Here is a 259,536-nt window from a genome sequence, read left to right as displayed (position 1 = left end):
AAGCTTGACAACCCTAGCTATAGTGAATTAGACCCTATTTAGTAAATAAGTTTGAGAGTAGTTCATTCTAGTAAAAAAGTTTTGGAACATGGCTAATTTGGTCAAAAACTCCTCAAAAAACATCATAACAGTCTTGAGAATGACACATCCCAAACACATGTTTAACCAGAATGGATTGTAACTCAAACATCTATGAGCCATCACCAACAAAAAAATATTTTTTTAACATTTACTGTAGTTTGCCAATGAGTGAACAACATTGTTTGCCTCCATATAAGTATGCTTTATATTTAGATCAATGAAAATCGAAATCAAATATCGGTAATCATCTAGAATCCCTTTCAATCTCCATGGGTATAACACCCGTGTTAAAAAAAAATTTAGCGCACGTGCACTCTAACCGCAGCGCACGCGCTTGGCGCATGCGCTAACTTCTTCTTCCTCCTCCCCCACGCGAGAGGTGGGAGAGAAGTGCGTTAGAGTGGAGTTAACTCCACTCCGCTGCCCTCTCCGCCTCATCTCTATTTAAACTCCATCACCTCTTCCCTTCGAGTTTCTCTTCTTTTCGCAATTCCTCTTTCTCGCTCTTCCTTTCTCTCTTTTCTCTTCCAAGCCCCCTCATCCCAGCAGTGGACCGGGCCCGTGAGCCTGGTCCACCTGGCTTGTGATAAATATAGGGTGGGTCGCGGCCCACACCCGTAGCTAGCGGTGGGCTGGGCTTGTGAGCCTAGCCCGCCCGACCCTGTGGGTTACAGTGTGGGCCACAGCCCACACTCGTAACTAGGAGTGGATTGGGCTCAGCCCAGTCCACCCCAAAATTCTGTGTGGCTAATTTGGTGGGCTAGCCCACCCGATATCTAGGCAACTAAATGTGGGCTAAGGCCCACACTTGTAGCTAGCCACCTTTTGCCCTTGTGGACTGTGGGTAGGCCCACAGCCCACTTTCTCAGCATAATACTAACTGGGCCTTGAGCCCAGTCTAGTCCACCACCTCTAGTCTAGTGGGCTGCAGGTAGGTCAGCAGCCCACTTTCTCACCTAAGTAATGCTGGGCCTTGTGCCCAGCCCAACATTTGGACTATAGGCTAATTATTATTAGTCTTGTATCTACATTTATTGTATTTATTTTATTTTCTCAACCATGTTATTAATAAAATTATGATCAATACATAATTAAATACACATTTGAATTTATTAGCCTTTTCAATTATTTTCGACACTTGCAAATGTGAATGACTCTAATTTTACCATAAATAACTATTTTTAAATTAATACAAAATAATATATTCGGACCTAGAGGACCAAACTTAATTTATACAACAAGGTAGTTAGTCATATAAGTTCATCTCTCTTATGTTTATTTTATCTATAAATTATTAGACTCAATACTGTGCGGGGAGGATCTTGAAATTCAGGAGGGATCGACTGATTAGGAGAGTAAGACGGATTCTAGAGATATCCCAAGCAAGTAGAATCATATATTAGTCTACGAATAATGTATACTCATGTCATTTCTTACCTACATTAATTACATGCCATTTCTTACTTGCAATAATTACATGTTATTTTTTATTTGTATTAATTGCATGTCAATCCTTACTTGCTTTATTTACTACTTATTGCACATGTATGATAGGCTCTATGCATTGTTTATAATACATGTTATTTTGATGATCATGATATAATAAATAATAGAGGTCATGGCACCACGTGCACGCATCATTGTTAGACGAATCCCAACTAGGCAGTGCCCCTCTCACTCACTCAACCCGGGGTTAAGGGTAGAGTGTATTATATAGTATTATATTAGCGGTCTACACCTTAGGTCGTTAGTTGGTAGAGTATTCAGGTGATTACATTGCCCTAGTTGGAGACTAGTCTAGTATGATAGTAGTAAAGATGATTTGAGAGGTAGGGTTATAGTTCTAGCGGTACCCGAGGACGCAAGGTTAGGGCGTCTATCGAGTTGTGTGCTCTTAATCGCTGTATGCGATGATTCAATTACAAGTAATGAATCTGTTGTGTGATGATTTACTAGAGCGTTGTTGATGGGCCTACGACTGGGATCCTTAGTCTGATGGCCATAGACAACCGGTCATATGCAGCGTCGCCAGACACGTATGGGCGATAATACCGCTAGATGACTAATCCCCCTCGATACTATGTTGCTTTGTGAGACACGCCATTAGTGACTCAGTTACTGTGTGAATTTTTATGAAATTAAGCTATGATGATGAAAGTTATTAAAAGTTATACTGTACACATTTTCTTGGTATGTTATGGATTTATATTTCTATTTATCATGCAATACAATAGTCATAGATTACTATTGGATTTTACTTGCTGGGCCTCGTGCTCACCGCCATTTTGGTGGAAATATTTCAGAGCTGATTATGGAAAACGTGGATATCAAGGAGCAGCAGATTCATTTCCATATTTAGTATTGTTTATTCTATTATTTCTAGTTAGACTTAGCCCTTATGATGGTATTTATGTTTAAAATTGTGTTTGGAAGTGTATTCCAAGACGCTTGTTAAGTCCTATGATATTATAACTTTAGATTATTTGTTGGATTATTATGGTATTTCTAGACTTATCCAGATACTTTATGAGATTAATTCACTTACAGGTCACGTGAGAATCACGTGGAAATTCTCCATGCAAGGAACATATGATTTTTGGAAGTGAATGTTTCAATGGGTTTGATTGCTGATTAAGAAGCTGGATAAAAGACGAGAGTCAGTTTCTAGTATCACTCTTAGAAATCATATTCCTTAGCTTGTAACACGACTTCCACCCAAGCTTCAGAGTAAATGGCTTTGACACCACAGACCTTCTCCTACCAATAGAACATATACATTAGAATCTCTAAAGATCCATCACCTAATACCCTATTTAGTTTTTGGGTCAAAAGCACCACCAACATTTATCTTAATTATTCCAAAGTTAGGGGGATATTATTTAATAGAGATTTCTACAAATCACACACTACATTTTACCTATTTTGTAATTTGCGTCTCGTCTTTGGGGATTTTACAACGCGACCACTCATTTTTTTTTACAATTTTCATTTAATATCCTAAATTAACTTAAGCTAACCATAATGAAACAGAACGATACTAGAACAGGAATATTATGTTATAATTTATTATATAATTTATAGTATTCCTAAATTACCCTTGTACTCATCTCTAATTTTATTCATAACTTGAACATCTATAACTTATTACTTTTTCTCAAATCATGGATAACAAACCTTGACTTTGTTGCTTGCGATCTCAAAGACGTGAATGGAGATGGAGAAAATTTGGGGAAAGATGAAAAAAATGTGTGAAGTTGGGGAAAGCTTTTAAGACTTGTACATCGTAGGGGATTTTGGGGGAGTGGAATTACTGTGGGGTTTGATATTTTAATTTTGTGGGGTAGGGTTTCATTCTAAGAGAATTTTTATGGGGATATGAGTTAGGTTAGGATCTTTTAAGGATATTTTAATAATCTTTGAATTAGAGTCATATAAATCATATAACATGGTTAATATCAGTTAGCTAGAATAATAATAGAGTGTTAAATGAATATTATAAGAAAAAAGGGGTTGTGTCATAAAATCCTCAAATATAGAGTGTGAATTACAAAATAGACAAAATATAGGGTGTGATTTATAAAAATCTCTATTTAATATTTATGATACTATTATCTTTTATTTACTTTAATTTAACAGGATCTTAAAAATATTCATCTGTTATCATTAACATATTTCTCCAAAATTGGTGGACACATGTCTTGTCATCCTTAAATATATAAGTATTCTGAATGCTTTATATATATTTTTTTAATTAAGAATGCATTAAAAAGACGGCGAGACACCCCAAAAAAGATTACATATTAGTATCCCGCACATGTAAAATGCAAGTAGCATCAGAACACAAAATAAAAGTCAAGTCAGGCATACATGTGCCTTCCCAAGTAAAGCACAAATTTGCAATAATAGTGTAAGTAAAGACATTATTGTTGTTCCCCAAAATATCCTTTTCTTTAAACTAGTCCTGAGATAGCCAATCCCCATTAAAAGTAAGATGAATACCTAGAACAGTCATAGATAGACTCCAAAATTGCTGAGCTATCTCCAATCCAAACACAAATTTATGTTTCAAAACTCTACTTCTAGTATTTATATTCGAGCCCCTTATTTTAAAGACTTTATTCTTTTAGAAATTTATTAAAAAAAGCCTTATATTTGTTAATTTAACACTACATTTGCTTAGAGATAATTTCTTTTTCGCCCTACCTTCATTAAAAGATAAATGCATTCAGTTTTAAAAGCTCAATCTTGCTATTACTAAAATCTAAAAATAATTTTTAGCAAATAGCCCAAGTAAACTTGTTGAATAAAAAATATTTTATTAGATAAAAAAAACTAGACTACCTAACAATATTCCTTATTTGAGCTTAAAATAGTTCATGTTAAAATTTAAAATTAATAAGCGAGGGAATTTAAATCGGTTATAGAACTTTAATAGTTGTAGTTAAATGGGTCTAGCAACTATAATTTTAAAAGGCTGAATTAATAGAAGGTTACAAAATTTTAGAGGATTTTACAAACCTCTAAAAATTTATAACTAACTTATTATGAGTCTATGTATAACTGGATCAATAGTAATCTACATTCTTTTACTTAGACTTCTCTATTTTCTCTAGATGATATATTTTATAGAATTAGAGGTGTTAGATTCTCATTAAGGAAGTCCATGAACTATGCTATATGGTAATTGTAAGATAAAGTTCTGAGTTATATCTTAGATGAAAGAGAGATGAATACCTTATGAACAATTGCGTTTGGAATTCTGAACTCTTTAATTTATCTCTTTTGTGTTATGTAATATCTATTCTTCTATTTTCTATAATACAAAACTAAATTTACTCTAGCGCAGAAATATTAAATACTAAATTTTTAGTAATTAAACCAATAACAATTCTCCTTGTTTTAACTATACTTTAATCTTAAAAACTTATTTAGAGGTATTAAGGTTGATTTATATTTATAGTTAATTTAACTCATTTATATGGTAAATTTCAGTTAAGAGAACTAATTATCAGTGTGTTTCTAATAGATTACCATTTTTCTTTTGTTCAAGAAGTGTCTGCATTTGTACATGTCACACTAGGAAATAACATGATGAGCTAAAATAAGACTGGTGGACTTTAATAAATCATTGGACTTTGATCCATTATCTATTCTTCATCTGGGCCATTTCCAAGTACTAGCTTGGCCTGCTATCAAGTTATATATATATGTCAATGATATTTATGCCAAATACAGGTAATGAAACATTTTCTCCAAATTTACCTTCTTGTCTTTTTGTAATGATTGGATAATGGAAATGTTTTTTTTTTCTTTTGAATTTAGAGAATATTTTTACGTAGATCATGATGTTAAGTAAACCCTGTTAGCTAGTCATTGTATTTTATATGTTCTAACATTAAGATGTCATGGATCTTGTTATCTAGATACATATTATTTACTAATTACCTACACTAATAATATAACCATTACTGAAAGCTTCACCACTTCTCAGTTCTAATATGTCCAAGGATTATCAAAACTATTAGAAAAGAAAGGAAAAAGAAAAGAACTAGCTAGAAGTTAGTTAGCCAGCATTGCTATGTTGCTATGCCACTAAGTTTAGTGAGATATAAATAGGGAAAAATGAAATGGATTTTGCACATATCCCTATATATATCTATGGGGTTAAGTTGGCGGAAAGAAATATGGAATAATAATTAGGAGTGGCGAGCTGACAAAGAAACATGCAAATGTTTAACATATGCTATTTCTGAGACAATCTCATGCATGCCCACATGCAACCAAGAGAATGATGTGACTTCTCATGTATATATATATATATTATATAGAGAGAGAGAGAGAGATAGATAGAAATGACATTAAAAACTTGAAGGTCCTCAGGCCACCATCATTAACTTTCCCTCCGTTTTGTCCCCCTCCCCCCTCTTGCCCCGTACGTCAACTGGGTCCCCACATACATGCTATATAGTATTAGGTAAACCTCTCTCGTCTGATATATAAACCTGCTCTTCACTTCTTTCTCACCTTTTTATTTATTTATTTATTTGTTTTGTTTCTTCTCACTACTACGTGTCTTTGACCATGTAATTCTCATATGGTGTTGAATATTCTTTTCTTTTCTTCATATTATTTGAGTGAAGGAGAAGGTTAACAGTGTCACGGTTAAATAGCTAGATATACTCGTAAACTGCATGGATAAATATATGTATACTGAGGGTACGTACGTACGTAGGTAGGTAGGTAGGGGAGTGCATCTAAAAGGGGTTGGGAGTAAAGCTATCAAATCCCAAGAATGATCAGAAAGAACTCGCCTCCCGAAGGCCAAGGAGACGCTCAAGTATTGTTGACGTTGACGTATCCCTCCTCTCTCTCTCTCTCTCGCCTCCCGAATGCCAAGGAGATATATGTAGATATATATATATATATACATATAGGTTAGTATTACTATTGGAGGTCAACACTGGATCCATTCTCCATCGATCAATCCATCCCATCCATTCATCCATGATCCTGTGGTGGGGTCGCCAACGTCACGGTCAGCTTAAGGAGCCGTCACCTCGAAGGGACACCTTCTTTATTTTCTGTGTCCCCGCACCGTACGTACGCCTCTGTTCTCTCGCGCCAACTACGCGACCACTCTCTCTCTCTCCTCTCCACTCCTCTCCTCGATCTATCTATCTCTGCATGTATGTGTGTATGTAATGTATTGATGTATATATTAGAATTAAAAAAGGCGAAGGTACTGGTTGGCTTTGATTAGGATCCTACTTCTTCTATGTTAACACTCCTGCAGCTCAGTCACTACTACTATGCCATACAAACTCATGTAAGTAACTCTTAAGACCAAAGCATTATAGTTATTAAATAAGTGTGATCCATATATTTATACGGTGCTCCAATCAACCGAGAAGTATTGGCTTATTCATAAATTAAGTTCACCTGTTGAACTACCAAAATATCTAGACTCCCAGGTGAGTAGTAACATAAAACATCTAACAATATATGCATAGTACTCTTATATATGGTTGCAAACAAACAGAGTTCGAGCAAGCTGGCCTAGACTAAATAGTTTACTCTCTCTCTCTCTCTCTCTTTTATGTAATAGTGTGACACTGAACCAATAAAGAATTTACTGAGATCTTATAGTACTCGATTGTTTGTTTATTTCAACGTTATTCTAGCCTCAGAAAAGAGGAGACGACGAAAAAGTACTAGAGTTAGCTGTATCTATTTATTAGTTGATCCAACTTACTCTTAAATCAACTAATTAATTAAGCTAGTTCAAGCTTATATATTCCCAAACCATCACCATTGAAACGTAGGAAAGTATACAATCTAAACTGCATGAATAATGGCTAGCTATCTACATAGTTGCATGACCTTAATTTGGACATGAAATACTTGAAGACTATGTACATAATAGTAGATTTTATGGAATCATTACAAAGATCTCCGATTCATTACACCAGTATATATGATACATATATAGTTACACATCATTAAATACAGCCATTTTGATGATCCCTGCAAATCTATAGCAAAAAACCATGCACCTCAGTTCATGAACAGTAGATTTAACTAGGAAGGTCCTAGTCTTTTTGCGGTTAGCCTACGAATTAAGTCATTGGATTTAATTTAAGGTCATAATCATGGAAAGCCTATATGCACTTGTGTCTTCGAAAAGGCAATTATTCGATGGTCCAATGGTACAAATTAACATGGAAGACAACCTAGGGTTGCCATTCTTCTCTCATTACAAGTTTTCGGTTAACATTTTCTCGATGATACAATTTAGTCATGATGATACTATGGACCAAGAAATATACTAAGGAGTGGTCCTCTTCTACACTGAGACCTAGAGATTGATGATCATCTAACTTAAATGACCATGGACCCACTTTACTTGTTCCAATACCTAGAAGCATATATGTAAGTGGAAGCTAGATTTAGTGGTAGCTAGCTAGGTCGAATAAAAAATATATAATAAATTGGATCCCTTATGATTGGCGGCCTAAGTCCCTCATGATCTTTATTATCACATTAGTGAAGTTATAAGAGGTAAGAAATAAATAGGCCAATAGTTGTTTAAAAGGACAGTCCAATAAACTACCTCAAAAACTATACTATAATGTTATAAGACAAACTCCACAGTAATGTTAACAACTTTGAGCAATTCAAATCATATTTTACAAAAGAGAATGGTCTTGATATATAATTATCTTTTTTTATCAATAGGCACTTTGGAATTTGAAAATAAATGGAACTAATGGAAGGATAATTCCACTAAAGAATTACAAGCCATTTGCTAATTATTTCAACAGATAATCAACTATGACAAATTTAAGATGTTAAATAATTTTGGACCGAGTGGTTATAGATATGGTAAAGGTGATATTGTGGTCCAATCCAAACAGTACCCTCTTCTCATCATATCGCGTATTCATGTTCTAAGGGTGAGAGTTTTAAACTAAAGCATAATAAATAGGTTTGATCGCTTAATTTGTAGTAAATCATCCAAACTCATGATCATGAGAGCAAACTATACATATATATACCTTTGTATTAATTTATTTTTCATACTTTATTAATTAATAGTGTTTAGTGTGATCATTTTGATACTTGTACGTTAGCTATTTTAAAGCATGCATATTTAAGTAACAATAAGTTTTTCTTTTCTTTTTCTAGTACATTCACTATTAGCTAATGTCCATGTTTCATTAAATTCATAAGGGATAAACAATGTCCTACTTTCTCTATCTATCAGAGTTAAATAAGAACTTAATTAAATCAGCCATATGATATAATGTTCTCAGACTCTCTTAAGTCAATTATAGGAAAAGCTTGAAGAGATGTGTGTGTGCACTATAAGTACTGGCAAACTCGGTATAAAATTGAAGATTAATACGAATCAACATTGATGAACACAACGTTGACTTAAATCAACTTGAATAATAATGTTTATAAAATGAGGATTGAATTATGCTTAAGTCAAGCTTGTCATATCATGATTAATTTTATAACCAATCTTAATAATTAAGTTTAATTGGAATTCATCATCAAAGGCTGATGGCTGGCTTGACTCGAAAATAGGCTCGGATTTAACTTGAATTAAAACTAAATGAGTTGACATTAATTTTGAGTTATAGACTCTAAATTCATTACTTTCAAGCCAAAGTTCATCAAAAACTCTTGGAGCTAGCCTTACATAGGATAACTTGACAGTTTGGAAATGGCACAATCGATGGAGCTAATTCTTATGAAGTAGTAAATCGACTACCCATCGAGATTGTATCATAGGCACCTACAAATGGTATCAACAATGAAAGCCAAAATAATCCAAGAATAATTACATATTATCTAGATAGTTTCTTAAGCTCCTTCACCTATGAGGCTGACATACATGCGCCTCCCCATCTCCAACTACTTTGGATCCTCTCCATCCTCCAGCCCTAATCAGTAAGCCCATCAAAATAATCAAGCCAGCTTGAGCTTGAGCTCGTCTCAATAAAACTTGATCAAGCTCGACTAATATTTGAAATGAGACAAGCTTGATCAATTAGATCCAGCTTGAACCAAATTAGAAAACTGGCCAACTTGATTGAGCTCGACTTGATAAAGCCCAATTTATATTTATAATATATATTATATGTAATAAATAAATTTTAACTTGTTTACATGTTTATTTTAATTATATTAGGAGTAAACAATTGAAGATTCAAGTCAAGTTTGAACTAGATTCAAGCCAAGTTTGATTTAGTCCTGAATTAGGCTTGATTTAAAGTTGGTTCTAGTTATGCTGGAATTAGATCTAATAAATTCAAATTTTATATCAGTTTAAAAATCTGAAATAATTTTAATTCAACCTTGAACAAATTAAGCTTGGGTCGATTGCACCCTGTAATCTTGTAAGTTGTAACCACCCTGTCTCTCTATGCATGACCTTTTGTTATGAACCAGATTTAGACTAATCAAGACATAAAAAAATTATAAAACTTTTTGTGGTCATGAGATAAGATTCTAATGGTTCTAGTTTCATGTCAATTGAATATTTGGATGAAAAAATATAATTAAAATAGTGGAGCAAGGTCAAAATGGGGCAAATCGGTAATATCCGACATTACGGCAGTCGTCGGAGGGTGGTGGTGGATGGCCGTAGGATAGGGTGGCTATTGGAGGTGATGATGGCTATGAGTTGGAGGTAGAATTTGAGTTTCTAACTTAGATCTACTTCTATAAAAATAAAGATGATCTAACGACTATGATGGAAATGATAAATGTGAGAATAAAAAAATAACTGAATTGAACTAATTTTCAATACTTAGATGCTTGGATTATTAAATCCTAGCCCTTCTATATATAGAAGTCGGGTATAACGAGTCCCATTCGGACTTAGTCATAAAGGCTTATACAACTCGAATTAGGACTTGCCTAAAAGGCTTATATAACTTAATTAAATTTTCTTAGTGGCTTATATCACTTAATTAAACCTGTCTTAGTGATTTACATGACTCAACTAGACTTAACTTAAGTGCTTACATTAAAGATAAATATGACCTAGAAATAAATAAGATAGCTAAATTACCCTTCCTTATCTTTTCAAAATGTTTCTTCATTCTGCAATAGATAGGGTCCTAATTTGGAGAAACTTTAAATACGAAAGTTATAGATCAAGATGTCTTCGATCTTTTTTAAGTAGTTTCATAATATTCGATTTAGTGATGAATATCTGTAGAATATTTTTATAAAACTATACAAAAGTTAATAAACTTAGCTAATTAAATAAACTCTAATCTACTTAGACTCTAACTAAATAATATAAGCAAAATAAATAAGATAACTAGACTCAATCCATCGAGCCTAATGTCCCTATGATGTGATTTAATCTGACTCGGATTCCATCACCCTTTGCATTTTGCCAAAGTAGTTGAAACACTATCTTCAAAAATTTGTTTTTTTTTACGTGAAATAATGCATGTGACTCTCACATGACCTATTAGTATAATATTCTCATAAAATATTTAAGATAAATCTAAAATACCATAATAATTTAAGCAAAATAATTTAGAATTACACGTATTATAGGCGTCAACAAACTTCTAGAAATACATGTCCATATACAAATTTAAAATATAAAAACCCATGTAGGGGCTAAAGTCCAACTATGAAGAAATAAAACAAGCGACTCTAATAAGAAAAATAAATCTGCTACTCGAAATCCACATACTCCATATCTAACTCTCAAATATTTCTACCAAAAATGCGGTGAGCACACAGCCCAATAAATATAATCTAATAATAATCTATGAATAATATAATTTATAATAAACTTTCATTTAATCATAAGACACAAAAGTACATAATAACATCATAACTTGAAATAACTTTATATATCATTAAAACTCACAATGTATCATAATCCACATAGTAAATATATCAACGATATTATAATCTACATAGCAAACATAATAACAATGAGACATAGTCATCAAACGGTAATATCACTTATACAAGCCTAGCAACACTGCATATGATCGATTTATTTCTGATAGATAGAAAAAGTAAGACATCGCACACAACAAAATTATTACCTGTAGCCGAATCATCATATATAGTAGAATTATCGTATATAATGAGAAAGAGCCTATAGCTCAATAGACGCCTTGACGTTGCGTCATTGGGTATCGCTAGAACTATAATCTTATCTCTTAAATATCTTTCTACTATCGTTCTAGTTTAGTCTCAGAATAAGGTAGTGTAATCAACAAAATACCTCGCAAGCTAACAACCTCAGGTGTAGACTGCTAATATAATATTACTATGCAATACACTCCTGTTACAAATCAGATCTGGACAGATCTGAATGTAAGAAAATTATAAAAATTTAAGTAATGATAGCCATAGGGTTCTAATGGTTCTAGTTTTATCAAAATTGAAGGTCAAGATAAAAAGTTAAAAAATAAAAAAAAGTAGAGATAGGTCAAAACGAGACAGAATGATAAATATCCGACATTGTGGCGGTTGTCAGAGGGCGGCGGACGGCCAAGGGTGGTGGTGGACGGCCGTAGGGTAGGATAGCTGTTGAATGAAAGTGATGGCTAGGGTTTAGAAGCTTTGAAGGTTTTACGACTATGATCTATTCCTAGAAAAATAAAGACAATCTAACAGCTACGGTAATAAGAAAATAACTATACTCAATTAATTCTCAATGTTTGGATACTTAACAAGAAGACTAACCCCTCTATATGTAGAAGTGGGTTACAATGAATCCTACTAGGACTAGTCCTAAACGATGACACGACTCGAATTAGGATTTACCTTAAATGTTTATATGACTTAATTTAACTTGCCTTAAAAGCTTACTTGGCTTAATTAGACTTGCCTTAAGGGTTATCATGGCTTATTTCGACTTGCCTTAATAGTTCACATGACTAAACTAAACTTGCCTAAAAGACTTACATCATGAAATAATTAAAAGATAAATAGACTCGATCAATTGAGCCCGATGTCCCCGTGAATTAGTTCGATCAGACCCGGATCGCATTAACTCCACCCTTAACCCTAGCTAAGTTAGTGAGGGGCACCTTAGTCAGGATAGACTAATAATGGTACGTGCATGTGGTGCCATATCTTTTATTGCTTTATTTATATCATGATTATCAAGATAACATATGTTATAACTAAGCATGAAGTCTATCATGAATAAAGAGATAAGTAGTACATAATTAATAATTAAATAGCAATTTCTCATGCATGTAAAAATAAGCAATAATGACATAATATGATTATCATTACAATAGTTACATTACTCATAGATTAATAGGATCTAACTTGCCTAAAATATATTTGGAATCTATATAACTCTCCTCAACAGTTGGGCTTCTCCTGAGTCTCGAGTTCCTTCTTGTATGATAAAGGGTCTATAGTTGGATTGAAGGTTGGATTGGCCCGGTGGTGCTTAGGTGATTCGTGGCTTTCATCGGGCTCTTCAACAGCGCAAAACAAAGAAAAGGGAGAGAAAGATGCGATGAGGAGGAAGTGGCTGGAATTGAAAATCCCTAAATACGGGAGGGCTAGGGTTTTATATAGGAGGTGACGTGGAGGGAGTGGAGTTTGAACTCAACTCATGTGAGGCAAGATTTTCTCCCTTCTTCATAACTGCCTGCGATAGGTGGGAGAGAGAAGAGGGGAGGCAGTGCACATGGTGAGTGTGTGTGTTGCAAGTGAGGGAGGAGTGCACATGCACTAAGAGATTTTTTTAGGGGTGTTACAGTACTAGCTAGCTAAACAGGCGATTCCACTTGATTTAATTATATTTAAATTAAATAACCTAATATTCAATTCAAGCTTGATTCAAGATTAATTCAATCTTAAAGCTTGATTTGAAATATGCTTGAATGTCCTTATCAGGTGGCTCAAAATAGACTTGAGTTTGAAATAAGCACTAAATTATGCTCAAATTAAAGCTAACAATTAAAACTTGATATTTTAGGTTAGACTCTAAACTAGTTAAATTCAACCTTGAACAGACTCGGCTGAGTGCACCCCTACTAGCGAACCCTCCTGCCCCCAAAATGCAGCCCTCATTCTGCCAATCCATATGTCCTACGTTTGATAATAAAACAAATTAATCCATATATTATTTTAAAAGTTTTAACTATGAACATGAGTCTCAAAATGCCATCGAGTTATCTTTGCATGCAAAAATGTTTAAATCCGTTGTCACTCAATAGATATGCACATGTGGACATGTTGGATTGCCACTTAAAAGTTTTATGCTATAGTAATTGTAATTCAGACACTAGGACTTGAAAGAATGTCATGAAATCAGTCATGATCGACAAAACTATGTAGCTAGTTCGTAAGTCTATTACTTCACAAGATTGAGACAGAGACATAATAATCCAGAACATTCGTCATCCGACAGAATCAACATCTCCGAGTACAAAACAATGTCTAATAGACCCAGGTAAACCGACTCGGTTGCAAAGTAAATATTGAATAAAAACATGCCTTAAAAGCTCAAGTAAAAGAAGATTTATTGCGAACTTGTGTCATGTACAGTCTTGGCCTCGTCAGCTTATGGCAAATAGAGGTCCCACGCTCCAAGTGACAGTAACCAACAAGATCCTACAACCAACTTCCACCCCCTCTCTCACTTGCTCTTGTTAGATTCATCAATTCAGTGAACAATGTGTTTTTTTCTCCTTTATAATTTAGTCTTCTCCATTATAATTTATTGCTACATCTATCCATTTGTCTGTGGAGGTGTGAGTTGTGCCTATCAATGCCATTGAATGTTGAGGGACCTAGCTGGAGAAGACAAAGGGAAAAAGAAAAGAGACTGTGGAGAATCAATCAGATATATTCCTCTACATGCATTTAATGGCATACATGAATTTAGGCTCTTGTTGTTGCTTCATTAACTTTTACAACATCCTTTCTTGCCATCAAGGATACATATATATATTTGAGATAAAAAGGGTCAAATCAAGACATGCTCCTGTAACTTTCATCCACCTATAATTCCTTGTCTTTGGGAGGTCCCAAATCCCATCCGTTCATGTTCTTTCCTTAACTTCGTAACTACTATCCTAATATAATATATAAATACTAATGCTAGGCTTCGCGAAAAATATCCCTCGAAAATATTATTGATAAATAGTATTTTATATGTGACAAGATAATATTGTAGTTAAAAAAAAATGTAAAAATTAAGCATTATATATCTATATCTATGATATATATATATATATATATATATATATATATATATATAGATATATCACACCAACCCTCTCTCTTTGCCCCTTATAAAAACACTTGTTCTCTCTCTCTCTCTCTTTCCTCTCCAGTTTTTCTCGCCGGCTCATCTGCCCTCACCATCTTTAGGTGCTTCCTCTCCGTTTATATTTCTCTCTCTCCAAACTCACACTGCTATCAGGTCGAGTAGAGTCGAGAGAGAGAGAGAGAGAGAGAGAGAGAGAGAGAGAGAGAGAGAGAGAGAGAGAAAAATTGAAAGGAGGCCGTCGAGAAGAGCGGAGGAGGGGACTCGGCAAAAAGGGAGGAGAAAAGCTCGCGGAAAAAGGTATGCCGTTGCCGTCGTCTTCGGATCCGATAACCGCCTGCTCCTCTTCCTCTTTCTTCTCCTTCGATTGACTTAAAATATAACTACGGATAGCAACTGATCCAAGAAAAGTAGTAGTGAGAGAATAATTATATATAATATATATATATAGTTTTATATTTATATATTGCTTTTCGATTTACTCGGAATTTAAAAGTTTGTTGGATCGTGCGTTCTTCGCTTTGTTACTTTTGTTTCGGGTGAAACCGAATCGACGCGAATTTATCACAAATATGTGAACAAAGTAAATAAAATCCCGCAGCGATTTCCTTTCTTAAAATTGTGTTCTTTCCTTCTTTTTCTTTTTCTCCTTTTCTTTTCCCTTCAACGATTCTAATTGCAATCTTGATTTTGTTTCCTGTTTCTTTTCTTTTTTTTTTTTTTCTCAAACGGTGTCTTATTGGCTAGGGGGAGTGATTCCGGTGGCGAATCGGTAGTTATGGCTTCGTCGTCGTCGTCGCCCCCAGTCCCGCTCTCGTCGGCGTCGGCATCGTCCTCATCGATGGCAGCCACTAGCTCGCCGTGCGCGGCGTGCAAGTTCCTCCGCCGGAAGTGCCAGCCGGACTGCGTGTTCGCCCCCTACTTCCCGCCGGACAACCCGCAGAAGTTCGTTCACGTGCACCGCGTGTTCGGCGCCAGCAACGTGACCAAATTGCTCAACGAGCTCCACCCGTACCAGCGCGAGGACGCCGTCAACTCCCTCGCCTACGAGGCCGACATGCGCCTCCGCGACCCCGTCTACGGCTGCGTCGGCGTCATCTCCATCCTCCAGCACCAGCTCCGCCAGCTCCAGGTGGACCTAAGCTGCGCCAAATCCGAGCTCTCTAAATACCAAGCAGCCGCCGCCGCCGCAGCAGCAGCCGCCGCCGCAACCGCCTCTAATGGCCCCTCCACAGCCAACTTCATCGGCGGCGTGGCGGCGTCGGGGAGCCAGAATTTTCTCGACGCCGCTAATCAGAATGCGACGGCGATTGGGTTCGGGGGCAGGGACCACTTCTTCCCGATGAGCGTCAGGGATGCGGCGCCGCCACCGCAGCCGCACCACATGATGATGAGAAACTATGAGTCGGAGCTCACGGCGCGGCTCGGGGTCAATGGGGCCTACGACGCGGGGCTCATGGCAGCGATGAACGCTTCGGCAGTAAGTATCGGGCATCTCGGCGGGCAGTTCTTGAAGCCTAGCGCGGCGGGCGGCGACGACCGGCCAGGGGTTGGACCGTCATAGAGGTCTTCTTCTCCTCTCCCTCTAATTTTATGTGCATTTCCCACTACTGCATGTTACCCATATGTTCATTAAGCAAGAGCTACTCCTTCCTTTAGAGTTTGGATCTGTTACGGATCAATCAAATGCTAACAAAATTGAAGAAAATTTACTCCGTCGAATGTTGCAAGTTTTCATAATTCCATACATTAGAATTCCTGAAGAAAAGTAAGTATTAGCATCCTAATATTTGCAAAAATGTACTTGTGATTTCAAATGCTGCTGCGTTATTTTAATATTATTTTGGTCAAGCAAGAACTATACGAATACTGAATTTATTGCTGGAAACTGTAGAAAACTAGGATTTATACCAGCATTCCATCTTAAATGCAGTTAAGAAAAGAGCTGGTGTCTGAAGGGCATTTAAGGAGGACTGACACTTGAATTGGTGAACTTCTGCAGATGATAACTTTTAAAGATCATAGCAAGTTTCTGCTATGGACGATGGAATCATTTGTGCTCATTTAACCACAAGTTTCTGATGCCATAAATTATAGGGAACTCATGGCTTCTTTTTTTTTCCTTAATATTATCTCTCTCTCTCTCTCTCTCTCTCTCTCTCTCTCTCTCTCTCTCTCTCTCTCTCGCTTCTACTTATCTTTGGGTTACAGGAATTTTTTTTTGGAAAATTATATATATATATATATATATATATAGTGCAACATTAAAATCAATTTTTAGTTTATGGAACCCATGGCATATTACTTCTAGATGCCAAGTTAGGGTCCTATGGAGCATTTTGATATCCACTTAAATTAAGTGGATCTCAAACGTATGCTCTTAATATTTGAGGGAAAGAAAAGAAATGGTTTCTCATTTAACAATAAAAATACAGCATCTTGAGATGTATGCCACCAAATGGCCTTTCAGTCTTTAGTGATAAAAAAGGACTTCAAGAGGTCTAAAGTTTTGAAAACTTAATATGTTCATTTCGACCTACGAGAATACGAATTATATTTTTTTATGGTGGGCAGACATACATTCAATGTAAGCATATTTTATCTTATGTTTGTAATTTTACTGGAAACGAACAATGAAGAGGGAAAAAGAAAGAGAGAAGAGTTACACTACCAAATGAACTATTAGAGCTAATATGATATGCAGTATATGGAACTATTAGAAGGAAAAAAAACTAACAAATTCTATATAGTGAAATGGGTCTGCCTGCATCTTTTCTAAAGAACATTTTATCCTTCCATCTCCTTGAAGAATCTAAATTTCTTAAAAGTACAGTGTATTAATTGTCGAATTGCAGGCCTTACGACTTGGAGAATCATCAAAAGCGAAGACCGCGGCGTGGATAATCGGATAGAGGCATGGATTTTATGTTCTACTCTACAGTTACATGAAATATAATCCTTCTTGTGTTGTTTAAATTCAATCTTTCTCTCGCTTTTCTTCCAGCTGAAAGAGTTGGACAATGTGTAGTCCCCCCACCCCCTAGTTTTGTTCCAGTATCAGTGGTTGTTGTGTGTCATTTTAAGCATCTGTTCTTCTTTCTAACTAGGTCCATCTTTGCTTCCTATTTTTTTTTATTGAGCATACATGGCTTTATATAATAAATCTGATACAAGCATAGCCTAAGTTTATCACATATATAGTTTCAGTGATGTAGCATGTGCATGAACCTTTACCTACGGTTTCTATAGGCTCAGATTTTTAAGAACACCTAACATGGCTAATATACTATATATCTTTTGATTGAAGTAGAAAAATCTATGAAAAATATCTTATAATTGGGATGCTATTTATTATAAGGATATTTACATGTATATATATATATCTATATATGGTAGCATTAGATGAGGAGAAATTCTTCTTACCATTGAGTAGTGATAGATGTAGATATATAGGTGATGACCTGGAATATCCTCTGCCTAACTGGAAGAGTACTTATAAAAAGAAACTATCGAGTGTTAGCATATAAGCATAGGGGACCTCTTGATCTTCCTTACAGATTTGCTTGCATCATGATGGAAAATGTTGTCTTTTCCTCTATCCTTCTCAGATACACTGTGCTCTCTCATTCTCTCTCTCTATCTTTCTCAGATACACTGTGACTCTCTCTCTCTCTCTCTCTCTCTCTCTCTCTCTCTCTCTCATATAGAAATTAAGAATAGCATCAGTCAAGTATGGAAAAAGTAGCATGCATCACCTCACTTGTCATGAAAAGGTAGGAGATGCTGTGAAAGAATCATGCAGTTATGCCAACCTGAAGGTCTTTTGTAGATCAAAAAGGCTATAATAGCCACCTAAAGCCGATGGCATTTATGGGAAAGCCTAAGTAGTTCTTCTTCTTTTTATTTTTTTAATTTATTATTTTATGTTTTAAACCGATCCCTATGAGCCTAAGATTTTGGTAGTTGACCAAGTTACTCTAATCCCTTACTATTATTCTCTTTGCAGGCTATTCAACTCCGTTCCTCTTCTCTCTCTCTCTCTCTCTCTCTATATATATATATATATATCCTAGTAGCAATCACAGTAGATATAGAAGACGTGATTAATGTTTTTATTATTTTATTGTGGGGGTAGTGGGGGAGATAGGAGATGCAGAAAGCATTTCGCAGAGAGTGGCAGAAGACAAAATAAGAAGACAAAGAAGAGAAAGAGAGAGAGGTGCGAGGCATCAATAAAAGAAGTAATGAGGACTTCTCAGAAAACAAATTAATGCCAACTTGCATTTATATCACCACCATTATCCTCTTCTTCTCCTGCCCACCATTAGTCCATAGTAAAGTTTAGACAAGAAGATGATGATAGAAGAAGAAGAAGAAGAAGAAGAAGAAGAAGAAGAAGAAGAAGAAGAAGAAGAAGAAGAAGAAGAAGTGATGAGCATAATAATAATAAATAATAAATTTGCTTATATGTTATTATTTTTCTCAATTAATATTGTAGAGAGTTGTATGGGAACAATTGGAGAGGTGGGGATTGTGGGCATTGAAACGTAGTCAAAACAGCCACATGCCATGACAATGATGACGTACCTCAGCAATGATGACCCATCCTTAAATGCCCCCCTTCTCTCTCTCTCTCTCTCTCTCTCTCTCTCTCTCTCTCTCTCTCTCTCTCTCTCTCTCTCTCCCCTAAAGCCTGCGCCCAGCAAACACCCCCCCAACATCCCTGCTTCACTGGGTCCCTTAGACTATACATCAAACAAAAACTCTCTCTCTTTTCTCTTTTTAATTATTCTTCAACCCAAATGCTAGATACAGGATCGACAAAATGCTAGCATTTCTTTGATACAAATATACTGAGACTCCCTATCATAAATCTGGAAAAGTATTTTGTTTTCTACTTTGGAGGACAAAATATGTCAACTAAAAAAGTAAACTTTAGTAACAATAATGAGAGAGATAAAACACTAAATTTATATAAAAATTCTTTTTTTTTTAAAAAAAAAACACAAGATATAAAACAGAATTTATTATCAAAAGAATTGGTTAAAAAAGTACCACCATAACAAATTCCTCCAAGATTATAAGAAAGTCATCCACAAAAAAAAAAAAAACTTCAAATTACAAGGTTTAGAAAACACCTCTAATAGAGAAGAGGCAAGAATATTATTGTAGATGTGAAAGACAATGATCCCTATATCTTGATCCAAACCTAAAAATATCATTGTTGTGCGCAAAGAAAACTCATTTTACTCTCTTGTCTTCCTTTTTTTTCTATTCACTTTTTCTTATTTTCTTCAAATGACTTAGCTGCACTTTGAGCAAACCCACGTGAGAACAAGAGTTCAATCTAACCACTTATTAGCCAAATATAAGTTACCTCAAAAAGCTAGCACAAACCATTAGTAAAATCCAATAAAAATCCACTAAATCTATCTAAACTCTAAGTTAATACGCCATCGAGCTATTACTCAGAGCCAAATACTATTGAGTCATTGCTCTAAGCCGACACACTACCGAGACTCTGATCTAAGCCACATGCAAAGCATTTTTTCCCACTAAGTTGTGTGGGTTTCAACCTGCTACTACCTCAGGTCACAGAAAGGGTACCTCTCAGCTTTGCTAATATGGCAAACAAACAACACGCATGACATGGATACGTTCGATCCCATCGATGTATCAACATTTCATTCATGCATTGACGAAGAGTTCCTCCTCCCATATAACCTGATTGCAGGTCAAGGTAATAATATAGGTTCATAACTTACTAACCGGCTACCAACACAGTAGAACCAAGGATTTGGTGCAGGTCAATCTGTCTAAGATATTCCAAATATACAGTTAAATGTGTGTCAGTGCTTCAATTGCAGCTACTCGACAATCGTGACAGTGTACAAAATGAATGCTGAAGACACCGTTGGATTAAAACGGGTGCGATGACAACATTTAGATATGCTCAATCGATATGTTGATGTATCTCCAACAAAGCAAACTTAAATGATCGGCTCACACCGAATTCCAAATGTGTACCCAGGTGAAAAGAAAACACAGATGAGAGCATCAAGATCCCAACATTAAGTTTGAATATTTTTGTAGCAAATGTGCCAGAAAGAATTATATCACTGGTTCACTTAGCCCAAACAATACACTACTATATATGCACGCACATTATGTACCGCCGCTTGTAAAGCAAGTGAGCAAAGTTAGATCTCAGTAGAGGAATTGACACATATATTGGAACCCACGTCCAACATAAAAGACTTGACTATTAGGTATGACTCTTAATGATCTACATGGGCTAATTACTTTTTCAGCTCAATAATACATGGCGGCAAGCACTAATCCCCATGCTTAGATTACCATAACTCTCTAATGCCAATTATTGCTTTATTTATAGGTCACATGCTTGCATTCGACATAAATAGTTTATAAATATAATTTATGTGGTATCATCTTGCTCATTGATAGTGATAACTGTGAGATGAAGAAGAACTTTATAAATATCATCTTACTTATAAAATATTACTCTACTGAAACTATCATCGAGTTAATTAATTATTGTGAACTATTGACTAGAAATATTGAACTGCTATCAAATGAGATCATTGCAGCAGTTTTCATTGAGATCATATGCGCGCATATTTCCATCAAGGAGTTGACTCAATTACCCTATACTTATTTTCCTTTTCTTTTCTCTAAACTAATTAGAGTGATGATGTGGTGATTTAACTAGCTAGCAGCCCATTTTGTAACCTATAATATATTCATCTTTTACTTCTATCTCTACATGTACTTCTTCCACTATGAAGTGGAATAATAACAAAGATATGTGTACTTGGTAATGTTTCTGCTCCAGTGTTCATCTGGAGCTCGAGCTACTTTTGTAACCATTAGTTACAGTACCTGGAAATAAATTTAAAACATATCAAACAAAGTAATTCATATGATAATGTGATCAAACTAAGTGCTAACGTTGCATCTCTTCCTCAAAACTCTTAAGAAGAGAAAAAAATTCTTAAAACTTCGACATATATGAGAATTTTCGAATTCAAATTTTAACACTTTGATTAAATTGGAATACTTAAAGTCTCACTTTTTTTCATAAAACAAAATAGAAACAAATAAAAAAAAGATGGTTTGAGAGAGAGAGAGAGGAGTTAATCCTACGACCCGGAAGTCAAAACGGTTAATTCCAACCCACGTTGGGTCCAATCAAAGGTGCATACGTACATCCGTGATCTGACGGCCAGGATTGACAGCCACGTGCATGGGAAGAGCACAATACAAAGAATATTTTTTTTTTAAATTTTATTTGTTTTTCGTTTCACACCCTCCATTATGCGTTAATCTCAGTTCGCACCACCATATCATCTTATCATTATTGTTTTACCCTTTTCATGCTCTTATTAAACCATAGAAAACGTCTATATTATTCTAAAAATAAAGTTGTCCTAAATCGATAATAAGTTACTCAATAAATATTTTTAAAAAGAAACTACAAGACAACCTATTGATAAATATTTTTAATACTTGGGTAAATGTTGGAAACTACCAAGTCCTGATAGGTACACCAGATAAGAGTATGTTTCTTTCCTCATCTCAAAGAAACTTTTGGTATCTTAACATATTAAAATAAACTCGTAGTGTAGGGTGTGAAATGAAAAAAAAAAAATCCTACTAATAAAATGGAAGGCAGGCACAGTTCCCGCGTAGTCTAACAGTAGTATTACGGGAGATGACGGTCTTCCCAAAGCCACCAATATATGTACATGTAGGTGTGAAAGGGATGGCATTTATTAATGTTTTTGAAAGAATTTTAAGCAAAGAAATAGAGAGATTGAGATAGAGGGATGTGGACTATCTCTGATCCCTACAAAGAGAATGAATGATGGAAAAGCTGAGCAAAGAAAGCCACGTTGAGATGGCATGGGTTTACGTGAGGAGTATTTAATTGTAGAGAGAAAAGAGAGAGAGAGAGAGCTCATAGAGAGGGGGTGGAGGAGATTGTAAAAAGAAAGAAGAAAAGGAGAAGAAGAAAAGAATGAATAGTGCCGGGGGGGGGGGGGGGGGGGGGGGGGAGGATGGAGGCATTTATGGGACAGCGCCAAGACTATGAGCCTTATATTTGACTATTCCTTCTTGAAGTTTGGTGAGTTGCACGATTTCCTATAACACTCTTATAGAGACAAGTTGAGAAGAAGGGAACAAAGGATGAGAGAGAGAGAGAGAGAGCACACCCCCGTGTCATGCTCCTTAAATACATGCCTTCTGTCGACCCTGCCCATATATAATATATTCTATTCCATGTTACGTTGGAAGTCGTGCATTATATTAGAAAAAGAATATATACGTGCATATAGTTTAGGTTTGGGTTTATGAATCTTTGTTTCTGGGTGTAGTCTTATTTCTATTTTTAATTTGAGAGCTAAGAGTGATTTGCACTACAAACAGAAAGAGCTCTGGACTGCATTACAAAAAACGAATGTGAAGTGTGTTTTTCATACAAAACCCGGGGAGGATTTGCCATGTTCGAAATGCAAAAGTGAAAAGAACTAAAGAAAGAATTTGCTACTTTTATGAAAGAAAATGCTTTATATAATATCAGTTGTATACTTGCATAAAACAATGTCAAGTTGTCTGCTACACGAATCAAAATGACGAGGTTTTACCTGAATTGCTTGAATTATATAACCGGCATGGTTGATAAAGAGATCTATGAACTTGATGAATCTCACGTACAGTAGAGTAGAAAACTTTTTTCCCAACAAACAAAGGATTAGCGTCTTTCGAAGAAAGTTTTTTCTAAATGAACTACTAAAATGCTATTTCTTATTGCTACCATCCAAGCAAGCAAAGTAGTATATTAAAATAAAAAAGCATCATAAAATTTTCAATTAACACCTGCTTCACAGCAGTCTTTAACATTCATACTTGACAAATAAAACATGGCATGAAAGAACAAACACTTCATAATTTTATAAATAATCTATAGATAAAATACATCAATAGTTCAGTGATCTTCCATGATAAAAGAAAAAAACAGTACACTCAATGGTTAGTCCACTTCTTTGCAGGTAGCCGGGCCCTTAACAGGGCCCACAAGCATCAAAAAGACTACAGCGAATAAAAGGTAACAACATTTCTGCAGGCCATAAGTTACTGAAGTAGCTTGAATTGGGTATTCAGCAAAATAAGTTACTCACTAGATTCATGATCTTATAGTGGATTAAAAGAGGAACAAAAAAAGAAGAAGAAGAAGAAAAAAAAAGAAACTCTCACCTTGAGGTATTACTTGGAGAGTGGTTCGACTACTAACTACTGTTTAAACCCCAATTATGATCTAGATCCATGGACAACTACATGATTCCTGATATCAGACAGAGAAAAAGAAATCCATGAATAGCTCAACAACTAATAATAGTTCAAAGAAGCTCTTAAACAGGATAGCAACTGACCATAATCCAGCGCCAGCTTCCTACCTTTCTTATCTGTCAGCAAGGGCCTAAAATCAGAAACCAGATCAAGACCAAATAAGGAAATTTCTTGAAAGCTTTATTGCCATGAAAGTCTCCCTAAGTTTTTCAGATATACAGTATATCATTATCTTGTAAAGATATCTGTCGGTAGATATCTGCCTGTCTAGTAAAAAAAAACTCTGAAAGATATACAGCACTTTTCACTTCTCTTTACATTGAATAGTAAAAAAAACTCTGAAAGAGGGGGGGAAACTCAAGGAGACAGAAGGCTCACCTTAAGTTTTGGATGGTCAAGAGACGAAAAATCTTACTCTAAACCCCAGATGTAAGAAAATTTTAAGCTCCTTAAAGCTTTGCTTTCAAAATGATACCTAAAAAGTGTAAAGAAGTATTCTGATATGAAACCACGTAGGAGTCACTAGTCGATCTGCATGGGATTAAGTGGCTTCCCGCAACCCATGGTGAATCCCTTGGTACCATCAGGCATATGGGGCCCAGGAGGCAGTTTTGTTACTGCTGGCTGCTCAGCATGGACTTGATGGTGTGGTGGTGAGTTGTCGGCAGTCTGACCTCCATCATGGTGGTCAGTGCTGTGGTGCTGCCTTCTCCCTATTCCCTGCCCTCCAAGTCCCCACCCTTTTCCATGCCTCATTCTAACTTCCTTGTCGTTGAAACTTTCCTCGCCCTGTAAATACATACACGTACACCACCAGTCTAAGAACACCTTCAAATTTGGGTTTGCCGACAAAACTTCAGGTTCATAGTCAAAATTAATTATGTAATTTTAGTAGGGGGATATCAAAACAAAATCAAAGCATGCAGCATCAAAAGTATGATGCTTTCATGAGCCTTGCAAGAAGAATTTAAGTCAACATAAAAAACATAGCACATAAAACAACAATGGTAATTTACCAGATGCTCAACAAATGATCTGGATGATTGAGAAGAATCCTGTCTCAAATGGTTGATTACTTGTGGCGATATCATCTTCATTCACAATATCATTGCTTTCATGTCCTTGTCCTGATTTTCTCCCACGACCGGGTTCAGGTTTCTGAATGAAAAAGAAGAAGAATGTTCGCTTACAATTTGCTCAAAATCATATAATTTATAAGCATTTATGGACTGAAAAAGTTGAGAACAATTATTGAAATTTTAGATAATCACTTGGTTTGCATTCTCCATAGGACATAAAGCGATTGGATGCAGGACATTATCTGCTCATCTAAAGAAGTCTGATGGGGGATTGCAATTTGATGAGAAGTGATAGAATGACAGGAGAATAAAAGTTTGGTTATCCAGTATCTCAATCTCAATATATCCATATATAAGGATGAGTAAGTAAATTATCATCACAACCAATAAAAAATTAGCAACATCTCTGAGATATGAATGATATTAGCAGGAAGAATGCTGCTTCACAGGAGGGAATTTAAAATTGAATCCCCGGTGTCCAATTAGCAAGCTTATTGATGTAGTAAGACAAGTAACTTAAGCCCCCGAAACTTGGGTGGATAACAAACACTGAAATCAACATCAGCTATTTATATAAGACAACATTATCTGGACAGTTGACAACAGTTTGGTGAATTGACATTGTTGCATAAACATCTTTTAATGTATATTTTCTATAAAGGCTTGCTTTTCAGAAGCTACACTTCTGATGGAAGAATAATTACTATATACTAAGAAGAGAGTGTATGTAATTGAAGGTGAAAAGAATGCTATGTCAGTACCGTGCATCTAAGCAGCAAATGAACTCTAAGTCCACTCCAATTCTTCCCATTGTTGAGCTCAATAACCTGTCCACTCATGAAACAGAACCTTGAGAGTCAGTAGTTATAGAATAGAAACAATTTATGACAGTTTCAGTAAACAGTTTAATGCATACTGCTTTTTCCGCATTGTCCACAGTTTCATACTCCATTAAAGCATGCAGCTACATGTGAAATAAGAAAACATTTACTTAATACGTAAATAGACCTCAATAGACAATTGCAAAGGAAATATCAGAAATAATATAACATTCTTAGGTGACTTAGAAGAAGAGTTTAAAATTTTAAATGGGGCTTATAATATACATATCTAGCCAACTAAGTGAATCCAACATGATAGGAAATAAGTGTTCCAGAGGGACACTAAAACATAAATTAGAAAAAAAAAACTGTAAAGAGGGAGTTCTTAACAGCCTAATACTCATTTATGCAAGTATCTGAACCCACATATTCAGGATAACAATAGATGGAGAGAAGGGAATTTTATACAAAAAGAAGTTCCAATTCATGATCTTGCTAGGATAAAATAGATCCTTGGCAATAAAATTTTCAACTTTCAAGAATTCACAGAAAAAAGAAGAAAGAAGACATGCCTTGTTAGCGAAAAGTGTATCTAATTTTGACGATCTATTAACTGCAGCAGTTGTCCCATTTGGCATTTGTGGATAGCAAGTGTGAATTGCTTTCACACTACAACAATAACATCAGATGATGACCTAAAGGAAATGTTACAACTTATCTATTAGTTAAAGTTTCTTACTTGCCAACAGCTGAGAACACTTTCAATAGGTTTTGGTAGCAATGATCCTCTGGTAGATTTTCAGCAACAATGATGCGTGCCTAGAAGTAAAGAGAGACTGAAAAAGTGGTATTACTTTGGCATAGAGAAAGGGTGATGCAATTATTACCAAATATATGATCAGATGATAACCTGCAATTCTTCAACATCTGACTCAGTGAAGGGCTTTTGGCGCCTAACTCTCTCCCCATCATCACTAATGACCTACAAGGACATAAGTAAAGAATATCAGCAAGAATACAAGAACAATACACTATCTGTTGTGTTTAATTCGTCTCAGTTTGCAGATATTAAAGATAACATCAAAAACTAAATGGTTATAACTTGAGGTTCGAAAGGTCTAAAGAAGCAATCAGTATGCACAACAGGGAGGGATGTGTCTCTTATTAGGACAGTTGTGAGCAGACCTATTATCATATAAAAGAATCTAAGACCAAACAAGGATTCGAGGGGAAGTACTGACAAGTTTGAAGGATTTCCTTAAAGCAGCAGCAAGCAAAACATTGTTGTGGGCTAAGGCTCTGATCCTTCTGAAGGATGCAACTACTGATATTGGTACTGCATAACAGAAAAAATTATTTTGAACAAGAAGGTAGAATTTATGCTAGATATGTCACTCATTTTTTCGTCCAATATATTCAGATATAACTGAGTCATACGACAATGACTAAACACACTCATATGTTGTTATATAGAGTACCTTTCTATAACAGAAGGATGCAAGAGAAATTGGTGCTATTAGTAGTAAATAAAGTCATTTAATTTCTGGCCTTAATTTCAATGGGTATAGTGGAAAGCTTTTCCAGGAGCAGTTTGTCAATGAACTTGTTTGTCCATAACAGGTACTGTCATGACCCAAAATAGGAATCATGACTGGCCATGCATCTCAATATGCTTGAGATGCACGAAGCCTTATTAATACTCTGTACGTGTACGATGGCAAAATAAATAAATTAAATGAGAATGTGTTTTATTAAATTTTATAACTAATTGCAATAAAAATAAAACAATGTTAATGTTTTTGAGTCTCTAAACTAAATAAATAAAACTTCTAATCTAAAGCATAAAATCTAAAAGAGCGGAAAGGTAAATAGATGAATCCTAAGTGAAGGTGGAGTCCGGATATATCTCGCTCAATCGCCCCACTGACTATTACCTGAAATAAATAAACAAATACAAAAAAAATAATAGAACCCATAAGCCAACAACTATAGCTCAGTGAGTGGAATCCATTCGAAAACTAAATAAATTTTAATTCATATTAATGCTGAATAAATTAAACTAAAAGCAACAATATCCATCACAATATGTAATAGACATGCTCTCTAAATAATAACAATGATAACAATAGAGAGATGTCACAACTTGTAACCTTGCACGTTTTCAACATATTAACATCTTTTTTGATATTTATACTGTCATATGTCTCAATGGGTCTAAATCCTGTAGATCCACATCAACTAGAAGTCACCTCGAGATGAGGCTCGGGACTTTTCTTCATAGCTGATCTGGTTAGGGTCATCAGAGGGTATCACCGTGTGATCAACACACTTTGTCTTTTCCTCTAACCGTTGAGAGAAGTTAGAGTCACCTAGGAAATTTTCTCATTCATCCTAAGACTGTTCCCTAACCCCGCCAGAGTTACCTAAGAAAGTCACCGCGGTGATCTAATTTAGGACTTTCCCCTGGACTTCCAGATAGACTTGAGTCACTATAGAAAATCGCAAACGATTTATACCGGGACTGTTATCTAAGTCGTTTCAATACTAGTCTCATTTTTCTTTTCACAATTTTTAATATTTGCACGAAGTATGGTGATGTACCGAATATAATAATTAAATGCACACAGAAAATATAACAATTAAATTTTTGCACGTACGGATCAAATAAATAGATTTGCACACAGAAATTGCAACAATTTAATTTTTACACGTAAGGGTGAAATAAATAAATTGCACATAGAAAATTTACATGGTCTGACAAAGATACGAAATACAATAAAATAATCATGTGAGTGAACCCACTCACCTGAGTCTAGGCAAGACAACCGAAATCTCAAATCTCTAGCTCACGTACTAAAAATCACCACCTTAAATAATAAATAAGAATCAAAATTTTAATTTGAATAATAACAATATTTTTAAAATTTAAAAACCAAAAAGAACTAAAATTGGTTTAAATTTACCCATTGGATTGGACTGGGCTATTGCTGGCCCGGCCCATTCCAAAAAAAGAGGTTAATCGGGCCTTGGCCCAACCAAAAGAAAATGGATTGGGCTGCGGGTTAGCAGCAGCCCATCCAATTCAAATTGGTTCGGGTCGGGTTCCTTGGATTCAGATCCAACCCGACCCGAATCCAATCACTTAATGGGAGAAAGCCAGACTCGGGTTGCTCGAGTCTTTCTCCAAACCAAAGAGAGAGAGAGAGAGGGAGAAAAAGAGAAAGGAAAAAGAGAAAACGAGAAAAGGTGCCGGCGGTCACCGCCGGCGATGAACCACCGGCCGCACCCTAACCTCTTCTACACTCTCGCGACCCAGCATACCATGAGAGGTGGAGGAGGAACTGTAGATGACGGTCGACAGCTTGACTCTATGGTCGGCGGCCCTGGAGTCGTCTCCTCCACACCTCAAGCCATGAAGACTTCAGGGGAGTGCGCCTACGATACGAGGTCGACGACGCAAGTCTTTGGCATACGAGTAACAGCGACCCGAAGCCGCCGACCGGCGTGAGTCGCCGGTGAAGCCGAAATCCCAAATTAGGTATTTTCGTTTTACTCTATTAAACTTTAATTAAATTTGAGGGGTGGGAGAAGGCTTACGAAGGAGTCACGAGGTGGTCTCCGATGGCTCCGACGACGCTCCGGCAGGCCGATTCCACGGCGTGACTCCGTCGGCAAGAAAAGAAAGAAAACGGTGGAGGAGAAGAAGGCTTTTTTTTTTCTGGTTTTAACAGGTACCTAGTTAACAACCACAGAACTATTCCATTTTGACTTGAATATCGCCAATGGACTTCTGAAATTCCAGTGCCAATTCCTAATAAATGCAATCTAAGTCAAGGATTGAGCTTATGGAACCAAAGGAGGTGATCACCAGCGTCGTATGGTCTTAACATAATATTTAAAATGCTGCCATTCAATATGAATTGCTAGAATGGTGTTTACATTTTTTTTCCCTCAAATTTCATGTGATTGTATGTATAAGAAGGTAGTTAGATAAAATACAAACTCAAGCCCCCACCTCTTTTAAGGTGCATCAGCATGACTAATTCCCACTAATTTTCTATCATTTCAGAAGAATAAAAATAGGGTTCCCTGTTAAATAAAAGAATAGAGAAAAGAAAGGGAGAAACCACAATGTGAAGAGGAGATGTCAGATAGGGGAGTAAAGAACCAACAACCTACTAAGCCATGTGGCCAATGTCCTCTTCAAATCACAACTAGCTATTATTTAAGCCTTTTCTCTTTCTTCTTGTACCAACATAAGGCAATAGGGTGGTACCCACTATTATTATAATAAAGGTTTAATGTGTGAGTGTAAGTTTATGTAATAGTAAATTCGTGGACAGAAAATACAAGGTTCCCAGTATCGTGGACAGAAAATACAAGGTTCCCAGTTTCTAAATATTATTTAAAAATGCAGAAAAAGTTAAAAAAATGATAGAAAAATAAGGAAACAAAAATTACTCACATATGAAATCTAAAAACTTTAATGAATACCGAGTTGGTTCTCATAAATTTTTATGGTCTCTATCCTTATAATTATCATAAGTTTATAAATAATGATGCCCGGTACCTGATGCTCCAAATAGTGATTCCATCGTACTAGTCATATTATATGGATCTTATTATGTGACTTATGTCTGAGGAGGAAAATAACCAGCATATAGATTTTGTCTGAGAATATTGAGGATACTGAGGATAATAACCAACATATGGATCTTGTGATGGCTCTAAACAATAAATATTCGATGTACCATAATCATAAGAAGCAATATTTTCATGACGACGTCATTGATATGCATATACATCCTCAATATTTCTGTTTTCAATCCTTATGCCTTCTTGCATTTTCTCAAAAAATGTAGATAAGATGATCTTACCACTAGGTATATCATCAGGATTATGGCTAGTACTAATAGGTATATTATCTCTCATTGCTGAATAACTCGTACCAGCCTCTGCCCTAGTTGTGGTCTTACTCAATATCTCATCTAACCATGGGTTATCTCTATCATCTAATAACCTGTTTTCTATTTCTCTGATCAATAAAGTCAAGGGGTCTTCTTCATCAAAAATATGATTTAAATCAATCACTTGTTGATTTTCTATCTTTTTTCTTAAATTTCTCTCCCTCAATCTCATATTATAATGATAAAAAACTAACTTCTCCAATCTTTTCATTATCAATCGTTGCATGTTTTTGTGGATTAAGAAGAAAGTAGTCCAATTTCTTTCACATTGTGATAAAGACACAATTTGAATTAAAATCTTCTTATTATTAGCGTCAAATTTGGTATATCTTTCTATCTATAAATAGACAATCATTTAGCTGGAGTGTTATGAGATATAATTGCAGTAATTTTAGCAGTATTAAATTGCTCAACTCTTAATCTATATCTCTATATAAAATCAGAAATATATTATTGCATACTAATTATATTGAAAGTTAAACTTAAAACAAATAATAATAAAATTATTTAATTAAATCATAACTCACTTCTTTATTGCAAATGATTTGTTTATAAATATCGGGCTCCAGTCTGCTGATTACCTTCCTAACTCTCAACATGACTTTACTATCATTATTAACATTTGTAAATAATTGAAATATTTGATTAAGAAAATACCCTGTAGAAATTTAAAATTTGTAAGAATTTAAATTATTAAATATTCATAAATAAAAGTAAATTAGTAAATTAAAATTTAAAAGCATGCTTGCTAGCAGCGTGTATATCTCTATATAGTTGTCTGTTCCATCTAAAATTAATCATCTTTCACCACTTCCTATAACTTTGACCTATTGCATGCAAAATTACAAACATCTTACGCTCGTACGTTGACAAATGTCTCCGAGCTATTAGATTAAGCCTTGCTAAGATAAATGATCGACCATCCCTCCTGCATTAACACTACTTCTATGGTAGCCTTTGAAGCATTACACTCTATTACAAACTATTTGGTGAAGTTAGGCAATGTGAGTACGGAAGCTGCAGTCATGGCGGTCTTGAGGGCTTCGAAGGCTGTTGCGGCCTGCTCACTCCAATTGAAGCCATTCTTATTCAACAATAAGATCAATGGGGTTGCAATCTTCCCATATCCCGCTACAAATTGCCTGTAGTAACCTGTCAAACCTAAAAATCTCGCAACTCCTTGGGGTTCTTCAACGTTGGCCACACCGTCATGCAAGCTACCTTCCTTAGGTCAGCGGGAACGCCTTGGGCTGAGATGATATGCCCAAGGCACTCCACTTGTTGCTCACCCCATAGACATTTGAACAGCTTGACCCGCAACTCATGTTGCTGCAACAAGTCCAAGACCTCCCTCAAGTGCTATAGATGATCAAGCCAAGATTTGCTATAAACCAAGATATCGTCAAAAAAATACAAGCACATATTGACGGAGTGGTTAGAAAACATCATTCATCAAGCCTTAGAATGTCACTGGTGTGCTTTTCAGGCTGAAGAGCATAACCCAGAACTCATAGTGGCCGTCATGAATTCGGAAGGCGGTTTTGTGCATGTCTGCCGGGTGCACTTAAATCTGGTGGTAGCCTACGCGTAGGTCAAGTTTGCTAACGTATGTCGTTCCTGCTAGCTCATCAAGAAGCTCCTCAATGACCGGAGTAGGATATTGATCCTTGACGATAATGGATTTCAGTGCCCTATAGCCGATACAAAACCTCCAGCTACCGTCCTTCCGCACCAACAAAATGGAGGAAGAATATGCGCTGCAGCTAGGTTGGATAATCTCTTGTATAAGCATATCCTTTATCATCCAAGTGATCTCCTTTTGCACATGAGGATACTTGTAAAGCCTCATGTTCGTTGGTCCAGCTCCCAACACGATCTCAATGCGGTGATTGTCGTCTCAAACCGGTGACAATCCCTTCGTCTCTTCAAAAAGAGCCGCAAACTCCTGCAATAAACTCCTCAAATCAGCTAGTGTGCTCGACATCAACACCTCGGATGGATCAGTAAGGGCCAACTGCATTATAAAAGCATTATCAATACGGCTTGGCAACCCCAAGAGAGGTTGTAAGGTGGCGCCCTGCTATGGACGCACTCTATCCAATCGGACCCGTTGACCATTGTCCCTAAAGGTGAGGCACATCTCCCTGAAATCAAAGGTCACGGGCTCGAGTATCTGCAAACAGTGTCCCTAATACGGTGCTCGTGCCATGGAGTGCAACTGGGTACAAATCTATGACAAAGGTATGGCCTTGAACTCGAACCTAAATTGCTCTACACATGTCGTCGGCTTTGACGTCGTGTTGTCTCCAATGGTGACGTCAAACCCCATAGTCGGCTTGGAAGTGAGTCTAATCTTTCGAACTAGCTACTCGTCAAGGAAGTTGTACGTGCTCCCTGTGTTAATGAGGATACGCATGGTATGCTTCTTTATCAAACCGTCCACCCGAAGAGTCTTCAAAGGTGTTGCGGCCCCAGAGTAGAAGTGGAGAGAAGTGCCGCTCTAATCTCCTTCACCTCAACCTCCTCTAGCTCGATCTGCTGCTGCTCATTTATAACATCCTCTGCAACACCCTTATCATCCATCTGACCATGCTCGGCTTTACCATTGATAAGCATCACTGAACCGGTTTGTCGCATGCAATAATAACCCGGGGTAAACTTCTCGTCGCACCTGAAGCACAACCCCTTGGCCTTCACTTCTCCACATGGGCAGGTGCGAGAGTCTGTACAGGGGTCTTAGGAGCTATCTTCACATCTGAGGAAGTGCGAAAGGAAGGCGGTTGTCCAGTTGTGCCCGCAAGGATCTTTGGCGGGTAAACCGAGTTGCTAGGGCCGCTCGATTTCATTTGTGGCTTGTTGGACCATGGGTGCTTCGTATACCCTCTAAGTGCTCGATGTTTGTCCTTTATGAGCAAAACATCCTCCACTGCTTGTCCCAGGTTTAGAGGTCATAAGGTACGTATATTGGCTTGAATTTCTTCTCTTAACCCGACAATAAAAGTGGCTTTGAGTTGCGGTCCATCCAAGGTGATACGCATCGGTTATGCACCCGCTCAAACTCACGTAGTAAAGCCAATCCAGCGGGTTGCCTCCTTTAAATGCACCATCTGCCTGCTGATACCAGTGTCATGGTTTGAATTAAAACGAGCTCCAACTCTAACTGGGGGAAGATGCTCCTCAGGCTATTCCATCTCTCTATAGAATCCTCTTGCAGCAGCCATGATATTATCTTCTTCTTCAACCCTCTCAATCTAGGGATTATCATCATCTTCGTCTACAAACCGTGCTCATCGGCAAGGTTCACCTTCTCCTCAGCTTATTAGGCGTGGCCTCTAACCCTTTTCCTTGGTCGACCGATGGAACCATCATAGAGGACTCTTGTGTGGAAGATCTGGGTACCTTATGTCCTCGATTAGGTCCTTCTCGGATTGCCCACAATAAATCGGTGTTTTGTTGCTCAATCGTTTGACTCAAAGTTTCGATAGTTTGAGTAAAAATGGTAGAGAAGGTTTGTCCCAAAGCTTCAATGGACTTTGATAGCATCTTTACGTTTGGGTCAATGATAAAGGGTGGAGGTAGTGCTATGTGTGCGTGCTCCTCTTGCTCTTGGATGCCCACTGATGGAGGTGTAGAGTTCTTCTCTCCTACGTGTGTGGATGTCTCTCCTTCTCTTCTTCGTGCTGCCATGGATCTAGTGGTTAGTGTCATTGCGGATGCGTGCCAAAGAAGGCTGGCTCTGATATCAATTTGCTATAATCGCCCTCATGGAAGATGATTTTCTATCCAAGTTGCTAATTTGGGCAGAACTCAACACGGATCTTTCAAAGGTAATAAGAATCGATCCAACCACTGAAACGCTCTAAGATTCGGACATGTTATTCCTCTAGAAATTAAGAATCCAACGCAATCGGAATCTCGTTGATTGAGCGAGTAGATCAAAAGATATGAAAGAAAATAATGGCCAAATGTCAGGATATGACGGGATGGATGTGGATGATGTGGTTAGGGTTTGGGAGATGATGATGGTTATGGTGGATGAATTAATACTTTAAACAAGATGAGGTAAAAGAAGAGAGCTTCCAGGTATAGCTGGTTGTTGAAGTGAGGAGGGAGAAGCAACGGAGGATTATCCTCAATAGTGGAAGGAAACTTTGGTTGGATTCCGAAGGGGAGGAAGAGGGAGGGAGAAGTTTGGCTCAAGCTTAGATGCAAAACAAAGATGACTATTTTTTCACATATTTGGAGGCTAACCAATTATTTAAAAAATCCTAAACAAATCTTCGATCGCGTTTGAACGGCAAAAAACAAGGCTCTAGATATGCGAACACGAATTAGACGTTTGAACACACTTCGATCGCATTCGAACGACAAAAAATTATGCTCTAAATATACACTATTCAGACGTACGAACACCCAAAAACAGTGCTTTGTATATACGAACGCTATTCAAATGTTCAAACACCCTCCACTCGGGTTCGAACGTACTTGCCGGAAACCATCTTATTTTTTAAAACAAAGACAGAAATAATACAATTTGAAATGGTCTGGTCATATCCAATTTGTATCTCAATCAAGAACCGCAACACTTCCTCTCTCTTTTTCTTCTTCTCTTCTTCCATCTCACTCTTACTCCCGCAGCCCACCTCTCTCTCTTTCTTCCTCCCTCTCTCTCTTTCTCTCCTTTTCCCTCTCTTTTTTTCTCCCACATCTAATCGGGTGGGATCGGTCAAAACTGGGTTCCATGATTTTAAGTACGAAAGAAGTTCGAACTGAGAAAAGTACAAAGTAATAAAACTCGTAGAATCTACCAAATCTACCAATAGGGTTTTGGAATCCACCAACGAGATAGAATAGAAAACCTCAAAATATCGAATTATTCGTTAACCTTCAATAAGAATAGCTTAAGCTTTTCTATAAACAAAAGGCACAAAAGAGAAATAGATTAAAATATCCTAACATAAAAAGGATAAAAATGCCCTCAATATAAAAATCCTTTTCTCATGATCTATTGCCTACCGTCCTGCGAGAGTACACATGTTTAGATGGGATGTCCACACCAACTTTTTGGGCGATTCAAACCGTGGCACGAATTAAAACTTGAATTGGTTAAGGAAAATTCAGAAATAATTATAGATTTGGATATCCTAATTTAACTCACCTAGCAAGAACCACAAATGATCCCAATGCTTATAAAAGAGGATTAGAGAAGAGACTATACAACTCAAAGGAACTCAAAGGAGAGAAAAGAAATACACTTAGCTCATGTTCGCTTAGGGCCCCGTTCATTTGTGGAATAAGGTCAATTTTAGAATAAGTATTCTAATTTTTAATACCAAGAAAAAGAGCTAATACTAATATAAGTTATTTTATTATTTAGTTGAATACTAGTATAAAGAATAATAATTATAATTGATGTGACATAATGTTGATATTAAAGTAATAAAAAAGTGAATTTGTATCGGGAATTGGTGATATTTTACACTAAATGATGAAAATACCCTTGATTAGATGTAGAGTAGTAGTAGTAATTAGCTGTTGTCTAATCTAGGGGCAAAATAATTATTTTAAATCATTATTACATTAATTTTTAAAAGTTCTACGGAATAAGAGGAGAGAATAATGGATTTGTATATCAGAAGAAGCTAAGTTGTTGTTTAGTTATGATATTAAAATAAAGAGGCTTATTTCAGAAGAAGGTTATTCTTCTTCCACAAGTGAATAGAAGATTATAGAATTTTATAGTAGGCTTATTCTGGTATAAGCCTCCTTATATTGGTATAATAAGTAAAAAACCACTTAGGCATATACTAGTACTGTAATACTTCTCTTTTATCTAATATTTTTATATTTACCAATTATTATTTTACACTTGAAAATACACCATTTCAATCTCTTTTTCTCTTTTCTTTTTGTCTTCTATCTCCCATACATTATAGAGTATTTGAGTTAGTTACCAAACTATCACTTCAACTTTGTGTTACATCAAACATAATTATACACACTATACTAGTATACAATAGTAGAATAACTTGTGCCAATATAAGTTCTCTTATGCTAATATAAGAAATTAGAATAACTATACTAGTATTAGCCTTATTTCACAAGTGAACAAGAGCTTAGAAAGTTATAGGTTCTCTCATGAATCATATTTTATACTTATTAGGAGGAGAGCTACCTTTATATGTCTGAGTACTTGTTCTACATTAAAGATTGATCATTACAATTGGATGAGCTGGACTGACATCATCGATATTAACACCAACAAAGACTCAAAAAACTTGAGGAGTGATCTATAGCGACATACTACGCATCCATGCAGAGGTAATCTATCCATGGAGTAATTAATTGTGATGGACAACGGGCAAAAGATGAAGCTTAAAACACTTGGACGATGATTGGGATCGGGTTTGGATCTCCCAGTCAATTGATTAGGATCGGGTTTGGATAGGAATCAACCAGTCCTTCGAACCATGATTTATATCCACATCCCTACTTAATTGGCGTGAAGCCTATGACCGGACCCAACAACTCAACAACAATCAACTCGACGCATTTCGGAAGAAGAGCCCAAAACTATTTAAAACAAATTAATTATAATCAAAATTTGTATATCTATAAGGCATCATCCTTTCCAGGATATACCATGTCACTCTTCTTGGGATCATTTCAACATGTTGAAAGGTTAATTCATCAAGAATGCAAGATTAAGCAAATGGCACCTCTGCTGTAAGCATTACGATCCACACAAACTATAAGAAGGGGAAAGAAGATCGAACTACAAATAAATCACCGACCTGCCTGTTTATCTTGTGGATAACGCCCTCCGAGAGCCCTTCCCTGGCCGGCGGAGCCGAATCCAGCTCCCCCGCCACCTTTTGACCTCAGTATCGCCAAATTCACCTCTTCTACCGCCGCCATAGTACCCAAATGCTCGATGACTTGGCATCGGGGCGAGAAAAGCAGAGGGATTTCCCACCGGTGACATGTGGAACACAGGGATCACCGGCGGCGGCGCCAGCTGATGGGGAGGGTGCTGGTGGATCTTGATGACCCGGCGGTTCTGAAACGCCGCCCATCGGGGGACGAACTCCGGCGCGCCAGCATTGAGGTCGCTGGAAGAAGCGGTCAGAGGCGACCTCCCGCCGCCGCCGCCAGCGACGGAGGAACCAATGGGATCGCCGAGGATGTCGCGCGCCATTTACTGGGGTTTTGAAGGCGTAGTAGGGAGAAAGATAGAGGGGGTTTGGAGAGCTCGTTAGGCAAGATATTATAGAGGGAGGGAAGTTTTGGGAATCATTAGGATGGGTGGGTTCGAATAGAAGTATTTATAAGAGGGAGAAAAGGGAGAAGAGAATCGAAAGAGGTCTTCTATAAGTCGGAGTGATGAAGGTACACGTGGCAGTAAAGCAGTGGTGGTTTCCGGATGATTGGGAGTTTTTGACTAAACTGTACCTCCCTTTATTTATATTTTACCAAAATATACTATCTATTAAATTTATTAGCAAATAGAATCTAATATCCTATAGTCCTAATAAAAACGTTAAATTAATTAACGTTTTTAAGTTGAGTGTTTTTATTGTTAGATTTTTATTTTCTTAACCGCTGAAATATCAAGTTAAAAATATTTATATACATAAAATGTTAAACTTATCATTGTTTTAGAATTAATTAGTTCGGTGTTTTTATCAGGGCTATAATAAATTATATCCTATTTGGTAATAAATTTAAGGAATAATCTATTTTGGTAAAAATAAATTAAAAACTCTTCAATAGTATAGTTCTAAAGATTTTTGCACTGAACTCTCTTTAGTTTCTATTAATTATCAATTAACTTGAGAGCCCTCTCAGTTCTAATAGAATTATTCTATTCATTTCAAAAGATCAGATAGAGTACAAAGTGATACAAATCACAAAATTCAGTGAGGAATTTAAAATAGTAGATCCCAAATGAAATCTAACTGAAGCAAAATTGTGAGGCTATGTTGCTTTTAAGATGAAGCATTTCGAGAAATATGTTATTATTAAGATGAACATTTGAAGAACCAGATGTTACCAAGAACTTCAATACAGACATTCACAGTCCTCGAAAAGAATAACATATATTTATCCACATTTGCAGAGTGGTTGAGGATCATATTTTTGGTATACCAGTCAGAGAGGTTAATGACTGCTGATGAGGGAGAGTAATCTTTCAACAAGCACAGAATTAATTGTGTTCAATTAATTCAGTCATGAGTTCTGTAGCTGTTATTTTCTCCGAGTAATTCCTCAGTATCTACTGACCAAATCTTCCTCACAAAGATGATCGATTCACATCTCTCTTCCACCTTGCAAGAATCTCCCTACCCTGTAGTATCAATTGCAGACAACTTAATGAAGCCACATTTTTCCATGAGAGTTTTAGTTTTTATATGTTGTTTTTTTCAATATGTTTCATGATACTACTGATGAACTATAAAGGGATAAGGCAACAAGCTAGTCAAGCAGTCTACTTTATCTTTAGCTTAATGTTATAAGGAAGGAACATTAAGTCACAGAATTCAGTAGATTATGCAAAATGAAATTCTCATTATCAATTAGTGAGTTGTACCTTGCGTGGCCCAACTGCTAGCTCATTATTTTCAATAGAAACAACCTTGAAACCGAGTGGCTTCAATACCTCCTCATAGCTGCATGTAAGCAAAAGCAAAGTATGAAAGTATTAATGGATATAAGATATGATTCAGTAGAAAATAATAGCCTTGGAAAAGTGTAACACATGCTCTTTGAACATAGCTTCACACTTACTCATCTGGAGTATTGTTGTATGGTGGCCCTTCTTCCTGATCAGTGATCTGTCATAAGCATGTAACAAAAAATTAAAATGATATGATAAAAAAAGAGAGAAAGAATGACAAGGAAACACCAATAGTTCCTTTCTAACATTGGTGCACTACAGAAAAAGAATTCCCTTTAACCACAAGGTGTGGGACTTCCAAGTTTTCAGTTTTACAAAGATGATATGCCAAGATATTCTAAGTTTCCACCATCACCATCCCTCTCTACAGAAAAAGAATTCCCTTTACACCCCAAATTGAATTTGAGGTGGTCAGACAATATTGTCATGCAGTAACCATACAGGCCCAAATTCACAGTTGCCATCAATACATCGGAAAGTTCGTTATGAAACTGAATAGCACCATCAACTTCCTTTTGTTCTAACAGACATACTCTGGATTCTCTAATTTGAAATTAGTTGCTCTCTAGAAGTTAGCAGACCTTGTCATGTTGCAACTCTAGACTCTAGTTACTTTCTGCCCAGATTTCTGCAGAAAGTAGACCACGGACTATACACACACTAGTTGTCTGTTGAAGCCAGAAATTATATGCTGTTTGTATATAGTTTTAATGGCATAGAATAGAATGTCATCTCCACATGATCTTATATTAGGTATGTCTTACCATATAACCAGAATCTATTACTACATACCAACTCCCATGATTGAATCATTTATAGATGGCCGTGTCGATTGCGTACCGGCACGTGGTAGGAGGGGTGCTGCATGGCAACCCTCCTAATAGTTTTGCCGCTCACCATTGACCTCGTCGTCGCTGTTCGCCGTCACCTGAGCTCGCGTCGGGTGCTTTAGCTCGATGGAGGGAGGAAGAAAAATCGAATGAGAGAGAGAGAGAGAGAGAGATCTGGATCCGCAACTTAAATTTTTAACCAATAACCTTTCTCTCTCTCTCTCTCTCTCGATCTTTCTTCCTCCCTCTTTTGGGCTAGGGCACCCGACGGCGACTCGGCAATGGCAAAGGTGAGTAGTCTCTTACCTTTTTCTTTCCCTCTCTTACGGCACAGTCGGCAAGTGCTGCGGCACATGCTGTACTGGCTAGTGGTCAGCATGGTTCGTGCTTATGGCACAGCTATCGTTGGAATCATTAACCTGCTCCGCATGATAACTACTATGAGTGGTTTTGAGACTGGCTAAGTTTACTTCCTTCTCCTAACATATCATAATCTAGAGACAGAGTTATGAAGAAATGAACTAATCAAAACACATCCCAGAAACTCTGTGTCACTCCCAACAGTACATTGGAAAATTAATGATCCATGACTGCCACTATAAGTAATATAGGGTCTGCTAGAGTTTCTACATTTTCAAATTGGCACAATATATTCCAGATAAAAGGAATAAAATTGTGGATCTTATGAACAATGGAACTTCATAAAGAAAATCACATTGAAAGCTACAAAATTATGAATTCAATTCCAGATAAAAGAAAATAGTAAGAGTTCAAGAAAAGAGTAAAACAACATACTATGTATATCAGGGTAATAAGCTCTCCATCTGGTTTTAAAATGTCTCTTATTTTCTTCGCCCAATCTGATCTCAAGCATGGATCAATTGCACAAAAGAATCTGCAGTTTCGTGCTAAAAATATGAGCTTATTGAGCAATGCATGAGAAGGCATATGCAGAGAAGTAAAACTTACGTGTAATCAAATATAAGATCAAACAGCTCCGTTGGGTTCCAAGTGAAGAAATCTACTGCCAGAAAGGTGAAACAATTCGCATTTGGAAAAGAGGATGACCACTGGAACCAATTAACTTTGAGCTCAATTAAGCTATATTTTTCAATTCTTCCATATATTAGTCCGAAATAGAGTATCTTGGTTAAATATCTTTGACTTAAACTGCTCAAACATACAGTTCAACCAATGAGAAACTATTTTCAGATTTTTCTGATGATGTTACCTCTTTGGCTTTTATAGTAGCACTTTCAGAAATGTCCAAACCTACAACAAAGCGCTCCGGACTGGCTAGAGCAACAACATCATATCCCTGTCATGTAAAAGAAAATAAATGATAGAAAACATGTTCAGCTAATTAAATAAGTGACATAACAGGAGACAAAGTGGATGAATCAAGAACAAACTTACAAATAGTGAAACAAGTTTTATAGAGCTTAATCCAAAAGAAGCAGATTCCAGTATCAGGAGACTGAAGAAACCCAGCAGGTAAAGTTCAATCACATAAAAGATGTCTCATCATTCCTAATTTATTAAATTATTTTCTAGTTATAAGTGTCTCATTGGAACATGGTAGTAATGGTCATGATTACGTGAGTGTCCACAGCGTACAGTCAATGACTGTACACAGAACCTCTTATTTTGTTTAAGGTGAATACTTGGTGTTGCCAACTTGCCATCCCACTTTCTTTCAATGGATTATTAGTCAAGTGCATAAATAACATATGCTGTGCCGCAATTACATAATATTTGAGGCAACCAAGTTTACCTTCGCAAACAGCTATATGATTACAACATTCACACAGCATGCTTACAAGAACTTAACATTTCGTTAGCACTTTATCTGTGTGTGCTCCACGGGGTGATACCTAGCCTTTTCTCGTCTATGGGCTTAACATGATTACCACATAACTTAACATGCAATTTTATTCCACAGTAAGGAAATAATTCGACAGATGAGCTTCCTCTCAAGGTGGATTTAACTGTTTCTCTAACCAAGAAGCAGCAATATTAATGAATCTTCTCCAATGATAAATTACAGCGCAGAAAAATTTAGTAGCCAACATCGCCTATTAAAAAGGGAAAAAAAATCCTCACAGTGCCGCATCCAGGGACCAAAGCTCTGCCTTTTGGGAGTGTTTGTGATTGAACAAGATGTGTCACCGCTGGTGTTGGCCTTCCCAAGTCCCACGGAGTCACACCTTCCTCCCAGCTCTTCTCCCAACCTAATCATAAAAACTCACATTGAGGAATCTATGCCCAAGATAATGGAAATTTAACGTTAGCTTCTTCTTTTCTCTCATTAAACAACTCTCAGAAATTGATACAGTCAAAAGAACAACTTTAATAAATTGAAAGCTCACGAAACCAATCAACACTAATCTGGATCTCTTCATACTACCGGAAAGGGAATAGGGAAATCGGGGTTAGGCAAACCTTGGGTTTTGTTACTCATGAGCTCTCGGAGCCTGGCCACCTTGGGGTTCGACCTCGGGTCTCTGAATCGCCCGGCTCCGCCACCGGACATCCTTGAGGCCGTTGCCCACGGATTCCGAGGCGACGATAGAATAGAGGGGAGAGATCGTCGGGGGAAGCTATTGGCGATACGGAATAAAGGCGGCATGCCCCGCCGCCGCATAATACTTTCGTCATATGAGGAGTCGTTGACCGAACGACATATATTTTTAAATTTATTTACCAAAATAAATAACACCTATAATTCTATTTAACTATAGTTGTAACTAAAATACTTAACTATTAAATATTTTACTAGCATTATTTAAATAATACTTCATATTCCTTATTAAATCTCTTTTTTTAGTTTAAAAAGGTCTTTACTTAAAAGACGCTAATATTATCTTTTTATTTTTAAATAAATAAAATGCTTAACAGTTAAATATTTTAGTTAGAGACTTAGAGCTACAGAACCATTTTAGTATTTAAGTTTAGATTTTATCAATTTTAATAAATAAATTTTAAAATAGAGCTTTTTAGAACTCTTATTCCAATTTCCAAGTCACAGTTCCTTTTTTATTTATTTTTTAGGGAAATCCACAGTCAAAGAGTGACAAAGGTTGGACTTCTTCTGTGTACTTCTTTGATGAGCTCAGCTGGTGGTGAGAGCCTTGAGAGCCTTGAGGGAGGAAGAGAAGTTTCTCTATCATATAATTATTAAGTTTTAAGGAAAAAATTAAATACTCTCTAAAATTTACTATACTAATCTAACGGCTGTAATAGCATATTTCATAACATGAAAGGGCATATAGGTTAATATAAAGAATAGGGATATTTTTTTTTACCCCCTAAACTATCACTTATTTTCATACTGACCCCCTGAATTTTTTTTTTGGTACACACTGATCCCTTAAACTATCATAAATACTTCACTTGACCCCTTCCGTTAGGATTTCGTTACATATTTTCGTTAATAAATTATCACGTGTCAGTCATATGACAATAATATGACGAAAATGCCCTTCAGAAGCATGTGTAAGTCATGAGCAACTAAGAGAACTTTTATTACGACAAAAATACCCCTCCATAACCTCTCTTCCTCCCTCTAACATCGCCACCATCTCCTCCACCAAAACCACCATTGCCCACACCTCCTACGCTACTAGCACCAAACCCTCCACCTTATCCACGGCCACCGCCAACTCCACCACCACCATCGCCGCCGTCGCTAAAACCTCCACCCTCCCTCTAGCAAAACCACTAGCACCTCTAACTCTTCGAAATAACATTCTATTTGAAACTTTTTTCTCCGCTTAAATTTCTCCTTAAGCTTTAAATGTTATAGATATGATTAGGTTTTAATAATGGAAGATTTCAATTAATACTAGGAGATAGAGTTTAATTTATTTTAATTCTCTATTTCTCTATTTAAACTAGTGAAATAAATGTGAGCAATTAAAAAAATAATCCAGGAGATAGAATTTAACTAAATTTCATCTAGTTAACTATGAAAAATATATAAATACTCTTATTTTGATTTATATAGATTACTCTTATGTATATCTTTGTCTAAAAATATACAAAGATAATTCAATTTTATAAAAATAATGGTCTCAACTGGACTCACTAAAATTTTACTACCCACTGCATTCACTTTTAGAGGTGATCGAGTCTAGAATGCATGTGATCAATGCTTAGGGTTTAAGGTTTATATTTAGGATTTAGGGTTTAGGGTTTAGGGTTTAGGGTCTGGTATGCATCTAATGATGAACTAAACTAAGATATGTATCTTGAGAGAGAGAGATAGATTGGTGACGATACCCAAGTTAAGACGAATGAGATTGAAACCATTTTTACTCCATTAAGTTACTTTACTAGGTATGGTTGTCATATTAGATGCATCTATATTTACAACTAGGATCACTAATTTAATTCTCTCATTTGCTTTAATTAGAAAGTTAGGTATTTGTACAAAAAAAATCTTTTAATTTTTAAAATAATAAAAATCTGTGCATATCTCTTAGATAAATTGTATACATTTCATTACAAACGATATGCATCTAGTGTAAAAAATTACGAAGGCATTCAATTTCAAGAGCCTAATTTTATTATGACTAAAATTTAAGGGCTTTTAAAACATTAATTTATATTAAAAAGAAGCATAAATTATCCCTACTCTATATTAGAAATACTATTTATATTGATACACATGTAAGTCTAATTATAGTTTTATCCTTAATGTGACTATAAGTTAATTTAAAAATCCTCTCTCATCTCTCCTACCACCCATTTATTTTCTTCCATAAACAAAAAGTTCAAACCCAATTTTTTCACTCAATTTTTTCATCTATGTCCTCACGACTCATTTGTCTCATTACATACTTACTTATGCATTATATATAATGTATACATATAATAAATAATAAAAATTTAAATTTATATATCAAACTAAAGATATTTGGGTCAATTTTTGTTTAACACTTATATTTTATCTCAACTTTATATCACATCAAAAATAATTATTATATTACCTTTTAAATTGCCGGTAAAATATTAGAATACCCTACTCTAGATTAGAAATATAAGTTTAGAAATAAGAATTTAAAATATCTATCTTAGATTTTCTATCTCTTAGCAAATGACTATCAACTATGACTATTAAGAATCGTCCCATGTAAGTGTTTGCAGTAACAATCTGATTCGAAAAGTATCAAAAATTCGAATGAAAATAGTTAAATAAACTTAAACAATGTAAACAAATATGAAAGGATTAGCCTATTTATAAAATCAAACGGACACGACGAAGAATGCGAACGATTAGATATGGTCATAAATGAATACACTATTTTGGGTCTGACTTAATTACCAAATAATTTTAGATTTGACTCATGCGCACAAACCGAGCACGGCCAAGGAGTGTGTTTGTGTGGGTTGATTTACATAGATTACTTTATCTACAAATAGGTACCCTTAGAGCCCAAAGCCCATAAGAAACTTAACTTTCTCAAATATTTAATATAATACTAAACCTTTTTCTCTTTATTGCCTAGATACCTACTTTAAAACTAATTTTTATTTAATTCTCTTCATAGATTTGAATAAGTGAATATATGAAGTTAAAATAATCTTTCGACTCTTTTAATTTTATAATTAATCCATAATTAATAATGTGTGAACTCCACTAAAAAATAAGTTCAAGATTAATAAAATATTCTTGTTAAATATATAATATTTCTAATCGTCAGTGACTTACATGAGTTTGAAATCACCATCTGACTCGTAATATATGAGGCTTGCCTCGATAGAGAAGCAATTCGATAAACCTAGTTTCGGCCAAAACCTCAAAAGATAAGCACAAAGAAGCGGCAACCTAAGTTTATTTTAGGCTTTATCCAAATATATCAAAGTATTTTTTTTCTAAAGAAAAGATCTTTTGCATTGAACTCTACATTTTATTGATTTTTAATACATACAACTTTTGACCAAGAATCATATATCATTAGAAAGCTTCTAAGTTGACAGAGAAATAATTTTTTAAATTCCATCCACTCATGGAATAAGCCTAATACTAGTATAGTTATTTTTTTTAATAGCATAAGAAAGATTATATTATTATACGTTATTCTAGTGTTGGTTGTATATTAGTATAATATATAATAATTATATTTTATTAGATGTAAAGTTGAAATAGTAGTTTGATAAATAGCTAAAATACTCTTTATGATAAATGGATGAGGAGAAGAGAGAGGAGAAGAGAAATAGGAGGGGAGAGAGAAATAGGCATTAGAGCCAAAAAAAAAAGCCCACAAACTCAAAATAGAATATATATATATATATATATATATATATATATATATATATATATATATATATATATATATTCAACTAATTTATCTAAAATTATTCTAGCATTTAAGTTTTTTACCTTCCTCAACACACATTTGAATCTTCCTACAAGTACGTTATTTTTTATAAATAAAGTTCCACTTTTAGTCCACATTGGAAAAACAATAAACTTGGAATTATCTTTATAGCTAAGCTTTTCTCTTAAAATGTATTTTTTTAAATTAATTTGTATTTAATATTTCAGATGTAAGTCGAGCTGAGCCAATTCGATCCTTGGGTGAGTCAAGCTCGAGACACCATTAGCCGCCTCGAGCCGAGTCAAGCGAAGTTCTAACTCACTCAAACTTGGAGAATAACAAGTGCCTATTCTTACTCATCATCTCATCTAATTCCCAGAACACAATTCAATCAACACCACTTATCTTAGATGGCAGAGACGCCCGTAACAGTAAGGCCAAGAACTCAAAAAGAAAATCCCTTACTTCAATGAATAGAAAGTCTTAGGTACTAGCATTGTCTTTTGCATCATGAGAAGAAGTAAAAAAATTTAACCACACTGCCTGAGAGATAGGTACTTGTAGCCATTCTGTTCTCCAAGTTCTTCAGAAGTATCCATTGACCATCTCTTTCTCAGAGAGCTGGATAGGTTGTGTATCTCTTCCACCTAGCAAGTTTCTCTTTTCCCTGTAACATGAGAATCATCAAGTTTTAAGAAAAATCAAGTTCTTTATTAAAATTTACAATATTTACTTTCATTTTTAATAAATTACTAAGGATGATTAGGATATATTTATGTGACTGCTCTTATTTTCTTTGCCTTCTGAGAGATGAAGTCAGCAATTGTAAGGTAGAAAATAGAAGCTCTGTATCATAATCAATGGAAGTTACTTATCTACTAAATCAAGTATTAATTCCACATAGACATATTTTGATCAATCATCAGATTATGTTTGTAGCCTTGTAGATCTTTCTCCAGCTATTTGAGACCATCGAGCTAATTATCACATGCAATCTCCTTAAAAAGTTTCTACTGTCATGACATTTAAATACTGTCATGAGAGACATTATCACTGGTGAAGAATATGAATAAGTGCGACGGATGGTAATATCATCTGGGTTATAAGGCCTGATACTGATCCAGAACATAAACTATATATATTGACTGTCTACTTGTTCAATATTATTCCTGTATGATATGGATACCTTATTTTATACAAAATAACGGAAATCAAATAAGCACTCATGAGATTACAGTTAAAGAAATTATTGCCGTCACTTTTCCAAAAAATTGTAGATAAACCAGAGTTGATATATAGTACCTTGCGTTGTTCAATTGCTAGCTCATTATCTTCAATAGAAAGAACCTTGAAGCCCATTGGTTCCAGCACCTCCTTGTAGCTGAGAGGAATAATGATCGGGAGAACAATAATAGTCTTAGAATTCAGCAACTAATACATACTATGAGAATAATTGCACACTTACTCAGCTACAGCAGTGTTGTATGGTGGGCCTCCTTCCTGATCAGAAACCTGCAATAATCATGTAAGCAATACAAAATATAAATCCCCTCCTGCCATTTAATGCAATACAGAAATAAATTTAATTCAACCAAATGATGGGAGAATTGCCTATATTCTGGTTTACCAAAGATGATATACAAAACATTCTAGCTTTCCTTCATTCCTTGCATCAAAATATGGACAAGTTGCATCTCAAATTGCAATTTTTAGGTGGCAGATAATCTTGTCATTCAGTAGTGATACAAGCACGAACAGATAGCACAACCCAATTTTATACCCAAGAGGGTAGCAATTCGAATTCCTGTAATTCTTAAGAGATATTCTTCATGAGATGGTCTCTAAAAGTTACCAGATCATGATGTTACAACTTTAGGAACTTTATGTGTTTGAACTCCTACTCCTGAAAGTACAATAAAAGCTATCCACATAATCTGGTAACATGTTGGAGTTGGAGAAATCATATACTGATCATATCTAGCTTTAATAATGTAGACTGCAAATATACTCTGTACGATTTGGCAGTAGGTAGTTCTTGCTAGGTAGACCAGAATCTACATAATAAGTCAACATACTTGTTGAACCAAGTGACCTACTCCACATGATAATTACTTCAAGTTGTAACCTAGAAATAGAGTGATGAATATGTCAAAACATAAAAATAAATAATGCATCAACAGAAAATTATCAAGAACTAATTTATTTGCCGAAGGCATAAGCCATTTGGTCCGCACATCGTACATGGACTGGCAGAGTTTCTCCATTTCAAATTTAGTATAATATGTTCTACAGGAAAAGGAATAGGTTTGTTAGTCTACTGAACAACATAATGTCTCCTTGATCTCCTCTTATGTGTAAGTCTATTGAACAACAGAATGTCTCCGTGATATCTATTCCTCTTATGTCAAGCTCTCTGTAGACTAAATGGGAAGCACTATCCTTTAACATCCATGATTTTATTAAAAGTTCTTCAGAAAAGGAGGAGAAGAAAAAGAAATGTGTATTTAATATCATAGAGACGATCACATTGGAAGCCAAATCTTCACATATTTAATTCTGCACAAAAGAGAAATAGTAAGACCTGAGAAGTACATAATGACCTTACCAAGTACATCAAGGTAATAAGCTCTCCATCTGGTTTTAAGATGTCACTTATTTTCTTTGCCCAATCTAATCTCATGCTTGGATCAATTGCACAAAAGAATCTGCAGTTTCCTATTAAATATATGAGTTTATGGAGTGCACAAGAGAACAAGAGAAGGCCTATATAGAAATGTAAAACGTACGTGTAGTCGAAGATTAGATCAAACAGCTCTGTGGGGTTCCAACTGAAGAAATCTGCTGCCAGAAATAAACAGTTTGCATTTGGAAAAGAGGATGACCACTGCAAGCAATTAACTTGAGACTCAAATAAGATAATATGTGAATTCTTTCATATATTAATCCTTAGTAGAGCATATTGGTTATATCCCTTTGACTTAAAATGCTCAAGCATACAGGTTAACCAATGAACAATCCATTTTATATTTTGCTAGTGATCTTAGTATCTTACCTTTTTGGCTTTCATAATAGCACCTTCAGAAATGTCAACGCCTACAACAAAGCGTTCAGCACTCGCTAAAGTGACAACGTCATATCCCTGTTATTCAAAAGCAAGTACATGATAGAAACATCTTTAGCTAACAAAACAAGCCAGCTAACAGGAGAGGCAGTAGGTAAATAAATCTACAAGAAACTTAAAATAAAGAGAGCCTGTTTTAGAGAACCTAATCTATGCATGGTTGTCTACTTATTTCTTATCTAATGGCTTATCATGATTACATCATTAATCAACATATGATTTTATCCCAACTATTTGGAGTCAGTTAATGTGATTTTAAAAAGAAAGAATTTAACTGATGAGCTTCCTTCCTAGATGGCATGGTAAGTATTCCCTTAACCACAAAATAGCATTACTGACAAATGTTTTCAAATGTGAAGACAAAAACAAAAGAAAATTAACAGCAATGACTATAGACAAGGAAAACAATCCTCACAGTGCCACATCCAGGGACCAAAACTCTGCCTTTTGGGAGGGTTTCTGATTGAACAAGATGTGTAACTGCCGGCGTTGGCTTTCCCAAATCCCATGGTGTCAGTCCTTTCTCCCAGCATTTCTCCCAGCCTATATGTTCAAGATAACTGTAAATTACCATAGCTTCTTTTTCATTGAAAAGTACAGAGGTTGATACAGGGTAAAAGAACAAGTCTTGTCTGAGAGTTCAAAAGCATTACATGTGAACACAGATGAGATGGGTTTCTATGAAAATTCACCAAATTTCCATAAAAAATTAAGTTATCAGTGAATAATAATTTAATCTTTTATATTCTTACACTCCTCCGTAATCTCTGAACATAGGACCCCATACTCTGATACCTTGTTAACTTACCATATTCTCTAAAAGCTTAAGCTCTTTGCATCATCGAGTTGTTTAACACAACCAAATCGAATTATTATGACGCTTTTAGCATCAATCGTGCATGCTGGATCTCCTCGTAACATAGGAAATTCAACAGGAAAACTAAGGGACTGGGATAAATTTCCAAGTTCCATAAACGCATTATGAAATCCAAGAAATAGGAAGAGGAGGCTAGATTTAGTGCGTGGCAAATTAAAATCCAAGATGGAGAACAAGTTATTTGTCAACCAAATGTTTGCTATTGTTTAATTGTAACACCACATAAAAATGTGAAGGAAAAAAGAAAAACGAAACATATTATCAAACCAAGTCCCAAATTGATTGAATGCAATAGAAATGGAATAAGAAGGGTGGAGGTTCGGCGACCTTCTCCATCGCGGGAGCCGCACATGAGCCCTCGAACTTGGCCCACCTCCGGATTCGACCTCGGATCCCTGCACCTCATGCAGCATTCGCCGCCTGTCACCATATATCCTCGCTCCGGGATCACGACTCACGAGGCGCCTAGAGAACAGGAGGAGGATGCCGTTGGCAAACGGATATGATGATGCATCTCGCATTCATGCCCCTTTCCATTATATAACACCCTCGTTCAAGTGGGGGGATTATATCTATTTATTTATTTTACTGATTGAGGTCAGCACATATTTCAGCATACTGCCTAACGAGCTCAATTCTTGGAAGGTATGCGCTGAGCTCACCAGTGACGAATTTGATGATTTATATTTTATAGCGGAATCGTTTGCAGACATATTCTTTCATGGTGAGTAACTATAAAATCTGGGAACCATTTGCCAGCAAAATGACTGCCCTCTAAGCAGAGCATGCTTGGCAACTAGTGTGCCACACGATGTCTAGCCCTGTTGATGTCACCAATTAATACATATAAAAGGGAATGACTTAGAAGGTAGCATTCCTCCAAAATTAGCATAGTTACTATACAACTTAACTGATAGGTGTGTGCCATCCGACCCGGCTGAGTTGGGAACAGATTGAGTCAGGCTAGTTTGGCCTAGTTTAAGCCCCTCTGGATGGACCATTAATTTGAGCCCATTTTGGCATGGCCTGACTTGGCTTGGGCAAGCTGGCTAGGCCGAATCACGAGCTCTTTGTTGGCCTCTTCTTATTTTTTTTTATTCTTTTGAATATCGAAACATAGGTATTTAACTTAACATTTTACCGGTGCCCGTCTTAGAGCTAAGCTCAAGCCAGCCAATACTGGCTCGGCTTAGCTAAGCTTGATTATATTTTGAGTTTAAAAAGTCAGCTCAGCTTGGCTCATTTAGAGCTCGAGCTGAGCCGTGGGAACCTAATGAAGTTTTTTATTATACCATTACGAGTATAATGGTAAAATAAATTTAGACCAAACAAATAAGGGTAATACGTTAGTTTCCCCCAAAAATTAATAAACTAAGTACGGAGGAAACGGATTCGAATCCCCCAACTCCCGCGGGAAAGAGCAAAACAAACCCATGAAGATTTCCGAGCTTTCCCCCGATCTCCGTCCTACTTCCGGCGATCCCCAACCCCTGCGCCTCGTCCTAGACGAGCTCGAATCCCTCGTCAGAGAAATCGAATCTCTCAGCTCCGACGACCTCTCCTCGCTCGCGACTCTCGCTGCCGGCATCCGCCGCTACCTCTCCCGCCTCTCCTCGTCCGGCCCTCTTCCGGACTCCGCCAAGCTCCTCCTCTGGAAGTTCGCCTTCCGTCTCTGGAACGCCTGCGTCGACCTCTCCAACGCCGCCAGCCTCCTCCCTTTCTCCTCCGACGACGACAGACGTCGGCGAATCGACAATGCTGAGATTCGGCACGCGGCCGCCGATATCCTCCTTCTTGCAGGAACGCCCGCAGGAGTCCCCTCCGCGTCGCTCAAGTCTGCTTCCTTCTTCCACCGCACCGGCCTGATCTGGCACGACCTCGGCCGGCTCGACCTAGCCGCCGGATGCTTCGAGCGCGCTACCGACCTAGTCTCTGGAGCCGGAAGGATCGCCGGAGACGAGGACGAGAGGCGGCGGCTCGTATTAGATCTCAACCTCGCAAGATCTCGAACAGCATGGGAGGCGTCCGACCGGATCCTCGCCGTCGCACTCCTGAATCGGTCCAAGACCCTCGTCGCCGGCTCGCCGGCGATGTTTCCAGCCCTGGCCGAGCAATATCTCCAGTTCGGCAAGCTTGAGCTGTCCAAGAAACCATCAGACGATGCCCTCAACGCCTCCGATCTGCTCGCGGAAGCACTAGATCTATGCGAGAAGGGGATCGCCGCAGCAAGCGGAGGTTCCGCTGCCGAAGCCCTAGCTCTACGGAACTTGAAGGAGAGATGCCTCCGGTTCATGGCAGCGGAGAGGCTACAAGCGGATGACTACGAGGGGGTTCTACGCTGCGTTAGGGTTTTGCGGGCGGCGAGTGTGGCGAAGAAGGAAGGAGAGCACCCGAGCGTGGGGTACGTGGCGTTAAGGGCATGGATCGGAGCTGGGAGAATAGCGGAAGCAGAGAAGGAGCTCAAGGCTTTGGTCGCAAACAGGGAGGCGGCCGAGGGGGTAATTGTCTCGGCGGCCGAGGCCTACCTCGCAGCGGCGCCGTCGGAAGCGGCCAGGGAGGTTGTGGCTGCTCTCGCCGGCCGTTGCCGCGCCGGCGCCGCCGCGGCGGTCAGGCTGGTGAAGAGAGTCATCGACGGTGGCGGCGGCGCCGGGAGAGCGAGGGCGGTGGCGGAGCTGGCGTCGGATGAGAGAGTGGTTTCGGTGTTCGATGTTGCACCCAACGAGCGGAACGCGATGCATGCACTCCTCTGGAACAGGTGAGAGAACTCCAATTTTCTCTCTCTCTCTCTCTCTCTCTCTCTCTCTCTCTCCATATCTCTTGATTTTTATTTCTCTTTACAGTTAACTCTTTAATTTGAATGTTTGAACACAGTGGAGCGGAGCATTTCCGATCGAAGAACTACGAAATAAGCGGGGAATTATTCGAAAGGTCTCTTCTTTACGTACCGCGTGACGAGGAGAATAGATCTCGCCGCTCGAATTGCTTCAGAGTCCTTGCCCTCTGCCACCTTGCGCTCTCCCAGCTCGATCGAGCTCAAGAATTCATCGACCAAGCGAACAAAGTAAGCAATTCTATCAAAATATCGATAAAAGCTGGAATATACACTTATTGATCTTTTCCTTCGCAGCTTGAGCCCAACATCAAGTGCGCTTTCCTTAAGGTAGCGTTTTTTTTTTTCTACTTGTAACCCCAGACCAGCATATAGAAATCACGTCTTTGAGCTAACTGATACTGACCAAAAAGAATTCAGTTTAAGATCCATCTGCAGAAAAAGGACGAGAGGGAAGCCATCAAGCAGATGCAAGCAATGGTGAACTGCATCGACTTTAACCCAGAATTCCTCACCCTTTCCGCGCACGAGGCCATGGCTTGCAAGTCTACTCCGGTGGCCATTGCTTCGTTGTTGGCTCTTCTCAATCTCTATTTCCCTGGAAATGCAATGCCGATGCCGGAGGTTGCCGTTCTCCGCAATCTCATCACCCTCCTCCACCGCAGCCCGGAACCAGAGCTCGAGATCTTAAAGTACACCAAGCGTGCTCGGGTGCGCATGGTTGAGCTAGGAGCCGAGAGTTTCTTCGGTAAGGGAGCCGTCGGGAGCCGCGAATTGAACTGGTTTGCAGGAAATTCTTGGAATATGGGTCTGAAGACAGGGAAGGAGAAGAAGTATGAGCTCTGTGCTGAGTTCTTAGAGCTGGCAGCTGAGTTCTATGAGCTGGCGGCAAGTGAAGACAACGAAGCAAATCAATCCATAGTCTGCAAATCTCTAATTATGAGTGTTGCTTGTATGCTCAATGTTGAGGAGCAAAAGGCGGCTCCTTTGCCGGACTCTGACATAAAAAAGGCCAATGATATGCTCACTAGAGCTAGTAAGGTACATTAAAATGCTAGATAATATTTTCTTCATGTTTTCGCCAATGTGATTCCTTTCATATATACGTGCAGATACTGCCCTCAATTTCATCCTCTGCTCTGGTTGTTAGTGATCAAACAGTGGAGAATTCCACCCTCTTGTTCGTGCACACCTACTTTTCCTACCAACTCCTTAACAGGGTCGATGCCAATTCACATACCCCACAGCTCCAGCTGATCAAAAGCTATGCTGCTTCTAAAGCATGCACGCCGGACCACCTCCTCCAACTTGGTCTCACTGCTTCTCAGGGGGCGCGGCCCAACCTTGACGTAGCTGAATTCGCCCTTAAGGCCTGCCTCTCCTCCCTCTTGACCTCGCCTTCACCAGAGTACAAGTTGATTAGCATCGCCCTCCGTAAGCTAGCCTGCCTTGCAGGATTCCATGACACTGATGGTGGCAAGAATGATCCGGCCTACGATGTGTACAAGCAAGCGCAGCAGATCATCGTGGGACTGAAGGATGGAGAGTATCCGGTCGAAGAGGGTAAATGGCTTGCAATGACAGCATGGAACAAGTCAGGTCTGGCGATCCATCTGCGACAGACCAGCATTGCGAGAAAATGGATGAAGATGGGGTTGGATCTCGCTCGGCATTTGAAGGGCATGGAGCAGTATAGAGTAGGTATGGAGGAGTGTTTTGCAAAATTTGAGAAGCTCTGTGGTGGCCAAGGGAGAGAAATTGAGGGAGGGAGCTGTAAATCTCAACCAGTCCTAGTATAGAACTACCTTTAGAGAAACCTTTGGAAACAAAGAAGACTCTGTACAGATTACCATCATAAATCTACTATGCAACGATTAAAGTGGAAATGAAAGAATGATTCATATACTTCGTATCTCTTAGATTTTTGGAGAAAAGACTGAAGGTTCGGTTTGAAATTTACTTCAGCAAATTTGTGGTAGTACAAATTTAAATCTGGAGTTAAACCCAGGAATTAGACAGAGTCACTTCAAAAAATCAACTCATCAGACTGATACTATACTGTGGACATCATACTGTATTCCTTTTTCAAATAATTGAGGTAATATTTCTAAATTTACATTAACCCATGATTTTTATAGGTCTAAATTTACATTAACGTAAGAATTTTTATAGGTCTTTTCCTTAGGGCCTATGGTTCCAGGTACTGAATGCTGGGCCGCAGTTATTTATGTTCCTTATTAATATTATACTTCAAAAAAGAATCAGAAGCCATAGTTCATCCTGACAGAAGCAGATAATATGGATGAAGAAGCAAGCATAAGCTTTTATTTTATTGCTTTAAGGGGAGTAAAAAATATGAAATATACCAATTATTCCAATATCAATACTAACTTCCCCGTGGTTTACCATTGCGAACAATATGCCACTCCGTGTCAGCTAGGCGTCCCTCAGCTAGTGATTCTACTGCAGAAGACAAGAGCCAGGTTCTGTTGGAGCTTGCCGACCGAATCCAACCATTGGTGCAGCAGCAACCCCTCTACGATTCAGCAAGCACCGGAATCGAGCTAATCTTGCAGCAACACGATTTGGATCCTTCGCAAGCCTGCCAAGTGGAGTCCACAATCGTTCTTGTACATGACAAAAAAGAAACAAACAGATCAATAGATTTGTAAAGCCAATGTGGGTACATCTATCAGTTCATTAAGCAGTTAACTGGAGTCCACAATGTTTCAATAAACTCAACTAGTGTGACAGGAATGTGTATACTACATAGAAGATACAGATATCATGTCTTTGATACTGTGGTTTCTTACTGAGACAAGCCATTGAGCAACAAGAATACAGCTTTCTTTGATCTTGTTGATTTCTTACTGTGAGAGCCGTTAAGCAACAAGAATGCGGTTATAATGTTCACCCGGGTAACAATAACCTGGTTTCTTTTTTACTTTATTGCCGTCAATCAGAGAATATTTGTGTTCCATAGCATATATTCATCAAGATAAAGTATATATCTATACAGCAAACTGTAGCTGAACCAAACTAAGGTTACATGTAGGGATAAGGGATTGTAAAGAATAGCTGACTTGTTTACTTTCTCATAGGTTATATTCAAATGCTAATAATTAGATGGCTCATACTCTAAAAAGAGAGGAGATATAATGGTCAACCGAAAATCCCTAGTTCTAGAAGGTACGAGAGGATTAATTATGATGAAACCTTATCAATTTCAACCTATCAAGAAATTAGCAGCAATATATTACCTGCGGCTGCTGCCGCGCGTGGCCAAATGGTTTGTTCAATATCTGATGCATCAATATGCTCACCCCACATGCAAACCTCACCACCAATGACCAATTTCTGTTCTTCAGGTTTAGAGATGTTTGTGAGGGGTTCATTCATATAAAACCCCTCCCATGTGGCATCCAAATGATCCAAGTACCATTTGTCCTGGTTGCTCACAATGCACCGCAATCCAGCAGCAACCACTCTCTGAGCCACTCCACCACCAAGCCTATCAACATATAGAAGAATTTGTCATTTTCGAATGACATATTTGACAGGAAGAATATTACATATCGTCGTACATGGTTCAGTAGCATTAGTACAAAATGCAGAATCAAAGGTACTCTGAAATATCATATGATAGCAATGTTAACCCCAACATTAATTCTGTTGACTACTTTCTCTAGGTTAGACTCATTAAAATCACTGATATATACATTTCGATGTAAATTGATCATTGCAAATGATCAAAAAGTACTTCTGGATGCAAATTCTGGAAAAAGTAAATCAATAGGATGTTTTCTTAGCTGAAACATTGTTAGGAATATAACAGAACAAAAGTATTTTCCACATCTGTCGCAAAATTCAGTGAGAGAAGAATTCAGTTGTCAAAATGCGAAGTTGCTAACTATATGACATGAGAAGTCTTCCCATCCCTGTAAATTTTAGAGCTACAAATATGATTTTCCTGTCAGTTGCATAATGTATCAAACTTTTTCGGGAAGATATCTGAGTAGAAATACCAGTTATGCACCACAGTTTTGGGGTTCAATTTGTCTCCAAAGTGGTTGAATGTCTCCTCCCTGTGACCATAAATATGAATATTAGAACAAGCTAGTAAGAAAGCAAAAAACTGCATATAAAAGCTTCTTACCAATTAATGATGTCATAACCATGTGATAGTGCTATCTTTTGCGCTTGTAAGACAAAAAATCTGTAGGCATCAGATCCGTTCATATGATGTTTATGCAACCTAAAGATAAAAAGATGATACGATAAGTATTGAGCATGTATTATGATGGTCATTATACTTAATGTGATCCTAAAATGCAATAGCATGAGAAGTGGGAGTTACTTCTAGAGAATAGAAACCAAAGTAGAGGGAAATTATTAAAAGAAAGCAACCATCATACAAATCAGAAATATGAAAGAGATATGCTTAAAACTCTTTAGGTGATATGGGAAACCCAAGATTCTCTTACATGATAGTGTCATAATATGTTACTAACTTATAAGGTTGATGACAACTCTGAACTTCTAATTGGTGCTTGGAACCTCTCCTATGGAGAAAAACTATTCACATTTATTCCATGAACACTGATTTCAGAAGTATTTATAACTAGGTCATGGCTACTAATTACGTTTTGCTGCAACTTGTTTCTTTGTTGCCTACCAGTGGCCTCTTTCTTGCACGCAATTCTCTGACCAGCATAAATGCATATCATCTTTTAAATCTGTTAAGATATGCTAAATAATTTTGCATTTATTCTGTACATCTCTTTTATCATATTTCATAAAGATTTGGTCCTGATAATTCATCACACATCCTCAAAAACACATTGAATTTCTTCGCTTATTGTGACTTCTCTTATAACATGTATAAGGTGTCTAAGTTGAAAGTGTTGAGCTGCAAAGTTGAAACCTGAAAGCTCCTTCATAAAGAAGAAATTTTTTTTCTATTTAAGCACATCAATAGTTCATCAACTTAAAACAGAATTGAGAATCCATGGGTAGGTTCTCCTTTTCCTCAGATGTGCAGAGAAATTTTTTTTCCCATTTGGGTGAATTTATTAGCAGAAGACACCAATGTCCAGGATAGGAAAATTTACTCAGATTCTGCAGCTTCCGTTAACTGAGTACTTGTTGTCATGAGAGTAGAATATGTAAAAATAAAAAGTTGCACAATTTAGAGATAAAGTCAAAATGAAAAACATAAAATAATAGAGTTCAAATAGATATATACCATTCTTTCACATGAGGTGTTCTAGTCCAGCAACCTGACATTCACAAATAAAAATAAATTTTAGATGTAATTAATCTACATAAAAGGATACCATTATTTTGTAATACAATCGATCTAGGATTTAATGAATGTAAAATTTAGAGGATTTTTTCTGGAAAGAATTACTCGGAAATAGTGGGTACCACAAAAAGAATAATTATGATAAGGCATTGTGCATAAAAGGACATTATTATGAGGTAGTAATGCAAACAAAAGGTTTAGGAAGCTCACCTGTGTTGACTTCATCACCTCCCAAGTGAACAAACTTGAACTTGAATACCTTGCTGAAATCTGCAAAATAACCGAAAAAGAAAACAATTAGGTCATTAAAGAAAGAAAAATAATTGGTTCTCCTAGAACTGACAGGAAGAGATCATTGTACTTATGCATTTTTATAACTATAGAAGAGAATTGTTCAACTAAGATTTCAGAAACAACTTTGATAATTCTTCTATTGAAGTGAAAGGTTAGTTTCCAATGTGACAATTTTACGAGAGGAAGTTACCAATCTTCAGTTCTACTAAGTCCTACTATAATGAAATTGTTATCTAGCGATATGATATTGAGCATCAGTATAAATCAATTACCAGATGCTTCATTTTTCGACTTCCATGAAGTGTCTGATACTTGGATATGGTACATAACTTAGTACCACATATCATCAGAAAATGGTGACTGGTGACATCAGAATTACATGACAAGATCTAGTATTTTAATATTGGATGAAGGCTTTGTAATTGTGTGAATCTATTTGACACTTGTAGTTGTCACAATTAAGTAATGAATAAGTCCATCCACACATTCTTACACAGATATCTATAGTTTCCCTGTATATGTCAATGCTGGATTACCAGATGCTTGCTTTACAGTTGAAAGAAGTAGAAGATACACAAGAGTAATGGTATATCACCTGAAAGAATTCCATCAAGTACTTTAAAAGAAAATTCATTGCTGACGTCAAGTGGTTCTTGGCAGTTAGATGATGGCCATAGTGACGGATATCCAACACCCCTAAAGGAAGAAAGTAGTCAGCTTCTCCAAAATTCCACATTATATAAAAAAGAGTCCATTATCATTTCTTTGGCTGATCAATAAAAAAATAAATTTTTAAGATATCGTTTACTTTAAGAATAAGATCAATTTTAGAATAGATATTTCTCTTTGTCATTTTCAAAATGAGATCTTTATTCTAAGAATAACTATTCTTTTGTTCACTTATATTTTGTGTTATAGAATAAGAGTGTAATAATTATCTTTCATATGATATAAAATAAAGGAAAAAAATAAAAAAAAATTATTTTATTTTTTTATAAAATTACCATAAATACATTATGATTTAATATAAAGTAGATTGATGGGATAGATATCAAGGGTAAATTAATAATTACGTTAGTGTATGATATAAGATGTAGTTTTGATGATTAGTGTTTGAATTATAGAATAGTCTAATTATAATATTTAGTTGTTATTTTTGTAATAAAAGGATGTATTCTAGAATAAGAAAAAAATTATTTCTGAAATGAACAGTAGCTAAGGATCCTAACCAAAATGTAGATATTGGCAAAGAGTTCCATTCAGATTTTGCAAGGTTGGTCCAGCTATCTTCTAGAAGGAAAAAGAAATGGAGAACTTCTTAAACCAAGAATGATTGCTTATAAATACTAAGAAATCACCTAATACTGCATGGTGGTTCATTAGTTTCTAGAACTAAGATTTTCAGTTTGGTTCAGTTCAAATTTGGATTTGATCTAGGAGTTCTAAGTAATTCTTTTTTTAATTTGGAATCATCCTTCAAATTTGGATTTGATCCCTGGCTTATAGGGTGAATTTCCATAGTAGAATCATTATGTACTTCTACAGTGTATATGCACTTCATATTATAGTAAATACAAGGAGCAATCTCAATTTAAAAGCATTTAAGTAAAGAAACGATATGATACATAGTAAAAACTAAATATTAGTGAAAGCTATTGATTTAACTGGTTTTGTAAACAAAGATAAATCTGTAAATTAGTTGTATCCTCATAAAGGACGACATAAAAGTTAAAGCAGGATGGCAACACTTTAGAGCATGCTCAGATTTTTGAGCTTTCCTCTGGAGAAACTAATAAACTTCTCTCTGACACTATTCATACTCCTTGTAAGTTTTAAGTAAGAATTGCAGAAATAGTTACTGTGTCAGAACAGGGAAAAAAGTTCAAAATCATAACTACCATGAGCGAGCATGGCCTGGAACATCAATCTCAGCCAAAACATTTACTCCTCTTTTTTCTGCATACCTGCAAGATTAATTTTAGCACAAATGAGAAGAAAATTAATTGTCTAATTATACAAAGAAGTAGAACAAGCAACAAATATTCACATCCTAGATTTATGTAAGAGATTCTACTATGGATGAGGAACTTAGGCTAATAATACGTATTGTAACAGCGGCTATACATGTCTTAGCTTCCATGGATCCAAAAGAATTAGGACACACTCTATTATTCTACTTTATGGATATGGGCAAATGCACAAGGATATCCTCTTATGAACCACAGAACATAACAGTATTTTCCAATTTCTCTTTAAAAGATATCTTTATTCCTTTCAAGCGCCAAACATCACCATTTACATATTGATGAGCCTATATCATAGACTGCCATAAACATATAATATGAACATTATAGGAAGTGTCCTCGTTTCTCAATCATTTCAGGCAGTAGCTTTTCGAATTATCCAAGATGATATAGTAATTCCTGTTTGCATTTAAATGTGGCTTAACTGAGGCTAGTTACAATGTAGACAATTAAGTTTGATAATCAATAAACCAGGGGAGACAGAAGATATATTAAGTGAATCTTGTGCCTGGACAATATAAAAACCTTCAAACACAGATAGTTCAAGATGATATATCTGTAATATGTCACAAAGAGAGAGTTGGAGCAACATTCATAAGTGGCAAGATACGAAAGTCTGATGTTTGTGGGTGGATGGATGAATAATAATTGACTGCAGATTTTTAGCAAGGAAACTGATCAAGTCTGGTACATTAAGTTCATACTTAAGTGAATTCTTTATCGTAGTCCACAGAGAAATGACAATCATGTCAATGATCTAGATAAGTATATAGTTCTAACCTATTTGTAGAAGGCCGCAGATAATAAATGATCATGTCTCTCAGGAACTTGGACGAAATCATAGTCACTCAAAGTTATATAGTATAACAATGGAAGGAAAACGTACTTCACAATCTCAAGAGCATCAGCCATTGTATATCTTTCTGAGTTAGAGTATGCACCATTCCATAGTTTTGGATATGAAGGTACTTCAATAGGGAAAGACTGTTCATCGACAATATGCCAATGAAGAACATTCTGCATGGTGGTAAGATCAAAAGAATGCAGAGTCATAATGCGAAATCTATAAAGTTAGCATATAATTAGAATAAAGCAAGAAAAATCCTGAATAATTATGCTAAGTATCTAAACTCTATTCAGCTTAATTTGGTGGTCTATATACAAAGAAAGCTTAGCAGGAAGCAAACAAAACATGAGAACAAATGAATTTGACGTACCAGTTTACTGTAGGTCATTGCATCAATAACACCTTTTATAATGGGTAAAGGAAGATAATGCCTTGAGGTATCTGTTTCATACAATGTATCAATAAATAACAAGAAAAATTTACTAAAGGAGGTGTTACCACACTGTTAATGAAAAATGTGGAGAAAAGTTCCTATCATCTGAAAGATTCCTAAAATCAAGAACTGAACTAAAAGTCTAAAAGCATGCAAGCACTAGTTTATCTTCAATACTTGAAATGCCAATCTTAATGCAATATAGTATTAACATTTTCATCAAAGTTCATGTCGGACATTTTTACAGGTGCATTACTTATTAATGACGATTTGCATGTAAAATTCAGAATGTATCTAACCAATAAGAAGTCCACGATAAGGAAACCTTGGCAGATCAAAAATAGTCCAAGGAGCTGCATGCAGTTCAAGTACTTTTGTAGTGAAATTGAAATGACACAGTTGACTAAAAGTCTGCAACAACAGAACAATGATTACCAGCTTAGTAGGATAAGATCCCAAACCTTCTCATTTGCATACAATTTAACTTCTGTAATGATATGGATTTTGAAAGTTACCTGTAAAGCATGAAGTGCACCAAAAACTGTTTGTGCCTGCAAAAATAACCTACTGCTTACAAACAGTTGACAAAAAAAAAAATGATGCATATTATATGACATAGTGGCTGTTTACTGCGAGAGTCTACTGAGTTGTCCGAGATTGCTTTTGCACATCTAAAACCAGAGGTAATATACTTTTGATGATATATCATAATAAATGCACCTTGAGATCTACTGACTTGAAGGTTTCATCTTCTGGATGGACTTCAGCAAGTGGTAAAATTCCTTTTGCTCTTTTTATTCTCTTTTGCAAGTCATGATGTTCTTAATGCCTATCTTGTTTTAAGAGATTGCATGGAAAAGCACTATAAACCTAAAATGTAAAGAAATCACAATCTTCTGGTGTAGCTAAGGGAAGGAGATGAAACTCAGAAATCATAGAAATTGGAGATAAAATTTTATATACTAGGATGTACTCGATGATCCTATATAATTATAGTTAAATATGATGCTGAAACTGCTTTGGAATCTAAACAGAATATTTGACATTCATCTAATGTTAGTGTATATGACAGTCTTTCGGCAATCTCTAACTTTGGTGATGCAAGCACTAAGTCAAGAAACAGAATTATTAGATGGAAATACAATGAAGAGCAGTAAGGAGCACAGGAACAACTACAGTCATGATATTTACCAGATTTTGTGACATATAGACCAACTAACTCAACAATGTTCCCTGAGATTAGTTGAGAATCCACTGGAAATATAATCTTTTAAACATTTGTTCCCACCTCAAGTAGAAAAAAGTAAAAGTGTAGATATGAAATCACATATCTCATAAAGCCTAGATACTAACCTCAATTTGCCCATATATGGTATTTCCACTTGCCGGCACAGACAACTTGTATGATTCATCAATCCCAAAGTTTAGCTGCACCTCTTCCAATAAGTACTTGATAAGAGCATTAAAAATACATTTTGCATGCTAATTAAAACCAAGTACTTTGAAGATATAATGTTGGTGGAACCTTTGCTGTAAAACTATATCTTAAACATGAATATAGGCTTGTTGCACATGGACTTCTAAATTTCAGATCCAATATATCTATTCTAACCACAAATAAGATCCACATGAAACCACATTGAGACAGTGACAATGTGATGCTTCTAGTTTCTTGACAAGTAAATAATTCTGTACTTTGCAACGTAGATGCATAAAGAAAACCACTATGAAATATACTAACTTATATTACCAAAGTTTTCACCCCTCAGAAAATAGAAGAAATGCATATCACTATTTTGTCACTTGTCATAGAAGTTTCCTTGTAATTGCATTCATCTTTTATGTTAAAAAAATCCATCAAAATGGTTTCAGTTCCCCGTAACGTTTTACTGGACAAAGTGAAGATATGATTCTACCAATGTCACTAATCTATATGTCTCTCCTGAAGACTTTGCATTGTAGCAGAAATATTACTCATAGCCAGATAATTTCAACGAAAATTACCTCATCATCTGGTGAATTTACAATGATATTTAAGCCGGCGAGCACACCGTATCTTGGCAAATTCCCATCAATAGTATTAGCCGCTTCGACCAAGCTGACCATCCTCCCAAACGCTTCCTTCAACATCCCAGAACCATCCGAATACTTGCTCCCCTCCATCGACAACCTGAAATCTTTGCTCACATAAAGAGTCTGTGAGCCACGGCGCACAGCCTTCGGCATTGGCCACAGATCTATCCCATTGACGACGACGAAGAATCCAAGTAGCAATCCAACCAAGAACACCAACGACATTTTACTCCCACGAATTGGGTACTCTTTCAAACACGATTTGACGCAATGTAGATGCCAAAGGCACGAAGAACTATTCCTCTTCTAAGCAGCAAACCAAGAAGAAAAAGAAAAAGAAAAAAAAAAGAGCTCTAACAAGAAGAAAAGAGGGTCATCTCGGGAAGAAAACAGAGTAGACGAAAGCGACCAGGGTCCCAAGAAAATATAAAAAAAAAACAAAAGATGGGATCTTTGTGAAAAGAATTCCTATCGACAACAGCGTAAAAGTTGTCGTTTTTCGTCGCTATTAGGTGAACAAGCTGGACCGGAGAAGAACCCAAGATTAGAAACCAACCGAGAGGACAGCGTAAAAGAAGCGGCTTTTTACGGGAGATCTTCCCGACCTCCAGAGCATCTACGAGCGAGGAGAAGAAGACAAACCGCAGGAGGAGGAGGAGGAGGATTCATTAAAGGTGAAGAAGGTAAATAAAAGCTTGGCGTTTGCGGAGTTAATGAGTTCGGCGAAGGTAGAAACGAATGGAGTAGGATTCCATTATTGGCTTCTAGCCTTCCTTTTTGGCGGGGAGAACGTAACCCTCGTTTTTAATATTATATCTTTTTCCTTTTTTTAACATTTTTACCTTCTCCCTGTTGCTGGTCGGTCACGTGTTCTTGTTCTTGTCTCTGTCCGCCAACATTTAATAGATACGCTGAATTATCTTTTGACCAAAATGGGTCTCCTTACAAAATTATATACCGTTCTTATCCTCTCACCAAAATTATGAATAATTTATGAGATTTTACATAATTGCCATTATTATTATTATTATTATTATTATTATTTTCAAAATATTATAATTATCCTCTCACCAAAATATAATAATTGTCATTCCGACTAATTAAGTTTGACTAATCATGATTAAAATCAAACTTGGATCAGAACAAATAGCAGGGAAAATATCTTCTTATATAAGAGAAAAATTACTAATAAATATTTTATGCTCTAAATTAAACTTTTAGAAAGAAGGATCTTTTTAGTCAGTTCTATTTGCTTGTTAATTTTAACAATAATTTTTTAAATTATTTTACTAAAAATAATTAAAATGTAACTGCAGTTCTGATGTTTTGAAACATTTCAATAGCAATTATGTGAAAAAAAAAACTTATATTTTATTAGCATCTAATTGTAGAAGATTAATTGAATAATTAATGACATAAGTATACAAATTATGGATAAGTTGACTAAGATTCTGATTAAGATTCAAGAATTACCAATGTCAAAAGATGGGGACATAGTTATCAATCTATTTGATGTTTAAACGTAAATGGACAGTATAATTCTCAGGTTAAAAAAAACAATGAAATATATTCATAGGTTGATGAATTCGTAAATTTGCTTGAAAATTGAAGTATTGGATTTGACGACATCACAGTAAACAATAAGATAAATAAAATTATAGGCATTCTAATGGTTTTTTTTTTTCTTTCAAATTAAAAAAAAAATAGTTATATAATAACTCAATTTATGAAGACATTTTATTCACTAATAATAGCCAATTCCTTCCAAGAAATACACAATAAAAAAAATCCTAAATAAAATATGTACGTTAGCGTCCCCAAGAAAATCAAACCTATAATTTCGATCGTGAGCTAATAGGGCTCAACTACCGGGCTATAGTAATAACTTTTTTAGTTATTAATAGTTAATGAACATAGTATGGGAATACATCTTTATTCGTTAACGGATCTTATATCACTATAGTTTGGGGTGTCAATCAAATTAGATCGAATCATATTGAGTCAACATTACGGGTACATACATATGACTCGTATATAAAATAGTTAGATAGATCGCTCCTAATTTGACTAATTTGCATGCTATTCAGGTTATAAATAGATTGACACAATCTAACTCATTTATTTAAGATAAAATGGACTGAAACGATAAGCACAAACACGTGTTACTTAATCGGGTTAGACAAATAGGACTGTTTAGTCAAAACTAATTATACTAAACTTTAAGAAAATTTAATATCAATTAGTCAATAATACCTAAGTTTGGAGTCCTAATAAGAGACTTTTCATGTGATCTTTGTTGTATTAAGTGGTCACCCTAATCAATTGCTACAAAGGTCTGAATGACATAAAAGGTGGTTGGACCAAAGCACTAACTTTGGTACCTAACAAAAGACTAGGGATGGAGAGTTTCTGACCATAGGAGGTATGTACCAAAAATCGCTAAAGAAAAATAAAATAAAATAAAAATCTCTAACTCAGATAATAAATACTTATTATTTAGTGTGCAGACTTAGAACGATAAAAGACTAAAAAAGAGTGAAGCAATAGTGAATTTGACTCTGCCTTTTATTTTGAAGGGCTCATATCAGTAATCTTAATATACTATTACCTATAGTAAATTTAATGATAAATGCAAAATAACCTTTAATAAGTTTTTTAAGGTTAATATATATATATATATAAAAAAGCGGAGCCAAATTAAAGATCAAGTGAGAAGTATTTTAGGCATTTTTTTTAATTTTAAAAATAATAGAAATATTCTCTACTTTTTTATCGGCTACTATTATGTTATAGTTAACTCAATTTCCTTTTGAGACGTTGAAAATGAAACACTTGCCTTTAAATACATGTGCCCCTCACATGGGTAGAACTCATGTAGTTTCTAAGTAACATAATGGTATTTTTCGACTTCTTTTTGCTTATATTATTTGTGAAAAAGTTTTTATCTTATATATTATGTATGATCATTAGGTCAATTAGAAACCACCCACGTGAAGGGCACATATACTTGGAGAAGAGTGTTTCAACATAGTATTAGAGCCTCGGTTTTACTAAACAATTCAACAACTAAGATCATTAGCAGCTCCCCCTACCGTTGAGCTTCTTCTGCTCCATTGAGATAGCCCTCAACTCCGCCGACCGGGTTAGCACTATGGGTGCATTCTTTGATTGGTGGGGCATCGATTGCATGCCGATCTCGGCTGCCAACAGCAGGTGCCCACTGATAGCCACTCCTCTCCTCCTTTTTTGATGTCCTTCATCGAGGAAAGGAAATAAGAGTTGAGTGAACCTTTTGGGTCGAGCTACGACCCAGCCCAACCCAAATGGGTTTGTTGGGTTGGGCTAGGTTCAACCCAATCCATGTGGTGGTTAGGTTGGGTTGAACCTAGCCTAACCTAGTTGGTCATGGTAGACTACCGCTCAACCCAAGATGTAGTCTTAGTGGGTTTGGGCCTTGAGCTCTTCTAGGTGGGTTGTTCTCCGACCTAACCCTTGTTGGCAGTCTTATTTGTGGGCTTTGGGCCCATGGCCCAACTTGGTGAGTTGGTTTGGATCTGTGAGTTAGTGGTAGTCTAACCCTTTCTTTGGACCTTAGTCTAACCTAATTGGTTTTCTGGGCTGTTGTTTACTCTCAAATTATCTTAACATTTTGGTTAGTTACTCTTATCAAATGAGCCCTAATGTCACACTTCGATCCCGGAACATAATTGCCGTGAATCTCTAGGATAAAACCCGGAGAAAACACGAAAGCCCAAATAGTAATCAAATCCTAAAATAAATTGACACAGCGAAAATGGTACTTAGTTTTTAAATATTTCAGTTGGAGAGCAAATAGTAGGATGACGTAGATCTAGTGATACCTACATAAGGTGAAGGCATCCTTTGAGCGACAACTCACAATTTTTTACAAGATGGTGCTATGATATTAAGTTGAGGGCTTAAATAGTAATATCGATGTGTAATACTGACTCATATGATGGGCTTACACTTGAGATCCTTAGTTTGCGGTGGCGGACAATTGATCATGCTGTTCACTGGGTGAGGAGCAGTCAATTCTACCGCTAGAGTCTACCCTCTCTTACGGGTGCATGTGTGGTTAGTTGTAAGTGTTGATATGGCCTACAAGCGTGGCTTTACATGAGTCTAAATTAAAGACTTGATAGTCTTTAATACATGTGCGCAATACATATAAATATGATGAAGTTATGGTACTAATGCATCTATTATGACCATGATGGGCAAATTCATATTTACCATATTCCTGCATATGTATTTATACTACTTTTAGACTATATAAATGGATATTTGCTGAGCTTTATACTCATCACCATTTGGTAGAAATATTTTTAGATCCGTAGATGACCCTGACTCCGTGGAAAAGCCGGCGAAGACTTATTTATAGTCTTTTTTATTTATTTATTATTGCAAAATAAGTTGAATGAATTATAGCTCTTACGTGGGCATTTATTTTATTAAGATGCATAGATATGTATTTTGAGGCTTATTATGACTTGGAGTATTTTTTGACTTTTTTTCTTATATTGTTTATGGAAATGTTAGACTTTTATCTTGTATATTATGTAGAAACATTAACTATTGGGTCATATGGAAATCCACAAACGTAAGAGACATGTGTATAAGTGTATTTAGAGATAAGTGTTTTAGAAAATAAAGAAAATTTTACAAATCAAACATTATATTTACTTATATTTTGATTCACGCCTCGACCTTTCTAATTTCCTTATCATTTTTACATAACATCTTAATGTTACTTTGACGAAGTGACATCAACCGTGTTATAAAATTTATGTAACTCTATAGATTAAATTACTAAACTACACTTGAAAATTTCTAAGCTAGACCCTCCCATCTCCCTCACCTCTTCCCCTTCTGATTCCTTCCAAATTCACTTCATAAAAAAATTGAGAAAGATTTCAAATCCTTATTTCTCTGATGAAAGAGTTATAGGAGAGGTCAATGGTGCAAAGGATAGATGAGAATAGAGTTGGTATATCTAATTTTGAGGTGACCCTCCTGTGGCAAGCCCGTCCTCTTTATCCTCAAACACCCTTCTTACCATCCCAAATCATACTTTCTTTGCCTCTGCTTCGCTTCTCCCTCCTCATAATGATTAAGATTTTGGTTATAAGCCTACGAACAAAATTAGAGATGAGAAAAGGAGGTTAATATAGGTATTTTAGAAATTACCTTTTGTGTTTCAACATAATATTCCTTTATTGATACATTTTTTTATTGGAAATGGTTAGATTTAAGTTGACTTAGGCTATTATATGCGAATTATTAGAAAAATAGAGGGTTGAGTTACAAAATCCTTAAAAACGATTTGCGAATCAAAATATAGGTAAAATATTGGAATTGATTAATAAATATTATGATAGTGTGTGTGAATGATAATAAAGACAAAACACAGTTTTTGATCAATTTCTCAAAAGGTTAATAATTGGGTATATTTTCATATCTAATAACTTTGTTAGGTTAGTTAAACTCTTGAGTCCAAAGGATTGGGTCAATTTTAGGGTTTAGGGTTCAGCAATTTTAAGTTGGATCAAGTGATCCACACACCAAAAGAAGAAGAAAAAAAATGAGTCATCAAAGATTGGAGCTGAAAAAAAATTCAAGCTACTCTGCAAACCTACAGGAGTAGAAATATTTCTCATCTATCACCCATGTTTGTACCCCAAGTCCCAAATCTTTTACTAGGAAGGTTTATTGTAGAGTAGGGCTGTCAAAATAGTTGAGCCAGCTCGAGTTTGACTCGCGAAATAATCTTGATTATTAGGATTTCAGATGCAGCAAGAACTTACCTGATGTCTACCACTCCTGTAACATTTTTTTATACATTCCAGAATAACCGAAGAATTGCTCTTATGAAATCAAGCATTATAATTCAACAAGTTTATCAAGAAACATATGTTTCAAAAACAACAATGCATAGTCTGTATGTTTAACGGTTGCACTATGTTACAGCCCTCGAAAACATTATATCCTATTTTATGCCAGTAAGAACTTGTTTATATTTTGACCTTTTGAAATGCCCCATCTAACTTACTATTGTAATATTTTTTAGCTCACTACCTAACTTTGCTAACCTGGGACGAGATCAAACTGAGAACATACAGATGCAGCACAAGAACATGTCAGCAATCAACCACACTCTCGACATCATCTGAGACAGTAACAAATGTTGACTAACCTGATTGATGGTGAATGTTTTGATTCTGAAGTCTCTAGATATGCCCTGCCCCATGCAAAGGAAGTAGAACTTAGTCATATCATAGCAAAATTTTAATATTAAGAAGCATAGGAGCCACTGTGTACTGGTCTTGTGGAATGTGTTACTTTCTGTAACATATACAAAATCCTTGCTTGAATACTTTGTCGAATCCATATGGCAACTAAATCTGAAGACTCCTTTTATTTCTATAAACTGGCAACCTTCAAACATATATAGGTGCCAGTCTCTGGGACTGAATCTGTTTGAGCTGATTCCTTCGTAAGTAACGGAATGTTACCAACGAGTAACAACTCCCATAGAACCCATGTTTCAAATATATATACAAATCCATGGAGATTTTGCTAGCTACTCTAAAGTGCATATATCTTCTTGAATTCACTATTTATTATCTCCGACTCTGATCCCATTGACAGAGACCATGAGTGGGATTGGCTTGCAGATGCTCTTCTTATATTCCTTAAGTTCTTCTCTTCCATCCGATGAGCGATGATACAGTAGCACATGGAACCCAAGGTGGTCAGCATGATTGAAGCACCAATCGCCATAGTAGACCATGCCAACCACCAGTCTTTCCGATCAACCACAATATATGTTAGTGAGATAAAAGAAACTGAGATGAAAAGACATGCTAGCCACATCAACTTGTTCATCACAAACACCATCCTTGTCTTGGCTTTCTGCTCCACAACAATTAAGGAAGTCTGGACAACAACAACAGCAAGAGATATGAAGAGGGCCAAGGAGTCAAAGACCAAGAAGATAATGAAGGCTGCCTGGTTTGCTATGTAGGCTTCTCCAAGGGTGAACCCAACTGGGATATCTTTCTCACCATCAACATATTGACCAGGAACTGTAAATATGGCTGCAAAAGCAACAGTGGCAATAAGCACTGCTACCACAGTGTTGGAGTTGATGGCATTGTTTAGACCACCAATATGGAGCTTTTTAAGCCTATGCTTTATTTTCTGAACTCGGGCCTCTGTCTGACGGGTTTGTCTGAGTTGAGATTGAACATCATGTTTTATATCACTTACTGTCTGCTTTAGTTGCTTTGCAGGGTTGGCTGGTTGTGCATGTTCTTTTGCAGTCACAGCACCGAGTTCTCTTAGAATGTAAGCAATCTCTTCATTGCAGCTTTTTTCTGCAATGGCAAGAGCAGTCTCACCTGCTTTGTTAACTGTGTTGACATCAATCCCCTCAATAGATAATAATGTCTGCAATATCTGCAATCATGAGACAACAAAGATTACATGAAGCATCCTGTAAAAATATAAAATTTGATTCTTCACTGAAGGATCAATGATATGACTACGAGAAATTTCTACGGTTTGAAGTTTCACTTTCAGTTTTGACATCTAGAGAAAAGGAAAAGTTTGGGCTGAAACTCACCTGTTTCAACCTATAGTGGACATAAAAAAATCAACAGTCTTGCAAGTTTCTATGTCTGTCAATGAGTTTTGATTGATTCTATCCCATCCCACAAAACTTCAAATCATCAGAAACTATTATGAAACTAAATGTAATGTACCACCTTCTTAATGTATGCTTTCCTTACTAATGGTATTATCTGACCTTAAGCAAGCATCAGAAGAGAAATCCAATATATTGCCTAAGAACTTGAGATGAACAGAAGTGGTAGATAAATTTGTAACAATCAGTAATCAAATCAGATATTTAAACGACAAGTTCTTACAATACTTCATAACTGTTTACCCATCATAAATTACTCCTCCCTTTTCATGTATATATATATATATATCTGAAAATTTGCAATATGAAGCATTTTATATAATGTCTTTTCTGCCAAGGTCATGGATAGGTAGGTGGCTGAAGAGAACAAAAGAAAAGGCTTTAAACATGAAGTAGGAAAAAAATGTCAAACATGTATCATGAATGTGCAATTCAACCAAAAGAGTACACAGATATCTTGTAAAGTAACTAATCTTGATGGACTATAGCTTAGTTACTCAAATAGCACAATTTGAAATTACAATGAGATCATGAAATAAAAGGGGCAAACTTCTTTCAGTACAAAAAATATGGGATAGATCACATACTGCAATCTTTTTCCTTCTGTAAGAACCCAAAATAAAAATAAAAAGAATATCCCTTGCCATGATGAAAACTGTTAGGTCAGTTAGGAAACTTGGTGAAGAAATGGACACTTGAAATTAAATGAGATACATGCAAACATAGAGCAGGTTTATTGTTGGAAAAAATATATATAGATAGATCATTATGCATATATTATCACCTACCTTGATATTGCCTTTTCTAGTTGCAATGTGCAGAGGTTTATTCCCCTTATTGTCTTCCACATGGATAATTGAAATATCAGGTTTCAGCAGTTCAAGAACTATGTCAACATTTTGTCCTTTCACAGCCATATGGAATGCTGTTTGCCCCTTCTTGTCAGTCCTCAAACCAATGGCAGGATCCTTATTTAGTAAGGCTCTCACCACTTCTACATGGCCCATTCTTGCTGCTGAGTGTAGAACAGTTTTTCCATTATTTCTTGCAATCTTTGCGAGGCTTGCATCAGTTTCCAACAGAAGATTGACAACATCTGTGTGGCCTTGAGTAGCAGCAGTGTCCAAGGCAGTAGAATTTACTGAATTTGTAGTCATAGCAAGAGCAGGAAAGAAATACAAGAGCTCCTTCAATACTTCTGAAACCAAGGGAAAAGCAAGAAATCAATTCCAAAAATATTGGTGTATTATAAAAGCAACCAAGTTAAAAAAGTTTCTCCAGCACTTGAATCTAATAAAACTTGATAGAATAATAATTAGGACAAGTTATCCAGAGAAGACAGATGAAGCTTAGAAAAAAGAACTATCCCTTTTGGAATTCATATTTTCTTTTTCCTGCAATTTCCTGGCAGTTCCCATGCACTGTTTCAAACAATATATATCTTTGATGCTAAATCATTACCAACAATATAATCCTTTAAAGATGTGTCAACTTGAATAGGTCTAACAGTGTCCCATATGTGAATATAGCTGGAAGAAGGTGAAGGATGAACCAAGGTACCTTTAAGAACAACCTTATATGTGAATAAAGGGACCATCTTAGTAAAAATCACTTCTAAGTTCTAATTAGTTGTCAGCTCTCCAAGAAAACAAATATGTATTGTCAGAACTTATGGGCTTCATGTCTTGGTAATTATGATAAAAGAAGGTGACAGAACTTTTGCTTAACTCGTTATTAAAGATCATAAATAAATTCACTCATATATAGGAAAAACAACAAAGAACTTTCACTCAGAAAGCAAATTTAAAATTCATAATATTATAAACAATTTTTCACAAAATATTTTGCTGTAAGATTAAGAATAAAGGCTTCATATAATCTCCATTCTTGAGAACACATCATTAGGTTCAAGGAGGTTGTAAAGCTGCCATTATGTGTGACAGATTGTTCAGTTTTAAGATCTTGTTTAACTAGCTCAGTTAATGTTAGATGTAAAGTCAGAAACTTCAATATACTTTATAGGATGGATTTCAAATTACCCGTCTTTGAACTCAGATTTGATATACCAAATAAAATCCATTTTCCAAGTGTGATAACCCTTCGCTCGCCAAACCTCTAGTAAGATTTCTATGTGAATTGTCACACCAGCTTAGCTTCTTCCCTTTGATTAATTCAATGCCTTTTGATCATAGTTCAAAGTTTCAAACTCGGATTTAGTTTCAGCTCGGTTAGAAAACAAAATGTTTCGGTCAGTTTCAGTTCTAGTTTCACTCTATCGGTTTCGGACTTAATTTGATAAATACTTTTCTTTATCTTATTTCTCAATGCATCACACAAAATCTAATAGCATCTAAGCAATGAGGTTGACATTGATTAGGTACAACTGTTAAAGTAGAGAACAGACTGTGAGAAAGACAACGGCTCATAGTAGAATCACCAAAAAGAAAAGAAAAACCTCTAGTAGAAAGGAACAAAACACTATGTCAATGAAGAAAGTTCTCAACTGATACATATTATTTCCTTTTCCTTTTCTTCTTTTTGGTTCTTTACAGCATTGTGTCATCAAGGATCAATATCTCAAAATGATAGAAGGCAGCCTGGTGTATATATAAACTGAGGCAGTTGTGCCACTACATGTTTTGAAGGAGTGGTATAACTACCATACTTGGAGAAAACATGCAGTTCAGTAAATAAATAAAAGATTGCAGACTGCATAACTAACAATTAGCTTATTACCTAAAGAAAAAAAGAAGATTTCAACCTTATTTTTTTAACAATCAGCGATCATGCATCAACATCACCAATCTTTACAATATTTTCCAGAGGTTATATTTCCAACTTTTGTCAATTGAACTTACATCAAAACGGAGTAAATTAGAATTTGACTTACCTAGATGTCCCTGCTTGGCAGCAATATGAAATGCATCAAAGCTGTTATTGGCCTTGATGGCAGCTGATTGAATATCTGAAACATTCAATATCTCATGAACGACCTCCAAGTGTCCCTGCTCGGAAGAAACATATAAAGCTGTCTCCCCATCCTGGTTCTGCTTAGAAATCAATTCCTTCAACTGGTCCTCACTACAGTTTGAAAGAATCTTTTGAACATGGGGTGTGTTGCCAGCCCTAGCAGCAAGATGGAGTTCTGTATCCCTTTTCTTTCCAGGACTATCTTTGTGCTTCCTCTCTTTAAAGCTCATTTGTTTATCCATAGATCCCAAACGGAAACTCTTCTGTTTCTCCATAGAACCCAACTTTAAGCTCTTCTGTTTCTCCATGACCCCTAAGCGAAAGCTCTGCAATTTCTCCAACGCCCCAAGACGGAAGCTTGATTGTCTCTCCATTTCCCCAGTCAAGCAGATCCTCAAAGGGTAAAAAGATGGAACTCCCTTATTCCTTTCTTCAATTACTTTTATTGATCATGGAATTGCAGTTCAATACTTCCACCGACTAAAAATTAGTAAATCTACTATTCCCCAGTCAAAAATAACAATTCACTTTCTCAGGAGCACTGTCCAGCAGAATCTGTGGTCAACTTTGATTTACATGAGCGAAAATATCTGCCAAAGATGATAAGAGAACAAATTTCTAATCAGAAGAACTAGGGAATATTTTCACCAAACCTATGGTCATAAAACCAAAATTCTTCAAATGGCAGATGAGAAAAATATATAAAATGTGGGCATATCAGACTAATACTTAAAACCGTCTTCCATCTAAAGCAGTGATCTTGCAAAAACTATAAGGCCAAGAAATTATCTACAAATCGGAAAAGTGGGGAAAAACTTCTGTACTTCCTATCTGAAGTTGCCCACTTTATGATGAAAAAGGATTTCCTTTACTCCATCAAAATGAAACCAAAATCAACATATCCCCAAAACCATGCACAAGAAGAGTGAAATAAACAGAAGCCCAGGCTGAAAATTACACCCTCAGATGCAAACTGTAAATCACCTCTTAACCACAAGAAACTCTTACTGTCTTCAGAAATCAGAAACACTAGATGCGACAAAAAAAGAAACCACAGAATAGCAATATACCCAGCAATCCGATGGAAGTTATTGAGGAAAAGGAGGTACCTTTCTGCCCAAATCCAGAAACCCAACTGAATCCAGAGATCGAAATCTGATCTTTTTTTCCGATTACCAGCTCGCAAATTGAATCCCCATCCTCATTCTACCCAAGAAACCCATAAAAGAGGAAGACAGGGACTGGGAATCTAGGGACCTTTTTTTCCCTCAGAAGTTACTCTACCTTCACTTCTACTACTTCTCAGAGCAAGAGACCCACTTCTTATTTCAACGCGGTAAACTAATTTTTTTTATTGTTTAGGCTACCAAATCGTTTCGTTGCATCATCTTTTGTGGTGCTTCTTAAAAGGATTGTCTTCTGGCATATAGACGATGGCGGCCATTGCCATCAACATCAGTGGTGGAAGAGGTAGAGGGAAATGGTGGGGAACACCCCAAGTCAAACTGACTCAAAGGAGAGGTTAATAAAAAGGGGATTTTTTTTTTCTTTTTCTTTTTTCAAAATTATTACAAAAACATCTTTTATGAGTATATATGCACAAAAAGAAAATCATCTCAACGAATAATCTGATTTATTTTCAGAAAGAAAGAGAAAAAAAGAAGAAGAAGAGTGATTAACACATTGATTTTCATTCTTGTGAGTCAGGCCATTTTGATTTTCAGTTACAAGTCAATTTTTGTTATATGTTTTCTTCCAAACTCTATCCATAGTTTTCTTCCCAAGAAATCTACTCCTAGTGTTTGCCAAAAGCCTATTCGATGGCAAACAAGATATTTCCTTCATTCTTCCGAAAAACATGCTACATCCTCACTGTCGGAACAAGGACTGTGTTTCATCCTCTCCACCATTTTTACTCTGTTAATATTATCTATTATGCTGCTTTGATGTATGTATGTATGCAAGTGTTTATCTTTATACTTCGTAGTTACGAAATATTTTGATATTCATTAATATTATTTGTATTGTATCATTTGGGCTCTCCATTAAAAAATTAACTAAGTACAGAGGGTAAAGTAATTTTAGATATAAGTATAGAAAAGTAAGATGTATTTAACCCTTTTTTTCTTTCTTCTTTGATTGCTACTTCTTCTTCTTCTTCTTCTTATTATTTTTTTATTTTATCTCTTAATTTTTTTATACAAACTTCTCTAATTACTTATTTATTAATACATAAGATATTACTAGTTAAATAACTAAAAGCTCTGTAAATATTGCTAAAAGTTGAATGTAAGAGTGATTAGACATTTATATATTAACCTCTAGTTTGTAAAAGTTATTTTTATATTTGCAAAAGTAGTCATTTTATAGAAAATTATAGTATAACTAGTTGTAACATAAGGTGTTAGGTTTTATATGTACTGATAATTTGTATTTATGTAATGTATCTAAATTTTATGTACAACAATATACACATGTTATTATATTTAATAAAGTATATTGAAATGTAAGAATAATTTCAAAATCAAAGTGTTATTGAAGTATTCAAACAATGAGAGTAATATTAAAATATACCCAATTGCATAGTAACGACCACTTTGCATTCAACCGTGTAGTCTGTCATTCAAATAGGGTCTCTATAATAATTATTTTAAATTAGAGTCTTTTTTTGGTCATAGGGAATAAAGTAATTTTTTTTTTGAAGTAAGGAGCTGTATTCAGTTAGATACCCACTACCTGGTTAATCAACTAGGGGTATCAATCAACAAAAGCTTACAGAGATTTAGGGGTAGGGGATCATTAGGTCCCAAAACAATAGTATCTAAAGGACCCTTCCTCTGGTTAGCTGCCCGGTTAGCTTCTCTAAATACATATGAAAATTTTCAATCATGAATTTCTCTCAACAAACCCCAATACCCAACCAAATTTCTAATACACCAAGGACAGGTTACCTCATGGCCTTTTCAACTATCCCTCAGAAAAAAGTAGAATTTCCTATTGATATTGTCCAATATTGAGTCAGACAACCAAGTACTCTCCAGCCAATACATCAGGATCGCCATCAATGTAGCATTGATGATGGCGCTACGTCCTGCTATCGAGAGTAGACTCCACTTCCACCTTGCAAGTTTCCGATCTACTTAGTTGACCAAAGCCTGATGCTCTCGAACCTTGACGTGCTTGCTGGAGATGATAACCCCCAAGTAGACAAACGACATTCTGGCAGCCTGCAATCGAAGTGCCTCACTCAATGGAACCTTTTGGCTCTCAAGTAGCCTATCCGCTATTTAGAGAGCCGAATGTTAAAAATTTACCTTTTGGTTGAATATCGCCGACTAACATGCAAGGCTCTCTAGAACACAGTGTGCATTGGCCTCTATAGTTTGAGTTGTGATAAGGAGGTCATCCGCATACAGTAGATGAAATAGTTTTGTCTCTGCCACCTAGAAGCCAAGAAGGTCACCATTATTTTCCTTCTCATTAAGAATACTAGAGAGTAACTAAGAAACCAATATAAAGTCATAAGGCAAAAGTGGGTCACTTTGTCAGAGCCTACGCTAAGGCTAGATCAACTCTGATAGTTTTTCGTTGAGAAGAATGACGAAACATGGTGATGAGACACAAGCTCATATCTAGGTCTGTCGTACTTCTAGAAATCCCATGTGAGAGAGAGTGCCCGTCACCACCTACCAACTTATCCTATCATAAGCTTTTTTCATGTCCATTTTAACCATCATTATTGGTGTTGCAATCTAGTCGGAGCACATCGATTGAGCCACCTCTTAAGCGGCCAACAAGTTGTCCACAATGCTCCTCTCGGCCATGCAAGCAACTTGTTTCAACCCCACCAAGAGAGTGAGCCAAGGCTTAAGTTTGGCCACCAGGACATAGGAGATAAACGTGTATACAATATTGTACAAGACTATCAGCTAGTAGTCCTGGATTAGGGTGGGGTGGTCACGCTTAGGGATAAGCATAATGTATAGGTGACCTCAGCTGGTAGGGAGCATGGCAGAGGCGAATAAGCGCTCCACCGCCCTTAAGAGACTCTCACCCTTGATATGCCAATAGTGGATAAAGACCTCCACCTGTAGTCCATCCGACCTACGAGCCTTCCCATAGGGGAGACTCCAGACAACACTCTTTATCTCTTCTTGAGTAATAGGCATCGACGGTCTTGGTAGCATCAGCTAGTCCGTGGAAGAGTTGGTGGGCGATACTTCATTTCCCCACTTCTCATAGAAGTCCCTAAACAATCCTCCTATCTCCTCTTGCTGCTGGACCCACTCCCCCTATCATTCATTATCCTTGAGATATGGTTGCACCGCTGCCTAATAGTTGCTGACAGGTGGAAGAACCTCATATTTTTGTCCCCATTCGTTACCAGTGCATTCAAGAGCGCTACATCCACTTGAGGTTGATTTGCTTGCTCAGCGCTGTCTATAGATTGTAAAGACTTCTCAAAGCTAGTAGGTCCACCTCACTTAAGATACCCTTTATGTCACGACCTTTCGCCTCCCTGATACGATGCTTGGTGTCCTGCATTAGCTTCTCAAGGTTGCCCATATCATGCTTAGCCAATTTACATAGAGCCCCATAAAGCATGCAAACTTTGTGCATGAAGTCATGCAACAGGTTATGTGTACCCTCTCAACTCCAAATTCAGTCAACCTCCCTTTCACAACTATCATGCTCGAGCCAATAAAGCTCAAACTTGAAAGGCCGTGGAATCTTATCAGGCAAGAGCTAAACTATGATAAATAAGGGTGTGTGGTCGGATGTGGATCTATCTAAGTAAAAAACTTTGCAGAAAGGATGTGCACTTAGCCATGCAGCATTGGCTAGCACATGATATAGCTGCACCTAGATTCGATTGGCACTAGTTTGGTTGTTACACCACGTAAACAACAGGCCCTCATATCCCAGATCGTATAGTCATGCCTCCTCCACGAAGGTGCAGAAGGCTTTGTATTTTGGGCCTAGCTCCACTACTCTATTGCTTTTCTTCTCTTGCTCTGACATTTACATGTTGAAATCTCTCCCGACGATCCATAGAATATTGAATTTAGTCAAGATGAAGAGTTCATCCCAAAGCTTCGCTTGAGCATGTATAATGTTGTTGGCATAGATCACCCAAAACTAGGTTTTACCTGCCCGATTGGTGATGACTAGGTGGGCTGCATAGTAGGAGATCGTTACATCATTAACCCAGCCTAAGGTCCCCTTCCATATGACGATAATTCCATTTGACACACCCACTACAGGAACTATGAACCAACGCCAATAGCGCTCTAAAGCTCGGGCGACCTTCCAAGCTGCCTCCTATCCGGTATGGGTTTCAAGCAGCACTAGCAAGTCTGGGTTATGCTCCTTATTTAAAGTTCTACATCTATCTAGTGCCCTTTTCTTAACTGCACCTATACAATTTTATATTATTGACTTAAGCATTAACAACATTAAAGATAGGGTTGGGGAAAGGCTTCCTTTATGCCTTCCTCCCCCATTTGGCCGCCCCTGGTCGACATCGTACTCCACAAGAGTGAGCTGCATGTCTTGCCCTTCCATCTCCATATCTGAGAGGGCCCTCTCAACAGAGGTCCTGGCTTAAAGCCTACTTTAAGTTGGTCACAATGGGGATATAACTTTTTGATGGACTATTGGACTTCTCCACCTCTGGGCCCACCCCAACTAAGGCAATTCCTACATGTATTATCTACATAGGGTATATCCTCACTTTCACACCACCAATCCTTTTTTCACTTAACAGTTTTAACATATGGAGAACGTAGAGCACGTAACCCCCACCCCAATCCCCAGGCAGATAGACAGCCCATTTAGGGTAGCCATCCCGATGTTAGGCTCTAGAATTTCTTCCTTGCTGGTCTTGATTCCTTGCAACCCAGCGACGACAGCTAGCTTGGCCATTAAATGCTAAGGTGACAAGTCTAGATTAGAAGGCTCCCCACTTGTAACTTCTCACCCAACTTGTTGTCTACTAATCATCCTTTTTTTTCATGTGATGTTACCCTTTTGTGTGATCTCTTTATTAGGATCGAAGCAGATACTAAGCTTTCTATTTTGTTCTTACCTTTGTCCGCAGCAATACCACCTGTCTCCATCTTCCAGTAGCCTCCTTTGGTGGTTGTTGATAGGTAGAGGAAGTTGTTGGCTCCTATTGGGTCTTTGTATTCCTCGATCTCTAGTCTTCTTCCACTGCTTGTTTGGCATGCACTGCCTCTTTGCCTGAACGTACATAGTTGTAAAGCTAAACTTGTCATTCCTTACTTGGCAGAATGTGTGTCGAGAAGGGGCAGCTTTAGGCTGCCAAGCGGCAGGCTTGGCTACATCATGTCTCCCCGTCGCTCTTATGTCACCTTTTTGCTTGGCATCACTAAGACCACTCCCTTTCTTAGCCCTGCTCCGGCCCATCCTCCTTGGTATGCTCTACATCCATTGGGCAACTATTCGCTGCATTAGTTAAGCGGCATATGTGGCCTTTGTGACCTATCACCACACATAGATAGCATAAGACAGGTATACTTTCATAAACTACTATTTGCTCCAGCCGGTCCTCCTTTGGCCCCAGCCATATCATTGTTTTTAATGGTAGCCGGAGGTCCACCTCAATGCACACACATGCAAATCAACTGCAGGTGTGATTCGATGTTGTTTCGTCCACCCTTAATGACTTTCTAAAATGAGCCACCACTTGCACTAGAGCTTCTAATTCCCAATACTCCTTGGGGAGGTTGTGAAGTTGTATTCAGACGGGAGCTGAGACAAAAGCATGGCCGAAAGTTATTCCTCCATGGTATCAAGCTCAAAACTTTCCCTAGGATGGTCCATGGATTGCTTGTTAAAGCAAAGTTCAGGTCTTCTTGCCGTTCAAACCTAAACACATAGTTCCTACATATCAGAATACTCAAATGGAATAAATTAATTGTGATCAGACTGCATATATCAGAATACTCAAATGGAATAAAGTAATTGTGATCAGACTGCATATAATTCCTGCGATAAGGGTGCAAAAGATTTGCTCTAACTTGTGTATTTGGTTTCGAACAGTCAATTAGAATACATAGTTCCTGCATATCAGAATACTCAAATGGAATAAAGTAGTTGTGTATATCAGAATACTCAAATGAAATAAAGTAGTTGTGTATATCAGAATACTCAAATTGAATAAAATAATTGTGATCAGACTGCATATAATTCCTGTATATAATTCTTGCGGTAAGGGTGCAGAAGATTTGCTCTAACTTATGCATTTGGTTTTGGACAGTCAATTAATGCATCATGAAAGCTTTTGGAATTATTCCAACATAAGTGCACTTTTTCTAGGGCTAGTCATATGTTAGATTAAGAAATCTAACATAAAAATCATGCCCTTAAGAAATTTATCTTCTATCAAACACTAAAAATGTCTAGATTTCTCAATATAATAATCCCATTTGAGTGTTCTAATTCTTGTCGAACACTAATAAGTAAGTCGTGGTTAGCATGTAGAATTGACTTTTTCTTTTTCTTCTTTTTTGGAAGCATTCACTCTTAAATATTATTATTATTATTATTTTTATTATTTCTCACTTTCTTATTTATCAAACATGTAACAGTAAATAGAACTTCCTTAAGGATGACACTTAATTATTAAACAAATTGGCACTTTATTGTTAAGATCTGCCTACTAAAATTTATGCTTCCTTCACTCATTAATTTATTCTTGGCACAAAAATATCATATTGTAGTTATGCCTAAAGTCAAATTATCCTGTAAACATCTATTTGAATAACAGTATTATCCTTGTGTTTTTAATTAATACATAGTTCTAGCAATCATATGTTTTCTACTCATATTTTAAGATTTTATAGTAGTCCATTATTATGTAATTGAGAGGAAGTACATGGTGATGATAGAGGATGCTAAATTGGATGTGTGGCTTGGGAATGAGAAAATTGTGTGTAAATATGAATCAAAGTGATGAGCAATTCTTGAAGAATAGAAAAAATAAAAATTGGAAATTCTTGGTACTTTTTTTGTCAAGTTTGGATGAAAAGGATATCAGTTTTATAATAATTTAAACCACAAGCAAGCAAATCAATATAAATAAAAGTTTATAAATTTTAGGCATAATCACAGAGAAGTAATTTATAGTCTAGCCTTTATTTTCCTAGGAGGGTTAGTCTATTAACAAAAAAATTTAGTGAACATATCAAAGTTCTTCCCCTTGTCCCCAATCTCACACAAACTATTTAAAATCAATAATACTTCAGTTGGTTAATTAGTTAGTTAGTTATGCAGATGGGACCTTTATTTCTGACCTAATCATGCACACCTGGCCCTATCCCAATGGTTTGATACATAATATATGAAATAAATAATCACTCCAAGTACCTAACACTAATAGTTTATGGAGGCCTTTGGCAAAAGAAGAAGGTCATAATATAAGTCTCAATCTATTTTATGTTATTGGTGGAGTGGGGGCATCTAGAAATAGACATGTGAAAGATGAAAGAAAGAAATATCTCAATGACTTTGTTGCTCAATTGGAGACTTTAATTTTTTTTTTGTTGGTCAATAGAGCACGGCTCCTATTATATGCACTTGTCTTTAATTGCACTTGGTGTTGAAGTTTTTGGTAGCTTTTACTGTCAATTATTGGAGCTACACTTAGTCAAATTTGAGGTTTCATAATGTCAAAGAGAGAATGTTCAAACCTATCCATTGTGAGTCCAAATGAAAACAAACAGGTGTTGCACGTCTTTGATGTCTAGAAGTTCTTTCCTTTTCAAACTCTAACTCAATTCATGGGAAAGAAAATTTATTCTCCAACACTTGATATTATTAGTGTTTTTTTGTTAGTTTTTATATAAATTTTCTTAAAAATTGTGGACATAAAATATCACTATGTGATTGTTTTGCATCCACCGTCCACCGTCCACCGTTGGGAGAAAAATAATCAAGCTTATTACCTCGCAAATATTATGAGTGTTTAAAAGAATTTGATATACCTTATTCATTAGTTATACAATAGCGTAATGTTTTTTTATGTCAACTAATTATCCAACATGATATTAGAATTATGTTTTTCTTAAGATTATATGTGCAAACTTTGTTTTCTTCTAGCATTGCAGTATGGTGGATGGACCACATATTCTATTATCTATCATATATCCATATATTTTATTAATAGTCGCACATAACTGGGATATATATATATATTAAAAACACAATATATATTGTTGGTCGGTTATCTAACATCTTAAGTATTTAAATCAACTAATTATTAAACAGCGAGATCTCGAATGTCAATGGAGTGAATAAATGTGTGGAGGACTATGCCATGTGCAGATATTTTTTGACCAATTATAGATTGTTATCTAAGAGAGCCTATCTCATGGGAGATAGGATTCCCCTATGAGATCATGATCTTTAGAAAAGATAGAGATATTTATTTTCTTTAAACACTTCTAGGACAATTATAAATACTTCTCCTAGCTTCCACCAAATCTTTCAGGCTTTGTGTAAAATAGCAAGTGGTCAAATAATCTAATTAGATGCAATCAGCTTGCCTCTTTCTATAGGAGTAGAAAGAGAGATAATCTCACAACTGTAACACATCAATGGCAGATGCCCAAACAAAAGTAGGGAAGGTAAAGAATTAAGTTACATTTATTGCCAGTGGGTGAGTTCCAGTCAAGTCTTCGTAATTTTGTTTTCGTTTAGAAAGCAGCTAGATGAGTGAGTACATTAATTATGGGTCTTTGTTTGACATGGGCTTATATTAATTGTGGAAACATAATATCTGTCAGAAAAGTATTCCCAGCCAAGCTTCAATTAGTTTGGAAGTCACACTCGATGCTTTATGGATTGAAATAAGATGATGGGAAGAGCTCTTTTTATTTTTAAAGTTTAGGAGAAGAGCTCATTGCTTGCCACCTTTTCCTTCTTATTACCTTTTAAGTGAGCATCTAACATGCCTTTAATCTTATTACTTTACTTTGTTGGATGTGACTTTATAAATGTGAATCTCACTTAATGTGAGATTAGATTGAATATGATCTTGAGTTAAATATATTTTACTATCTTATACTTGTGTTTTTTTTTTTTTTTTTTGCTTTGCATGAGAAGGGACTGTTAATTTTTTTTTTGTTAAATTTAAATAAATGTCATATTTATTCTAGTTATTTTTGCAATATTATCTAAAATCTTTCGCATTTTGCCCAACAAAAAACAAAGATGTATTTTAATCATTTCGACGATGCTAAGCTAAATTTGACAAAAAAAAAACTAATAATTTTATTTTAATTATAAATATAAAGATTGATTTAAAACTTTCTTAAGTATAGAAGTGTAAATTGACTTTTAATAGAAATTTAGCAAGACAGTCTAAAGTTGAGAAAGTAAATAAGAAAGAAATGCTGATATTTGTGTTCACAGGTTTGCTCTCAACATAGTCAACTAATGCATGCTAGGACATTACGTAAATTTCAACATATCTTTGAGACAAAAAAAAATGTCAAAAATGAGGACGCTACGTAATTAACATAATCTCAAGTTTTCACATTGATTTCATCATATGGTAGAAGAATTGGAGGATGTTTGTAAAATTGGCACACTTTGACAAGATCAAGAGTATGATATTAACAAGGGATCACAATGTTGAAGTATAAGTCAGAAATCTTTTACAAATTACATAAGTTTGATCCGCAAAACTCGATCATTTTTCCTCAGAGAAACTGTTACATCACACGAGGGTAAAAGAATAACGGGATCTTCTGCTTGCTCCATCGGCAGAACGATGTCAATGGAAAACTTTTGATCCTCCAAGATGGACACTTCAAGCTGCTGATTTGGGTATTTTGAAGTGCTTTTTAAGATACTGAGATGCCTCTGAATCACTTCTATGACACAGAATTCTCAGGAGTGTTTTGGAATCAGCTCCATACTTGCTTTTCCCTCCTTGAGTTACTTCTCTCAGGTCATCAATCAACACACGGGTCTGCAAGAACACAGAAAACAGCTTTGATCAATGTGGAAAAGAGGAATCTTTAACAAAACAAGGAGGCACGGTGAGTAATGCAGCAAAAGTTTCCATCAAATAAAAAATAAAAAACGTTATTGAGAAATAAATAAGACTCGGTTACTGTCAGCAAATAGGTTAACAGGTCCTTCTTTGGGCCTACCATATTTGATATAGTGGTAACAAATGACTTTCTGCTTAAAGCTGTCTCATAGCTAAACATCTACTTGCAAACACTTCTTACATTAGAAAAGCAAAGATCACATCAGAAGGGAAGGGAAGATTATGGCTGCCGTGACAATCAAAGAATTATACTTTTTAATGGGAAAATATCCCAAAAATATAATATGCATCAATTGAAGTTACAAACTTGCAACTATAAAATCACATTGCATTGCCTATAGTAGTGTGATACTGCGATATACAAGACCAAATATTCAGCAGGAGAGCTTCGAATTGTTAATTCACTTTCTTTTAGCATAGGTTATCATTCGCTTCTGAAATGTAGGCATGAACTCAAAACCTAATAAGTGAAGTTAGGCTACCGACTGGCTGGAGCAAACACAAATATACAGGATTGGGCATTGGAGAAGTATTCTTGGAGTTATTTCCAGTCAAACTCAAACAATGTTATTAGCTGCAAATAACAATTGGCTCCAGTTTGCCACCACATAATGGCTTTAACCAATTTTACGACAGCCAGGTTGCCGACTTCGTAACCTGATTATTTTAAGGTGTAGGTCACAGAAAAACCCTTGCAATGTTGTACAGCATAAGCCAGTGCATCTCTTGAATCCTCACACTTCTGTTAGTTGTAAACAAAGGGCAACTCTCATGTAGGCCCTATTATCAAGTAGGAACAGAACAGGACTAATCTTATCACTTCAATTGTTATTTCTAACCTCAGAAACATGAATTGATAGCTAGCCTGCTGATCAGCACACGTGATTTACTATTGTTAGCACTTGGGCGTTAGCAACTATTTGCAACAATACTGAAGTATGAGTTCATACCTCAAAACTAAGCAATTTTAGTATAGGACGAACACGTGCAACTAAGTTCTCAACTGTTCCTCGGGGCAGCCCATCTCCACCAGATATAAAAAATTCCTGCAATTCACAGAATAGCATTTTACAAACATTACATAATATTCTCCTTGCATAATCACTAAACCACAAAAGTTGTCATTCTTAAAGACAATTTTCCACAATCAAAATACCAAAGATAGGGGATGGTCATAGTTAATCTGAAAAACAAGCTTCTAGATAATGGAAGATAGCTAGCATCAAACACCTTATTATTAGCAGATAAACAAAGCTCCCTAATTTTATTCATCTGAAGAACTAGTTAAAATTGAAACTGCAACTAATTAATCTAGAAGTCATGGTATCCAGGAGGAGTATTTGTTCAGCAAGTGCATATCCATCAAAAGGAGGCAGTCATACATACCTTCAAAGTTTCAAGATCATCTTCTAGCAATTTAGCATCACTAGGAGAGAAGACCCGAGTAGGCCCTCCATCTAATATTACCCGGAGTAGCCCATCCTACATAAAAGAACTATTTAAATATCATGGCACTTTTGGGCTCAACAAATTATTCTCACAAATGTCATTAAAGTGCTACCAAGGATGCTTGAAGGAGGCCAGTGACAATGCGATCCCGAAGTGGCTCAACAATGACATCGCATAGTTGGTTTAGCACCTGCAGAAAACCCAAAACAAGATGGCATAGTCATCAAATAAGAACTCCAGACATTTATGGAAAAGGCAAAGATAACCTAAGGAAAACAAAGGTAATCAACTACGAAAATTAGATTTAGCTTGCATCTACCATGCATAATAACTTTCTACTACTTCCATTCCTACAGGTCTTTCTGTAACAAGATCTCAGTTAAAAACATTATCCATGAAAAACAATTGTTTGGTTGGTTAACACTGAATATAATAATTTTGAAGGCACTTATCATTTTCTACTTCTGTTAAGGAAAAGATTCCTTGGTCTCTTGATAAATTTTAGAAAAACAGACCTGAAACTTCTGAACTGTTTGCTAACTAAAAATTGTTCCATTAGTACTGTCAAGATGTCAGATAACTAAAAATATAAGTAGCAAACTAGTGGCAGCTTTTAGTCAAGAGAGCTGCCAAGTTACATGTTTCTGATGGACAAGTCAAACATACATAAATTCGACAGAACTTGATCTTTAATCAACAGTAAAAAGAGTAATAAAAAGAAAAGGTGATTACCATATCAAAAGTGGGAATCTAGTTAAATTAATGATAATAGTTAACAAATATAACGAATTAGTAGTGCTAAATAAACTAATAAAAGTAGTTACATGAACCCTTGATTTCTTTATATGGTTCTGAGAAGAGGAATCACTGTGTGAGGCTGTGAGCTTTTAGGTGGGTAAGAAATGATATAGCAAGGAGCTATGAAGCACGGATATGGATAAAGGATACAGAGATATGGATATGACAAATTCTTAAAAGTAGAATATAGATATAGCATGGATACACCAATAAATAAATAAATAATATATTTTTAATCTATTGTCAACCAATTTAACATAGGGTAGAAAATAATTATCTCAAATATGATAAAATAAAAGTAAAGAAAACTATATATTTAATATCTACATGCTTAAAACTTTAGAAAAATATTGTAATAGAAACTGATATGAAACTCAAAATATTAGTGAAACATTAAAACCTAATTAAACTATTAATCTACAATAAATTTGAATCTTTAGGTGGTTTTCAAGTTATATATTTAATTTATTATCAAATAAACAAAGCCTAAAAATATCATGATGGATTGGATAATCCTGTGCACGTGTGTATATATATATATATATAGGTATATATTTTATATCATCTTTTAGCACAAAAATAGAGGGGACCGGATGATCAAGAAATGCACTAGAGTCGTATCTTGCAATATCAGTGCCCTATTAGAACCTTAAAATTAATTTTTTTTTAATTCGAATATTCTTCCAATCGTATCAGATACGTATCGGACCGTATCAGTGTTGTATTGGTATCCGATATGGAGGGGCAAAGAATTCGTACTTCATAGGCAGGGAGTCTTGAAGAGTGTAAAAGGGACCAAGAACTTTGATTGATAGTAATTTACTGATAGCGCTTAAGAGACATATATCTGTAAACAAACATGGCCAGCTAGAGTTTAATTAAAAGTTGGATGTAGATTTTGCATTTAGATCCATTGAATATTAGTTCCCCATCTTGGTTTGGTCTATGCTTGGTAAAATAATACTTACCGTGGACTATTACCTGATGAATATTGGATATGGTTTAGGCTGTACATGGAACCAATTTCATTAGGATATGGAAACTATGAATTCCCCGTTACCTGAATTACACTGAATGTAGCGACAGCTACAAAGATTGGAGAGCCCAAACTGACAAAAGCATATATGCAGTTTAGCAAAAGAAGAGTTAGAATCTTGTTTGTGACAACTATTTGATGATCCTACGTCAAAATCACCATGTCTCTTTTGATTGAAGGGTCACTTCTATGTAGGGGTGGCAATTTTTTATCCAAAATAAACTTGAAGGCTTTGAATGAGTTTGAGTTTAATATAACCGATAAACAAGTTGATCCATTTAATCCGATTATTAAATGGGTTTTGTTCATGTTTATTACCCAACCCATCTAAGTTTGACCATTTATAACCTGATAATTCATTTATGACCAGATAACCTGATTATGACATGAATAACTTCAAATAACCCATTTATATCCTAGATAAACATGTTTATAACCCAAATAGACTTGTTTATAACCCGAATAACCAATGTAATCTCTCATAACCCGTGTAACTCATTCATTAAATGGGTGCCAGATGTAACCCGCTTAATAAAACAAGTCGTGATCATGTTTTTAATATTCCAACCCATTTTTGGTTGAACTTGACCAGGCTTGACCCAATATGAACCTAACACGACCTGACCTACTTGCCACTCCTAGTTCCATAGAGAATAACATATCAAGAAAATTTAGTTACTAAATGAGTGCAGAGTAGAGAACAAGTGGATGAACCTGCAATATATGCCAAAGCCATTTGAATATAGATGACCTTTAAATGGGAAGCAAATGAGTTATACAGCAACATGCTGATAATGCTTTAATGCATACTGTACAGTGACATGAAACACATGATTTTTAGTTCATCTGGTCCATGCAGGGTAATTTCAATTTATTCCTAGTAAGTTAACAAATTATTATCACCTCCAGTACAGAGCTAATTTTTTTTCTAAAATCTGCAAATATTTTCTACTTTTTTTTTTTAAATCTGCATAAATAATTTTTCATGATTTATGCTTCTATGGGTATACAAAGCTTGTGCATAAATTGATATTTTCATGAAGCAAGCATTAGGCATGTAACTGCAGCTCTCAAAAATAGAAAGGCAGTGAAGGGACTTCTGATTCATGTAACTAATATATGTAAGGGTTCAGATGAAAAGTAATATGTAACCTAGTTCAACGGAGATGACCAGAAATGAAAGCAGTCAGAAAATATGAAAGAATTGGATTTTAGTAACAACTGCATAGCTAAAAGCTTTTCTTCAATTCCTTATTAATTTTCCAAAAGACTATATATGCAGGCATACCCTACCGCATCAAGAGCTTCAGTAAGTGTATCCAATCGATTCTGTGATACATTATGTTTGTACAAGTTGTCTATCAATGGGTCCCTAAGATCCCAAAATATGATTTTTGTCCCTGAAAAACATCAGAAAGTTTACATCACAATTGGTAAATTATATAAATTTTAGTTTCCAAAGGAGTCCAAAGTACAGATATGCATACCTGTAAACTCACAAATTCCATCAATAGCTGCATTAATTTCTTTCCTACTCCCATCAAATGAATTCTTCTGCACTGATGCAAAGCTTATAGATCTCTCATTCATTGATCTTCCTACATAAAAGGCAGAGAGCTAACTCATTATGGAGACAGGAAGTTCAGGTTTCTCCTAATTCAGCGTAAAGCCAATAATAACATAGGAATCTACATTTAAAGCACCACATAGCTCTATTCTAAACCAGGTTAGAGGAGTATAATTCATTGTCAACAGTGTAATATTGTTCTAATGGATCAGGAACTCATATATGCGGTGTCAAATGATCGAAACATCATTAGGTATATAAAGAAACATATAAAATTGCTGTAGCCATAGCTGTTATAGAAACTATATCAAGTTAAAAATACAGTGAGATACATTCACATAATATAAAGGGATCTACACACTATAATTGTAAGAACTGAAAAAAAAAAAAAACTCTTGGGGTGCACGTGCATTGCACGTGCGCACCCTTCAACCTCTCCCTCTTCGGCACGCAATAAGGAAGTTGCGAGGGTTTTGGCTGAATCCAAAGCAAAATCATATCTGGATTCTATCTATAAATAAAACCCAAAATCCCCCTTCCTCTCAATTTTACCCCAACATTTTCTTTCCTCTTGTTCTTCTTCCTTTCTTTACTATCAAAGTCGTCGCCGTGGAATTGGACTGGTTGGAGACCACCACGTGACTCGTTAGTAAGACCTCTCCCATCTCTTAAATTTAATTTATATTTAGTAGGGTAAATTAGAAATACCTAATTTGTGAGGTTGCGGCTTCGTCGGTGAATAATTCTGGCCGACGACTTCTAGTCATTGCCGCTTCATCACTAGAAGCTACACGTCGTTGGTCTCGTGCCGTAGGTGTTCTCCTTTGGAGCCCTCGTGGCTCGAGTCATCGTCGGCTATGGATGAAAAATCTCCTACCGCCGGTCACCATGGCTGATCTTCCCTCTCCTCTTCCAAGTCGTCGAAGCGGCAAGGAAGACGTTAGCATGGTCGGTGGACTACCAGCGACAGTGATCGCTAGCATCTCTCTCTCTCTCTCTCTCTCTCTCTCTCTCTCTCTCTCTCTCTCTCTCTCTCTCTCGTCAGTCCTTTCGGGATAAAGAAGGTAAATTCGGCTACCCGAGTCTCATCTTCATCCCTTAAGTTAAGGGATTCGGGTCGGGTTTGGATTTTAAATCCAAGGAACTTGACCCGACTTAATTAACTTAATTAGATTGAGCCTTTAGCCCAATCCATTTAGGTGGATTGTTGGGTGGGTTGTGGAACAACTATAACCCAGCCCAACCAATTAGGCTTGATTTAGTCTAATTGAGTAATTTATTTAGTTTTAAATTTTATAAATTATAATATTATTTAATTTAAAATTTTATTGTTATTTATTATTAAAGGTGGTAATTTTTAGCACTTGGACTTAAGATTAGATATTTCAGTTGTTTTAACTAGACTCGGGTGAGTGAGTTCATTCACAATTTATTTATATTATTTTCGTGTTTTTTATCAAATTACATATTTCTCTATGTGCAAATTTTTTTATTATATTTTTGTGTGCAATTTAATTATTATATTCTGTGTACAAAATATATGATTTAGTACATCATTATACTTCGTGCAAATAGCAAATTTTAGTAGAGAAAAATATAACTGATATTTAGTATGACTTAGAAAACAGTTCCGGTATAGATTGTTTGCGACTTTCCGTAATGACTCAAGTCTAACTGAAAGTCTAAGGAAAAATCTTATTTTAAATCACTACAGTGACTTTCTTAGGTGGCTCTAGCGGGGTTAGAGAACAGTTCCAAGTTAGATCGAAAGACTTCATAAGGTAACTCTAATCTCTCTCAACGATTTATGAAAGAGACAAAGTACGTTAATCACATAATGACACCCCCTGGTAATCCTCACCGGATCAGCTATGAAGCAAAGAACTAAAAATCATCTCTAGGTGATGTTGATGTAAATCCACACGGTATAGACCCAATTGACAAAAATGGTATTATTATTATTGAGAAAAATTCAGTATGTTAAAACTAAACATGTTATGAGATATTACTTTATATATTATTATTGCCATTATTATTACTTTAAAAACATGCTTAGTGGAATTGTTATTTCATGTTGTTGGATTTAAATTTTAAGTTGTAAATTTTGAATTTATTTAGCTTTTGAGTAAATTTTACTAACCGAGTTATAGTTGTTGGCTCATTAGATTTCCTCTTCTAATATTTCAGGTAATAGTTAGCATGGAGACTAAGCAGGATACACTGAAACTCCATTTTCACTTAGAATCCACCATTTTTATTTTTCAGTTCTTTTGGATTTTATGTTTTAGACTATCTGTTAATTTAATTTACTTAGAAACACATTAGTGATGACATTGATTTTTTTAATTATTTTAAATTAATTATTAAAGTCAAATTTTCTCATTAATTCTTATCATGTCATTGTGTAGTTAAAAAAGTATTAGTAAGGCTTCGTATATCTCAAGCGCATTGAGATACATAGCTAGTCGTGATAATTTTGGGTCATAACAATAATAGCTATAAACCATGTTTCTTCTATTGTTCTTTGTGTGCAAACAGGCTCATAAGCAAGGTTCCAAGTATAAGATCGAAATCGGGATCGGCCGTTTGAAAAAACGATACGTATCGGCCGTATCGGCAGTATCAGCCGTCCGTATCGGCCTGTATTTTAAAATACAGAAAAATTCTTAATTTTTTAGAAAAATAATAAGATATAAATATAAATTATTCATATAAAATCTAAAAACTAAAAAATAAATACTATTTTTTTAATTTCTATTTCTCTCCCTTTCTACCACTCACACACTCTCTCTCCCACACAAATTAAAGAAAAATTTTACCTTCTCTCCACTAATTCTCTTTTTTATCAAACTCTCTCTCTCACTAACTCTCTCTTATCAAACTCTCTCCCTAATTAACTCTCTCTCCTACTAACTCTCCCTTAAAAACTCTCCCTCTCCCTCACCGACTACCACCTCTTTCCCTCTTTAATATAGTTTTTTAATTTTTGTTTTCTCTCCATGTCTCTCTCTCCTCTTCCCCCCTCTTCTTCCCTCTCCCTCTTACTACTGCAACCCACAAACTCTATCTCTTTCTCCCTCTCTCTTTCTCTCTCTCTCTCTCTCTTCCTCTCTTTCCCTCTCTTGCTCCCTCTTTTTCTCTCTTTCCCCTTTCTTTCTCTCTTACCCATGCTTGTCTCGAGCGGGATCAACTGATATGGCCGATCCCGACCCGAAACGAATCAAGTATCGGCCGATACCCAACCAGGATCGAGATCGGCTACGGCCGATCCCGATCCGTTTCGGCCAATCCCACTCGGGATTGGCCGAAACTAGGAATCATGCTCATAAGTGGAAGGTCCATAATGACAAACAAAAATAAATAATGAGCCTAAGATATGTTCTTACTTAAATCTTTGAAAAAATACAGCATTCAAATGTAAGTAGAAAGAAAAAGCATTTTTCTTCTAAGGTTGGCACCATTTACTGAAAATCATGGTCATTTACATGTTAAGCAGAATAGTGCTCAAGTTCTGATAACTATCTTTGGCCATCCTCATGCCTGACTGTTGGCACTATTCAGGCTGATCATCAACTAAAGTTTCAATGAAGAAAACCTACATGTAGTGCTCAATATTTCTTATTTGAATGTAAAGCAGTATACAGATTTAGTGGCGATCTTATAAACAAACAAAATCACCAAACACATACAGAAAGAGAAAAGAACATTGTAACACAACAAAGTAATAGTGAAACAATGATTACAAAAATATTTAGAAGTCTAATATTACGAACTGTCAAATAATTCAAACAACAGCTAAAGAAACATACTAATGTTAAGATTCTCGCTTTTCTTCCTGGTCCACCGCTCTTGAATGCTGTCTTCCAACTTATTTAATTGGGTGTTCGCATACTGTTTGTATTACAAAATCATTGATCAGTATCAAATGCTAATCAACAATCAAAACATAAAGTATATTCTAGGTGATGGTATCGAAAAATAAGTCAGGATCTTCCTCATAGCAACTAAAAGGATAAAGTTATTTTGCTTGTAGAACATAATATCTTACAAAAGAAGGGATGGTCAAAACATCAGGCATTTGTCATCCACAGCAAACAACCATGAATTCTTATAGTTGTACATATATTGTACATATAAGATATGTCACAAGACAACTGGTACCTATGGCTCCCCAAGGTTCATAAATCTAAAATTTTATGATGGCCTATGGCAACTATAGAACCCACATGATACTATTCAACTACATTCATGCACTACATTGTTAGTTGTCAGATTAGCATTATTAGTATCAAACACTACTTTTGTCTGCCATATTAGTCATATATATGTATATGAGTTGGATATATACTTTATTTTGCAAATTCTGAACAATTTGAGTCATTAGCAGCTTAACGCCTCAGGATTTATTAATCCAAGGATGGAAAGCGAGAGCAGTACTTATTTATTTTTCGAATCGAGAGCCTAGAGTTGCTCTCAAAGTTGTCACAACTTTTGTGGAAGTCTTAACATAAAGTCTGTAGCGCAGTCCCATACATAAACACATGCATATATATATAGCACCTATTTAGCCATTTCACCATTTCGAGGTTCACAAAAAGGCTTACTTAAGGTGAAATAAAGTGAGAACACTTTTTTTTCTCTACCTCAAGATTGGTTTTTTCAGAATTCCAATGCACAACTAATGGAGTTTGCACTCAAATAGACATGGATTCAAGCAGAATATGCATTCTATTATATTGCTCATTTGATTCATATCACTTATGAGCAAAAATGAATTAAGTGCCAAAAAAAAATGCTCCTGAATGGCTGGATGTGTGTTCAGTTGATTGATCATAAAGCTATTATGCCACATGATACTAGTTACTGTTGATCACAGCTATAGGCATTTTATGAAAGACCATTGGAAACCCAAATTATAAAGGTCTCATGGGCTTAACAAAAATAACTTTCTACATTCAATTACAATCTGGATGCAACAATAAGAAACTCACATATAGAGTATTTAGTCGGATGCAAAGCTTCACAACTGAAAGTGCACTTATTTCGCTTGATTTCCTGTCATCTGTTAATCTGAATTCTCCTACTTCCTTCTTCACAAAAGCCTTGATTCCAATTTCCTTCTTATAGCGAGTGAGAACAGGCACAGGCGGTAGCAGATCTTCTTTGTTAACTGCAAGTATCAAAGAACAGAGTTGGAACACTATCCACGCAACAATGGGTCGCTGAAATTTGAAGAAAAAATTTGTGTTTTAAACAAAATGAAAAACAATCTCGGTGATGGATTTAACATAAATAACAAAAAACAGATGGAAGAAATTAACAAGAAAATTTAGTGAGAATTAAGCAGTATCAGAGAATAGGGGAAATTACATTTTATCCCCCCGTGGTTAGACCTAAAGTCACTTCACCCCTCCTATTGTTTCATTTATGCCATTTTACCAGTTTACCCCCGTATGGTTATATTTAAATTGAAATTGTTACTTTTTCCTATTATATTTTATCAATCTACAAGTCTAATATACAAACTTATTAGAAACAAAGTTATAAAGCATTGGATAAGTTTTTCAACTCATCTAAAATAATATCGATTGAATTTTAGATTGACAAGAGAATATATTTATTCAATATATTTGTCATCTGAAATTCAATCAATATTATTTTAAATATATTAGAAAGCTTATCTAATTCTCTAATAATTTCATCTTTAATGATTATCTTCAAATTAGATCTATAGATTAGTCAAATATGATGGAAAGAATAATGGTTTTAATTTAAATATAACATAAATAAAACTATAGCAGGGTAACGTGAATTTAGGCCTAACCATGGGAAGGGTAAAGTATACGTTTCTCTATAAAATAACATCCTAGCTTGCATCTTAAAAGTTATTTCTAAGTTGTAACAGGGAGTTCTTGCAGTAAGTGAACTTTGCACTCATGCTCATTATTTCAGAAGTGTAAACCAACTCAAATTAGCACTTCAAATAAAATATAAGGGCTAAATGGTAGAAATTTACTTTACTCGGTCCAAAATATTTAAGAAAATGCATAATGAAATCAGGTCTTCTAACACAAAATGTTATAAAGCTACCCCTGCTCAAAGCTCATATTGTTAAGTTCCAGTTGTATCTGCTGATTCTGGCTAAGAACATAACCAAAACTTCGTAGAATAAAAGGGCTGCAGATTTAGAGAAGTGTGAAGATTGAAGAAAGGGTAGTACTTTGGGATAAATAAAATAAATAAGTGATTTCTAATGTCACCATAAATAAACATGAAGGAGAGAAGAGGATTTGCACACAGATAGAAATAGTGATGATGTTGAAAATCCCTTCTGCTACTCTGTAAGTGACCAGCATGTACCACTTAAATTAAAGGACATTTGGGTGGTTATACATCAAAATATGCTTCATGGATTAGAATGTCAAAAGTTCTGGAAAAAGCATATTTTAATATGGGTATCAGTTCATTTCTATATCATCGTACAGTAAAACCGCTATGGTAAATTTATCATGAAAGAGAAATTGCAGAAAAAAAAAGAGATTGAATAGACAAAAGCCTAGACCTATTAAATTTTCAAAGTTCAAACCAGACTCCCTTTCTTCATCAGAAATTTTGACAGCATTAAGTTACTTAAGAGCACCTTGAAGAGAAATAAATTTAATTAAGTCAACTTACCGAAATCACTCAATCTAATTGCCAAACAAAGAGAACTCTCAGTTCTCAACCTGGCAACAAGGATATTCCTTTCACTATTTGGAGAAGTAAAATTAAAAATTAAAAAGTATTACAGATACTATCTATATTATTTATAAATCAATTAGTACGTTTTAAAGAATCTTCTACAGAAAAAATTGCTCACAGAAATCTATAGAAATAAATTTGAGAAATGCTCTATCCAAGAAAGAAAAAGATGTTGCTAACCAATGTTTTCAGTAACATGATGGGTATAAACTTGAAATGCATTATCAAGGCCACGGCAGAGGCTATTTAGTTCCCCAACCCTCATTGGCACATTTAGAGCAAAAAATTGATCCACTGTCTGCAAAAAAATATTTAATACTTCAGGAACCAGAAGTTTTCCTATAACATTTCTGACTTACAAACTAAAATTAATAACAGCACATCTACATAAATATATTGACAAACATAGTAAGGTTGTTCCATGTCGAGAGGAGAAGATACTTTAAGCATCAGCTATGATATGTAGGCATTATCCATGACATGATATAGTAGACACCAGGAATGTTGTGAAATGTAAATAACAGCCAATATCATGTCCTTTATTCTTCTTTCCTAGGTTCTATTTCACAAAAGTCCAGTCTCGTGATGTCATCTTTAATCATATTCTAGGAACTCTTAAATTGATTTATTACCTAACAGCACTACATGAACTTAGCCAGATAGAATTTTCTAACATCTGGTAGCCAACAAGAAATATATAACTGTTATCTCGATGTATGTTGCTCCTCTCTTTCCTTGTGTTGTAGGACAAATACATACAAATTCCAGGAAGTCAGTGTTCCTTTAGTCTATCAAAACTGGACAGATCCATTATGAATCTAACCTGAATTATTAATATCCTCGGAACTCTCTCTCTCTCTCTCTCTCTCTCTCTCTCTCTCTCTCTCCCCTCTTTTTCTTTTTATCAAAGATCTAGCTCTGACGAACTCCAGCGACACAAATCTAACTTCGGCAAACTCCAACAAATTCCAGTATATAACTTTTTAATTTTATTTCTTTATTTCTCTCAATTTTTTTAATTTCAGTCACTCTCTCTTTCTTCTCTTTCTTCTTCTCCTTCACTCCGTTATAATTTTTCACTTTTTTTCTTTTGGTTTTCTTGCACTCTATCTCAATCTAATCTCTTCTTCTTTTTGATGAAAGTCAACTGAATTTTTTTTCTTTTGGCTTTCTTTTCTAATCTCTTCTTCTTTTTCTTCTCTCTCCTTAGCTTACTGATTTTTCTTTTCACCTAATAACTTTCCAAAATCCAAATTACTTTTTACTGGAATTTGCTGAATTGTCTAATTTTCTGAAATTGTGATTAAATATCTGCTGAATTATTTAATTTGTTAAAATTGAGATTAAATTTTTACTGAATTATTTAATTTGCTGAATTTGAGATTACATATTTGCTGAATTATGTAATTTGCTGAATTTGAGATTAAATATTTGCTGAATTATAATTAATTTGATCTCTGTTTAGTTGTTTATATTAAAATTAAAATGCCTCTAAAAGAAAAGTCACAAAATACCAATATTTGCTGGCAACATTGCATCCCTCTTAACTAAGACAAAAAGCGTGTCATATTCAACTGGTATAGAAAGGAAATGAATGATAATATTAGTCGTCTGAAAAAATATTTAGCTGAAAGATAAGAAACTATAGCAACTTGCACTCAAGTTGGTTTGGAAGTCCAAGGAGAAATTTTGGTCCATCTAATAGGCAAAAAGAAAGAAAGTCAATGATTCATTAAGAATTAATGCATGACTATGAAAACAATGATAATGATAGCAGTGAGCAAAATCGGAAGAATGATAAGGAGAGATAGATGAGGGCAATGAAAGAAAGCAGAATTACACAAAGAGATGAGGAGATGAAAAGAAACAATGGTGGCAAGTTCCAAAAGATCTAAATCACTTCATATGCAGGGAGAGAATATAGAGGTAGTAGTTTTAAGACTCTTGATGTTACCAGCTTTACATCGGAGTTTAAAAATATTAGACTGATAAATACATATCTTTAGGAAAAATAGATCATATACAAACTATTATAAAAACAACTCTCAAAAAGATTTAAAAAAAATGTAAAGAAATATATTGGAATGGCTAACTCTAAATTTTTCTTCTACAATCATATATCTCTCAATATAGATAGGTGGACCGCACAAAATATAAAAATATAATTAATCTCCTAATGTACTCAGGCATGGAGACAATATTTTTGAAACCTGTGGATGCTACTATTCGTTTTAAAAGTACAAATTATATTTTTCAGTTAATGCATGAGATAGTAGAAAAAATTAATGAAAAAAGGATAGTCCTAGTGGTAAATTAATGAAAAAAGGATAGAAGACAGTTGGACAATTACTTATATTAAAATGATAATATTTATATTGGACATCATGTGTGGTAAATTGTCTTGATCTCATATTGAAAAATATTGCCAAAGATCCTGAAATTAATAGTCATACATGAAGGTCAGAGGTTGACAAACTTCATACATAATCATATTAGGTTCTTAATTTGCTTAGATAAATGACTGGTGACAGAGAGATTATCAAACCCGGCCTCACTTGATTTACCATTTATTTTCTAGTATTAGAGAGCATAATGCAATATAAATATAACATTATGGGGGTATTTATATCACTAGAGTGGTCTACAAAAATTAAAAATATAAAATCTAAAGATCGAAGTTTAGGTGAAGCTTTGAAGAAAATGGCTCTTAGAAATACATTTTGGCATAATATTACAATTACCACCAAAGTATTTAAGCCTCTTGTTAAGGTATTACTACTTATAGGTTGTCAGAACCAGAAAAAAAAAATTTAGGGGGTTGAGAGAGGAGGGTGCACGTGCAGCCCCTCCCCTCTCCCTCTCCCTCTCCGACACGCGACGAGGCGCAGAGATCTCATCTAATCCGAATCAGATTAGATTTGATCTTCTTTTAATCTATAAATTAAACCCTAAATTTTTCTCTCCTCTTAATCCCCTCAGCCCCCTCCCCCTCCTCTCTTCTTCCCTTCCTCCTTCGTTTTCTTTTTTTCTCACCGTCGAAATCACAGCGTGGGTTCGGCCCGTCGGAGCACCGTCGGAGCACCGCCGGAGGAAATTGGGACCACCACACTCCTCCCTGGTGAGCCCTCTCATCCCTCTAGTTTAATTTCAGTTTGATAAAAATAAATTAGAAATACCTAATTTGGGGATTTCGGCTTCGCCGGCAACTCTCGTCGATCGGCGGCTTCGGGCTGTTGTTGCTCGTGCTTAAGAGCTCCAAGCCATTGGCCTTGTGCCACGGTTGCCTTCTAGAAGAGCCCTCGTGGCTCCAGTCGTCGTCGGCTTCGAAGTCGGCCGTCGGTGGTGGGTTCTCCTCCACCTCGTGAGGACGACGAAGTAGAGAGAGAGAGCCGATCATGAACCGCCGCCGGCAGGGTCGCCGACGGCAACTCTCTCCCTCAATCCTTCTCTTCCTCGGGTCGGTCGCGGGAAGAGAAGGTTGTGGGTGGGGCTCGGGTTTAACCCGAGCCAACCCTTTTCTATTTAGTTTTCGGGTTTTGGGTTCAGGTTGGATTTCGGATCCAAAGACCCGACCCGAACCGAACCATTTAAGTGGGTGGGTTGCGGGTTAGCCCGTAGCCCAATCCACTTAGTTTTGAGCTGGGCCTCGGCCTAACCCGATTAATTAAAAAAAAATTTGTGATGGGCCGAGCCAGTAGTAGCCCAGCCTAATCCAATAGGTAAATTAAACCTATTTTAGTTCTTTTTAGTTTTTAAATTTTAAAAATATTGATATTATTCAAATTAAAAATTTTATTATTATTTATTATTTAAGGTGGTGATTTCTAGTACGTGAGCTAGAAATTTAAGATTTCGGTTGTCTTGCCTAAACTCAAATAAGTAGATTCACTCACATATTTACTTATTTATTATATTTCGTACCTTCGTCAAACCATGTAAATTTTCTTTGTAAATTATTTATTTCACCCTTACGTGCAAAAATTTAATTGTTACATTTTCTGTGTGCAAATCTATTTATTTCATCCGTACGTGCAAAAATTTAATTGTTATATTTTCTGTGTGCATTTAATCATTATACTCAATACATCACCATACTTTGTGCAAATATTAAATTTAGTGAAAAAAAAAATGAGACTAGTATTGGTACGACTTAGAGAACAATCCCGATATAAATCGCTTGCAATTTTCCGTGGTGACTCAAATCTATCTGAAAATCCAGGAGAAAATCTTAAATTAGATCACTGCGGTGACTTTCTTAAGTGACTCTGACGAGGTTAGAAAACAGTCATAGGATGAATGAGAAATTTCTTAGATGACTCTAACTTCTTTCAACGGTTAGAGAAAAAGATAATGTGTGTTGATCACAAGGTGATACCATCTGATGACCCTAACCGGATCAACTATGAAGAAAAGTCCTGAGCGTCATCTCGAGGTGACTTCTAGTTAATGTGGATCCACAGGGTTTAGACCCATTAAGACATATGACAGTATAAATATTGAAAAGATGTTAATATGTTGAAACCGTGCAAGGTTACAAGTTGTGACTCTATGGTTATCATTGTTATTATTTAAAGAGCATACTTATCACATATTATTATAGATATTGTTGCTTTTAGTTTAATTTTTATTCAGCATTAAAATAATTTAAAATTTATTTGGTTTTCAAGTGGATTCCACTCACTGAGCTATAGTTAATGGCTCATGGATTCTTTTTTTTCGTATTTATTTATCTATCTCAGGTATTAGTCAGCGAGGCGACTGAGCGAGATATACCCGAACTCCACCTCCACTTAAGATTCACCTATTTACTTTTTCGCTCTTTTAGATTTTATACTTTAGATTAAAAGTTTTATTTATTACGGTTAGAGACTCAAAAAAAAACATTAAAATTGTTTTATGTTTATTGCAATTAGTTTTAAATTTAATAAAGCAGATCTTCATTTTATTTATTTATTTTGCCATCGTACATGTAGAAATTATTAATAAGGCTTCGTGTATCTCAAGCATATTAAGATGCATGGCCGGTCATAATTCCTATTTCGGGTCATGAGATAGGCAATGCAAACAAGTCTGAGATAGATTTTCTATGCGAGGCTATCTACGTGAAAGTTGATTGATTCCGGATAGAACAAACAAACTACATAGAAATATGCATACTACTGATAAGCATTAGTTTATTAATTTACTTTATTTAAATATTTGAAGTTTGAATGCTTGTTCTACAGGATATTTTCTTAATCCAAGATTCTAATATAATCAATTTCTTATAAAATGTATTCAATAATATTTTTAGATAAAGAAATATTGATTGAGAGCTAACCAATTCAGTACTACTAAAGTTGCTGCAACTATATCTCATAACAGTCCAGCAAAATAGTGATCCATTTATAGATGGAAAAGGCATCAATTTGACACCAATAACAAAGAAGATCTTAAGTTAAATTGTCTCCATCACAGTGTGAAAGTTTTAAATATTTTCTCCTTAATCCATACTAAAACACGTAATTGATTGATAATGGAGAGATAAGATAAATTAATTTTCTGTCATTATAATATGAGATTGAGAAAAAAGAATTTAAAAGGAAGACAAAAATTAATTAGCTAATTGATTTAAATTATGTTTTTAATAAAGAAGACCCCCTACCTCCATGAATCGGAGAAGTAAAGAATAGATTATTAGATGATAGAGATAATCTATAATTAGATAAGGCATTAGGAGAGACCACGATTAGAGTAGAAACTAGTACAAATCGTTCGGCAACGAGAGATAGTAATAACTATCAATGCCAGCTATAACCATGATGATCCTGATAATACACTTGGTGGTGAGATCGTCTTTTCTATATTTGTTAAGAAAAGTCAAGAAAGCATAAAAATTAAAAACATAAAAACTGAGGATGTACATACATATCAATGACATCATTATCAAAATGTTGCTTCCTATGACTATGGTTTATCGAGTATTCATTATTTGGAGCCATCACAAAATCCATATACTGATTTTTTCTCCCATTATCCTTAGTATCCTTAGACATAAGATTTACATATTGATTGTTATCCTCCTCAAAGACAACAAGATCCATTTGATATAAAAGATATAATGTAATCACTTTTTGGAGCACCAGGCTCTAAATATCATTATTTACAAACTTATGATAACTATGATGATGATGACCACAAAGATTCACGAGAGCCAGTTTGGTATTCATCAAAGTTTTGACTTTTAAGTAAGTACTTTTTTTATTTTTTAAGGTTCATATATGAATAATTATTATTTCCTCATTCTTTTGTCATGTTTTCTAATTTTTTTAGAAATTTTACTATATTTTTAAATAATATTTAGAATTTTACATAATTAAACGAAATTCAATCAGATCCGGTCTTGTCCAGCCGATACGTCATTTTTTCGAAAAACCGATCTCGATATTGATCCCAATTCGGCGAACCTAGCCTTTAGGTATAAAATGGACCCTCTCTTTTCCTATTTCTCAGTTTTTCTCTCTTAATTCAGCTTTGTATTAGTGTAGTATGTAATTGGTACAACCAAGTATGAATACAAACATATGTCTCAATGGTCTATTTCCCACAGAAAGAAGAATTAAAATTATGGCATAGAATTATAGTAGCACTTTGAAGTGTAAAAATTTTAAGTGACTAAAGATGATGGAATCAAATAGCAGAGAATTTAACACAAAAACCCAAAAACAAAATTTAGAAATTTAGTCATTATAGGAGATTTTCAGTATTTAGATAGAACCTCTTCAATAATTCTATAGACCTCTACAATGGAACTTCCATGGCGTTGTTGAGGTGATATAGGATCCCAAGCCTGTAAATTTTAGAAGTGTCAAAAAATGATGTAGCAATAAGTAATAATTCAACAATGTTAGGCAAGTGCAGGAACAGTAACATAGTAAACATTAAGGAATGAAGACTCAGCTGAGATAAAACAGCTAAAGAAAGGCACAGCGGTGCAAGAAGGTAAGAAGAAGAAAGAAGAGAGTAAGAAATTAAATCCCAGATGGGGATTCATTATGATAGAACAGAGTACAGACATCCCACCGGGGCTTCAATCCAATCCTCTTTCCCGTATCCAGCCTAACTCCAGACTCCCTTAACCTTAAAGTAAGAAAACAACATAGAAAAATGGGACTCTAATCGCAGCCTGGAAGGACACTTACTAAAATAGATTAATTATAATGAAAGAATGATTGTTTCCAAGCCTTTTGGAATTTTGGTTGTCAATCTCATGATGTCAGCATTCAGTTGTCCAACCAACATGTTCTGGTGCCCTATTCTGTATTGTCCAGTAAAACACAATTGTATGTAGAATTCTTGTTATAGACAATTGACAGATGTCCAATCTCTAAACCCTGGCCTTACATCAAGGATCAAGAACTGATGTTGCAGCCCCGACTTGATCTCCAGCATGGCTAGATATAGAAAAAGATAGACAAAAGCGGTCAGAGTAACAGACTGGTGCAGGTTTGGCACTAGAAATCTCAGGCAGTTAGGCTGGGGCATGGGTTGGGTGTGGAGATGTGGGAATTGTTTGATACGTTATCAGATGACAGATCAGACATCCAACGAGATCTCCGTCAAAACCAATTAGTGCTGCAACCTAGGTTAAGAGAGGGTGAAAACTGAAAACAGGGATTAAAGAGGCTGGAACAGGTCCTACAGGAGAATCCCGTCCAGCCTTCAACAGGCTCTCATGAAGACCTTAAGGTGGGGTCCTAGTGTGGTAGTATGATCAATCAGGAATTCCTGCAGTTAGAGAGGGCTAGCTTCAGGCTGACTGCAAGGAAACACTTCACATGAAGAATGAAAGAAGAAGCTCATAAGTTGTTCTATGTCAAAGAAAGTTATGTCGTTTCCATCCTAAGCCTGAGTTCAGACACAATAAATAGACTTCTACAGACATTGTGGACCAAAAAACCCTGGTTAGTTATGCAAACAAAATCTATGTAACATAGCATAATCTCCTAATTTTGATGCCGATGTCTCCAAGGTGCAGCTCTAAATTGGCTAACTGAAAGATGCCACTTTACTTTACTCCGGACAGATTCTGAATACAGGAGATATATATACTCATATCACACAAAATTTTGTGCTTATCAATTTGACGACAAGAAACAAAAGATAATAAATCGGTAGCATCATAACATCCTCGAGCAGTAGAAAAAAGCAAGCACGCAAAACTGAGTGGTAATACATTATGGATGATATATGCATGAACCTTCTAAAACAGATAAACTCCAGTTACCTCCTGTTGAATGGCCCGTTTGACCCAACCTATTATTCTGTCAAGTTGTGAATTCACCCAACGCAAAACCAATGTACCAGATATATTTTCAATCTGAAAAAGGAAAGAAAGTACATATAGCGAAATGTTTAGGATAACAATAATTCTGTGTAACAGAAATAGAGAAAATTATTGTGATCAGATATATGGTCCTCTTCTGTAAATTTAATCCATGTAAACCAGAACATTGTTGTGATTTCCATCCTCTTTAAAAGCTTAGAAAGAGGTCGGCAATATTATTCATGCCTTGGCACCTCCTTTATGTTCTGCCCTCCAGAAACTGCATGGAAATAGACATGTGCAAGCTCACGAGGCCCATAGAGATGGAAGGGGTTTGTGAGAATATGAGGTTAGAAACCAAGACCTCTTGAGAATTTCACACAGTTACCATGTTTGATAATGTCTTATCTAAAAGGATAGGTTAAAAACTGGCCCAAAAAATATATAAATGTTGTGACAAGCATAAGAAGAAAACTAGAGAAATTTTTTAAGGCAGGATTACGAGATTTTAGAAGGTGACATCTAAACAGATGGTCACGATACTAAATTCTATCCTACAGAAGAATAAAATGCTAATGTGACCTTGGACCAGTAAATTAAGAAGAAGAGAACAAACATATTTTTACCTGGTACAGATTTAGCTTTTGTCGGCATATGTCATCATCTCCCACTGCAGAAACCATTACGGTCATTATGTATTGTTCAAGACTGTCAGCTGCTGGGAACACAGAAACAACATCTTCAGTAAGATGTTGAGCACGATCAAGAAATGGTCTCTGGCACAATAGTTCCAAGTAAGCACCTTGAAATTACCGTAGAATCATGTCCACCATGTGTGATAAAAAGATAATAGTATAATACAGCTTTATAAATGAGCCATGGCCAATAGTACACTTACCAGCTTGTTTCCATAAAGTTTATGGAGAAGGGAAGTAGAAGTTACTGCAGCCTGTGGATGCCATTTTGATAAAATCGGTAAGAAAATGGTTGATTCTTTTTTCAGAAGCTTCTTGGCCTCCTCTGCCAAAGAGGCTAAAATATGTTCACGTGCCGTCTCTGCCTTGGCTTCAATAGCATGTGCGATCTGTGAGAAACAACAAAATTCTGTTACATTTTATGATCTGCTGGTATGATAGAAAAGGTAAAGAATGATCCAATCAATGACAAATACATGACGGCAAAATAAGCTGGATATACAGAAAGAGATATATAGCTACAGCAACCACAAGACTACCAGAACTAAGGTTTTCAGTGAAGAGAGAAGAAAGAATAGTTAAAATCCAAGGAGAAAACTCACAATTCACAAGGTTCTAGGCTTCTAGAAAATCCATGTACTGAGCAATAATCATACATAGAAACTCCAGAGAAACAGATGAGAAGAATACAAGGTTTTATTCATCCGAATAGAAATTGTTTGAAATCGTGCTTGTCATCTTCAAAATGCATAATACAAATCAAGGAAAATAAATCATTAGTATGGCATTGCTTATGCTGTCACACTCTCATATTAAATAAACCATTACTGCCTAAAAGCAGGAGAGATTACGGACTTTCAGCAAGAAGAGGGTAATCAATACTCTGCATACAAGAGAGTACTAACATACAACTCTTCAGAAGTTAAACACTATATTTGGACCACATGTGAAGGATGCCACCAGTTGGCATGGTAGGCAATGGAAAATCTTTTTACAAATCCTTCAATGCAGGATCCAAGATGGCCAGTCATGATTTGGACAAGTAAAATTTAGCTAGAAACTTCTCCCAACAAACTATAAACGTATTACTATGGTTATGGACTACTTGTGCACAACCATGACAACTTTCAGCCCACTTGCATGATCGCATGGTAGCAGAAGCAGAGAAGGCCCTTCTACTATTACAAGATGAAGAGTATGGGAATCCTCAATACAACCAATTGATTTACCCATCAAAAATACCCAAAAGTATGTTGTAAAGATCCGTCTCACTCAGACCCTTTTGAATGAGGCTTTGGGCTTCGAAAGAAAAGAAGGAAGACTGTTTGCCATAAAATGACTTACAGATTTAATCCATAAATCTTGTCCAAACAGTAAAAGGAAAGGACAAAGATAGTCGACAGTAACTATAGTACTATACTACCAAAAGACACATTGCCATTACATCATCAAAATACTTTCTATAATCTAAACAATTTAACTGAAAAAAAGGGATCATGTGGAACATTATCAGTACAACAGAAAAATACAAGAAACAAATGGCTAGGATCTTCTCACCCACTTATAGTGATAATCATGATATATAAAAATAAGCTTATGAAACATAAGGGATGTTGACTCACCAACTACTTTAAAAGCTTAAAGTATTAAAAAACGATGATTTTTATTTTATTATATTCCAAAATTTCTCCTCACTTTCTAAACTTAAGATATTTTGACAAGTCCAAGAAGTAGACTTTGTGAGAACCGAAAAAAAAAAAGGGTCGAGAGAGGAGGGTGCACGTGCAACCCCCTCCCCTCTTCCTCTCCGGCACGCGACGAGGCACAGCGGAGATCTCGCCGAATTTGAATCAAATTGGATTTAGATTTTTTTTCAATTTATAAATTAAACCCTAATTTTTCTCTCTCCTCAACCCCCCCTCCCCCCCCCCCCCCCCCCCCCAGCCGTTTCTCTTTTCTTCTTCTTCTCCTCCTTCGTTTTCTTCTTTCTCACCGTCGGAGTCACGCCGTGGAATTAGCCTGCCGGAGTGCCACCGGAGCCATCGGAGACCACCACGTGACTCCTTGGTAAACCCTCTCCCACCCCTCAACCTTAATTTCAATTTAATAGATTAAAATAGAAATACCTAATTTGTAGGATTTCGACTTTGTCGGCCGACGGCTTCGGGTCGCTGTCTCTCCTCCACTGAAAGCCTCTTGTTGTTGGTCTCGTGCCATGGGTGTTCGCTTTGGAGCCCTCGTGGCTCCAGTCGTTGTCGGCTTTTGAGTCGGCCATCTACAGTGGGTTCTCCTCCACCTCGCGAGGACAGCAAAGTCGCGAGAGAGACGAGGGGCTTAAGGCGTGGTCGTTGAACCGTCGTCGGCGGGGTCGCCAGCGGTCACTCTCCCTCAATTCTTCTCTTCCTCGTGTCGATCGTGGGAAGGGAAGGATTTGGTTGGGCTTGGGTTTAACCCGAGCCAACCCTTTTCTTATAATTTTCAAGTTCGGGTTCGGGTTTGGATTTCGGATCCAAAGACCCCACTTGAACCACTAAAATTGGGTAGGCTATGGGTTAGCCCGTAGCCCAATCCATTGTTTTGGCTGGGCCTTGGCTTAGCCCGATTAGTTTTTTTGGAGTGGGCCGGGCCAGCAGTAGCCCAGTCCAATCCAATGGGTAATTTAACACATTTTAATTCTTTTTAATTTTTAAATTTTAGAAATATTGATATTATTCAAATTTAAAAAAATTATTATTTATTTATTATTAAAAGTGGTGATTTTTAGCACGTGAGCGAGAGATTTAAGATTTTAGTTATCTTGCCTAGACTCTGGTGAGTGGGTTCACTCATATATTTATTTTTATTATATTTCGTACCTTTGTCAGACCATGTAATTTTCTGTGTGCAAATTTATTTATTTCATCCTTACGTGTAAATTTAATTGTTACATTTTCTGTGTGCATTTAATCATTATACTCAATGCATCGCCATACCTTGTGCAAATATTAAATTTTAGTGAAAAAAAATGAGACTAGTATTTGTACGACTTAGAAAACAGTCCCGGTATAAATCGCTTGCGATTTTCCGTGGTGACTCAAGTCTATCTGGAAGTCCAGGGGAAAGCCCTAAATCAGATCAACACGGTGACTTTCTTAGGTGACTCTGGCGGGGTTAAAGAACAGTCCTAGGATGAATGAGAAATTTCCTAGGTGACTCTAACCTCTCTCAATGGTTAGTGGAAAAGACAGGGTGTGTTGATCACACAGTGATACCATCTGATGACCCTAACCGGATCAGCTATGAAGAAAAGTCCCGAACGTCATCTCGAAGTGACTTCTAGTTGATATGGATCCACAGGGTATAAACCAATTGAGATAAATAACAGTATAAATATTGGAAAGATGTTAATATGTTGAAACCGTGCAAGGTTACAAGTTATAACTCTTTATTGTTATCATTGTCATTATTTAAAAAGCATGCCTATTGCAAATTGTTATGTATATTGTTGATCTTAGTTTTTATTCAATATTAATAAAATTTAGAATTTATTTGATTTTCGAGTGGATTCCACTCTCTGAGCTATAGTTGTTGGCTCATGGATTTCTTTTTTTTTTATTTATTATCTTAAGTAATAGTCAGTGTGGCGACTGAGCGAGACGTACCCGGATCCCACCTCCACTTAGGACCCACCTATTTACCTTTCCGCTCTTTTGGGTTTTATACTTTAGATTAAATGATAGATTTATTTCGTTTTAGAGACAAAAGAAAAACAATGACATTATTTTATAATTATTGCAATTAGTTTAAATTTAATAAAGCAGATCTTCTTTATTTATTTATTCTTGCCATCGTACATTTAGAAAGTATTAGTAAGACTTCGTGTATCTCAAGCATATTGAGGTGCATGGCCGGTCATGATTCCTATCTCAGGTCGTGACAGACTTAACTTAAATAGGTAGAGGTTTTTATTACAACTTGACAAAGTGGGCCTAGAGGGTTTTAAACTCAAGATTTCATGCTTTGGTATCATGTAACTCATCAACAATGCTAATAGCTTAAGCTTTTAGAGTTTTAGAAAATGATGGTTTTTATCTTTTATATTCCAACAAAGATATCTTCAAGACTTTATACTTTTCCATCAATCAACTGATTTTGAGATACGCATATGCCCAAGGGATCATCATGAAGGAGAAGGGTAAGCAAATAAATTAACAAAATTAATTTAGAGTAATAGAAGACTCACCCTTGAAAAAGCACTTTTAATGGAAGACGAAATATAAAGATCAATCTGGTCACGACTAGCTGAGTCTGTTACCTGCTGCAAAGAAGAAACAGAAAAATATATATAAGTTACACGTGCAAAACTGCAAATAATAACCTCTTATGCAAAATCCTTCGCTAAGTAAATGTCAAAAGACCACATTCAAAAAGAAATGTAGAAAAACAAACTTCCGTAAAGATATAAGTTGTTGCCAACTAATGAACAAATCATCCAATTTAGTTCACCGGGGCTTTTCAAAACAAATAATGTGGATAATACAACCAAGAAAGGAGAAATCCACAGACCTTTTCATTTTCTTCATTTAAGATCCTTGCTGTAAGCATCGCCACAGTCACTATGTCTGTCATCACGGATGACCCCTGCAAATCACAATGGAGATTTAAAACATGAAAACCAGAAGGCTAAGTTAAAGTGAGGCAATAAGTGCAGCAGATAAATTTCACAAATATCTGAAAAAGTAAAAGAAATCAAAACAAATGTTCTGAGATATTATCAGTAGACAGAAAATTTATATCTGGCTCTGACTCATATCTACATGAACTATAACAGATAACAGGTCACATAGAACTCTAACAGGTCCAAAGAACTTTCTCAGCCAAGCAAATTATTACTGAAAGTTTCAATGAACAGATAAAGCATCAATAACTGAAAGATGGAAAATTTGTAAAAAAATGCATAGACAGTGAAACGAAGTGTGTTTTTTAAGTATCCGATAATTTATCTCAACTTTGAAATGATACCTAGAAAGTTCTGTAAGCTCACTAACATGAGGGGCAAAAGAAAAAAAGGTTATAAGATCAACTCTTTAGATTGTGGTCTTTGTTTAAGTGACAAAATAACACTCCACTGAGAGCAAATTATAGAGGGCTCAGTTTTACATTGATGCTCTGATCCAGCAAATAGATATACTTACAAACTCAAATAGACACCAGAAAACTTTGAGTCAGCACCATGCTGCGAGTTCAATGGGTGGATTTCAAATGACAAATGAGACACATGCAAATGCAGTATTTGCAATGTATAATAAGTTTGACATCTTATTGACCCTCCAAGAGCAAATCAAGCACCATAATTCAGCGATGCAAGAGATAAAAATACCTCGGAGAAGTGCAGATGATAGTCTTCCAGCATTTTGTCAGCCCATTTCTTAATTGGAAACAAGAAAGACTGAAAAAATGTAAAATTTTGATGGCTCTCTTTGACTTCAACTGAACAACGGAGACTTTTCAAGTGTAATCTTTCCTGTGGACCACGCTGCTCCTTCAATGGCACTTTTCTCAAATGCTCAATCACAAATTGCAAGATCTCTTGCTCGCCTGTAATAACAAACTGTTTTCCGACAACAAAACTATAATTAGAAATTTAATTCACCAATACATTGATTGAGCTATTCAATACATCATATTCCAATATTATAGTAGGAATGTGGCACTGGTATCATTTGAGACACAATCTTTAATCTCACAAATAAATAGCTCATAATGCTTTATTATAGGAAGATGTGACTCTTAAAATCATCACATGAAACTGTTATCTGGATTTATATCACCTTAGTATGAGTATATGTCCTGAAGAAAGCGAAAGGAAGGAAACTAAAGAAAGAAAATAAGGTAGAGACTTAGAACTGCAACTCGCCATCAATTAGCAGAGACATGATTTGTCTTATATTTTAACATGACTCAACATCTGATTAATTAAAAATTAAAAAGGAAAGCCTCAAAGCTCAAAGGCAATGCAAACACAACTATAAGGAGGACAAGGTCACAAAAGAAGAGACATACTCAGCTTATCTAAAATACAGCAGAAAGGAATGCCTTCAACAGAAAATGGATCATTGTTGATCAAATGTTTTCAGTAAGCATTCTTCTCACAGTGATATTTAATTTATTGACACTTTTCATGGGTACCCTTCTAGTCTCCTACTAGATGGAGGGGTATAATAAATTAATAACTACAGCAGAGGTGCTACTACCCAAGTTCTTCCTTTATACTATGCTGCAATAATGCCAGCATAGGAAGCATGGATCAGCAAGAGCTGCAAGTCATTGGATGGCCTACCAATGGCTAATATACTAAAGACATTTCGAAACCATAGTAGGAACCAAATGTTAAATAACTAAAATAAATTAAAGGAGAGACTAATACACCATAAAGAACTTACAACTGGGAAGAGAAGCTTAGCAATTCAGTATAATGATGGCATCTAAGTGTTGTTACCCCAAACTCTGAAGTTTAGTATACCACTACATTAAGTCAATAAACATAGCTACAAGCTTCTGGTCACAATAAGGTTGGTGCTTAAATAAGCAGCCAAACAGAATTATAGATCGCTGCATATGCATGTGGACAGATAATGCGACATCAGGACTGTCTCATTTTCAGTGTTACCTGCCGAAATAATACCCATGCATAGCACGTGTCATGGATTGTCTCTGTGATTCCTAAAACTCGCCAAGTTGACTTCAGAAGCTCGAGAATTTCTTCCACCTCCTGCATTGTCCAAGAAATGTCAGATGTAACAAAGCTAGCAAAAGAGAAAAGCAATCATATTAATCTACTAATGCAGTTTCATTTCAATCATAAATAAATAAAATGTAAAGACAACCTCTGTGAGTTTTCCCTCATCCAAGATGTCAAAAACACTGCCTAGCATTTTCTCATACAGTCTAACATTGAGAAAATAGCCATCAGCCCAGTGGCAAACTTCTCCAGTAAGATCTCCCCGAGCTGGCCTCTCAGCAAGTGAAGTGGCAATTTCTCTAAGTGATCTAAGGCATTCTACCCGTTGAATTTCAGCAGCAGATGGTGGCAGAGACTAGAAGTAGAAAAGAGAAAACATATAATTAGCTACCAACCAGAAGACAGAAATCGTGTTGGATGGTTGTAACTTTGTATAGCACATATATGTAAACAGTAAACTAGCGGTAGAAATAGAGAAAATGAACAGAAGAATAAAAAGTCTAGAAAAGTGCAAACCTCAGATTCTTCAATCTTTCTCAATAGGTTCCTTAACTCATTGATCTTGCGCCCTAATTCCCCAAAGCCTACTACCGGATGATTTATGAGGCCTTCTTCCAGCATATTGAGCTAAACAACCAACAAGGAAAAGGTAAAACAGATAAGAACAAAGTTAGCTAGACTCATTTCTGCTAATGTAGATGACTAACCTGCCTTTTTTGCCACCGAAGATAAGCTTTCTTGTCAGAAAACTCCATTCTTGAAACACAACACAATAGTTCAAGTGGAACTAAGAGATTGTCCATTCGTTTCCCCACTTTACCTACAAGAGCATTAAGCAATCCTTGCCTTGTGCGTATATCCATTGACTCTGCAATCTGATGAGAAAAACAAACCAAATTGCAAATGATCAACAATGTCTAATCTTTGGTATGCATAACCCTAAAGTATAGTGAGGAGATTTTGAATGCTTACCACTAATAGACAAGATAGAGTCATTAACTATGATGGACAGTAAGTATTTAAAATTTATAATTCTCCAAAATCAGTTAAAGAAGAGGTATTCTCACAATAAATAGAAATCTTTGCCTCCACTATTAATAAATGGAGTTGATGCTTAGAATGAATATCCCTCGGGCCTTAAAGGCTCCTTTATACATGATGATGGTTCTGCAAATGTGGTTGACGAACAGAGTTGGAGCAAAATATTTTTGATGTGTTAAACTGTAGGCACTTACGAGTAAAGTTGTACCAAGAAAAAATGGAGCAAAAGAGGATGGCTCAATCTGAATAACCAACCCCTCAAAGCCTATTTGATTGTCTAAACCCAAAAGTGCAATTCTTACTCATTAGAGGTTATGCAAATTTGTTAAAAAAAATACATTGAGAATTTAATACTTTTACAGTATTCCCAAATGTCCAATGCAAGAAGTACAGAAGTTCTTTAGCTGCAGCAATTGCACTAATTTGCAACAACAAAGTGTATAGGAAGACACAAGGACATGAGGACAACTTGTATAATAAATGAAATCCAAACATCTGCCATAAGAAAAAGAAAAACTTGCATTCGCGGTTAAGTTTAGTAGTTCAAAAGTTGCATTATATTATACTACATAAGATTTAGCTAATGATATAACAGGATAAAAGGAAAGCTAAGCAGCATGCCTCAAGTTGAGCTCTCATTGTTTCCAACAGACCAACTAATCCTGGAAGGTGAGTTTCAGGTGCCGGATTTTCACTTTTGCTGCGAGCAAGTTTCCTCATCAATTTGGACTTCTTTTCTTTCTTCTTTTCTTTCATTGGTACAATGAGACCCCTAGACAAGGAACAAACATATAAGAACAGAGGAGGATACAAGCACCAAAATGTGATGACAACTGCTTTGACATGATTTAGTGCAGTACTTGAATTTCTAAAATGAGAACAAACACAAGAATCAGGAAGAAGAAATCTGGGAGACTAAGGACAAAGAAGGATACCCAGAAGCACCAGCACAGGCGACGAGAACTTCATATGCAGTTTCACGAAGGTCATCATCTGTAATACCTGAAGAGTACAGCATAACATGTCAGTGCTATTATGCCTATCTTGCCGTACATATTTACACAAAATCTTCCACCAAGCAGACCTGGAATCACAAATCATTTAGACTCCTCTAATAATCTCATGTAATAAGTGTCATTCTTAATCATACAACATCCTATTGATTAACGAGACAGACTTGGATCCTTGGTTTTGTCTTTATATTAAGTTGCAAGGCATAGGACCAAAGGTGATGGTAAATGAACATGTCATGTCTAGCAATTCACCAATTGAAGGACCCAAATATGTGCTTAGGTTATATTATGACCCAACTACAGGGGTCGATTTAATTAGGTTGAGTCGAGTCGAGTCGAGTTTAGTTAGTTGCTTTTGCTTATTGCTTTAAGATTTGAATTAAACTAAATACTCTACATATATAAGCCCAATAGGGCAAGTTGGATCTGACCCTCTATGTTTCTACTTCTATAAACAGGGGGTTTCAATGTTTATTTGGGGATCATAAAATTGTAGATTGACTATCGAGTTAAAATAATTTTGTTATCTTGCACTTATATTTTAATCATCGCCGCTGGATTGCTTTCACTTTCTTAGGAGAAGATCTTAACCCTAGAAACCCTATCAAGCTATCAAACCATAATCCACACCTCCCCTCACGAGTCACCCTCCCTACTAGCCACCCACCATCACCTTAAGGTCATCCGCCGCCCTCCGATGACCACCACACCATCGGTATTTTCGTTTTTGTCCAGTTTCGATCTTCATCCACTATTTCAGTCATCTCTTTTCATCCAGATCTCGGAACCGCTTTATTCTAAAGCCATCAGATCCGTGATATCTAAGGCAACTACACATAAAAATTTTAGAATTTTCTTACGAACGGATCGTTCCAGATCTGATTTGTAACAGCCTATTAATTAAATTAAGAGTAACGAAGAAATCCATCATAGTATATTTAGTTGTATACAACTTATAGAAGGATCCTATTCTATTAACCCATAACCTATCTTAGATAACTTAGACATCATCGTTATCTAAAGTCATTTAGACAGCCAAAAGACAATGGCCTAATGGAAGTTAGGTTTCTATCTTTTTAGAGTATATATTTGTTGGAATTTTCTAGCATATTGAGAATATGAAAATTGTACTCTTTTCTCATCTGGGGCTCCTCATCTACATTAAATATTACGAACCAGATCTAGATTGATTCAGACGTAATAAAATTATGAAAATTTATATGATGCTAGGCTCATGAGTTAGGGTTCTAATGGTTCTGGTTCACATGATTCCAACGTATGGATAACAATATATAGATAAAATAGTAGAGGAAGGTCGAAACAGAGTAGAATAGTAATTATCCGACGTTACGACTACTGTCAGAGAATGACAGACGGCCAAAGGTGGTGGTGGACGACCGTAGAGCAGGCTAACTGCTGGAGAAAGATGGTAGGCTAAGGTTTGAAAGCTTTGGAGGTTCTACGGCTATGATATACTCCTACGAAGATAAAGGCGATCTAACGGCTATATTAAAAGATAAAGATGATAAAAAATATTTAGCTAAACTTAGATTCATTCCACGAAAATTATCAAGATATATACACTACTATTTCTAAGAGTAAAAATCCTAGCGAATCGGATCTATATACAGATGATCCACTTTATTTGAAATTTAAAACAATAAGATAAATCTAACTAACTCAATTTGACTAGACTAACTTAACCTACATGGTCGAATCGTACAATCCACCATGCTGTCGACATCCTATCCTCAAGGTGACTAGTACACGACCTAGATCTTCTTGCTCATGTCATGCTCATGGGACCAAAGGTCTACATGTAGGTTTGGCTCAATCAGTTTACGAGGGTCACCGAGTCAATCCAAGAGTCGTCCTCAAGCTCGTAGTCAAGCCCTAAGTCGTGCTCGTGGGTTCCTAACTGGTTCACGCGAGTTGACTGATCTGGATCGCGAAAATTCAATATATCTCGAGATATGTGCACTTCATCTCTCCCATTCCGTAGCTAAAACCCTAACCTTAGGGCTAAAAAACAAATTTAGCCTAAGAGCACTGTTGTGGGTTGCATGGGCTCCAACCACTGCTCGGTTAGGTAGTGGGTTGCCGACAGTCAACCTTCAAGTTGTCCTTGCAGCAGTAGAGCGACGGCTATGGCGTATCACTGATGGGCCCACCGACCCCGGTGGCTGCTGTTGGTAGCCATGGCCTCATTCCACAGGAGCCCCAAGGGTAGAAGCCACCCAACATGGCTTGGCTCGGGAAAATTCGTCGAAATCGTGGCTATCGAGTTCAGCCATGTGGCGGTCTTCGGTGGCTGTGATGGCCACCATTGGATGGCAATTGGTTAGAGGAAGTCGACCATGGCCGCCGATGGTTGCTGGAATGTTGGACCCAAGCCCACAAGCGATGGTTTTGCTGCAACAAAGAGAGTAACCGCGGGCATTCTACCGGCCAGCTCCTACAACTGCCGCCGATCTGGCTCGAATGCGAGGGTCCTATAGAAGGGATAGAACGTGGTGGTTGGAGTCAAGAGCACCTAGCTTGCCATAAGTGGAAAGCTAGGGTTTTCGGCTCTAGCTTCCACCATGGAGGGAGAAGACCTCGAAGCTGCTACTACCGGCAGCTCCAACATGGCTGCGGCTGTGTTCTGGGTTTGCAATTGTCGATGGACCTCCACCACAGCTGAAAGAGGGGTCAAAGCCGCAGTGTGCTGGCACACCTTCCCCACAAACAGGTTGGGTTTTCTTGCTGTGAGAGGGCTTCACCATCGTTGACAACAACTATAGGCGACGGTGAGAGGCTAGTAAGGCCTCTGTCAAGGCCGGGATCATGTTGTTGAGAGAAATTTGCATCTTCTTCAACTCATTTGAAAATTCTTTAAATATTGTCTTTGCCTGCACCGGTGGGTCATCGCTGGTGGCTGCTGCTACTGGTGGTGCAGCTAAGGAGACACTCACAAGAATATAGGTGAGTTCCTGGTCCTTCACGGTTGTTCCTTCCTCGTTCATCTTCTTCGATTTCGTGCTAACCATCGATTGAGAAACATCGGCTCTAATACCAATGTTACAAACTAAATCTGAACCGATTTAGACGTAAAAAATTATAAAAACTTATATGGTGATAGCATCACGAGTTAGAGCTCCAATCATTCTGGTTTCACATAATTCCGATGTATGGATGAAAAGTTATAAATAAACCAGTTGATGAAGGTCAAAACAGGGCATAGTAATTATCCGATGTTACGACGTTCGTCGAAAGGTGACGGACGGACAAGAGTGGTGGTGAACAGCTGTAAAGTAGAATGGCTATTGGAGGAAGATGGTAGCTAAAATTTAAAAACTTTGGAGATTCTATAGCTACGATCTACTCTTACGAAAATAAAGGCGATCAACAGCTATATTAAAAGATAAAAACAATAAGAAATATTTAGCTAAACTCAAATTCATTCAACGATAATTATCAAAACATGTCAACTCCTATTTATATGAGTAAAAATTCTAGCAAATCGAATTTACATGCCGATAATCTATTTTATTTAAATTTTAAAATAATAAGATAAATTTAACTAATTCAATTTAACTCGACTAACTTAATCCACGTAGTCGGATCATAATATTAAAACAGTTCATTCATTATTCATTAATTGATGTGATGTGCAAGCCATTTAAATTTTGTTGTATGGAGTGATAAAACTATATCAACCTACTTAATTGTTTACCTTAAAATTGTCCCTGAAGTTCAAATAGCTTGGTCAAGCAAATCTAAGTATTGTCGTGCTAATACCCTATCGGCTCGATACATGTCAATGAGCGCATTGCCACGTCTCTAGATAGGTTTCTTAGCGTTTCTATACATATTTTAGGTTCTAGTATATATATTAAGACTTACATTAGAGTTTTTATCCCTAGATAATCTCATAAAAAAATCAATTTTGTTATAAATATAGCAATAACCAAGTCGAAATATGATTCAGCATATAATACCAAATAATTTCATATACTTTGAGTGAAAATTTGGGGTAAGTAATATATAAAATAATTCTAATTATGCTGAAATTTATTCAAAATTATAAATTTCGGATTCAAATCAACTCATATAGAATTATTCTAACATATTTTTTCACCAATTTTGACCCAATTTGAATAACTTCGATATATTAATTTATATTATCTGAAATTTGGGGCAAAATCCAAGGAAATCATGTTTTCCCCCTTCTATTTCTGAAGAGTATTTTTTTTTAAAAAAAACCTAGCATAATATGCTAAATTTATGTAGAATGACACAAATGATAAATCTAGCTTCAATTTGCTATATATAGAATGGTTAATCTTGGATTTGATTTCTAAACTAGAGAAAATAGAAACAAAAGTAAGAAAAACATCTTTTAATAGGATTTGAAATTTCAATCCTTGGATCAACCTTCTCGTCTTCTAGATCTCTCTCTTTCTCCTTCTCTTCTTTCTGATTTGATAAATAAGCCTATCAGCAAAGATACCAAAAGAGGGTCTCTGAGTACGCTAAATAAGTGAGAGTTATGGAATAGAAAACTCTTTTGTTGCACACTCTACAAAACCTCCACCAATATAGCAAAACGAATTTACCCATGGATCAAAGGATTAGCTGATCCCGATCCAAACCTGATCCCAATCAATTGACTAATATTAGGTAGGACTAGCCGGTGACATCAATAATTGATATCCCCAATCCCCTATCATCTTTCACCCCCCTCACTCATTTTCTCTCTTTCACTCCTCTCTCTCTCTCCCTACCAAAGCTATTGTTTCTCTGACGCAAAAATCTAACTCTAGCAAAACTCCAACAACCTCAGGTGTGTGATTTTTTTATTTTATTTCTTTCTCTCTCTTTTCTTCTCACTACAGATTCTTTTCTCCTCTCACTCCTTCACTATGGCCAAAAAAAATTCTTTTTTTTCTTCCGCACTCTCCTTACTATAGTTGTTTTGAGTAAATATTTTTTTTTAGTTTTCAAGCTTTATATGAGTAATTACTATTTTCTTATTTTTATCATTTTTCTAAAATTTTCAAAATTTTCCTGCCTTTTTAAATAATATTTAGAATTTTCTAAAATTAAAAAATAGTCTGATCTAATCCGAGTGGCTAATACTACCAACACATATCATTTTTTCGAGAGGCTGATCTCGATCCCGATATTTTGTACCATGCATTTACCGTCCTTCCCATTAAAGTGGGGGAGGTTGTCTGTTCTCCATCACCCCAAGAGGTTGGCCATCTATCGATTGTAAAGCGTGCTAATAAAGTGGTATACATTTGCTTGATGAATTTGCAATGAATTAACAAATGCTCAATGATTTTGTCAGCTTCACCACATAGAACACACTCAACACTTCAAGGCATGCAACACACTCATCGCTTATTAGCACTATCCATCACTTCTTAACATCCTACAGAGGAGTGGTAGAGCAGAAAGAGGAATAGCTGTGGTGATGATGGCAAAGGGTAAAGAAGTAGCTGCTGAATTGGGTCTCAAAGGAAGGGAAGAAATTCAAGGAAAGGTGTAAAATATGACTTATTTTGGGGGGAGGGGGGTATGAAAACATCAAAATTTAAGCCACATTTAATAGTTGTAACCAACAAACCTATTTTATGAAACCCACTATGACTTTAGTTTTAAGAAAATGTGTTTTCCCTAAAACATTAACACCAAATAGCCATTTGGTGTCATAATTTCATTATATGTTGGTGTATTGTTCATTATTTTATTGCCCTTCATTATATTCTCCTAGTAATTATTTGTTGGTGGTTGTTATCAACTTACCGCATAATTGTCAAAAATGTTGGTTTAGTAGAGTTTCATAAGTAATTATATGATTGCAAAGTTTTAAAAAATTGTAAGTGGTAGACGGGCAAACAAGAGACCATGTAGTGCCTACGAGTTAGGCAGATGCCCAAGCGGGTGCCCAGAATTCAAGATAGTTAAAAAATAAATAAACAAAAGAAATAATATTAGAGAAGAAGTTGAATTAATACTTACAATCTAAACAATATTCGAACGCATTCTTATTATGAACTACAGTAACCTATTTGAATCAACTATTCAACAACATGCAATAATTCTAAATTTCAGAGTCAATCTACATATTAAAATATGATATGAGATGCTAAGGCAGAACCTAAGCGGCCTAATTATATTCTATCTAAGACGAGAGTCTTGGCATTAAGATGGAAGTTTTTTAAAACAATTTATGACTGTAAAGTATCCTCCAGATCCGCAACTTAAGCTTTTATTCAACCCAACCCAACCCACTTGCCCATCTTCCTCCTCGAGCTAAGGCACCCAACGCGAGTGCAAGCTGGGCCTTGAGCTCAGGGCATGACGAGATCGGCGACTAGCGATGATGGTGAGCGGCTACAGCAAACTCGACGATGAGGTCGAGCGGCAAAGCAAGCTCAACGACGAGCGACAAAGGACGAATACGAGCAACAACGTCAATGATAAGCGGATCGCTGCTAGGAGGGGTGTCGTATGGCACTCCTCGTGCCACATGCAGGTACGCTGCCGGCACAATAAGTGCCGATCAACATGCCCCAAGCTGGTCAGCACAACTATTGTCATAAAAGATATTGAACAATTTGTCATATAAAATCTAGCGCTAATAAAAACCTTCCAAACGAAAGATCCCTGGTCAAGTCCTTGATTGAGAATATTTGAGTATCACCTAGATTTACAATAAAATAAAATAAAATAAATAGTATTTACAAATGGGTCATATCAGCTTATCTATTTCTTTAAATAAAATTTGGGCCACTACTTTGAGCAAAAAGAGACAATTCTAGCTATCACCACTGCACATATTCCAAATCAAACACTTACTTAAATCTAGACGGGCCACTACTTTCTTCAAGTTTGGATTAATCTTATGGATGCTCACTCCACTCAATTGATCAATGATGGAAGGGTCGCTTTACTCGTACAACACTGACATTATGTCAAAATAAAACATCAGGTAAGCATTATTACATTTTATGAGAGCAATCCAAGTACCATCTAATAAAGTTGCTCCAAATCACGTCCTAGGACAAACAGGTGCACAAAACTTTAACACACTTAAAGGAAAAAGTTCTAATAAGTTGCATGTGGTGGAAAAATCTTTCTGGTTGCACTCTTCACCGACCATTGATTGCTTACATATATCTTAATGATGAAAATACTACTTGAATTAGTATCATGTGGCTAATCTAGTTTTCTATCTTCTTCCTTGTTTCCTCTTGCGATTTACAAAAAAGACTGTTCTTAACATTTAATCAAAGTCAATGGCCACAGATGTCTTCTTTAAAACAGGATTTCACACAGTATATCATTAATTGAGACTTGCACAATAAATGACTGATCTGCAACTGACCTCATGTACTACTTTAAGGCAGATATTAATCTTCCAAATCCCAAAGTCCACTTGAAGCTTGTACTAAATTTGTCATGGTACTTCTAGAGTTCTCGTCACTTGTATAAGTGAGAACAGTAATTAATGCTATGGTAATTTTCTGTTAATCGCTAGCAATTATTCTCATAAGATTATACTATGAAGATTCTCTTCGTGTTCAGACAGCTTGCAGTGTCACATAGACAAATGAGTTCTAATCATACTAACCTGTTTCAAATGGTGGCACTAGTAATGAAAGATCACTAACATCATTTGTCTGTCGCCTAGAAACCCTGAGGCTATCAACTTCTTCATCATCATCAAAGTCCTCGATATCATCAACAGTGAGTTCCTGATCATCTGGAGAATGTAAAGATTGAGATTTGGACAAACTTGTCATAACAGGTGATGACAACATAGGTGATGGCATCATGACAGGGACTTGTGGTGGTGCTCGCACTGGTGGTGACCCAGATGATTCTGGTTTTGTAACTAAAAAGAATTCTTCAGTACTCCCTGTATTGTTCTAACAAATAAAGAAATGTAAAAGAATGTCATATTGATCATGAATTGCCCATGGCCACAGAAAAACTAAATGCTCACCCGGTAAGTGGGATTGCTAGCAAAAGTAATGGAAAAAGGATGAACAAAGAGAAAATAAAATTACATTGATCAAATTTTATATATATTGGAGGAACAGTAGCATGACCATGCATTTGCCTTTCTACTTTTTTCATAAATCCAATAAACTAAAATCAACAACAGAAAAAATAACAGAGAAGAGTAGATACAGATAAAGACAGACATAATTAACTTTACTTAAATGTTTCTATTTATATCTCAAGGTGTTTTTCCTTGCAATCAGAAGCCAAATGAGATCTGAAACACCATTATTTGGGCGACCGATGTACATAACTACATATAAATGTGGTGATGATGTTAGACATACTTTTGATTAGCAAATTCTGATAGAATGATATACTAAATATTGCCAAAAGAGTGAACATTTTTTATCTCACACAAGCCCTCCTATGAACTAATTTAATTGGAATATAGTTTAACTTTCCATTTACTCTCTCTTTACTCCTAAATTTCCCACCAAGAAAAATATATATCTTCCTCTCCTTTCTAGTTCCACCATCCAAGTACAATAGCAAGTCCAAAGGCTAAATCTAGTTACAGATCCAACAGAAGTTATTACAGAATGTTCCTTTGTCAATTAGCAAAACCAATTGTGAGCTATTGCATATACTTCATATCTCCTCTATAAATGGCCAATTAGTTTTCCGAAATGAGTAACCACCCCCTATGTTTAATAACTTTGCATAACATAAATACGATCTCAGAGAGACAAAAATAAAGGGACTTCCTTCTTAACAACAGAATATCAAGAATAATAAACATAAGTACTACATTTAGGGAATTCAACCACTAGTTTTCAGTACATTTTAATATTTTGGAAGAAAATAGGAATTTTCTGTTGGAAAAAATCTCAATTTGTTACATTCAATAATAAAGATAGCAGTTGACTCATATGCGAAGAGCAAAGAACAGCAATAGATGCTTTGCTGGCATTTTATAATATGTTGCATGAGCAAGAAGAATGCATGTATTAGATGCATCCAAAGATTGAAAATGCCACATGGCACGCAGTGCTTGCAAGGTGATAGCACTAGACCACAGTAGAGAGAGAGAGAGAGAGAGAGAGAGAGAGAGAGAGAGACAGAGAGAGAGTATGGAAGAAGGGTAGCAGATCAAAGGGAGGCTAAGAGACAGAGGAGCCCACCAAATCCCTATGGTTGCAGCTGCTAGGATTTTGCTGCAAAGAGGTGAATAGAAAGGAAGAAAGGAGAGAACAAATAGTTTAGGTCAGATTAAGGTATGAATTCCACTGGAAACCAACCCAAAGCTATATTAAATTACATTAAGAGGAATCTAGGTCAGGTTAGGGATAGATTACAGTTGAATCCAGTCTACCAGGAACCTAATAAGTTAACCTGTTTTCTGGTCCGTTTATTGTTAGATTCAGACCTGAATCTGACTGGAAATGTTTATGATGTATGATCATCCATTCAACTCCAAAGCTCCAGAGTGCCTAAACCATAACTCAACCAGCTTGATTGCATTTTCATGCTCACAATCATATAAAGTCCAAAATTATGTCTTTCACTTTTTTTCTCCAAAAGTTCCTCTTGTACATGATCTGATACCAAGTTCCAATATCAACCTTTATTTTACTTTAAGACATCTACAGAACTTCTATTACAAGTAGATTATTACAATATGCCAATCACATTATTGGTAGAACTATTATGCAAAAGATGATATCATGAAAGTAAACAGAAAGCACCAGTATCTTTTACATGGTCAGTTACATTCATTGAAGTCATATAATCAAATTAAAAAGAGGGTGTCCTAATGCACGAGGCTCCTGCTTACTTAACGTCTTGTGGTGGGAGGGTGTAGGCAACCCTACCCTTATTATAAAGTGGTTATTTGATTATTTCCGTAACTTTGAAGTTTGAACCCTTGACCTCCAAAATACAAGGACCAAGCCTTACCCTCATGGCTCACACCAAGTCATACAATCAGGTAGCATCTTATAAGTTTGTTTCCTCAACCAAACTTTTGTATCTGCAAATGTGGACATGCAGCTGCGTATATATCTACTCACACACATTATATTTAGATAGCTAAATGCACGTATTCCTAAAAAATACTTTACAGCAAAGCATTCCTTATAGCTTAACCTTGAAGCCCATTTCATATATACAAAGTTTAGAGAAGGAATAGCCACATTTCTTAGTTCTTACTTACCATAGAAGGGTAGTCAAGGCTATCATGATATAGTCGAATAGCTTCTGAGAGATCAAGTGTTTCACCTGCATCACCAAATGCTCCTCAGAGTAAAGTATTAAGCATTATTAATGAGGTTAACATAACTGACGCAAATATACCTTTCTTAGCACAATTGAGGACGTAATCAATGCTGACTTGATCTATATCTACATCATCTAGGGAAACTGCACCAGGCGGCATTACAACTTTCTTGATCAAGCTTCCAGAGAGAATAAAGTTAAGAAGTACATGTCGATCACGACGATAGCGTTGAAGTAGTTCGAGGACATTTTCCCTGTCAACAATACAAAACAAAGAACTTAGTCTTAAAAAAAGCATCAGTATTTAGAGAAAAGAAGAAGTATCTAATGAAAGATCAAAGATGCATACTCTTCCATAATTTTCGATGCCTCCTCCTATTAAGCTTGAAAAAATTTGTAAGAAAATAATACTGCAATCAAAAGTATATTCAATTAAAATAGGAATTAAATTAAGTTAGTCAAATAAAGAAAGCAGCAAAATATTGACTCACGTGACACTTCTATTTACAACCTGGAAAAACAAAAATGCAACAGAAGTCTCATTACCTTAGTTGAACTTGCTTCACATAACAATGGGAAGACCACATAATACTTAGTCAAAGAGAATTTTAGCACTTTTTGGTTCAAAAAATTTCTTTTTCCTTTATCTGCACAACTAATCCAAGATAACAAGGTTGTCGGAAATTGACACCATTGTCAATTGAAAGTAGAAAATGATTATATGTTTATATTGTTTATCAACTCCCATGCCGCTTCGGTGGATTCTGGCCTTCCACAGGGTTTCAAGTTGAATATCCCTCTTGAGGTTGCAGCGGGTTATTAAATAGATAATTACAAGCAGTCTTTGAAACGGCTATGTATTCAACCGCCTAAGTGATTGCATAGGTGATGGCAACTACTATATTGCCCCACATACACTATATACAGCCCAGCCCAATATATCTGGTTGGGCTGCATATGGCGTTTTGCCATGCATTAGTGGGCTAGTTGGAGCCCACATATGGCAAGTTGGCCGATTGACTTGGCGGGCTAAGAAATCAGGTTTAAGCATGCATATATGGAGGATATGAAGGAGACGAAACTGAAGAGAAACCCCTAATTGCATTATTAGGGTCTTCCTCTTGATCAACTCTCTTGATATCACATTTTATTCTCTCCCATGGTTGAGATTGATGGTGAATGCAGGATATGAAGGGGACAAAACCAAAGGAAAACCCCTACTCTCCTAGCAATTGTAATGCAACAGCTTCCACCCTCCCTTGCTCTATCAGAATTCATAGTTCCACGTAATCAACTCCTCTATCATGATGCAATGACCTCCCACACAACCCTATCCCTCAAGTCATGTTTGCCCTACCTTCAACCGCACCCTCCACCAATACCACTTCAGCATGCGCCCTCCCTAGAAGGCTATTCCCACACTTGGCCACCTGTAGTCCTATGCATAAATTTACTAAACCACCAAGGCATCCGAATATGCAGCTATATGCCACCATAGGCCCTATGCAATAGAGGGACCACCCACATACTACATCCGTCATTTAGAGAACTAATTATTAAAGGCTACTTTGGTTAGTGTCAACTAGAATCACCTCAAGATTCTAGGTTGTCCTTTCACAACCCTAATAAGTAACCAAGGCCCATTAAAAAGGGCCATGATGGCTAGTTCTTTTGTTATCTAAGAGTAGCATAGCCATGTAGGTTGTCCTCTCCAATTAAACAATAAATACTCCAGGTTAACTAAGAAGACTTTCCAAAAATTCCTTCTCTCCTAGGAAAGTTTAGCCCTAAATCCTAGTATACCTAGCATAATGGCTGATCCAAAGATATGTCAATGTAGACAACCCCTTTATCTAGGCTAAAGCAGATTAAAATACAACTATGGAAGTATGAGACCAAACCAACTTAGAAAAGAGAAAACCATACCACTAACTACACACATATTTTCTTCGTTTGGAACTTTGTGGGGGTGGTAAATAGATAGTATGCAGTGAGGTTCAGAAACTCGGCATCGAAATCGACAATTAGAAAAATCGAAACATATCAACCATATCGGTTGTATCAGTCGTATCAGCTGCCAATATCAGATCGAGTTATTTTTAATTATGTAAAATTTTAAATATTATTTAAAATGCTAAAAAATTTCTAAAATTTTATTAAAAATAATAGAAAAATACGAAAGCAATAATTAGTCACATATGAAGCCTAAAAATTAAAATAAAAAAAACTCACACAAAACTATAACATATTCTGATTTAAATTCAATAAATTTTTATACTTGTAAATTACTAGTATAGAATAACAGTAAAGGAAGAGATCTCCCTTCACTATTGTTTAATAGCAGTAAAAAAAGAGGAGTTAAAAAATGAGTGAGAAAAAGGGTAAAGAGAAATTAAAAAAAAAACAATTATCTAAGTTCACCAAAGTGTGGACTAGCCGAACGGGATCACCAGATTGGCCGTCGAATGAGTTCGATAAAGTATAAGAGTAGGAGGATAGTATGTGTGAGAAAGAGGTCAAAAACTGAAAATCTCAAAAGAAAGCAATTGATGTCATCAATTACTAATGTCTAATAGGTTAGATATATTCTAGATTAGACCTAAACTGAAACCAATATATGCCGATCCTAGACTGAAACCAGTCACCAAACTAGTTTTGGGTTCGAATCGAGATCGGCCTATTTTGAGATCCATGATATGTAGCCCCTGTCCTGCAACATGGTCTTTTAAACTTAAAAGTTCCAAAGGAGTGAATAATAATATGCCTATTTAATTGTGTCTTATACAGCAGTATGTACCCTGAGAATGGGAAGTCGAAGGGCCCAAGGCAATATTTCAAGAATTGGTTAATACAGTTATGTGCCATAGACTAATAGACGACAAGTACAAGAATGGGGATTCCTTTTCATAGATAAAAAGAAGAGGGAGTAGAGGTCATTATTAGTGTTATTGTAAAGCTTGTCCCATGAATTCAAGTGGCCATATCTTGCTCAAATGTCTACTCAATCATACTAAGTTACTAACCAAGACTATTGAATCCATTCAATTATAATAACAGCTCTTAAGCACTATTAATTGGGAAAATCATCCTATATCAACAAGAACTAAATCTTGGACGTCAACTTTGCCACCCTCCTAAATGGCTGCTTTCAAACTTCTACTGTCTAACTTCTATCTTCTAAGTCAAACAGAAGGACTACAAATCAAGCATTTTGACAGACAGATTTCAGCACAGTTATGAATAGAACCTAGGTATGCTTGCTTTAACCAATGATTATCACATTCCACTTTATTTCTCCATTCAATTAGGTCTTTATTAAAAAAAATGTTTCTCTTTGAGGGAAAGTTGGTACTTTGTGTGCGGTCTACCGTAGGTAATGCTGGTTTGTTCGATTCTATAGCACACCTGAATCTTCTTATATAGAAGACAACTACTTAAATTGGAAAAAACCAAGTAGACAACTTAATTCGACAACCACAAATCAAAGTGCTAAGCAATCTAATAAACATATATTACCGAGCAATATTTTGAAAGGCGGCCATGGGTGGCACGTGCCCATTACCTAGCGCCTAGGCTGAAGGCGGGTGACAAGGCATTCTAACATTATTTATATAAAAAATAAAAAATAAATATATAATATATGACGGATTACTTCCTCCAGTTAGTTCACATTCTGAAAACTAATTATTGTACAGAGTCAGCAAGACAGTAACTAATTACTGATTTAAAAACAGTGAAATTGAATAACTACTGTACAGGATATTTCAGACTTTTCAGTAATCGCCTAGGTCCAATTTACAAACTAACCAGTAAGCATGTAAATTACATACTACATTTCAGTAATTTTCAATTCACAACTAATATTCTAATTACCTAATTAGCATTTAGCAATTAATTAAGAATTTAAGATAGAGCAGGGAAGCTATTCGACATGCTTGCCGGCGCCGAGAGTGGAATGGAAGAAGAAACAACCGAGTGAAAGGGAAGAAGAGAAGAAGAGAAGAAGAAAGGAAAGAAAGAGAAGCTGGCAGCTGCCCCCTTGCCGTCTCCGGCGCCGAGAGTGAAAGGGAAGAATTAAAGAATAAAGAAAATAGGAAAAGAGAAGAAAGAAAAGTTACCTGCCGTCGCCGCTCCCTCTCCCTGCTCCCGCTGCCGCCGCCGTCGCTCAAGAGAGGAGGGAGAGGAGGATGAGCGAGCGATTGGGTATTTGGGTTAGGGCTGCCGTCGCCATGGCCACCTTTAAGAACATTGTTACCGAGACAAGTCAAAATGAAGTAGAGATCTAAGACGACTAATATGATGGAACAAGATAAAAAGACGGCGAATTACGAGATCAGTATATTACCTTGTGATTGTCCGCTTTTAGCTATCAATTTTTGGATCTGAACAAAGGTGACTTCGATCCCTGAAGAGAATTTGGCACTCCTCGAGCTTTAGGGCTCGGATTTCTACCAATCTAGAGAGAGATGGAAAACAGCACGGCAGAGAGGGGAGGGGGAGGTGGAGGGGGCGAAGAGATGGAGGGAGAGTCTGGAGAGTCTGTCAAACAGATCTGAGCACGTGACTCGGACGCGGTGGATGGAAATATTTTTAAAAAGAGAAGGGCAATACGGACTATTCCAATTCTGTACACTATAAAAGAAAACAGCTAATATCGATATAAAACTGTTGTAATATTTAGCTCTACACGAGCATAATATATTTAATATATTTAATATGACATAAAGTTAATATTAAATTAATAAAAATAGTGAAATTGCCGTAATATCTTCCCTTTGGCCCCTCCTTTAATCCTTTGGTTATTGATTGCTCGATCAAAATACCCATAATTTTAATTAATATTTTTACTTGTGCAATTTTTTATGAGAAAAATGTGGGCCGACTTTTTACGGTGCAATGTGCACATATTTCTTCATACCTCAGACATTTTTTTACATACTTAGATGTAAAGCAGACTTATATAAATAGTGCGGGGTTTTTACTATATAATAGAGACATATTTACTTACACTATGAAAAAAATTTATATACAGACTTATATAAGCAGTGCGGACATATTTTCTTGCATTGTAGATATATTTTTTGCATTTTTTAATATAATGCAAAACTTATATAGGTGGAATGGGCTTTTAGCTATGCATAGGGTTGTCAAAATAAAAGAGCGGCTCGGGCTCGGCTTGGCTAGAGCTGAGCTAAGCCCGAGTCGAGTTAGAAAGCTCAAAAATAATTTCGAGCCAAGCCTTAGTTGGAGATGGGTCGCTTAGGCTCGGCTCGATAAGCTCGGTATAAAAGGGATTTCAAGTCAAATCTTAAATCCCTAATTCCAATCTTTCCATCCCAACTTCCCAAGTCGACCCGGTCGCTCAAAGGCTCTCCTTGTCGCTCAAAGCCTCGGCTCAGCTCCTCCTCATCCTCCTCCTCAAGTCGTCACCTCGTCCTTCTCCACCATAGCCCACCTCCTCCTCATCCTCGTCCTCAAGCCATCGCCCCGTACTTATCTTCCTCCTTAAGCCGCTGCTTCGTCATCATCCTCCTCCTTCACCAAGCCGTCTCCTCATCCTCCTCCTCCTTATTTCAACTTAAATAGGTTGTGGCTCGATCTGGCTTGGTCCGACTCGAGCTGGGATCGGCCTTGGTCTGGCTCGGCTCAAGCTCAACTCGAGTTAAGCTGAGCCTAGCCTGAACAGAATTATAAAGCTAAAAAATAATTTTAAACCGAACCTAAGCTAAAGCTGGCTCGTTTAGGCTTGGCTCGTTTACACTCCTAGCTATGCAATGCAGATATAATTCCTTAAATTGTGAATAAATTTTCATGTATATTTAAATATAATACAAATATATAGATATATATATATATATATATATATATAGTGCGATCTTTTTGTCATGCATCACGGGCACATTTGCTTGCACTAGGAGAAAATATTCATATATATCCATGTTGACATAATTATGAGCATATTTGCAGGAATATTTTTATAAATATATTAGATTAAAAGTAGAGCAAGATTACAAAACATAGAGGTGGCTCCACGAGTTAGAAAAAGAACCATTCTCCCAACTCATATTCTACCTCAGACTCAGACTAAGAACAAAGAAATAAATATTCCAAAGAGCCATTCTCTTTCCTCCCCACAAAGCTTTCCCCCCTTCCTCCTACGAGCTCCGTATACCTTCCTCTTTTATCATCCTTAGTGACAAACTACCTTAGAAGATCAAACTACCCGTGGACCCTCCTCCGCCTTACGAAATAAGTTATCTACTCTCACGAGTATAGATGACGGCGGCGCAGCAGAGGTCGGCAATGGCGAGGAGGGAGTGGAGGTTGAGTGATCTTCGCTTAATATAGAAAATGAGTTAATACAAATATTAGTACTTGAAGTGAAAAATACAGTTGTTATTAATATTAGACTTGTAGGATACTTTTTCAGTTATACTTGGTTGCACTCTTTATATGAGTCACTAAGAACAAATGATACTTATATTAAGATGTGTAGATATATCGGTAACACTAATAAAGATTAAAAAGTATTTTCTATAAATTTTGGAAGTAGATTTTTTCCATATAATTGCACTAAAAAAATCTTAAACTTGACAATAGTGATATTAAAGGACATGAATATGATAATAGATTAAAGATAAAATGAAAACAACAAGGTTATAATTCTACGCCATTTCGGGCCTTTGATACACCACTTTGATCCCAAACTAAACCTTACCTACAAAATAGGTACCCCTTTTAGGGCTCAAAATCCATAAGAAGTTTATTACTTATATACCATACTAACATTTCTCAAATATCCAATATGAAACTAAACTCACTTTTCTTTATTTTTCATTACCATGATATCCACTTTAGAGCCAATTTTCATTCACTTCTCTTCATGGATTTGACTAAGTGAATATTTGATAATAAAATACACTTTGAGCTAAACTAATTCCACCATTAAACCATCATTAATAATATGTGGGCTCCACTTAAAACTTAGCTCAAAGTTAATAAAAAAATTCATATCAAATACATGAAATTACCAACAATTTCAAGCTCTTTTGTTTCTTTGGTTGACGATGGATTGGACCTCTCTTATCCTCCTCGACCTTGACTTCTCTTCTCTTTGTGATTGATCCTTTCTTAGAAGACAAAATTAAATCTGTTGTCATGGGACTTGTTACAGATATAAGGCTCTTCAAAACTTTTGGGGTGTTATCAGTGTGGTACTATTAAGATCTTCTCGAGTTTGTTTGAGGGTTCTGCACATTTAAAGAGTATTAATAAATCTCAAAAAAGAGGTGCTGCAACAGGTAAAGATACTAGATCTATTAGTCTAATGATAAGTGAATTTCCTAGACTCTTTCTTATTTAAATTTAGCTAGCTCCTCTACCTTGATCAATGTTTACCCTAGCCATTACTTTCGACTAAAGAGAGGCCTTGATCCCTTATCTCCTCTTTTGTTTATCTTAGTGGCTGACTTGCTCTCTCTAATGATCTCTAAAGCTCGTACTAATGGTATCATCAAAAAGTATTGTTCTTGTTTTGCATTGAAATTCTTATTCTTCAATATGTTTATCTTAGTGGCTGACTCCCATTGTCTGGTTAAAGTAAAGATTCAAGTAGCCACTCAAAATTGGATTATTCACCTCGGCTGACTGATATTCTATCATATCCAAGTTTGAAGGCCAAATCTCTCTTAAATGTCAACTGTTTAACTATGCTCAATGCAGTTCTATCAGCATTGTACTCTTCCTTTTTATATTCTAGTTAGCAATATAACATTATATATAAGATTGAAAATATTATTGTGGCAAGGCAAGCAAAAGACAAATGTCTATAGAAAATATCAAAGCAGACTAGGTGTACTAAATCTTTGGGCCTGGAGCATCACACCCCTAGCAAAGTGGTGGTGGAAGCTCTTTGAGAATAATTGATCATATTCTTGGAAAGGCTTTATTCTTGCAACTTATTACCACAAGAGAATTCTCTCAAGGAACAAAGTCACTTTGCCCATTGTGATATTTGGAAGGGTTAGCCTTTGGTCTGATAGATGGGCTACAAACACTCATTTACTACCTTTTTTCTTGTGGCTCACCAAACTTTCTTCAATCTTCAGAACATTACACCGAAGAAATCCTTAGTCCAGCAAGAGATCCAAGACATCCATCTCATTCTCAAAGGCAAGCATCTTGCAAAGGACATAGATAAAATTACTAAGTGTTTTAATCCTAGAGGTAACTAGATAGTCAAATTCCATTATAAATTATTAAATTACTGAGGGATTGGGTCAGATTGTTTAAGCAGCATATGGAAACTCACAATTCCAGTCAAAATTAAGGTGTTTCTATGGCTGGCACACTTCAATAGACTTTATACTAATGATGTTCCACAATTAATGAATCTTAGGAATCAACCCAACACATAAGCACCTAGCAAAAATCATGGGACAACATAAGAGAATGGAAGATTATAGCTCCCAAATCTTTTCTCAGAAGCCAAGATATACTATTGGCAATAATATGGTGAAAAAACTGATGGGAAAGAAACAATTGAATCTTTCAGCTCTCATCCTTTACTGCTTTAGCTTTCATGATTGAACTATCACACCTTTGGAGGAAATGAGAACTCTGACTATCCATCAAGTATCTTCTTTTACATTGTTACAATCTTGATATAATTAGGTTTAATCCATTCTTACTATAAAAAAAGTAAATAAATAAATAAGAGGGATTGAATACTAATTATTAGTTAAAGAAAAATGATCTTATTATGTTGAGAGGTACATATGCAAGAGAAAAAATTTAGCTATAATTTTCACATTTGAGAGAGAATTTTTATCTCCGAGTCATTCTCAAGACAAGAGCTTAGTCTGTTCGATACTTGAGTGAGCCGAGATCTAAGCCCATATTAATAGGCCTGTTTGTTGAAGCTTATTTTGAGCCAACTTAAGCTCGAGCTCGACACGGTTATACCCCCGATGTCATGGTTGCATTTGACCTAATTTTCTCTTATTTTTTATTTCGAATGCAATCATCAGATGCCCAATTAATATGGTTATACATATCCAACCTGTCGTTGTAGATGGTTCATACCCAAGAGATGAAATTAAGGGTTTGAATTGTTAAAAGTGAGAGCTAGGAAGGCAAGTCTTTTCAAACCCATAACTCAGTTCAATGTCATCCAAAGTCCAAGTGCTAATCCTCACTGTGGATTAATTACTTTTGTTAGGTCAACTCCACAACTTGTCCTCCGGAACTCACGCCAAACATTAATTAGATCAAAAGGAAGGTAATAAACCACAGCAGCCTCCTTTCCTTGAATGCAAGCTATTCCTTCCTATACGATGGCATGTTAGCTAAATTTTCAAACCACCCAACAGCAAGTCACAAGTGTTCGTTATATCACATAAATGGCGATACGTATGATTTCTTTTCATTAAAAGTAATCGTGCTACCTCTGAAACCTTCCTCTCTCTCCTACACATTTTCCAAAGAAGATCTCTGGTTGAGACCCACCAAACCCCATTTAAGAGTTTAGAGGACTTTCTCAAGTCTTAACTACCCAAATTTGGTCCACTGTTAGGTCTCTTCGGTGCTTCTTTACCAATAGTCTACCAATTCCAAACTGCCCAAAAGAAGTCAAAACAAAGTTAATTTCTTCCACGGCTGAGTTACATAGTTGTTAATTCTCCACCAAAACTATCCATTATATATAACTGTATAACCTCCCTCTCTCATTGATCAATTCCTCAGCGTTTACGCATTCCAATGGCAGAGCTCATGCACTTGTTTCTCCTCTCATTGCTCTTCTTCTACTCCTTACCTGGAGCAAATGCAGTCTATAACATTCAAGATTATGGGGCCAAACCCGACGGCACGACGGACTCGGCCCGGTCGATAATTAGGGCTTGGGCTGCAGCCTGTGGCTCAGCCCAGCCTGCTACCATTCATGTACCCACTGGGAATTTCCTGGTGAGCCAGGCTAGTTTTTCTGGACCATGCAAGAGTGCTGCAATTAAGTTCTGGATTGAGGGGACCATCGTCGCCCCGGCCGGCTACGGCGCAATCGGGTCTTCGGGGAAGTGGATCTCGTTTAGTAAAGTCGACGGTGTGTCGATATCCGGAGGGAGCCTCGACGGACGGGGAGCGGCTCTCTGGAGTTGCAAATTGGCCGGCCGGAGTTGTCCGACTGGTGCATCGGTACGTTAACAAGCTCAAGTTGTAGCACTAGTAGTCACCAATCAACTTTTTAGCATAGAATACTATATATGTAGTGCAATATTCTCAATATCAAATGTTTCCTTGCTTAGAACTTGTTCACATTAATTTCCCAGAAGAAAACTTAGTTTATTCGCTGTGTACTACCACCCACTTTTATTTGTTTTCTTAAAAATGCCTCCTTTCCGTTAATAAGGAATTCTTTCAGGACACTCTAATTTTTGGGTCAAATGAAAATTTATTCAAAAGAAAACACCTTATTATTTTCTCTTATTATTGTTAGCACTTTGTAATTTACTTTTATTATCTCAAAATGCTTGTTATAGGTTACTATACATATAAATATATATTATAACTAGAGTATCATTACCTCATCCCCTCTGGGAGATGGGTAGATAACCTTGACTAAATTTAAAGAAGATATTCTAAAGAGATAAAATATATAAGTATTAAGTATAATAGTGATTTTATTTACATTTGCTAATTACCTATATACTAAGGTGTCCATAATATGTTAAGTAATGATAAATAAAAACAAATATTTCTTAGCCATGCAGAAAGGCTAATAATAATATAAGATTATAAACTCTAATTTCCTTTTGTAAAACCTGATCCTCGCATGCAGTCACTGACGTTCACTAACTCGAAGAACGTGACGATCGACGGCCTGACGTCGATCAACGCCGAGCTCTTCCACATCGTCATCCTCCGCTGCCACGGCGTGACGGTGAACGGCGTCAACATTCGCGCCCCGGGGAACAGCCCTAACACCGACGGCATCCACGTCCAGATGTCCACCGGAGTGACGATCGCCCAGGCGAACATAAAGACCGGCGACGACTGCATCTCCGTCGGGCCGGGCACCGCCCACCTCTGGATCGAGCGCGTCTTCTGCGGCCCCGGCCATGGGATCAGGTGAGCATTCTATGAACTTTGCATGGCTCTCTTCTTAGAAATTTAGCTCACTCATATTATATTTATGATATGAATCGACTCATCTTCTAGTTTGGGTCCACCGGTCAAGCTATACCTTAGTGGATTTGTAGGTAGACCTAACTAACTATAATAAAAAGTCTGGGATAATTACACTTAGAACCTTGAACTATTAAAAATATCTCTCTCAATTTAATAACATAAATTAAAAAAAAAGCCTTTTCTTTTCGTTATTTACAAATAGACCCCTTTATTTGTTAAAAGATATACTTAAACTAATTATAGAACTCAATTAGATCAAAGCTTATAAACAACTAAAATTATATCCAAATATTAAATTTCATAAGATCAACGGAAACCAGAAAAAAAAAAGAATTTGTTGTTTAATCTCAAAGATCTTATTAGAGGAGTGAAAGAAATATTCTAATTTTAATTCCATTAATATGTCAGGTGCTTGTTTAATTAAGTAAATCGGAGTTTGTATTTATAAATAATAAAAGGAGAGGAAATTATTTATAGTATAGGGTGTGGTTGTATGGGTGTTAATAGTGCTATTTTTCAGCCAAGACCTTGTCTTGTTTAAAATTATATATTAAGAATGTTATGTTCATGGCTCTAAATTATAGCCCATTATCATATAAACCCTCCCAACTCGCTTTAAACAAAAATATGAAATAAGCATCTTATTTTCCTCTAAAATAAGAGAAAAATGATCCGAAGACGGGGATAACTTTCAAGGTTTTATATGATTAATGTGTCACAAAATATAAATGGAATATATATATATATATATATATATATATATAAGAGTGGGTTAAGGGTATCAAATATTATGCTCTAGGATTAATTTGGTGTCAACGTTGTTGGGTTCTTTATTTTTCTTGTTAGCATTGGAAGCTTGGGCAAAGGACAAGGAGGGCTCTCGGAGGAAGGCGTGGAGAATGTAACAGTGAAGACGACAACATTCTTCGGTACTCAGAACGGTGTTCGAATTAAGACATGGGGGACAGGTCGGCCAGGGAATGTAAGTCGAGTCGTCTTCGAGAACGCAGTAATGAAGAATGTCCAAAACCCTATCATCATTGATCAAAACTATTGCCCCACCAAAAAAGGTTGCCCTAACAAGGTATATATTTGTGCACTTTTATCATATGGATATTTATCATTCAATTCCTACTATTCTTTTTACTAAAACAGCCCATCGTTAATTTTAAACTAACGATAACTAATTGAATAGAAATTTTTTTCTAAGAATTTAATTAAAAAAATTATATATTTTTTCTCTCTAAATATTTCACCAAAGAATGATGGTCTTTGTTGAGGAATATAAAAATCCATGAAGAATAACCCTCAAGTCATCAACTGGAAATTTAAAATGCTGAAAAAGTTGGCATGAGCCAAACAAACTCTTGAAAATATAGTATGTGACACATAATTTTCCCTCAAAATTCTTCATAAGATGCTGGTTATTTAATATATGCGTTCAATTCCAGAGTTCTGGCATCAAAGTCAGCGAGGTGAAGTATGTGGGGATCCATGGGACATCAGCAACGCAAGTGGCAGTAAATTTTGACTGCAGCCCAAGTAATCCATGCAGCGGAATTAGCTTGCAGGACATCAAGCTCAGCTATCAGAACCAAAGAGCACACTCTTACTGCAAACATGCCTATGGGATTGCCTCTGGCTCAGTAGTTCCTCCAAGCTGCCTATAATTTATATATATATAAATACTAGTAATTGATAGCAATACGACATTGAAATAGACACAGTCCATTGTGTTCTTCATCTTCTTTGATTAGTTATTCTGTGGGTCTTAGGGATCGAGTGATACTGTAGAGTAAACTTTGTGCTCTTGTCTTTACTGTAGATGTATGTTGAACTGAGTGATGTTCACTGCACTTTTGATCATTGCCTCATGTCTGCTTGAAGAATGATACAAGGTTATGGATTATCAAAGATCATGATCTGGATGACAGGTTGAAAAGAAATAATTATTACTCTAAAGGACATGAAGAAGAGGTTGATAGAGATCTAACAAGATGCATCCCTCCTTGAAGAGGAGGACTAATCATAGATCCCCATGACAGAGAAAACACATCAACCTAATGCCAATCTTTGATCTTTTTTCACGTCTCTTTCGATCGCTTTCTTAGTTTCTTCTCTTTGAGTTCACAGTTCAGCAGTCACGCTCACGCAGCCAACAGTCCCCTCCCCTGCTCCTCAAGGGAAGCTACTAAATTTGACCTCCGATTAATCCACACGTCACGATACATCCAAAGGTGGGTCCCCCGGCAAGTGACAAAAGTGGGTTGTCGACTTGACTGCGGAGAAAGAAAGAGAGTTCCGTTCGGAACGCCGGCAACAAGATGCCGTACTTCTCTCTGTTTACACCCGACGACCGAGGAAAAGGAAAAAAATAAATAAATTAAAGAAAAACGTGGGACTTTTTCTTGACCAAGACGCTATTTTTATTTATTTAGTTTTATCAAAAAATGTACTTCCCTCGTATTTATTTACTATTAGATGGGATTTAATTTACTGTGGTCGTAACAAAAATACTAAAATACTAATCAGTTCAGCATTCTTATCATCAGACAATTTCTTTCTTTAACTACTAAAAGATTAAATTAAAGAAATTTATATACATAAAACACCAAGTAGTTTGACATTTTAGGATCAGAGAAAAATACTGAACTGATCATCGTTTTTTATTAAGAGGACTCTAAATTAGACCATATTTGATAATAAATTTAAAGAATAGTTTATTTACTATAAACTAGACTCATTTTTTTATTATTTTACCAAAATAGATTATACCTCAAACTTATTATCAAATGGGGTTTAATTTACTATAGCTCTAGCAAAAACACTAAATTAATCAGTATTTCTAAAAATGCTAATTAGTTCAGCATTTTTATCGCCAAGTAATTTTTTTTCTTTAACTGTTAAAAGATTAAGTTAAAGAAATTTATATACATAAAATGCTAATCAGTTCAGTATTTTAGGAGCAGACAAAAACGTTGAACTAATTAGCATTATTACTTATGTATAAAATAATAATTAATTTAGTATTTTTATTATAACTAGGGTAAATTAGATCCCAAAGTACAACGGTTGAAATTTCCATTGAAACCAAGGAACTTTCAATGGGAGTAAGGACTATATTTTTATGGGCGTACTTAAAGTTTTCTTCTTCTTTTTTCCTATATGTCAAATTAATAATTGATTAAACCATTGTAACTTGTGCTTAGGTTTGAAGTATATAGGGGTAAGTTGAAATTGAATCATACCATACCGAGATAAATTGTAATTATTCATGACTATAATATGATTTAATGATATAATAATTACTAAAAGTATTTATAATTAAAAGGGTCTTAAAGTGCTATATTTATTTTTACAACTAGCTAAGTATTTCACTCCTTTTTATAAAATCTTTCTCATTTTTATATTTTAGATATTAAAAATTTGTATAAAAAGAGAAAATGTAAAAGAAAAAATGTCAAATATTCAACAATTTTAATCGAAGATTATCTCCACCGTTGGTTTTGGATGAAAAGAAAAGAAAGATTAAGCGAAAATTTAAGGAGGCATTCTGAATTTTGACATGATGAAAGATAAGTTTAAGGAGCTAAACTTTACTTTGCAACAGTGCTTATCTCAACCTGGAATATAGAAGAGTTTTCTAATGAAAATAAAGGAAGGAATAATTTTTGGGGCCCTTCTTCAAAAGTTTGGCTAAAACTACTATCCACTGTCTCCTCCATTATTAAACTATGTTAAACATGCTATGTAGGAAATGCTTAGTTATGATAGACTTCTTTTGACCACTCTTATGGTGGATGATATCCTCTCATTGCTCTATGGATTGGCATTTGGAGCAAATCCCTAATAATAAATAGTCATGTTAAGTCTCCTAGATAGGGTTAGAAGTATAAGACACATATGTTTATGGTATAATTTAAGATGATTAGAACTTTAACTTAAGTGCAACTGCATTAAATAATTCAACATTCTGTTCAAACTTATATCTTTTGGGACAGATGGTTTAGGTGGGCTGAGTGAAAAATAAAATAAAATAGCTTGTGTCACATGGACTTCATGTTTATTCTTTCAAAGTGTTGCTGATATTCACATATACCTTTTTATTTTATTTCTCGTGATATATTAACTATTTTAATTATACAGAAATCTTTAAAATGCTTCTTTTATTAATTGTTTGTTAGATTTTTTATTAAATTAATGGCATATATGTTCTATATTTTTTTAGTTAGTTATTAGTACCGAGATCATCTAATTCGGGGGTGTCAAAATAAACGATCACCTCAAGCTCAACTCAAAACTCAACTAGAATTGAGTTATACTGAGCGTAAACAAGAAAGCAAGGCTTGAAATCAATTTCAAATAAAGCCTAAAATGAAATTGGTTCACTCATGTCAGTTTGATAAGCTTAAAAAGTATTACATATTATATATATATATATATATATATATATATATATATATATTATAATAATTAGTTAAAGTTGGCTCATTTAAGGCTTGAAACTATGCCTGGCTCGTTTACGACTTGAAAATAGACAACTCATTTATAGCTTGAAAATAGGGTTATTTAAGACTTCGTGAGCTTGCCTATTTGAAGACTTAAAAAATAAATTTGTTTATAGCTCAAGCTCGGCTTGAGTTAAGTTCAAATTGAGCCAAGCCAAACCTTGACAAAATTAAAATAAGACTTAAAATAAATTTCTATCCGAGCCTAAGTTGAAGTCGGCTTGTTCAAACTCAGCTCACTTACACTTCATTTGTAAGAACTATTTTATCTTTATTTTTAAAAAAAAATATAAAGCAAAATTAAGAATACAAATTTATTTCATGTTTTCCTTTAAAAAATTTTTCATAGTTTGGGATCAATAGGTAGCAAATTACGATGAGAAAATGTACGTAAAAGTAAGCGATAGTTAAGAAGATCTTAGTGTAATTATCGCTTAAAACTCTATTTAATTTGTGATTAAAGTAAAACTTAGAGAAGCTATTCTAGATTCTTACTCTTAATTTGTTGTAAACAAAGTTTATATAAATTTACAAACAACAAGAAACTTTTGCTGTTGTCTTTTATAAATCTATGATAAATACTACTGTACAACAGATTAATGGGATAGATAAACTAAACCACTGTACAAAACTCTGTGAACTAATATCTTCTTCTTCTTTTTTAACCATATAGATCTCTAAACTAAGGAAATTATGTGGATATAAAAATAATTTAAGGTATGTCGATGGAATCGGTGATAATTATTATAAAAAAAATTAGATCCAATTAAAGGGTTCCTGGAAAAGAATCCCCCTTGTTCAAAGCGCGGCTAGAAAAGAATGTCTTCTCCAAGGAATAGTAGTGAGAATGAGAGAGGAAATAGTAGGCATAAAGACGGAGAAGCTGATGGTAGTAGTGCACACGGAATCCTTTCAACTGACTCCACTCTCCACCACTAAGTTTCATCTATACTTGCAATTATGACTTTAATCTCTGCGACCGTCGAAACTACGCCAAGGTCAGGAAAGTCCTCCCGGTCTCTCCCCTCTCTCTGGTCCCTCGTTGATTTCCGCGTTCTCACGTCGCCTACGACCCCACCTTCCCTTCCTGGGGAAGTCTTTTAGGCATAAGTTTCCTTGGTCGGGCTCCATGCTTCTCCATCTCTTCTCTCTCTCTCTACATGGGACTCGCTGGTGAGCGATTCTTCTTTATTTATTTATTTTGTTATGTCTTTTTTTATTAATTTCAAGCTAACACATCTAGGCTCTGGTTTTTACGCTTTGGTGAGCTTACTGCCATCTGGGTCTTTGATGGGTTGGATCAAGATGATATTTTTATGAAATTTCTCCATGGAGATGTGCTTAAATCTTGGTGGGTGTTGGACGGTGATTGTGAATTGGGCTCAAGGTTTGATTTAGGTGGAAATAGAAGTTGGAAGAATATGTCGATGCTTATGATGTTATGAGTAATTGAATTGATTTTCTGTCACTATATGGATCTTTTGCCTAGTTCATTTTCTTTTCCAGTGCTGTTTTATGCTTCTATGTTCTGACCTTACTTGTTTTTAGTAGCTGAGAAATGAGAATTAAGGAGGAGCTTTACAAGTTTCTGTCTTTAATAATTCTGCTAAACATCCATATGGATTAGTGTGGACATTTTGGCTTCAGATAGATTGTTGGAGTGTAAATTTGATTTAAGTACCTTCTGACTTTAAAGAGAGCATCTGCCTTGATGAGCTAGTTCTTGTGTTATCTCCTTAAATGAGTTTGTACTCTTGCTAAAATGATTTCATGCTTAGTCTTGCTCCTGTTACTTTGTTTACTTGTTTATTTCAATAATCATGGAAAATATGCTTTTAAGTTGTTTAGGGTAGTAATAATAAATTTAAACATCAAGCCTGTCTTGGCTGTTTTGTGGTAAGTATCCATTGGTAAATGTTTCCTTTTGGTGGTCTTCAACATATTAGTAACTTAAACTATTTTTTGTGTAGGTGAAGTCACAAACTGAGAAGCTGTAGAGAACTGTCTTGGCTATTTAAATTCGCTAGAGGTGCAGCAATTGATATACTCATGTTTGTTGCCATGAAAAGGAGGGCTCTTTCCACTCCTCTTGAAGCCCTTTTCTTACTGTTATTGAGCAACATATGTTATGGCACGGAGAGTGATATCCAATGCTTGAGAACTTTAAAGCAATCTTTGAAAGACCCAAATAGCTTTCTTGCGGATTCATGGAACTTCAATAACAACACTGAGGGTTACATATGCAAATTTAATGGTGTCGAATGCTGGCATCCAGATGAAAATAAGGTTCTTAATTTGCATCTCTCCAATATGGGCCTTGAAGGCCAATTTCCTTTGGGTCTTGAAAATTGTTCTAGTTTGACTGGACTAGACCTTTCCTATAACAACCTTTCTGGACCCATTCCTGCCAACATCTCGAAAATGTTGCAGTATGTGACAAGTCTTGATCTCTCCTATAATAATTTTTCGGCTGAAATTCCTGCAAACCTATCAAACTGTACATATCTTAATATCCTTGATCTTAAACACAACCAGCTAACTGGAGAAATTCCATGGCAAATGAGCCGGCTTACTCGATTGACATCAATTAATGTCGCTGATAATCTCTTATCTGGTTCCATTCCACAATTTTTGAGTTCCTTTTCATCTGAAGGCTTTGCAAACAATCCAGGGCTTTGTGGGACTCCTTTGGATGCTTGCCAGGGGCTTACCAGGAAGCAACACCCTGCAGTCATTATTGGGGCAGCTATTGGTGGAGCTTTATTTGTTGTTACACTAGCAGGGATTGTTCTATTTTACTATTCACGTAAAGTGCCTATCAAGAAGAAGGAAAGGGACACTCATGAAAATAAATGGGCAAAGAGTCTAAAGGGAACCAAAGCTATTAAGGTAAGCTCAATAACACAGTTTCCAAATTTGTGATATTTTATTTACCTTGCTTATTGTGTATACAGACTCATGATTTTCTTTATTATCCAGGTTTCCCTGTTTGAAAAATCTGTCTCAAAAATGAACCTGAGTGATCTTATGAAGGCCACCAATGACTTCAGCAAAGAAAATATCATTGGCACAGGGAGAACAGGCACTATGTACAGGGCAGTACAGCCTGATGGTTCTTTTCTTGCTGTTAAAAGGCTACAGGATTCACAATATTCTGAATCACAATTTGCCTCGGAGATGGCAACACTAGGTAGTGTAAGGCACCGCAACTTGGTTCCCCTTTTGGGCTTTTGTGATGCCAAGAAGGAGAGGTTGTTGGTATATAAGCACATGTCCAACGGAAGCCTGTACGATCAGCTACATCAGGCAGATGGCAAAGAGAATGCTGTAGAGTGGCCACTAAGGCTAAGAATCAGTATTGGAGCAGCTAGAGGCCTAGCATGGCTTCATCATAGTTGCAATCCACGTATTCTTCATAGGAACATAAGCTCCAAGTGCATCCTCTTGGATGAAGATTATGAACCTAAGATATCTGACTTTGGACTTGCAAGACTTATGAATCCAATTGATACTCATCTTAGCACTTTTGTTAATGGCGAGTTTGGTGATTTCGGTTATGTGGCACCTGAGTATGCCAGCACGCTATTAGCTACTCCTAAGGGTGATGTTTACAGCTTTGGAATAGTTCTGCTTGAGCTTGTAACTGGCCAGAGACCCACTCAAGTGTCCAATGCTCCAGAGAGCCTTAAGCGCAATTTGGTAGAGTGGATCATTTATCTTTCTAACAATTCTCTTCTTCAAGAGGCAATAGATAAGTCTTTAATAGGAAAGAACTATGACGCCGAGCTTCTCCAATTTTTGAAAGTTGCATGTTCTTGTGCTCTGTCTTCTCCTAAAGAAAGGCCAACTATGTTTGAGGTATATCAGCTTCTGAGAGCTATTGGAGAAAGATATCACTTCACAGCTGATGATGAAATAGTGTTGCCGCTTCAAAGTACAGATGCTGATTTCCTAGATGAACTTATTGTGGCACGGTAAAGGAAAAACTTGAAATGCTGCATAAATAAGCAATTTATTCCTAGTATCATGACATGAAATGTTGTGCTACAGCTATCCCTTCATTTGTTGATATAACTTGATCTCCATCTCTGCATGTTGTGATGCACAGTTTTCTCCAGGCAAATGGTACGCTACTACTCTCATCATGTTCACAGAATAGCTCATTTGTATCAGCGTCACCTTAGCTATTTTGGCCATTAGTTGGGAAATGTTTGCTGAGGTGTTGGTAAAATAATGTGTGCTTAGTTGGAAGGTGTCCTATCTTTTGTTTTCCCCTTTATTATGATCGCTTGTATATCGTCGCAAAAATATATTAAGACAAAGATAAGTTCCAGTACTCAGCGATCATTCACTTACATGATATGAGTGAAAATCTAGCAAGTAAGCAGCCCACTGCTTCTCAACATGCGAAAGATATTTCGAGCACTAGGCGAGAACAGTCAGATTAGCCATTAGTTTTATCTATACTTCGCAATGTATAACAAATAAGGTTGTTGTGGATGTCAAAGCAAATTATTTATGTTCTTATTTCTACAATATTACTTGATAATTTAATGAGCTTTTTTATCATTGCCTATGTGGGGATCTCATTGGTTATAAACTTATATTGTTGTATATATTATCTCAAGTTGCCACTCCCTGGATTAGTAACAACAGTGTTCATGTCGTTTACTTATGGAAAATTGGGCCACCTAAGATATTGATGAAAATATAGTGTGTTATTTCAAAATTTTCCTAATATTTTAAAGTAATATATTAGATCCAAAGAATAATTATATTTTGGAAGTTAGTTGAGAAGAGAACACATAGTGCTGTTCTTTGCCCCCCATGGATGTTGGTGGGTGGGTCAAGAAATTGGGCTCAGACTTATTAATTATCTCAAGTAAACAAACAAACATCTTAGAACTGCTTTTAATATGTGAAAAGAAAAGGAAAAGAAAGACAGAGAAAAAATGGAACCTATCTAACGTTCTATGGAGCTAACAAAGAACAGAGTCTCTCTATTCAACAAAGGATAGAAGACTTTTTAGCAACCAAATGGAGGAATCAAGAATGAAATAGAAGTGTTGACTAATGTGTGGGAGTTCTTTTTTTCTTTTCACCAAACTAACCCTTTTTAAATTCTATTTACCTAACTAAACTATATCTCATTTTTAATATTAAAATGAGTATCGAATAATTTAGCATTCTATTTTAGATGAAAATATTAAGATTTTATTTTTATAAAATACTAAATTATTTAACGCTTTACACTTTAGAAAATACTGAATAGTTCAACATTATATTAGTAAATATAAAAAAAAATTAAAATTAAAATTTGGAGAAGGTATCATTTCTTTTAGTGATTCTGAGCATAGCGGGCACTATTTTAACCTATAAATATTTTCATATCTCCACAATAATATATTGTTATAATATTATAAACTTTTTTATTTATTTCTATCTCTCTCTTTCTCGTTTGAGATTCGATTAAGCTTTGGTTAAAATTATTATATTTATTTTTGTTTCATCTTCATAATGACATATCATAAGTCTAACATAGACACTCAGTTAGAAGTTATATCTTCGTAATAACATATCATAAGTCTAAAATAGACTATTGGTTAGAAGTTATGATCCGCAAAAATAATAGTTTCCACCTAATTTAGTATTTTTAATTATAAAATATTTAACTGTTCAACGTTTTATATGTATCATCTTTCCTTAGTAAAATATTCTAATAAATCAGTGTTTTATTTAGAAAAACACTAAAATGATGGGCATTTTTATTTTTGAACAAGTAAAATGCTTAAATAAATCAGTGTTATTTATTTTGGTAAATAAAGATTAAAAGAGGGTTAGTTTGGTTCAAAACCGAATATTTGGAAGTTAGCTTGCAATTCCAAGAAGAGTCCGATCAAACTCGCATTACTGCGGTCAGCGGACTAAGACGGAGGAGGGAAAGAAAAATTCATGGTTCGTTGGCTCTCTGCTCGCTGTTCCCTGTTCAATGCTCCAGACGTGGCTGTGGCAGCTCACGCCCACCCCGTCCCATTCCACGGGACACCAGCCTCGGTGTCTCACTCCCTGCCTTACCAACCCGCGCCGTTGCGCTTTTAAAACCACACCGAACCCCCAAACCCAAAGGGCAAACGAGGAGGAGGAGGAAGAAGAATGGAGGTGAGTAACAAGATGGTTGTATTCAAGCGCTTCATCGAGGGGAGCCCGAAGGAGACGGACATGGAGGTGAAGGTGGGTAAGGCGAGGACTAGGGTTCCCGAGGGGGCGGCGGGGGCTGTCCTCTTGAAGAACCTCTACCTCTCTTGCGATCCCTTCTTGAGGGGGAGGATGAGGGAGCACTACGGGTCTTACATCCCTCCATTCCAGCCGGGATCGGTAAAAAAGCTCTCACCTTTCTATGAAAATTGCTCGTCTTCTTTGGTGATGGCAGATAAAAAATTCCTTCTCTTTTTCTCTTTTTTTTCCATCAAATTTCTGGTGTATGTTAGTCCTACCTATAAGACCTTGATTTCTTCAATTAATATTCCTAATCAAGATATTCTTTGCGTACAAATCGTTGTAGCTTACTTTCCATTTGGATGGTGCCATATATCATGTCAAAATTTTACTAATTTCACTTGATTGTTCTTACGGTAAGTTTCTTACATTTGTAGGTCATGGAGGGCTTTGGGGTGTCCAAAGTAGTGGACTCCGCTAATCCAAACTTTCAGGTGGGCGACTTGGTTTCCGGAATGATAAGATGGGAAGAATATAGTTTAATTCAGAAGACCGAGCAATTGAGGAAAATTCAAGTAAACGATGTCCCTCTTTCTTATCATATAGGATATCTCGGTACGTAGCTATCTTAGATCATTCTTGTTCCATGCTAATATTCTTTTTAGGCTATTTTTTCATTAAGTATAGCTGAATGCTAAACATTTTGATGCTGGGTGCAGGTATGCCGGGCTTTACAGCTTATGCTGGACTCTATGAGATTTGCTCCCCAAAGAAGGGAGAATTTGTTTTTGTATCTGCAGCATCAGGAGCGGTAGGCCAGCTTGTCGGTCAGCTTGCAAAGCTCAAGGGCTGTTACGTTGTCGGAAGTGCTGGAACAAAACAGAAGGTACCTTTTTTCTTTTCAAATAAGTGATATAGTATATATGACTAGTGAATGTTTACGTGTTTGAGATAATAATTGAGCATATATTAGGTTGAACTTCTGAAGAACCAGCTGGGTTTTGATGAAGCTTTCAATTACAAAGAGGAGTCTGACTTGAATGCAGCTTTACAACGGTCAGTTTTTTCTTTATGCATTGCGTGGAATATAGATAAACCTTATTCTGATAGCTATCCAGTTGTAGTTTTAAGTTCTTGCACTGAATTGTGTTATATATATTTTAACTATTTGTTTCTTTAATCTTGTATATCTATAATATATATACATATATTTACTCTTTTACTGTGTTACCCTGCTTTTCTAATCATCTATTCCTTCTATAGAAAATAGTCTCTTATTGATGGTGTAGAAGCCAAGTCCCTTATTTTTGCTTTTGTTATTCCGTTTCTAATTCTTTATATCCAACTCTGACAGAGCTAGATCGATAAACCTTTGGTTTTCAGGTACTTTCCACAAGGTATAGACATCTACTTTGATAATGTGGGTGGATCTATGCTCGACGCTGCGCTTCTCAACATGAGGGTGCATGGGCGGATTGCCGCTTGCGGGGTGGTTTCTCAGCAAGGAATATTTGATGCTAATGGGATCCATAACCTGGTTTGTCTTATAATGAAACGTGTCAGGATGCAGGGATTCCTGCAAAGTGATTACCTTCACTTGTTTCCTCAATTCTTGGAACAGATGATCAAATACTACAAAGAAGGAAGTATTAAATACATAGAAGACATGACTGAAGGCCTGGAGAATGCTCCAGCTGCTCTTGCCGGGCTTTTTACTGGTAAAAATGTAGGCAAGCAGGTTGTAAGAATCTAAACTTAGTAACCCGTCTTTTCTTAACTAAAAAGAATAAGAGTCAGTGTGTTGATGGCTCAGAAGTATTAATCATTCAATTATAGGAAGCCATTGGAATCAAGAATAGACTCAGGAGGTTTCTTTATATGATTGAAAAAGGAGTCAATTTGCTATTATGTTTTTCCTTTTTTTTGTTGTTATTATGTTGAAAGAGGTTTTTTCCACAGGATGGCTAAACTGTCGATAGTTATATGCGAGAAGTCTATTATTATGTCGTTCTTTTCTTTCTTCTCATGTGATTTTGTTCAACAAGGAATTGAATCCTTTTGTTTATATGTTTTATAGGGGGGGGTAGGTTGAAATTAAGTCATACCACATTGTGATAAATTGAAATTTCCTCTGGTTATAATAGCCCAGATAATGGGAGTTAATGATATAATAATCACTAAAAAAGTTTTTGTAATTAAAAGGGAGAGAACAAGAGAGAGCCACTATATAATCACAATATCAGGTAAAGATTCCATGGAACCAAAGGATTTATTTAACTGTTTTCAGAACTAGTACTCTAATTTATTGGAAGAGGCTTTTTATTAGTAAGTTAGTATCATGATTTCCAGGATACATAGAAAATTTCAGTCATTAATAAATATTTTAAGAGATATTAATCACATAGGAGAAAAATTGAAATAATATAGGGAAAAAGATATTTTACCTCCTTGTGGTGAGGCCAAAAATTAGTGTCCCATTTGTAGTTCTACTTAATAAACATTAATTTTATATAAAAAGACTAGAGTGTTATTTTTATTCTACAACCAGCTAGTATAATTCTCTTTTATCTTTCTTATTTTGTGTTTTAGACATTGCAAATCTTTTAAAAAGGATATAACATACAAATCAAACATGTCAAAAGTTCAAACAGTGTTAATGAAGGTATCTCTACTGTTTGGCTTTAGGCCAAAAAATTAACAATCTTATGTTAGAAAAATCTAAGGAAGCATTCTGAATTTTGAGCTGAGGTAAGATAAGTTTAAGGAGCTAAACTTTGCAATAGAGCTTATATCAAGCTCCCTTGAGGTAAAATACAGAAGAGAGAGTTTCCTGCCAACATCTCTAAAAAGTTGCAGTATGTGACAACTCTTGATCTCTCCTACAATAGGCTTTCAGCTGAAATTCCTACAAATCTATCAAACTGTACATATATTAATATCTTTGATTTACAACACAACCTGCTAACTTGAGAAATTCCATGCCAAATAAGCCGGCTTACTCGACTGACATGAATTAATGTTGCTGATAATCTCTTATCTGGTCCCATGCTACCGTTTTGGCTCTGCAAACAATCCAGGGCTTTGTGGGACTCCTTTTGATGCTTGCCAGGGAGCAACACATTGCAGTCATGCTAACTAACTTTAATAGAGTTGGTAGATATCTCCCTTCCTTATGACCAAGAGGGTTATGAGTTCAACTCCAACCCTAAATAATATTGTGAAGAAATTATTTGGTGGTTGGTAGCTTGGCTTAATGGCCTGACTCCGTAATGTATTTGACTTGGAGGAGCAACTCAGCAGCGCGACGGCTTGGAGCAGGTTTCAACAGCATTTGGTTCTGAGCAATTGTACGCACATAAGTTGAAGCCTAAACTAGGCAACTTACTATATTGGCTAAAAGTTTTGTGGAGCCTAAGTGTCTCTGTATTTAGGGAGTATTGGCTCTTTATCCGGTCCATATCTAGCCTTTGAACTCATAAATAATTTAAATACAAAAGACACCTTGCAATCATTATTGCAGCAGCTACCGATGCAGCTTTATTCATTGTTACACTAGCTGGGATTACTCTATTTTACTATTAGTGTAAAGTAGACATGATCATCGGGCAGGGCGGGCCGGGCTAGAATAATCTAGCCCGTTACCGTTCGTCGGCTCGTGAGAGATTGGGCTAGCCGGTCGGGCTGAACCTCGGCCCACCAATCATTCGGCCCAAACCACATTTTAGCTATTTTAAATTTTTTTTTTTACTATTAGCTTATTAAAAAAAATATTTATGTTCCTCTATTTAAAAATAATAATAATAAATTAAAAAAATTTAAATGTGTGCTTAAAAATAATGTAAAACGGTACAATACTAAAATTTTAGTTAATTTTTACTGTAGCAGAACGAATAAATACTGTAGCAAAACGGGCGGGCCTAGTTGCAAGCCAAACGGGCGGGCTTTTGGGCTGGGTCGGACGGGCAAAGGGTTGGCTCATGCCGCCCATGGGTAGTTCGGGCTCGGGCCGAGCCCGATCCAAATTGGGCCGCTGGGCTGTTTGATCACATCTAGTGTAAAGTGGCTATCAAGAAGAAGGAAAGAGACACCGATGAAAATAAATGGGCAAAGAATCTAAAGGGAACCAAAGCTATTAAGGTAAGCTAATGTGTTTTTTCATCTTTCTTCTCTGTTAGTTAACTTTGTCAATAACACAGTTTCCAAATTTGTGATATTTTATTAACCTAAGATATCTGACTTGGGACCTGCAAAGCTTTTGAAACCAATTGACACTCATCTTAGTACTTAATTAATCTCCTCCTCCATCTCATGTATAATACTACTCTCATGCTTGCAGAATTGCTCATATGTATCAGTATCACCTTTAAATATTTTGGTCACCTTTGTTTCCCCCCATTTCTATGAACACTTGTATAACATTAAGACATAAATAGGTACCAGTACTCAGTGGTCATTCACTAAGAGTGGGTATCTAGCAAAAGATATTTGAACAATCCATTACTTTTATCTATACTTCTCAATGTGGATGTCAAAACAAATGCTTTAGGTTTTTATGTATAGAATGATATTTAATGATTTAAGGAACTTCTTTATCATTGCTTTTGTAGGGATCTCATTGTTTTTTTTCCTTCTTTTGAGAAATACCCGGAGACTTTTAGTTTGCATTCCAAATACTTGTTACATCCGGACATGTCGATTGATCAATCCAAGCTATAGAGTTACAATCTTGAGTAGCTAGACTGGCTAACTTATGAGCCACCTTATTATTAATTCGGCTCGTGAAACATACCCTAACATTAGGGCAAACAAAACTCCACCTTTTTCTTTAGTTATGAACTTATAATGTTGTATATATTCTCTTCAAGTTGCCCCTCGCTGGATCAGTTCCTTGTCTGTCATTAAAGAATAATGATTGTTGGATATCCTAGTCAATATCTATGTATCTTATAGTTTCCTCGATTCAGTTTATTGTTGTTGGGAAATATAACGGTATGAATCATGAATCCCTTTGTTACCCTATTGTAATTTTTAACTCTAATTTTTGGCCCATTTTCAAAGTATTATTTGTATCTGTCTCAAATTTTATGTAGCAAAGTCTACACATGCTTTTCACAAGATAATAGTAATTTTTTTAATCTTCACAGGATTAACTTCAAGTATCTAAAATAAGTTTATTTTTCTTGATACTTAGGAAAATTATAATCGATAGAGTATTATTCTTGTTTAATTTTTTTTACTATGAAATTATTAAGGGGGGAGATTATTAGTGCAAATTTGTAATGACAAATTTATGTATACAAAACACTAAATATTTAATTTAAAATTTTTGTATTATCAAGTTATTTTACTTATAGAAGATTGAGAGAAACTAGGTTAGGATAGAGGCGTCCCTCCTCCTAGCCAAGAGGGGAGGAGAGTAAGCGGAGTAAATGCGGCTTGGAAAAGATCTCTCTATTAGGGTTTTCTTACGAAAGCTCTTGTGTGGACAGAGTAGAAAAAAAGAATAGTTTAGATATCTATACTTATATAGTATCAAGAGTCGAGCTTAAATGAACCTAAATCTCTACTTAAAATTAGTTTTGAGCCTAGTATTTTGTTCAGACTCGTCTCACATAATTCTAAGTGAGACTAGGGTTGCTCATGGGCTGGGTTGGGCTTGGCCCGGTCGAAAAAAAAACTTTTTACAAAAAAATTATGAATTATCTCATAATATCATGATACTTTTTTTTTTCATATGTTCACATCTTACATCCACATTAACTTATAGAAATTTATTATTTTGAATTTCTACTACTAGTGAATGGGCTAATACATATGGGCTCTAGTCAGGTCGAGAATTATGGGCTTGGAACGGGTCAAGCTTTAGACCCTCTTGACCGGAGCCAATCCAATAGTATTTCGAATCAAGTCGGGTTAGGTTTTCACCATATTTTATTAGGTTGGACATGAATCGTTTTCAAGCCTGTGAGCTTTTTGAATGGATCTAGTGCTCGAGCCAAGCTTAATTCAAGCCTAAATCGAGCTCAAGTTTTAAACAAACCAATTCATGTAAGAGTTGATTAAAGCTTGAAATTCAAGAACCGGTAAATTTAACAAAAGAATGGAACTCTAATACATGCAACTAATTATCAAATTATCAAAATAAAAATAGACTATTATGTTTAGTTAGTAGGGTTAGATCAAACTAGAGGCAGATATAAACCATTATGTCTTAATCTAATAGTCACAAATTATACATTGCATAAATTAAAATTATATATATATATAAGTTTGGCTCGAAATTAATTTCCATCAAATTTAGTAGACCAAGCATGGCTCATTCATACTCACCCAACCGAATACCAACCACTGCTCTGTTTCACTGTTTGTCATTGTCAAGCAATTAAAATAGGCTTTAATAAGCAACAAAAACATTTCAAATATAAAATTAAAAATAAAAATCTTTACCTACTACTTGCCAATGTCGGCAAACACTTCTTAAATGCCTCTTGATTAATACTTGTGATAGAGATCCCATACAATTACAACTTTAGAAGTAAAGCACTTGAAATATGACTTAGATTTATATTCTAAACTCACAAATATCATGCAAGAAAGTTCAATTATAGAATTGGGATTCAGGAATTTAATAGAGAAATAGGATCTACTGTATATCTCTTGGCTTTAGCAACACCCACCCACAAAACGTGCAAGTATATCTTGGATATATACGAAAACACAAGAGGAATGCTGTAAGTGCACAAGCATACCTAAAAAAATGGAACACAAGATTTACGTGATTCACTCAATGCCGGGCTACATCTACTAGTATGAGAAAAAGTAATTTTGCTATTAAGAATATGAGAAATAAGTAGCGAGATCTCATATGTTTACTATCTATAAGTAATCGATGGCTCCTTTCAGAGCAGTGAGGAAATTGTTGGAGCTGGCTTCGTTGTTCGACATTCTAACTGTGCCTTTCTTTTTGCAGGTGCTCATTGTGGATCGTATTTGTCTGTCTTGATAGCTGAGGCAGCCGTGATTAGGGAGGCGCTACCATTTCTAGGAGATAAATTGAATCTGATTCTCTCTTTCTGGTCAACATTTTGAATAGTGCGATTGAGCCTGCTTGGTCAGTAAAGGTCATAGTGGAAGACATAAATTTTTTTACTCGCAATTATTAAAATTGTAAAGTTAACTATATTTTTAGAGAGGCTAATCGTTTTGTCAATTGGCTGGCTAATTATGGTAGAATAATTGGCTATGGTTATACTTGAGATGAGGTTTTCCTTCTGATCTTCTATAGTTGTTGGCCTTCGATTCTAACAGAGCTTTTTGTAATCGTAGAAGTTAGTTTATAAAATCCTTTTTCATTTAGAAAAAAAAAACTATCTATGAGTATATAACCTTATGAGAGGTAAACCTTTTTGTTAGAACCACCCTTAGACAAATCAGATTTCAAGAGTCTCCTGGCCATCATTTCTGACCAAACTTGAAACTTTGAATTGACAAAAAAACTTAGGAAAGCTAAACCCCCAATTCCTTTCTTCTCTACACCAACAAGAGAGAATCTCGCAACCTACTTAATATTTAGGTAAACTCAAGCTCTCTTCGTTCGGTCGAAAATTATGAGTCAAGAAAAACTCGAACCTATTTGACTTGATTAGGTGAGTTTGATATCAGAAAGCCAACATAATATACACGAAAGTATACACGGTCTTCTCTTTCTTCTCTTCCGCCCTAATCTTGCACTACCCATATGCCCCACACATTTTGCAACTCTAGCACTCTATTTACTATTGCATCTCCTTTGTGTTCCTTGCACATTTATTACGGGCTCTCATAGTATTTATCATGTGCCTTTATTTCTCGCCTAAAAGGCTAACCCTCTATATCTTTGTATAGGTACCCTATTTCTGTCCTTCTCCTAGTCAAACTAGGGTATACTTCTTATTCCATTATGAGAACTTTCATAATCTTATAATTTAACTAGAAGAGTTCTCGCTATCTCCTACTTTATAAAGGAGACCAAAGATATAGATCAACAAGCTAGTTTCCTAGTCAGATTAGGACTAATCATGAGACCTAATCTAACAAATTTACACCATAATTAAACTAGTCAACCCAAGCTTGATTAAGCTTGACTTGAATAAGGATCGATTATGATCGAATGAACCAATTAGATCAACCCCAAGACAATAAGATATTTTATGAACCATTAGATCAAGATTCACGAGACTCAAACTATACATAATATAATTTGATCGAGAGCAAGCCACTGTGTGCTCAAACTCGATTATTCAGAGTGGGCTCGAGCCTACATTGAGTTTGAACCGAGCTTGAGTCGAACTCGAGCTACATAAATCAAATAACAAAATAGTTCATAGAGAGTCTACATTTAATCACACGACAACCGCGTGTTATTTTTTTCCTAACGAAATTAAGTATTTCAAAAGTTTTACGTAATTAAGGGGATCAATTTCTCAGTCAGTTAATACAATAATCCCTTTAAATTATACGAAAATACAATGTGGTTTTAAAGTCATGGAGACTTGGAGGGGAGGAATAATGGCATGCCATATACGCCATTGCCATCTTAATCAACAGTCTTATTCATTACCGAAACTAAGAAGATAGGTGCCACAAACAACCAAAACGGGGGTATAATTTTAATTAATTAATTAATTAATTAATTAATTAAGTGGACGCGTGATTAGTAATCCTATACGCATGCGACCGAGTGAACAAATGATTGACCACCACCGCGTTAGGACTGCCACCATCAATGTCCACATAAATGCCTCTCTCAAGTTAGGAGATTGACACATCAGCATGCTGGCCGACATAGGATAGTATTATACCTTTCACACTATTTATGATTATATCTTATTATTACTTTTTTAAATCTAATAAATATGTCAGGGATAATTCGTGTATAAATCGAATCTATGATTTCTACCATAGATCGATAGAATTCGACCAACTGAGTTACCGTGATTAACTTTGATTAAATATATTTTAACCTCTCTAATCTTTTTTCAAGAAATATTTACTCTGTGTTTAAAAGTTTGATCGAAAGTAATTTTATTGTCCGATAAACTCTTCTTTTGTATCATAGCTGATGATGTGGATAAAAATATTTATGTATATTTTTTTAAGTGTATATACAATTTTTGCGTTCCAGATTTGATAATATATTTTACATTTATTGAAGTATGTGTTAAAAAGTCGTCGCTCTATTACTACTCATCTTTTTAATAAATCGAACTATATTATAATAACCAATAGAAATAAATGAACTGGCTTTTTCCTAGAAAGAAAAATGATTGTCGATCTATCAATTCTATAAAACCGCAATATAAGATTTTGACCCTTTCAAAAATAATTACTATAAACGATTTATAGCATCCGCTGAACAAACTATAATAGGTGGGGCCTAGCTCTATCAACAGTTGTCTTAGGTTTCCAAAAGTTTCCTGGTTACTTATTATGTTCTAGGCGCAAATCTGCCGACAATTTATATAATAAAAATTATATGGAAAACCTTAAAATAATCTTTCTCCTTTCACTACCGCCTAACGAGGCTGTGTCTTGAACTGCTGCCCAGGCGAAACATACAGAATAGCTTAAGGCTCTTTGCTCTTGTGAATCTATCATGGCTACGTTCTGCTCTTGATTTTCTCTAGTTGTGTTTGGAGTTGATACCGTATATTACTTGTAGCGTTATCTAGAAGAATTTATGTTAAAGAACTGTGGCTCTATTTAATGTTATTACTAAAAGCTAACGAATTATTCTAACCTACAGGGTTTTTATATTAAAAAAAATTATATCCACGGGGAATATACGTATTATTAAACTGCTAATTAACCTCTTTATGTGATTATACTTCTTAGAAGCATTTATCAAAACATAAAATAGCTGAAGGTGGCAGAGTGCAAGTGCTGTTTGCTGTTCGCGCCATCGCACGCGACCGATTCAGCTCCATTTCGACCGTTAAAACTTCCGGGCTTAAACGCGCTTCTTGTTTTTAATTTTTTTTTAATTATTTTCTTTCTTTTTTTCACCGCGCTCCTTCTTAAATTCTCTAGTCTCTATAAATACTCGTCTCATCCCCGCAAAGAGAGGAAGGACTCCTCTCCTCCCTTCCATTCTTTCCCCACCGCTCCGCTCCCCCTTCTTCTCCTCCACACCCTTCTCCTCTCTTTCTTCTCTCTTCCTCCGGATCAGATTCCCCCTTTCTTCTGGTTCTCGTTCGAATTTGGGGTTCCCGGAGCTCTATTTCGAGCTCCCAGGATCCAAATTTCGTCGTGGAATGATATGATTTGAAACTTTGATATATTTATAGTTGGGTTTTTCTTTTTTTGTTTTCATCTTCTGGGTTTGAGAACTTTGGGGTCTGTAAGGATATATATAGGGATGGAGGCGGCGAGGCGGGCGATCCGGCGACAGTTCTCGACTGGGTCGATAAGAAAGAGCGGCAAGCTAAGCTTCCGCCGGAATCTCTCCTTCGACCCGAGGCTCGGCAGAGCGGTCCGCTTCGCCTTCGGGCGGCAATCGTCACTCGACCCTAACCGGCGGAGCCGGAGCCCGGGGCTCGAGGAGCTCACCGTGCCCGAGAACCTCGACTCCACGATGCAGCTCCTGTTCTTGGCCTCCCAGGGCGACGCCCAAGGCGTGGAGGAGATCCTGAATGAGGGGATTGATGTCAATAACATCGACCTCGATGGCAGGACGGCTCTCCACATCGCGGCGTGCGAGGGTCAACTCGATGTCGTCAAGCTGCTGCTGAGCAGGAGGGCTAATGTCGATGCCCGAGATCGGTGGGGAAGCACGGTAACGATTTCCCGCCAAGTTATATGCCCAGCGATATTTCCCTCTTTCGACCACTTTAATATTGAAATGTAATTTCTTACCTCTTGTCATCATAGGCTGCAGCTGATGCCAAGTTCTATGGCAATCTTGAAGTCTACAATATCTTGAAAGCTAGAGGAGCCAAAGTTCCAGTACTTGCTCTATGATCCTTTCAAACTAACTTTCTTTCCAGGATTTGCATTGCAATTTTTTTCTAAAAAAATTGTTTGTTATTTTTTGCGCCCTTTGCAGAAGACGAGGAAGACTCCGATGACGGTTTCTAATCCCCGAGACATTCCAGAGTATGAGCTCAATCCAGGAGAGCTTCAATTCCGCCGAGGAGAAGAGGTTCTGAAGGCATGTTCTTATTGGCTTAACTTCCACAATTAATTAGTTGTGATCAAGGTTTAGGATTAGTAATCATGGATTACTTTCTAGAGAGGAAATAATTATTCTTAAAAGGTATATTTGTATTTATAATTCATTTATCTTTAGATTAAAAAAATTCATATCTGTTACTGTGACTTTTGAATGTAGTTTCTAGTCATCAAACTTACTAGGGAATGAATCATCTCGCAATACAAGACAAACATGCATAGTTACATAAGGCGACAATCTAGATGTTCTTCTACAATTGATGCTACTAATCAGGAAAGCTGATCGTAGTTTTACTTGATATCAACTGATCCCATTTTCCGAGCAGGAGCAGCATTATCTTATTTAGCAATGCATAATCTTTTGAGAAGATTACTAAACTTAATTCTGCAACGCGCAGGGCACATATCAAGTTGCAAAATGGAATGGGACTAAAGTTTCCGTTAAAATACTTGACAAAGAAAGATATTCGGATCCAGACAGCATGTATGGTTCATATCCTCTTCTCTTCCTAATTTGTAATAGTTGCTTGCTGGATCAAAGCAAATGTGGTGAATGCACAACTAATTCTTGGAATTCTTGTTTCTTGCAGAAATGCTTTCAAGCACGAGTTGACATTGTTGGAAAAGGTTCGGCACCCAAATGTGGTTCAGTTTGTAGGAGCTGTTACTCAAAATATACCGATGATGATCGTTTCAGAGTATCATCCAAAAGTAAGCTTAGCATTTTGAATTCACTAGAGTTATTTTAGATGTAATTCTCTTAAATTTTTTTCAAATTTCTCTGCTTTAAATTTGTTGAAGTGCTGCCTCTTAACATAGTTTTTGAAGCATTCTTAAATTCTGTAAGCATAGACAGAGATAGGAGGTACAGATATGACATGATCTGCATAACAATACATCAAACCTTGAAAAATCTATTGTTCGATGTGTTAAGGATGCCACAATAGTATAATTACTTATATTAGTCCTCCGACAGTAAACTATTTTAACAATAATATTGAAGTACAAAAATCAATATTTTCAAAAATGTTACTGCATGTGAGAAAAAAAAATTGGCCTATGCCAATGCTGTAGATTCTGAGGAAAACAACAAATATGAAGTATTGAAATATGTATCATGAATGACAACATATACATTTCTAAGAAAACTTGCTAGTCAAGCATAAACAAACATATTGCAAGATAAGTACTTCCTTGAACGGGTATTTCATGATCGTATTTCAGTTGCAACCTTTATCTGTTCTATAGACTATCGCCCATATGATCCTCTTGTTTATTTCCACATTTACATCTCAATATATTAATACATGTATTTCGTCCTATTTTCTTACACTCAGGGTGATCTAGGAAGCTATCTCCAGAAGAAAGGGCGGTTGCAGGCTCATAAAGTTTTAAGATTTGCTCTTGATATTGCAAGGCATGTTGGATGTCTAAATTTAAATAATATAACAAAGGTTTACTTTGTTGAAATTTTATTTTATTTTTCTCCTTTTCTTTTTGTATTCAGGGGAATGAATTATCTTCATCAATGCAAACCAGACCCAATTATTCATTGTGACTTGAAACCAAAGTAAGATGACAGAATAAAGAAATTATAATTGTTTGTACACAAGTAATTCTTATTCGAAATTTCACTGCACTATGTTCTATACTTTACTATTCGAATTTTGATAAGGTGCCAGAAATATCTTGCTGGATAATGGAGGCCAGTTGAAGGTGGCAGGATTTGGCTTACTGAAGCTATCAAAGATTTCAGCTGACAAAGCAAAATTAGCACATCCAGAATCTCTTATTGAGAACTTAAGTAAGTGAATTTCTCTGCATATCCAAAAAAACACGCTTGTGTATTATACATAGAATTCATTTATCTGTGATAGAGAAAAAGCAATTCAGATAACATTCACAATGTAATGCCTCTGTATGACCTAAAATAATGTAATCCTCTTTGTATGACCATCTCTTTGTTGCATTTTCATTCAAATAATATTTTAGATTGATATAATTTCATCTGTTTTCTTCTGAATGATACGTTTTCACTGGTTACTCACCAAGATACTTTTCTTCCAGATGAAGAATGCCTTCTCAGAATCTATGAAGATACCTTAAGCAAAAAGACCATTGCTACATGTGTAGTTTCCAAAATTTTGACAATCGGGAATTTTTGTAGCAGTATAACATTTTGCTACTGATCATACTATATTGAATTAATGTGCAGTTGCTTTCTGGAGGACCAGATTTTGAGAGACAAAATTTATATTTCTTCACTTTTGACATTATCTTACTCTGTTCCACGCATTACTAGGGAGTCATCGGATGACTACTTTTATTAAGGCAAAACTTTATAGGCAAACAAGAATACTTGGTGTTGTCTTAGAGACAATAACTTCAAGAAAAATCAAAACTGAAAGATATGCGAGTGAGTAACTCAAGGTGTTTTATAAGCAATAGAAAGCAAAAGCAGGGGGTCAGACCATGAAGATCCAAAGGAAAAGGCGTAATGACAAGTAAACGCAAAAAATGTGGTGTTATTGAGAGATTTCACAAAAACTAATCCCAGAATCGAAACCATTGTAAACATAGAATTTTTTCCATCCTTTTCTCTTAGCAGTTGGTGGGGAATAGTACAATGTGGTATGCATAATCCTATGTCAATCCTTTTGAGAACATATTTTGTTAGTTTCAGTATGCTTTTAGTTCCAGATACTCAACAGCTTAATGGCTGCCTCTAGTAGTGTTTTCAGCTCAAAGAGGTTCTTTTAGGTTGAGAATGTCATTAATAATAATATTGTTGAACTGAACAATGGATGTTTCTTCTTACAGGTCCATACATTGCACCTGAAATTTACAGGAATGACATATTTGGCAGAAGTGTTGATGCATTCTCGTTTGGTCTAATTCTTTATGAGGTATTCTGGCATTCTTTTGATTCTTATGGAGTTCAATATTTATTTGCCACAAACTCTCTTTGCTTTTGAACCATAGTCGCATTTAGAATAAGTAGAGGTTGAACTTCATAATTAAATGGGAGATAGTAACAAACAGGACATTCCCACCCTAGTGCAAAATACATGCTCTGTCATAGTAAACTCCAACATCTGTTACCTTTTATATGACCATATCCACAAGATGGAATTATGCCTATGATAAGCCATTTTTAATATCTCAATTTTATTGGTTATCATCTGGGAAAGATAGGAGATTGCTAGTCGGCATATAGAGATAATTATTCTTACCTAGGTGATCGACAAAATAAAGGAAAGATAGTGTTAGAAACATCTTGAATTGTAGAGCGTTGGTAGTCCCTTATTGTATCAAGATGAAGGTAAAAACTTGTTTATTATGCTAGTTTGCCATGGTTCGATATTTCAAGCCCATAAACTTGTGCTTCTGCCGAATAAGAAATTTGGATCATCTTTCTTAATCTAGTTTTGCTATGTCATTAGATCATCTTCTTGTGCTATTTTTGCCGTCCTTTTGATACATAGATCCCATTATCAACCTATACTTTTGCCATATGCATATAGTCTTACAGATTCACTCCCTTAATTTATTCTTGTTGAATGTTTCGGGCATTCTTGTCTGGGTTCAGATGATTGAAGGAGCACCAGCTTTTCAACCAAAATCCCCAGGAGAGGTTGCTCAGATGATTTGCGTGGAAGGACTCAGACCGCCATTAAAGAACAAGTCGAAGAGTTATCCTCCAGATGTCAAAGAGTAAGTTCTGTCTGTAAGCTATTTTGATTCATAAATCTTATTTGCTACATACATTTAAGGCTTCTTTAGTTTCTTATATATAATTTCCATGCTTGACCTTGGTTTCCGGAACTTTACTAACCAAGTAGCTTCCACTCTGTTTGGACGTGTGAAATTTTGAAAAAAGTTCTACACCCCAGTAAGATCCAGCTTGAGATGAAGAGTAGCAAATGCTCCACTTACTCTATCAATTATATAGAATTCTTGTCTTTTTCTTTTATTTATTTTGTAAAGATTTAGATATGACAAAGGAGACACCAGTAAAAATGATTCTTTCACTTTACTGAAGAAGGTTTCATAACGAACGCAACGTAGATGTAACGATGATCATATGTCATCTTTCACAGAATACTAGGCCCTTGTGACCTACAATAAGAGCATGTATCTCAATCAAATACTATAAGAAATAGTCAACTGCAATTTGCATGATGTTTTGGCTTCAACGTGTCTAGTTGGTGAGGTCTTTCAAGCTCTGTATCGAATTAAGTTTAGTAAGAGATGTAATATCGTGTGAGGTTTGAAATGTATTCTTAGAAAATTGTGATGTACCAATTTGTACCTTAAGGCACAACCTCTCTGCTAGACAACTGAATATTTAGTTACTGCCAGGCTATTTCTTTTTATGCAATTGAATGCTATTTTCAAATATACTAAGCAGAGCTGAACAAGGATAGAGGAATCATTAGTTGATCCTGAAGAGGCCTCATATTTTATGCTGAAATGTAGCAATTTTTTTATTGTGACATGCAATATTTTCTTTTACAATGTTCTAATTATAAGTGAAATATTAGTTCCATCAAAGATAATTCCATTTCACCTCCATATTATAAATTTGATGATTATGAGCCACATCTATATGTAGGTTAATTGAAGAATGCTGGGATCCCCAGCCTGTAGTGAGGCCAACATTTTCAGAAGTGATCATTCGACTGGACAAAATATACGCTACTTGTGCGAAACAAGGACGATGGAAGGACACATTTAAACTTCCTTGGTACGTATTCGAGTCATTCAAATAAACTAGTTCTTGTCGTAACAAGATTATGAATATTGATCCATATTTGTTGGAAATATATTTCTGAACAAAATCTTTCCACAATAGAAATCTTTTAAGCAAGTACTAGTGACTGCTTGTTTCAAATGAAAATTCTTCCTTTCATAGAAGTGTTGGAGAGGTGAGATTAGGCCTACCTGTTGCAACTAAGTGGCCATTATTTTGAGTCAATCACAGAAACAACATCTCTAGTGACATGAACTTCATGCACTTAACGAATCTAGTCCTCTTATTAACAAACAAAATATCTTTTGATTGCTTTACGCATTAGATTTTCTACTATAGGTAAGTTTTCATCTACACCATTTATGAACTATATGGAAGTTTGACTGTTTAATAAACTCTTAATTCAAAACAAGAAACACCTCTAAAACACTTGCATGAGATGTGGTTCTCTATATTCTAACTATAACTTTGTGCTATATATTTCTTAAAGTACAGAAGTAGCATCCCATCAGTAGTAGTCGCTGTTGGCTTGATTATTTAATTTCTTAGGAGAATCAAGGTTTGTTCTATTTGTTTAGGATTCTTTTTCCCCACATCTAACTTAGTAATTATATATTGGAATTATGCTACATATTGCTAGTATCTCTCATACTTTTCATTTACTAAATTGTCTGTTCGTTTGGATATTTTTTATATATAACATTATATTTAATCCATCCTCCTCTGCATTGCAGGAAATAGCGAGGAACATGAAGTCGTAAAATATCTTTTTCTCTATGTAAGATGAAAACTCTCTTGGTTTGCCATTTTCTCACAAAATGAAAGAAGTAGAAGAAAGAATTGGAAGGTTTCTTCTGGCAATATATGTAAATGGCATACAGTATCTTTCCAATTAAGGAGCTAAATAGTTCCTTTATACATATGATGAGCTGAATCGATCACAATATTGTAATACTTGTTGCGATTTGTAACTATTCTCGAAAACTCATGAGTCATGCTGCTTCCCCTAATCAATCCAGACTCTCATACCAAACGATATGTATGGATGCATACGCTCCCCTAATCAATTAAATTTTTTTTTTCTTTTGTAGCAATTGGGTCTTGAATTTTCTGATCAAACTCAACTATTTGATCAAGTCATTGCTAGTTGATGAAGAGGAGATATAACATGAGCAATCTTACCCTCATTCAAGGAAGGTGTCATGTAATGTGCTTTCAAATTGTTTGCTGAAATATAATGTTCAAATGCTTGAGATACTCATGTGACCACATCCTAACCATCCAAATAGTGGGCCTCCAAGGATTAATGATAATATATGAAACTTGAAATAGAGCAGAGCTAGAGCTAGCTTCTTTTTTTTTTTTTTTTTTTTTTTGTACTTCCATTAAACCTAGCTCAGAGCTGAGGAGGACTAAATAAGCAATGAGATCATTTAATATAAGAACATATATCGATAACCTCTTTGCTAAAATCAAGAAAATTTGATACTTATACAGAAGAACAAAGTGAGACACTATTGCTTCAACTACCCCAAATGTTAATGATCATTTATCTTAAACATAATGTAAGGAGAAGAGTGACTTGAATCAAGAAACAATGCAAATGTAAGTCATTTATTCTGGTCTACAGTGCTTGACATGCTTTTCTTCACCTTAAGCTCCAATTGCCCACAGAAACAATAAAATGAGAGCATGATTAGCTCAAGCGATTCGATGTGTGGCGAGTTGTATTTTTGTTATTTTTTATTTTATTTTATAGAGCAGAGTTCCTCATCCTTAAGCCTTAGAATGTGATGGAAGAGGATAAGAAGCAGGTATATATTCTAGTTCTTGAGGTCATATTCCTCTCTTTCTTTATTATCAAGTAAAAAACAACCCATGATTCCTTTACTTTTTGTTGAGAATAACCATTTTGTTTGCTTGTAGTATGAGAATCTCGAATGTCGGTGGTTTTCAATCCTTTTCTTGGATTTTTAGAATGCTACCAACATTCTTTCCTTTTGGTTCAAGAATCAAGAGAGATGTTTTAGGACAACATAAAGGTAATAGATTAGGAAGTTCTCTTCTTAAAGCTTTTCAAACTATTTCTAATATTTCTCACGCTGATGATGTCTCCAAGCTAACACTGCAAGATAATGCTGTGCGAAGAGATGGCCTTCATGGGTACATATTTCAACCTACAAACATTTCAAACCAATTTAATGGTATGAATGCTCACTTGATCCCATATATATATATATATATATATATATAGATGCAGATCAAGTAAAGGAGATGAAGCTAAACGCCCCATCAAATAGCAATTCCAAAGAGAAACTAGCTCCGGTGGTGATTAATTCGAATGTTAAAGATCAAAGCACAAATGTCATCTCTCAAGCCACTCCTCCAACAATCTCTAGAGAAATCTCAACACCTCGACGTGAAGGGAAAATCCTTAAGGCCCTCAAGGAAAGTAGCATCTTTGCTACTAAAAGAGGTAAGCTGTTCACATATCTCCACACGAAGTTAACAACTTCGTTTGAATCCTAACCTCTCCTCTTTTCTCTTCTTTCATAAGTCCTACAGGAGAGGTTGAACAAGAAGCTTTTCTTGAGGATTCCTGGACTAGCCACAGCTATTACAAAAACCAAGTTAACGAGGATACGTAAACTGTTTTCTGCTACTATAGCTTCAATGAAACACACCAAAGACACAGCCTCTACTACTTCAAGTGGTAATTCTTCCACTTTTATGGTCTTGATTAGGATCTAAACAGTTAGCTATCACTGTTGCATTCTTCTTGCAGGAGGATCAGATGCGGAAGAGGACTCTCCCCTTGAAGGAGCAGCTGGTATACCAACTCCTTCAAAAAAGATCATTTTGACTTGCAAGGTGAAAGTTTCAGCTTCAGAATACGAGAAAAGAAGAATCACACGTAAGTGGGACTACGTCAAAGTGATCATAGGTGATATTCAAGAAGCTTTGAGAGAGAACCCAACCTCCAAAGAGACAGCTGAAATAATAGAAAACGGCGTAGAAGAACTACAACAACTTGGGCAAGACATTGAAGCTTCAGTAGAGAAAATCGTGCCCATGCTAGAGAAACTTGCAGCAGAGATTAAGTATCACAGCTATTTGGATGTACAGATAGTGAAAAGAGAAATATCATCGAAATTGTCTGCTGAGCTAACGTCTCTTACTGATCCCTACGTACAATACGCAGAGGCTGCTGAGCGCTGGAGGAACACGCTGGACATGCAAGAGAATATGCTAGAGAGAGTCGAAAAGAGACGTGGGAGTTACGACACAAAGATTTGGCATCAACGAAACAAGATTGCCAAGATGAAGAAAGAATTAGCGAGTGCAAAAGAGGAGTTAGAGGGTATGAAGAAAGAGATGAATGATCTCCTGGAAGAGGAGGAACGCAAAAAGGAAATAAAGCCAGTTTTCTGGGAGTTAAACCTCAACGCTGTTAAGGAGGAGGTCAATCAAATCAACGACTACGTGGATCACTTAAATGAAACCGTTGATCGAGAGTTTGAGATACGAAAGAAGGAGAAGCTAGATTTGGTGGAATAATTAATTGCTGGAGTTGGAAATATCTTAAACTTGATTACTTCCTGAAAACTTATTAGAGAGAATAACTTCATTCTTCTGCATGCTTTATTCTTTCCAAGCCTTCAACATTCTTCTTCATTTCTTGAGATACTTATGCGACTACGACCCAAGCTTAACCTTAAGCTTTAAATGAGTCCAATTTCAACCGAGATTAATTCAAGCCTAATTCAATCAGCTTAACCCTTAAACAAGCTTAATTCAAGCGTAAACAAGCGAATAAACCTTGGAGGTTTGTCTATTATTATTATTATAATGGAAAAAAAACTAATGTTGAGCTAATCAAGCTTCCCAGTAAATCAAATTGAATCTAAGTGGAGCTTGATTCAGGCTTAAATTAGGTTTGATTTAAGAATAAGTTTAAATCTCCTTAACAAATAGCTCGAATTGAATATATGAAAGCTCGATGTAATTATACATAGAGATAATTCTACACAGGCCTCTTAAAATATTATTATTTTTCACATACACTCCATAAAACTTTTTTATTACCCACATACACCTCACGAACTAAAAAAGAAAATATCACCATATATCTTTTAAACTAAGAAAAAAAAGTAATGATACAAAAAAATTGGGAGTATATATGTGGTAAAAAGGATATTCAAAAAGTGTTGTGAAAAAAAGTAATAGTTTAGGGGATCTAAGCGGAATAATCATGGACGACAATTGTAAAATTACAAAATCTCCGAGTGAAGCTCAAAACAAGTACAAGGTTACTCAAATATATTTAATCTCCTTAATAATCCCAAAATAATGATAATTTTTTTTAATAATCTCAGTAAATTAAAAAGAATAGTTTGAGGTGAGGAGAGATGCAAAAAATTCAAAAAAAAAAGGATGTTTTAATAAAGCTCCATTTCAAATTGTTAGCATATTTCACAAGGCTTCTCCAAATTCAAGAGGTCTATTTTTATAAGATTCTTCTACAAATCAAGATTGTCTAGTTAGATATTAAGTTATGCATATCTTTAGAATCTTAGTGTTTTTACATGACTTAACCAACCTGAATAAAACTCTTTTCTACCTACATAAAAAATATATACCGAAAATATTGACTTATTATTTCTCGTTTATCACCTAGTTCAATCTGTATGAGCTATATCATTTTAATTATTATTAGCACTTATAATTGGCTAATTTGTGTCAAAACAAAAATCTTATGACTCGTAACTTATTAGATTAAATTATAAAGACCAAAAACACTTCTTGGAGGCAAAAAAAGACATTCTGTTTGAATGATTTTTCCTGTGAGATACATTTTCATAGAAATTGGAAATTCATTAGAACAGTTTTATGGAACACTGTTGCGTTTGAATGTGATATGCATGGCAAGAAATAAATGGCTATCCAACACGAAAAAAGTGTTCAAACGGGATTTTCTAAAAAGCTCATTATATCCAATATGAGAAATATGTTCAAACAAAATTTTTTAGATATATAGCTCACTATACTAATATAGGAAAAACATTCAAATGGATAGCTAAAGACTTCGAACATTGGATATTCATTCGAATGGAATTTTTTAGAGTGCGATTGGCTAGAACTTAAATCGCTCAAATGTTCCAAATCTCGTTCAAATGGTTTTATTAAGTTGGCTCTTATTGGTCCATATCAAAGCTTTTTGGAGGTTATCTTCCTAAAAATATAAAAATGAAACTTAAAAATGTGAGGGGTACCTTGGGAGGCCAGATAAAGCTAAATCAAAGAGAAGGGAGATGTGCTCTTAGAAAAGCTTGAAGTTTAAAGATATTGGAATCATCTGTTGCTTACTTAATCAAGATTGAATAAGGTACTTAAGATTGCCTAAATGGTCACTTTGAGCCACAATCTTAATGATCATCAAGGTTGTGAACCAAAGACAAGATGTGGTATGTTGAGGGGGAGTCAAGCAAAACACCATTGTGACGATTGTGGGTAATAACAATAAATTTGTAAGTGTTTTTGTAAAAATATCATCCTATGGTATCAAAACAAACCAGTAATGATCATGCCCTTTAAATCTTCGGATCAACAATACATATCATAGACAATCTAACTATCTAATCCTCTATGATTGCTGCATCATCTTTAATCACAACAAAATTTTAGCAAATATCAAATTAAAGTCATAATGAATACTTGAACAAATATACATACATGATCATCTCATTTGCTGATCCAGTTGATCCCTATAAAATATATCATATGAGGAGCTGGATTTTATTAATGTTCATAGGCTTCATAGCTAATGACAGTTTGTCCAAGCTAATGAATTTTCACAAGGATATATAAGAATGTCACCTTAATTTTATTCACTATTAGACTTTGATTTTAGTATGCTTTGAATTAGAAGCCTTATTTGTAAAATTAAGTTTCTAGACTTATTTGTATATTTGAGTTATAAGCTTGTTTGTAAATTAGATTTTTTTTTTTTGGTTTCTTTTAATGCATATCAATTATTATCTATTAGATATTCAACTTGGAGCCTTCATCTTAAAAATTATATAACTTAACCCTCTGAGGACTATTAAGATTTATAGTTGTTTGATGCATATAAAGAATATGTAAATTAACAATAGATTTAGAGTACTAAATCATTATCAAAACTATAGAGTAGATACTCTTTTAGTTCAATCTAATATATAAAGGATGTGTAAGTTTCAAAATAAATTTGAAGTACTAAAGCATCGTCAAAACTATATAGAGTAGACATTCTTTTACTTAGGAATCTTAGATTTGTCTTTTTTTTTCATTTTTTAGTCGATATTTCTCTAAAAATACTAAATTATTTCTATACTAGGCTCGTAAACTCCCTTCTACAGTTAGCACATAAAGACGCTAAAAAGTTCAGCATCTTTAGCCTCTTTATATTAGGTGCACATAAAAATACTAGAAGATTTTGCATCTCTATGCATGTAAACACTTCTATGCAATCTAGTTTAATGTGGTGATGAGGTCGATTTTCGGTGTCTCTTATTTGGCACACCTACTCAGCGCTCTCTCTTCCCTCTATGTGGAGAGAGAAACATAAATCTATAAATAATTTGGACCGAATAGAATAATATTTTCATTAAAACTAATATTAAATTATAGGAGAAGTTATATTTTATCCCCCATGTGGTTAGGTTTAAATTTATTTTGTTCCCCTATAATTTTATTTATGTTGCTTTAACTTTACGATTATATTCAAATCGAAGTATTTACTTTTTCTATCAAATTTGATTGTCAAATTTGAAAATACTTATTAAAAATAAAATTATAAATAATTAGATAAGCTTTTCAACATATTTAAAATAATACTTATCAGATTTTCAAATAATAATATATGACAATTATATAAACATACGTATTTCTTTATCATATCTTTGTCATCTAAAACTATTCACATTAAGTATCTTCTAATTCAACCCGTAGATAGGCCAAATATAATAGGAAAAATAACAATTACAGTTAAATATAGCCCATAAGAGATAAAGCGATACGAATAAAATTATAAGTGCTGAAATAAATTTAGACTTAATTAGGGAGTAAAATATAAAATATATAATTTTTTTTCTCAATTTAATAAATTAAGGGGCATATAAGATATTTTACATATGTAACTAAATTAACGTACGAGTAAACTAGAATCTTAGTATTTTATTATTGCTTTTTATTAATTATAAGGACCAATTTATATCAATTTATTATTATAGTAATTTAAAAGAGTGAAGAGAAGTAATTTAATATTATTTTATTATAATCGTTGGATTTGGATAGAGAAATTAATACTTGTCATTGAATCGTTCCTTTGTCCTCTTATCGTAAAAAGTCCCTGCACCACATCGAACTCTCGAAGGAACGAATCATTTTCTTTCTCGTGTTCCTGCAGTGGGGGTTACAGCGAATCGCTCTCAGTCCCCACCGACCGTCCGTGCCGGTGGTTTTATCCCTTACGTGGCATTGCCCCATTGGCGTTCGCTCATTTTATTACACGTGAAGTCGTCGGTGTCCGCACTCACCCACACAAAGTACCAAAATTTCCTCGCCTTTTAAAAGTATTTTATTAGTAATCGAATAAGAACAAAAAAGAAGAACGAAATCTTACTCCTCTTTACCCCCCCCCCCCCCCCCCCCCCCTCTCTCTCTCTCCTCTCTCTCCTCTCTCTCTCTCTCTCTCGCATCTTTCTCTATTGCTGAACGGACGATACCTTCGAGGTAAATTATTTGTTCGATTTTCTGCAAGTTTTGGAGCTTGTGATCATTAGAAAGGTGGTTTGAAGCTGTTGTTTGAGTGATCTTAGACGAGGCGATACTGTTGGTTGTATATTTTGTAGAACTGTTCTTGATGGTAGATTTCTTTCTTGTTGGAAATGTTTAAAAGAATGATTGGTTTATGTTCTGGATGTTGATGAATAATTTTGCTGTACTGGTGGCAAGTCTATTAAGTTTCTACTACTCAAGAATCCATTTTTGAACTGGAGACTAATTGGAACAGAGAGGCTTATTTATTATTCGTTTATGAATGATAGCAATGGCCATACCAGCAGAACAAAAAACAAAAAACATACAAAAGAATTAGTATTAGTTAGTCCACTATTTAATGTTGAATTATACTCTGTATACATACAACTAGGAAAATTTTAGGATTTTTCATTATTTTAGATAAGACTCTAACTATGGTTAGCCAAGGATTGGTTACCTTTGTAATCTGATATTCTGTTCTTTGCTTGTCCTTCTACTCTCTTTTTTCTTCAAGTAAGAGTTCCTTTCCTTTCTCTATGCATAGTATCTTTCCATTGGGCAGTGCTTGGTTAGCAAGTATTTTGATATCGAAGGAACAAATATAGATACAAGGGTTGGAGTAAACTATTACATGAATTATCTGGTAAATAAGAATATGATGGTATTCTGAAGTCATTATAATTATCAGATCCGAATGAAGTTATAAACATGGAGATAGATTTCCCCTGATAGATATGTAGCAAGTTCAATATGTATCTATCTTTGGATTCCATAGTATTAAAGGAAATTGATCATTAGTATGATTTGTTGTTTCTCATTCCTGATTGTCATACTTGTGTTGTGTGTCATTATTATCTTTTGAGTCAATTATTCTCTTCTGATTTGTATAATTTGCTTTCTCCGGCCTTTCTTGCATAGTTGTACATGGTATATAGCTTAATGACTTCAATGCTATGCATCCCTGCATTCTTCAGGAAGTAAGAGGAACAATAGTTGATGGCATGCCTTCGGCTGGACTCTTCGCAACTCTTCTCAAGCCATCAGTCATTTGATAATCCATTTAACTTGCAGCTTGAGAGTAGCACCTCGGCTGAAATTTTAGCCGTGCCAGATGCGTGTACATCTTCAAGGCCCCAGTTCAGCAACATTCCTCAACCACCGCGGTTGCCACGCGCATCTTATGGCGGGGATAAATGCTCCAGAAAGATAAAGGGTACTAATTATGTCCCTGAGGAAACAAGGCATGCTTGGGACAATATATTTCTTGAAGGATATGGAGCTGACGTCCGGGTACATACAGATGACAAGGGCATAATTTTGGCACATTCAAGTGTTCTTGTGAGTATGCTGTATTCATTAAGATTAAGTATTATCAGTTTTCACTGTATGATTTGTCACTGCAATATAATAAATGCATTTCTTATGTCATAAAATTACAATATATGTCCAGATGATTAGTTTTGCACAATCCCGATCTCTGGAACAAATCGAGGAAGTGATATAAGAATCGAGGTAGACTTTTGACCTCAGGAAAGATGATAGAATTTGAGATCAAACAGGAGTTTCTGTGATATTAGCAAGTTAATGGTACCTGCGTCAGTATTCATTTCCTAAGTTGCAGGTCTGTGTAGTATTAGATACATAGAGAAGAGAAAGAGAAAAAAGATATTCACGTTCTCTTATTTTTTATGCTCTTTTACTAAAATGACCAACTGAATTTGTTTTGATAGTATTTCGGTTCTCTTAACTGGCTTTGCCTGCACGATCTCTTAAGTTTCTACTTTCTAAAATTTATTATTCGTCTTCATACAACATAAGGGATAAGGCATTTCCTGAACAGGGTATAACCTCTCTTGTGCTAAGAAGTATGTTAAAAGAAGCAAGAAACAAAGAAGGTTTCAAGTCTATTAAAATCCCTGGAGTGCATCCAGAAGCTGTCCGTGTATTTATCAGATTCCTGTACTCTTCAAGGTATGCCTGTAATTTTGTTTAATTCTTTTTCCTGCTTTAAATTTCAATTGATCGATAACTTAATGGCCTTTTCTCATTGGTGCCATGAGAACTAGGAATTTGCACTGATATTTTGAATTTGTCAACATTGATTCTGCACATCAACCAAGTTGGACTTGAATTTAGACCAATTGTCAGTAGGAATAGGAAATAAGATCAAGCAAACTCCAAAGGAAAAATAAGCTAAAACAGCTTCTTTCTTCTTTTTTACACAGTCCTTCTTCAGATAAGCACTTATATAACATTTTTCATACTCTTAAGAAGTTTTAATATGCAAAACTATATATCACGTGATATCAGTTACTGTGATTGAAATTTCACTTCTTGTCTAGTTATGAGTTTCCATTTTGCAAGAAATTAATTAAATGGCAAAGCATGAAAGCTATTTCCAGGGTTATAATGTTATTTGATACTCAGGTACACAAGATACGGGAATATCTTAGTCAGTGCCAATTCGTTTGGCCTTCATATTATACAAGATAATCCTAAAAGATGGATCATCTCATATCACTGGCCATCTTAAATAATGGTACTCAAATATTTGCTATAACTATAACCTGCAAGGGTTAATGGTGAGAGTCTAGCATTTCTTAGATTCACAAGAATAAATGCAGGCAAGTATCTTGACGCTTTTTTTTTCATATTAATGATTCCAATCTCTAACTTAAATTATCCCAACTCAATGTAGCTATGAACAGGAGGAGATGAAAAAACATGCTCTTCATTTGCTCGTCCTGGCTCACACATTTTCAGTCCCTTCTCTCAAGAGGTTCTGCATCAACCAGCTGGAAGAAGCACTGACCACCGAGAATGTGGTTGATGTGCTTCAGTTAGCACAGCAATGTGACGCACCACGCCTCTCCCTTTTATCTACTCGTATGATTGTTAAAGATTTCAAGACCATCTCAGTCTCGGAGGGGTGGAAAGTAATGAAGCAAGCTAACCCAGGCCTAGAACAGGAGCTTCTTGAGTCACTTGTGGAGGAAGATTCTGTGAGTTCAGCTTGAATATACTATGCCATGTTCTCCTATAATTACAATGAGAAGTTAGTTACTAGAATTCCTTTAGCCTGCAATACCTGCTTTCCACCATTACTTGGTGGAATTAGATAGGTTCAGCTAGCACACTGACTCGTGAAAGGGTGAAAACCAGAGATGAAGAAGAATGAAAAGAAAATCTCCCCATTGAATAGTTCAGGGATCTAGAAAAAGAACTAGAAGTATACTTATACACATAATGATTATTGAGTCTTCTGATAACATGCAAATGTTGCATGTGGCATGACACAGCAATTACTTTGGACCTGGCAATCCCTTGCCAGATTAGATATCCTCTGATTCTCGATTATTTGGGCTTTATGGTATTGCCAAATATTTGTGTCCAGTCTTGGGCAGTCTCTATTCCTGCGGTTTTTTCCTATCATTCTCAGTTTAAGTCCTACAGTCTGATCATCTTACTTATGAACTGCAGAAAGAGCAAGAGAGAATTAAAAAGATCGAGGAAAGGAAGGTTTATGTTCAACTTTATGAAGCAATGGAAGCACTTCTGCACATATGCCAAGATGGATGCCGGACAATTGGACCTCGTGACAAGGTGCTCAAAGATGGCCAAAGCGCATGCAACTACCCAGCCTGCAAGACACTTGAATCACTAGTTCGTCATTTCTCAGGTTGCAGGACTAGAATCCCCGGTGGGTGTGCTAGCTGCAAGCGAATGTGGCAGCTTCTTGAGCTCCACTCTTGCATGTGTTCCAAGCCAGACACTTGCAAGGTTCCTCTCTGCAGGTTTGTCACTCATTAGGTTCAGCTATATGTTGCTTTTGTCTTCAAACTAAGTCCAGTTTTGCAAGGTAGTGGTATGTATTGAACTTGAACTCGAGGAAAAGAAAAGGTGTCATTAAATTCAGGGAAAGATAGTGATATGATTAGCATTAAGGTTGAACTTCAAGTCAATATTCATACCATCTGACTAGATTCATCACTGCTACTAGTGTGCATGATTCCTTTGAGTATACACAAGCCAACATCCTCCTTTATTTTTCCCTCAGGCATTTTAAGGATAAGATGCAGCATCTAAGCAAAAAGGAGGAGACGAAATGGAAGCTGCTGGCGAGCAAGGTACTGTCCACTAAAGGAACCATCAGGTCGATCTGCCATAGAAGGCCCTTGGTTTTGTGAAAATGTATATAAGGAACCACAGAGCAGCTAACGCACAGCCAGTAATAATGTGTTTCTTTTACTCCCATCTCCAAGTATATATTTGTATATAACAATCTCAATGGTTATTTGTATAAAACTATCTTGCCGATCACTTGTGCATGTTTTGGATGGTTGTGATATTTTAACTTTGCTCATCTAGTGAGCAGTTTTTGCATCAACCGAGGCACGTCTGTGCTGAACGGTGGTTGGCTACGTGCTGTGGCACTTGCTGGCCGTGCCATAAGTGAATGAGAGAAAGAGACGATGACGAGAGGGAAAAATGGCAACAAAGAGTTAGTCTTCAGTGAAACGCCACCTCATGACGGGTGCCATACGGCACCCCTAAATGATGCCAAGGGCTGCTTGGGCCTCTTAAATGTCAGGTTAGTGATTGATGATGCCTCCTGCTTGGGCCTCACAAATGTTTAGGTTCCAGTTGGTCAATGATGCTCCCATCTTCTTCTTTCTTTTGATGATACTCCAAATGGTTTTTGGCCTTAGTGAGGGAGGTGTAACTACATCTAGACTTGCAGATTTGACTGGTTCCATGAGTTGCAGCTCAAAAGATGAGCCCATTTGGCTGCGGAATAAGAAAAACTAATGGTAAGACAAAAGATACATGAATGTCATCGGATGATAAAAGGATAGTGATATCCCGTTTATGGGCCACAAGTATTTCTGATGAATATACTCTTTTCTTTGTAAATCCTTTTCTATTCTTTGCTCTTTTTAATAGAGTGTAGTAAATTTATTGTTTAACAAATTCCAAAGCTCAATAACTCCCTAACAAACAGTATTTTTTTAATAAAATAATGTCATTTAATATTAATTTTGAAATTTTCACTAATTAAGTGGCAGATTGAAAGGACTTTTGCAACTCAATTTTTTTTAATGGGTAATAATGAGCTTTATATATATAAATTGTTTGCATTCTATTATAGCAAAATGTACATCGACTGTAGAATATATATGCATTCAGTTTTCAAAATCCATCACTTCATTTTACGACCATGAGTAAAATAAAATAAAATATTATAATGTGCATTATGCTATGTCTCGATCATCTTTATATAATGACAACCGTGCAAAACTAAGAGCACATTTCCATTCGAACCAATTCGTGCAAATAAGTTTAACAAACGCCAACGCAATAGTTGTTTAAGCGAGATTGATTGAAGTCATCAATTGCACATTAAATGATGTGTTAGAGCATATCCGATGATGTAGGCTGACCAACCGGCACAAGGTTGGCCCAAATGGAACTTCTAGCCCAAAACTACAAACAAGTATTTTCAAATATGATTATTTACAATAGCTACTTGGTGCAAATGTACAATATAGGACATCTGCTTATCGAGTTAGGATTTGGGGTAGACCCACCTCGCGTGCTAGTCAATCTGTATTTACACATTAATTGTGCATATTTGATATATTAATATTATTAATAAGGGCTGTTTGATATATCGAAACCACATATCTAACAAACATTTATATCGAAATCATACTATTTGGTTTGTTCTTCTAATTTTCTAAATGGAGTGGTAATGAATTGAGTAATATGAAAAAGAGTCTTGTTTTTGGGCTTTCCTTTTTCGTGCCTTGTGATTATTAAAAGCTAATAACAGAGAGATATAAAATTGGTTCCATTTTATTTTGTCTTGAAAATAGCTTTCCTAAATCTTTCTATGGATGGTTAGATAATATCTAATCTAATCAGATTCCATATGAAAAAAAAAATAGATATAACTTATAAATTTCTTATAGGATAAAAATTTAGATTCAGATTTAGATAGAATTTTCACAAAATTTTGAATTCGAATTCAAATATGGTTAAACAAATTTTATTGGATATTCGAATATCGATTTATCCATGATATATAACTTGAATTTCATATTTAATAGATTTGCAAACATTTTAGCTTTCCTAACCATTTTAGTTATAATTTATTCAACCTTTTCATCTTCCACAATTTCATTCATAAATATATAGCAATAAATTATCATATGTCTTCAAATTTTCTAACTCTTAAAATCCTAAAACTTTCAATATATTTAAATTCACTCATTTTTCAAATCTATCTAAATCTCGATTGTATTTATATTTTTATTTATTTAAGGTCTCATTGGTATTTAATTTGTATCTAAATTCCTTCAAGATCTATTTTGTAGATGTATTCGTCGTAAGATCTAATTTTAAAAATCAAATGACCGTTAACGGAGCCGTCAAATTAATGTAATACCTCTGTGATATTTATTATCTCATTACACGAGCAATCACAAACCTTTCACGCATGTTTTGAGATGAATAAAACATTATGCTATTATTTAAGATAGAAAAAGGAGAAATAATATCTTGTTGAAATTTGATAAACAAGAAATAATATTAATAATTTGAGGTCCATTATTGTTGAAAAATTCTCATCAATAATTTTTTAAACTTTTTTTTGATGGAAAAGTTAATGTATTATCCCAGCACAAAACTACTCGAAGTATCTACAGAAATACCTAAAATATTCTTATACAATAAAGCATTTAAATCTGATTGTGTTGATCGAGCCCAAATTGACGAAAAAGATTAGACTTTTCTTAGATTTGCTAGCCAGTCAACAATGTGGTTAGCTTGTCTAAAACAGTGGAAGAATGATATAATGTTTAAATCATATAATTAAAAAGATATATAAAAATAAAAATCTACATCTCCAAGAAAAACCAGATTTCGATCGGAGGATATTGATGAAAGAGTTCTGTAGTCCGATTCGAGGAACAACCTCACTTTTGAAATTTCTTAATCCGTTGTCTATTAAGTCTTAGATGAAAAACACAACAGTTTTATCAGTTTTTGATGGCGAGTCGAGTCGAGTCGATAAAGTGATATAAATAAATATTTAAATATATATATATCCATAGGAAATGGATTTGATAATTATTTATTTATTTTAATTTTGTCTTAGATTATATTGATTTTGCCACGACCTATCAACTTCCTTTGTTGCAACCTAACGCCTCTTTTTTTATTCATCTCATTTTGTGCATATTAGGAGCTGACTCACTTTCCAATATAATTCTTCCTATTTTCGCTTGCCGCTTTCTCCTCTCCATAAAATCTAACGTTTTTCTTTAAAGAACAAACATAAAATCTAATGTTAGCTGCGGCACTCCGCTTCGCCTCATCATCATCAACTATAACTGGAAAAAAGGAACCCGAGGGCATAAACGAGAATTAACAGTGCGTCTCCGAAATGTGGCGTCTTGCCATTGGTCCAAATCAGACGATCGTCAAAAGGAGCGCAGCCGGTGAATTACTTAAATACCCCTCGTTAGCCGTAGTATAGCTCCTACGCACTCCGTTGACCCAAATCCGACACGGGACAACTCTCTCTCCTACGCCGCTCGTGTCGCGATATCTCACGTCCCGGAATACTACCGGCTAAGGATGGGTGTCGCTACGAGGGGATTGGAATCCAACGGCTGGTAGGGAAATTCGCGGCACGGTATATCGCGCCGTCTTTTCGTTTTGGCGCGGCTATTTTCTCGCCAGCAATTTCGAAAATTCAAAAATCCTGTATTTGTTTAGTCGTCACGGAGAGAGAGATAGACTACTTTCGAGTCCCAAGTCTTTTATTATTTTTGGGGTTCACTTTTCTCTCTCCCAAAATATATTTTTCCTTTCTTATTCTAATCTTATTTTTCCTCTCGATTCCGATACTTTGGTCTTTCCTCAGCCTCGAGATCGATAGATCTCCCGATCCAGTTCTTTCCTCCTCGAATTGCTTCTATTCCAGGTTCGGAAGCACCGCCTGGGTCAAAATTAGGGTTATGGGGCTGGAGATTTGAAATTGGGGAGCTGGAGTAGGGGTCAGTCATGATTAGCTAGCGTGGTGGTGCTGGGATGAGCTAGGGTTTGGAAAGTTTGGATCTTGGGGCTTGGTTCAGTGGGAAATTGGGGGCTAGGGTTTTCGAGATTGCTGAATTGGGGGTAAGCAGAGGGTGGTTGGGGGGGTTTTAGGGTTCTTTGAGGTCTGTGAGAAAGGAGGAAGATGTTCTATTCGCAGTTTATCTTGGCCAAGAAGGGGCCTCTGGGGACGATATGGATCGCAGCTCATTTGGAGCGGAAGCTGAGGAAGAATCAGGTTGCTGATACTGATATCGGCGTCTCTGTAGGTAAGTATCATTATAAATTTATCATATTTTCTCCTTTTCTGAACGGAGGGTGTCAGTTTGTTTTGGCAAGTGTCAAAGGCGCCATTTTTACCCATTCTGCCAGCCGTTCCAGCATTTGAAATGCCCTAATTTACGAAGTCACACTTATTTTTCTCATACAAGTGTAATTGTTCTTCCAAAGTTGAATACGTAATTCGCCACCAAGTAAAGTATCTGTCGGAATATAGTATTCGCTGGTAATTTTTGTGGTCATATCTTGCAAAATTCCCTTCTTGGTGTGATTTGTATGAAACTAGCACAGCGTCCTTGGAGATCTCGGACCTTTTATTGTTTCTTTTCCCCAAAATAAGAACTCCATATAAAAGGTGTAGATGGTAATTCTTGAACGTGGTCTGCTTCGTCTTATTTATCAATGGCCCGCCCTTTGTTGCGGAGTTGTGGTTATCTTCTCATAGCAAGTTGTATTAGGGCAATATTGGACCACCTGCATCAGTGAGTGCCATCTGATTAATGATGCTCCATTACAAACTTACATATTTAGGTTAGCTCTATTTGGGGCAGGATACCTGGCTTGGCTTTTGCAGAACAATTGTTGAGTTGTTCGTGTGAGGATATAACATAACTATGAAATGGAAATGAATTTAATTACAGACCAAAGCTTTGTAGAGCTGTTTACTGTGTCATGATCTTAACCTCATCAAAAGCTAGCTGGCACTTCTGTTTGTGTAATTTGGAACATAATAAGAAACCCCAGAGAATTCTATAGCTTAAAACGTACATGATGTGGCCTTTCTGTGAGAACACATCACAGTTGAAGACTTTAAATTTATTGAATTTTCACAAGCATATTCTTTTAGTTTTTGCCCGTCATCTATTGTTAGTAGTAGTAGTTTTAAAAGGTTTATGGCTATTTGAAGATATTTGGGTACATAGAAACTCTAAAAACTCACTAGCTCTTGTACTGAAGATTGTATAGAATTGCTGTCCTAATTTCAAGCTCGTCTAGAGTAGCTACTTTTAACATGACTTGCCAATCTGACATGAACACGTGACCTTTGAACAGGTTTGGGCTTGAAATAGGCATCTAGTGTCGTAAGTGTGTCGGCCCGCATAATACAAAGAATAGGTAGGTCATGTTTTGTGTTTGTATTATTGATATCTTTACCCTTTTCAACCTATATAAGTTAAATGGGTTATGTTCATGTCGTATTCACCTCGTGCCCATGTTGGCAGCTTTAAGTGTTACGTGGTTAGTCAAGTTTGACATTCGAAGTATTAACATATTAGTTGACCCAAAAGGCCAAAACTACCTAGACTATAAAAGGCAATCCATTTAATGAGTGCAGTAAACTAGTTACGCCATTGATTATATGACCTGTACAATAGAGGGATAGTGTTCGTGTTTGAGAAACACAAACAATTTATCAATCATGTTTGGGTTCCAGTTGACATGTTGTACTAATATTTACATTCAACCCAACATAAATTCATGGGACCAGATAGGTTGGCACCCTAGGTCCGTTTCTAGTGTTCCTATTATTACTACCAATCAGTTCGACTCTTCTGCATTATGGTGTACGGATGTCCGGCTTGATAATTATGCCGGCATGGGTGCCTGTCATTGTGTCACCTATCATTATTGTAAAATATTTCTTCATTTCTTATTGATTCCTTCAATTTCTATTGGATAGGTTCTTTTTTTGCTTTTGGGAGAAAATTTGACTATTGAGTTACACGACATATCTATATTCTTAATGCAGATTCAATTCTTTTTCCTGAAGTCCCAATTGCACTTCGGTTATCTAGCCATCTACTCCTTGGTGTGGTGAGGATATATTCTCGCAAGGTGAATTATCTCTTCCATGATTGCAGTGAGGCTCTGCTCAAGATAAAACAAGCTTTTAGGTCAGCTGCTGTGGATCTTCCACCTGAAGAATCTACTGCACCTTATCATTCTATCACTCTGCCTGAGACATTCCATCTTGATGATTTTGAACTACCTGATACTGCATTTCCTGGGTGAGTTTTGGATTTTCTCTTATTGCATTCTTTAGTGTATTCTCATATCTGATTCTTATTCTGCAAACTAACTGTTATATATCGTTGTGTATTTACTTTGTATAACTATATGAAGAGGTGCTCTTATTATATACAATTACATATTAATCTTGATGTTTATACTGTAGAGACTTTGTTGATCACCACATCAGTGCGAAAGAGCATATTACACTTCAAGATAATTTGGAGGGAACAGGATACCCAACATCACAGTTTGGGTTGGATGGTTAGTATTGAGCTATCATACTGCATAGCCTTGATGTAGGGTTTAACCACAGGAGATCAACATTTTAACTAAGTTGAACATGTTAAATTGTCATACAGAAAGGTTTGGAGATGGAAATGCTTCACACATTGGCTTAGACCTTGATGAGGTAAGTACAGTGATCTATTTATATCTTTGGCCCATATTTGCTTACAAATGACATACACATATATTTAGACATTGTTCCTTAATATCATTGTGCAACATTAATGGAAGTCCTAGATGGAAATGCTTCACACATTGGCCCATATTTCCTTTTCCACATTAAATACATCCTAATTATCAGTGAGGATATTGAATACTATTTGATGCTATTGGTATGGTTCTTTCAAGTAGTTACTATATGCCAAGTGGCAACTGTTCTACATTTGAACACAATTCTCTCACTATATGTCAGATTGAACTATTGAAGGCAATCCAGCTAGGTTGATCTGTCATATGTGGCAAATGCTTAGTCAGCTGAGTGAAGTAAAATCTAAACCTAAAGAGAAAACTTTCACCTATGTCAACCCCAATCATTAAATTTCAGCTAGTTTGGAACAATTTCCCACTTTCATGTCACAGCTACCATTTAAGTGAAATCCAATGATGAAGGTACTTGGATCATCTTCTTAGAAATATTAAACTCCATTTATATATGTTTTCTTATTCTTTCAAAGTTGGATGAAGGCTAGGAAAGCAAATATGTCTTATCCATAATATTTTTGAATTTATATCATTCTTGTCTAGTTTGTCGTGGTGCATGGCTGGCCACATGAGTAGGGCTAACAGAGTGAGATGGCCTTTTGTCATTAACTATTATGTGGATTTTTCACTTTTGAAAGTGTCTTTTTGTGTGTGCATGTAGAGGCGACTATGAGTATGTTGTCTAGAACCAGACACTTTGTTTAACTATTGTCGTTGCTATTGGCAGGATCTATTTTTTGATAAGAATCACGCATCTCAGCATGCTTCAATTCGACTGGGTTCAGATGACGGGTAAACTATCTTCTTTGTTCTTTAACTTCTTTCTTGTCTGATTACTTAGTTGATACTCCAACCTTTTTTCTCTATTTTTTTTTGTTCCCTTGGTTATTCTATTTTTACGGTTGCTCTATCTTTATCCATGTAACATGGATACTAATATACTCTCGCCGTATCTGTATTGATACTTGTCGATTATATACTTTCTTAAAGTAACCAATTTTTTAAAATGAAATTAATATTGCTATCAATATGAGTAAATTCAAGAAAACATTACTTTTCATTTTTTATCGGATTTAGAAGGTTTCTCGTTTTGAAAGATTGAGTTCACTTGTTTACTTTATAATCTATTTTAAGAAATCTTATTACAGTAGTTAATTTCTTCTAATTTATAGGTTGATGCACTTGTTTATCTATGTATATATAGAACCTTTGTTAGTGAATGGTAGTTCTATTACTAGATAAATTGGAGTAATGTACTACGTAATATACAAAACCTTTGTTATGAATGGTAGTTCTTTTAATGGATAAAGTTGATAATATATCTTCATAATGATAATATATAATTCCTCAATTAAGAAATCCAAGTAAATAAGTTCACTAATATATATGTTTAGATATAAATATATACATATACGAGCTACATATCTTAAGCGTCATATCCTTATTTTTCATATTTGCCATATCGACGTATTTGTATCGTATCTATATGTGAATCTGTATCCATGCTTCATAGATCTTCATATCCTTCATATGATGGTTATTTTTATTTATTCAAAATGATTCTACTTTTGCATTTTTAGTTGTATTTCAAAGTATGTACTCATTTCTAGTATCACTAAGTCCATGACAACCCACTAGATAATTCTGACTCACTGTGGTCTATCTTATTATGTTAAAACCTTGAGTATCCTTCACGGAGTTAGTCATTTGCATCTTCTAATAAATTATTCTGATGTAAAGAATTAAGTTCTCTATGACAAGTGAGAGCAGAGAAAATATGTTCTTTATGTAGTAGTGTAAACACAAACTGATGTAACTTAAATTTTTGAGCTTGTACTAGTGCACTGTCTATCTTATTTTCAGGATCTACGTTTATTAATTTTTTTTAAAGTTGCACGTATTTTTAAATATTGACGTGAATAGTAAGTATTGGAAATTTTAAATGTCCGCTGTCGTCATTGTTCATTGGTTTGACACTCTGATCTTCTTATTCTATAGTCATTTTCTTTTTGTGCTTCATCGCAGTGCCTTTCAAGGCGAATCTTCAATTCCTCCTACTGACATGGACATTGATGAAGATCAAAGTGGGTTTATTAAGGATAGAAGTGCTGGAAGTAGCAAGAGCTTGTTTGGACTTTCCAGTTATGAAAAGGGTTATTCAAGTATGGAAGATCTCAAAAGAAATGATGACCCTCCTAACTGGCATGGTTACAATATACAGACTCCTGATCTTAACGAAGCATTCTTTTCCAATAATAATATAGAAGGTCCTCCAATATGCGATCAAAGTGCTGCTAATGGAGTATTATCATCAGAGTTGATTGAGTATGCACATGCTCCGTCTACCCCTGGATTAATGGAAGAGACTATACCAGCCAATGTACCAGAAAGTCCTGCTTTGAGTCCACGAGGGAAAACTTCACCATCAATTATTGATGGTGCCATCAAAGCTGACAACGCAATTAATTCGAGTTTGCAAGATGCACTTCCGGACTCAACAATTGAGAATCATGTCGTGAAAGATGCAGTAACAAATGACCCTGAATCTGCTAATGTAGTGCATGTTCCATCTCCTGCTACAGCTTTTATCGAAAATGAGCTTCCAACTAGTGCAGAAAACAATACTGTTTGTAATGGGCTGGAAGGGATGGTTCCAGAAGAAGCTCCTGCTGACAATTCTGTGTTGGATGCTAAAGTAATCAAATCACCTTCTAGATTACCTACTGATAGTTTACCCGAATCGGGAGTAACAGAGGCTATGAGCAGCAAGTCAGTTAAGGATAAGGCTGGACCATCAGTTCTTGATAATCAGGACCCAACTGAAGAAGGTGTAAACCATTCTGATATCCATCTTAAACCTTGCACTATGGGGTCAAACAAAGCACTTTCTGTAGATGATACAACCTTGAGTGAAAATGTTTCTGATTTTATTCCTAAAGAATCAGAAGAGCCATTAGTACGTGTAAACCTGGAACATGCTAGTGTATCTCCAAGTGAAATGCAAGGTATGTTTGGTCTTCAATTTTCTTACTTGTTCTGCCCTTAGGCAAATGTTGGGGGAGTTAATTTCTTGGATGGTAACAACCTTGCAGGTGGAGATCCATGTGCAGCTGATGCTACAAACGCTAATGAAGATGCCCATCAGAATTCAGACAACCTATTACGGAAAGATGTGTCAAATGCTGATAAGCAAATTGAGTTATCAACCTCTGAATTTCCTGAACCTGAAAAAATGCTCTTTGCTGCAAGTGTTGATATTGATCAGGCAAATGAATTAGGACAGATCACCTCAGAAAAAGGAATCACTGAGTCTGATGGAAGTGTAAATAAAATGAGCAGTCTTAGTGGCAGAAAACGACGTCTGGTTGATTCAACTCTACTTCTTGAAAATGGGAGTACAGGAAAAACAACTAGCAAACCAAGATTCAAAAGAAACATAGACTACATTCCTGATGATGACGATCTGCTGGCATCTATTTTAGGTAAAAAACTGTTTGCATTTAAAATTGTCATTCACTTCTAGTTTATTTTTGGATGGTAACCACCGCTCTTATTTAACATTGTAAGAAGAAAAATAGCTAATTTGTGTGAATGTTCTACATTATCTAATTACATGCATTATTTTGGTAGTTGGTAAAAGGACTCCAGGATTGAGGATAGAGCCTACTCCACCTCTATCTAAAGGACCTCTAAAACGTCCCAGATTGACACCAAAGATAGGCATACCTAAAAGGAAGGTGCTGCTGGATGATGCTATGTTCTTACATGCTGAGTATGTCTTCTTCTATGCTATCTGATAATCTTAAAAATACAGTAATGCTTTTACAGGTATATCTGTATAATTTTTCCTTGTTGCTAGGTTTTCTTTACCTTTATAATTTTGGACAAAGAATTTGATAATCAAGCAATTTTTTGTTATCCTAATTTACTCTTCTGGTGTTTTGCTTAGGTTAGTACTTGTTTTTGTGTAGCTTTTATAAACTTTTATTAACCATTATGACATGATACTTTGGTGCAACTATGTTGTGAACTCATTTTGTAAATGTGTTTGTTTTTCTTAGAGTTACGTAAATTTGAAGGTTTTATTGAAAACTCTATGGTATCTGTGCTTTTTTAAAATGAAAGATTCCATCAATTTCCATAACACATTTTAAGTAACTTGCCTCTATTTTCTCTTTTTGTGGATTATGATGAATGTCTGACAAGAATTCTCATTCCAAAGGCATATGGCATGCTGATCTTTGCTCTGCACAACCCTGGCATATTGAGTGACCTTAGTACGACTAGGAAAAAAACTTCAAACTATTTTTAGAACATTAAATTATGAATTAGGGGTCAAATTAAAAGTATTTTTGCTCTAGATTTTGGTGTATAAGATGGTAGGTCTACTTGAATTACATATCAATTAGAGTCTAATTTGAGGATTTCCCCAAGTTTTCTCATAATTTTTAAATTGGGAAAAAAGCTTGGGGGAAACAAAATGTTTTCTTTGATTCCTAAAATTCGAAATGTCATTTATATAGGTCAACCACAAATCGCAAAGTGAGTATTAAAAGGGATGCAAGAAACCCCAAATTGGGTCTCTTTGGAGTGATATTTTCTCAGTATTTAGTGCATGAGTTGGTATGGGTGGCCATGAGGGATTTTCAATATACTCCTCCTGTATTAGTGCTGATAATTCATCGGATTGATATATATTTGATGCATGCAAATCATACTAAACAGCATGACAAAGCATGGCTTGAATTGTTTCCCCAAATTTTTGAGAAACTTTGTTATTTTTTTCATCCATTTTTCTCCAAATCCTTTTACTCTTATATATATTCTGTGCCTTCAACAATGATGGCCGTGCCGGCGGCGTATTGGCATGTGGCACGAGGGGTGCCGCACGGTGTCCCTCTTAGCAACGCTTTACTCTTTGTCATTATCGCCGCCGCTAACCTCGAGTGGCAATGATAAAGAGTGAGGCACTGTTAGCCTCGCTCCTCTTTTTCTCTCCCTTTCTTGCGCCACGGTTGGCAAGTGCCGTGGCACATGATGTATCGTACCGTGACGGCTGATGGTCGGCACGGGCTGTGCCATGGCATGGCCATCCTTGGCTTGAATAGTACTTCCTTGGCCAATCCTATATGATCATATGTTTGAAATTGAATGTCGTTATCTAAACATTTTTATTAGACCAGTTTCTCATTTTCTTCTTCAGTGCGATACGGCAGCAGTTGATAAATACTGAAGACATACGCCGAATACGGAAAAAGGCTCCATGCACGCGCCCTGAGATATGGATGATTGAGAAAAGTTCGTTGGAAGATGAGATATTCAATGACTCTATACTTTCTGGTGAGTGCTGTTGTTCTTGTGCACAAATTCTTCTTAGCTTGCATGTTCCATGATGGACCTGTTATTGTTGGGATTTTTAAATAGTTTCCACTAAAACTTTCAAAATATCATAATTACCATTACATTATCCAAAATATCATTATTGCTGTTGAAATTATTTCTTTCAAAAATGTTATTCCATCAGTTAAATCTAACTAATCACCATTAAAACTGAACTTGGATTAAGAAAAGATCATTTTGTCATTGTGTAAATTGCTTAAAATGATACGAAAGCTATCTAATAGACTAGTAATACTTGACATCATAGTGCAAGAAAAGAAAACTTCTATTTCTCAAGAAAAGTAGTGATAATTTTTTTTTGCTCCAAGCATCACGAAAGAAGGGTGTTTTAGTTATTGTATGCATTCATTAAATTTAACTACGGTCTATTAGGAATATTCTATGAATATTTTGTAAAAAACTAGCCATAATGAATATTCTGAAAGAGTCAGAAGATATCTTAGTGACAATTATGATATATTAAAGAATGTAGTGACCAGTGACAAATATGATATTTAAAAAGTTTTTCGAAGCAAGATGGTCTAGAAGAAGGATGAATATGATATTTAAAAAGTTTTTCTGTATGAGGAGTGATGTGTTTTTAGGAGTTAAAACTTAAAACCTGAGAAACAAATGGAGTTGAGGAAAATGGTGGATTAGATGGGTTCCTAATTTGAGAATTTCTAAGAATGAACTTGTAATGTGAAAAATGCCTAAATGGTCCAGCCTGTATTTGTGATTGCACATATTTTACATAGTTTTCCCCTTCTTTTCTGATGTTTTTTTTGCTATAGGTTCTTATTAATATTTTTAAAGGAAATAGTCTTGTTAATATTTGAGCATTTTATTGTGCACGATAATATTTCTTTTGTGGTCTTGTTATAGATATATCATAATGCTTGTGATTTCAAATTTTTTCCTAGAAAGTAGAAATATGTCTCATAATCAGTGTCTGTTTGTCTTCCAGGTGCATCAGCAGAGTTGAACAACTTACAATCTCGTACATATGATATTGAAACTAATGGTCTCATTGGGTTGTCAAATGAGCCTGATATTGTCAGGAACTCAGACTTTGAATCCGGGGGGAAAGAAATTACTGCACAGTCTTCTGAAATGCCAAACAAAATCAGTGAGGAGGTACAGGAAACTTCTACAGCACTTGAGGTACATGATAGCAAGACAGTTGGTACTTCTGAACGACAGGAGCATTCGGGATCTCTTCAGCTAGAGCTGCAAAATGAAAATCAATTGAATGCTGTGAGCATGATGGAAATTGACAATGAGGAAAGAATTGCTGCTAATGGTATGTCCATACCATCAACCGAACAGGGTGACGAACTTGGGACACTCGGTGGTTGTCGAGCTGATGTTTCTTTAATTGATAACAATGCATCATCTGAACGGAGTGAACTGATCCAACCTTCTGTTGATCTTCCAGAGATGAAAGGCACCTCTGATGGTAATGATGCTGCAGATGCACTCATTGTGGAAGGAAACGGGAGTACAGTAGATATATTACTCTTTAACGGCCCTCAAGATATTCATGCTGACTTAGACAAAGGTGTCAGTGGTGAGACATCTGTCGGTGTGTTAGATCCTGCAGCTGAGGCAGGTTTACCTATAGAATGTCCGACTATGATGAGAGATGAAATTTCTTCTTTTACAAATGTAGTAGCAGAATGTTTTGTACCAGGTGATTTGGGAGTAAGGATGGATATGAACGATGATAGTGATATGCCGAAAGGAATTCTATCTAGGGAAGTGTCTGATAGTAAGGAAAACAATAATTCTCAGATTACTGGCACGGGAAGTATTCCCGCTGCAGGTGATGAAAATGTTGCATCAACAGTAGGAGAGAATTCTGGATTGCAGGAAAATAACCCAGAGGGTGGCATCGACATGGAAAGCACTGGCATCGACTTTGTGCCGAAGGAGTGTAGTGTAAGCTGTTTACTTGATGACTATATTTGCGTGCTAGGATGCATTTTCTTTTACAACAAACAAATATGCATTCATTAATGTAGTACATTTATTGATAGTTTCTATGTGCATGCATCATTCACTTGTGGCTTGTCATCTTTTCTGGTCATACTGGTGAACTTGTAACTTCCATCTGATCCTTATCATTTGTAAAGTTACTCTACTTAAACTTTGTTTTCCTATTATTATGCAGGACTTTTGCAGTGCAATTGGTGGTGTTAATACAGGTTACCTTCTTTTTACAATTGAAATTATCAACTTCTGTGCCTTATGATTCTATGAATTTATCTTTCCAAAGTTTGTTATGTAACTCTAGTCAGTTATAATTACTGAATAAAAATAACTGTCCACATAAACTGGTGAGTAATATTCCTTACACTTCTAAAGCTACCAGTTATAACTGATAGAGGTCATAGAACCCTTTTTGATAATTATGGGAAGGATCTTGTTCATCTCTTTGAAGATTCTTATCTCTAAGTGCCTAGCTTTATCATTATTTTCTCAATAGTTTTCATATTTAATTCCTTGTTCTTTTCATTCTACTTCGAATGTTTTGTTCTTGATATTATTTTTGTCTTAGAATCCTTAAAGCTTGATCAACCATTAACAAATAATCTTAGTGCAAAGAGGGTATAGTCTGAACTTGTATGAGATTCAAATTCCTCCTTTAGTTCCAATACAAATGCAATGCATTTTATTCTTGTCTTTACTAATTCAGCAAGACTCAGATTGATAGAAAGAAACTAATTGATTGACTGTATAGAGCATGATTTGAAGTTTCTACAGAAACTGATCCATTTCGGTTTCACTGGAGCAACTAATAAACCAAACCTGGTAATAAAGAAGGGTTTAGTTTTGGCTCGGGACCACCTTTTTGGGCTGCAACAGTGTGAGACAACTGGGATCAACAAGGAGCTTTATCATCTTCATGTATAACAGTATAAGAAATGAAAGCAGGGGGGTTAGGAACATTAGCTATTTTGGAGTCTCAACTCTCAATTACCTAAATTAAGAAGAGGAAGGCTATAGGTAGAGTATGAATTTTGGAGTTTGTCTAGAGCTGCTTTGTTTGCAATGTTAGTGCTAATGTCTTTTTGCCTTTTGAATTTGTAATGTGTTGCCAATAGGGGTGAAAACGAATCGGATACGGATCGGATAATGCTTAACCCATCTCCAGATCCATATTTTTAGTTCGGATTCGGATACGGATATTAAATGGATAGTAAAATTTAAAACCATATCTTAACTAAACGGATACGGATAATTTTCGAATAAAGGATCGGATCTTAAACGGATATTGATTGAATTTAAAATAATTATAATATTTTATTTAGATATAATTAACACAAAATTATTAAGAGTTTTACAACAAATAATTTTTTTTGTATGTCAAATATATAAAATTAGAGAAATTAATCTCCATAAATAATATATAAAGCATTATTAGTAACAATATTAATATTTACTATTTAAATCAGCAAACTAAAAACTGTAAATTATTTAAAAAAATATGCGGATATCCGATATTCGTATCTGAATCCGAAAAATATATCCGACCTGTATCCGAATCCGTATCCAAATTTTTTTCAAAAATTTTATCCGAATCCATATCCGAATCGGATAGAAATTTTTTATCCGAATCTGATCCGAGTCGGGTTGGATAACGGGTCGGGTCGGAGTTAATCCGACTCGTTTTCACCCTTAGTTGCCAACCACATGGGTTTTATCATTTTCTCCACTTTTCATAAGGACATTTTACCTCTGCGAGAAAAATGTTGGGGTCACCTGGGGTCGTTGTCACAAAGGCAGTTTGCCTAGGCTCATGATCCTTCTGAGCAGATTTCATATTGGTCATGGGCTGAGGCCTACATTTGCCTCCACATGAAAATGTAACACCCCATAGCACCTTTGAACAACCTGGTGGAAGAATAGGGGATACCTATACTTAGTAGTGTAGGTGGACTATCGAGACACATGGTGAGTGAGCTTGAAAATTCTGGAGTTCCTCTAGTTAAATGATGTTCATTTTGCTCTCAATGGCCCTCTAGCCCCTTTATTAATTGAGACATTAGCATTCGTCTGCACCTCACACTTGATCAAATATAATAGCTGTATTTCTTGTGCCAATTGTGTTTTTTCCGATGTCTTCCGCTTTGTCATTATACTTTAGGAAGTGTGCTTATGAAGCAGAATGACTGTCTTAACTTTACAATCCAGAAGCTAGGAGCCGCATGGACTGTATAAAAAATACAGCCTGTGACAGCTTGCTCTGGCTTCCATCAGACCCTTCTTCCAGAGCTTGCTACTATATTTTTTTCCCTTACCTCTTAGGTCAGAGAGTGAGGTAGTAGAACATGAGGTCTTCTTTTGTGATTGAATGCGAAGAGACCTTTTGAGAGGCCAGCAGATTGACTGCATTATGACTGCAGGAATTCCGTGAATTTGAGTCACTTTGCAGCATATGATTGGATGTGCACTGCTGGACTATTTGGTACTCAATAATCATAGGGTGCCAAATGTACACCTGTAGGAGTTCATGCAGTTGGCTCTGCGAACAGTTTGCCTTCTTTGATGGATGGGGGATGTGTGGAGGATGAGGAGACCACTTGGAAGTGAAGGGGAAGAGACCCAAGTTATGTGAGAGGAGTGAGGAGGAGCAATAATTGGGTAAAGAACTAGAGATAGCTGCCAGTAGTGAGAGAATGGTAGGTGATAGCTGTAAATGGTGAGGCGTGCACTCTGACATGAGAGTAGCTGCAAATGAGGAGCTCGTACAAATTTGAAACCAATGTCAATTTTGCCAGGATAGGAGTGCGAAAGTTTATCATTTTAGTAATATGATATAGCAACTTATGCCTAGCTTGTGCATCCAAATGCAAAAAATGTTTATAAATCAAAGCCAGACGATCATATTGGATCTACAGGTTGCAAATTATCTATAAGCCAAATGTCATCTGCTTATATGCATTGTAGCCATCATCGCATGGCTCATTGCAGTTGACCATGGGAGAAGTTGCGATTGTCTTTAAGTGTTGCTTGCTTGCTAAAAGTAGGTATGGTGCAACAATGACAGCAAACTTTCCCAGAAGAGGCTACACTATGTGAAAGGAAGGAGAAGCCTTGGATTCAATAGCTTTCTATATTACACATGAGTGTATCTTTATGAGACACCCATTTTTGAGTTTAATTTTGGAGTTTAGAATGTTAATATTAATTCACTTCAAGCTTCTAAGGTGAAAAATTTCCGGCTCATATCAATCTTCTTAAATGCCATTCACTGAATTATTATTGCTCGATTTAAACTCAATATTTTTCATTTATGATAATTACTATTTTGTCATTAAAGGACACATTGAATGCATAGTTTGATCATGCTTGCTCAAATCCTATAACCCTCTATATTGTTGTTTGAACATGAAAGGAGCTGTCAAATACCTATAATCAATTGTTAACATAGATCAGTCCACATTGAATCCACACTAGTGCAATGTCCTTATCTTTTATTGTTGATATACTTGTTTATTTAATTTTTTTTATTTTTTACCTGCCTATAGTGTAAATCTGTGCATCTCTATATGAGATGTGAGAGTTGCTGATTGCTTCTACCTTAATTTCCTTTTGTTGTTCTACCAGAATTTTTAAATGTTGATGACGAAGCAGACTACGATGAAGAAGCAAACGGTGATGTGCCAAATCCTGAAGAGCTTAACTCATTTGAAAGTGGATGGTCTTCTCGCACAAGGTGGCCTTTTAAAATATTTGCATACTAAATTTGATACACCTTCCGTCTTTGTATTTCTAACGTGTTTTAGTTGTATTAATGCTAGAACAAACTTGAAGAACTTCTGAATTTCTTGTGTAATTTCTGTAGGGGTGTTGCAAGGTATCTAAAAACTTTGTTTGACGAAGAATCTGGGCATGGGAGAAAAAGTGTTGCTATGGACCACTTGTTAAGTGGTAAAACCCGGAAGGAAGCATCAAGATTGTTCTTTGAGACTTTGGTATGTCAATCTTGTCATATATTTCTGAAAGATTTATATACTCCAGTTTTCTTCCTTAATTAATGCCTTCAAAATTGAAATCAAGGATGTACTTGTTGAGGCATGGCTGCATGCTGGACAGCAGCTGCAGGCCCTTCATTTGGTATCTTTTCCATGTCTTAGCATGCATCAGCATACAACTTGTCATTCATAGAGATTGGCATGGCAATTAATGTCTGGAGTTTTCTTGTGGGCGTCTAGTTGTCCTTTATGCTTTATTTTCAAGGGCACATATGATGTGTTTCCTTGAAATAATTGATTGAAGATAAAGAGGCTTCTGGTGCCCTCCTGTGGCCAATTGAAGACAGAAAAAAAGAAGAAAAAGCATAAAAAATCATCATTTTTCTCCTCCAAATTCGGCTCGTTTTACCCATAGAAATGTTTTTTTTCTTGAGATTCTTTGAGCATTTAAGTAAATAAAACAATTTAAGTATCCCCATGGCCAATGGCCATGAGAGGTACATGCCATTTGCTATACAATGTCTGTGATAACCCGCTAATACTAGCCGTATTTGTCAGCATGTGCATTGTTATTATGATGCCTCTCTGTCAACTAAAACTTGTATTTAAATGTGAGACTAATTTGTTTTTTTTGAAGTGGCTGATAAACCAAAATGACCGAAACACCTGAAACAGTTCATATGGATTGTTGTGTTTTTGGCTGTTGATATCAGTATCCATACCAATACTTAGAACTTTATTCTCCTCATTTCATTTTTCCCTGAAAATTGGTAGGAGATACCTAGTTGTATGTTTTACTCCTTGCAGCTGCAGCAACCAAAGCTACTGCCTCCATTTCTGTTTTTTTCTCCTTCCAGCCATGCCACATGTTGCTGCTACTGCTTACAGCAGCTGTCACTTGTTGCACTGTCAATTATAACCACCATTATAGTACTCCGCCTATTGCCAATGACTTTCTTGGGCAGCAAACTATTGTGGTTGCCGCTTTCTTTGTAATCTAAAGGTTTTAGTGCTTCACATTTTCTTTTAACAAAAATAACTGAAATTCAAACTGCCAAAATAGAACTTGAAACAGCCAAAGCATTTCGTCCAAAGCATATTGTTTCTTTTCAGGGCAAAAATTGAAATTGAAACCAAGATTCCACTAGATATTGCATACAGAGGGAAAACAGTTATGATCCTTGAATGTTGCAAGATTGGCAATTAATGGTGACTGAACGTTCCTTTTGATTATCTATGTATTAATCATACACGTTGGTATGGTTTTTTACAGAACTCACATTAAACCTATAGTGCATCAAGTGTGCTTATAAAAACATATTAATAAGAAAGATCTTCTGAAGGTTACCAAGATCAAATGTTATACTTATAGATGCAAAAATTTCTGAGCTATACAATATGATTTACACTATACAAGTTGGGAGATGATATGTTTGAAGTATGGGTATGAGAAGGTCGGATAAGTAGTTTGGGAGATCAATGAAATGTTGCGCTGAGAACAGCCTAAGAAGTGCCATGAGCTCTTCTCTCTGCATTTTTTTGTTGTGCCTGCCAAATAAGGGATGGGTTGGAGCAATTTGTTTCAAGTGACTTGAAACGAGCCAAGACCTGATGAAAAACAAGCTGATATATTAGACAGTTGGTATCAGAAAAATTTTAATCTTGAAATTCTTTCAGCTGATTTTGAAGGTCCACTGTTACCAAAGACATGAAGACAATTTCTGAAAACCAACTTTTCTAGTGAAGTAGTTGCACAAATTTGAACTTGAGAAATTTCTTATTCAGTTCATCGGTTTGCGAGTGAGGTTTATTGTGATTAAAGTAAGCTAATGCCCATAGATGAGCCCTTCCAGGCATTAATGAATATGCGGTTAGTCAAATTTTCCTTGTGATACTGCAATTTTAATTTCTTGCCTACCAACAAAACTACAAAATTGATCATGTCTAACCATGCTTTGCATTGCGGCAATCTTGTCGGTGTTGTTGCATGGCCATGCCAGTACCATGCTAACAGGCTATTTGGCTCAGAAATTACATTGCCAAGTTTCTTTATCTTCTTGAACCGGCACTGCCCATGCTGTCCAGCACAGAGATCCAAACTGATGGGTTATCTTCTTGAACCCAAGTAGTCTAATGTGCAGGGCATTTGCAGATTTGAGATCTATATTTTCCTTCTGTTTTGGGGTACTTGTGAAAAGCCTGTAGAGTTATCTCACTTTTCAATTTTAATGTTCTCTGTCTTATTTTGCAGGTCCTGAAAACAAGGGACTATATCCATGTTGAACAACCACACCCGTTCGAACTCATCAATGTCAAACCAAAAGTAAAGCTCATGAAGTCAGAATTCTAATCCCGAACAAAAAGAGGCTCATGGTAACTATAGGTAACATTGTATTTCTCCTTACCAAATACATGATCCACCCAACCTATTTGTTGTTGTAACATCTTTTTAGTTGCTTAAGCTAAATTTTTTTTTCCTTCTTTACTGATCTGTTAGCTTTGGGTGGTACTAAAGTTGCGAGACACGCTTGTATCCAGTTATGACATCTGTATATATGTATTTGTAAATTTAATCATTTAATGCCAGTATTTTGCTGTAAAGTTAGTTTTCTCTGCTTTAGTTATCTTCTCTGTATAATTAAACTGCTTCAATTCTAATCGGACCAGCCCTAGATTATCATTTCGTTGCTTTGTTTGAGAACAATTGTCTTTGATTTTTTGTTTTGTTTTGTGCCTGGTGCAGTTGTTATCATGCTTGTAATTTGTAATGCTGGAACCAGTTTTCTTGAACGAATTTTTTGTTGTTGTTGTTGTTTCTTTTGACTACAAGGTGATATGTTCACTGTTTCATTAAAGAAACATATTACATACAACCACCAAAACAGTAACTTGGTTTTTAAAACCATTCAAAGCAATTGAACTCAGCCAGAATTTTTACACTAACTTTGATTTGTCCAGGTCTCTTTAGATTTCACTTTCTCACTCATCCATTTCCAAATATTTTACAAACCATTTGCATTTTTATGTAAGAAGAGAGACATTATCCATTGTACACGCTTATCATCTCCCTGGCAGTTTCTTTTCTTCAAATTGTATCTAATCTTATATCACATTCAGACTCAATGTGCAAACTCTTCAAAACAATTGAATTCTTTCAAATCGAATGCTTTATGTATCTCAAATCTATTAAGGTACATGGCCTGTCATAATTTAGAATTCGGGTTGTGATCCACAAAGATCCATCATTGTTAATCTTTAACCCACCTAGGGGATGGGGGCTCCCGTTTGATGAGGAGGTGGGTTAAAGCAAGAGCAAAATATAACAAAGATCCATCATTGTTAATCTTTAATCCACAAAGATCCATCATTGTTATATTTCGATCGATAAAATATGCAACTAGTTCACGGATTAATTAGTTAAAGCAAGAGCTCTAATTCAAAAGTACGATCCTTATAATTTATAATGACATTAATGACAGGTTAAACAATAAAATCTATTAATATATTTACTAAGTAGCCGTTTTATAGGGAATTGTAATGTGGCTAGTTGTAATAAAGGTGAGTTGTTATTAAACATGTGCTATTAACAAGACCTAAAATATTAAGGCAATTTAGTACTTTAGCATTAGATCCAAATGGGAGAATATTCAAAGGATTGGATCATGCCATGCCATGCTGAAAAAATTAACTAATTATAATTATCTCACCATCATCTTTAATTAGTCTCTATTAATCTTTCACTTTATTAATTAAAATTAATGAGAAAAACATAGTCACTTTTCTATTGACCTATTATCATTTAATGAGCCCTAAATAAAAAACTACTTTCTTTTTTTTTTTTGTCTCACTCTCCAATTGTAACAAAAGTCAAAATTGGCATTTCCAAGAACAAAGAATAATCTTATTTCTTATTAAAAAAAAAGAAACAAAAAGAACAACCTTAGGTGGTCAACTGTCCATCTTCCATTCCAAGATCCAGGGAACCAACAAACCCAACCCAAACCAAACATTCCCATGGATCCCAAACAACCTCCTCCCCCATCATCACCATGAGATCACCACCTAGAAATCTCTCCTCCTTCCTTTCCATCTCAATCTCCGCCACCAAATCCCTCCTCACAAAACCCCACCTCCCTTCACCTCGCAATCCCCCAAATCCCTTTCCACAAGCAGCAACACAACCCGTCACAAAGCTCCTTCCTTTATCTTCAGTCCCACCTCAAAAACCATCACAACTCCCTCCAAGATCTCCAAGAACCCATCATTTTGCTTCTAGATCACCTCATTCTTCAATCCGATCAAGACCCATCTCTTCTTTTGGTCAAATTCCTCCAGAAGACTCATCTCCGGAATCGATGGATTCTTCCTCTCCTCCAATTCGAGTTGCGTCCACATTCGCTTCCCCGTTCGATAGTTCTCCGCCGCACATCGATGCGAGCTCTTCGTTCCGGAAGCCGATAAGCCTTTGGCCGGGAATGTACCACTCGCCTGTGACGAATGCCTTGTGGGAGGCCCGGTCGAGCATCTTCGAGAGGCTTCTTGATCAGTCCAAGGATGGGCCTCCGCAGACCGAATTGCTCACGAAGACGCCGTCGCAGAGCAGGACCATAATCATCTATAATTTCTCTAATGATTACATCCTTAGGGAGCAGTACAGGGATCCCTGGAACGAGGTCAGGCTAGGGATGCTGCTCGAGGATCTTGATGCGCTCGCTGGAACAATTGCTGTCAAGGTAGCTCTTTTGACTTGATTTCGTTCATATTCTATAATTTGCTGGTGGCTGCAAGGAGAAAGCTATGTTTTTGAGTATTTTATAAGGTTTTCATTTTGCTTCTTATCAAAAGTTGGTAGCTCTGTGGTTTAGTGGAGATAGATACCTCATAAGTAGGTTTTGAATTGTTGCTTGGAGAATGGTTCACTGCTAAGTAAGAACACATTGTGGATGCTGCTGGATTTTAGAATTCACGCTGGATGTAAGAAGGAGAAGAATTTGGAGACTGTGGGAGTTAGATTTGATTGAGATTTCTGCCCATGTTTGTGCTGATAATTGTTGTGGCTAACTTCTCTTTTTGTTTCCTTTAAGGATTTTGGAAGACAATTTTGTTATTCTTCAACAGTTCACAGTAAGATGATATTGTAATTAATAGTGGGAAATTATCGTATCATGTATGCAAGAAACACCCTCCATTGCAGGGATCATACTCAGTAGTGAGGATATTCCTAATTCTCAATTAAGTATATTTCCCTAGTATCTAGTGGGCATGGAGGTAGAAGAAGGGAAGAAAAGTGACCTGCTTGCTAAACAACTGCAGAGCAAACTTGAATGTTCCAAGTTACATGCTTGGTATGGAATTTTCTGCTGAAACTTGATCTTTTTCATTGGGTGTAAGAATAGACATCTGTCATCTTTCTTTAATTTTGAAGTACAAATAACGTAAAGAGACCATGCTACTGCTTGTCGATGTCAAAGTTGCAAGCATTTAAAAAAAATACCAAGATACTCTTAATGGGACTTCCACCACACAGAACTGAGGAAACTCCTGCATCCTAAGTACTCTTAGGACTCCTGTTTGTCAAACCTCTTGTTATTAAGATGTGGACAGGCCTTGCAAGTTTATTGGGATGTGCTTTCTGTATTAATAGAATATGTCACAAATGTGAAGTTTATCATTCACATTTCACACAACCATGTGTCAGAAAATTAACAAATATAACATCATCATTGTTTGCAGGTTTAGAGTGCTTCTAGGGTAGAAACTAGAAACTTGAGAACCAGGTTTTTAAGCAGTCAAAAGAAGCTTCCTGTTAGACCAGCTTTCTGGTACCTGAATTTGCTTTTCATACTGTTCAGATAAATATTTCAGATAAAATGGTTGTGACTGAAAAGGGTCATTATTTTCTGGTTGGTTTGAATTTCAAATCATAAATCTAATAGGTTATGTTACTGCAGACTTCTCAATTGTCTGGTATTGTATTGCAGACGGCTAGTTGATTCCTAAAGAAAAATTTGAATTACACAATTTTGATACTAAAGAAATTTTATTTGTTCACATGAATAAGACGGAGAATTGTGCTACTAAGTTGGTAAACTCTTGTGAATTCAAGAATTCCAGCTTAAAGTACTCTGATTAGTTTGTCTTTAAATGGTAAAGAAATGATAAATGTGGCATTTAATTTTTTTCATTTATCATTAAATCTGTTGAATGGCTTTTATTTCTTGATGTCTTAGGAATTAACCAAGAAGCAATTCTCTTGTTCTTTTTTTTCTCTTTCAGCACTGCTCTGATGATGATAGCACAACAAGGCCTTTACTGTTAGTCACTGCTTCTGTGGATAAGATGGTTCTAAAGAAGCCAATCCGTGTGGACACAGATCTTAAAATAGCGGGTGCAGTCACATATGTTGGTCGTTCATCTATTGATATACAAATTGTAGTTACTCAGTTTCAACAAGGTAGTTTCTATAAAACAAGATCATTGAAAGTGAATATGTAATTTCAGTACTCATTTATTTTCTCTTCTTCTAATTGAATCTAGTGTGATCTATTGCGTGACAGATAACCCTGTGCCATCAGATTCCATATCTCTCACAGCCAATTTCACATTTGTTGCACGTGACTCAAAAATGGGAAAATCTGCTCCTGTCAACCGTCTTTTACCAGAATCTGAACAGGAAAAGTTGCTTTTCAAAGAAAGGGAAGCAAGGGATAAACTGAAAAAGAGAAAGAGAGAGGAGCAGAGGAAAGGGATTGAGAATGGTGGGCACAATTTTCATGGGGAGATAGCAAGGCTGAACAGCTTACTGTCTGAGGGTCGTGTTTTCTGTGATTTCCCTGCTTTAGCCGATAGACACAGCATTCTACTAAGGGATACCCGCTTGGAAAACTCTTTGATTTGCCAACCTCAGCAAAGGAACTTGCATGGTCGAATCTTTGGGGGTTTTTTGATGCACCGAGCATTTGAACTAGCATTTTCAACTGCGTATGCCTTCCTGGGGCAGAGACCATGCTTTCTTGAAGTAGATCACGTTGATTTCTTAAAACCTGTAAGTACCTTCTTTTTGGGTCACTGAAGTCATTGCTTCTATTGCTTGTTTCATTGCCCTGTATTCCTTGAGTTACTTGGAAGTTTTACGTATTATAGCAGGTAATAATAGATTAACACTATTCAATCATTTGCTTATCGACTTAATTAAGTGTCTTTTTTAAGATGTCAGTGTTTCATTTTCACGTTAGCAGGTGGTACGGTAATGAATTAATTATGATATTATATTCGGTACACCAATAAATGCAATATTCATTTACTTGTTTAGGTGGATGTGGGAGACTTTCTACGCCTCAAGTCGTGTGTTTTATATACACAACACGAGAACTTAGAGCAGCCACTGATCAACATTGAGGTTGTTGCGCACGTAACAAGGCCGGAACTCCGAACCAGTGAGGTAAGTCTACAAAGAATACCTATCTCTATATTACTGTACTAAGAAAAATTGTGGTCATCCTGTGTGATGCTCATTGTATGTAAGATTTGAAAGTCATAATCTTATGTTCTATTTCCTGGTACTCATATGAGCAGGTCTCAAACACATTCTACTTCACCTTCACTGTCAATCAAGATGCCTTGGCAAATGGGTTTAGGATTCGTAATGTTGTTCCTGCCACAGAAGAGGAAGCACGCCGGATACTGGAACGCATGGATGCTGAGAAGATATACAGTTAAGCTCATAAATAGTTGTGCCCAGTTATAGAATAATAGCAAACTGCCAAAAGAGGAGTGACTACCATAGGAAAATAGAGAGGAAATAACTTGCTAATAACAGATTGTAATCTGCACTCCTTTTTCTGAGAATATTTACTTTGACATCTTATTGTATAGATTCCTTTTGGGGCTTCTTTGATGTGTGGATTCAATGGCTTGTGTTGAAGTGTTATTGTATTTACTTCAATTTATAATCCTTTTCATGTCTATTAAAAGCTTCCTTCTAACTAGACGATGTTATATCTGTTTATTTTTCTTATCATCTTTACAGTCATTTCCGTTGGTCCTTTCTGTGACAGAGAATAGTCATTTCCGTTGCTATTAAAGAATAGCAATCAACTTTTCTCGTCAAGATTTCTAGTAGTTGAGACATCCTGTTCTCTTGTACGAATTTATTCGAGTGTTGTGTGGTTTAATTTCGATGCCAAAACTTTCCAGTTTCTCTAAAATAAAAGATATAATGCATTTGCTTTTGTGTGCAGGTTGATGAGATATGTTACTTGAGCTTACGGTTACAATATGCAAGATTTGTTAGAGAAAATTCATGCCCACTTTAACTTGCAGACTTGAACCTGGCCTGGGGAATTCAGAGGATGTTCTCTATCCCTTGTCATATTTGGTTCATGCATTGAACTGGATTTACAAGATAACAGAATGATCTACCATCGACTGAGTTATAAACAACAAGAATGTTAACGAGAGAGAGAGAGAGAGATAGAAGATACTGTACTTTATCTTAACTTATTACAACCACATTCTTTTCGCTTTCATTCAACTGCATAAGCATTAAAATCAAATAACACAATGAATGTTGTTGGCTTTCCATCTATGTTGTTTAATGTTTACCGTTGAGTTCATCCTGTTTTCATATATTGAACAGTGCTCTCCAACTATTTGCAAGCAGCACTCTTATAATGTAATTTAAGATGTATATATATTTCCAGATTTTAAATCCCAACAGCATCATTCTAACTCGGGCACATTAAATTTCCGCTTCTTGGGAAAATTTGTAGTTCTAACCCTGTGCTGTCAGAGTTGACTTTCTATGCGTATTCCAGCTCATTTCAAGATGAAATTTCCTTGATGATCTTAGTAGAGGTCCAAACTGACAATAGGGTAAAACAAGATGTCCGCTAAATTCATGCTGCCTTAACCTTTTATTTACTACACCAGCAATGAATTCAACTTAGCTGTAGTTTAATCTACACATACAACTTGAAAAGTAATATGCTTCTAAGAGATATACAACAACTACTACATAGCCATTTGCGCATTTGTCTTCCACTGATCTAGATTTCATCCTATTATTTATACGCAAAACTGATTCTAAAAAAGAACATTTAGATTTTATATTCTATAGGTACAAAAAATATAAAATAATTTAGCATCAGATTTTGCCCAGCTGCAGTTACAGCTAATAACCTGCAAAATGGTTTCACCTGAAAGAGGTGCCGATATGAACGATGGGAGACTAGGATGACGAACTCTCATCATCCGAACTTCCGGGTCTCAATGCATGAAACCTAGGGAATACCGATGGTAGTGTAGGGTTCACTGGCACAGGGAACTGACGCGCAGAGCTGACTGTTGTTCGATCATTGATCCTTCCTACCTCTTTGCAGACCTGATCGAGAACAGATAGGAAATCTCTGACCACCATGAAAATCCTGAAAGGGTGAGCTTCTTCTTTGGTTGAGTTGCCATGGAAGTACTCAGTTATTTCCTTAACCAAAGAGAGTGCAACACTCTCTTGGGCCTGAACTTTTATGATCTCATCCTCAGCTTTCTTTAAGAAACCATCCATAGCATCATGAAATCGCCTGCTGCTCCCTTTTGAACCCAATGCTTCATTTAAACGGAGGACCTCACTTATCTTTCCAATCCCTCCAGCAAGTTTTGCGACATAGCTGCTAAGGACATCAGAGTCCATTGCAGCAGCCTTCTTGACATTAGTAAGTTCATTCCCAAGACCAGCAACAACCTGGAGGCCGAGCTTTTTGCACTCATGATCATCTTGAAGGGTTTTTGCATGAGTTCTTGGAGATGATCCGCTGCTGGTAGAAAGGCGGGAACCTTCAGTTCTGATGATTTCCTGGACAACAAAGTGCAGAAGTGTTGTCTTGCCATCGGTACCTTTGACATCAACTAATTTGAGCAGTGTGTCAAGCTTGAATGCATGTGCATCACCACGGTTTGTACCAACATTCATCCGGTTCCCGGTCTTTAAGACAGCTTCTAGAAGCTTGAGGAACAACCTACTGCTCCTAAGTTCTTCACAGGCAGCCTGAGAGTTGCAAGACATGTTAATGTCTGAAAAGGGAAGGAAATGAAATTACATCTGACTATGGCCAATATCTTATGTTGGGTCTTCTTATTTGTAGGATTGAAATTGTCCAAATTTACGATCCCTTTACAAAAGAGAAGTCGATACAGAGGTAGGACAAGCTACAAAGATATGGGAAACATGCTGAAACTTAGTTCCAGGTAAGGCAGTAATAACTAGAAATTCCTAGACATATATAAAATACAAAATCATATGAGGTACTCTAATGGAGAAAAAAAGGACTGCACAAAAACCTGCTAATCCTGACTAATTGGGGTTGGCTATTAGGGAGCATAATAAAAGAGGAAGTATAGGAAGAAAAGAGCTATCCACAACATATAAGCTCCAGGACTAAAATACCACAATTTTTTGGCATCTTGTTTTAAACTTTGTAAACTGACCCTATAGTCAGTCCTATTAAACTCATGAACAATGCTAGGTTGAAATTTTGCGTGTCAATGTTAAGAAATTGATGTATCAACATTAAACTGACAATCAGAATGAATTGCAAGAGAGAACGTTTTTATGTTCTTTCAGCTAAAAACCTATGAATAGGATAAATTGTATAAAATATTTGATGCCAGCAAAATTTAATGTCCAAGAATCTAAAGCTCAAGCCATATCCACTTTTAGTGCTCCAGATGTAGACTGGACTTATAAGATAGACCTTTAGACTACTTGTGGCCCAAGAACATCGTACAAGGCTCTTGAGTGTTACAGCGATACAATGCACTATTAAAGAGGTCATCAATCTTCCTGATTTGATCATGATTCTTATAGAAGAGAAAAGTCTTAAAAATCTCGATTAATACCATAAACTTGTTGTACTGAACATGTTATATATGGTGCTGATTAATATGCATTTATTCTACACGCTAGAAATGTGAATAAAAATAGGAATAACCAATTTGACATACCTCAAGAGTGTCAAATGACTTCTTAAGGTATTTGACCTCTGAAATGAAGTTAGCAATGTAAAGCATAGCATCTACTCTCTTAAAGGCGAATGGTATATCAAGAACAGCCTTAAGAAATTTTTCAGCAGGACCAAGCTTGATTGGAGAGTCATCTTTGTATTCTTTCAATTTAATCTCTTCTTCTTTGGTAGGAGCCATCCTTAGCAAGGTCTCCAACAGTTCGGTTCCCAAGTTATCTGTGTTACCTGAAATAAATAACAATCAATGTAAATTATAAAAAGTGAAATGCTAGATAAGTAGGCAATGAGTACAGATAGTCCAAGAACAGAGAAATATCATTCATAGCATAGTCGAAATTTACATACTAATCAGACTAGAACTTCACATAAATGTTTTGTTGAAAGTATTAACACCTCCCTGACCATTGAATTTACCTCGAGATTCTCAAAATTTAATCCAAAGGTGAAATAAAGTGACGTCAGATTTTCTTTATCCACCTTGGGATTAATTTTCTACAATCTCAACGTGCAACCAAAGGTCAAAAAAGTGTTAAAATCTTTTGTCAAATATATATATATAGACACACACTAGATCAACGGAAAGCTATAAAAAAATTGAAGCACCAATAAAGAAGGCTTAAAAGGCAGTGGATGTTTTATCCTGACAAGGATAGACATGCTCTACATCCTTCTAAGTTATGCTTTCTTTGATGCCTGTTTCTTATCTTCATTCGTGATTTTAGCGAAATACTAACTGGGTTCTACCCCACTTTTTTCAAAAGGATATAAAGAAAGGGAGATGATAACGAAGTCATGGTTAGATGATGAGGTAATCGACAATGGCCACAAAGATGATACTGTTGTGACATTTCTAGACATTGTTCCTTGAAAACAGTAATGTGTAAAACTGTCCACAGATTTATAAAGAAGGTATAATTTTTATTTTTATTTTTGATAAAAAGAAGGTACAAAGTTGATGAGCTTATATTTGATACAAGAAGGAAAGAAAATGTAGCTTAATATAGTCATCTGAGATCAGGGACTGGTCAATGACTTCAGTTACCTCCGCTTGTTCGTCTTATGTTTTTTGGATGATAGAAAGCACATTATTTGAAAATTAAATCGATGCTTGAATGCTCGGTAACTTCAATTTCTTACCTGAGATTATGATTATGTTAGTAATTTAATTACTAGAATTTCCAATTTAGCGACCCACATTTGCACCTATGCAGCTGTTAGATTTATAAGAAGACCCGAACCTGTAATTTATGGAAATGTAGATGCCTACTTGGCCATCTAACAAGATTAGTTCAAAATAATTACATATATTTAAGAAATCAAGGCAGAACAAAGGTACAAAACACAAAGGCTGTTATATAAAAAGAAGAACAAAAAAGAAAAATAACGAAAAGTTCGAGGTCTCGAGTCCTTGGTAAAGGTTCAGCATCAATAGTTAATATTCCTAAATCTTGAATCATATAAAAAAAATCCTTGTAAAAGAACACGACTAATAAAGATTGTTCTACTTTAGTTAAAGTTGCAAATCTTAGAAAAGAACCGACCAAGTAATAATATCTTGCATGTAATTGGAATCCAATAGCAGTGGATGAAAGAAAATTAAGAGTGCATTAACATGTCAAAGTGATAAATTATTGACCAAAATTAAGGTAAAAGTTTCACCTTCTAAGAGGGCTTCACAGATTTCCTCTTTTGTCACATTCAGTGCCCTGAGCAAAATTGCAATGTTCTGAGACTTCTTTGGATCAAGCACTCTGTTCTCCTGATTTGCCGAAGGAAGGACCGGCCGCTTCGTTGCTTCCTTGGTCGTCGCATTTGTCGCATTGCAAACAAACAAAGTTTCAATCATCTCCTCATTCACTCTGCCAAAAGATTTAGTATCATAAACTGATCGGGAAAAATCTTAGATGGTGAAAATGTAAGAATCGAAGTTAAGATATAAAGCCTCACTGGAATGAGCTCGATTTCAGCTGATCCCACACCATTGCTCGATCCGAACTCGCACGGACCTTATCCCAATGCAAGGGCTTCAATTTAGGCCGAGGGGTCTCCTCGTTCTTCTCTGAAGCCTGCAAGTTCTCTGTTGATTGAGGAGTTACAGTTAAAGTTGCTGGAGGAGAATTCTTCACCTCAATAGATTTCGGCGGCACCAGAACCGGTGGCTGGTTCATCTGCGGCTTCCGCACCTGACTCTCCCAGTAACCTACTGGGGGCGGCGGCGGAGGTGGTGGTGGTGGTGGCGGCGGCGGAGGCATCTGCCTTTGTGGCGGCAGCTGCGGTGCTGGCCTCTGCGGCGGCTCAGTACTGAGAAATGGATTTCTTGCGAATTGCTCAATAATTCTCTTCTGGGATCGCAAATCCGGTCCGGAATAGTCGGAGATCCTTGAATTGCTGTCTGAAATTTTATCAGCCGGTGACGAAGGCGGAGACGGCGAAAGTGGTTTCCTCTTGGGGGGCGAAGGAGTCAGGGGACGGAGCACCGGCAACGGCGGTGGGGGAGGCGGGGGCGGAAATGAGAGCTCTTGCCGACCGTTCTCGGATCTGGACTTCATGGATCTGCGACTGGACATCCCCGGGCTCGACTCAATCGGCGGCGATGATGCCGTCGGCGACGGCAAATTGGAAGACGGGTACGACGGCGTGCTCAGCGTCGAGCTCCGGGACCGGCATTTCTCCATCTTGGAGGCCGCAAAATTGCCCCTTGAGCTCGAATTCCGGCCCCCAGGGCTGCTCACCTTCTCCGCGGTCGACGACCCTCTCGGCGAGTAGAACTCCTCCTCCGACGAGCCGCCCAATTCGGCATTCCCGTAATTAGCCCGGCATTGGCGAGAGAGCGGCGGGAGAGGGCGGAGCTCAGGGGATCCGACGTCGGACTGGAGCGCCGCATCCAGGCCCTCATCGTCGCGGCACCGGGAGTTCACCAACGTGCCCAGGTAGAGGAATTCGGAGCTCGGCGGGCCGGAGTAGGCAGGCGGCAGCTGCTTGCGGCTATCGGAGAGCGCGGAATTGGCCGGGAAAAGGCGGTGGCTTTCGGATCTGACAGTCTTGTCGTCGGCGAAGCGGGTGTTGCGCCGGTGATTGAAGAAGAAGGCGACGGAGAGGGCGAGGACGGAGAGGGTGAGGAGGGGGAGGAGGATAGCGGGGACGAGCTTGGACGTGGGAGAGGACTTTCGAGGGGCATTTTGGGAATTGGGGAAGGTGAGGGAGGAGAGGTTGGCCGGGAATGTTGGTTGAGAAGAGGCGGAGGAGGAAGTGGGAGGAGGGGGAGGGGCGGCAGTGTAGGATGGGAAGAAAGGTTCTGAGGAGGAGGGGGGGACGGCGGGAGGGGAGGAGGGGAGGGGGAAGAAGGGTTGGTGGAGGGATCTCCGGTTGTGGCCGGGAGGAGCTGGGTTTGGAGTGGACGGTGGAATGGAAGACAGGAGGAAGAAGAAGAGGAGCGAGAGGGGCATGAGAGTGGCCATTCTTGGAAGAGAGAGAGAGAGAGAGAGAGAGAGAGAGAGAGAGAGATGGGGGTGTGTTTAGATATTGGAAAAAAAAAGGGAAGCTTGGGAGTGTGGTGGAGCTTCCCTTTCTAGAGAGAGAAAGAGAGAGAGGGAGAGAGAATTAAGAGAGATAATAGACAAGGATGGAGAGACACAGTGGTGCTCACTAGGTGGGTTGTAATGCTTGTTTTCTTCTTGGGTTTTTAATTCTTTTGGGGTGGGGAGTTATGGATGATTGTTTTGGTGCAATGTGGATCAAATGAGAGGTAGAGAGGTAGAGAGATAGAGAGGGAGAAAGAGAGGTATAGTTGTGTGAGTGTGGAAGGAGGGGTAGAAAGGGTTAGTAGTAGTAGTAGTAGTAATAGTAGTAGTAATAGTAGTAGATGGGGGAAGGACCGGAAGGTGCATGGATGGAAGGAGGATGGTAAGAAGAGGAGAGAGAGAGAGAGAGAGAGAGAGAGAGAGAGAGAGAGAGAGAGGAGTTAGTTTCTTATAACTTTATAGAGGGGGGGTGGGGTGGTAAGTTTGAGTCCAGTTATTAAAGAGCGTGGCTTTTGTACTGCATGGGATTAGGGGAGGTGAAAAGATGGGCTGTCTTGACTGGTTTTGAGTTGGAAAGGAAGAGGAAAGAGGAGGAGAGAGAGAGAGAGATAGAAAGCAACTTGAAGTGACTTTGTTTTGATGCAAGGGAGTGACACTAACATGACAAAAAGAGTTTCAATAATACAATATATATTATTGAAGTAATTTCATACTTACTATCAATTTTTTTCAATCTATATATATAGAAGAAAATGGAATATTAATTGATTAATAACAAATTAATACATACAATAAATACTAAGACAACAACATGAGCTATTAAAGAGCTATAAGTGTTTTAATAGCTAATTTCATTGACATTAAGTTAAATTTAAGTACTATTAAATTTCTATTCCATGTATAAAGTGAGGCTAAAAATGGTACTACTAACTGGCTTACTAATTATTATTAGAAACATAGGTTTACCTAAGAAGAGTTTGGTACTAATTTTTCTCATTAGTGGTGCTTAATATAATTGTAACAGTTTAATAATACATATTTTATTTTTACAAAAAATATAAAAATACTAAACTTTTTTATTTCTAATAAAAAATAAAAATAAATTAATGGTTAAATTATTACTAATTTTTATATATAAATTTCACATAAACCCCTTAATTTATGGTTTTATGTGGTTAAAAAAAAATTGATCACTGTAAAATCATAAAAAGTTTGGATTTTCGTGCAAATTACTCTTATAAATAAAATAATACGGAGAACACGTTTCATTAGTATAACTAGCAGGTCACATGGAAGGAATAGAAAATTTAATTCCCACCAATTTCTACTCATATGTCAGTGAATTTTAAATTCAAACGGTCAAAGGATACTATAATAATTTACTGATAATTATTTAAGAACAATTGTAGTTTAAAGATTAATAAAAATATATCTACTATTTTGTGGCATGGAGTTAATTTTGTCGATTAATTTAGTTGAGAAGAAGGGATATTTTAGAGGTTTTATGTGAATAGGTAATATGTTAGGGGCGTAAGTGTAAACTTGTTTTATAACGTGGGTAGGCGGACTCGGTGGGGTGATACTTGTCGAGCGTTCATATTGTTCTTCACGTTCCCGAGATTAATAATTCGGCTCGTTTTCAAGATGTCGTGTCGAGTGAGGAGGGTGTTCTTTATATTACACCGGGTGTATTTATCAAACGTTAAAATGCACCCACGTGGGAACAGGTTAACGAAGTCCTGCGGAGATGATTAGTATAAGACTGGTATTTGTCGTCCGACTCCGGTCGTCGTTGCCGACTTCGGCTGTCACAATATATTTCAAGATTGCCCTTCGTTCTTATTTTATATTTCACTATTTTCTTTTAACCAATTTGCTTTCGTTTTATCTTTTAAAAGTTCATGATAACTTTGCTTTTTATTAAATAAAGTATAAAGAAATGATATAATATAATTACGAGATAAACTCTTTTCTATTAGGTAAGACTAAGTACGAGAGAATAGATGTGATCATTTTTAAGCTCTTTGTTCTTATTGCCATGATTTTTATTTACTATTTTGCTCCTATTTTTTTTATATGAACATTGATTAACGTTATTTTATACAAGTTAGAAAGCTTATTTAGTCCTCTGCAATGTTATCTTTAATGTATATTTTTAATTCAACCAAGTATTATAACTTAAAAAAAATTAGGTTAATCTACCTAGCTTACATTGGTGACCGATGTATACCTTTTTAGTTATAATATTTAAATAAATTTTAAGCTTTATAAATGATCAAATTTACAGATACTCGTTAGAGATGGAGTTGTACAGGATTGAATAAAATTTTCTAACACATATAAATTAATGTCTAGATCGAAGTTCATACAAAAAAGATATGAAAAAATTAGTTACTCTTTTTCTTATATTATTTTCATATGAACTCCGATTTATAATATTTTATATGCCTCGTAAAATTTATTCGATCATCTACAATTTTACCTCTAATAAATATCTTTAAATTCGATCACTTGATAGTTTAAAATTTATTTAAATATTGTAACTTAAAAAAGAAGCCGATCTACCGACATACATAAGTTGGTAGACCTTACCTCGACGAGCAATATATTTTGCTTTCAAAAGTTATAATGCATGAATATATTTTATGCCATAGAAATAATTGAATTTAAAGATACTTATTGAAGATAAAATTATAGAGACTTTTCAATACACACTATTCACCCACGTAACTATCTATCGACTTACTTTGACATAAGTGAAATAGTATTATCACTATTTTGCTCATATATTTTTTATATGAACTCTGATCCATGATATTCTATATGTGTTGAAAATCTTATTTAGTCATCTACAACTTTATCTTTAGAGTATTTTCAAGTTCGACTATGTCGAAGTTTTAAAATTTAAATTTGCCAATTTAAATAATAAAATTATATTTTATTCACTCTTTTAATTGTATCTTTTTTATATGACCTCCAACCGAGATTATTTTATATGTGTTGAAAATTTATTCAATCATTTATAATTTTATCTCTAATGAGTAATTTTAAATTTGACCGTTGAAATAATAATTTATTTTACTTTTTTTATTTATATCTTTTTTTAAAAAACTCTAAATCGGTATTATTTTATATGCGTTGAAAAGATTATTGAATTAACTAAAACTTCATCTCTAATTAATATTTCAAATTCAATCATTTTGAAAGCTTAAAATTTATTTAAACATTATAACTTAAAAAAAAAGAGAATTATGTCAGTCTACCATAGACCAACGTAACTAAATAAACTTTACATTGGTCTACCAACTTAAGTTAAATTATAATATTTAATTGACTCGTAAGTCTTTGAAATAATTGAGATACTCGTTAGGAATAAAGTTGTAGAGAATTAAATAAGCTTGCCGATGCATATAAAATTATATCGATGGAAGTTCTAGTGAGAATATGAATAAAAAAATAAGATAAAATTAATGCTATTATTTTAATGATTGAATTAAAAAATACTAAATAGAGATGAAATTATAGAGGACCAAATAATCTCTCCCATGCATATAGGCTGATGAACAAAGACTTCAAAAATTGCACTGCAAATATTCTTTTTTTTAAATGATGAGGAATATGGGGACAAAGAAAAATAGTTTAAAAAATAATTATAGCTTTTCCCTCAGAATTAGTCTCATCTAATAAGGAAGAGTTTTTCTCTAAAATAATCTTATTATTTATGAATCGTGAACATATCATATTATTTCATTGTATTTTATTACATGAAAAATAAAGTTGTTAGAAACTTTTAAAATATAAGATGAGAGTAAATCATTCAAAAAATAATGAAATATAAAGAATTTGCAATGAAAATATATATCGAGCAGAAAGTATAACCCGAAACATATCTTGAGTTTTTAAGCAAAAATCTCAAATTGATTGAAAACACCCTACATTTAATTTAATTTTATTTATTATTCGACTCTTATATTTTAGATCTAACGTCTCAAGAACATCTTGGGGTTATTTGGTTAGGAGCTTTTCTGTATGTTGTATTAATAGATGCAGTATTTAATCCAAAATATGTTATTCGATTTGGTGCACCGAATTTAAAATTTAGTATTTTAAAAAACTAATTAGACTCCGATGTAGACTTTTGGCATCCATTTAGATCAAATAGATAGTAAAAAGCTACATCTAACTATCCCAACCAGACCCATCTTTCTTTTTTCATTACAATACATCCAAAACTCTAACCTATCTCCCTCCTCTCATTTAAGTCTCAACCCATTATCATCCCATCTGTATAGATGTTCTTCCATAAATAAGAAAAAAATATATTTAAAAGGGCCTTCCATTCTTCATAAAGACATTCTCATATGCTAAGTCACTTGGTCTTATATTCTTAACAAAAAGCAATTGTAACATCTATTATAGTTTTTATTAGTATCACTTATTTTAGGAAGCCCTACTTGGAACTTTTGCCTCCCCACAATGTTGACCAGAAGTTGGGTGGAGTTGAGAAAGTGGTGAAAGGAGGGAAGGAAGATTGGGTAGAGTTAGAAAGAAGATTATGAAGTGATATTCAATTTGACTTAGATAAATTGCTTAGTTAGAGATATAAATTACTAATTTATATCTATAGTTTATTTAACATATCTATATGGTAACTATAGGTTGCAAAAATAACACCATGGTGTTTTTTGATGTATTAAACCTAAAATACAGTAGCCGAATAATAAAATACCATAAGATATATATACGATAATAAAAGCAAAACATATGTTACGTTATTTTTATTATTTTTATTTTTCTTTCTGTTGAAAATGCTAAACGTAAATCGATGTCGCTCAAATTTGAACCTAGATATACTTTTACAACGGGAGCCTCTTTCACCCTATGAGTACTATCATATTGGCTGAACAAATTAGAATGCTAAAAAAAATAGGAATAATCTAAATATGATGTATCTTTATATTGAAGAAGAATAAAACATAAATAATTTTAGAGCCATAGTAAATACACAAGTATATATATATATATACATGCCGCAATAATCTGGTGATGTATAATTGTATATCGAATTGGTTAATTTGTGAAGTGAAAGAATAAATAGGTGATCTTATAAAAATTGAAATCCTTCAAGATTTCATGCAAATGATTCATAAAAACATTATTAATTTTAAATTTATTTTGTATCATTTGCACCAAAAATCAAAATAGTTTTTCATTTGGTAAGATCATAATTTTACTATCTAGACATGACTAGTAATAAATCAGGTGATGTATAATTACATTTAGTTAGTTTTAGCATAATAAAACAAAAAAAAAGGTATCATTCTAAAATAAAAAAAGAGAAGAAGCTTGGTTTATTTTATGCAAATGATCCAAATATTTTTGTAACTTGAAAATTGACAAATATAAGTTTCATACTAAAAATAGTGAGGTGTAATTCAATTCACATTAGGTCAATATTATGAGATAAAATTCAGGATATTTGTAAGCTCATGAATGGCTGTCAAATCTAGCAATATTAGGGTATGTTTATTGAAGAGAAATAGAAAAGAAACCAATAACTTTCTAAAAGTCAAATCAATTTATGATCTCTCCAAGCAAAGTGAAAAAAATTACTTAGATCTTGAAACAAGCCACATATAAATTAATCATCTCATCGAGCTATTGCATGAAACAGTAACGTTACCGAACTAAACTTTCAAGCTAAGTACTCTTGAGCCAATGCTCTAAGATGCTTTGTCATTAAATTGATCTTCCATGTCACTACACCGTAGAGTTGCTGATCTTAAGCCAGATCACTAAGCTAAGCTAAACCAGTAAAGCCACATCCAAATATAAAATTAAACATCTTCTTTCTTCACTTCCCATGCTAAGCCCAACTCGATGATCTTCTATCATCGGATAGCACCAAAGATCTATGCTACAGATAACTTACGACCTTCTACTTCTTTCTTAGGAGTATTTGATTCATAGAAAGTGAGATAAAAAATAGTCACTTTAAAAAACTTCCTTCTCATTTAATTACCCTACTTATCTATTTTTTTTTAACTGAACACTAGTAAAGTTTCACTGGATACTAATACATCATAATTACTTATATTAGAAGCCACTTCACCATACATGCGTCGGTCCACTGTACCTCACGCATCCTACTTTGCAGGAAATCCGCTCCCAGATAGTGATACTCCGTTCCAAGGCGCAACGTTCATGTCGGCGGCCCTCAAAAAGAGAAAGGAAACGTTCATGTCGAGGGATCTCATGCTCTCAGGAGCACGTGTATATAAGACAAACCTATGGTGGCATGATTCCTATCTTTCCACGTCTATCATAGAAATAATAAATATATTTCTATATTTCTATTCTAATGAGCACGTAAGTGATCATGATAGGACTACAAGCTTCCAAAAGATGCCATGGGGGTCGATCATGCCATGACAGCTGATCTCCATGAAATTAATTCCATCATGAGATTTTTACGTAATTCCTATTCTTTTTTTTTTTTTCAAATAAGGAAGTGAGTAGATCAATTGAATGAATAAATATTTTAATTGCAATGGCAGTGCTACAGGCATGTACTTTCCTCGAGAATAAGAACATCTCTAATTTAATCGTTGAGTCAGATTCGCTATTGCTGGTCAACTGTTTAATAGCAGGATTAAAAACTCATTGGACCGTTCAGGTCCTAATTGACTATATTAAAATCCTAACAAGTAATTTTTAAAATTATAAAGTTATTCATTGACTTGCTAACTGAACTATGTCCTTTCCTTTAGATCTTTTACGGTTTTTGGCTTTTGACTCGAGATGAGCTTTTTTGTAACCGTGGAAGTTAATAAATATACCTTCTTCTTTTTTTTTTTAATTTTTTTTTAATCTTGCTGCCACTAAAAGTTAAAAATTAGCTCTAATTATCATCCAAAGTATTAGAATCTTTTAAAAATATAGTAGAAAAAGACTATTTATTTTGCTCTTGTTTGACTTATTTATAATAATAATATATAAAAAAAGGGTATTTTGATCATTTGCATACATTTGTTCCATCCAAAATTAATCTATAACAGAAATATTGAAGGAATCAATAAAACATTTAAAAAATTTAGTGGCAATTATGTAAAAGGGGATACCTTTCCTTTCAAACATTAACTCTTCCTCTCTAGGGCAAATGGTCCCATGACACCCTTGGCTGCTTCAAACTCTTAGCTCTTTGCATTTGAACCTTGAAGTACATTTCTTGAGTTGGGACCAGCTTCATTTATTATCTTGTTCAAGGGAGCTTCAAGTAGTCTCTCCCATGCATGCATGCATTTGAGGACTTATACAATGTTTACAAACTAGAATTGGGACCATCTTTACTTCTTTATCTTCTTCAAGCTCCATGCAGTATCTTTGCCTACTTTGGAGTTTGGACTTCTACAATGCTGTACAAAATGAATGAATGTGATCATATCTTGGATGAACTTTTGCTTATTATATCTCTAGTTTTCTTGTAATTATTTTATCCCAAAAAAAAACCCCTAAAGAAGAGTTAGGGGCTTTTCAAATTTTTTGCATTTGTATTTTAAATTTAGCATATTAAACTGACTGCATATATATATATATATTTTATATATATATATATATATATATATATATATATATTATACTCGATACATATTTTATTATTTTTCTCATGTACACTAGAGTTCATATTATTGTAAATAAAAAAACCAAATGCAATTAAATTGCCATTTACATGTAGGTAAATTATTGTATGTTCGTATACCCTCAATAAACTAGTTCGTAAATTATATGACAAATTGTAGGTTATCTCTGTAACGTTTGGCCTAATTTTAGCTTACTTCTATGTGTTTCAAACATAAAATATTTAATCTATGTCTAGTCTACAGTTAGATTTTTCACACAGAATTAACGGTTCAACTGCTGAACTGACTATGGAACATCGACACCTAATAACCAAATTGAAGAAAATAGAACATGGCATCTATTCTTCTCAATCGAACTTCACCAGCATCATTGCTAGTACTAGATCATTAAAGTGGTGCGAACTATAGGTGAATTAAGTGCTTAAATTTAAAGTATAAGAGATAAATTATAATTCATTTTAAATTATATACACAAAAAAATAAAGTACTAGGATAAAAATATTAAGATGATTTTCACATAGTTAGCTATAATTAACTTGCACACACAACATTTAATGTGAAAGTTATAAATGGATTTACTAATTTAATCATCTAATGTGGATTAGCATTACTCCAAAACAATAAGGTATTCTAATGCAGGAGACTCATACCTAAGTAGTGAGATATTTCAGAGGAGGAGAGATGTTTGCACACCAGATAACCATCTTGAAAATTTACTTTTATAATTTATAAATATTTTAAGTTGCATTGATTTTGATCATAGATACGAAAGTGGGTTGGCCTGCAGATCGGTCTAAGCTCCGTATTAGATGTGCATTAATACATATTGATCATTTCCATCCAACGATTTCAATCATTTCCTAGAGAAAAAAGATAAAAAATCATAGAATTTAATCTGGTACGATTGAAGTCGTTGAATGAGTATGATAGATGCATTGGCGCACAACCAATATGCCAAATTTGACTCATAAAATTGGCTCACTAAAATCCCCAATCCAATCGGATCAGTTGTGTGAAAAAAATTAAAAGAAAATAAGAAAAAAAATAATATCCAAAAAAATATTAGGTGCTTAACTTATCTTGACAGTGACATTTAGAAAAAAAGGTAAATCTCGTTTATATGTCTAATCTGAAAAGACTATTTGTTTATAAGAAAATTCTAAAAATTTTATGATGGTAGTCTTAGAAGTTACCGATCTAATGGCTTTGGAATGAAATGATTCTAAGGTCGGAGATGAAAGGATATGGCTAAAATTGCTGAGGAAGATCGGAACTGGACATAAACAAAAATACCAACGTTACGGTAATCGTCGGAGAGTGGTGGAAGTCAGCCGTATGAGTGAGAGGCTCATGAAAGAAGATGATGGCTAATATCTGGAGATAGAGTTTGGGTTTATAGGCAAGATATATTCCTAAGAAAATAAGCGGCTACGATTAAACGGTAAAGAGTTCTAAACTTGTTCCATTTTTTAGCAATCAAATACATCCAAAATAAACTACAGCAATCCAATCGCCCATTGGTCGAGCTGCCGTGGCTCTTGGATGCAACGAACTACTCTTCAACGCCACGCCAGTTGAAGAACCCACTATAAATTTAGAACTCATATTAGAAAATTTGTTCAACCTTAGTATATATAATTACATATAGTACTAATAGATCCCCCTCCCCACACTATGTTTTCTAGTCATTGGCATTAGTGAATTGTCCACTACTTCTAGTGATAGCTAAGGAAGGCTCTCGTGGCCTCATACGTGCCATCAATTGACGGCAATGCACCGACTTGTCCTCTAATCCCCTTTTTAATTACAAGTAAACAGATAATTAATTCATCCTTTAGTCTTGTAGACTTGAGGTTGAGGTTGGCTTAAATTGTCAAATTAGACATGATTCATTTATTAAATAAACAAACTCTTTTTTTTTAAATATAATAAACATAATTAATACGACTGTAACTTTGGAAACATGAGAATTATTTGGAGTGAATCCAACAGTTGAAGCATGAGAATTGTTTGTTTTACATTCACTGATCCCCATGGAAAAGAGCCACCGACACTCTAAATTGAAGAAAGCTCCTCAGTGGGAGTGAGAGAGATTTTTTGGGCACTTTTCTTGATAGTAATATTCTAACTATGATGTGGGCCAAGAAAAAGCCAGTGGGTACTTTCTCTAATTATTGAAGAAGAAACAATAACATGTTTGTTATGTATGATTTCATATAATCTAAGAATTAAGAAGAGAAGATGGTGCCAGATTGATTAAACCCAGTATGAGATTATTGTTGTGAAACTTGGTTATGTTAAGGATCCAATCCTTTTCATATGCTCTCCAGTCCTTTTCAAGAGAGAGACAGAGAGAGAGAGAGAGAGGCAGATGCAGATGTGTACATATACATATAAACAAAGGTGATATGGTAGGTCAAATTAATCAAAGGAGGCAGTCAGATAGTGAAATATTTATGTGATCTTCTTCCTCTTGTGCTTTATGTGACTTTTATGGTTGGATTGGGGCAATGGCATTTGCAATTGAATTATGTGAGCTGATGTCAGACGGCATAAACAGTAGAAAAGGACATGAGACCTGGGACATGAAAGAGAAAAGAAAGGGAACACTAAATAAGATTAGAATTTGAATGAAATGGAGAAAGAAATATATATATATATATATGTATATATAGGGAGAGAGAGAAAGAGAGTGGACAAAATCTTTAGAGGGTACTAGCTTTTGAGGGGTACTCTCTAGGAATTAGAACCCTATAAATAATTGAGTATTTTATTTGGGAGCACTTAGCTGCATCTTTGATAATGATATACTTTTTTATCTCTGTTATATGAGATGTTAACGAATTCAAAAATTACGACAGAAAACAAGTTGTGGCAATCAAAAGGGGGATTGTTTGTTTTTCTTCAAGGATGGGATAAGATAGGATAAATGATGATGTCTCATCAATCCAAAAGTTTAGTGTCTCACTAAGACTCACACTTAATATTGATAGATAGATAGCATATCACTAATCTAATAGTTTGGCATTTCACTAAAATTCATACTTAGAATCTCTCTATTTCAAAGTATCTTACTTCAAATCTGTCACAATACGTGAAAAGAAAATCTTATTAAAAAAATAAATCTATGTACAAGGCTCTGGTCCTTATTTATAGTTTCTCTTCACATTTATCAATTCAGAAACAAACTTTTAATCTAAAATAACTCTAATTTTTTAAAATTAACTTTGAACATAATTTTAACTAGTACTCTTGGAAATAATCCTAACATAAAACTCTAAAAAGGAATATCTAAATCTAATTTAGACATAATCTACCACAAACACTTCAAAGATAGAATTGTTAAAATCCCTACATCACGCCTATAAAACACTTAGTAATAGACAGTTATAAAAGGTTTTAAATATTTTTCTTAAAAGTAGTATTATTCTAAGTTAAACCGATGCCGATGAGATTCAAACTCGAAAGTATCATACTAACATAAATTTCTCTAACCTAATGAGAGGGTTTAGATATTAATTGACTAAATGTTAGTTACTAACTATAAAAAAGAGCATGCATCTCTATCTCTCTAACTTAGAGCTCAATGAAAGAATACTCAATTAACCCTAACTGAGCACAGACTACCAACCACACTTCACAATCATTGCAAAGTTGTTCTACTAATGAAAGAGATCACCAAGCTAGTCTCCAATGCATGTGATAACAACTAGGTTTTTGGTTGCATGTCTGCAAGTTGCTTAGCATATGCTTATGCACTAATGGAACCTTTGCAACCCCACATCCTCTTTCTCCCTCCCTCCTCTCTGCTTGGATGGATTCTGTGGTTTAATTTTTGGGCTCAATCAATCATTTACCATTATTTTTTTCTCAAAGAAACTTTTTTTGTTGTTATCTTCTCAAAACCCACATGGGATTTTGGTTAAACAAATCTAAATCAACAGATGCTCAAATTTGCCAACTTGAATCCTTTTCATGAAAAATAAGGTGTTAAAATTGCAATGAGACCAAAGTATGAGGTGGTGATATGTGAGAAAAAAACCTGAAAAACTCTAGGCTGGAAGGACCCACTGATACTATGAGAGTTACTTTATAGAAAATAATAGATTATAATAATGCTACAGAGATTATTACTAATGCTTAATTTCATATAGTTTGATATTGCTTATGAAATATAAATATACCACCAACCCTACCTGGCAATCATACCATGGTTTTCCATCATAACATTCCAAAAGAAGTGATGTCAACCATATGCATGCATGCATGCATGCTATCAAAATAATAAATTATCTTGAGCCGAGCCGAGCCGAGCCCGAGCTATGACCAAGCTTATTTCCTAGCCTTAAAACAATGTAACAAAAAAAAAAATAGTTCGGAGGGATTTAAGTCATAATTAATAAAGATTGAATTATAACTATATACCCACATAATTTCATAAAATTTTCTCCATTTTTTTTTTCTCTCTCTCTTTATTTTCAGTAAGACTAGGGCCAACGGTCGGAGAATTCAAACTCCTGGGACGTGTTCAACAAAAAGGCAAGCAAGCAATGCCTTTTGTCATTAAGACTAATCCAATGAAATAGAGGATGAATCATCTTAGCATATGCAGAAAGCTCTGAATATATACTCTATGTTTCCAATACCACCTCCAGGTGTTTGATTTAAAAACTTGGGTTCTACCTCGATCAACACCCTCTTCCATGCAGCATTAGATGCTTGCTGCCTGCCGAACTTTCCAACTTTTAGCCCAAGCTTTTTCCCTTTGATCTGCAAACCCTAACAAGGCTTTAATGAAGGGTTTACCTACATCCATGGCTCTTTACTTTTTTAAAGACTCCCAGCATCTTAATTCACTGAGCAAAAGGATTCTACACCTGCAGCTGCTGCAAAAGTTGGATGCTGATTATATCAAGCTCTCTCTCTCTCTCTCTCTCTCTCTCTCTCTCTCTCTCTCTCTCTCTCTCTATTTATCTATATATATATATATATATAATATGTATGTATCTCTTATCGTATTAAAATTATTGACAAGAAGGCAACAGAACAAGTCTGCAGGCTTTACCTACTTTGAAGTTGTCTCTTTAGTTTGTTGGCCACTGAGTATAGGATCATGAGCATTATATGGTATTTGGGTCCTATATATTTTTTTCTCAGAAGAAGCTCAAAAGGACATGATGATGGTCCCTCACAAAGGGAATGTGGCACAAATTAATTTGGGAGGATTTGACCACAATAGGGCCTCCTTACAATTAATAGATCACTCCTATAATATAACACCAAAAGATATTTTGTGGACATGTCAACTGCCACCTTTAACGTAATTAGCGTCAAGTTTTTTTACGTAAAAATATAAAATTATTACTGAATTAGCCAAAAAAAATATATTGAAAATGGATAAAATAGAGATATTATGTTGCAATGAGAAGTTAATATTACACTCAAGTATATTAGAGAAAGCTATCGGATTGGGATCTAAATTAGATAAACACAAACAAAGATTCTTATTAAGAGAAGAAATTTGCATGCTTACGACACATTCTTCGATCGAAAACTCTGAGTTTTGATCAATATGTGCCTCCTTTGACAAATTATTTACTATTTTGATCCACCCATCAAATTCATTATTAAAAGAGGCCTATTTTGTCTAGTACAATTACAATTTTATTAGCCAATTGAAGAATTATAGAATTATATATTCAACAATTTATATAGAAAATAATGCATTGAACAATTGGACGCTTTAATGAATAGCATAAATGTTGAATTGTTCAGCGATTCAAATTACCTAGTGTACTTAATATAACAAATATAATCGTTCACTTGATTCTTATAAACCTTTAAAGAGTTAAGTGTTTTATATCTAGTAATTTCTTGAACTCGTTCATTTAATTCCTAAAATACTTCTCTCCCAAAATGAATGAAGAACCTAAAAATCCCCTCCTCCTTTCCCTCCCAACACAAAACACCAAAAACCCTCTCCAAAACCTAGTTCTCCTCCGCCCTAAATCTTCTCCAAACTTGTCAAATTGAAAACCTTGGATCTCTTTTACTAACAAGCGTACACAAATCGATGCTCGCTCTAGCCGACGGCGAAGCACATTGTAGTCTTCCTTCCAGATGGCAACAAAGCTCATGAAAAATTGTATTTGTTGATCAGACATATACTATGTGCACATACTTGACTATATGGGAGCCTAAAATTTATCCCTCTTCGAAATAAAAACTATTGGTCAATTATGATGGTTGGTCCAATTTTGATATCTGATCCTACCATTACAAAATGGGTGGCCAAAGGGGGACCATAGACAAAAAGGTTTTGCAACAAGATGAAATAGTAGGAGCTTGCCAAAAGAACTTGTGTGATGTTTGTAGGCAAGAAGGGCATAACCGATCTAGATGTAAAAAGAAAAAGAAAAAAATACTACTGTTGAGCTGAGCTATTCTAGATTTAGGTAAGGTGTTAGTGTAATCTAGGATTGTTTTACATGTCTATATTATTTTGTATATTTAAACAGATTTAACTACAAACTAAATCTTAAAACATACTTCGATATAAATTGAATACCAATGAGACCTTAAACAAATAAAAACACAAATAAATGGAGATTAGATAAATTTGATTAATAAGTAAATTTAAATATACGCGAAATTTGAGGATTGTAATAGATAGAAAGATTGAGGATAAAAAATATTTATTATATATCTACTAAAGAACAAATATTTGAATAATCAATATTTATAGGAATATGGATTATAAAAGATGAAAAAATAAAAAATTAAACTAAGTTACTAAACCCAGTTGGAGAGTGAGAAAATTTGAAGATTTATTCAATACTAGTGAATTCAAGTTATATATTTGTGCATAAATAGACATGTTAATCTGAATCACATCCGTTTCCATATCAGAATGAAATTCGTACATGTTCCAAATCCAAAAAATTTTTAGAATTTTTATTTGTATCTGAATTTGAATCCGATTCGAATAGAAATTTTATAACTCATACCCTACATTTTCGGATGCGGAAGTGGTTAGATCAAATAGGATCTAACCCAGTTTACCCCTACTTATATCACATGTTTATTCTTAGGACCTATCACTTGATTATGCAATAATCAAGTAATATTTAATTTAAAGAGTAACTTGGAACATGAGTATTTACTATATTATATTTATAATTTTAATGACATACACAGAAAAGACTTTCTGCTATTCGCACAACATATAGCTATATATGGAGGATGAGGGGATCGCTCATCCGGATATAATATAGTGACATTTTGTGGATCGTGTTATGTATCAATTTGGGCAGAAAAAAGAGATCTCGATATTATGTGATATAGAGGATGATCTCCACTTCATCAATAAGCGTGAAAAAGCCCTTATATGACTAATAGACTCGCCAAGCAAAGTATATTATAATATGAGAGCAGCATGGCATTAAGCTAGTGAATGCAACACTAGTGGTGGCACCTATGAATTATACTAATCCTTGCATGCACTTGTATAGGAGAATCACACGATGTTTGAATTCTCCACTCCCAGATTATGACATTAATATTAAGGCTCTGATATCTTTATGTTACGTTCCCATCACTATTTTTGAAAGATTTAATTTTTTTTTTGATCTACTGTGTATTTTGTGTACATTCACACTATATCATATATTCATCATACTAGAGCAGATGCAAAGGTGTACGTGACGTGTGTGTCAGTACATTATAAATGAGTGCTAAGTCATGACGTTTATATAACTATCAAACGATCATCACCTATAGGTGCATCAACCATCAGTAGCACTTGCAGTGTTACAACCATCACAATCTTCCCAAATAGCTACCTAGTGGACTTGGTTGTGCTGACATAGGAAATGCCACATCTAATAGTTGTGTTAGCACTATTTCTTAACTGAGACAGAAGGAGAGAGAGATGCCATGGAGCTGTATCAGTGCCACCCCCAGTTGTCGTGGACGAGAGGGTAGATGGAGAGATAACTGCAAAGGAGCATGTCATATTTGATCTTGATGTGTGGATGAGAGAGATAGCCATAGCTGAGGAACCTTGTTTATCTAGATGTCTAAATGAGAGTGCAAAGGGTAGAAGGATGAGGCAAAGGCAACCTTTTCTAGTGCGATGCTGATGCTGATGATGATAATTTATTTTATGGGGTTGTGAACTTATCAAGTTTTAACACAGGGTGACTTGTATACTTTGATCTACACTAGTGGTTCAGTGTTAGAATGTTATTGGTTAAATTGATTGGTGAAATATGGTGGTAATGTTGATTGGTTTAGTAAAAGTTGGTTCAGTTTTTTAAGGTTTGGTTTGTCTGTTGATGATATTTGTTCTAATGAAATTCGTTTGGTTTGATTGATTTGGGTGTAAGTGAGATATTGAATAGTTAAAATATTAGGTTGTGAGCATATATTCTTAGTTGACTTTGTTATAGTATCTATATCTTTTATTTGTTATGGTGCAAGATCTTGCATTTATTTTCTTTAATATAGTGTTAAACTATACATCGCTTTCCATAATAGTTAAAACACCACTAAATTCTAGATTAGATATTCCTATTTGTTATTTAGTAAAATAAAATCTTTATTCTAAGAGTAACACTTCCAATATTTATTTATATTATAAAATAAGAATGTAATAATTACATTTAATATGATATAAAGTGAATAAATTATTTTTTTATAAAATTACTATACATATTTTTTAATTTAATATGAAATAGATTGATAAAATTAACATCAAAAATAAATTAGTAATTAAATTAGTATGTAGTATAAGATATAATAAATAATATTTACATTCTAGAATAGAATTATTATGATGTTTAGATAACGAATAATATTCAATATTTTTCTCTTGATATAAAATACTAAATAGTTCAGCGTATTTTATATTAACTTATAAGTTTGGGGAATGATACATTTCAATAAAGATGTTTACATCGAACAAAATCTTCTTTAAAGAAAAAAATCTCTAGACATGCTCTTACCTTTAGACATCTTTCTTTTCTTTTTTTTTTCCTTCCAATTTATGTTGGTCAACTTTTGCTGTGGTCTGAAAGAAAGCAACCGAAGAATAGATTCCTCTTGGACAGTGTGTGCATACATAAAAGAGCTATAGCAGAGCAAAATTGGTCCGTTGCCTTGAAAAAGGTTCAAATCCTTGCACAGTGGAGATTGCAGCAGGAATAGAACCAGGACCTACATGCGACAAGCTATTAAAAAGATTGAAAAAGAGAGGGGAAAAAGTGCTAATAGATCATATATCAAGAACCAAAAAATTGAAAGAGTAGCAATATAATGATACAAAGATGAGATGATGATACCCGTGGGGGCATCACAACCACTATAGATGATGCCCCCACTGAGCGTGGAAAGATGCTGTGGGCCTAAATTCACCTTTTCCCCCACTAGCTTTTATGATTCAGCTTATTAGGCAAGTTACATAATAATATCACAAATCACCATAAGAATCATGAGACAAACCCATCATTGTCTGCCTCCAGATCAAGATCTACTTCATCTTAGTTTCAATCTGAAGAAAGATGTCTGGGAAAGCAAAGTACCGAATAGAATATCCAAGAGAGGCTAATTGTAAGAACATAAGGTAGAAAAGTTCAGATAGTTTTGTGACAGTACTAGCAGCATTAGGAGAGGTCAAGCTTTGTTGATATCATGATTGCAGCCTTCCTTCAGAAAAATGCTTCAACATGAAGAATATAGAAGTAGAAGTCCAAGAGAGACTAATTATAAGAACATAAAGATATAAGAGCTTGAGAAAGTTTACTACTATGTTACAATCATAACAAGTCAAGCTTGGTCAATGTCGGTAATGCCGTCCTGCTCATCACCCTTCAAGAAGCGAGAAAACCAGAGTGCGGATGCTTTTGGGTGCCTTGTGAGCCCATTCTTGTAGTCGACATAAACCAAGCCAAATCGTTTGGTGTACCCTTGAGCCCACTCAAAGTTGTCCAAGAATGACCAAGCAAAGTATCCTCGAACATCAGCACCATCCCTGTTTCAAACAAAAATTGGTATATCTTCACTTTTAGTATCCTATAATTTCATAGAGTAAGGACATTCTGTTTTCATTTCTAATCTCTCTGACAAATTTGCTTTTCTGCATGGCTGGGTTGTAACAGTGCATGCAAATGAATCCATTTGTCAAGACACATCAATGGTTATAAGGTACCAATAAAGCGAGTTTGATTAGTCTTAGTCATATGCTAGCTCATTACTTCTGTCAACAAACTATACCTGGATTCATAGCCCACAAGAAACTTTCGATTGAGAAAGAAAAGATAAAAATACCTACAGTGGTGATAAAACAGTAAGTTCCAGTTGAGGTTTTAGTTCCATAAAGAAAACAGTGGTATGAGAGCTCAAGTTTGGGTTTTAGTTCCAGGAGGGCGGAGGCAATATGTGCACTATCGGGCCAAATTTAATGGTTCGAGTCTTGGGTTGACCTAGGTTCTGATTTGCATGTCAAGGCTAGCTTCCATTGAATTACTGGACACCACCAACCCCAGAACAAGTGGTATGAGAGCTCAAGGCCTCAATACCCTCGATACCTCTCTAAGGGTCTCTTGTAAGCTGTGATTCTATAGGCTCTTATACTAGAGCCACAATAGCATGATGCGCATAATACTGTGCTGTTAATGAAGAAAATCCTGAACAATAATGTGTCCTCATGAGATTGACCTGAAGGTTCACTTATGACTTGTAAAATAATGGTGTAGCTTTTGATATTATGGGTGTAGAGACCCAAAAACCAATTGAATAGAAGGTTTGGAGAGGCGTGGGAGATTAAACTCGAGAAGGAAGTTACTAAGGCAGCTATCAAGGACGCAGGGTGTCTTGAAGGGTCAATTAAGACTCAATGGCATTGTGCATTTGTTCAGCACTTAGTTCTTGAATAACTTCTGCAGGTACTGTGATCCAAAAACATGGGAATGGGAGGATTAAAAAGAGAAGAGAGGGGGCAGTCAATTAATTCTGGTGCCTACCTAAAGGAGCTACCGATGAGGAATCATGCGGTTGCAGATCCTATCATTTTACTTGGAATTGTCATTGTTCGACATAATTTGGATTAAGGATTGCCATGCCAGTGGTGTGCCGGCACATGGCATGGGCTCAATATGGATACCGTCTTGAGCAACACGTCTTGGGGTGTTGCTTAGGACCTATTCAGTTTATTCAAAAAGACCTATTTTTTAATGTCTCTTTGCTCGTAGAGCTTATTTTCCAAATCAAAACAAATAAAATAAAGAGAGAGAAATCTAGGATCTAGGAGAGGAGGTTGATTGAAGGATGGAACTTCCCATTAATTTTTTCTCTTCTTATTTTTTCTTTCTATTTTATTTGATATAGAAACCAAATCCGAGATTAATCATCATAAATGTAGTAAAATGAAGTTAGATATATAATTTATAGGAGTCATTCTACATAGATCTAGTAATTTGTGCTAGATCTCCATAAAATACTCTTCAAAATATAGGAATCAAAGAAAAAGGGTAATTGTTTGATATTATATGTTGAATCATATTTATACTTGAGTACTATTATATTTAGGATAAAAAAAACTCGATTGTGGGCTTTAGTAAATATTTTAGAACTTCAAAATTGTATAAATTCCTTAAAAACCTATTTAGAGATATGTCAGTGGGTGTGTAGTGTACCGATGGCACACTAAGTGTGCTTCTTGCTGGCATGTGCTTGCTGACAGAGTATCATCACGAACAATCCTTGATTTATATATGCTCTTCTTTCATATGCTCTATCCCAACTAGTTAACTGATATGAATTTTCCATATTCCCAAGTCTCATCATACTCTCTCTCTCTCTCTCTCTCTAATAGAACTAATAAATCTTATTCAGGGTGACAAAAAGGAATATGAATTATGTTATTCTCCCTCCATAGTCAGCATACTACAACACTATCTCTCTTTGTTACCCCTCTCTCTCTCCATAACTAACTGACTGCCAAAAATATATACAAGGTTTAATAGAATTACTACAAAAAATTTAGTGCTTCCAGTAAGGTTAAGACCATGGACAATAATTTGGGAGCTGTCCTCCAATGGATGCATGATAGCACTTTGTAAACTAACAAATTTAATGTAGAATCAGAATGCCCTTAACTTAAACCTTGTTTTTCCTAATTAAACATTTCATGTTGTATGGTCGAAGTTGAACTGCATTAAATTGAACTTTTCAAAATGATCTAATCAATCAAAGTTAACAACTCTATGCTACTAAGTGCTACAGAAATGTGATGGTGCAAGGGTGTAACTGGATCAAAATTATCTGATACTGAATCTGCTCTGGATCCACCTAACTCCGGTATGGATCTTAATTTTCTAATCATATAATAAATGGGTCAGATTCGGTATAGTCATTTTAGGATGCGACCAAATTCAGATTCGGATATCCGTCAGACCTCCGATACATATTTGGTTTTTTTTACAAGTCCATGGACAAAGGATATATGTCTCAATACTTAAATTATGTAACTAAAATCCTGTGATTACTCTAATTCCTATATAGTATGAATAATAGTAGTACTATTATGTTTGCTTACTATGTTAAATTTGTGTCATTTTGGGTGACATTATCGAAGTATTATGCTCTAATTTTTAACTATTAAACTATCATAATATAGTGCCAAATGTAGTGAGTATGTAATTAGTTGATTTTGAATTAGATTACTATTTTTTTTTATTTCATAGTAAACTGGCTATTTGTGACGAATCTGAATCCGATCTATTATCCGATTGAATTTGAATCTAATTCCAATCCAACATGATCCGATAGTAAATGGACCAAAATTTGATATTACAATTACTTTTCCAATTAAAATTTCATTCGAGTATGAATCCGACAAAATTAAATGGATATGGGTCCAATTTTTGTACATATCTGATTGAATCGGATTTAGTTACACCCTAGGTGGCGCAGAAAATAAGACAAATAGTAACATGTTTAAAGAAGTGTGCAAATTGAATATGTAGAACAAAAAAACACTAAATGATTTACCTAATTGCTTCTGAAACTGCCGCAAGGTATCCTTTGAAATATCCAACTCTCATCTTATCATTTAAGACCTCACTGAGGTTTGCTACTTCAATATCTTCTTCGTCCATGCCTAAAAATGAGAAAATCAAGGACATTGTATACCCACATAATAAACATGATTTACCAACATTTTTGTAATATCATGCTAGAACTTAAAAAAAGGAAGTGATTTAGAGTCACAAGGAAAATGATTTATGGTCATCTCAAAACATAGGTTTGAAGCAAATAATCAATTGACATGACTTTGCTATTCTATTTGCAAAATGTAGAATAAAATGACTCCCATGGCCACTTCATTTAAACCTTGATCTGTCTTTCTACATTGATGTTTTCTCATGTGAATGTACTTCAAGTCTTCAAGCAATGCCTTTCGAAGCTAGTGCCAAATATTTCAGTGATAAGTAGTTACAGAACTTAAGTAACTAATAGATGGAGAGATGCAAACAAATGGAGATGATGGGTGTCTAGAAAATTCCTTATGTGGATTTAATCGCTAATTTGCATCATTATTTGCACAGCACAAATGAAAAAAATTCCGAGAGAAAGAACTAGAAAAAAAAAAGAAAAGTATACCAGGCCTAAACATAACCAAGAAGCCTACCTAATCAGATTCATTTGGATATGTTCCACTAATTCACTAAGTACCAACTGTTTACTTCATATCTCGATGCAGTCTGTTGTCAATCCTTGTGTTTACATCACGAACTCCATGTGATAGAGCTAGGCAGCTAATTAGGAATAAAACTGACCTTTGGAATACATGAGAATACATGGTTTATGGCAATTTAGAAGTAGGCATAATATCCATACTGTAGATGGACTGATCATGAATAATGATGCATAGATGCAGGAAATTTTTGACATAATTTAGTTAGAAGCATCTTCAATACTTTATGTCACGGAGCATTACCATTCTCAGTAACGTATATTTTAGGGTTTTGATATCTTTCTGCTATATAAGTAAGAACTTTCTTGAGACCCCAAGGAACAATGTAAAGCCACTCAGATGCAGCCTGCCATTGAGAAGTATCTCCTGTTAGTTGGGATAATTCTAAGAAAACTATTTGCATCTAGATAATCATTAGTAAAACATATAAGCCCATGTATTTGCTAACAGTTCATCAGAGTGCTGGTGCATGCATGTGCTTGTGTGTGTGAGAGTGGCGGTATAAGTTCTTACCCTTTCACCAATTGCTTCACCGCCTTTCCATTGAGCTGCGGAAGACACAATAGGGTAATACTGAGTGAAATTAAATGTTTATTAAAATGAATGAAAAGAATTAAGAATACTCCCAACTTTCCAACTAAAGGTTGGAAGCCAATCATCTAGAATAAAAAATCTTTAACTTTTAGGGATATGATATTAACATATATGGCAAAATGATTTTGCAGAGTTGAAAAGGAAGGCATTTTTCTCCCTGAGTTTAGCGACAATCTGCCAACATTCAACAAAAATCCAAAAGGTCAAACATGCGGCTACACTGGAATGTAGGGTAATAGTTTAGAGGCTATGTTATCATGATAGATAAAATATAAAACAGCTCAGAATTTGCAATAGCAGACTGTGATTGCACTAATTTATCTACGAGACGATAGTGTGATTATAAAATTTATCGGAAGGAAAATATCTCAAGAAGTACAAATTTGTGATCGAATATCATGATTTGCTGGCTATAATTTTTAATAAAATAAATGTTTGCAATAGGTTATGTCGCCACTGCATATAAGTATAAGAATCATACACTGAGCGTGTCTTTGCATTAGAAGAAGGTGCATAGTATATGAATGCAGACTTAAAGACAAAATTACATTTCCTGATGAAAATACAATTTCCATAATCACGGCCTTCGTATCTAAATTAAGGGGCTTTTGCAATTTAATTGTATTTGATTTTTTGATTTAGCATATAATACCGAGTACATATATTTTCTATAGTCGATTCACATTTTGTTAAAATGAAGTGGACATAATTTACATATGTAGTGCTGACTAGAGTCCATTTTTATAAATTAAAAAATTAAATACAATAAACTGCAGAAAACCTACATTATAATGTTTTATTTTTAGATTATTTTTGTAAATGACATATTTTATTAAAGATAAAGCAACAGTTAAATATAAATATTATTTAACACATACTATGATTGAAGACATTCATTAAAACTAATTTTAATGATTGAACAATCCATAATATAATAGAACACATAATTTTAATCGATAATAATTTAATAATTAAAATTAATATCTACCTGAATATAAAATGATGAGGAGAATCAAATACTTCATTTGTCAGCACAAGAATAACATGAGAATGTTGCATTAAATATTACGGATATTCTTCAAAACTCATTTACTAATAGTATTAATCGTTGTAACGTCTCACATAGTCTTTATACAAATAAAAACTTTATAATTCTCCTATGATATGATATGAATATTGAACATGCGCGAAAATAAACAATACCAGCATAGATACAAACATACCATAAGCATATGCAAATTATAGATATAGAGTATAATAATGGTGTTCTAACATTAGTGGGTGTGATTGATATGATGGTAATTATGATGAACTCATATTATCCTGTGGGTGCACCTCTCCTAATGTCCTGCTACCTACAGATTCAAATCCTCTGTAAAAAGAATACTTCTCTGAGAAGATTGTGTAACAGGGACGTATGTCTCATCTCTATTAACAAGGTTTGTCGTGCTGATAGGGATACAACACCTGGCATGGGCTTTGCTAGTGGTACAACCCTGTGTTGAGGCATACTGATAGGCATGGAGTGTCGCACCATCATGGCAAGCATGTCGACTTTTGTCAACTGACACAAGTCAAGTGATGCTCCAAAACCTCCAATAAGGTCAAATAATATATTAAAAGTTAGTGGTGATGCTCCAATAAGCTAATAACCCATTAAGGGTTAGTTTTTTTATCTCTTTAAATGTCAGTTGATAGCCTATTAGAACAAAAAAAGAAGATAGTGAAAAACAAGAGAAAGAGGAAATTAAGGAAGAATTCAAGATTTCCTCTTCAAATGTAAAAGGATGTAGACTGCAGAGAATCATGAGGACCTATTGCTTGATGATGAGGGAGATACTCCTCAATAGATTATGTGAGATGTTCAGATGTTACAACAGACAATATTATTAATAGATAGGTTATAAAAATTATTGACAATATTTGACGTCACATTCTCGTGTTATTCTTGTGTCAGTAATGAAGTTTCTGATCCTCTTCATAATTCTATATACAAACTAAGTTTGATTTTAACTACTGAACTATTATTAATTAATGAATGCATTCAATCATATTATATGTTGAATAATTTTTCTATTTGACTATTGCTATATATTTAATAAAATAGATCATTTACAAAAATACTCCTAAGAATAAAAGACTCTAATATAGGCTTTAATACATATTAAAAATGTTTAAAGACATCATACATTACAATGGCATGTCCCATGCTGACCCAGGATTGACATGGAAAAACTTGACTGCATATACAAACTTAAAAAATTACATTATTAAGAGAACTATAAGAACAAAATTATCATCAATCCTCTAACTGCATACATTAATGATGCTTACTTTCAAGTAGATGACAACCTCCCCCAAATAGAAGTGCTAATGTAATAACAAATGTTTTACCCTTGGAGATTTACCAAGGTTTTAAGTGCCACAGGCCTATTGGCAAAGCGTAAGTCAGCACAATATCACACCAACACAGCATATAGCACGTTCTTGTGTGTTTGTGTAATTGTCATGCCATATAGGTGCCTTTGTACAGTGCCAACACAGTACATGGCTCTCTTACATCCATGGCAATGTAAAAAATAAAAGAAGATAAACTGCTACTAGAAACATTCTTACCTATGCAACTCAATCTTTGACATGCTACCCAATATAAATAATTGCAATCAAGGGGAAGTCTTTCAAAAATAATGTTTCAATTAGTCCCTTAGGATGTACATTGTAGAAATGAGGTTATAGAAACACCAAATTGTTTCTGGTGACATGTAATACAAATTCTTTCTTTTAACTTCAATGAAATATGTTCACTGTTATGTTGATCAATGTTCCTCCACAGTATCATCTTTTATTTCACACATAGAGGAAAGAAGGTTACGAGGTTATGAATAGCAGTACCTATTCTCTCCATTTCTTGTATTTCATAAAAATGAATTCCATCTGGCTTCTGCGCATGAGCAATAAATCTTGATGTATAGTGGTTCAGACCAACAAAATCAATTGAATTCTTAAGCAGTTCTTTATCTTTCTCTGTTAATTTTGGGAGGTGATCTCCTAGTCTCTGCCGCATAACTGCAGGATAGTCACCATAGAAGATTGGATCCAAATACCTAAAAATAAAACATGGTAGTAGTGAAATCTCTCATAAAGATCCAAGCATATAAGATGAACAGAAGTACTAAGCATCGTATTTCAACTATGTATAAGGAATATTACTTATGTAGAAGCAAAAACAAGTCAAACAAAATCTTTCAACTTCGGCCTCTTTATTGAAAAGTAGATGGAAAATTGATCAGCTCAATCAGAAAATTAAATTAAAGAAAAAGGGACCTTTTAGATTTAATATTATTTTAATATCTAGTTCAAACTATTTACAGTTTTAGGTTTCACTCTCTCCACGAATGGGAGAGAATGCTGAGTTGGCTACTAGGTAAGAGACACTGAAACTTTCAGCATCTCTACCAGGACATAATGCAGTTCGCCGGGGATGCTTAAAGACTTTCGGCGTCTTTAACCCTTCGAATGAGATAGAGATGGAAGCAGGCAGGTAAGATTGAACAAGGCAAGGGATAAATTTCACAATTCATCAATTTGCCTGGCCGATGCCTTCCATTATTGGAGCATTTTAGTGCTGGGAATCTGACCCGTCGTTCCAGCCTTCTGGAAAACAATGCTTCCTTGGCTGTGTGGAACATGGATAAGCATTATGGAAGAGATTGACAATCCCGAATTTTTTTACCCCACTCACTAGCTAATATTGAAACATCTAAAGTTGAAAGAGGAGGGAGAGGTGAGGTGAAGACCTTCAAATTTAATGTTACAATCTTAAGACAAGAAAAAACTTTGACCTCTCCTCAATAAAGTCTCTGAAAGTTGCTGAAATTTTCAGCAGCTTTATGTTGGCTTAATTTCATAGAGATGCTGAAATTATTATTTGCTGGTGCCGTTTCATGACCTTCTGGTCCAAACCAGCACTGCCAAACATTTCCTTGGGTCCTCCACATTGTCAACAACATATACAACAATTGGTATAGCTGAGATGAGGATATTGAAATAGATGAAGTGAGGGGGCTACCATAGAAAACAAGATAAGAAATGAGTGTACCCAAAATAAATTAGGGTTCCACCTATATATGTCAAGTTACATGAGAATTGGTTGAGATGATTTGGACGTGCAAAGGAGATTGTATGATGCATTGCTAAGAGGATTCAATTTATTGAGATAGAAGGCGCTTAAGAGGAAAAGGAAGACCAACAATGTCATGGGAGGAAGTAGTAAGAAAAGACATGATACCACTCAACTTAACACAGAAACTTACATTAAATAGAGCTAAATGGAGGAAAAATATCCATATAGTCAAACCCAAATAGTTGGAATTTCTTGGCTTGTTGTTCCTGTTGCCGTTATTGTTGGTATTGTATGATTCTAAGATTAGGATAATAGTAAGTATTTTGAAGATATGTTTCCTTTGGATTCTAATATTATTTTCACTATCTATTTTGTGCTCAGCTAGTTCATAACTAAGGTCTCTAGAGTTTAGAGTACTAGAACTTTGGTCTCTATAGATTTTAGATGTTAATAGATGATAATCACAGACTCAGAGGCAAGCATTGATGTGGCTTAGCAGTATTCCTCCCTATCTATCTTACTATCCACCATATTCGCACTGGCATGAGTCTCATGCATTAGGATGCCTTGCAATCTGTATCTACTATATTTAGTAATAAAAGTTGGAAGTGTATTTATATGGACATGAGATTACCATTAAGTAATATTGTAACAGCCCAGAATTTCACTATCTAAATTAGAAATAATTATTTAGATAATGAGGGATTTAGTCTTATCCTTTATATTTTAGGATTTGGATTAAATTAAATTAATATTTTTTATTAGGTATATCTTTAAGTAAGAAAAGAGATTAGAATCCCTATCCTATCAGAACTTCTATATTTTTCATATATAAAAAGAGAGGCTTAGAAAGAAAAACGCCTAGGTTTCATGGCGTCGGCACTGTAGCCGTGCTACACTGCCGAGGAGAAAAAAGATCAAGTCTTATCTGAGATCCAGAGAAAGAGGGAAGAAAAAGAAAAAGAAAAGAAAAGAAAGAGGAAGTTAATGGTAGGGCGGCACTGTAGCAGGCGGCACTGCAGCAGTACCAAGATGAGGATGCTGTCATCTCCCATGTTCTCATCTAAATTTTTTACATTCTTACTTCGTCGAAGCAACCATTGACGTAATTGGTCATCAAAGAGTTGCTAGAGTGAGCGAATAACATCAAACAAAACGCATGTGAATTATCTTTCATCTCTCAGAATCAATTTCATCTTCTTTACATCTATAGCTTGCTATTATCGGTTCTATTAATTGGGCTTCATCGGAGTCATTTGTCGACCAATGATCTCTGATCGACCTCACGTCTACCTAAGAAGCTTTGCCTTGTGGTCCTCATCACATTGGTAGCACTTACTAGCTTCTTAAACCTTCTCTTTATCTTTCACCATGTATGATTCCTTTAACGACTCTTGACTTCACTGTCAGCCACAACCGTCGTCTCGCTGCGCCAATGCCAGCCAATCTCACCCTCCCTAGTTGCCCTCTTGCTTTTGAACCTAGTCCTAGGCCATTAGTGTAACAACCCAGTATTTTGAAAAAATTAAAAGAGATAGAGATAATTATTTAGATAATGAGAAATTTCGTTTTATCTTTAATATTTTAGGATTGAGTAAATCAAATTAATCTTTTTAGGTATATCTCTAAGATATTAGAATCTTTATCCTAATAGGACTCTTATTATATTTTTTTAACTATAAAAATGGGGGCCTAAAGAAAACCCTAGATGGGAGTTTAAGAGAAAGATGCAAGGGAGGTACTGAGATGAGGAGAAAAAAAGAAAAAAAAAAAAGGAGATGAAATCATATAGAGAAATAGGGAAGAGATAATAGAGAGAACAAAAAAAAGAAAATAAAAGAGAACGACAATAGTGGAGCGCATATAAATCCGTGTAGAATATGATTAGGATTTGAAAATCACATTACTTTTGGATTAAGCGATTGAGGCAAATTACCACTCATATTTTTCTAAATTCTTAGTATTCTAAAATAGAGTTGTTGAATTGAAAAATATCTCTTTTTATTTATTTTTATCATGTTCAATTTTATGATATAAGAAATTTTGATAAGATGATGTCAATTATGGTATATGATTTGAAAATTAATAAATTTATTATTTTAAGGATTTTCATTAAATAATTAGAGTTGTTAAGATTATTTATATTTTATAGAAAATTCATATTTATTATTTTCGGAATAAAAAGAGATTATGATGTTTATATTTCTAACAGATTAGAAATATTTCAAAGGAATTTCAGATTTATGAAAATATTTATATTTATTTTATTTCAAAAAAGTAAGATATAAATTGAAAATGTTTCAATTTAAAGGAGTTTCGAATCTATGAAAATATTTCATATTATTTTATTTTGGAAAATATGATATAAGAAGAAATCTTTATTCTATATATATTTTAATTTAAAGGAATTTCAAATCTATGAAAATATTTAATATTATATTTTATTTGCAGAAAACAAGATATAAGAGGAAATCTTTATTCTATATATATTTCAATTTATATCTTATTTTCTGGAAATAAAATAAATATTAAATATTTTCATAAATCTAAAATACTTTTTAATTGAAATATTTCTAGTCTGTTAGAAATATAAACATTATAATCCCATTTTATTCCGAAAATAATAATCTGAATTTTCTATAATATAGAAATAAACTTAACATCTCTAATTCTTCAATATAAATCCTTAAAATAATAAATTTGTTAATTTTCAAATCATGTACAATAATTGATATCATCTTATCAAAGTTTTTTATCTCATAAATTTGAGAAGGATGAATAAATAAAAAGAGCTATTTTTTAATTCACCAACTTTATTTTAGAATAATAAAAATTTAAGAAAATGCGAGTGGAAACTTGCCTCAAATCCTTTAATCCAAAAATAATATGATTTTTGGATCCTAATTTGCACAGATTTCGATGTGCTCCACTATTGCCTTCCTCTTTCATTTTCTTTTCTTCTCTTTCCTCTCTATTCTCTCCTCTTTTTCTCTATATGTTTTCATCTCTCTTCTTTCTTTTTTCTCTTTTTTAGGGTACGACCTTTACTGTAGGACTACTATAGTGCCGCCCCTGCTATAGATTAAAGACTTAGGCTCTGATATCATTCTATCACGCCCCGATTTTACGAACATGATAGCCACAAATTTATAGGGTAAAATTCGAAGAAAATACAAAATCCCAAATAATAATCAGATCCTAAAACTAGATTAACACAACGAAAATATACTCAGGCTTCAGAATCCTCACTAATCAGCTTCTTAAATTTCAGCTAAAAAATAAGTTCTCATGAGTTAAATGCCTAGCAAGTAATCCACCCTACTAAGAATATGTCTAATGACAAATACCAACATGTGATATATATGGTAATATAAAATGGATCATAATGATATATATAAGCCGTCTTGAAAAGTAAATAATTTTCTTATCTCTCGTACTGAATTTCAAAATTTAATATATGCTAAATCGAATTATAAATCATTCATCAAATCTCATATTGAATAAATCAATTACTTCATTCAGAAGCAAAGTCATCATGGAAGAAATGTGTATTTATGTCCATTACCTCATTCAGAAAGAAGTTTCGAGTACATAATGTCTGATAAGTTAAATCTTTTTCAATTATTCATAAAAGGAAAGAAAGTAAATTGAAAAATTAAAAAGAAGAGGAAAAGATAAGAACTATACCAGCCAAGCTGGAAATCAAGTCGTCTCGCAGTAGCTATCTTATCTTCGATTTTATCAGAAAATGGCTCTGCCCATTCACAATCAAGAACCAGCCCTACTTCACCACCTTGTGCAGCCTACAGTAAGTAAAATAATATATTGATCCATGAAGTAAGCAATAACATAGGAAATGCATTCAAACTATTTCCAACAAATTTTATCACTAAGTTTTTAATTAGTCAAAAATGAGGAATGATGTTGGACAAGTTAAGGGCTAAGCCAACAGTTACAAGACTACAAGGGAAACTTAAAGCAACGAGAATATAAAAGTGCACCTACCTTAAATTTCTTCCTGTATACAGCAACAGCTGCAGCATGAGCCAATAGTTGGTGATGTGAAACCAAATAAGGCTCTACAGATGCATTTTGACATCTTCCAGGAGCAAAAATTCCAATGCCATAACCATTCACAGCAGTTTGAAGAGGTTCATTGATTGTTATCCAGTGCTTTACTCTGTCCCCAAAATTTGCAAAGCAAGCTTCTGCATACAATGCAAAATACTCCCTGTGACAAAATCAAGCACCAATTTCTTCTGAGTATACATGTGAAATGCACCTATTAATGAGCATTGCATACTTTTCTTATAAAAAAGGAATTAACTGTGATGTTTTGCAGAAGAAGCAATTAGTAGCTTGCAAAACATTGTTTTTCTACCAAAGGTTTTTACTGATGTTTTGCACATGTTTTATCCCAACTTATATACAAATATTGGGTCAAACTTAACCAATTGAAAAGGTATTTTATGCAAAAGTGTGAAACTTTTGAAGCACTTACAAGCAAACAGATAAAACAATAGAAGCTAGACAAAGACCAACCATTACTATCATCTCCACATATAGATCAATGAGCAAATGTGCAGTTAAAGATTTCCAAATTAACAAAGAATTTTGATTTCGGTCACCTTAAAAGTGCTTCAATGACCATAAAAAATTGGATCAGAAGCCACCTCAACTACTCAGTTAATTCTGGATAAAAATGTAACTCTCATGAATCAAATTGCCATTCAAAGATATTCACAAAAACCTTTTGCAATTAAACATGCCTTACAAAAGTATAATACAATGCCACTTACTAATTCACCAAATGAATTTGTGTTGCTCAATCATGAAATATCAACAAATAATGCTCCACAATGTCATTATGTTCCTTTCATGGAAAAGATGCAATATCCATTACAGAAAATTATTGTGCTTATAAACTTTAAAGAGCAAAAGAGAACTAACTATGAACTAAATATGAAGGCCAAACTTTATGTATGACAAACAGCCAAAAGATTTATGATTCTATTCAGTCCTAACGACTGAAAAAATCAACTCCCTCACTGCCTACCCAAGCTATCTGTTGATCTGTTGATCCAGTTCTGAAATTCAGCAAAATGCTTGGTAAGACAGATTTCAGATTACTAAAAACATTCCTCAGGGTGCATCACATAGTAGTGTGCATCATATGGTAGTATACAATATTATTACGATAACAACATTTGCAAGAGAATTAAACATTTAATTGTGTACAAAAATATGCATCTTTCTCTGTTATAAAGTAAAGCGTGTGGAATCCAACAAATCACACACCACAATTTTACTTTAGTGGACAAGAAATAATATGAAATTCTTTAGGCATCAATAATCCATATACATTTGTTTTCACCAATTATTATGAAGAGCTTGAACAGAGAGAAAATTGAGAAGGGTACTACTTGGGTTATTGTTAGATTATTTGGATAATAAAAGCAATACTAATCTTTTTATGTGGAAAAGTATACACAGAGAACTTCTCCAGAACATGCAGAATCCTGATAACTATAGCAACTTACACAATTTTCTCAGATAGCCACCCTCCCATAGAACTATGTAGATTTTGAGGGAGATCCCAATGATATAAAGTCGCATAAGGCTGAATACCTGCAGCCAAATACATGAGTGGAGCACCATAGGCAACATTTGAAGGCATTAAATTAATCGTCAGCAACCTTTCTCTAGCAGGTAATTGATGAGATTATTATAATAGGCAATCCCCTGTTCACTGATCTTAGTTCCCAAGCCATCTGGAAGCATGATAAAAGAACATTAAGCCATAATTTACCAGTTCACATCAAGAGATTAGAATGAAAAAGAAAGAATTTATAGAAAAGATCCACAATTATATGATGATCTAGTAAATACTTGCAAGGCTATTATTTATTTGCGAACATTCATCATACAACAACATCGTTCCTCCAATAATTACTTGGCAAGTGGAATGTCATAATTTAGTGAATATGAAGTAGGATAGCCGGTGGAAATTCCATAATTAATATCTAATTTATATCTTGGTAGATCTATACACTTTTGATCCATTGGTTTGGATTGGATGAGATTTATATTGGGTAAAACATTGGATGGTATGCAAGTTAATCATCATTATCTGCTGTTGTTAGATTGTTAGCATGGCCTCCAATTTTGGCCGATCCCGATCCCAATCCCAGTCAAAACCACGTTGGCTAGTTTCGATTGAGGTATCGACCGTTTTGGTCGATGCCCGATTAGTTTTGGGTGGGATTGGCCGTATCAACCGATCCTGCTCAAAGTGGGCTGGGATGGGTCAAATCCGACCCAGATCCAGCTTGGGGTACATCAATAATTGATGTCCCCACCAGCCATCTCTCTCTCTCTCTTCTCTCTTATCTTTTTTCTCTCTTTTATCTTCTTTCTCACCTCTTCCACCGGCGACTGAGTAAATTTTCAACGACATTCTCCGACCAAGATCCGATAACCTCGACCTCCACAATCTCGGGTGAGTTTTTTTAAAATTTTTTTTTTTCTTTTTCAATTTTTAATTCTTCTCTCTCATTTCTCTCTCTTTCTATTTCTGCAACTACGGTGCTGCTGCGGTTAAGCAACAGTTTAATTATGTGAAATTCTAAAAATTATTTAAAAATATAGCAAAACTTCTAAAACTTTTGAAAAATTTACCAAAAAAAAGAAAACAAATAAAGAAAAACTATAATGCAATAAAAATTGAAAGAAGAGATTAGAAAGAGAATAAGTGGAAGAAAATTAAAAAAAAAAGAAAGAAAAACTATAGTGTAGTGAAGAAGAAGAAGAAGAAGAAGAAGAAGAAGAAGAAAGAAGAAAATGGGAGAGAGTGGAAGAAATGAAAAATACTAAGAGAAATAAAAAAATTAATTAAAATATTATATACTGGAGTTTGCCAGAGTTAGATCTGGGTCGCTAGAGTTTGTTGGAGCTAGATCTCTCTGTAAAAGAAACAATAGTTATATGGTAAAGAGAGAGAAAGAAAAAGAAAGAGTGAAAGAGAGAGAGTTTGGATTGGGCCTGGATCGGGATCGGGTTCGGATGATCCTCATCCGGCGAACCGTGATTATGATAATGAAGACTAAAGAAATTTATGAGAGTCAGTTCGGTATATATTAAAGTTTTGAATTTTAAGTAAGTTAGTACATTTTAAGTTTTTAAACTTCATATGTGAGTAATTTTTATTTTCTTTTTTCTTGTCATTGTTTTAAAATTTATGAAAAAAATATGCATTTTTAAATAATATTTAAAATTTTACATCATTAAAGAATAATCTGATCCGATATAAACTATAGATAGGGCTGATAGGGCCGATATTGATCTCGATCCCGATACCGAGAGAAATAAAAGAGGAAAAGAATCAAGAGAATAATAAGAGCCTAATCCCTTGTTTACTTCAAGAGTAACTTATTTTTTTATTCTAGAAATACAATCCCTTATTCCAGAATAACATCTAATAAGAGCCTAATCCCTCGTTCACTTCAAGAATAATTTTTTTCTTATTTTGGAACACAATCCCTTATTCCAGAATAACATCTAAATATCATAAGTCATATTCTATAATATAAATACTATTGATCAGAATTATCTTATACCACACTAACCTAATTACTAATTTACTTTTGATATTTATTTCATCAATCTACTTTATCAAATCAAAGGGTATTTATCGTAATTTCATTAAAAAAATATTTTTTTTATCTTTTCCTTCACTTTATATCATATCAAAAATAATTATTGCACTTTTATTCTAAAATACAAGTAAACATAGAAATAATTATTCCTAAAATAAATCTCTCATTTTGATAATAACAAATAGGAAGTGCTATTCCTATTTCAATTCTATTACATATGTGAAGCCTAAGGGAAATTGCCCAATCATCTAATCGGAACTAAGCAAAGTCAGAGATTTTCATCATTCAAGCCTTGTTATAAGGACTAGATTTCAGCTTTAGATTTTTCCTTAGTCTCTTTCATCTTAAGAATACTATTTCAAGAAAGAGTGATTTCCCTTATGTTCCTTACTTTTTCTTATGATGTCACCAATCAGAAGAAAATAGTGTTACGAAGCACATCAGATAGTTTTACCATATTTGAGTCAATCATGAGGGTCTATCAATGTAGACTTGGAAGGATAGTCCACCCTGTCTCACCTAGCTTGGAAGCTTACTTAGGAGAGCTCCATAGGCCGAGTTCACCCTATTACGAGCCCATTAGCTTAACATAGGTTATACTTTTTCTCTCTTAATGTCTTTTATTAGTTCACCGTGAACTTTGATTATTATAAAAATTGTCTGACTCTTGGAAGTTGGAACTATGTCATGACCCAAAATTGAAATTATGAATGGCCATGTACTTTATTACATTTAAGATACACAAAGCCTCAACTAATATCTTTTTAAGTCCCAAAATGACAAGAATTAAATTATGAACAACTAACTCTAATAAATATAATCTAACAAAAAAAAAAGACCAATGTCACTAATGTGTCTCTAATCAAACTAAAATAACATATGGTTTAGAATAAAATGTCTAATATAACTGATGAATAAAATAGCAAAATCCTAAATGGATTTGGGGTTCCAATGCATCTCGTGAAGTCGTCACGTTAACCAGAACCTAAAATATTAGAAGAGGGATTCTATGAGCTAACAACTATAGCTCAATGAGAAGAATCCACTCAAAAGTCAAATAAATTTAAAATTTATAAATTTAAATAAAATCTAAATCTAATGATATAAAATGACACTTCTACTGAGCATATTCTTAACAACAATAATAATAACAGCACAAATAATAATAACGTAAATCATAACTCATAACATGCTTTATGTCAATATGCTGAATTTATCTCAATATTAATATTAATGACATATGTCTCAATGGGATTGTGCTTGAGGATCCAATATCAACTAAAAGTCACCACAAGATATGCTCGAGTCATATTCTTACCGGTTAGGATCACCAAGAGATGTCACTATATGATAAACGCACCCTATTCTCTTTCTCTAAGGGTCACCAAAATGTGTCATTATATGATATACGTAATATGTTTCTTCCACTATCCATAGAGAAAGACTAAAGTCACCTCAGAAAAATTTCTAATCTAACTTAGGACTGTTCTCTAATAGCATCATAGTCATCTAAATAGATCATATATTGATCAAGAATAGATATGTCCCCTGAATTGTTATCTAATCATGCCAGAGTTACATAAACAAATCTTGTGTTAATGTAACGCCCCCGTCCGGCACGGGCACGCACTGCACACGTGACAAGCCGGGCGGGGTTCGTCACGCACAGATACACCCTTGTACTCAAATAATCCATCACCAAATAAGTTATACTATTAATCCAAATAACCTTGTTAACATATAAATGTCTAAGTCCACAATAATATACACTAGACCATAAAATAAATCATGATATCATCAAGTTAAACTTGTTAACAAAATTATATCTATATCCACAACAACCAACCATATTAAACAGCTACATAATCTGGTAAAGTCCACACATGCCATGACAAATCATCAAGATATAACTTATAACCACTGACACATAAGTATAATATAATCTGACCTGTATTATACAAATCATCGTCTAATACAAAATAGTATAAATATCAAATAATTATACAACTCAAATTCTATATAAACTATCATCTATACCCGTCTCACATCTATAGCTCACCCCATCATCGCTCTCCTCAGGATATCTTAAGTTGCTACCCCGTACCCTAATATTTAGGGGATTAGAAAAGAAATAAAGAAAATCATGAGCTAAGGGCTCAGTGAATAAACCTTATCCCGACCCGAATCAGTGATGCCAAACAGAGAATAAATCATGTACTGGATAATATGAATCAAAAAGAAGCATGATGCCATGTATGAGCATGCATATATGTATCCTCGATGATATATATATATATAAATGAAATAAATGAGTATATTATATCCTTAACCAAAAATATATCTCATGATTAAATTATAATATAACATCACTGAATATAACAACGTATGATGTATAATAATCATGATCCAGTGATATGTCATATCAATGATGATGCATGATACATACCAACTACTCATAATCGTATATGTCAGAGCCAGATACAATCCACATATCTCTCGCTATCACAATCATCTGTCTCAACTCTGAATATCATCCACCATATTAGATTACGGTACTCGACCCCAAACTCGATACATATCATACCATAAGCTCAGAGCATAGCTTGTTATACGCTAAAAGTATCTCTAGAGATAAATCATATCCTGCCATACGCTAAGAGTATCTCAGAAGAAAATCATACTCTATCATACGTTAAAGATATATCAATGATAGTTGTACCCTATCATACGCTAAGAGTACAACCATCAGCCATCACCATACTCTGCCATACGCTAAGAGTATATCTAGTACCAGTCCGGACTAGATACCGTTCCAGCCATCATATCACATACACAAGTATTTTAATGATTTTCTAATACATGATAAATTATATACATATATCCAGTACTACAACAGATCATGCAACTCAAGAATTTTTGTGGTAAAAAAACCAAAAGAAAGATGATGCAATGTAGACTCCAACCTTATATCTGACACATGCATACTCTTACTAGTCTATCATATGCACACTCATGATAGAGATCATCTCGACATAAAATCATAATAATATAATTATCTTCAATCATCTCTATATGTCATCAATGTACTCATTCTAAATCAGCCTAACAAATGTATGATAAAATATGCTCGACTGAAATCATCTCTAGATAAAGTCATATAACCATACTGGAGGTTAAAACATACATATATATAATTATATAATATATCATAATTTGAGAAAGACGTCTAGGGGATAAGACTACTCACCGTCTAATCAGAAGACCCAATACATGTGTCCCTCCCGTCCATCGATCAATCGTCATAAATCACTAGCAAGGTCCACGAGGTTTCAAATAAGAGGGTTGGGATCTAAAAATATTTAAGTAATATAAAGTTAGTTATTTATCCAATTGGGATCCGTTTGTGTAATATATGATGATTTATTAGGTTTAGAATTTCTTCTTTTGTTTTTATTAAATGATTTTATCTATATCATATATTTAATTATAATAATATTAATATGTTATTATTCTAATTGTAGATTTATTTATAAAACCATAGTTTGCTAATTATATATTAAATATATAATAGTCAATCTCTTTTGATAAAGAAAAACGTAAAATAGCTACATGTACAATAATATAATTTAAAATACAAGCACCTAGATTATATAATATTATATAATTATACTTTAATTATTTTGTCATTACTATCCTTACTAAACAAATTAAGAGTTGCATATAAAAAAATCTTTACTTAATCATGTAATATAAACATTAAATAAGCCTACTATTTTATTACATGCATAACAATGTATAATAAGTTGTACATATACACAACTATTTATAAAGATATGTATTAATCTGATAAAAATATATGAAGTTAAAAATTATTTATGTACAGATATTTATAATTATAATTAACTGAAATTACACTAATTACACTTATCTAATAACCATGTTACTAAATATATTTATTCTTGAAAAATTAAACTAAAAATCTAATTTAGATTAACTAAATAAAACAAGTGATTTAGATAGGTTCCTTATTGTCAGAGAAGAAGATAGATCGACAAGAGGAAGAAGTAGAGGAGAAGAAGAAGAGAAAGGACGGGAGGGAGGCTCACCTCGACGGTGGCCGTGGCGGCGGGAGTGATGGCAACAGGGGTAGGCTGGCGTCGATAAGAGAGAAAGAGAGAGCTTGAGAGACAGAGGTGATTGGGAGAGAGAGAGAGAGCGTTATAAGGGGAGAGGCGGTGAAGAGGGTGCGACAGCGACGGCGGCAGGCCGGCGATGGCGACAACAACAGGCCGGCGTCGGTAAGAGAGAAAGAGAGGGGAAGAGAGAGAGAGAGAGGTGATTGAGAGAGGAGGATAAGAGAGAGAGAGTTAGAGAGTTGGAGAGAGAGCTATAAAGAGGGAGAGAGAGGCGGTGAGGGGGTTGCGGCGATGGTGGCAGCGACGGCGGCGGTAGGCCGGTGTCGACGAGAGAGAGAGAGAAAATAAGTGAAAGAGACTGAAAGAGAGGGAGAGGTTTAGAGGGAGAGAGAGAGAGAGGCGGTGAAGGAGGGGAAGGGCGGCAATTGCGACAGTGGTGGGGCCCACCGCAGCTAGCTAGCTCGGCCTGGTTGGCCGGGCCAGCAGTTGCGGGCACACGTGGCGTCCTCAACGTGCGCCCACAATCTGCATGGCACGAGCTCGTGCCATGCAACACTAATTTTTTCTTTCTTTCTTTGTCTCTTTTTTTCTAATTTAATTTATATATTATTATTATTATTGTTATTAATATTATTATTTTATTTTTATTTTTTTCTAAGTTATTACAGTTAATTAGGTATAAGTATGTTCCCTGGACTTCAAAACTCTTTAATCGCGCCAAGGTTATCTAAACGGATCAAATACTGATCAAATATATATAGACGTTTCCTAGACTTTATGGTAGATTTGAGTTATCACAGGGAGATGCATGAAGAATATCTAGCTTGTGTCTATTCTCAAAGTCATAACAAATATCAGTTATAATTTTCCACTAATATTCACAATCATTAAAGTTTGTTATTTCATGAAGTATAGCGATGCTTTGAGTCAAACATTTTGCACACAAAAATATAATAATGTATTTACACACCGAATTATACAAGATCTAATAAAAAGCACAAAGTACAAGATGAATAAATCGAATAAATAAGTGAGTGAACCTCAATGAAGCACGGACACGACACGATACGGACACGGCAACACGGCAAATTTTAAAAATATAGGACACGAACACGGCATAGTACACGGCCAAATAAAAAAATAAATAAATAAAAATATATATATTATTGATCCATCTAAAGTAAAAGTTTGCAATCTAATAATGTTAAATACACATACATCAAGCTATAAGAATCAGGACTATTTTCAGTATTCACTTTTCTTTAACCGCAATAAAACTACACTAGTAGAGAGATATGTATCAGCAGATTAATAATTTAACAGAGAGAGAAGCTTTAATATAATTTAACAATTTTAATAACAGAGAGGAAACATGAAAGAAATTAAGAGAGCGAAATTGGGATTAAGCTCTATTGGTATAAAAAGTAACTGTCAGTATAAAAAAAAGTAACTAATAGAAATTAAAATAACTAACATTTTATCACACTAATTAGAATTAAAATAACTAACAGAAATTTAAATTTAAGATTAAGCCCTATCAGAATAAAAAAAATAAAGGAAATAACTATTAGTGTCGCCCCTATCAGAAAATAAAGCAAATAAATTGAAAGGGTTAAAAGTAGAACAGAGAGGCGAAGAGAGAGAAAGAGAGAGGGAGGGAAGGAGGGAGGAAGAGAGATCAACGTTAGAGAGAGAGACACACAGAGAGAGAAGAACCTCGCCATAGCAGTCCGTTGTCCACACTGTGCTCAACCCGTCGCGCTCACTCAGCAGCCCGTTGCGATCGTCGCCTTTGACTAGCTCAGATGATTGTCGTTGTCGCTGCACGCACTAGTCCGCTCGAGGATTTTAGGTGTGAGGGTTTAAGTGTATGAGGATTTGAGGATTTGGGACTAGGTGTTGATCGAGGCTGAGAGATGAAGGGGTTTAGTTATTTCGTTTTGGGTGTGGATCCGGGTTAGTGAAAAGTGATTCAAACCAACCCGTCTCGCCCAATAACACATGCCGTGTCCACGCCGTGTCTCAGCCGTGTCCACACCGTGTCCTATTTCATTTTTTATTATTTTTTAATCACGACACCTCTAACCTATGTCGGACACGAGTCCCTCGCGTGTCCATGTCCGACGCATGTCCGACACGGACACCTCCCCCAAGTAGAGCTGTTCATGCTTTATAGGTGAACCTACTCATCTGAGTCTGAATCAAATGATTAAAATCTTTACTCTACATGCTAAGAAAGACAAAATCACCACTTTCGATGCTTTCGGTGCGGTTCTCTCACTCCGGTAACTCCTTGATGTCCAGATTCGATGACGGTGGCTCTAGCGAGGCAAGGATGTAGAAATAAAAGATTAAGAAGAGGAAGTAGGCAATGACGCTACTATCCTTTTTTTTCTTTCCTCTCTAATCTCTCTCAAGTACAAATTTTTTTCTCTCGATACTGTAACAATGCTACAATTGTGAGAACCAGAAAAAGGGGGGGCTCACGTGCACTGCACGTGATATCCCTTCTTCTCTCACCCGTGTTGCCATGAGGAGGAGGTGGCTGCGAATCTTCAGCCAAATCCTAACCGAAATCAGGATTTGCCCTATAAAATAAAACCCTAACCCTAAATTGGGAGGACGTTGAACCCCTCCCCCCTATCATCTTCCTATTTCTCTCATCTTCTTCTATTTCTAGTCAGAGTCGTGTCCTCAGATCGACGTGCCGGAGCACTATCGGAGCATCACTGGAGCAATTGGAGATAACTCAATTCGTCAGTGAGTTCTTCTCCCCCTTCCCCCCATTCCACAAAGTTAAAAAAAATTAGGGTTGATGTAGTACCTTGGTTTTGGGCGTTCGTGACCTCATCGACGTCGCCCTTGAGTCCTCATGGCTCAGAAAGTGGTAAAAGTGAGCGTCGGCCGTGAATCTATGCCTGTCTGTGTCGGCTGCCCACTGCGGACATCCTGTAGAAGTCACTGAGGTTGCGAGGGTGGCGTGGATGCCTTCGGCTTGGCCCTCCAGCAACACCGTCGCCGGCAACCTCTCTTTCTCTCTCTCTTCCCCTTCGAGATGAAGGCAGACTAGAGCAACCGAGTCTCATCCTCCTTTTTATTTAGTAAAGGGTTTCGAGTTGGGTTGGATTTTGAATACAAGGGACCCGACCTGTTTGTTTTAGTGAGATTGGGCCTTAGCCAAATCCATTTCAATGGATTTTTTTTTTGGGTGGGCGGGCCAACTGCAGCCCAACCTATGAATAATAATGGGTTTGGGCCTTAAGCCCAAACTATTTAGTGGGTTTTGGAGGGCTGTGGGCTAGCCACAGCCCAGCCCAACCATTTGGGCTTAAACAAGCCCATTTAAATAATTTAATTAGTTTTAAAATTTAGAAATTATAAAACTAATTAAATTGAAATATATTTTTTATTTATTATTAAATGTGGTGATTTTTCTTAACTATAGACTAGAGATTTCAATCGTTACAACCTAGACACAGGTGAGTGGGTCTAATTATATATTTATTTTATTTATTTGTCTTGTATTTTGTGCTTTTTATCAAATCATGTATAATTCAGTGTGCAAATACATTATTATATTTTTATGCATTATTATGTTCTGTGTGCAAAATATAAGACCTACTGCATTGCTATACTTAGTGCATATAGTCATTTATATGATCAATAATATTAGTGAAAAAATATAATTGATAAGTGGTAGGACTTTGAGAATAGACACATGCTAAATATTCTTCATGCATCTCCTTGTGGTGACTTAAGACTACCTTGAAGTCCAGGGGACAGACTTATTTTTTATCAGCTTATGATCTGTTTAGGTGACCCTAGTACGACTAGAGATCAGTCCAGGGACAGACCTATACATGATCAGCATATGATCCGTTTAGGTGACTCTGACGTGCTTAGAGAATAATCTCAGGCTAGATTAGAAATCTCCCTGAGGTGACTTTAATATTTCTCTATGGTTAGTGGAAAAGACAAGGTGAGTTTATCACATAGTGACTCCTCCTAGTGACCCTAATTAGATTAACTATAAGGAAAAGACTCGAGTGCATATCGAGGTGACTTATTGTTGATGTGGATCCTCAAGTTCAGTCTCAAATTGAGGCATATGACATTATTATTAATATTAAAAGAAATTCAGTATATTGACACAAACCATATTATAAGATATCATTTACTCTGTTAGTACTTATACTGTTAAAATCATTATTATCAAAAGCAAGCTTAGTAAGATTCTCATTTTATATCATTGGACTTGTATTTAATTAAAATTATGTTATGGATTTAGATTTATTTGGCTTTTGCGTGGATTCCACTCGCTGCGCTATAATTGTTGGCTCATGAGTTTCCTTTTCTAATATTCTAGGTGCTAATTCGCATGGTGACTGAGCGAGATACACCAAAACCCCACCTCCACTTAGGATTTTACTATTTTGCCTATTGATTGTATGAGACATTTTGTTCTAAATCATCTGTTATTTTAGTTTGATTGGTGACATATTATCGATGACATTGGTGTTTCTTTATTATTGGATTATATTTATTAGAGTTAGTTGTTCATAATTAAATTCTTATTATTTTGGGACTTAGAAAAATATTAGTTAAGACTTCGTGTATCTCAAGTGCATTGAAGTACATGGCCGGTCATGATTCCAATTTTGGGTCATGACAATAGTGTCGCCCCAACCCTCTTATCTCTTAACTCCTCTCTTTCTCTCTACTGTTTCCTTCAAAGCCTCCCCTTTTTATAGCTTAGGAAGAAGAACCTCTGTGAAAAGAAAGAAAAAGATTTAAGAAATATAATAAGAATCCTATTAGAATAAGGATTATCTTTTCTTAGTCAAAGATATACCTAAAAAAATTAATTCGATTTAATCAAATCCTAAAATATAAAAAATAAAACTAAATCCGTCATTATCTAAATGATTATCTCTAATTTCTTATTTATTTATTTATTTTTGAAATTCTAGGTTATTACAACTAAGTCGCTTAAGAGCTCCAAAAATCATCATTCAATTCTTATTTCTTAGAGTGAAGTCAAAGTCATGTAGACCTATAAAATGACCACTATATGGTACTAAGGGAACAAAGATTAAATGACTGGCAAGATCTTTCTTTTCTTCAATGTCTTTGAGGTTTTACTTCTCCTGTCCAAAATGAAGCATGTATCTGGTCTGATGTTTAAACTCAATAGGACTCCTGACATAATGGAGGTTGATCCTTGAACTTTCAATGTGAGGCATTGCTAAGCATATTAGCCCTATGTCATTATTGTTTACATGCATTTTACTTAGTTACTACGTACTAGATTAGGAATTTCTTTTTTCAGATGCTAGATTTAATCATTGATTAATATGAGAGATGAATTTTTATGAGTTCATCAATCAACCAAATTGGCACGACCCACATCATCACCAAGGAGACCAATCATTGACTGTTGTTTTTCAATAAATAATTCTATCTTAGAGTGCTGGTAAGGCTATCAAGATCCATAATCAGCACAACTTCTTCCTGAAGATGAAGAAAGATTTCCCAGAATTCATTCATAATATTTTGATATAGAGATGGATTGTGCTCACAAACAGCAAGCACTCTCGATAAAATGTGAAAAGCAGATTTACCCAGTAGCATCACCGGATTCTCATATAACCATTGATGTGCTTCTTCTTCTTTTCTTTCTCTTTTCTTTTCTTTTTTTTTTTTTGGTTGTCAATTTGCATTTATTTGCAGCATCAAGGCCTTTGTTATGTATGGAGGTCATGCCCATCTCCATCAGTTTCAAATACCTAAATAAGGTTTTTCGCATCCTTAGTATTGGCCATTGTGTAGATGAAGCATAGCTGATTTGCATGCCAGAATTCATTAAAGAGTTGAAACCTCAGTAACTCTAGGCACACATCTACATTCTAAGCACGCACAAGAATAGTAACCTTAATGCCCCATCAATGGATTACTCATTATTAATTTCTTTTTTTCTTCTTCTTTTCAATTAGTTGACCTTGCCAGATCACTCTCAATGGAATGATTATCATATACAGTTCTAACATCTAATTTTCTAAGGACTTAATGTTTATAGTTAGGAATCTTAATTGGCCTTTTCTAAGGTTATTCTTATCCTACTCAGAAAGCCCATGGACTGCCTTAATGATGTTAAACATGCTTGCTCAACTGAGGTGCCAACCATGAGACACCAACAAACAAATAAGCAGATGCATCTTTAATCTCAGCAGAGAGAGAAAGACAGCAACTCATTAGTGAAGCTTATTTCAACCAGTTTGAGTACCACAGAACATCTGAGGCCAGGTTATAGAGAATCACCGATTTAGGTGCCAATGAAGATACCAATTCAGCTGCCAGTGAAGATACTATCAAGTACAGATCACCAACTAACTAATAAGGACACTGAATGTTTAATCTCAGCATCAAGGGAGAGACAATAGCTTATTAGTAATTAAGTGCCAAAAGAAACAGCAGGGTAGCATAAGATGTAAAGCTTATTTCAATAATTTCTACATACCAGGGAATATGCGAGGCCAAGATATGGAAAATCGATAGGCACCAAAACCTAACTTAGCCATAAGTTCCACATCTTCCTGCATTGAACGAGGATCATATCATTAAGTACAAATTTGAAGCATATAACAATAAAGGAAAACATGTCTGCTAATATTCTTCTGATAAGACAATGTCAAATATATATAGAAAATGACAACTTGCTTCTTTATTGTCTGCAGGATATTTACTGTGTCAGCTTGAAAATTCAATTCACCATGTATAGCCAAGTATAGTTAATAAGCTGAAATAACTTTTGATATGGATACCACGATGATACTTGCCCAATATATGAAGACTTATTACAAGGTAGTAGGGTACATTACACAGAGGAATTAATGTGTGTCAAGCATCCAAGATGTCAAAAAGAAATTTGTAAGAAACTCTAAAAATTGTCTAACACAGGCTCCCAGCTATATATAACTAAAACATATGCTAAATATAGAGATTATGAGGATATCAAACACTGATCTACATAAGGTGCACCTTATTTTTTGTGTAATTTGTATTGTTCTTAGCCGATCTCATGTTGGACATTCAAGGAGGATCAAATAATTTTAAATTCTTAGGACTGTTCAGAAGTGTCTGATAAGTAGGTCAAAGACCCAAAATGGAGTACCGGAAAGACCAATTAGAAAATGTGTGTGATACCAAATCTTATGGTTACAAATGAAACTACTTCTCAACAAAATGATATATTACAAAAGATTTACTTTGTAGATAAATATCACTAGAGCATCACATGGAAGTCATTGGTTGCTTTGTTCAGTTATCAATACTAATTACTCAAGAAGCAAGCAGTAACTTACCTTATACCGATGATACTGATCAACTGCAATTTCTCCACTACTTCCATCCTTAATATTTTCTGATGATATTATAAACAAAATTTTCAATGCTCATATGTTGACAAAAAGTATAGGTAAGAAAATAAAAAGAAATAGAGTAAAATGGACCTTTTCTTTCTGAAAAAACATCCCAAATACTGTCAGCCCTTCCTCCCTCTTGTCTTGCACCTTCAACCTACAAAAGGATAAAAGAACAGAGGTGAAACCGTGAAATGTTAAGTCAGAATCTAAAGAAGAGCACTACTTATTTCAAAAAGACAGAAACTGCCTGGTAGACAAATTTGGTTAAAAGAACATACTCCCAAGTCCTAACTAGAAGAATAAGAATGAAATGGAGAAAAAGAAAATCAGGGGGACAATAGGCTCATATTAAAAAATAATATGACACATATGAACTAGCTTTGAAGAGCAATGTTTTACCTAGATAAGAGACATAAGATAAAAAGAAACTAACTGCTACTTGATGTGTGAAGTCGTGAATAATATGCATCCATGAGAAAACATGAAGCATGACTTAATACCACTCCTTGGGTTATATTCTACGAATCCTCCAAGAAGATCTGAACACTTCCTGTGCACTTAATGGAATGGCTACTAGAAATTGATGCCAAAAATGAAGTGTGATTCTAATTTGCAAAAATATCTGGTTTGCAAATTTTATGACAAATCTACTCGTGAGGGCATGATTGTTGATTAACATGAGTAAGAATTACTACAGAACAATGAAATAAGATACAGAGAAGCCACCATCAAAGAATGGGGGCCAGTACAACAGATATAGTAACCCAAAATTTGTTTTGTCCAATTAGAATAAAGCATAAAAAGAATCCAAGAAAATCTAATGCTTTTGAGTGAGAATATAATGTTAAGTAGAACCATTCAAGAAAACATTTATCCTTCATTCCTTCCCCCAAATTCTTTTTTAACTATAAATATTTCAACCTATTAAGTTCTCTCAAAAACCTCCTACCTAAGCATGCATGCGCTCTCTCATAAACCTCCTTAAGCATGCATGCAAAGATAAATCTGTATTGTGTTATCCATATTCTTTTCAGGCATTTCTTCTCAAAATCCCAATCTAGTCTAGTAGATTGTAACTAAAGTGCAACATTTCTACTGCTTACCATTTGATCGACTAGTTTCCATCAGATTTGCAAATAGCAATCATTTGTGTGTTATATGTTACTCGAAATTAAACCAGTCACACTTAATTAATATTATTGATATTAAGCACCGTAAAGCTCTAGTTTTCTGGACACGCACGGTCATGATATACTAACTCAAATTTGTTTCTAGATGATAGTGATATTCCCGTTAGTTTTCTCAAATGTTTGTAATTTGTAAACTTTGTGCCAGTTCTATTTAGAGATGTTAATGATTTTGAATTATGTGCCACATTATTCCAAAACAAGCAGAGAAGCCTCATCCGACATCTCAAAGCATTTGGGCACTCAAGAAGATTCAAAGCTGTCATTTCAAAGTCAATCTGATCCAATGGCAATTCAACACAGCAAACCACACCAGCCCAAAAACAAAAGCAAGCACTCGTGCCCCTTTCTTAGCGGAGCTCGATTACCACATCGTACGAACTTCTGATGCACATCAAACCAATACCGACGTTAAAAAACTGAATGCGATCACCAAAACAAAAAGGAAGCATTCGATAACACGTATAGGAAGTGAGAGATAGAAGCATAAATCCAAACGGAAGTGACGACCCTAGAGGCAAGAGAGGAGTAAATTTTGCCATCACCTGGTAAGCGGATGTGGCGACCCCAAAGACGAAATCTTTCGGGAAATCGCTGCGCTTAACCTCCCGGGGAACCCCATCGCAGCTTCCATTCTTGGCATTCGCCATGAGAGAGAGTGAGAGAGAGAGAGAGAGAGAGAGAGAGAGAGAGAGAGAGAGAGATGGTGGTTTAGTGTGAGAGAGGAAGAGGCCGGCAGGCCGTTAGAAATAGGGAGATGAAAGGGCAACTCGGTCATTAAAAGAAAGTCACGTTTCTGACCCTATACTGGCGGGGCCCACAACCGTCCGATTCAAGTTAAAAGACGACGCGTGTTAAATATCGTCAGGGTTCCTTTCCGGGCTGTCGCGACGATGCTATTCTGACGAATCTTACTCGATCTGACGTGTAGAATAAGATTCGACGGCTGAGATCGGCTTCATGGGACACTGACGGCAGGAACGAATCTTCCGGTGGGGACAGATCCTCCACAGTACCGGATGTAGGAACTTGCTATTTGTACTACTGATGAGATACGCCGGTTTACCCCCACGTGGTTTTGTCCCATTTAAGTATTACTGAACTTCAAATTTAAGCCCTTTAACCCTCTAATATACCAAACTAACTAATAATTATTCAATTTTTTTTTCTAAAACTAAATATGATTTATTGGCACTAATATTTTCCATTGTACGTAACTTGGTAAATTGAGACTTTTCACTGAACTGCAGAGAGTAAATTGTTTTAAGTTTGAAGATAAAAATGAGGGATAATTTCTTTTCATCGTTGACTTATCACATTTTTCTATAATGATCTCTTAAAAATGTTCAGTATATAATAACTCTGAACTATTAGGATTACCTTACTTAACTCTTTATATTAAAAAGTTATTATGTACCAAAAATAAAAGTTTAGAGAATCATTATGTAAAAAGAAAATGCATGAGGTTATTGATAGAAATGGATGATAGTTTAGGTGGTGAAAGGTAGGGGTGAGCTTGAGCAAGCCGGCTCTGGCTCTGGCTCAACTCGAAATTACTTTCGAGTCTCATAATTCTGCTCAGTCTCGGTTCGAGCTGAGCCTGAGCAAAGCTCGGGCTTGATTAGAGGATGAGGCAGTGGTGGCATGGACGATGGCTTGCCGAAGGAATCGTAGACAGATGGAGGAGGAGGCGATGACGAGGAGATGATGAATAAAGGAGGAGGAGGAAGCTGACGGAGTGGACGAAGAAGAGGAGATGAGGCTATGAGTGGTGATCGGGTGGATGAGGGTGAGGGTGAGGGTGATGGATGGGTTACGGGTTGAGGGTGGGGTAATGAGGGACACGTGGCAATATTTCTTTATGCCACGTGTCCTTAGTTATAGTTAGTCAGGCTATCGATTCTATCGAGTCGAGCCTGAGCGAGTCAACCCAACTCAAGCTCAACTCAATATTAATTTCGAGCTTGTTACAACGGCTCGAGCTCGGCTCAGCTCTAACCAAGCCGAGTCAGACTCGAGCTTCAGCCAAGCCTGAGCCGCTTGTCAAGCTTGACAGCCCTAGTGAAAGACAAATTATTCCTTAAAAGAATCCAAACATGAGGAGTGAGTAAACTGTCTAATTCACGTGATGAGATACTACGATAGTATGAATAAATTCTTAAAGGTACCCAACAAAATGTTTTTGATTTATGATTTCCTAAGAGACATCTAAATAACTTCAATGCAAATGTAGGAAATTATAGAGAGAGTTTTAGAGAATTCCACCAGTCTTCCTCCATTCAATTCCCATGAGAAATCTAAAAACAAAAGGAAAAAAAAAGAGAGAGAGAAGAAAACCTCAGACTTGAGAAAACTCGCAGCCAAATTTCAAGTTGGATACTACTGTTTGATGATTTGATCCTAATTTTACTCCATTAATTTAATCTAGGATTAATAACACAAATATTACCAACACTCTAATTTTTTTCCTCCAAAAATTCTTAACCTTTTTACCAAGATGCCCTTAGCATCCACAAAACCACCATTAAAATCATAGTAGCTTTCTCTAGTTAACTGCAAAATAAGAGAACATCATATTTACATTGTTTTAAACGACCCAAATCATCAATTATCAATCATCAAGATTGGATCGAATACGGGTGAAAAATTATTACCCAGATATAAATAGCGGTTTAATTTAAATAAAATTTCCAGATCCAAATATGATTATAGATAATTATATCAGATACAAATACCAATATTGGATATCTATTTACTCGCAAATCATTAGTAACCAAAACCCATCTACCCAACCCGACTCGATCTATTTTAACAATTTAACTTCACGAACCCTACCCGTAATCCATCTCCATCTCTCTGTCCATCGCTCTCTCCAACAACTCTCTAGTCTCTAAGTAATCTCTATGAAATGCTTGCTCAGCTTCTTGGTGTGTTTAATTGCTTTCTAGGTTGTTGGAGTATTTTAGATTGTGCAAAAATCTTTTTCTAAATCTAATGTACAGAGAGTTTTAAAGTGAATTCGAGCTCAAACTAATTGAATTCTCGGTGTATTTTGTTGTACTTAGAAAATAAAATTTTGGCCAAAATAGACTTCTTTTAAACTTTCTTTTTTAAAATGGATTATACCGAAACTTAAAACTAAAAGAGGTCTATTTCACTGTAGCCCTTAGTAAAAAGTTAAACTATTAAGTATTTTATCTGCCCAAAAGTAAAATAATGATTATATTAGCATTTTTTTAAGTAAAACACTGATAGGACTAGCGTTTTTCCTGAAATAGAAAAGGTTTAATAATTCAATATTTTATTTGGAAAAAAGGATAGATATTAAAACGCTAAAAAGTTAAGTATTTTATTATTAAATATAATAAACGAGAAGAGCATAAGTAAAAATATAAAGAATATAAAGAAAAATTTATGACATCGTAACTTTGTACTTGGGTATCTATTTTAGTCATAAAATATATCATTATGAAAATAAAAAAATTATATAAGTTGAAATAACATAGTAATCTGCAGTCAACTGCACTTAGAATTGAAAAATAGAAAAAAGAATCTATAACTCCTCCAGAGTTTACTATTTCTTTTTTTAGTTTTTTACAATAAATTTTTTACATTTAGTCGGGTAAAATGCTAAATTTATCAGCAATTTATATGGGGCTATAGTGACACAAACTTATTTTGATATTAAATTTGAGGTACAATCTATTTTAAGTTTATTTTGAAAGGGATAGATTTGGAGTGCCCATTCTGTTGCTTATTGTGCCTAAACTACATCCATAGGTTCTAAAAGAACCTAGATTCATGTTATATCTAATGCTTTATCTATTGTTTATTGACATCCCTGATCAGTACTTGTGTAACCAAAATCCAACAAATTTCAAAAGCCATCATCCATTGCTAATTTTTCTCTTCAGAAATCTACCCACAAGACATAAACCCCCTTGTTCCTTCTTCTGAGTTGACTTTTGAAGATTTTTTACTCTTCTTTTTTAGCCCATCATCTGCTTAATTTCCATTCCTATATTTGCTATATTAAATCTGTCCTTTGCCACTTCTCCTTTGCAAGCTCTTTCAACTTACTTGGCTTTCAGTAGGAGGTTAATTTGTCTACATATTCAACTGGTTGACATTTCATTTTGGCTTTCAGCAGTCCTTGCTTAGTGCCTGCTGAATCTGTCAGTCATTGTGATTTTGTGAGGTTCTAATGAACAAGCTTGTGCATTGTCTTGTGATGAGAGTATTCGAGATCACTGACTGCAATTATTAAAAGTTAATTGTAGCATTAAAATATATATGACCAGATTCCTTTTCATTCCATTGAAATGATGAGAGAGAAGATAAAGAAAATGATTAAAATGTTAAGAAAACACAATTAATGCTAAACTTAATTGGAAGGGATAATTTAGTCTTACAATTAAGTGT

At 35.5% G+C, this 259,536-nt stretch overlaps 18 protein-coding genes across 30 annotated transcripts; 10 read left to right on the top strand and 8 right to left on the bottom strand.

The window, feature by feature from the left end:
- Positions 1 to 14,910: 14,910 nt before the first annotated feature.
- On the top strand, positions 14,911 to 18,034 carry LOC140768843 (protein ASYMMETRIC LEAVES 2). 4 transcript variants are annotated; one of them, XM_073109277.1, is made up of 3 exons: positions 14,911 to 15,166; positions 15,614 to 16,432; positions 17,722 to 18,034. In XM_073109277.1, exon 2 carries the CDS (start codon positions 15,645 to 15,647, stop codon positions 16,428 to 16,430), a length of 786 nt encoding a protein of 261 aa, XP_072965378.1. In that variant the 5' UTR covers positions 14,911 to 15,166; positions 15,614 to 15,644; the 3' UTR covers positions 16,431 to 16,432; positions 17,722 to 18,034. The 4 variants fall into 4 exon arrangements, with proteins under 4 accessions (XP_072965378.1, XP_072965379.1, XP_072965380.1 ...); XM_073109278.1 differs by lacking the exons at positions 14,911 to 15,166; positions 17,722 to 18,034 and adding exons at positions 15,276 to 15,449; positions 16,800 to 17,047; XM_073109279.1 differs by lacking the exons at positions 14,911 to 15,166; positions 17,722 to 18,034 and adding exons at positions 15,276 to 15,449; positions 16,869 to 17,043.
- A 5,796-nt stretch (positions 18,035 to 23,830) lies between these two features.
- Positions 23,831 to 38,413, bottom strand: LOC140768733 (la-related protein 6B-like). Of its 2 annotated transcripts, XM_073109121.1 has the most exons (10): positions 37,897 to 38,413; positions 27,377 to 27,471; positions 27,046 to 27,117; positions 26,875 to 26,954; positions 26,708 to 26,804; positions 26,231 to 26,278; positions 26,076 to 26,141; positions 25,252 to 25,393; positions 24,319 to 25,024; positions 23,831 to 24,230 (listed from the first exon to the last, which is right to left on the bottom strand). In XM_073109121.1, the coding sequence occupies exons 1-8, from the start codon at positions 38,018 to 38,020 to the stop codon at positions 25,259 to 25,261; spliced, it is 717 nt and encodes a 238-aa protein (XP_072965222.1). In that variant the 5' UTR covers positions 38,021 to 38,413; the 3' UTR covers positions 23,831 to 24,230; positions 24,319 to 25,024; positions 25,252 to 25,258. The 2 variants fall into 2 exon arrangements, with proteins under 2 accessions (XP_072965222.1, XP_072965223.1); XM_073109122.1 differs by lacking the exon at positions 26,231 to 26,278.
- Positions 38,414 to 39,087: 674 nt separating this feature from the next.
- Positions 39,088 to 43,263, bottom strand: LOC140769378 (probable thiol methyltransferase 2). Its single transcript, XM_073110070.1, has 8 exons — positions 43,052 to 43,263; positions 42,713 to 42,840; positions 41,841 to 41,927; positions 41,579 to 41,679; positions 41,405 to 41,504; positions 39,890 to 39,936; positions 39,693 to 39,771; positions 39,088 to 39,449 (listed from the first exon to the last, which is right to left on the bottom strand). Exons 1-8 carry the CDS (start codon positions 43,251 to 43,253, stop codon positions 39,396 to 39,398), a joined length of 798 nt encoding a protein of 265 aa, XP_072966171.1. The 5' UTR covers positions 43,254 to 43,263; the 3' UTR covers positions 39,088 to 39,395.
- A 4,101-nt stretch (positions 43,264 to 47,364) lies between these two features.
- On the bottom strand, positions 47,365 to 51,456 carry LOC140768042 (probable thiol methyltransferase 2). The gene is made up of 8 exons (XM_073108127.1): positions 51,258 to 51,456; positions 50,469 to 50,596; positions 49,985 to 50,071; positions 49,719 to 49,816; positions 49,538 to 49,637; positions 48,398 to 48,444; positions 48,235 to 48,313; positions 47,365 to 47,599 (listed from the first exon to the last, which is right to left on the bottom strand). The coding sequence occupies exons 1-8, from the start codon at positions 51,358 to 51,360 to the stop codon at positions 47,546 to 47,548; spliced, it is 696 nt and encodes a 231-aa protein (XP_072964228.1). The 5' UTR covers positions 51,361 to 51,456; the 3' UTR covers positions 47,365 to 47,545.
- Positions 51,457 to 52,327: 871 nt separating this feature from the next.
- LOC140769368 (TPR repeat-containing protein ZIP4) lies at positions 52,328 to 56,055 on the top strand. 2 transcript variants are annotated; one of them, XR_012105885.1, is made up of 6 exons: positions 52,328 to 53,685; positions 53,802 to 53,991; positions 54,058 to 54,090; positions 54,181 to 54,801; positions 54,873 to 55,858; positions 55,933 to 56,055. XR_012105885.1 is itself a non-coding variant. In XM_073110059.1 (5 exons), exons 1-5 carry the CDS (start codon positions 52,364 to 52,366, stop codon positions 55,557 to 55,559), a joined length of 2,853 nt encoding a protein of 950 aa, XP_072966160.1. In that variant the 5' UTR covers positions 52,328 to 52,363; the 3' UTR covers positions 55,560 to 55,947. The 2 variants fall into 2 exon arrangements, 1 of the variants encoding a protein (XP_072966160.1); XM_073110059.1 differs by having other exon boundaries at positions 54,873 to 55,947.
- Positions 56,056 to 56,061: 6 nt separating this feature from the next.
- Positions 56,062 to 65,469, bottom strand: LOC140769369 (beta-hexosaminidase 3). The gene is made up of 14 exons (XM_073110060.1): positions 64,668 to 65,469; positions 64,017 to 64,091; positions 63,179 to 63,214; positions 62,963 to 63,074; positions 62,601 to 62,671; positions 62,270 to 62,400; positions 61,258 to 61,323; positions 59,955 to 60,055; positions 59,276 to 59,335; positions 59,006 to 59,039; positions 57,917 to 58,015; positions 57,786 to 57,845; positions 57,021 to 57,271; positions 56,062 to 56,387 (listed from the first exon to the last, which is right to left on the bottom strand). Exons 1-14 carry the CDS (start codon positions 64,959 to 64,961, stop codon positions 56,221 to 56,223), a joined length of 1,557 nt encoding a protein of 518 aa, XP_072966161.1. The 5' UTR covers positions 64,962 to 65,469; the 3' UTR covers positions 56,062 to 56,220.
- A 5,164-nt stretch (positions 65,470 to 70,633) lies between these two features.
- On the bottom strand, positions 70,634 to 76,814 carry LOC140768380 (ankyrin repeat-containing protein At5g02620). The gene is made up of 4 exons (XM_073108637.1): positions 76,542 to 76,814; positions 75,353 to 76,022; positions 73,251 to 73,660; positions 70,634 to 72,215 (listed from the first exon to the last, which is right to left on the bottom strand). Exons 2-4 carry the CDS (start codon positions 75,804 to 75,806, stop codon positions 71,343 to 71,345), a joined length of 1,737 nt encoding a protein of 578 aa, XP_072964738.1. The 5' UTR covers positions 75,807 to 76,022; positions 76,542 to 76,814; the 3' UTR covers positions 70,634 to 71,342.
- A 9,234-nt stretch (positions 76,815 to 86,048) lies between these two features.
- LOC140768327 (protein unc-13 homolog) lies at positions 86,049 to 130,692 on the bottom strand. 2 transcript variants are annotated; one of them, XM_073108584.1, is made up of 28 exons: positions 130,502 to 130,692; positions 130,275 to 130,393; positions 126,506 to 126,566; positions 126,235 to 126,410; positions 126,095 to 126,159; positions 123,506 to 123,803; positions 115,804 to 115,870; positions 115,490 to 115,640; positions 114,535 to 114,702; positions 114,344 to 114,454; positions 113,973 to 114,182; positions 113,756 to 113,857; positions 112,466 to 112,696; positions 111,652 to 111,726; positions 111,329 to 111,403; positions 107,310 to 107,495; positions 107,038 to 107,187; positions 106,373 to 106,465; positions 104,864 to 104,935; positions 98,287 to 98,404; positions 96,357 to 96,535; positions 95,175 to 95,256; positions 91,286 to 91,396; positions 91,092 to 91,198; positions 88,077 to 88,154; positions 87,902 to 87,997; positions 87,466 to 87,561; positions 86,049 to 86,431 (listed from the first exon to the last, which is right to left on the bottom strand). In XM_073108584.1, the coding sequence occupies exons 3-28, from the start codon at positions 126,511 to 126,513 to the stop codon at positions 86,270 to 86,272; spliced, it is 3,267 nt and encodes a 1,088-aa protein (XP_072964685.1). In that variant the 5' UTR covers positions 126,514 to 126,566; positions 130,275 to 130,393; positions 130,502 to 130,692; the 3' UTR covers positions 86,049 to 86,269. The 2 variants fall into 2 exon arrangements, with proteins under 2 accessions (XP_072964685.1, XP_072964686.1); XM_073108585.1 differs by having other exon boundaries at positions 111,329 to 111,400.
- A 4,962-nt stretch (positions 130,693 to 135,654) lies between these two features.
- Positions 135,655 to 139,276, top strand: LOC140768719 (polygalacturonase-like). The gene is made up of 4 exons (XM_073109098.1): positions 135,655 to 136,347; positions 136,991 to 137,280; positions 138,187 to 138,424; positions 138,792 to 139,276. The coding sequence occupies exons 1-4, from the start codon at positions 135,916 to 135,918 to the stop codon at positions 139,008 to 139,010; spliced, it is 1,179 nt and encodes a 392-aa protein (XP_072965199.1). The 5' UTR covers positions 135,655 to 135,915; the 3' UTR covers positions 139,011 to 139,276.
- Positions 139,277 to 142,667: 3,391 nt separating this feature from the next.
- On the top strand, positions 142,668 to 146,422 carry LOC140768500 (probably inactive leucine-rich repeat receptor-like protein kinase At5g48380). 3 transcript variants are annotated; one of them, XM_073108790.1, is made up of 3 exons: positions 142,668 to 143,021; positions 143,819 to 144,737; positions 144,828 to 146,422. In XM_073108790.1, the coding sequence occupies exons 2-3, from the start codon at positions 143,898 to 143,900 to the stop codon at positions 145,824 to 145,826; spliced, it is 1,839 nt and encodes a 612-aa protein (XP_072964891.1). In that variant the 5' UTR covers positions 142,668 to 143,021; positions 143,819 to 143,897; the 3' UTR covers positions 145,827 to 146,422. The 3 variants fall into 3 exon arrangements, with proteins under 3 accessions (XP_072964891.1, XP_072964890.1, XP_072964892.1); XM_073108789.1 differs by having other exon boundaries at positions 142,669 to 143,021; positions 143,092 to 144,737; XM_073108791.1 differs by lacking the exon at positions 142,668 to 143,021 and adding an exon at positions 143,029 to 143,235.
- Positions 146,423 to 147,768: 1,346 nt separating this feature from the next.
- LOC140768540 (2-alkenal reductase (NADP(+)-dependent)) lies at positions 147,769 to 150,075 on the top strand. The gene is made up of 5 exons (XM_073108852.1): positions 147,769 to 148,223; positions 148,502 to 148,679; positions 148,784 to 148,950; positions 149,038 to 149,120; positions 149,448 to 150,075. Exons 1-5 carry the CDS (start codon positions 148,002 to 148,004, stop codon positions 149,815 to 149,817), a joined length of 1,020 nt encoding a protein of 339 aa, XP_072964953.1. The 5' UTR covers positions 147,769 to 148,001; the 3' UTR covers positions 149,818 to 150,075.
- An 8,099-nt stretch (positions 150,076 to 158,174) lies between these two features.
- LOC140769104 (integrin-linked protein kinase 1-like) lies at positions 158,175 to 165,039 on the top strand. The gene is made up of 12 exons (XM_073109668.1): positions 158,175 to 158,877; positions 158,973 to 159,047; positions 159,148 to 159,252; positions 159,671 to 159,756; positions 159,863 to 159,983; positions 160,610 to 160,689; positions 160,780 to 160,842; positions 160,955 to 161,076; positions 162,093 to 162,178; positions 162,862 to 162,986; positions 163,888 to 164,019; positions 164,760 to 165,039. The coding sequence occupies exons 1-12, from the start codon at positions 158,461 to 158,463 to the stop codon at positions 164,764 to 164,766; spliced, it is 1,419 nt and encodes a 472-aa protein (XP_072965769.1). The 5' UTR covers positions 158,175 to 158,460; the 3' UTR covers positions 164,767 to 165,039.
- A 1,073-nt stretch (positions 165,040 to 166,112) lies between these two features.
- Positions 166,113 to 167,636, top strand: LOC140769060 (uncharacterized). Of its 2 annotated transcripts, none has more exons than XM_073109606.1 (4): positions 166,113 to 166,188; positions 166,280 to 166,501; positions 166,591 to 166,738; positions 166,811 to 167,636. In XM_073109606.1, exons 2-4 carry the CDS (start codon positions 166,367 to 166,369, stop codon positions 167,581 to 167,583), a joined length of 1,056 nt encoding a protein of 351 aa, XP_072965707.1. In that variant the 5' UTR covers positions 166,113 to 166,188; positions 166,280 to 166,366; the 3' UTR covers positions 167,584 to 167,636. The 2 variants fall into 2 exon arrangements, with proteins under 2 accessions (XP_072965707.1, XP_072965705.1); XM_073109604.1 differs by having other exon boundaries at positions 166,583 to 166,738.
- Positions 167,637 to 171,697: 4,061 nt separating this feature from the next.
- On the top strand, positions 171,698 to 176,145 carry LOC140769390 (BTB/POZ and TAZ domain-containing protein 3-like). The gene is made up of 6 exons (XM_073110090.1): positions 171,698 to 171,798; positions 172,800 to 173,163; positions 173,666 to 173,796; positions 174,524 to 174,827; positions 175,306 to 175,619; positions 175,883 to 176,145. Exons 2-6 carry the CDS (start codon positions 172,822 to 172,824, stop codon positions 176,010 to 176,012), a joined length of 1,221 nt encoding a protein of 406 aa, XP_072966191.1. The 5' UTR covers positions 171,698 to 171,798; positions 172,800 to 172,821; the 3' UTR covers positions 176,013 to 176,145.
- A 3,498-nt stretch (positions 176,146 to 179,643) lies between these two features.
- On the top strand, positions 179,644 to 196,664 carry LOC140768027 (sister chromatid cohesion 1 protein 4). The gene is made up of 14 exons (XM_073108103.1): positions 179,644 to 180,194; positions 181,955 to 182,213; positions 182,381 to 182,478; positions 182,577 to 182,626; positions 183,431 to 183,495; positions 184,729 to 185,708; positions 185,796 to 186,185; positions 186,334 to 186,475; positions 187,907 to 188,043; positions 189,050 to 190,023; positions 190,256 to 190,289; positions 193,696 to 193,804; positions 193,934 to 194,063; positions 196,315 to 196,664. The coding sequence occupies exons 1-14, from the start codon at positions 180,071 to 180,073 to the stop codon at positions 196,411 to 196,413; spliced, it is 3,591 nt and encodes a 1,196-aa protein (XP_072964204.1). The 5' UTR covers positions 179,644 to 180,070; the 3' UTR covers positions 196,414 to 196,664.
- Positions 196,665 to 198,023: 1,359 nt separating this feature from the next.
- On the top strand, positions 198,024 to 202,611 carry LOC140768143 (acyl-coenzyme A thioesterase 2, chloroplastic). 2 transcript variants are annotated; one of them, XM_073108278.1, is made up of 6 exons: positions 198,024 to 198,796; positions 200,340 to 200,517; positions 200,621 to 201,108; positions 201,376 to 201,504; positions 201,639 to 201,777; positions 202,304 to 202,611. In XM_073108278.1, the coding sequence occupies exons 1-6, from the start codon at positions 198,113 to 198,115 to the stop codon at positions 202,306 to 202,308; spliced, it is 1,623 nt and encodes a 540-aa protein (XP_072964379.1). In that variant the 5' UTR covers positions 198,024 to 198,112; the 3' UTR covers positions 202,309 to 202,611. The 2 variants fall into 2 exon arrangements, with proteins under 2 accessions (XP_072964379.1, XP_072964380.1); XM_073108279.1 differs by lacking the exons at positions 198,024 to 198,796; positions 202,304 to 202,611 and adding an exon at positions 198,820 to 199,408 and having other exon boundaries at positions 201,639 to 202,051.
- Positions 202,612 to 202,950: 339 nt separating this feature from the next.
- Positions 202,951 to 208,995, bottom strand: LOC140768142 (formin-like protein 1). The gene is made up of 4 exons (XM_073108277.1): positions 207,029 to 208,995; positions 206,741 to 206,940; positions 205,062 to 205,306; positions 202,951 to 204,105 (listed from the first exon to the last, which is right to left on the bottom strand). Exons 1-4 carry the CDS (start codon positions 208,537 to 208,539, stop codon positions 203,293 to 203,295), a joined length of 2,769 nt encoding a protein of 922 aa, XP_072964378.1. The 5' UTR covers positions 208,540 to 208,995; the 3' UTR covers positions 202,951 to 203,292.
- A 16,153-nt stretch (positions 208,996 to 225,148) lies between these two features.
- LOC140768165 (beta-glucosidase 4) lies at positions 225,149 to 255,819 on the bottom strand. Of its 3 annotated transcripts, none has more exons than XM_073108325.1 (14): positions 255,660 to 255,819; positions 254,015 to 254,081; positions 253,868 to 253,926; positions 253,024 to 253,099; positions 240,412 to 240,486; positions 240,256 to 240,343; positions 238,721 to 238,946; positions 238,403 to 238,518; positions 233,485 to 233,696; positions 230,512 to 230,546; positions 230,242 to 230,344; positions 229,293 to 229,401; positions 226,048 to 226,272; positions 225,149 to 225,458 (listed from the first exon to the last, which is right to left on the bottom strand). In XM_073108325.1, exons 1-13 carry the CDS (start codon positions 255,762 to 255,764, stop codon positions 226,068 to 226,070), a joined length of 1,476 nt encoding a protein of 491 aa, XP_072964426.1. In that variant the 5' UTR covers positions 255,765 to 255,819; the 3' UTR covers positions 225,149 to 225,458; positions 226,048 to 226,067. The 3 variants fall into 3 exon arrangements, with proteins under 3 accessions (XP_072964426.1, XP_072964425.1, XP_072964423.1); XM_073108324.1 differs by having other exon boundaries at positions 226,045 to 226,272; positions 255,660 to 255,818; XM_073108322.1 differs by lacking the exon at positions 225,149 to 225,458 and having other exon boundaries at positions 225,750 to 226,272; positions 255,660 to 255,818.
- Between the last annotated feature and the right edge of the window lie 3,717 nt (positions 255,820 to 259,536).

The sequence above is a fragment of the Typha angustifolia genome, chromosome 10, assembly GCF_048772165.1.
Source record: "Typha angustifolia cultivar Huaian chromosome 10, ASM4877216v1, whole genome shotgun sequence".
Lineage (NCBI taxonomy): Eukaryota > Viridiplantae > Streptophyta > Magnoliopsida > Poales > Typhaceae > Typha > Typha angustifolia.
Note: the sequence above shows the minus strand (reverse complement) of the source record. Positions and strands in the feature narration are given on the sequence as shown.

Coding starts and splice junctions, on each gene's coding strand:
- LOC140769369 (XM_073110060.1), bottom strand. CDS start 64,961: ATGTCGTTGGTGTTCTTGGTTGGATTGCTACTTGGATTCTTCGTCGTC. Junction 62,401..62,600: donor CAATGACCTACAGTAAACTG/GTACGTCAAATT, acceptor ACCACCATGCAG/AATGTTCTTCATTGGCATAT. Junction 59,040..59,275: donor AGGTGATGAAGTCAACACAG/GTGAGCTTCCTA, acceptor TGTGAATGTCAG/GTTGCTGGACTAGAACACCT.
- LOC140768733 (XM_073109121.1), bottom strand. CDS start 38,020: ATGGCGGCGGTAGAAGAGGTGAATTTGGCGATACTGAGGTCAAAAGGT. Junction 27,472..37,896: donor TCCACAAGATAAACAGGCAG/GTCGGTGATTTA, acceptor TCTGTTATGCAG/TACCAATATCAGTAGTTGCA. Junction 26,142..26,230: donor TGGACAATGCGGAAAAAGCA/GTATGCATTAAA, acceptor ATGAGTGGACAG/GTTATTGAGCTCAACAATGG.
- LOC140768380 (XM_073108637.1), bottom strand. CDS start 75,806: ATGGAGAGACAATCAAGCTTCCGTCTTGGGGCGTTGGAGAAATTGCAG. Junction 73,661..75,352: donor TGCCAAGCAGGGACATCTAG/GTAAGTCAAATT, acceptor CCTTGGTTTCAG/AAGTATTGAAGGAGCTCTTG. Junction 72,216..73,250: donor CTAGAAAAGGCAATATCAAG/GTAGGTGATAAT, acceptor TCATGATTGCAG/ATATTGCAGACATTATTATC.
- LOC140769104 (XM_073109668.1), top strand. CDS start 158,461: ATGGAGGCGGCGAGGCGGGCGATCCGGCGACAGTTCTCGACTGGGTCG. Junction 158,878..158,972: donor GAGATCGGTGGGGAAGCACG/GTAACGATTTCC, acceptor TTGTCATCATAG/GCTGCAGCTGATGCCAAGTT. Junction 159,757..159,862: donor TATTCGGATCCAGACAGCAT/GTATGGTTCATA, acceptor TGTTTCTTGCAG/AAATGCTTTCAAGCACGAGT.
- LOC140769368 (XM_073110059.1), top strand. CDS start 52,364: ATGAAGATTTCCGAGCTTTCCCCCGATCTCCGTCCTACTTCCGGCGAT. Junction 53,686..53,801: donor CATGCACTCCTCTGGAACAG/GTGAGAGAACTC, acceptor GTTTGAACACAG/TGGAGCGGAGCATTTCCGAT. Junction 54,802..54,872: donor TGCTCACTAGAGCTAGTAAG/GTACATTAAAAT, acceptor ATATACGTGCAG/ATACTGCCCTCAATTTCATC.
- LOC140768719 (XM_073109098.1), top strand. CDS start 135,916: ATGGCAGAGCTCATGCACTTGTTTCTCCTCTCATTGCTCTTCTTCTAC. Junction 137,281..138,186: donor GGCCCCGGCCATGGGATCAG/GTGAGCATTCTA, acceptor TTTTCTTGTTAG/CATTGGAAGCTTGGGCAAAG. Junction 138,425..138,791: donor AAAAAGGTTGCCCTAACAAG/GTATATATTTGT, acceptor GTTCAATTCCAG/AGTTCTGGCATCAAAGTCAG.
- LOC140769390 (XM_073110090.1), top strand. CDS start 172,822: ATGGCATGCCTTCGGCTGGACTCTTCGCAACTCTTCTCAAGCCATCAG. Junction 173,164..173,665: donor TGGCACATTCAAGTGTTCTT/GTGAGTATGCTG, acceptor TTTCCTGAACAG/GGTATAACCTCTCTTGTGCT. Junction 174,828..175,305: donor CACTTGTGGAGGAAGATTCT/GTGAGTTCAGCT, acceptor TATGAACTGCAG/AAAGAGCAAGAGAGAATTAA.
- LOC140768143 (XM_073108278.1), top strand. CDS start 198,113: ATGAGATCACCACCTAGAAATCTCTCCTCCTTCCTTTCCATCTCAATC. Junction 200,518..200,620: donor AGTTACTCAGTTTCAACAAG/GTAGTTTCTATA, acceptor ATTGCGTGACAG/ATAACCCTGTGCCATCAGAT. Junction 201,505..201,638: donor CGGAACTCCGAACCAGTGAG/GTAAGTCTACAA, acceptor TCATATGAGCAG/GTCTCAAACACATTCTACTT.
- LOC140768142 (XM_073108277.1), bottom strand. CDS start 208,539: ATGGCCACTCTCATGCCCCTCTCGCTCCTCTTCTTCTTCCTCCTGTCT. Junction 206,941..207,028: donor CTGAAATCGAGCTCATTCCA/GTGAGGCTTTAT, acceptor ATCTTTTGGCAG/AGTGAATGAGGAGATGATTG. Junction 205,307..206,740: donor CTGTGAAGCCCTCTTAGAAG/GTGAAACTTTTA, acceptor TATTTATTTCAG/GTAACACAGATAACTTGGGA.
- LOC140768327 (XM_073108584.1), bottom strand. Junction 114,703..115,489: donor CAATGAGAGCTCAACTTGAG/GCATGCTGCTTA, acceptor TTTTCTCATCAG/ATTGCAGAGTCAATGGATAT. Junction 91,397..95,174: donor AAGCGAGAATCTTAACATTA/GTATGTTTCTTT, acceptor CCTTTTATGTAG/GAAGATCAATGAATGAGAGA.
- LOC140768042 (XM_073108127.1), bottom strand. CDS start 51,360: ATGGTGACAGGCGGCGAATGCTGCATGAGGTGCAGGGATCCGAGGTCG. Junction 50,597..51,257: donor CGGCTCCCGCGATGGAGAAG/GTCGCCGAACCT, acceptor TTGAACATATAG/GCTGGGAGAAATGCTGGGAG. Junction 49,638..49,718: donor GATCTAATCTTCGACTACAC/GTACGTTTTACA, acceptor AGGAAACTGCAG/ATTCTTTTGTGCAATTGATC.
- LOC140768540 (XM_073108852.1), top strand. CDS start 148,002: ATGGAGGTGAGTAACAAGATGGTTGTATTCAAGCGCTTCATCGAGGGG. Junction 148,680..148,783: donor TTATCATATAGGATATCTCG/GTACGTAGCTAT, acceptor TGCTGGGTGCAG/GTATGCCGGGCTTTACAGCT. Junction 148,951..149,037: donor GTGCTGGAACAAAACAGAAG/GTACCTTTTTTC, acceptor AGCATATATTAG/GTTGAACTTCTGAAGAACCA.
- LOC140768165 (XM_073108325.1), bottom strand. CDS start 255,764: ATGGCGAATGCCAAGAATGGAAGCTGCGATGGGGTTCCCCGGGAGGTT. Junction 254,082..255,659: donor TCGCCACATCCGCTTACCAG/GTGATGGCAAAA, acceptor ATCCTTTTGTAG/GTTGAAGGTGCAAGACAAGA. Junction 229,402..230,241: donor AATATACGTTACTGAGAATG/GTAATGCTCCGT, acceptor TCTCATTTTTAG/GCATGGACGAAGAAGATATT.
- LOC140769060 (XM_073109604.1), top strand. CDS start 166,161: ATGCTGTGCGAAGAGATGGCCTTCATGG. Junction 166,189..166,279: donor CGAAGAGATGGCCTTCATGG/GTACATATTTCA, acceptor ATATATATATAG/ATGCAGATCAAGTAAAGGAG. Junction 166,739..166,810: donor AGCCTCTACTACTTCAAGTG/GTAATTCTTCCA, acceptor TTCTTCTTGCAG/GAGGATCAGATGCGGAAGAG.
- LOC140768500 (XM_073108790.1), top strand. CDS start 143,898: ATGTTTGTTGCCATGAAAAGGAGGGCTCTTTCCACTCCTCTTGAAGCC. Junction 144,738..144,827: donor AGGGAACCAAAGCTATTAAG/GTAAGCTCAATA, acceptor TTTATTATCCAG/GTTTCCCTGTTTGAAAAATC.
- LOC140768027 (XM_073108103.1), top strand. CDS start 180,071: ATGTTCTATTCGCAGTTTATCTTGGCCAAGAAGGGGCCTCTGGGGACG. Junction 188,044..189,049: donor CAATGACTCTATACTTTCTG/GTGAGTGCTGTT, acceptor TTTGTCTTCCAG/GTGCATCAGCAGAGTTGAAC. Junction 190,024..190,255: donor TTGTGCCGAAGGAGTGTAGT/GTAAGCTGTTTA, acceptor ATTATTATGCAG/GACTTTTGCAGTGCAATTGG.
- LOC140769378 (XM_073110070.1), bottom strand. CDS start 43,253: ATGCGGCGGCGGGGCATGCCGCCTTTATTCCGTATCGCCAATAGCTTC. Junction 42,841..43,051: donor CATGAGTAACAAAACCCAAG/GTTTGCCTAACC, acceptor TTTTATGATTAG/GTTGGGAGAAGAGCTGGGAG. Junction 39,772..39,889: donor TACAACAATACTCCAGATGA/GTAAGTGTGAAG, acceptor GCTTACATGCAG/CTATGAGGAGGTATTGAAGC.
- LOC140768843 (XM_073109277.1), top strand. CDS start 15,645: ATGGCTTCGTCGTCGTCGTCGCCCCCAGTCCCGCTCTCGTCGGCGTCG.